Below are 226484 nucleotides of genomic sequence, written 5' to 3' on the forward strand. Positions count from 1 at the left end.
CTGAGCCTACTTGGTAAATATTTTCTTCTTCTTGAACTGCACTGTTGGTTAAGGGCTTGTAAGTCAGCATTTTACAGTAAAGTCTACACTTGTTGTATTCGGCGCATGTGGCAAACAAAGTTTGATTTGAGATCTCTCCATACACATTAGTGGAGTGTCGCAGACTCTGGGCATTACTTCATAATTCTATAGAAGAGGCACAAATATATAATTTTAAGTGTATAAATGTCAAATTTCTGAGTTTGGTTTAATTCTCAGAGTATATTATAGTACACTTTCCCTCTCATCTCATCTCTCCATCCTTTCAAGACGGTCAGTGAGCCTTCCCTCCGAAGTGACAGAATCTACAGCCTCTGACCTCCTAAAGGAGTCAAATTTTTGGCACAGACTAATAGCGCCGCCATGTGGTGGATTGAAGAGGTTGGAAATGTACTCAAAATGGACGCCACTTTTGCAAGGCACCCGACCAACTTGCTCTCCTCCCACCCCAAACCGAAGGAAAGTGGTGCGACTGGAAACTGGGTAACACAATCAAATGTTGCCTTCTAGAGAGATGCGTTGTAGTATAGGCTAGAATGATAACTCGTAGTAAATTCGCTATTAAACACGCATAGCTAGCCACAGCTTGTCATTTCCTCCCATATACCACAATAGTTTCACTCTAAACTGGCGAATAAAAGTTATTCATTCCGCGAAACACCATTCCAGGTAGTCATGATTTCTTTTTACCTTGGTTGCTTCCACGAGTCCAATGCTATTACGAATGGTACAATTTAGACAACCATATGTTATGATTTCATTAGCTAGTGATATTTTCAGTGTGGTGAATCTGATGTTGCCTACGTCATATATTATCTCATCAGCGCATTGATTTGGTACAAAACCAGTGACGAATATAAACATTGTGCAAAAGATGCGCATGATTCGATACATCTCCATTGGTTGAAACCAGCTTCTGTAGCAGATGCGTTCTCGGATGCCCTCTGTTATTTTGACTTTTTCACATGGGCTCTGTCCTGTAAACCCACCCAAGAAATGAAGATACTTAAAATTTTCCATAAAATATTTAAGCAATAAGGCACGAGGGGTGTGGTATAGGGCCAATATAGCACGTCTAAGGGCTGTTCTTATGCATGAAGCATCGCGGAGTGTATATTGGCCATATACCAGAAACCCCCGAGGTGCCTTATTGCTATTATAAACTGGTTACCAACGTAATTAGAACAGTAAAAATAAATGTTTTCTCATACCCGTGGTATAAGGTCTGATATACCACCGCTGTCAGCCAATCAGCATTCAGGGCTCGTACTAATGTGAGATATTTAATCTGTGTGTGTGTGTGTTTCACACAATGATAAAGTGATACCTGGTGTTAACCCCTGCAAATCTTGGAATTTGTCACTTATCTCAAGAGCCTTACCAGGCCTATATTGTGCCCTTTATACAGCAATGACCCATTGTGCTATGGGATCTTGGTGATAGTAGCAAATATTCAAACGATAACTTTGAAGACCGAAGTGGAGAAGGGTTGAACATGGGTCAGTCGGTCCTAAGAGATGGGCGAACGCCGTTCGGAAGGGAGGGGCGATGGCCTCCATTCCTTTGTTCTACAATACAATTCAATACAATAACATACAATACAATGGTGATAAGCAATCCTGTTGATATCAATTTGTTTGAATTGAAGACTCATCTGGATTACTGAAAATCTTTCTTTATTGAAAATATACAGTATTGTGGAGAACAGTGTTTCCTCCCCTAGGTTAAAATGTCAAATAAGATATTATAGGATTATGGGGGTTAAATCAATTTGTAGTTCAGAAATTCACTTCAAGGACATAACAAGACCTATTATCTTTAAGGCCCCTTAATAATGCTATGGATAAAAACTAGACCACATTTAAGATGTCAACCAAGGCCGATACACATTGAGGATATAACACATGTTTAGTGGTAGATGGAGCCAAGCAGAAAGAAGTTTTTATTTCAATGTTGTCCAACGTATTCAGGCAATAATGTGATGGTCAGAGCTAAGAGGAGGTATGAGTATTTTCCCGGGCTGAGAGTCCATGAATCTTTGGAGTCCTTTACTCAACCCCCTTCATGAATTCCAGGAACTCTGTGGAAGAGAATGACACCCACAGCTCATGATGGACAATTTCTTATTGACTGCCTGGATTTGAACTGTGAAATGTTTTGAATGGATTACCTAGACGAGTGTCATTGATACATGTAGCTGACAAAAACAAACTAACAATTACACATTCTGGAAGTCCCAGCCTGATCTTTTGTCTAAAATTATTACTGTTGGACCTCTTGTCTTACCATCATAATCAATCTTTCCATCATTATTTTTGTCTCCATCCTTCATGAGCTCTTCGATGTCATCCTCAGTGATGGCCTCTCCAGTTGACTCCAGCATGGTTTTCAGCTCCTCCAAATCAATGTAGCCATCTCCGTTTCTGTAAGTAGCATCAATGAGTACACATATCCCTGACAACATTGACATTGCTTTTTTAGTTTTCTATATTTTTGCTTTTTTAGTTTTCTATATTTTTGTCTTTATAGGTTCTTGGCAGAGTAAGCACAAATGTTTTTTGGCAGCCACTTTGCTTGATATTAGCCTTACTTGTCGAACATGCGGAAAAGTTCAGCCAACTCTTCCTCTGATTTTCCTTTGCTCTCCTCCTTCATGCAGCGCACCATCATCACCAGGAACTCATCAAAGTCTACTGTCCCGCTACCTGTAACCCCCCCAACGCACGCACGCGCACGCACGCACGCACACACGCACACACACACACACACACACACACACACACACACACACACACACACACACACACACACACACACACACACACACACACACACACACACACACACACACACACACACACACACACACACACACACACACACACACACAGTGTCTTAATGCTGAAACATAGTAATGTGATGACTTCAAAATTAACATTTCATACCAGTCTGAAAACTATGTATGAACCACTCCTCAGGCTACCTGACCTAATGACTTTGCCTAAGGTTAATTCATATTGAAGTGAGGGGATGTAGTATTGTGTGTTGATATGTTTGTATCCATGGTGACGCACCATCCTCATCCACCTCATCTATCATCTCCTGCAGCTCCTCTGGGGTGGGGTTCTGCCCCAGCATTCTCATCACTTTCCCCAACTCCTTGGTGCTGATGCAGCCGTCCTCTGCACCCTGACATGCAATGTCAAAGGCTGCCTTAAACTCTGTGGGGACATAGTGGTGAGAAGCAGATTAAATGGATATTATGGGTATTACTAGTGCTTCTCCACAGACATGAATAATGCAAAATTACAAAATTACAAAAACCAAGACTCACCATTTTTCTGTTCTTCTGTTAAGTTCTCAACCTGAAGGGAACAGTAGGGAAAGTTACATATTGTATGCAATTCACTCACGTTGATAGACATGGTATAGTACTTTTGAACTCATCTTAGTCTACTTTATGTGCCTAAATTATGCAGATTGGTTTGCCTCTTTGACATTTATGTTTGACAAATTGACGACTCATAGTTGGACCACACTGGAGGCCATTGGTGGCCATTTCCTCATTGTCTTGTCTCTCTTCACCTTGGTATGCAGTCAGCCCTGAGCCCTCACAGTGTGTAATATATTCCATCAGTACCCCAGCGCCTTGTCCCTCTTGTTGAACTCAGCCCAAAACCTGTGGAGCACAGCCCCCTACCCATGGTGCAGTCTGACTGAAATGTCACGCTGCTTTCTTCACCTCCTATTCTTGTATTGTGGCGAGGGGGGCTCTGGCACAGATTCTGCTGACAGACATTTGTTTGAGCCGACAGCTGTCTACTCTGTTCCTCTTCCTAACTGTCCTTTGTTCTATGTTGTCAGGCAGAGAAATGCCAGAAATCCCATCTAACCTCACATTACGTCATCTGGGTACTCAGAAAAGATAATGCTGAGCTCAAATGTTCATAATGTCATGGCAATGAGCTTTTTGTTGTGCAGTTCACATTTAATCGACCTTTTCAGAATAGCTGTCCTCATAGAACATGGCCAACTTTGTGTTTAACCTTGATGAATCTTGGCACTTGTTAGTTGTTCATTCAAAAGATACAATGTTGAATTTCCATTGACTTTACAACTCTCTTGGTGAGATCATTTATTCATACACTGTGAACTCTAATTTTAGAAGGACAATGACCTTTTCTCAGAGGGACAATAATGGTCAACACATTCAGAAAAGTTCTGCTGGCCCTTCTTGATTACTCTCCTCTATAAAAAGATGGTGTTGAATGACACTTTCACATGAGTTGCTTTCCCATCATATGACCATGTTTAGTTGGGCCTTGACACTCAATATTACTGCACTTACTTTGACCAATCAACGTCAAGGTGGGAACATGTCTATGTGACTACCAATCCCTTTCCTATGACGAGTACTTGGTTTGTCAAAGGTACCTTGGGTATACTGAAATCCTAATTAACAACTCAGTAGCTCTCGTGAAATATATCTTGAATTGAGGTTGACTGGTAAAACCATTTCTCGCTTCTCACAGCTCTTGAATGCGGATTAGGGCTTTTTGACATCATCAACGTCTAATTCCGTTGAACAACTAGAGATGACTTTCCTTAGGGCCCATTAACCTCTAATCACCTCTGGCTTGTGTCCAGAGAGTGTGTACTGTAAATATAATGTGAGCTGGAGCATATAGCCATTGTGTGAAATGTGTTAAACATAACACCACAGTCATGACGGGCTGTTATTTTCACATATTCATGTTGATCTTGTGCCTCAACAGATATACCCCCGTCCACAACCTGAGCCAACAAACCGGCAAGAAAAGGCACGTGATTTCACAACAGTGCCTTGATTTTTACTCAGCCGTAGTACACCCAGGTACGCCAATGAATGAAGATTGAGATCATTAGTCCCTCCTTCCTCCCTAGTATATCAGATGAAGACTCCTAGCTGACCTCAGCCAATTGATTCTAACTGTAATGTGAATGTGCGGTGAAAAAGAGGGTCTATTATCCCAGACAAAAACCATCTGGCATCCTCCTGTGTCAACTGACCCCCAACCTGCAGGTTTTGTCCCTGTGTCTGTACTCACCGCTGCCTTGTATACATCATCCATGGCTGCTGCTTGTCTCTGTCTCAGTCACTGGAACACACTGACGCTCCCACAAACGCCTCAGACACAGGACAAAGGATAGAAGCAACACCTGCCCCAGCCTTTATTGTTAGGGGCGTGTGGTGTTTAAAAAAACTTCTGACCCTCTCTCTGCGTCATCCCACTGTTCTCATCAGAAGAGAGAGAGAGTGAGAACTATAAATAGAGGACGAACCGAGATGGTCCAACAATAGGAGAGCCTAGGCCACAACACCTAAATTGGTGATATTTATTGTCTCCAAGCTAGATCTGGAGCAAAAGTTTTTTTTAAGGGTATCAAATCAATACACTTCTTTGTATTTCCCCCTGCGGTTGTTCTGGACATAAAAGCATTTTTTTGTGAAAAAAAATGATATTTCACAGACATGATTTTGTGTTTGTTGGGGATTTGGTGGCCTTTCTACACTGTGGTCTGTGGGGAAAGAATCAGTGTTTTCCAGCAGGGATCCTGTACTTCTTATGTGTTGTACCTGTACCTTCATCTCTCATTCGGCTATGGAGATAATAGTGTATGAAGTTTTGTGCCAACAAAAAAGGGGTTAAATATGTGTCATAAAAATATACAGTTGAAGTCGAAAGTTTACATACACTTAGGTTGGAGTCATTAAAAATCAACCACTCTTAAGGGCGCTGTACTGCAGCGCCAGTTGTGCCACCAGAGACTCTGGGTTCGCGCCCAGGCTCTGTCGTAACCGGCCGCGACCGGGAGGTCCGTGGGGCGACGCACAATTGGCTTAGCGTCGTCCGGGTTAGGGAGGGGTTGGCCGGTAGGGATATCCTTGTCTCATCACACACCAGCGACCCCTGTGGCGGGCCGGGCGCAGTGCGCGCTAACCAAGGTTGACAGGTGCACAGTGTTTCCTCCGACACATTGGTGCGGCTGGCTTCCAGGTTGGATGTGCGCTGTGTTAAGAAGCAGTGCGGCTTGGTTGGGTTGTGTATCGGAGGACACATGACTTTCAACCTTCGTCTCCCCCGAGTCCGTACGGGAGTTGTAGCGACGAGATAAGATAGTAGCTACTAAACAATTGGATACCACGAAATTGGGGAGAAAAATTCAAATGAAAAAAAAAGAATAATAATCAACCACTCAACAAATGTCTTGTTAACAAACTATAGTTTTGGCAAGTCTGTTAGGACATCTACTTTGTGCATTATAATTCCCTGTATCACAATTCCAGTGGGTTAGAAGTTTACATACACTAAGTTGACTGTGCCTTTAAACAGCATGGAAAATTCTTTAGAAGCTTCTCATAGGCTGATTGACATCTTTTGATTCAATTGGAGGTGTAGCTGTGGCTGTATTTCAAGGCCTACCTTCAAACTCAGTGCCTCATTGCTTGACATCATGGGAAAATCAAAAGAAATCAGCCAAGACCTCAGGACAAAAATTGTAGACCTCCACAAGTCTGGTTCATCCTTGGGAGCAATTTCCAGATGCCTGAAGGTACCACGTTCATCTGTAGACATAAGAGTACGCAAGTATAAACACCATGGGACCACACAGCCGTCATACCACTCAGGAAGGAGACACGTTCTGTCTCCTGGAGATGAACATACTTTGGTGCGAAAAGTGCAAATCAATCCCAGAACAACAGATAAGGATCTTGTGAAGATGCTGGAGGAAACAGGTACAAAAGTATCTATATACACAGTAGAATTAGTCCTATATCGACATAACCTGAAAGGCTGCTCAGCATGGAAGAAGCCACTGCTCCAAAACCGCCATAAAAAAGACAGACTACGGTTTGCAACTGCACATGGGGACAAAGATCATACTTTTTGGAGAAATGTCCTCTGGTCTGATGAAATAGAACTGTTTGGCCATAATGACCATTGTTATGTTTGGAGGAAAAAGGGGAGGCTTGCAAGCCGAAGAACACCATCCCAACCGTGAAGCACGGGGGTGGCAGCATCATGTTGTGGGAGTGCTTTGCTGCAGGAGGGACTGGTACACTTCACAAAATAGATGGAATCATGAGGTGGGAAAATTATGTGGATATATTGAAGCAACATCTCAAGACATCAGTCAGGAAGTTAAAGCTTGGTCGCAAATGGGTCTTCCAAATGGACAATGACCCCAAGCATACTTCCAAAGTTGTGGCAAAATGGCGTAAGGACAACAAAGTCAAAGTATTGGAGTGGCCATCACAAAGCCCTGACCTCAATCCTATATAACATTTGTGAGCAGGACTGAAAAAGCATGTGAGAGCAAGGTGGCCTACAAACCTGACTCAGTTACACCAGCTCTGTCAGGAGGAATGGGACAAAATTCACCCAAGTTATTGTGGGAAGCTTGTGGAAGGCTACCCAAAATGTTTGACCCAAGTTAAACAATTTTTAAAGGCAATGCTACCAAATACTACTTGAGTGTATGTACACTTACATTTACATATTTACATTTAAGTCATTTAGCAGACGCTCTTATCCAGAGCGACTTACAAATTGGTGCATTCACCTTATGACATCCAGTGGAACAGCCACTTTACAATAGTGCATCTAAATATTTTAAGGGGGGGAGGGGGGGGTGAGAAGGATTACTTTATCCTATCCTAGGTATTCCTTAAAGAGGTGGGGTTTCAGGTGTCTCCGGAAGGTGGTGATTGACTCCGCTGTCCTGGCGTCGTGAGGGAGTTTGTTCCACCATTGGGGAGCCAGAGCAGCGAACAGTTTTGACTGGGCTGAGCGGGAACTGTACTTCCTCAGTGGTAGGGAGGCGAGCAGGCCAGAGGTAGATGAACGCAGTGCCCTTATTTGGGTGTTCTGATCCACTGGGAATGTGATGAAAGAAATTAAAGCTGAAATAAAAGCTGAAATAAATAAATCATTATTCTGACATTTCACATTTCTAAAATAAAGTGGTGATCCTAATTGACCTAAGACAGGGAATTTTTACTCAGATTAAATGTCAAGAATTGTGAAAAAAAATGAATTTAAATGTATTTGGCTAAGGTGTATGTAAACTTCCGACTTCAACTGTATATATTTCCTGAGCTTTGTTATATTTTCTTCAAAACCTTATTCGTAATGATTTATTTTTTAAATGTTTGTTTAGCCATATATGAATGTGTTATTCAATGGGTTCCCATGGTGCCTTTACAAAGAATTCATACCCCTAGACTTATTCCACATTTTTTTGTGTTATAGCCTTAATTCAAAAAGGATTTTGTTTTAAATTTATTTTATTTATTTCACCTTTATTTAACCAGGTAGGCTAGTTGAGAACAAGTTCTCATTTGCAACTGCGACCTGGCCAATATAAAGCATAGCAGTGTGAACAGACAACACAGTTACACATGGAGTAAACTATTAACAAGTCAATAATACAGTAGAAAAAAGGAGAGTCTATATACATTGTGTGCAAAAGGCATGAGGAGGTAGGCGAATAATTACAATTTTGCAGATTAACACTGGAGTGATAAATGATCAGATGGTCATGTACAGGTAGAGATATTGGTGTGCAAAAGAGCAGAAAAGTAAATAAATCAAAACAGTATGGGGATGAGGTAGGTAAAAATGGGTGGGCTATTTACCGATAGACTATGTATAGCGGCAGCAATCGGTTAGCTGCTCAGATAGCAGATGTTTGAAATTGGTGAAGGAGATAAAAGTATCCAACTTCAGCGATTTTTGCAATTCGTTCCAGTCACAGGCAGCAGAGAACTGGAAAGAAAGGCAGCCAAATGTGGTGTTGGCTTTAGGGATGATCAGTGAGATACACCTGCTGGAGCGCGTGTTACGGGTGGGTGTTGCCATCGTGACCAGTGAACTGAGATAAGGCGGAGCTTTACCTAGCATGGACTTGTAGATGACCTGGAGCCAGTGGGTCTGGCGACGAATATGTAGCGAGGGCCAGCCGACTAGAGCATACAGGTCACAGCGGTGGGTGGTATAAGGTGCTTTAGTGACAAAACGGATGGCACTGTGATAAACTGCATCCAGTTTGCTGAGTAGAGTGTTGGAAGCAATTTTGTAGATGACATCGCCGAAGTCGAGGATCGGTAGCATAGTCAGTTTTACTAGGGTAAGTTTGGCGGCGTGAGTGAAGGAGGCTTTGTTGCGGAATAGAAAGCCGACTCTTGATTTGATTTTCGATTGGAGATGTTTGATATGAGTCTGGAAGGAGAGTTTACAGTCTAGCCAGACACCTAGGTACTTATAGATGTCCACATATTCAAGGTCGGAACCATCCAGGGTGGTGATGAATAAATTATATATATTTTTCTACACACAATACTCCATAAGAGCAAAGTAAAACATGTTTTTTGGAAATGTAGCACATTTTTTGAAAATGAAGTACAAGAATATCTCATTTAGATAAGTAGTCACACCCCTAAGTCAAAACTTTGTAGAAGCACCTTTGGCAGCAATGACATCTGTGAGTCTTTCTGGGCAAGTCTCTAAGAGCTGTCCATACCTGGATTGTTCAACATTTGCCCATTATTTTTTTCAAATTTCTTAAAGCTCTATCAAAATTGTTGTTTATCATTGCTAGACAACCATTTTCAGGTCTTGCCAGATTTAAGTCAAAACTGTAACTTGGCCACTCAGGAACATTCACTGTCTTCTGGTAAGAATATTTGGCCTTGTGTTTTATGTTTTATGTTATTATCCTTATTTCATCTCCTAGTGTCTGTTGGAAAGCAGACTGAACCAAGTTTTCCTCTAGGATTTTGCCTGTGCTTAGCTCCATTCCATTTGTTTTTTATCCTGAAAAACTCCCCAGTACTTAACGATTACCAGCATACTCATAACATGATGTAGCCACCATTATGCTTGTAAATATGGAGAGTGGTACTCAATAATGTGTTGTATTGGATTGGCCATTTTTTTTGCAGTGTTACTTTAGGTCCTTGTTGCAAAGAGGAGGCATGTTTTGGAATATTTTTATTCTGTACAGGCTTTCTTCTTTTCACTCTGTCAATTAGGTTAGTAATTGTGGAGTAACTACAATGTTGTAGTCTTCAGTTTTCTACTGTTACAGTCATTTCCCTCAAACTGTTTTAAAGTCACTACTGGCCTGATGGGGAAATCCCTGAGTGGTTTCCTTCCTTTCCAGCAACTGAGTTAGGAAGGACACCTGTATATTTTGTGACTGGATTAATTACACCATCCAACTTGTAATTAATAACTTCACCATGCTCAAAGGGATATTTAATGTCTGCTTTTGTTATTTTTACCCATCAACCAATAGTTGTCCTTCTTTGCGAGGCATTGGAAAACCTCCCTGGTCTTTGTGGTTGAATCTGTGTTTGAAATTCACTGCTCGACTGAGGGACTGTCACACCTGCTCCCGCTCTCCCTCCCTGGCGCTCGAAGGCGCCTGGCTGCCCTGCACTACGCACTCCTGCCACCATCATTATGCACACCTGTTTCCCTCGTCACACGAATCAGCGATTTATTTGACTCACCTGGACTCAATCATCTGCTTTCATTACCTCCCCTTTATCTGTCTGTTCCCGAGGTTGTTCCCTGCTTCGGTATTATTGTCCTTTTGTTTCCCCTGTTCTGACGCTGTTCCTGTTCTGTCACTTGTCCATTCTGTCACACCTCAGCCAGTTCGCCAGGCTCCCACACCTCAGCCAGTTCACCAGGCTCCCACACCTCTGCCGGTTCGTCAGGCCCGTCAGGCTCGCTTAGGTGGGACGCCGGGTGGCGCCCCTAGAGGGGGGGTACTGTCACGCCTATTCCCGCTCTCCCACCCTGGCTCTCGAGGGCGCCAGGCTGCCCTGCACTACCCACTCCTTCCACCATCATTACGCACACCTGTTTCCCTCTTCACGTGCATCAGTGATTCATTGGACTCAACTGGACTCAATCACCTGCTTTCATTACCTCCCCTATATCTGTTTCTTCCCTAGGTTGTTCCCTGCTTCAGTATTATTGTCACTTGGTTCACCCTGTTCTGACGCTGTTCCTGTTCTGTCACTTGTCCGTTCATTAAATGTTCAACTCCCTGTACCTGCTTCTCATCTCCAGCGTCGGTTCTTACAGGGACCTTACAGATAATTGTATATGTGGGATACAGAAATGAGGTAGTCATTCAAAAATCATGTTAAACATTATTATTGCACACAGAGTGAGTCCATGCAACTTATTATGTGACTTGTTAAGCAAATGTTTACTCCTGAACTTATGTGGACTTGCCAAAACAAAGGGGTTGAATACTTGTTGACTCAAAACATTTCCACTTTTCATTTTAAATTAATTAGTAAAAATAAATCCACTTTGACATTATGGGGTATTGTGTGTAGGCCAGTGACAAAAACAATTGAAATTGAATCTATTTTAAATTCAGGCTGTAGCACAAGAAAATGTGGAAAAAGTCAAGGGCTGTGAATACTTTCTGAAGGCCAGTTTCGATCTATGAAATTATGTTTCTTGGTACGAAAGGACCGGAAAGAAAGACACGCAGGGTTTTAACCCAGAATTCTGCCTTGACAAGGCAGTGTAGTAGTGTCTTATGGTAGACCATTCCATTCTTGTGGGCCAGCTAAGGCGTATTGGTGTCTCTTAGGGGTCTTTGGTCTGGTTGGCTAACTACCTCTCTCAAAGTGTGCAGTGTGTAAAGTCAGAAAATCTGCTGTCTCAGCCACTGCCTGTCAAGTGGCAGAGTGGTTGTGCGGTTGACTTGTTCTGTTTGATTCCCTCATCGGGTAATAATGATTAACTATAAGTTGAGTGCTGCAACAGTGAAGCCCTGCCTATCGTAACCTGTATTCATGTCCTCAAAATACACCATGTCAACACAGAGGCATCAAATATACATTTCATTTTAATTGTTTAAACTCTTCATATTCTGTAATATTTTTTTAAAGCAATCATATTAACATTGGAGTGTATTGGTCTGTACATTCCCTAGATTCTTGATAATCCTATATAGATGTATAATATGTTTATGACATATATACAGCGAATTGGTAAAATCAGCAAAGAAAGAGGCAGGTGGAGTCATTATGACAACAGATACTGTACATAGATAAATCTATTTTGGATGCTTTGTGTCCTTGACTGGAAATAGTGCGCCTGCACCAACATTTCAGCTGTCAGAGAGAGAGAGAGAGAGAGAGAGAGAGCATATGGTATGGTGATAAATCTGCTATTGTCTGCCAGCTGGATTACAGGTCAAAGGTCAAATGTCTTATTCTGACCTAAAATATATAGACTGTAAATGATGGTTATATTTCTGGAGATAAGTGACCACAAACTGCACTGAGGCAAACTGGTTATGTCAGTTTCTTCACATAACATGTGTGTGAATATATGTTTGATGTGATCATAATTTCTTTGAATGTAGTGAGGTTTCAGGTTTCTTCGTGTCTTGAGCCAAGATAAGCATCATATGGCTGTATTTATTGTAACTATGTCATAAATGGTAAAACATTTCTGAAAGTGCTATGCCAGGCCTTGAGTAAAAATACTATTTTGAAAGGTGTGTGGCAAATGTGACGAATTATAATGAGGATGGATGGATTCAGTTACTGGATTCAGTTACACGCCTATCTCTGACCTTTTTATCCTGTCTCTCCTTTATGGGGAGGTTCCCATTGCTTGGAAGGCAGCCACTGTTTGTCCTTTATTTAAAGGGGTAGATCCAGCTGATCCTAACTGTTATAGGAATATTTATATTTTGCCCTGTTTATCAAAAGTGTTGGAAAAACTTGTCAATAATCAACTGACTGGCTTTCTTGATGTCTATAGTATTCTCTCTCATATCCAATCTGGTTTCCGCTCAGGTTACGGATGTGTCACTACAACTTTAAAGGTCCTCAATGATGTCACCATTGCCCTTGATTCTATGCAATGTTGTGCTGCTATTTTTATTGACTTGGCCAAAGCTTTTGATACGGTAGACCATTCCATTCTTGTGGGCCAGCTAAGGCGTATTGGTGTCTCTTAGGGGTCTTTGGTCTGGTTGGCTAACTAACTCAAAGTGTGCAGTGTATAAAGTCAGAACCTGCTGTCTCAGCCACTGCCTTTCACCAAGGGAGTACCCAAAGGCTCAATCCTAGGCCCCACGCTCTTCTCAATTTACATCAACAACATAGCTCAGGCAGTAGGAAGCTCTCTCATCCATTTATATGCAGATGATACAGTCTTATACTCAGCTGGCCCCTCCCCATATTTTGTGTTAAATGCTCTACAACAAAGCTTTCTTAGTTTCCAACAAGCTTTCTCTACCCTTAACCTTGTTCTGAACACCTCCAAAACAAAGGTCATGTGGTTTGGTAAGAAGAATTCCCCTCTCCCCACAGGTGTGATTACTACCTCTGAGGGTTTAGAGCTTGAGGTAGTCACCTCATACAAGTACTTGGGAGTATGGCTAGATGGTACACTGCCCTGCTCTCAGCACATATCAAAGCTGCAGGCTAAAGTTAAATTTAGACTTGGTTTCCTATATCGTAATCGCTCCTCTTTCACCCCAGCTGCCAAACTAACCCTGATTTAGATTACCATCCTACGCATGCTAGACATAATTCATAGATCGGCAGGTAAGGATGCTCTCGAGTGGCTAGATGTTCTTTACCATTCGGCCATTAGATTTGCCACCAATGCTCCTTATAGGACACATCACTGCACTCTATACTCCTCTGTAAACTTGTCATCTCTGTATACCCGTCGCAAGACCCAATGGTTGATGCTTATTTCTAAAACCCTCTTAGGCCTCACTCCTTCCTATCTGAGATATCTACTGCAGTCCTCCTCCTCCACATGCAACACCCGTTCTGCAATTCACATTCTGTTAAAGGTCCCCAAAGCACACACATTCCTGGGTCGCTTGTCTTTTCAGTTCGCTGCAGCTGGCGACTGGAATGAGCTGCAACAAACACTCAAACTGGACAGTTTTATCTCAATCTCTTCATTCAAAGACTCAATCATGGACACTCTTACTGACAGTTGTGGCTGACAGTTTGTGTGATGTATTGTTGTCTCTACCTTCTTGCCCTTTGTGCTGTTGTCTGTGCCCAATAATGTTTGTACCATGTTTGGTACTGCTACCATGTTGTTGTCATGTTGTGTTGCTACCATGCTGTGTTGTCATGTGTTGCTGCCTTGCTATGTTGTTGTCTTAGGTCTCTCTTTATGTAGTGTTGTCTCTCTTATCGTGATGTGTATTTTTGTCCTATATTTATTTTAATTTTTAATTTTTAATCCCAGCCCCCCGTCCCCGCAGGAGGCCTTTTGCCTTTTGGTAGGCCGTCATTGTAATTAAGAATTTGTTCTTAACTGACTTGCCTAGTTAAAGTAAATAAATATAATATATGCCATTTAGCAGACGCTTTTATCCAAAGCGACTTACAGTCATGTGTGCATACATTCTACGTATGGGTGGTCCCGGGGGATCGAACCCACTACCCTGGCGTTACAAGCGCCATGCTCTACCAACTGAGCTACAGAAGGACCACCCTTTTTAGTTAAATAAAGGTTCAATTTAAAAAATAACCACATGTTATTTTGTGTTTGGAATTATTCCCTTATTGTGGCAACAGATACTGCACATAGGTTTGGGTACTTAAAACATATATATTGAGACAAACGTTCTATAACAGTTAATTGTGTTGCAAACCAGATTTGATTCTCACATGGACTCAAATAACCTTTCTGTGTTTCGCTGTCAAGGTTCAATTGAGGTCATCCTCTTAGCCAATCACCTGCTTAGTAAAAAGGCACTGTGAAAATATTTAATATTTCAGAATTCTCAGACTATGTAGTACATTTGAAGGTGTAAGGACAGATTTATGAATTATTTGCACCTATTGTTATAACAAAAGCTAACCCATGTTTTCTATACTAGCTGTCAGGCTTTTCCTTCTCACAATCTTTCATTGACCTTTACCAGTAAAAAAAAAACCATATTCAATAATCGTCCCAAAGTAATAGCACTGATCAGTTTAGCCTTTTAGACAGGGGGGACTTGATCCTAGATCAGCACTCCTAAGATTCTTTATGAATGTCACACCCTGATCTGTTTCACCTGTCCTTGTGATTGTCTCCAGTCCTTTGTCTCCTGTTTCCTATTTGTCCGTTGTCAGTTTGTCAAGTCAACCAGTGTTTTGTGTCTCAGCTCCTGCCTTTTCTAGTCTCTCTTTTTCTCGCCCTCCTGGTTTTGACCCTTGCCTATCCTGATTCCAAGCCCACCTGCCTGACCCTGAGCCTACCTGCTGACCCTGAGCCTACCTGCTGACCTATATCTTTGCCCCCCTCTGGATTATATCCCTTTGCATACCCTGAGCCTGCCTGCCATCAGGCACCGTTGCCCCACCTCTGGTTACTGACCCCTGCCTGCCTTGACCTGTCTATTGCCTGCCCCTGTTGGATTATTAAACTATTGTTTATTCGACGTGGTCTGCATCTGGGTCTTATCTTCATCCTTGATAATGAATACGGGTCCAGGTGCAAACGTTGAACTAATGCAATTATTGAGTAAATCTGATCCTATAAGTGTCTAGGGTGTATGCTGAGATGACAGTCTGTTTTGCTCTTGGTTGGCCATGCAGCAGGTCTGCAGGTGTCTGTCTCTATAAGCAGGATGATGTAGGAGTGTTTGGTATTTACTCACTCTGAGCGGTTGGTGTCTGGCACACCTTTTTAAATCTCACAAACAGGATTTGGACATCACAAGGAAGTAGGAGTAGGATAATTTTATGTGGTTTTGAGAAATTAGACATGAAATGCAACCAGGGGTCATACTGGGAGAAATAGTACAGACGGACAGTGACAGAGGTGGTCCAGAATGCAGTAAGTGTTGCTGCAATCATATCACACTCCACTCAAAGATAAGGTTAAGTTTTTATGTATACTAAACATACTATATCAGGATACATGAATCGACAGTGTCGACATATATTGTGGTTATCTTAGTTACAAGAAAAGTGTGTGTAAAGAGAGATGCAAGGCCCCGGTGACACTACAGGGGGAAAACCATGTGGTCAAGCAGGGTCGAAAAGCAGAGGGAGAAAAGTCCAAGAATTTCTCAGGAGTGTGGTCTCTGTGTCTCGCTGTCCTGCTGGCTGGTAGTGGTTGGTGGTGGGGTGGGCTAGGGAGGTGTTGGACACAAAGCAACCTTTCATTCCAGCTGGACTCCGATTGGAGAGCTTGGAGAGTTTTTTTTCTTTCTTTCTGGCCACACAGCACAGTGGGCTATACTTCTTCTGGCCCGTAGCCAATGGGAATGGGCCTTTAGATAAACTGTCTGTTTGGGCTGTCAGAAAGCACTCCGCTGGTTGACATCACAGTAATTATTTGACACCTCCAATATGAAGTTTCTGACTGGACCTCCTCTATTGGTTTGTTAGGTATACCATGGGCTGTGGGTGGAGAGGAGAGGTAGGTGGTTTCTTAAAGATGAATGAAAGGGGGTCTTTGTCCTGAATTTTTAAAAACTTTTATTTTTTTTACCCACTCCCCTGCTTCCTCTCACCACTCCTCTATCCTCTCACCTTTTGGGGTTTTTCTGGGGTGTGTGGCCAAAAATCATGTCCTGGGGGTGAGAGTCTATAAAAGCCATTCAGGAGTTGAGATTCCTCACACTCACTTTGAAAAGGTTTCTGTCCAAAAGGAGGCTGACCAGGAGAGTCCATGGCAGAGCTGACCATGAACAGATTAGCGCTCCTATTTTTCTGCTTATATGCAACAGCCTCACTAATTGATGGGAAGCCCAGCCATAGAACAGAGAAGCCCAGGAGCTCCAAACCCGTGGTAGCAGCTGACTTACCTGATCTGGATAACACTGATGATACTCTCCTCCCTGGTAAGTTTTCTTGGAAAAGGATGGTGGGGGCAACATGCATGCATACTTCACAGTACTTCTAGTTTTTGTGATTACAGTGTGTTCTCCCAAGTCAAGGGTGGTCCACCATCCTTCAGAAAGAACTGCACTGAGTTTTCAAAGACAGAGTGTGATGCATATAGTTTTATTTAGCATCAGTTTCATGTAGACTTTATCTGTGGATCATGTGTAGTTTGGGTGAGTAATGGTGTGTTTGTGTGTGTCTGTTGTTCTGTCTGCCTTGCAGGTGGCAGCGGGCAGTGCTCGGTGAATGGGATGTTCCTGTTTGACAGGGCCATGTGGTCGCCTCAGCCCTGCTCCGTGTGCCAGTGTCAGAGGGGAACTGTCAGCTGTCACCCTGTCCCCTGCGGCGGTAGGCATTCAAGTTGTAGATTGTTATGGAAGGATTGTAATCTTATTTGGGGTTATTATATTTAATGGCAGCTTTTTAGTTGAAATGTCCATGCTGACTAAGTGTACAGACTTATCAGGGCATGGAATTGTGTACATACAGTACCAGTCAAAAGTTTGGACACTCCTGCTCATTCAACGGTTTCTTTATTTTGACTATTTTCTACATTGTAGAATAATAGTGAAGACATCAAACTATGAAATAACACATATGGAATCATGTATTAACCAAAAAAGTGTTAAACAAATCAAAATACATTTTAGATTCTTCAAAGTAGCCAGCCTTTGCCTTGATGACAGCTTTGCATACTCTTGGCATTCTTTCAACCAGCTTCACCTGGAATGCTTTTCCAACAGTCCTGAAGGAGTTCCCACATATACTGAGCACTTGTTGGCTGCTTTGCCTTCACATCCCAAATCATCTCAATTTGGTTGAGGTCAGGTGATTCTAGAGGCCAGGTCATCTGATGCAGCACTCCATCACTCTCCTTCTTGGTCAAATAGCCCTTACACAGCCTGGAGGTGTGTTGGGTCATTGTCCTGTTGAAAAACAAATGATAGTCCCACTAAGCGTAAACCAGATGTGATGAGTATCGCTGCAGAATGCTGTGATAGCCATTCTGGTTAAGTGTGCCTTGAATTCTAAATAAATCACAGCCAGTGTCACCAGCAAAAGCACCCCCACACCGTCACACATCCATGCTTCACGGTGGGAACTGCCCATGTGTAGATCATCCGTTCACCTACTCTACATCTCACAAAGACACGGAGGTTGGAATCAAAAATCTCAAATTTGGACACATCAGACCAAAGGACAGATTTCCACCAGTCTAATGTCCATTGCCCGTGTTTCTTGGCCCAAGCAAGTCTCTTCTTGTTATTGGTGTCCTTTAGTAGTGGTTTCTTTGCAGCAATTAGACCATGATGGCCTAATTCATGCAGTCTCCTCTGAACAGTTGAGAAACTTATAAAGTTCTTGAAATGTTCCGGATTGACTGACCTTCATGTCTTAAAGTAATGATGGACTGTCATTTATCCTTGCTTATTTGAGTTGTTCTTGCCATAATATGGACTTGGTCTGATGCTAGTACTAACTCGAACCCAGGCGCAGAGAAACACAGCAAGCATAGGTAAGGGTAAATCCAGAACATTTGCTTAACAGAAGCAAGGCAGATGTACAAGTGCATACAAATTAAACATTAAACCTAAGCAAAGATACAGACCACCTGAGGAACCTAAATAACAAGGCAACCAAGTGAACAGAGAAGGTAATTAAACACAGGTGAATCCAATAAGTAACAATCAGGGTAACCTGGAAACTAGAAAACGGGGTAAATGTGCCCTCCAGCGGTAACCTAAGGAAACAACAATCGAATAACACAGAAACGGTGACAAAATTAACTTTTAACAAGGCACACCTGTTAATTGAAATGCATTCCAGTTGACTACCTCAGGAAGCTGGTTAAGATAATGCCAAGAGTGTGCAAAGCTGTCATCAAGGCAAATATAAAATATATTTTGATTTGTTTAAAAAAAAAATGGTTTCTACATGATTTCATGTGTTATTTCATCGTTTTACAATGTAGAAAATAGTAAAAAATAAAGAGAAACCCTGTCATGAGTAGGTATGTCCAAACTTTTGACTGTTACTGTTATATACTGTATAAATATGAATGTAACATATATTGCCCTCTTTCTCAGGTTCAAATAACCAGCAGACTGTGGCTCCCAAAGCCAAGAAATCCTCCCCTAATGCAGAGAAGAAAGAGGGGATTCCAAAGCAGAAGAAGAGTCTCCAAAGGACATCAGAAGAAGGAGGAGCAGGACGTCAGAAGAAGGAGGAGCGGCATGTTAGTCCAGTGAAAGTGGTGGGTGCCCATGGGAAATGGTGCCCATGGGAAATGGTGCCCATGAGAAAATGAAGAGGGCAATTCTATAGGAACTGCACAGCAGATGAACTAACAATGCTTTGACTATTGTATTCATGTTTTGCCTATAACTGAGTATTAACTGACAGGGATTTTTGGAGGAATTTAATATATATCATTAAATATATTTTGTGTGTGATGTCTATGTTGTATAGGTTGCTGTTCTGAAATCTGTGGCCACCCAGAACAAAAAACAAGAAGTAGCAGTGAAGAAACAGGAAGTGGCTGTGAAGAAACAAAAAGTGTCTGTGAAGAAACAGGAAATGGTTGTGAAAACAAAAGTCAGGAAGACCGAGGTTCCTGTGGCCAAGAGGCGTGACCCGAAGATAAACAAAGACAGCCTTCCGTACCTTCCCTATGATGATGATGATCACGATGACCATGACCACAGCGAGCATGACGACAATGACGACGATGATGATTATATCATCAGGGCCACCGGAAAACCCACCATGAGGTTGGCACCAATGGGGAGACCAGTCACCATGGCGACTGGCCGACTGGCTACTACCACCACTAGGAGACCCATGGTGAGGGGGCCGGGACGTGCTGTGGTCACATTCCCCAGGAGACACAGCATCATGGAGTCTCTCCCTGCTGGCTGCCTGCTCTCGGAGTCTCTGATCGCCTGTGGCAGCACTGGCATGGTCCACGTCCCCATCCTTTCAGACCAGGGGGTCAAGACCCTCTATCTGGCAGGTGAGGATATACAGGGACAATTAGCAGAGTCAAGAGGGGGGACAAGAATCTGAGTTCAGGCTTACTAAAATAGGTAACTATGTTTAATAAGTTGGAATTTTGGGAAGGCAAAGGTTTTACCGTTGTGTGCATCAATGCAATCAAATGTCCTTTGCGGTGTTTACACAGTTGCATATATAAACATATTTTGTACACAAAGATACTGCATAAACATTAAGGCAGGTGCAATGGCATGTGAACTCAGGCCTTTCTCTGTTTGAGGAGACTGGGTCAGCTTGTGTTCTATTCTTTTATCAGACAATAAGATCAATAAGATCCCTCCCCGGGCTCTGGCTGGGCTGCCAAACCTGGAGTGGCTGGACCTGAGCAAGAACAAGCTGGACGACTCCTCCATCAGCCCTGACCTGTTCCAGGTGAGTCTGAGAGCATCATTCATGTCAACATATTTGGCTTTAGTTCCAGTTGGACCTCTACTGCGCTCCCAGACCCACCTACACATCTCAGCCTCAAGTTACTTCAGGGCTCTATTGACCATTATCATGCTGCATTTCCTGGATTCTTCTCAGGCTGTTATGATAGATTTTAAACATGTAGAGTGGGGCAAAAAAGTATTTAGTCAGCCACCAATTGTGCAAGTTCTCCCACTTAAAAAGATGAGAGGCCTGTAATTTTCATCATAGGTACACTTCAACTATGACAGACAAAATGAGGAAAAAAAATCCAGAAAATCACATTGTAGGATTTTTTATGAATTTATTTGCAAATTATGGTGACAAATAAGTATTTGGTCACCTACAAAAGTTTATCTCAATACTTTGTTACATACCCTTTGTTGGCAATGACAGAGGTCAAACGTTTTCTGTAAGTCCTCACAAGGTTTTCACACACTGTTGCTGGTATTTTGGCCCATTCCTCCATGCAAATCTCCTCTAGATCAGTGATGTTTTGGGGCTGTTGCTGGGCAACACGGACTTTCGACTGCCTCCAAAGATTTTCTATGGGGTTGAGATCTGGAGACTGGCTAGGCCACTCCAGGACCTTGAAATGCTTCTTGCGAAGCCACTCCTTCGTTGCCCGGGCGGTGTGTTTGGGATCATTGTCATACTGAAAGACCCAGACACGTTTCATCTTCAATGCCCTTGCTCAAAATCTCACGATACATGGCCCCATTCATTCTTTCCTTTACACGGATCGGTTGTCCTGGTCCCTTTGCAGAAAAACAGCCCCAAAGCATGATGTTTCCACCTCCATGCTTCACAGTAGGTATGGTGTTATTTGGATGCAACTCAGCATTCTTTGTCCTCCAAACACGACGAGTTGAGTTTTTACCAAAAAGTTATATTTTGGTTTCATCTGACCATATGACATTCTCCCAATCTTCTTCTGGATCATCCAAATGCTCTCTAGCAAACTTCAGACGGGCCTGGACATGTACTGGCTTAAGCAGGGGGACACATCTGGCACTGCAGGATTTGAGTCCCTGGCGGCTTAGTGTATTACTGATGGTAGGCTTTGTTACTCTGGTCCCAGCTCTCTGCAGGTCATTCACTAGGTCCCCCCGTGTGGTTCTGGGATTTTTGCTCACCATTCTTGTGATCATTTTGACCCCACAGGGTGAGATCTTGCGTGGAGCCCCAGATCGAGGGAGATTATCAGTGGTCTTGTATGTCTTCCATTTCCTAATAATTGCTCCCACAGTTGATTTCTTCAAACCAAGCTCCTTACCTATTGCAGATTCAGTCTTCCCATTCTGGTGCAGGTCTACAATTTTGTTTCTGGTGTCCTTTGACAGCTCTTTTGTCTTTGCCATAGTGGAGTATGGAGTTCGACTGTTTGAGGTTGTGGACAGGTGTCTTTTATACTGATAAGTTCAAATAGGTGCCATTAATACAGATAACGAGCGGAGGACAGAGGAGCCTCTTAAAGAAGAAGTTACAGGTCTGTGAGAGCCAGAAATATTGCTTGTTTGTAGGTGACCAAATACTTATTTTCCAGCATAATTTGCAAATAAATTCATAAAAAATCCTACAATGTGATTTTCTGGATTTTTTTTTCTCATTTTGTCTGTCATAGTTGAAGTGTACCTATGATGACAATTACAGGCCTCTCTCATATTTTTAAGTGGGAGAACTTGCACAATTGGTGGCTGACTAAATAATTTTCTGCCCCACTGTAATATTATGTCAAAGTGTGGTGTTTCAGAATAGTACAGGTATGTGCATGTCACAGTCATTTCAGTTATAGGTAGTGCATAATGTTTAAACAAAATGATCCATCTTGTAGTTGGACTGCTAGAACTTTTGCTGTCTCCCAGGTAGCGCATAAGAACAGAAGTTTAAACTGGCCCCATCGAGGCGAATGTCAATTAGTTGTTGCAATGACCCTGGGAATATTGTTGGTCAACAGACAAGCCACAACTAAAAACAGATCAGTCATTTTTGGCAAGGCATCCTAAGTGGCGCAGCGGTCTCTCGAGTGGCGGAGCAGTCTAAGGCACTGCATCTCAGTGCTAGAGGCATTACTACAGACGCTGGTTCAATTCCAGGCTGTATCACAACCAGCCGTGATTGGGAGTACCATAGAGTGGCGCACAATTGGCCCAGCGTCGTTAGGGTTTGGTCGGTGTAGACCATCATTGGAAATAATAATTTATAATTAACTTACTTGCCTAGGTAAGTAAAGGTTAAATAAAATAAAATAAAATATATATTTTTTAAATGTACTTGTTCCCACTAAGGTGTCAGAGTCCCTGATGCCAGGAGCTCACCGTACTAAAAATTCCCTTGAGAGAGCATTAGTGTTTATTAACTACTTCGCTTGCATCTCAGAGTTGGACAGACTTGATAACAAAACACGCCACGAAAAGCACTTCATGAATAAGACAAAGAGTGGAATTCAATCAAATCACCACTGGGAGAACTGCCATTGCTGGGAAAAATCATATTATTGCACCATTGAAAAATACTATTGTGTACTAAGCCTACTGGCCTGTTACAGGGTATAATACTTGCGTTGATTATTCAACTGGTAGTTACGCAGGTTATACTGGTATAAGGCCCATGTCATAGGCGTAAGGTAACATTGCAGTTCTTGAGCTTGGACGTGAGAGAGAGAGAGGGACACTGGTTAAATCACGCTTAGCACTCTAATGTTCTAATGTGTGGAGATTCTTGGCTTGTTTCAGAACCTGACCCAGCTGAGGAGGTTGAATTTAGATGGCAACAATCTGACCAAAGTCCCCTCGATTCTCCCGCCGTCCCTGGTGGAGCTTAAGATCAATGACAACAAGATCCTGGGCCTCACACCTAACAGCTTTAAAGGTATAGGAAGGTGGAGTTTACAGAGTATATGTACACAGCTTTGTTTGTTCATGCTTAGCTTGCATCTGAGCACCTACAGTACTATTTCAAGTGACCTCAGATAGGATGTTCAGATGAGCACATTACGAAAATCAGCAAAACAAGTCAAATTACATTGGATTATTGTATGTTGATATTATATGTTGATATTGTCATGTTGGGATTTGAAAATGTGTCTCTCCTCAGGTTTGTCCAAATTGCTGACACTGGAGCTTGAGGACAACCACTTCCACGATGGGAATGTGTCACCTTTGACCTTCCGGCCCCTCAAGAAACTCATCTATCTGCGACTGGAGGACAACAAGTTCCGGGCCATCCCCTCTGGGCTTCCTGTGACCCTGCAGGTCAGTGATTGGACGAGGTGCCTGTGATGTCACTGTAGTGAGCATGCAGGAGCCACTGATATGCAGTAGCCTCAGTCATACAAAGGAGCATAGCTCTCAGACATTTGAAACATCACCTTATTTGAAATACGTTTTGGAACACAGACTATGAGAGGTTTCAGATGTTTGATTAAACATATTATTTTTGGTAATTGCGAGCTAGGTGCACATACAGTGCATTCAGACTTCTTCACATTTTGTTACGTTACAGCCTTACTCTAAAAGTGATTAAATGAATTTTCCCTCATCAATCTACACACAATACCCCATAATGACAAAGTGAAAACAGGTTTTTAGATTTTTTTTTTTCATATTTATACACATTTAAAAAACTGAAATACCTTATTTACATAAGTATTCAGACCCTTTTCTATGAGACTCGAAATTGAGCTTAGGTGCATCTTGTTTCCATTCATCATCCTTTAGATGTTTCTACAACTTGATTGGAGTCCTCCTGTGGTAAATTCAATTGATTAGACATGATTTGGAAAGGCACATACCTGTCTATATAAGGTCCCAAAGCAAAAACTAAGCCTAAAAACTAAAACTAAGGTCGAATGAATTGTCCGTAGAGCACCGTGAAAGGATTGCGTCGAGGCACAGATCTGGGAAAGGGTACCAAAAAATGTCTGCAGCATTGAAAGTCCCCAAGAACACAGTGAACGCCATCATTCTTAAATGGAATAAGTTTGGAACCACCAAGACTCTTCCTAGAGCTGGCCGCCGTTCAAACTGAACAATCGGGAGAGAAGGGCCTTGGTCAGCGAAGTGACCGATGATCACTCTGACAGAGCTCCAGAGTTCCTCGGTGGAGATGGGAGAACCTTCCAGAAGGACAACTATCTCTGCAGCACTCCACCAACCAGGCCTTTATGGTAGAGTGGCCAGGCGGAAGCCATTCCTCAGTAAAAGGCACGACAGCCCTCTTGGAGTTTGCCAAAAGGCACCTAAAGGACTCTCACACCATGAGATACAAGATTCTCTGGTCTGATGAAACCAAGACTGAACTCTTTGTCCTGAATGCCAAGCATCACGTCTGGTGGAAACCTTACACCATCCCTATGGTGAAGCATGGTGGTGGCAGCATCATGCTGTGGGGATGTTTTTCTGCAGGAGGGACTGGAAGATTAGTCAGGATCGAGTGAAAGATGAATGGAGCAAAGTACAGAGATCCTTGATGAAAACCTGCTCCAGAGTGCTCAGGACCTCAGACTGGAGCGAAGGTTCACCTTCCAACAGGACAACAAACCTAAGCACACAGCCAAGACAATGCAGGAGTGGCTTCGGGACAAGTCTCTGAATGTCCTTGAGTGGCCCAGCCAGAGCCCGGACTTATACCCGATTGAACATCTCTGGAGAGACCTGAAAATAGCTGTGCAGTGACCCTCCCCATCGAACCTGACAGAGCTTGAGAGGATCTGCAGAGAAACTCCTCAAATAAAGGTATGCCAAACTTGTAGCATCATACCCAAGATGTCGTTGTTTTTGTATTTTTTAAAATAAATATTCAATAATTTCTAAAAAACAGGTTTTGCTTTGTCATTATGGGGCATTGTGTGTCGATTGATGTGGGGGGAAAACAATTTAATCGATTTTAGAATAAGGCTGTAACGTAACAAAATGTGGAAAAAGTGAAGGGGTATGAATACTTTCCGAATGTACTTTATATTATTAACTCCCAATCTGTAGTGTGTAGACTAGGTAGGTCCCCCTCACCCCCCTAACAACGCGAATACTCAAAGCGTTTGCGGTTTGTAATTCTCAGGCACTTCACCTGTCGGATAACAGAATAGAAGAGGTCCATGAGGGGATCCTCAACAAGACCGTCAACCTCAGGTTTCTGGATCTCAGTCATAATAGGATCCGGGAGGACCGCATAGCCCCAAGGGCCTGGATACACTTGTTGTAAGTCCCAACAACCTCTCTCCATTCTTGCTTTTGCAGCATTTAGGAGGTTATTGTCCAGTGTAAAGATTACTGTTACTCTGGTTTTGAGCTCCACCTTGAAGGGAATGTTGGAACACATTTTATTCCTATTTCTGATAATGCAGAAAATTGACCTCAGTATTTATTTTTTGAACGCATTGAATATAATTTTTGTTTAACAAAAGTTTTTGTAAAATGCATGAACATCAACATTATTGCATTCAGGATTCTTAAGCAAAAGTTTAAATGGTGTAATTCATCTGACACCCTGTACATGTGTTAGTCTCCCAGTTTCCTGGCAATAATGAGAGGAAAATATAATTTTAATTGCATCTTAGAAGAGAAAAGGAAAAACAAGAGAATAGAGGGCAAAGCCACGGAGGACATTGTTTTGGGGCATGCTGATGTGGCTGGCTAGACAGCGGCGCAGCAGACACAGTCCAGCTTTATGATAGGTTGTAGAGAGTCAAGCCCAAAGGGAGGGACTGCTGGCCAACTGCCTTAGCACAGTGGTTTGAAACTCCTACAATGTTGTGAGACAAATGTGATGGATATGATGGAACCCTCTGGTCAAAGATGGAGAAAAGGGAAACATTGAACCACCCTTCTAAAGAAAAGATGGACTCAAAATATAGTCCTAAGATTGAAAAAGTCCCCTTTTAACTGGAGACATAATACAGTACATTACCTTCTATCTCTTCATGTCTTTGAAACTTTTCACATATTGAGCAAAAGATCTACCTGTATTTTCCCCACCATTTCAGAAAGTTGGAGTCGTTGGACCTGTCGCACAATAAGCTGGTGCATGTTCCCTCCTTCCTCCCTGTGGGTCTACAGCAGCTCCACCTGCACCACAACCAGATTGAGCGGATCCCTGGCTACGTGTTTGGCCACATTAAACCGGGACTGGACCTCCTTCACCTGTCCCACAACAGGCTGGCCAACGACGGCATTGATGATGTGTCCTTCCTGGGCCTGTACAACTCCCTGACTGAACTCCTGCTGGACCACAACCAGCTTCGCTCCATCCCCAGGGGGCTACTGAAGCTCAAGAGCCTGCAGCTCCTCCGCCTCAACCACAACGTGATCAGGTAACTCAACCAAAACGTTATCAGGTAACTCAACCAAAACGTTATCAGGTAGGTCAACTGCAATGTTGTCAGGTAGATCAACCGCAATGTTATCAGGTAACTCAACCAAAACGTTATCAGGTAGGTCAACCGCAATGCTATCAGGTAGGTCAACTGCAATGTTGTCAGGTAGATCAACCGCAATGTTATCAGGTAACTCAACCAAAACGTTATCAGGTAGGTCAACCGCAATGCTATCAGGTAGGTCAACTGCAATGTTGTCAGGTAGATCAACCGCAATGTTATCAGGTAACTCAGCCGCAACGTTGTCAGGTAACTCGGGGGCAACATTATCTAACGTAACTAACTTCACTCTATAAAGCAGTTCTAGGTTTTACTTGTGACTTTAATCTTGCTTGATACAGTCCTCTTCCTCCCATTTGGAGATGAAACAACTTTGAGAAGAGCCCAGTTGCCACTAACCATAATGGCACATTCAGATCTGAAATTGCTATTGTGAATCTCAACGTGTAATTTATGTTTCTCTCTCAGTCGTTATTTCCTTTAGCCGGATCAAAGGTTGTTCTGTCTTGTCTGAGTATCTGTCTTTCTGTTGGTGGTAACTGAATGTCCGTCTTTTTCTTTCCTCCCTGCAGATACGTTCCTCTGAACTCTCTGTGTGACATGCGCCAGAGTGACGACTCGCCCCTAGTCTCCGTTCACCTGGAGTACAACCTGATTGACAGGCGTCTCATCCCGCCCACCGCCCTATCCTGCATCAAGACCTACCACAGCATCATACTACGGCCCCAGAGTTACGAGGAAGATTACCACCATGAAGATTACTAGTACCCCCCCCTGTCAGTTTGTCCTGGGTTACACCTTGTCTGCGTTTCTCATTACATAATTTCCTCTGAGTCCGTCTCTTATTGTGATTAGCTTAGTCAGACTTATGACACCCAAGCGTTATGCAACAGATGAAATTAGACTTCTATCCTAAGTCTGACCATAATTCTAGGGCAATGTTTATGCAACCAGCCCTTTGTCAGTGGGCTTCATTATCACAATGAATGAGAACGATTGTGTGTGTTTTTCCTGTTTTAAAGCCTTACTCTGTAAAGCAGTTCTAGGTTTTACTTGTGACTTTGACCTTGCTTGATACAGTAGCATGTATTGAAAGAAAAATAATGTGTGGTTACCAAGGGAAACCCAGGTAGCTACTTGACAGTAGTGAGAGCCAAAGATGTCCAGGTGCCCTCTATACTAAACGCACTGTTTAGTTGTTGGTACAACTGTTTCAACTTTGTGACAAACTTGTGTAATGAAAAATTGAGAAAATAAAAAAATCTTAGATAATTGCTGGTCATTGTCTATGGTAACTGTAAATAGTCTTAGTACCTCAAATAATCTGCCTATGTAGCACTGGGTAGAGTGTTGCGGGGTATTTTATTCTTAGTAGATTCTGTATTTACCCTATTAGTGCTGTGATAGTACTTTTTATTTTATTTTGGCCTTATACAGTAGCTTAAATAAAAATGTATGTAAATAGATCTCAAACGTTGAATTAAAATAAGTTTAAAATAACTAAAATCTCTCTCTCTCTCTCTCTCTCTCTCTCTCTCTCTCTCTCTCTGTCAGACACACACATAAACACACAATGAAGCAGCAATGAAAAGGGGACTGGACCAATTTTGGGTTATGGCTTAAAATACTTGTTTTTTTTCCTTTTGGTAACTACTTCTGTGGTTTTTAACAGGTACTGTGCAGAGCTCTGACTCTGCTGGCAGATGGACTCACAGATAAAGGATCATCACATGGAATAAAACACGTATCCTGTATATCACTTTGAGGTTGAATTCATCCTTATTTCATTTATTTGTATCTTTCATTTATTTTGTAAATAATTTTTAGTTTTTCCAAGAACTGAAACGGTAAGTGTCTTAGTAAATATATTTGAGCTTCTATTTGAGTTTCTTGACCTACAGATAATAGTATATTCAGTATGGTTTACAAAAAGAGGACTATAATCTACAGCTTTATTATACAGTTCCACAGTTGGTTTAACATTCTGCATTTGAAAAAAAAGATTGATTGTTAAAGTAATATTTGACATTTGAAATGGACTATTTAGCTTTGAATGATTTGTTTTTAAGCCTTCTGGGGGCTACACAACCCTACCTTGTCTACACATTCTATATTCCTTCTATATTCTATATTCCTTTTATTGGCCATATTTAATAAATGGATCTTGTGACAGAACAAAGATGAGGATAATATCACAAACATTAAAAACTCATTGCCACCCCATACTGTAGTTAAAGGCCTCGCTGCAGGGAAACAAGTCTATTACAAAATTATCGACTAAGCAAATAAGTCATTATTGTCTCATCATTATTATACATCATTCAATGTATTTAGAGATTCTCATGTATATGTATTTAGAGATTTGACACTGCTGATATAGATAATGTTTGGGGGAAAGAGTGCTATGACAGAGTGGGTCTATAAAAAACCTTGCCTGAGACCAGCCAGTTATGTGGCTTCTGGGGCCTTACTGTGGTAAAGGATGTGGGAGTGCTAAGGGAGGGAGTAGGCCTTTCACAACACGTGGCAAAAGCAAGGAAATGCCAGTTCCACAGCAAAGGCTCTTTGCTCACATGGAAAACCCTCTTTGAAGAAAAAAACATTTCAATCTTCTTATTTTCATCAAGAATCCTCTAACTAAAGGTTTATCTGAGATTATCCCAAATTACCTTAGGGCATCTATTGATAGTTTGCATTACAATCCTGCTAAGAAATATTGACAATTCACACACACTGTACTATATTGTACTATATGACACAGACTTATATGTAATGCCAGAATTGTCTTTTGCTTTAAGTTACTGGATCTGAGATTTTACCATTTTAATGCATAAATCAAAGAAGCCACAGCCTCAGCTAAAAGCAAATAATTAATGAGAGCAGATGTCATAGTTACAGACTCAAAGACCACATATAGTATCCATGGTCCATGATTTTACTGCCTCTTATACCAACCACAAAATTGATGGGAAGAATAAGATTGGCTTTTAAGAGAGAACGCCTATGACATATATGATAGATCACATCTTGAGATTGAAACCTAACAAATAGATGTATGAAACCCAGAGTGTATTTCATGCTTTGTCACTGGCTACAATTGCTTTTGGACTGGCTTTTGCTTTGGAGTGGCAATGTTGACAATGAGATTACTCTGTCCTGGAGGAGTGAACTGTAACACAATGCTAGTTATACTGCCCTACAAAGGCAAAACACAGTAACTACGAATTTGGTCAAAAGTATTTGATCTGTTGTAATGGCCAGGTATATTATCTGAATAATGTGGTATTTAGTTTCCTGACACAAGAACAAGCCAGTTGATCAGAATATATCATGGAGTATCAGAAACATTGAAGTTACGTAGTTACTGTGTTTTGCATTTGTAGGGCAGCATAGCGTGTGTGTGTGGGCAACTCTCCGATTGTAGGCTACAGGAATTATAGCTAGATAGTTGCTGAATTCATAACTGTGGCACTTAATTGACTGCTGCTCATTTCTGTGTGCTTTTTTGTCTTCCCCTTGTAATTTCTCTTCAACTAAAGGCCTAGCCATGCTTCCCTTCTCTGTTGTCCTTCTCCTGCTGTGTGCCACCCCTCGTCCCACCGCCTCTGTGGCCCTGCCCTTTGAGCAGAAGGGCTTATGGGACTTTGGGAAGAGCATCGATGTAGAGGGGCTGATGATGATGATGATGAACGATGAAGAGGAAGGCTCAGCGGTTGAGGAAAACTATAAACCAGAACAGCCTACTTGCCCATTCGGCTGTCAGTGTAACCAGAATGTTGTGCAGTGCTCTGACTTGGGTGGGTGAAGATATACAATGTCACAATATTATAATATCATATTGTCTCCAAATGATTCTTTACACTGAACATACAATTGTTAATGTGTAGCCAGCAGTCTCACATCTGCACGTTGCTTTTTAGTGCTACGTGGAGTCATGGCCGTCTGGTTTCTTCTTAATTATATGGTGACAGCTGAGCTCACACATAAACAACAATATACTGTATGGGTACAAACCACAGCCCAGAGCATTACTCAGCATTGACCAAATTACAGCATGACGATAAATTCTAACTTGTGGATTTATCCTCATATAACCTTAAGAGTGAGAACACACTGTGTGTGTCTGATATTGTTATGATTCATAGATTTTTATAAAAAATGTAAAGAAGCAATAACACAATATATTATATTGCAACTGATTTCTTATCATTGTGAACTGACAAAATGTGGTAAAGTGTATAAAAAAAGCAGGTAAGTTAATCTCGTAGTTTCTATCCGCAGGTTTACACTATGTGCCATATGACATCCCCCCGGAGACCAGGCTCCTGGACCTTCAAAGCAACCAGATCACTGAAATAAGAGAGGGTGACTTCAAGGGACTCAGTAACCTCTATGTGAGCACCAACAGTCAAAACACAAATGGTGGAAGAGAGTTCTGGCATTTCAATAGAAGGAAACGTCACTTATCTGTCTTTGCTTTCTTCTTCGTATCCTAACTAAAAAAGAGGCATACTTGTAATGACGTGTCTTCAAATTATACATTGTATAATATATGGGTTGTTCTTGAATTGCGGTGGCATTTGCGTCTCTTGCATTTGCAACCATGAAAAGCACTTTCAAATGACAAAGAGTTACACATCATACATGTTTTTGTTTATATTTAACTAATATATTTATATTAAACATAATGCAAGTCCTTTATACTGCAAAACCTTATGTTCATGCATTGTTTAAAGTACTTAGGGTAAGCAAATTGGTTTGTCCCAGTAGTGATGTGCAGAGTTGTGGTGACATGTTTGGGGAATTTAGAGATGTCCATCTGTTATTGTCAAAAATAGAAAGTGAACAAAATTATTTAATGCTATTGAATAGATCAATGCAAACAAAGAAGGCTATTCAAATACTTTTTTACTAGTATAATGTCTCTCCCTCAGTTGTATGTCATTGGTGTTTCCGCCTTGAAAATCACTCATTACAAAGATTTACAAGGATCTCCAGCATTCCCTCCAGTGGCAAACTGCTATCGGGGAAGGGGTACATATATTAAAGAAAATTATTAGCTAATCACACCCTTTCACTATGTCACAAATTGAAGGATTCCATTGATAATTTGGGGTGTCTAAATCAAAAGTGTCACTGGTGTTACTCGATTCAAATGAAGGGAAATAACACTGTGAGCAAAATGATTAATCATATAATTTTAGTAAATTGTTTTTTAAAGGGTTAATGACCTTACATTTGAGGATCTGTGGCCTCCATTTAAGAAAATCCTCAATAAACAAAAATGTCTCATTGGTGTTAGCATCATTGGTGTTACTACTCCTATTGGTGGCACAATGGTATCCTAATGGTAAAACATATTTAAAGTAATTAAGCTGCCATATTAGCTGATTTAGAATGGAAAGATGTAGACAAATACATTTAAATAAAAAGTTTATATTTTCCAAAATGCCATGTCTAAATGCCACCGCAATTCAAGAATTAACTGTAGATAACATTTATTTTGGGTAGGGGTGGCTGGTCTCCTCATGACATATGCCTCCTTTCTCAGGCTTTGGTGTTGGTGAATAACAAGATCTCCAGGGTGCACCCTCGGGCCTTCATGCCCCTCAAAAGGATGCACAAGCTCTACTTCTCCCATAACCAGCTGACGGCCGTGCCCAAGAACCTGCCCTCTTCCCTGGTGGAGCTGCGCATCCACGACAACCATATCAAGAGGGTGGCATCTGGGGCTTTCTCTGGCCTGGGCAGCATGAACTGCATTGGTGAGATGGCAAGCTATAGTTATAAAAGACCTTATGCCAGATTTACTATGTGTTAGCATCAGATTGATTCGGTTTGGAAACACCATAACACATCTAACATCTTAATGTCTTTGAAGTGTAAATCTAGCCACTTGAGTACTGGAGCAGGTTGTGGCATTGACTTAAAACACATATTTGTCTTCCTAAGAGATGGGGAGGAATCCTATTCAGAACAGTGGTTTTGAGCCCGGAGCCTTTGATGGACTTAAACTTACCTTCCTTCGCATTTCTGAGGCAAAACTCACAGGCATCCCTAAAGGTAGAAAACATGAAAATCTTTATAATCATTTTCTTTGGAGTGTTCTGTGAAGCTGCAGGGCAATATTTGTTTCATTGCTACTTGCCACATATTTCCACTGAAAGTCCTTTGAATCAAGCGGTCACCTATTTTCCCTCTCCATCTAGATCTCCCTGAGGGTCTACATGAGTTGCATTTGGATCACAATCAAATTCAAGCCATTGAACTAGAAGACCTAAGACAATATGAGAGTTTGCACAGGTACGTAGCTTTACAAGAGGGTGTTCAATGTCGGAGAGTTTCTAAAACGTATTAAATTATAAATTTATGAATGCTGTAGATGAATGCTGTAGATGTTCACTACTTATCTTCAAATGTAAAAAAAAACATATGTAGAAAATAAACAGCGGCCTACCAGGTGGCGCAGATGTCTAAGGCACATTGCAGTGCTAGAGGCGTCACTACAGACCTGGGTTCGATCCCGGGCTGTATCACTACCGGCCATGATCGGGAGTCCCATAGGGCGGTGCACAATTGGCCCAGTGTTGTTTGGGCTAGGGGACGGTTTGGCCGGGGGGCTTTTCTTGGCTCATCTCACTCAAGCACCTCCCTGTGGCAGGCCAGGCACCTGCAGGCTGACTTTTGTCATCAGGTGAACTGTTTCCTCTGATATATTGGTGCGGCTGGCTTCCGGGTTAAGTGGGCGGGTGTTGAGAAGCGCAGTTTGGCGGGTCATGTTTCGGAGGACGCATGACTCGACCTTTGTCTCCCGAGCCAGTTGGGGAGTTGCAGCGATAAGACAAGATTGAAATTGGGGAGAAAAAGGGAATAAAATACAAAAATAAATAAAAAGCATTTAAGTAACAACAGCATAAAGGAAGAGTCATTGTCCAAGTTGCACAAAATAAATAACGTCTGGTATCATTGTGATAGTAGCACCCTCTAGTGGGTTTACCCTTCATTGTCTCATCAATCACTCAATTTCGATGTGTGTGTGTGCGTGTGTGTTAGGTTGGGTCTAGGCTACAATCACATTCGTCACATTGAGCATGGCAGCCTGTACTACCTGCAAAACCTGAGAGAGCTGCATCTAGATAACAACCGCATCCCCAATGTCCCTGGAGGCCTTGCTGGAATGAAGTACCTGCAGGTAAAGTGTGGAGGGGTTTTGTGAAGCAGCATCGATCACATCAACATTGGTGATTTCACTTGTTATCTTGTTTTTATGTTTTTATGATGATAACAGTTGATATATGTAATGTTTTTAAATAGGTGGTCTACCTTCACTCCAACAACATCAGCCAGGTTGACGTGAATGATTTCTGCCCTAACGGCTTTGGTGTCAAGAAGACTTACTACAACGGGATCAGTCTCTTTGATAACCCAATCAACTACTGGGAGGTGGTGCCGGCCACCTTCCGCTGTGTCAGCAACAGGATGGCTGTACAGTTTGGCAACCACAAAAAGTAGTACATGAGAGGCACCAGCTGTAGGGTAATACATGCAACTCAGATACAAAATAAATAACTTTGTTACACAGTTAAAAAACAATTTATTGATAGAAAGAGCCTGATGTATGGTAAAAGATAAATAACTAAAACATAACTGAAGTTTGTTTTGCATGCATGGAGTCGGTGATATTGTATATTGGAAAGAAAGTCATCCACATAATTTCAATCAACCAATTAAATGTATTTTAATACAATTTAAAAATATATATATTTGTTACTTTCAATTCAGCTGGATCATAGCAATTTGGGATTCTCTGTGATTTTGTTTTTTTGTTTGTGTTTTATCTCAAATTACCTCTGACCTGACAACTGATCTCAAATATTTGATATAGAAGAACAATACAAACTGACAGTTGAAAGCACCTTCAGAAGAATCTGTCTTATAAATGTTGTTGAAAATATGTTGTTGTCATGATGTGTTTGCAGAATATTGAAGATTATTTAGAATATATTTTGCATACCCTTTATTGAAATTGAACAAAATGAATGTCATGTCGTGGAGATTTTACACAGGGACACTCAAAGTCAATCTTAAAGTAATCCTTGTTTTATTAACAGCATGCTGGAGAGGTCACAGTCAAACTTAGATGCATAAAATATCGGCCTGAAGTGAGCTCCGCTGGGGCAGTCCCATTAGATCACTTATATACTTACAGTCAAGTTATATTTGCATGATTTAGCTTGTTCATCATTCATAATTAATTCATAGTTCATGTTTGGTTCATTCATGTGACCGACCAATACCTCACGAGGCTTCTTCTCTCCAAGCTGAGACCTTGAAACTGAGATATCCCTTTCTCAAAACAAGGTTCTGGCCGTACTGCCAAATTGCAGATACTGATAATGAGGATTCGTTCAATCAGTCACATGCATGAACACAGAAATTGGTTATTAGAAAAGCACAACCAATAAAATGTTCCATCACAGTCATAAGAGGGGTCTTATTTCTCACTCTCCCTGTTTCATTAGGCCTACATTATGATCAGAGCCGGCTGCAGACAATGATCAGCTAGGCTAGGGAGACATCAGATTTTCAACATTTTGATGGCATATTTACAATTATATAAAATATATGCAACACATTTTTCACACAACCAATAAACAAAGCATATCGGCTTTGGGCGCTTCAATATCATGGTTTGCGTTTTCAACACCACAATAAATAGGCTATGTAAATCTCGACTAATGGAAAATACATCCCTCCCTACCTTGTATGCCTACCCAGTATCGAAGGCTTGGCTTGACAATCTCCGAATGTCATTCAACTTTTTGGTGTGTTGTAATAGATGCCTCTTTCCATTCATCAAATGGCCGCTGCAGTTTGGATTGATTGATTTGATTTGTCAGTTTAAAAACATTCATATATCCACATGGTACAAAGATTTTTAAAAGTGACCGGGATTGCACAAAATAAAATCGGGGACTTATTTCTATTGTGGTCCTTATTTTTTACATAAATACAATTACATACTGTAGATACAGACAAAAAAAGGTTATATTGTTCACACATTAGCCAGCTTTTGACATTCTTTTTTAAAGTGGTTATGGTTGTTATGGCTTTGAGATGCTGTGGTAGATTGTTCCACTCAACAGCGCCGGTATATTAAAATGTGTTCTTACCAGATAAAACAGTGAATAGTAGAGTCTCAGGTATTATGCTGGTGGACATCTCTAACAAATAAAAAAGACACTGAACAAAAATATAATTGCAACATGTAAAGTATTGGTCCCATGTTTCATGAGCTGAAATAAAAGATCCCAGAAGTGTTGCATATGCACAAAACCTTATTTCTCTCAAATGATGTGAACAAATTTGTTTACATCCCTGTTAGTGAGCATTTCTCCTTTGCCAAGATAATCCATGCACCTGACAGGTGTGAAATATCAAGAATATGATTAAACAGCATGACCATTACACAGGTGCAATAAAATGCGCAATTTTGTCACACAAGACAATACCACAGATGTCTCAAGTATTGATGGTGCAGACAATTGGAATGCTGACTGCAGCAATGCCAGATAATTTAATGTTAATTTCTCTACCATAAGCCTCCAACATCATTTAAAAGAATTTAGCAGTACGTCCAATTGACCTTACAACCGCAGACCACATGTATGAATTCATGTGGGCGAGTGGTTTGCTGATGTCAACGTTGGGAACAGAATGCCCCATGGTGGCGGTGGGGTTATGGTATGGGCAGGCATGAGCTAAGGACAATGAACAAAATTGCATTTTATCGAGGGCAATTTGAAAGCACAGAAATGCACAGAGATACCGTGGCGAGATCCTGAGGCCCATTGTCGTGCCATTCATCCGTCACCATCACCTCATGTTTCAGCATGATAATGCACAGCCCCATAATGCACACAATTCCTGGAAGCTGAAAATGTCCTAGTTCTTCCATGGCCTGCATTCTCGCCAGACATGTCACCCATTTTTAAAATTTTATTTCACCATTATTTAACCAGGTAGGCCAGTTGAGAACAAGTTCTCATTTACAACTGCGACCTGGCCAAGATAAAGCAAAGCAGTGCAACACAAACAACAACACAGAGTTACATATGGGATAAACAAATGTACAGTCCAAAACACAATAGAAAAATCTATGTACAGTGTGTGCAAATGTAGTAAGGTTAGGGAGGTAAAGCAATAAATAGGCCATAGTGACGAAATAATTACAATTTAGCATTAACACTGGAGTGATGATGATGATATGCAAGCAGAGAAACTGGGGTGCAAAAGAGCAACAACAAAAAATAACAATATGGGGATGAGGTAGTTGGGTGTGCTATTTACAGATGGGCTGTGTACAGGTACAGTGATTGGTAAGCTGCTCTGCCAGATTATGCTTAAAGTTAATGAGGGAGATATAAGTCTACAGCTTCAGTGATTTTTGCAATTCCTTCCAGTCATTGGCAGCAGAGAACTGGAAGAAAAGGCGGCCAAAGTAGGTGTTTGCTTTGGGGATGACCAGTGAAATATACTTGCTGGAGCGCGTGGGTGTAGCTATGAAGACAGTGAGCTGAGATAATGCGTGGCTTTACCTAGCAAAGACTTATAGATGACCTGGAGCCAGTCGGTTAGGCGACGAATATGTAGCGAGAGCCAGCCAACGAGAGCATACAGGTTGCAGTGTATGGGGCTTTGGTGACAAAATGGATGGAACTGTGATAGACTACATCCAATTTGCTGGGTAGAGTGTTGGGAGCTATTTGCGAAGTCACGGATCGGTAGGATAGTCAGTTTTACAAGGGTACGTTTAGCAGCATGAGTGAACGAGGCTTTCTTGTGAAATAGGAAGCCGATTTTAGATTTAATTTTGGATTGGAGATGCTTAATGTGAGTCTGGAAGGAGAGTTTACAGTCTAACCAGACACCTAGGTATTTGTCGTTGTCCACATATTCTAAGTCAGAACCGTCCAGAGTAGTGATGCTAGGCGGGCAGGTGCAGGCAGCAACCAGTTGAAGAGCATGCATTTAGTTTTTCTAGCATTTAAGAGCAGTTGGAGGCCACGGAAGGAGTGTTGTATGGCATTGAAGCTCATTTGGCATTGAATGGCATTGAAGCTCGTTGTTAAAACAGTGTCCAAGGAAGGGCCAGATGAATACAGAACGGTGTCGTCTGCGTAGAGGTGGATCAGAGAATCACCAGCAGCAAGAGCGATATCATTGATATATACAGAGAAAAGATTAGGCCCGAGAATTGAACCCTGTGGCAACCCCATAGAGACTGCCTGTGGTCCGGACAACAGGCCCTCTGATTTGACACACCTCCGATTTGACAGTCATCTGAGAAGTAGTTAGTGAACCAGGCGAGACAGTCAATTGAGAAACCAAGACTATTGAGTTTGTCAATAAGAATGAGGTGATTGACAGAGTCGAAAGCCTTGGCCAGGTCGATGAAAACAGCTGCACAGTACTATCTTTTATCTATGGCGGTTATGATGCACCCATGACCAGCTCGGAAACCAGATTGCATAGTGGAGAAGGTACGGTGGGATTCAAAATGGTGGGTGATCTGTTTGTTAACTTTGAAGACTTTAGAAAGGCAGGGCAGGGTGGATATACAGTGGGGAGAACAAGTATTTGATACGCAGCCGATTTTGCAGGTTTTCCTACTTACAAAGCATACTATATTATTGTGTTTACTTGATAGCTACCTACACAAATAGCTAGCTAGAACAAAGTGTTAATAAGATAAATTCATTACAAAGATTAAAAGCAATACAAATAAGTTCTCCAGTAGGCATCTACTGTAATTTTTTATCATAGGTACACTTCAACTGTGAGAGACGGAATCTAAAACAAAAATCCAGAAAATCACATTGTATGATTTTTAAGTAATTAATTTGCATTTTATTGCATGACATAAGTATTTGATCACCTACCAACCAGTAAGAATTCCGGCTGTCACAGACCTGTTAGTTTTTCTTTAAGAAGCCCTCCTGTTCTCTACTCATTACCTGTATTAACTGAACCTGTTTGAACTCGTTACCTGTATAAAAGACACCTGTCCACACGCTCAATCAAACAGACTCCAACCTCTCCACAATGGCCAAGATCAGAGAGCTGTGTAAGGACATCAGGGATAAAATTGTAGACCTGCACAAGGCTGGGATGGGCTACAGGACAATAGGCAAGCAGCTTGGTGAGAAGGCAACAACTGTTGACACAATTATTAGAAAATGGAAGAAGTTCAAGATGACGGTCAATCACCCTCGGTCTGGGGCTCCATGCAAGATCTCACCTCGTGGGGCATCAATGATCATGAGGAAGGAGAGGGATCATGGATTAAAATCCCACAGCGCACGCAAGGTCCCCCTGCTCAAGCCAGCACATGTCCAGGTCCATCTGAAGTTAGCCAAAGACCATCTGGATGATCCAGAGGAGGAATGGGAGAAGGTCATGTGGTCTGATAAGACAAAAATAGAGCTTTTTGGTCTAAACTCCACTCGCCGTGTTTGGAGGAAGAAGAAGGATGAGTACACCCCCCTTTAAGGTTTGGATGCACTATTGTGAGGTGGCTGTTCCGCTGGATGTCATAGGGTGAATGCACCAATTTGTAAGTCGCTCTGGATAAGAGCGTCTGCTAAATGACTTAAATGTAAAATGTAAATGTAAACACCATCCCAACCGTGAAGCATGGAGGTGGAAACATTCTTTGCGGATGCTTTTCTGCAAAGGGGACAGGACGACTGCACCGTAATGAGGGGAGGATGGATGGAGCCATGTATCGCGAGATCTTTGCCAACAACCTCCTTCCCTCAGTAAGAGCATTTGAGATGGGTCGTGGCTGGGTCTTCCAGCATGACAACGATCCGAAACACACAACCAGGGCAACTAATGAGTGGCTCCGTAAGAAGCATCTCAAGGTCCTGGAGTGGCCTAGCCAGTCTCCAAACCTGAACCCAATAGAACATCATTGGAGGGAGCTGAAAGTCTGTATTGCCAAGCAACAGCCCCGAAACCTGAAGGATCTGGAGAAGGTCTGTATGGAGGAGTGGGCCAAAATCCCTGCTGCAGTGTGTGTAAACCTGGTCAAGAACTACAGGAAACATATGATCTCTGTAATTGCAAACAAAGGTTTCTGTACGAAATATTAAGTTCTGCATTTCCGATGTATCAAATACTTATGTCATGCAATAAAACGCAAATTAATTACTTAAAAATCATACAATGTGATTTTCTGGATTTTTGTTTTAGATTCCGTCTCTCAGAGTTGATGTGTACCTATGATACAAATTAGACCTCTACATGCTTTGTAAATAGGAAAACCGCAAAATTGGCAGTGTATCAAATACTTGTTCTCCCCACTGTAGGTCTGTAACAGTTTGGGTCTAGCGTGTCTCCCCTTTTGAAGAGGGAGATGACCACGGCAGCTTTCCAATCTTTGGGGATCTCAGACGATACAAAAGAGAGGTCGAACAGGCTAGTAATAGGGGTTGCAACAATTTCGGTGGATAATTTTAGAAAGAGAGGGTCCAGATTGTCTTTGGAATTAGTGCTACAGAATTTCTGTTTTAAAAAGCTAGCCTTAGCTTTCCTAACTGACTGTGTATATTGGTGCCTGACTTCCCTGAAAAGTTGCATATCGAGGGGGCTATTCGACGCTAATGCATTATGCCACAGCATGTTTTTGTGCTGGTCAAGGGCAGTCAAGTCTGGAGTGAACCAACGGCTATATCTATTCTTAGTTCTACATTTTTTGAACAGGGCATGCTTTGAGATGGTGAGGAAAGCACTTTTAAAGAACAACCAGGCATCCTACACTGACAGGATGAGGTCAATATCCTTCCAGGATACCCGGGCCAGGTCGATTAGAAAGGCCTGCTCGCTGAAGTGTTTTAGGGAATGTTTGACAGTGATGAGGGGTGGTCATTTGGCCCCGGGCCCCTTACAGATGCAGGCAATGAGGCAGTGATCGCTGAGATCCTGGTGGAAAACAGCAGAGTAGTATTTAGAGGGCAAGTTGGTCAGGATGATATCTATGAGGGTGCCCATGTTTTACTGATTTAGGGTTGTACCTGGTAGGTTCCTTGATCATTTGTGTGAGATTGAGGGCATCTAGTTTAGATTGTAGGACGGCCAGGGTGCTAAACCTATCCCAGTATGGGTCACCTAACAGTATGAGCTAGTAAGATAGATGGGGGCCAATCAATTCACATATGGTGTCTGGGGCACAGCTGGGGGGCTGAGGGGGGTCGATAATCTGACCAATTGAACATATGCGGTGGTACTTAATGAATATGATGTCAGTTCGGTTGTCATTTGAGACATTCTCATCAATGATAAGATGACATAAACTCTACAGTGGAAAGTCTGCAAATTGTAGTTATCGGATTCACATGGAATTGTTGTTCAATTTAAATGTTTGAATGTACAATTATTGGTGAAGAGATTAAATGTAATTTTAGCTTCCAAATGAGAGATTTGGGTTTTCTTAAGGTTCTGCTCAATCAGTGGCCCGCCCCTGTGAAGGGACATGGGTTATAAAACAGAAGCTTCTAAAGCCATGACATAATTTTCTGGAATTTTCCAAGCTGTTTAAAGGCACAGTCAATTTAGTGTATGTAAACTTCTGACCCACTGGAATTGTGATACAGTGAATTATAAGTGAAATAACCTGTCTGTAAACAATTGTTGGAAAAATGACTTGTGTCATGCACAAAGTAGATGTCCTACCTAACTTGCCAAAACTATAGTTTGTTAACAAGAAATTAGTGGAGTGGATGAAAAATGTGTTTTAATGACTCTAACCTAAGTGTATGTAAACTTCTGACTTCAACTGTACTTTCCTCACATAGAAAGGTTGGATGGAACCCTGGGTAATGCCAAGCCATTTTGAGGATGCTGGAATTATATTTTGGACAAATGTACACATGCCTATAGGAGACTTATGGTACATTTTAAAAGTTAAATGACGCTTGGATTGGAGAGGAAGCAGAGCGCATCTCAGTATCAAAAGTAAAAACACTGCCAGACTGACCTGCTACTGTGCCTTTCGAGACCTTATAAACTGTCGAGAGTAGACCACAACTGATCCAAATGGAATTAAACATTCAAATCACAGCGATTACTCGTTGTTATTCATGACATTTTCACTGCAGCCTAGAGTAGAATGTTGTACTCCCTTCAAAATAATAAGGCAATTGTTCATTGCATTGTGGTGTTGTAGGCTAGGTAGGGTTATTGTATTGTCCCTAAACAAGATATTCTAGGGGAGCTTTTTGAGCTACGTGTCTCATGTCTTCAATGTTCTTTCATGCACAATGTTGCACCTGGGCTTTCTACTATCAGCTATTCGTATTTGTTCTTGTGGATTCATATTGAAAATGTATGCAGCTATTAATTTATTTTATTTAACCAGGTAGGTTGACTGAGAACACAGTGAGAACACTACTTCCAGCAGCATCTGGTCTCCCATCCAGGGACTGACCAGGACCACCCTGCTGAGCTTCAGAAGCAGTCCAGCAGTGGGATGTAGCAACTGCAGATTGGCCAATGTGGTTTGATTTCTAGTTAGCCTATTGCAGATCTGAACAATTGAGCCATCTACCACTTCTGTGGATAAAGGGCAGGCTAGACAGAATAGAATAGATGTGAAAGTTAGCAGTCCAGAAAAGTGTGGGGCATAAGGGAAGTACCAAACCACCTTGATATAGGGGAGGCGCATGCAAGCCAATGAGTAAATTCAGCTAGGATGCAATACATTTTATAGTAAAACCTGCAAAAGAGTGAATGTAAACCAGGGAAAAAAATGTAATACCCTCCCGTGCACAAAAAAAACAAACACACAACCTTGCCGAAAGCAGCAATAAAAAGTTTGGATGGCAACCCCCCCCCAGTAAATGTTGAACTGTCCCTAATTTGTAAATACACTTCATATCATCCATCATAACCCAAACACATGAATCCTGTTTTTGTTGTCACAAACAAACAATCCATCTCATGTAGAGAAACATGTGTGTTTTTACATAGCCAACTGTGTTTAAATCAAAGATTACTTAAAGAGAGAGAACTTCGAAGAAGGAAAGGAGTGTCTGGTTTACAAGAATTCTAACGCGAACCGAATTTGAGATTTACTAGTCTAAACCATTGTAACCCGGATGTTAATACTGCGTAGTGTACCGGATGTTCTTTCATTTTAGCTGAGATACGAAAATGGGCATGCTAATTGTTAGCCTCGTGAAAGAGTGTGAAATTATACACTTTAATTGTGTTTTCTGATCTTGAAGGAGCTAGTTAAGGGTTCAACCAAAAACGTTAACTAAGTATCTACGGCATTTCAAGTTAAATGACTTTGAATCAAGGTATTAACTCAAGGAAACGTAGCTAAGGTAAGCATCAATAGCCAGGTAACGTTATCTACTTTGCCAAAGTTAGCCAACTAGCATAAGCGACCAAGTCCTTGTTAGCTAACTAGCTTTATTTGAAAAACTAGTTACTGGTGGTGTCGTTTATTTTATGATGACTAAACATTTGTTGCATTTTGTGTGTAACTGAAATATTTAGCTAACTAGATAATCTAAATTTAAATTAGTTGACGTAATTAACGTTAGCTGGCTACGTTTTCACAATAACAAGCTTCTTATTTGTAGCACGGTGGCTATCCAGTTAGCTGCATGGTTTAGCCAGCTAGCCATTTAGGGTTAGCGACAGTCAACAATGTCATAATGTAGGTAGCTAGTTAGTACTCTAGCGTTAGCTAGCTGGTCATTACTGTTAACAAGCTACGCTAGTTTCCCGACTGTTGTAGCTTAGTTGAGGAACGCCTCAATGTAGCCAGTTTTCCGAGGCGGAGGTGAGTATTGATAACTGGTAGCGCAATTATCTAACAACATTGGGTCACCATCAGTCGATACTTGTGAACATGTCAATTAAAAAAACGCTTACATATACCTATGTTTGACCTGTACAACTGCAGTCTATCCGCGGGGTAAGAGTAACTTCATACTTAAGAAAAACTTTGATTCCCAACCTTTTTCGTTTACTGTAACATCAAGTACATTTTGCTCTGCCCAGGGTACCTTTGAAGTACCCCCTCATGTGCACTTTACCAATAAGCCTATGGCCTCATGAGTCTTCTCAAGTACCCTGGTTGGGAAACACTGGAATACAACAACCGACGTTTTCCTAATTTTGTGGTGCTCAACACAGATATTCAATTGGCACAAGCGCATTCGCGCTAAATTGAACTCTCAGGAAAATTCGGTGTTTGCTTTCAATAAAAAAATATTTAAGAAGTATGAATTTCAACACATAGTTACAGGTAAGCGTTTTTCAGTTAGACATTCCAGCGTGTCTTTGCGTTTATGAAAATGTACATTTCATAAGGATGTGGTAGCCTAAACCTACCGGTGACGTTAAAACTAAAATGTATAAGGTAATTTCGTCAAATTTGTGAGGCTCATCAGTTGCTTATTCAACATATTTGCAGCTACTTCACTCAATCCCGTTTTAAGTCTCCCTTCCCAGCTGTTTTACATTCCCTGAGACGAACTAGAAATATTCCCAGATTTTCATAAAACAGCCACCATCTGCTCTAATGTATTCACGAAACAGCAATTCAAGAACATCTAATCTATATTCCCAATTAAACTGATTGAGATCAAACGATTAGAATGTAGACACATTTTTTACATTTCACTGGTAAAACACGATTGACATTGATCATGGCATGGTCTATTTTGAAATGTATTATGCCTAATTTGGTGTTTGAGGGTAGCCTATTAAAAATAGAAATGTTGGGCATATGCAAAAGTTGCAATTGAAGGATGGATTTTTATGCATATTCTATAAATATATTCAATAAGCTACATTTGTAGGTACAACCTTTAAGGAATTATGATGAAACCATTAACATTTGGAGGGGGGTGTGTGTGCTACCAAATGTTTGTATTTATGTAAGCTCACACTTTCCTGCAAAATCATTCTGTTGTCCCACATTTGTGTATTTTAAATGTGGTCACTTTAGGTGTGAATAGTGTTTTGTCCCTCCTTTTCTTGTAGGAAAGCAGTTGAAATATTCAGACACAACACAGAAGTTGTTGGGATCGTTCACCCCTAACACAGTGATGACCTCACAGCAGCATTCTCTCCCCAATGCAAATGTCAACCCTCCCCTCCTCATCCCCCAGAACTCATTAGCTCACCCGGGCAGGCCTCACATTCATCCAAACCAGCTGGACTCTACTCAGAGTAGTGCTGCGGGGCACCCTGCCTCCCACACAGGTCTGATGGGCGGTGTGGGGTCCTCGTCGGTGGGGACCTCCAGCGGAGTTGCAGTGAATAGGGGCACGTTGGCCTCCTGCACTAACTCTGCCTCTTCAAGGACGCCCTCGTCAGGACGCTTTGAACCCTGGCCCGAGGAGGCTGTAGACAATGCTTACGGCTTGTACTCACTGCACCGCATGTTCGACATAGTGGGAGCCCAGCTCACGCACCGCGACGTGCGAGTGCTCTCGTTCCTGTTCGTGGATGTCATTGACGAGTATGAGCGCGGTGGCATCAGGAGTGGCCGGGACTTCCTGCTGGCTCTGGAGCGCCAGGGGCGATGTGATGAGACCAACTTCAGACACGTCCTGCAGCTGCTTCGCATCATCACACGGCACGACCTGCTGCCCTATGTCACACTCAGGAAGAGAATGACCGGTAAGCGTTGGTTTCCTTCTCAAACTTTGCCTTTTTCAGGCCCACTGTCATTTTTTTATATTTTTTTTATGAAAGACCAAACTACATGTAATGGTGTTGAGACCGAGAAACGTAGATTCCCCATCTGCAAAATGTTATGTTGTCAATCTCCTAAATGTTATTCCAAATATTTCTCTCCACTTCTCGCCATCTTGAAAACACACTTTCTAGTCCCTTAGTTAACAATTGACAGTTTACGTTAAATTGAAATATTTTAAGTCACTAACCAAAAGCCTTCATCTGCTTTACATTTCAGTGTGCCCAGACCCAGTGGATAAGTACCTGGAAGAGACGTCGGTACGTTATGTGTCCCCCAGAAGAGGAGGAGAGAGCAGGGAGGCTGCACCCCACAGAAGGACAGGTATGTTTGACTCTGCATGTATACAGCTACATATATACAGTATACTGAAGTATGTGGTTACTGCTTCAAATTAGTGGATTCGGCTATTTCAGCTACACCAGTTTCTGACAGGTGTATAAAATTGAGCACACAGCATGCAAACGCCATAAAAAAAAACATTGGCAGTAGAATGACCTTACTGAAGAGTTCTGTGACTTTCAACGTGGCACCATCATAGGATGTCACTTTTCCAACAAGTGAGTTAGTCAAATTTCTGCCCTGGTAGAGCTACCCTGGTCAACTAAGTGCTGTTATTGTGAAGTGGAAACGTGTAGGCGAAACAATGGCTCAGCCGCGAAGTGTTAGACCACAAAAGCTCACCGACCGCGAAGTGCTGAAGCGTGTAAAAATTCTGTCCTCAGTTGCAACACTCCCTACCGAGTTGAAAACTGCCTCTGGAAGCAACGTCAGCACAAGAACTGTTTGTCGGGAGATTCATGAAATGGGTTTTCATGGCTGAGCAGCCGCACACACGCGTAAGATCACTATGCGCAACGCCAAGCGGTGTCTGGAGTGGTGGCTCGCCGCCGTTGGACTTTGGAGCAGTAGAAACGCGTTCTCTGAAGTAATTAATCGCTTCACCATCTGGCAGCCTGACGGACTAATCTGGGTTTGGTAGATGCCAGGATAATGCTACCTGCATTACAGTGCCAACTGTACATTTTGGTGGAAGAAGAATAATGGTCTGAGGCAGTTCATGTTTCTGGCTAGGCCCTTTAGTTCTAGTGAATGGAAATCTTAATACCACAATAACATTCTTTGTGGCAAAAGTTTGGGAAGCCCTTACCTGTTTCATCATGACAATGCCCCTGTGCACAAAGCAAGGTCCATATAGAAATGGTTTGTCGAGATGGGTGTGGAAGAACTTGATTGGCCTGCACAGAGCAAGAGGTAAAATATATAGTGAAAACAATAGTGGTCCTAAAACAGAGAAAAAGTTGATTTGTCAGAGACAAACCATTCACAGAGACAAACTGATATCTTTCCGACAGATAAGACCTAAACCAGGCCAGAACATGTCCGTGTAGACCAATTTGGGTTTCCAATCTCTCCAACCTGTTTCATCATGACAATGCCCCTGTGCACAAAGCAAGGTCCATATAGAAATGGTTTGTCGAGATGGGTGTGGAAGAACTTGATTGGCCTGCACAGAGCCCTGACCCAACCCCATTGAACACCTTTGGGATGAATTGGAATGCCAACTGCGAGCCAGGCCTAATCGCCCAACATCAGTGCCCGACCTCACTAATGCTCTTGTGGCTTAATGAAGGCAAGTCCTCACAGCAATGTTCCAACATCTAGTGGAAAGCATTCCCAGAAGAGTGGAGGCTTTTACAACAGCAAATTGGGGGGGGGGGGGTGTTGGAATGACATGTTTGACGAGCAGGTGTCCACATACTTTTGATGTAATGTATGTGTGTTGGGGGAATTAATATAATTGGTGGAAATAGTGACATAAATACATCTGTAAATGTCTTTGCCCCCCACTCTACTAACAGGTCCCCAGCCAGTGATCTGCTGTTCTCCATCGGGGACCCAGGTGGGCCCTTCCCGCACCAAGCCAGGCCCCCCATTACCCAGCCGCAAAAGAAAGAGGGCCTACGCCACAGGTGACTGCAGGGAAAAGCAAACCTGTGGTAAGGGCATTTTGAGTGTGTTTCATGAAAGCACGGAAGAAAAATACTTCTTACGTAACTTTATGCTTTCAAAGATTGTATCTACTTTTTGTCAGTTATTTCATGACAATGAATGACAAAGGACTTGGCTAAAGCACATGCATACAGATATGCGCCAAATTATACAGACGCTGATTAAAAATTAATGATTGCGTCATGATTCATTGACAGTATAGTTTCCAATAGACGGCACACCTCTTCCTCTGTGTCACCCCTCCCCTTGTTCTTCCCTATTCACCCCACACCCCTGCAGACATCCGCCTACGAGTGCGTGCTGAGTACTGCCAGCATGAATCAGCGCTTCTGGGAAACGTTTTCTCCAACAAGCAGGAGGCTCTGGAGAGGCAGTTTGAGAGGTTCAACCAGGCAAACACTATCCTCAAGTCCCGGGACCTGGGCTCCATCATCTGCGACATCAAGTTCTCGGAGCTCACCTACCTAGATGCTTTTTGGCGGGACTACATCAACGGCTCCCTGCTGGAGGCCCTGAAGGGTGTCTTCATCACAGACTCACTCAAACAGGCAGTGGGCCATGAGGCCATCAAACTCCTGGTCAATGTGGATGAGGAGGACTATCAGGCTGGCCGCCGCAAGCTGCTCCGGAATCTGGTCACAGGAGTGGGGGCAGGGTCTGCAGCTGAAACCGCAGCCACACTTGGAGGGAGCAGAGGGACTCCATCCTAGAAACGCATGCGTCTGCTGCTTTTAGCAGAGGGGGAACCAGTGTCCCGAATAAGAGAACTTGACTTCATGGTGAGGACAGGAGCAAGAAAAGTGAAAAGGCTGTTCTGTTTCAGGAAGAAGTGTGAGGGAGAATGCTGGGTGCCCTGCCCTTTCATCTATGAAGGGAATGTGAAATAAAAGTGATCCAAAGCAAGTGAGTCAGGAGATGTGGAACACAGACCGAAGAGAAGTGCTTTGAAAGTTGAAGGGCTTTGTTCTTTCTGCTGGAGGGACAATGCTAATATTTTCTATTGTAACTTGTGAGTTGACTATAAAATCAGATTTTACATTTTCTTTTGTTTTCACACATCTATTTCCCAAAAAGTGTTTATGAAATTTCCCCTTGTAGACTTTCTTCACATGGCTATAAGCGGGCAAGTCACTGTTGGGACATTTTGCATTTTGTTTATTGCCAGGCTAGGACAGAATCCTTGTAAGCCAGAGACATTACCATCATACAATTATTTGGTAGTAAATAAGTCTGAAATTTTCTCACTGCTGGTACCTTGCTGTCAAATGAACAAATATTGTGAACCAAATCAACAAGAATGATTCACAATATTTGTTCATTTGACAACAAGGTACCAGCATTTTGAGAAGGGAAAAAATATTAACCTTACCGAGAAGTGCTTGAAAATTTGTTGCATCACAAACATGCATTCAATAAAATATAGAATGCACTTTTTTTTAAAGCGCTAAGTCATGTTGAAGTCATTTTGCTCCCTAAATACTGTATCTGGGCAATTCCACGGTAGCAGTAACACTGAGACAGCCAATGTTTCACTTTAAACTGTATGCCAAACAAAAACCTATGATTACAAAGTTAAACTAAGCATACAACTCTATGCACAAGAACTTGTTTTAAAAATTTCCGCAGAACATTGCATATGAAAAGTTTGGTAACCGAATTACAGCACAAATTGTCATTCTGTTACCAAACTTTGCATCGGCACTGTTCTGTGTTTTTGTAACATTTTCAGTTGGAATTGTAAAAATAGGCAGAGTTGTAAGGTTTGATTAATTTTGCAATCATTGGTTTTTGTTTAATATACATTTAAAAAAGTCTCAGTAGCTATGTTTCCATCAACTTGTCAAGTGAATTATATATATTTTTTCTGTCGACATTTACAAAGTTTGCATAGAAAATGGTTGCGACAATTGCCTGCTATGGTGCGTTTCCATTTAACTGTTGTGTGTATTTAAAAATAAACGCTGGGCGTAATGACGGCACTTTTAAAAAAAGGAAAGTGTTGAATAAAAATGAAATGGTTGAAGTGTTTCCATTATCCATTTAGGCAAATTGCGCGTGACTAAATTGGCGACAGCCTGTATGCCCTCCCACCTATCTGTTTCATGTCTCAGGTAGACCAAGTTATCTGGATAGAATGCAATAGTTGACCGATATTTGCCGTAGTCTTTAAAAAAATATTTATACATTTTACCCCTTTTTCATAATGTCCAATTGGTAGTTAGTCTTGTACCATCGTTGCAACTCCCGTACGGACTTGGGAGAGGCGACGGTCCAGAGCCCTGCGTCCCCTGAAACAAAACCCTGCCAAGCCACACTGCTCGCTTAACCAGCCGCACCAGTGTGTTGGTGGAAACACAGTCCAGCTGGCGACCGCAGTCACCGTGCAAGCGCCCGGCCCGGCACAAGGAGTCGCTAGAGCGCGATGGGACAAGGATATCCCGCCGGCCTAACCTGGATGACGCTGGACCAATTGTGTGCCGCCTCATGGGTCTCCCGGTCGCCTGCGACACAGCCTGGGATCGGACCCAGGTCTGTAGTAATGCCTTTAGCGCTGCGATGCAGTGCTTTAGACCGCTGTGCCAATCGGGATGTCTTATTTGCCATATTCTAATCATAATCGTGCCAATGTAGCGCCACGGCCCGTGCCATGGTGACTCCTGTAGATCTGTAATAATTGGATGGTGCAACTTGCATCCAGCCAACCAGAAAAGCAGGGCGAAGCAATTCAGGGAATTTTGAAAGTCAAAACAATCCTTGTTCTGCAAAGAAACATTTTTTAAATTGAAGATTAGATTTAGCAAGCAGTAGGCATTTACAATGAAATGTGGAGTGGAGCTTTTATAGTTACGTGTATCACATGCCCGCATACATTAAAAATTGCCAATCATAATTCATTTGAAAAAGTTTCCATAATTTGTTGCAATAAATAAAGTTAGACGACAGAAAAATCCACCCATGTTGAACGGATAATAATTCTCATATCTGCCGTTTCCATTACACGTGGCACATTATTTTGATGTGACATTGCTTGGTCAATGGAAACCTGCCTCGTGTCATTTACTGTACTGTGGAATTGCCCGTCTACTCTCCCGTATAAAAAAATTGTTAAATTGTATTCACCCATGGCTCAGATTTCTTAGTGATTTTGCATGTCAAAATTTGCATTTAATTTAAAAAAATGCTACATTTATTCTTTAAGCAATTGTTTTGTTATCGTTATATTTGTGACAGGTACAACCTCTCTGTCTCTTCTAAATCCACATGAAATCAATCATCCGTTTACTATACCTTTTTTGATGTCAATGTAAATTATCATGAATATTCGCCTCTAGTAGAGAAGCAGGTTGGCATTTATTGTCATGAGTCTTTAACCAGGAAACAGTGATTCTGCAGAGGTCACTATAGCTGGCACAGCCACAAAGTCATAAGATCTGATTTTAAACCTAACCTTAACCACACTGGTAACCCTAATGCCTAACCTTAAATTAAGCCCTAAAAGCAAATATTTGTTTTCATGAATTTTTCAATATAGCCAATTTTGACTTTGCAGTTGGCCCATCTAGTGGAATTTACTCTGACATTACTTACATTAACCAATCAGGATTAGACATGATGTTATTTTGGAATTTGAAATGGAAAAAATACTAATTTAGATAATGACATGCATAAATCAAACTTTCAGAAAAAGAAAGACAACGTTTTGAGTTGATCAATATTGATTCAGTGCTATCTTTGATCTGCTTTCCAAGTCATCTAAAATTTTACTACAATTGCTAATTTTGTTTTGTGCAAATGTTCAAGACAAATAATTGGTGATTTATTTTGGACCAAATTTTCAGGGCATGTCTGCGTCAAGGATTCTATTATGTTTGGCTGGCATAGATTAATCTTTGTCCACAGTTAAATAGCCTACAATCAGACACAATTTAGCATGGTTAAGTGCTACCCCAGTTAAGAGCCTCCGATACTTACTTTAGGAAGTTAACATTGAGCAAAGACTGCCATTTGAATATTTAATACAGTTCCCCTCATTTTGTAATTTGTTGGTAAATTAATGTTATAGATGAGCATTTTTCGCACTTTTGCAGAGCAGCCATTAAATATTTTATGGAAGATGAAACCGCTTTCAAAAATTACTCTTGATTTTAACTCTAGTTAATAAAATGATCAGTGACATTCCCCTTTACATGGTCATTTAAGAAAATAGCTAGTCCTAATTGGTGCTAAAATCTTATCTTGGTACATAAAAGGATCTGTCTGGTAGTTTGAAGTAAGAATGCCAGAAATTAGGGTTGTTTAGCAATTTGACACATGCCATCTTTTATTTTAGGATCAGTTTTACTGCTACCTTTTCTTGCTAACCCAATTATCTTTAGATAGATAGTTGTATAAAAAAGTCCCCTCGGCCAACTGAAGTTATTGAGGAGTTTCCCATACCAACCCTTGGGCACATGTCAGAAAAGGACACACCACACTTTAAAGCCACTGTTACGATGGGATGTTTTTCTAATGGAATATAGCAAAGTTGCAAACTGGTATCTATTGTACACAGTGGACAAATAATTAGGAACACCTTTCTTATTGAGTTGTACCCCTTTTACCCTCAGAAGAGTCACAATTTGTCTGGCATGGACTCTACAAGGTGTCGAAAGTATTCCACAGGAATACTGGCTCATGTTGACCCCAATGCTTCCAACAGTTGTGTCAAATTGGCTGGATGTCCTTTAGGTGGTGGACCATTGTTGATACACACGGAAAACTGTTGTGTGAAAAACCAGCAGCATTGCAGTTCTTGGCACCTACTGCCATACCTCATTCAAAGGCACTTAAATATTTTGTCTTGCCCATTCACACTCTGAATGACACATACACGATCTGTCTCAATTATTTCAAGGCTTAAAAATCCTTCTTTACTCTGTCTCCTCCCCTTCATCTACACTGATTGAAGTGGATTTAACAGATGTGATCATAGTTTTCACTGGTATTCACCTGGTCAGTATGTCATGGATGGAGCAGGTGTTCCTATTTTTTTGTGCACTCAGTATATAGGTTCTATACTAGTTTTTAAATATCTGACTGAAGATAGATTTCATGTCTGATCATGATCCCCAGAAACTTGAGACAACTTTTGTAACCTGAAGATAATTCATTAGGTTATATTTAATTTGCTTTGCAAATTTTTTACTGCATTTTTCTTGCGTAGTGCAAGCAAATGGGACTGTTCATAAATTGGAGAGATGTGTATTGTCAATACCATACAGCTGATGGGCACTTTATTTTTTTAACTGTTTAAAATATTTAGCTGTACCACACAAACATTAGTCAAATCCACCACTCAGAAATCTAGGACATAAAAGCAAAAAATGCATCACATTGTTGTCGACCATTTTATTTTGTAATTATTTTGTGTTGACCAAGAAAGAGATTGTGGTATTATGTGAATATGAACATGGTTATAGGTGATGGGTACATTTTAATGTCTGTAAAAAAAAATAAAGATCTATAAAAATGTTGTATTAGCAATATTGTGACATTGACAAGATTGCATTGATTTAACATTTGCTAAATTGCTGTTTTTATTTTATTACAAGAAAGAGTGATTGATTAATCATCTATAGTCTGATTTTGACAAAGTTTCATGCCCATTTGTCTTGTAGTGGATTTCAATTGCACCAGATAATTTGAATGTACTGTAGAATGTAAAACAAATTCTTCAGAAATTACTGCACTTTTTCCTTTTTCTTTCGGCAAAGAGCCCTGCCTAAAACCTTGCAAGTCATTAGCGTTAGTAACAGGACAGAGACTACAACAGTCAGGAGAAGTACCAGCACATCCACATTGTGGTAAGCATACCAGGGCATCTTGTAGGACTCAGTGCGCAAGTGTGCTGCACCCTTGTGTCTCACAGCAAATTCTAGCCAGAAGATGGCGTTGTCCATTGGTTTGAGAGGTGTATCATGGTGGAGCTTTGACATCCTGCGCATATTGTTTCTATAGTGCTTCCTGTTGTCCAGGATGTCTGTCAGTGCCTGTGTCATAGGTTCCACCTTTAGGGTTGTCACCTCGAGAACCTTAGCCACACCCCTGGCCTGTAGACGCAGCATGTTGTCAAACTGGTCAAAAATTAGAGGAAGGCCTAACATGGGAACCCCATGGTAGATGGCCTCATAGATCCCATTGGTGCCCCCATGTGTCACAAAGCCTCTAGTTTTGGGATGGCCCAGTAGGTCATTCTGAGGCAGCCAGTTCACCAACAGTGTGTTGTTGCCTAGAGTAGAGGGCTTCTCTCCCGTGTGTCTCCACACCACCTTCTGAGGCAGGAGGGCGAAGGCAGTGGCAATGACCTCTGAGATCTCCGGTAGGAGGCTACCCAGCAGACTCCCCAAAGACATGACCACGACCCCATGTTCCCCCGAGCTTTGCATAAATGCCTCTAACTCTGCTGGCAAAGGCTTAGAAGGCTTACACTGGAAGCCCCCCATGTAGACCACGTTGGGCATGGTGGGGCGTGGGAACTCGAACACAAAGTCCACTCTCATCAGCCATAGGTCAGCCCCTTGAATGAGAGAATAGATGTTGGTGTTTGGATCGATGAATTTGTTGATCACACCCTGGTATAATGGTCTTGTTATGCCATAATCAATATAAAGAGCGATTCCATAATGCAAGAAGTTTTTCAGTTTGTTGGCAAAACTCATTTTATCTGTGACCAGTGACCCGATAGTTGGTATGTAAGAAAGGGGCGAAGGTGCAATTGCAAAGTGTCCCTCTGCATTAGTGATCCAACGAACGTTAAGCACAATAGGAAGACCCAAGTAAGTCCCTAATACAACTCCTCCTGCAAATCCAGGATCAGTCAACATTAAATCAAAGTTGGCTGCCTTCAGCTTCTCCATTAATTGTTTGTCCTCCATGGCTAAGAGGGCCATTTCAGCACTGCTGCGATGGGCCTCCTCCAGCAAATTAATAGTCTCCTTCTGTAGCTCAATGAAGGACAAAACGGAGCGCTCTCGTGTCCATATCTCCAGGTTCCTCTTCAGGAAATATGCCATGTACTGTGGGTCCTCCTGTCTGCTGGCCCTGGGCACCGGCACTGTGACGGAGGAGTAGTGGGGAGCGTGTTCAGGGACGTACCAGCTGGTGGACGAGCGGACCACCATTAAAGAGTGCCCCCGCTGGTGCAGCTCTCGCAGGAGGATGTCCATGTTGAGCCAATGACTGCCGTCCACAGGGTACACCAGGATGTTGCCAGCATGGCTCTGAGCTGGGAACACCCACAGGAGACAGGTCAGGAGGAAGAGAGCAGGATGTGGAGGGAAGCAAAGTGGGGCTGCCACGGTGACTAGCATGGTTTGTCTGGAGAGGACAAAGAATGTAACAAATATTGTTGCTTTCTGTGTTTGAACAGTCTAAAAGTGTTTTCATCCACCACACACACACACACACACACACACACACACACACACACACACACACACACACACACACACACACACACACACACACACACACACACACACACACACACACACACACACACACACATTAAAAGTAATGTGACTAGTTGTTTACTATCTCAAACATGAATTCAATGCATTGGTTGCATATGTTCTTTTGTATTTTAGCTACATTGGCGGTAACAGACTGCCATTGATAAAAAGATAAATCAGTGAGATGCTGCAACTTTAAGATTGCCCGGCAGAAGAGGATAAGAAGCAAGCTAGGCAGATATGTTGGTGAGGCCATTATTGAGAATAAATAGTGGTTAGGCCAAACACAATTGATTCACTGTTTAATGGATTTAACCCCCCAGAAAAGTGAGGCAAGTGAGAGAAAAAAACATTAAGTGGATAAGGAATAACTTTACCACATTGTCCTAGGCACTTGTGCAGGCTCTAGGCCTAATGTGAGCTTCAAAAGTTATATTGTTCCATGGGAAAACCTACACTATTTTTCTTAAAAAGAATGCAGATGTTACAATGTTATTATAACCATGAGAAATTAAACACAATGGGAAGTATAACTTGTGACAGTTTCTTTATTCCTGATTATAAAAAAGTGCAATCCAATCTCCCAATTGAATGTGATGCATAGGGCAGTAGAGTAAACCACTTTTTAAAAATCTAATTACAGAATGATTGACAATACATGTGAAAAAAATAAATGTTCATGTATAATAATAAGTTAATTACCTGAATGCATCTCTATAGCCTATAGGCGAAATAAACAAAATATCCATACAAATATGATTAGGCCTGTCATTGACCCTCTTTCTTTAATACCTAGTCTATCAAGTTAGGTCTGCCAAATTAATGTTTAAACAAATACACATATCCAGCCGTAGAGTATAGCCTATCATCATCAAAATGGGGCGGCAGGGTAGCCTAGTGGTTAGAGCGTTGGACTAGTGACCGGAAGTTCAAACCCCGAGCTGTCGTTCTGCCCCTGAACAGGCAGCTAACCCACTGTTCCTAGGCGTCATTGAAAATAAGAATTTGTTCTTAACTGACTTGCCTAGTTAAATAAAGGTTAAAAATAAAATAAATGTTGTTTATAACATGCACAATTAGAGGCATCAATCTATAGAGCTAAAGACTAAATTCGAGCCCAGTAACTTTGCTCAACGCATCCTCCTTCGATTGTCTCGTCTGGCTGCCCCACCTTGGAGACCTCATATCATATCATGGATCTAGGCGAAGCGTGTGCGCACTTCAAACGCATTCTGTCTTGGTGTTATCAGTTGACCTAGTACCGGTAAAATGTAAATTATGAATCGCAAATCACCATACAGCTAACACACTTCGATTTCATTAATAATTTTGACTTCAATTTGGTTGTCCAAAATACTATCAGCTTGCACTGCGTCTTTGCTGATGAATATATCTGAATATATCTGAAATTGATGCATTTAACTGACTGTTTGTTTATAATGAGGGACGTCCCATTATAGTAGGCATTTGGCGCTGGCTTCAGCCATGACAGCATGAGAGAAAAAATAAGCATCGGCAAGTGATCTGCAGATGCGAGCCTGTGTGTTTCACTGTCTCGAAGCTCGAACATGATCTGAGGCTGTTTGGTCTCCTGAGCTTCAATTTGGGAAAGCCTCAAAGGAGAGCGGACAGTGCATTACAAGCAAATCATACATTGCACATATATTTGTGGGGTATGGAGAAAAGTAAGGCGGGACATCCGTTAAACAGTAATTCAACTTTGGCCGGCCTTAGATTATAAAAAGCGAGACTAGCATTCAAATAGCAGTAGTTGTTGTCCGGTGGAGGCTCTTCAGAGGAGTTAGGGGAGTATCATCCTCCAGTGAATTTCATTTAAAAAATGGTTAAACATTTAAAAAGTTATCCTTTTTAGATAAAACTATACTAAATGTATTTACGTCACCAAATAATTTATTAAACACATTTTTTTTGCATTGAAGCATTGAAGGTCTACAATAGCCTCAACGGCACTCTTTAGGGAAGCATCATGGTGTAGCCGGAGGACATCTAGCTTCCGTCCTCCTCTGGGTGCATTTGCTTCATTACAAAACCTAGGAAGCTCATGGTTCTCCCCCTTCCATAGACTTACACAGTAATTATGCCATCTTACGGAGGACTTCCTCCAACCTATCAGAGCTCTTGCAGCATGAACTGACATGTTGTCCACCCAGTCAAAGGACCAGAGAACAAATCAAGTACTGAAAGCATAAGCTACAGTAGTTGACTCAAAGAGAGAAAGACAATAGTTGAACAGTTTTTAACAAATTAATTTTTTCCAAAATGAAAGACAAGAAGGAGAGAGAGATTATTATTTTATTTTTTTACTTTAAGTTTCACTTACTTAGCTAGCAAATGCAGCTAGTGAGTTTAGCCTACTCAAGCACCCTGCTCAAACAGAGGGATGCTATGTTAGCTAGCTGGCAATGACTATCCAACACAACACTAGAACTCCTCCAAGTCAAGGTAAGCTTTTGGTTTGACTAATTTATTGCCACCAGGCCCTCCGGTTTAAGTGCTAAACTACTTACTGACTACACTAATGTTACTGCATGATCGTAGCGGGTTTACTAACGCATTAGTTGTATTAGTTATGTTGACTATGACGTTACTTTAGCTAATATGGTGACAACGATGTAGGATGTGTGTAGAGGTTAAGATATGGTTTGGCTTGGAAAGGTTTTTTGTCTGGTCACGTACAACTGATGTGTTGTGGATTGAAATCCACAAGCAAAGGGAAAAGGTGAGAGGAGGAGAGCGCATAGATGCGAGAAGGAATACAACATGGCTGCTATGAAAGTGAACTGTCTTTACACGTGATCAGGGGTGTATTCATTCCGTCGATTCTGTTGCAAAACTTTTCTTTAACAGAAGCAAACGGAACAAAACGGGAATATACATACATTTGTCCTATACAAACTCTGGTTTGCAACTGTTTGACTAATGATTACACCCTACATCAGCTAGATGCAGGCAAGAGTGTGCAAGGCAGTATTGAATGTGTCAATGTTTGTCCATGTGTCACAGTCTGTTGCCTCAATATTTTTCTCTCAACCTTCTGTCGCCTCAACATTTTCTCTCAACCTTCTGTCGCCTCAACATTTTCTCTCAACCTGTGTGCACCTACGTTGTAAACTTTCATTCATGGGATAGGTTGTAGCAACTTCATGATAGGTATAGAGAAAATTTGAGTATCATGTAGTAGCCTTAATCTATCATAGTTAAATTGAACTGGGTGAATGGAATATGAATGACAGTCATCCAATACGCTGTAATAGAAATAAGGCCATGCTCATGAAAAATATATATTGTCCTCCCTCATTTTAAACTGCACAGACTGCCACTGTTGTAGTCACGGTGTACACTTGAACTGAAGTTGTATCCCCTCCTTCACCTGACACCAACCTTTGTGTGAGCCACAATGGACATGGCCAAACAAGTTTTTACAAGATAATGGACTTTTATGTGATGATATACACTGCACATAGATATCTCATTCAGTGTAATCAGAATTTAGTTGTTTGAAGGAGGGGAACAATGTGCTCACAATGTGCTCATAAATGTGAAGCTCTTTAGGCTTGAGGATGTTATGTATAGGTACCAGTATACCTTTGTTACTCATTTGCAGAAAGTCATAACATTTTGCATCCACTTGTGTAGCGTAACTTTCCCTGAACCCAAAGTAGGGGCGGCTCTGCATTTATTTGAAGTTATTTGGTACAGTATTATGGATATTTTTTTCAAAGAACAGAATGTAACACACACACATACTATACCAAAATAAAAGGCCACATCTTACCTTGGGTAGGAAGATATGAGCACCTTGTTGAAAGTGGCCCCAAAAAGTCCCTTTAAGTATGAGAGTACTTTGAAATAGGGATGAATATCTCCAAGGCTAAGAAAAATGCAATCCTGTCAGTGGTTTCTTCACTACTGCTCAACACAGTTTTTCGGATACTACTAAAACAAACACATATTTTGCACTTTGACACACCACAGGAAAAGTACAAATGAACTTTGACCCAGATATGTGACATTGTCTGGGCCATAGCCAAAGGAGAGAAGGTGTGCCTGATCTGAAGCATGTGTTCTGGAATATAATGCCTGCCCCAAAAACAGATTATGCAGAGGGGATTATGTACAATTCATTCACAATGACTCAGCCTCTCTTAATCCAAAAACAATGTGATCATGAAAAGTGCAAGATACGAGATTTATTCCCATGCAAGTATATTAATTCAAAATTAAATATTGTTTCAAAACCAATAGTAAAAGCATTAGCAGTTATATGATCTCTAAAGGGGAATTATATACCTAACATTGTCACGATCGTTTGAAGCATACTCGGAGCAACGTGCAGAGTGATCAGGGTTCCACATCTTTATTTAGTGAAATGCACAAAACAATAAAGCAAGAACGAAACGTGATGACAATAGAGTGCTGACATATAACTACCCATAAACAATATCCCACAAAACACTGATGGAAAAAATGCTACTTAAATATGGTCCCCAATTAGAGACAACGATTACCAGCTGCCTCTAATTGGGAATCATACAAAATCACAACATAATCAAAACATAGACAAACAAAACTAGAACTAGAACCCCACATAGAAATAATAAACTAGACTAAACCCCGAGTCACGCCCTGACCTACTCCACCATAGAAAATAAGGGCTCTCTATGGTCAGGACGTGACAGTACCCCCAAAGGTGCGGACTCCGGCCGCAAAACCTGAAACCAGCATCGGGGGAGGCTTTGGTGCAGGACGAAGAACCCGCTCATCCCGCGGATCCAGCTATGGACCCAGGCTGAACACTGTGCCTGGACTGGACCTAGATACCGAGGAAGGCTCCTGCCATGGAGCGGGACTGGACGCTGTGTCTGGACTGGGCATCGGCGCAGATGAGGGCTCCTGCCATGGAGCTGGACTGGACGCCGTGTTTGGACTAGACATCGGCGCAGAGGAAGACTCCTGCCTTGGAGCTGGACTGAACACCGTGTTTGGACTAGACATCGGCGCAGAGGAAGACTCCTGCCTTGGAGCTGGACTGAACGCCGTGTTTGGACTAGACATCGGCGCAGAGGAAGACTCCTGCCTTGGAGCTGGACTGAACGCCGTGTTTGGACTAGACATCGGCGCAGAGGAAGACTCCTGCCTTGGAGCTGGACTGAACGCCGTGTTTGGACTAGACATCGGCGCAGAGGAAGACTCCTGCCTTGGAGCTGGACTGGACACCGTGCTCGGACTGGGCATCGGCACAGAGGAAAGCTCCTGCCCTGGAGCTGGAGGTTCCGGACCATGGACCATCGCAGGAGGTTCCGGACTGTGGACCGTCGCAGGAGGTTCTGGGCCGGGGACCATCACCAGAAGTTCTGGACTGGGGACCATTGCCCGAAGCTTTGGACTGGGAATCGTCACCTGAAGCTCTGGACTGGGGAGGCGCACTGGAGGCCTGACGTGTGGGTCCGGCACAGGTGGCACCGGACTGGTGACGCGCACCTCAGGGCGAGTGCGAGGAGCAGGCACAGGACGTACCTGACTGGAAAGGCGCACTAGAGGCCTAGTGCGTGGAGCCGGCACAGGTGGTGCCAGACTGGTGACACACATTTCAAGGCGAGTGTGGAGAGCTGGCACAGGACTTACTGGGCTGTGAATGTATACTGGAGACCTGGTGCGTGGATCCGGCACAGATTTCACCAGACTAATAGCACGCTCCTCAGGACGAGTATGGGGAGCCACTCAGGTGGCATTAAACTGATGACACGCCCCTTGGGGCAACTGTCGTGCATCTCCCACCAACTCAACAACTCTCTCCGCTCTTTCTCCTCCAATACCTCCATCCACTCCTCTCTGACGTTCTCTGACTCTCTCCTTTCACTCACCTCCAGTTTCTCCCTCTTTACCCAGACTGGCTCTGGTTCACTCCTCAGCTCCGCCAATGACCCCATGTGCCACCCCCCCCAAAATGTGGGCTTTCTCTGTGGATGCAAACCCTGGCGTCGTCGCTGTCCTCCCTTCTCTCCTTGCGCCCCCCGCCAAGGAAGGTGATCCTGTCCTGCCAGGATTTCCTCCCAAGTCCAGGATCCCTTCCTGTCCAGAATCTCCTCCCAAGTCCATGTTACCCTCTCCTCCTGGGCACGCTGCTTGGTCCTGTTGTGGTTGGATATTCTGTCATGTTCGCTGGAATAATTATCGGACCAAGCTGCAGAGTGATATGGTTTCCACATATTATTTATTAGAAACACACAAAACAATAAAGCAAGAACGAAAGGAAGGTGACGACAATGGAGTGCTGACATATAACTACCCATAAACAATATCCCACAAAACACAGGTGGAAAAAATGCTCCTTAAAAATTATCCCCAATTAGAGAACGATTACCAGCTGCCTCTAATTGGGAATCATACAAAATGATCAATATAGACAAACAAAACTAGAAGCCCCACATTGTCATGTTTTGTCATTGATTATCATGTCTTGTCCCTGTGCTTCCCCTTCTATTCGTTTCCCTCTGCTGGTCTTATTAGGTTCTTTCCCCTCTTTCTATCCCTCTCTCTCCCCCTCCCTCTCTCACTCTCTCGCTCTCTCTTCTCTCTATCGTTCCGTTCCTGCTCCCAGCTGTTCCTATTCCCCTAATCAATCATTTAGTCTTCCCACACCTGTTCCCGATCCTTTTCCCTGATTAGAGTCCCTATTTCTCTCCTTGTTTTCCGTTCCTGCCCTGTCGGATCCTTGTCTATTATTCACCGTGCTGTGTCTATGTATTGCCCTGTCGTGTCGTGTTTCCCTCAGATGCTGCGTGGTGAGCAGGTGTCTGAGTCTGCTACGTTCAAGTGCCTTCCCGAGGCAACCTGCAGTTCTTGATCAAGTCTCCAGTCTGTTCTCGTCATTACGAGTAGTATTATGCCTTTTGTTTGTAAAGTAACTTTACTGGATTAAAAACTCTGTTTTCGCCAAGTCGCTTTTGGGTCCTCATTCACCTGCATAACACACATAGAAATAATAATCTAGAGTAAACCCCCAGTCACGCCCTAACCTACTCACCATAGAAAATAAGGGCTCTCTATGGTCAGGACGTGACAAACACGCAATTTGCGCATCACTTTGCATAAAGCGTTTTATGACGGGCTTGAACTGAGTAACTGCGGATGGCATTATTTTTTTATTTTTTAAATAAATAGTTTTCCCCCTGCTTTATTCTCTCATTTACATAATGCATGTGCATGAATCCTAATTTAGAATTGGGTCCTTAGTGAAAAGGGAGTTTCCTTTTAAGGTGTAAGTAAGTGACCCCACCCCACTGTCTATCATGAAACAGGCCTACCTCTCAAGGAATTGAAAGTGGGAAGAGGAAAGCACCTTGAACATACTCATTTGGCTCTGAAACAACCATTTCCCAATTAAATTCATTATTTTTTTCCAAATCTTGTATTCCGTTCTGATAAACAGTGTGTTAGTCTTATTCCTAGAGAAGATGCCTTCATGTGGTTTCTTCAAATAGTAATCTTCACGGGTGTTATATAATGTGTATTCAGTGATAAATAAATGCCACGTTTTGTTAGATATCAGTTTTTTTCTTTGTAGGAATCAGGTGACACACAACAAAAGGTAACAAAATCTGTCTATAAAAAGGTTCATACATGACAATACACTCATTCTCAACGTTGATCATGACTCTTACACCCAAGCACAAGTGGTACGTAGCATTTGTGATTGCAGGTGAGCGAACTGTATTTTAACAATACTATTTATTAATATTTATGTTAACTATTTATGAATGTGTTTGTCCCATATGAGCAAATAGTGTGTTTCACAAAATACTTAATGCACAATTCATATTGTGTGTACTACTACACAGGGCTCTAAGATTTAATGTAGTAGTTTTGTGCATAGGTTCTCAGCAAATAATAATTTATTTAATATTATCGGGTTAATCGACAATAGTGACTCTACTCACTAACATTTCCATTGTATAAACACCCTATTGCTTTGCGGAAGTTCAGAAACAGCACTGTGAGGTATATGACTACTAATATCCTGGTCTACTTTGCTTACCAATTAATCTGTTAACTAAAAGCAAATGAGAACTGAAACACGTCCGCGTCCATCTCTTATCAACTCACACAGACACAGGACTTTTGACATGGCAATACAATATAACATCTTTACCTCATTGTATGTTTATCATTATTTTCCACTCATGTAGTTGTTTGCACCAATGAAGGAGCATCTCGATTTCTAGATAGAAGTAAGTATAGTGAAGCAGATTTGCAACTAATTCTGTTATTAAGTTTAATCTTAATAAAAATACAACATCAAATGTACAGTGCCTTGCAAAAGTATTCACCCACCTTGGCATTTTTCAATTTTGTTGCATTACAACCTGTAATTTAAATGGATTTTTATTTGGATTTCAGGCAATGGACATACACAAAATAGTCCAAATTGGTGAAGTGAAATGAAAAAAAATAACTTGTTTCAAAAAATGTAAAAAAATAAATATAAAATGGAAAAGTGGTGCGTGCATATGTATTCAACCCTTTTGCTATGAAGCCCCTAATAAGATATGGTGCAACCAATTACCTTCAGAAGTCACAATTAGTTAAATAAAGTGTGTAAATAATACTGTGTGCAATCTAAGTGTCACATGATCTGTCACATGATCTCAGTATATATACACCAGTTCTGAAAGGCCCCAGAGTCTGCAACCCCACTAGGCATGTCATGCTGGTGAAAGAGGACCCAAAAGCGACTTGGCGAAAACAGAGTCTTTAATCCAGTAAAGTAAATACAATCAAAAAAACACAACTTTCACTCGAAATGGAGAGGACAACTGGAGACTCGATCTTGAACAGCAGGTGAACAGCAGGTTGCCTCGGGAAGGCACTTGAACCAGACAGACTCAGACACCTGCTCACCACGCAGCATCTGAGGAAAACACGACACGACAGGGCGATACACAAACACAGCACGGTGAATTCTAGACAAGGAACCGACAGGGCAGAAACGAATAACAAAGAGAGAAATAGGGACTCTAATCAGGGAAAAGGATCGGGAACAGGTGTGGGAAGACTAAATGATTGATTAGGGGAATAGGAACAGCTGGGAGCAGGAACGGAACGATAGAGAGAAGAGAGAGCGGGAGAGTGAGAGAGGGAGGGGGAGAGAGAGGGATAGAAAGAGGGAAAGAACCTAATAAGACCAGCAGAGGGAAACGAATAGAAGGAGAAGAACAGGGACAAGGCATGATAATCAAAGACAAAACATGACAAGGCAAAGGGCACCACCAAGCAAGCGGCACCATGAAGACCAAGGAGCTCTCCAAACAGGTTAGGGTCAAAGTTGTGGTGAAGTACAGATCAGGGTTGGGTTATAAAAAAAATATCCGAAACTTTGAACATCCCACTGAGCACCATTAAATCCATTATTTAAAAAATGGAAAGAATATGGCACCACAACAAACCTGCCAAGAGAGGGCCGCCCACCAAAACTCACGGACCAGGCAAGGAAAGCATTAATCAGAGAGGCAACAAAGAGATCAAAGATACTCCACAGCGGAGATTGGAGTATCTGTCCATAGGACCACTTTAAGCCGTACACTCCACAGAGCTGGGCTTTATGGAAGAGTGGCCAGAAGAGTGGCCGTTTGGTGTTCACCAAAATAAGCAAACCCATTTGGTGTTCGCAAAAAGGCATGTGGGAGACTCCCCAAACATATGGAAGAAGGTACTCTGGTTAAATGAAACTAAATTTGAGCTTTTTAGCCATAAAGGAAAACGCATTGTCTGGTGCAAACCCAACACCTCTCATCACCCCGAGAATACCATCCAGTGAAGCATGGTGGTGGCAGCATCATGCTGTGGGGATATTTTTAATCGACAGGGACTGAGAAACTGGTCAGAATTGAAGGAATGATGGATGGTGCTAAATACAGGAAAATTCTTGAGGGAAACCTGTTACAGTCTTACAGAGATTTGAGACTGAGACGGAGGTTCACCTTCCAGCAGGACAATAACCATAAGCATAAAGCTAAAGCAACACTAGAGTGGTTTAAGGGGAAGCATTTAAATGTCTTGGAATGGCCTAGTCAAAGCCAAGACCTCAATCCAATTGAGAATCTGTGGTGTGACTTAAAGATTGCTGTACACCAGCGGAGCCCATCCAACTTGAAGGAGCTGAAGCAGTTTTGCCTTGAAGAATGGGCAAAAATCCCAGTGGCTAGATGTGCCAAGTTTATAGAGACATACCCCAAGAGACTTACAACTGTAATTGCTGCAATAGGTGGCTCTACAAAGTATTGCCTTAGGGGGGTGAATAGTTATGCACACTCAAGTTTTCTGTTTTTTGTCTTATTTCTTGTTCGTTTCACAATAAAAAATATTTTGCATCTTCGAAGTGATAGGCATGTTGTGTAAATCAAATAATACTAATTCCAGGGCAACAAAATAGGATAAATGCCAAGGGGGTGAATACTTTCGCCCAGCCACTGTAGTTCCATGATGACAATCATACACTGTAGTTCCTATATATGTGACTATCATGTAAATACCCAGTCACTTAATGTGGGACAAAACAATTATTTTCCAGCCTCCACAGTCAGTGCTGGAGGAGTACGTTTAGTGGATGGCCCAAACAACTGCTCTGGCAGGGTGGAGGTTTATTATGCAGGCCAGTGGGGTACAGTGTGTGATGATGACTGGGACCTGCTGGATGCCAAGGTGGTGTGTAGAGCGCTGGGCTGTGGGGTGGCGCTGGAGGCCCCGGACCAGGCTCACTTTGGCCAAGGCAGAGGGGAGATCTGGCTAGATGATGTGCAATGTTCTGGGAATGAAGAGGCACTGCTTGGCTGCAGCTCAGATGGACTGGGGTCACACAACTGTGGACATTCTGAGGATGCAGCAGCGATATGTGAGGGCAGTCAGGTAAGTGTGGGGTTGAATCTTCTCAGAAGATTTATCTAAACTACCAACACCAGCCAGGGGCTTGTGTAATGCTACCATGTTTCCTCTCTCTCTCTCTCTCTCTCTCTCTCTCTCTCTCTCTCTCTCTCTCTCTCTCTCTCTCTCTCTCTCTCTCTCTCTCTCTCTCTCTCTCTCTCTCTCTCTCTCTCTCTCTCTCTCTCTCTCTCTCTCTCTCTCTCTCTCTCTCTCTCTCTCTCTCTCTCTCTCTCTCTGCATGCTGGGAGTGATTGGTGCATGCTGGGAATTGTTTGAGTGAAGGAGTGCGTGTGTTGTGGAGAGTTAGGTATTCACAACTTTCTTTCGGTTTGCTATTTCTTGGTGGCATTTTGTTTTGGTGCATGATTAACGTTATTATTATTTTTGTGTGGTAGAATTAAGTATTTTGTTTTGCGTATCAAAACTACCCTGATTTTGGCGGGGATGGCAGCCCGAATGGGGATGCCGTCCCTGTCACTTCGGCACGGCTTTAGGTGTGTTACTGAAGCTGCTGTCACGGTGGAGGATTTTCTGGTCGCCGTAGGAGAGAAGGTAGGATATGAGAATATTGCTTATGCATCTCGGATGAATAAAGCTGTGGTGGTATTTCTTAAAGAAGAGTGTCTGGTAGATCGTATGGTTGAGTATGGTGTACTTCTTAAAGGAATGTTTATTCAAGTTACGCCGCTTTTTTTCCCCGTCAACAAGGGTAACGATTTCAAATGTACCACCGTTTATTCCAAATGAGCTATTGGAGCGCGAGTTATTGCGCTTTGGGAAGTTCGCCAGTTCAATGAAGGTTGTCCCGTTGGGTTGCAAACACCCAGCGTTGAAACAGGTAATGTCATTTCGGCGACAGGTGTTTATGTTTTTGGACTCACCGGAGCAGACTTTAGAGTTATCGTTTAAAATCAAGTATGACAATAGATTGTATATGGTTTATGCTAGTACGGGTAATCAACGGTGTTTTGAGTGTGGAGAGTTTGGTCATAAGCGACATGCTTGCCCGAAAAGGGAGAAGGCAGAGGGAGAGGCACAGGTGGTTATCGTAATGCCTGGGCCCGCTGATGTAGGGAGAGGTGAGCTGACAGCGGTAGAGCAGCCAGAAGCACCTGTTGCTGAGGAACAAGTTATCCTTGTTGAGGGCACGGGGTTGCAACCTGTATTAGAAGGTAATGTTATGCTGCAGAAAAATATTGTTGTAGAAGGTAAGGATGTATCTGAAGAGCCAGTTCCTCAGACTGGTGAGCAGGTGCCCAGTATGAGTGCTGGGGTAAAGGAGGGGGTTCATGTGGAGCTAGGCTCCCAGGGAGTGGAGGAGATGCCCACTACGAGTGCTGGGGTTCATGTTGAGCTAGGCTCCCAGTTAATGGAGGAGATGCCCACTATGAGTAGTGATGTTCAGGTGGGGCTAGGCTCCCAGTTAATGGAGGAGATGCCCACTATGAGTAGTGATGTTCAGGTGGGGCTAGTCTCCCAGGTAGTGGAGGAGATGCTTGGTACGAGTGATGAGGTGCAAGTGGGGAGTGTTGAAAGGGATGTGGTAGAGGGGAGTCAGTTGTCTGTGGTCTCAGCTGAGGAGGATCAAGAGAAGGATATGGATGTCGCTTTGGAAATGACAGCTGATGGTGAGGACTCAGTTTATGATCTAGAGGAGGTAAATGAGTTTCTGGATCAGACTTTTGGGAAATCTGTCAAATTGGCAGATTATTTTGATGTTGATAAGTTTGTGAGGTCTGCTGTGATGTTGCAAAAGACGGTGGGGTTAGACCAGCTGAGTGAGAAGAAGCGGTTTCGCTTGAGGAAATTTATTACTGCTGTTGCAGCAGCAAAAGGTGGTGGGAAACGTGCTCAGGTTAAGAGAAGAAAAAGAATAATGATGATGATCATGCTTCATAGGGTGTCTTTTTTCTCTTTGGTTTCTCTGTGGGCTCTTCTGCTTTTCTCTTCTTTTTTTCTATATGGAAGTACTAAGGGTAGGTTCTCTTAATATGAATGGGGAAGGGACAGGAATAAGAGGGCTTGGGTATTAGAAGTAATAAAACAGAAAAGGCTTAATGTAGTTTTTCTACAGGAGACACATAGTGATGAGGAAAATGAGGTTGACTGGGGTATGTGGTGGGAGGGGCAGCATGTACTCAGTCATGGTACTAATTTCAGTACTGGGGTGGCCATCTTGTTTTCCTCAGGCTTAGGGGTGACTGTGGTATCTACAACAGAGATTGTCAAGGGTCGGGTTTTATTGGTCAAGGTGGATGTTATGGGCTTTTTGTTTGTTTTGTTGAATGTTTATGCTCCTAATGAGGGTACAGAACGTATTGCTGTTTTTGATCAAATAAAGGAAACCTTAAGACAGTGTGATCAAGAGGGGTGTATGGTTTTAGGGGGTGACTGGAATTGTACAGTGGATTTTACTGTTGATCGCACCGCTGAAGAACCTCACCTGCGGTCAGCCACTTGCCTGTCTGGCCTATTAAATGAGTTTGAACTTTCTGATGTGTGGAGAGTAAGGAATGCCAAAGTTAGGCAGTACACATGGCTAAAAATTAATGAAGGTTGTGTCAGTGCAGCAAGGTTAGACAGGTTGTATGTATCTGAGCAATACTGTAGTAGGGTGGGAAAGTGTGTCATTACTCCTGTGGGTTTCTCTGATCATCATATTGTTTCTGTTGATATTCATTTGTCCTGTCCACGAAGGTCATCACCTTACTGGTATTTTAATGTTAAATTGTTACATGATGTCATGTTTTGCGACAGGTTTGTGTTGTTTTGGGAAAAATGGAGGGTTATAAAGGGGAATTTTGAGTCCTTGAGACAATGGTGGGAGGTTGGGAAGGCCCAAATACGAGTATTTTGTCAACAGTATACGGCTCTGTCTCAAATTGTAGTTAAAGAGACTATCAAGGCCCTTGAACAGGACATCAACTCTATTGAATTGAAGCTGCTCACTCAGAACGACCCTGGACTAGTCATGAACTTACAGGACAAGAGACATGAACTAAGGTCGTTTCTGCATGAAAGAGTGAAGGGTGCCTTGATTAGGTCTCGTTTCGCTTCCCTCAAGGATATGGATGCTCCTAGTGCTTTTTTTTTTTAACCTAGGACAGTCGACGTTTCAACGTAAACAGATGGTCTGCCTTCGTCTCCCTGATGGGAAAGTGACTACGGATGATATTGAAATGCGTCAACATGCCGTGGATTTTTACTCGGCCCTCTATAAGGCGGAGGATTGTGACTCTCTGTGTACTGAACAGTTGTTAAATGGTCTTCCTCAATTGGGACCTGAGCAGAGAGTCGCATTGGATGCTGATATTACACTGCAGGAGCTGTCCACAGCAGTTATGCAGCTCTCATCAGGCCGAGCCCCTGGTATCGATGGTTTACCATCTGAGTTCTATAAGCACTTTTGGGGGTCTATTGGGGAGGATTTTTATGGAGTGCTGTGTGAATCTTTTCATGAGGGTTCTCTTCCTGTATCCTGTCAACGTGCGGTGCTTTCATTGTTGCCAAAAAAGGGGATTTGGCTCTCATAAAAAATTGGAGACCTGTTGCTTTGCTGTGTGCAGAATACAAAATTGTTTCTAAATGTCTCTCAAACAGGTTGAAAGAGTATCTGGGACTGTTGATCCACAAGGACCAGTCCTACTGTGTACCTGATCGCTCTATTGTTGACAATTTGTTTATAATAAGAGATGTTTTAGATATTTGTAAACTGTCTGATGTAAATGTGGGTTTACTTTCGTTAGATCAGGAGAAGGCTTTTGATCGTGTGGACCATCAGTACCTGTTTAAAACAATGAAAGCCTTTGGGTTTGGGGATGTTTTTCTGTCTTGGGTGAATTTACTGTATGCTGGAGCCTCGTGTATGGTGAAGGTGGGTGGTGGTTTAAGTTGCCCCATCCCTGTCCAAAGGGGCATCAGGCAGGGATGCCCAATTTCAGGGCAGTTATATAGTCTGGCGATTGAACCAATGCTTTGTTTTTTAAGAGCGAAGCTTACTGGTTTCTCTGTGCCAGGTGTAATGAAGGGTCCCACGATAGCACTGTCTGCGTATGCAGATGACGTGATAGTTTTTATTACAGGGGCTGAGGATGTTAAGGTTCTCTCAAACACTTTAAAGGTGTATGAGGGGGCCTCCTCAGCTAGAGTCAATTGGGGAAAGAGTGAAGCGCTGTGGGCAGGTCGGCTTCAAACGGGGTCCACTCCAAGGTTACCAGGGGGGCTTCAGTGGGGCAGAGATGGGATGAAGATTTTGGGGGTTTTTCTAGGCTCTGATGTCTTTCAGAAAAAGAACTGGGAGGGTGTATTGGAGAAAGTGTGTGCCAGACTGTCAAGATGGAAATGGTTGCTACCCCAGCTGTCTTATAGGGGAAGGGTCCTGGTAGCTAATAATCTTGCTGCCTCTACCCTGTGGCACAGACTAATGATTTTACAGCCACCAAAGGGTCTGATACAAGAGCTTCAGAGGACCCTTGTCAATTTCTTCTGGTCTGGACAACACTGGATCAAAGCTGCAGCCCTGTACCTGCCACTGCACGAGGGTGGGCAAGGCCTGGTGGACATTTCCTCTAGGATCACGGCTTTCCGGCTCCAAGCAGCCCAGAGATTGTTGTACAGAGACTGTTCGAGCTGGGCTGAAACAGCCTACACATTGATGAGGAGAGCGGGCTGTTTGGGCTTAGACAAGCATCTTTTCCTCTTAAAGCTGGAGGGGGGTGATTTGACTGGCCTGACTCCATTTTATGAGTCTGTTATGCAGGCTTGGAGAGTCTTTGTTAAGTCCCGTAAGGCCGGCACGCCACCAGGGATGTGGCTTTTTGAAGAGCCTCTTTTTCATAACACTGCCATCCAGTCCCGTGTTCTGGGTTCAGCCAGCCTGCGTTCATGCCTGTTAGGCGTGGGGTGCACCAAGCTGGGTCATCTGATGCGGAGCAGGAGCAGATCGTTGGAGGAGCTGGGAGAAAGAGCGGGGATCCGATCATCTCGCCTACTGAAGAAGGTCGTCGATGAGGTCTGCGACTCGTTGCCAGTGCTTCATCTGAAGTATGTGACTGACACTTCCAATTCTGATCGGTGGAAGGAGGGTCTGGATTATGTTTTCCCTGCACTGATTGTTAGTGCTGCGATAGGGGCATTTGAAGAGGATGTGGGGATGCTGCTTTCCTTCGATACCCCGGAGCTGGGGGAGTTCAAGGAGGTGGGAAAGAAGGCCATGTACAGAACATGTGTCAAGGTGTCCCATGCCTCTTCCCTGGAAGGGGTCAAATCAACGAGGTGGGCGGATGTGCTTGGTCCAGGTGCCTCTCCAAAAGGCTGTTGGCGATCATTATATAAACTGCCTATTGATAAGAGGACAGCTGACCTCCAATGGAGGATAATACATGGAGCTATAGCCACTAACATGCATCTGGTACACCTGGACCCTACTGTTGGGGGAGAGGTGTCCATTCTGTGCTGAGTCTGAATCTCTGGCACATCTGTTTTTACTGTGTCCCAGGTTGGTTGGGATGATTCAACTGATCACTGATTGGTTCTCAACGTTGGGAGAGGTTTTCTCTTCCCAACTGTATATATTTGGGCCAAAGTACAGGTTCAGTCAAAAGGGTGTAGTTGTGTTGCTTAATTTTGTGTTAGGGGCAGCAAAATTAGTGATATGGAAGACCAGAAAGAACAGCATTCGGGGACAGGGGTCTGTGGATGTGGTGGGAATGCTGGAGGGCATGTTGGCAGCGAGACTAAGGGTTGAGTTTGCATATTATAAACTTGTCAACAATATCGATCTGTTTTTGAGTATATGGGGTATTCAGAGGCTGTTGTGTTTAGTTACTGTGGAGGAGGAATTGGAGTTGTGTTTTTAATTGATGTGTAACTGTGGTTTTGTATGAGTATTTATTGTGTGGTGGGCCCCCAGACCCAATAAAGAGTATTTAAAACTCAAAAACTCTCTCTCTCTCTCTCTCTCTCTCTCTCTCTCTCTCTCTCTCTCTCTCTCTCTCTCTCCTCCTCCTCTCTCCCTTTCTTTCTCTCGCCCTCTCTCCCTCTCTCTCACTCTCTCAGGTCCATCCCCTTCAGATTTCCATTGTGAGTAATTTAAAAATTATTCCCCAGACATCAATTCAACGTATATTCCACGTTGGTTTAACGTAGTTTCATTGTAATGATGTGGAAACAATGTTGATTTAAACAGTGCGTTCCCAGTAGGTCTTTATGTTTCAATTCCAGAAAACCTCACTATATGCAAAGAAATTATAGTCACATCAGATATCTTGTATATTCACACGTCCTGAGAAGAAACCCGTTACTGCAAGGGCATATCGACAGACTTTTCACCTAGTCAACTCAGGAATGCGAACCACAAACGCTATTACCCGCTTGGCTACCTACCGCCTTTAACCTTTGACAATGGTAGATAATGTCTGTCTCTCCAGCAGTAGTTGAAGAGGAAAGATTCAAATCAAATTTATTGGTCACATACACGTGTTTAGCAGGCTGCTCAGCAAGGAAGAAGCCACTGCTCCAAAACCGCAATAAAAAATCCAGACTACGGTTTGCAACTGCACATGGGGATAAAGATTGTACTTTTTGGAGAAATGTCCTCTGTTCTGATGAAACAAAAATAGAACTGTTTGGCCATAATGACCATCATTATGTTTGGAGGAAAAAGGGGGAGGCTTGCAAGCCGAAGAACACCATCCCAACCGTGAAGTACGGGGGTGGCAGCATCATGTTGTGGGGGTGCTTTGTTGCAGGAGGGACTGGTGCACTTCACAAAATAGACGTTATAATGAGGCAGGAAAATGATGTGGATATATTGACGCAACATCTCAAGACATCAGTCAGGAAGTTAAAGCTTGGTTGCAAATGGATCTTCCAAATGGACAATGACCCAAAAATACTTCCAAAGTTGTGGCAAAATTACTCAAGGACAACAAAGTCAAGGTATTGGAGTGGCTATCACAAAGCCCTGACCTCAATCCTATAGAAAATTTGTGAGCAGAACTGAAAAAGTGTGTGCGAGCAAGGAGGCCTACAAACCTGACTCAGTTACACCAGCTCTGCCAGGAGGAATGTGCCAAAATTCACCCAACTTATTGTGGGAAGCTTGTGGAAGGCTACCTGAAATGTTTGACCCAAGTTAAACAATTTAAAGGCAATGCTAACCAATAAGAATTGAGTGTGTGTAAACTAATGACCCATTGGGAATGTGGTGAAAGAAATGAAAGCTGAAATAAACCGTTCTCTCTACTATTTATCGGGCATTTCACACTCTTAAAATAAAGTGGTGATCCTAATTGATCTAAGACATCTAATCTTTACTAGGATTAAATGTCAGGAATTGTGAAAGTATTTAGTCAGCCACCAATTGTGCAAGTTCTCCCACTTAAAAATATGAGAGAGGCCTGTAATTTTCATCATAGGTACACTTCAACTATGACAGACAAAATGAGTGAAAGAAAATCCAGAAAATCACATTGTAGGATTTGAAATGTATTTATTTGCAAATTATGGTGGAAAATAAGTAATTGGTCAATGACAAAAGTTTATCTCAATAATTTGTTATACACCCTTTGTTGGCAATGAAAGAGGTCAAATGTTTTCTGTAAGTATTCACAAGGTTTTCACACACTGTTGCTGGTATTTTGGCCCATTCCTCCATGCAGATCTCCTCTAGAGCAGTGATGTTTTGGGGCTGTTGCTGGGCAACACGCACTTTCAACTCCCTCCAAAGATTTTCTATGGGGTTGAGATCTGGAGACTGGCTAGGCCACTCCAGGACCTTGAAATGCTTCTTACGAAGCCACTCCTTCGTTGCCCGAGCGGTGTGTTTGGGATCATTGTTATGCTGAAAGACCCAGCCATGTTTCATCTTCAATGCCCTTGCTGATGGAAGGAGGTTTTCACTCAAAATCTCATGATACATGGCCCCATTCATTCTTTCCTTTTCACGAATCAGTCGTCCTGGTCCCTTTGCAGAAAAACAGCCCCAAAGCATGATGTTTCCACCCCTATGCTTCACAGTAGGTATGGTGTTCTTTGGATGCAACTCAGCATTCTTTGTCCTCCAACACGACGAGTTGAGTTTTGACCAAAAAGTTATATTTTGGTTTCATCTGACCATATGACATTCTCCCAATCTTCTTCTGGATCATCCAAATGCTCTCTAACAAACTTCAGACGGGCCTGGACATGTACTGGCTTAAGCAGGAGGACACGTCTGGCACTGCAGGATTTGAGTCCCTGGCGGTGTAGTGTGTTACTGATGGTAGGCTTTGTTACTTTGGTCCCAGCTCTCTGCAGGTCATTCACTAGGTCCCCCCATGTTGTTCTGGCATTTTTTCTCACCGTTCTTGTGATCATTTTGACCCCATGGGGTGAGATCTTGCGTGGAGCCCCAGATCGAGGGAGATTATCAGTGGTCTTGTATGTCTTCCATTTCCTAATTATTGCTTGATTTCTTCAAACCAAGCTGCTTACTTGCAGATTCAGTCTTCCCAGCCTGGTGCAGGTCTACAATTTTGTTTCTGGTGTCCTTTGACAGCTCTTCGGTCTTGGCCTTAGTGGAGTTTGGAGTGTGACTGTGTGAGGTTGTTGACAGGTGTCTTTTATATTGATAACAAGTTCAAACAGGTGTCATTAATACAGGTAACGAGTGGAGGACAGAGGAGCCTCTTAAAGAAGAAGTTACAGGTCTGTGAGAGCCAGAAATCCTGCTTGTTTGTAGGTGACCAAATACTTATTTTCCACCATAATTTGCAAATAAATTCATTAAAAATCCTACAATGTGATTTTCTGGATTTTTATCTTCTAATTTTGTCTGTCATAGTTGAAGTGTACATATGATGAAAATTACAGGCCTCTCTCATATTTTTACGTGGGAGAACTTGCACAATTGGTGGCTGACTAAATACTTTTTTGCCCCACTGTATTTGGCTAAGGTGTATGTAAACTTCGGACTTCAACTGTATATGTCAGAGTTGCATTGGACTAAGATACAGTGACATAGTATATAATACACTATATACATATGAGATGGGTGACGCAATATTTACACACAATTACAGTGACTAAGATACCGTAGAATAGTACAGTTTATATATATGAGATGATAATAATAATAATGCAAGATACGGAGACATTATTTAAGTGTTTAATTTCCTTAAAGTGGCAAGTGATTTCTAATCTATGTCTATAGGCAGCCACCTTTGATGTGCTAGTGATGGCTGTTTAGCAGTCTGATGGCCTTGAGACAGAAGCTGTTTTTCAGTCTCTTGGTCCCAGCTTTGATGCACTTGTACTGACATGGATGATTTTCGGGTGAACAGGCAGTGGCTCGGGTGGTTGATGTCCTTGATGATCTTTTTGGTCTTCCTATGGCATCGGTGCTGTAAGTGTCCAGGAGGGCGGGAAGTTTTCTCCCGGTAATGTGTTGGGCAGACCGCACCACCCTCTGGAGAGCTTTGCAGTTGTGGGCCGTGCCGTTGCCCTATCAGAATGCTCTCAATTGTGCATCTGTAAAAGTTTGTGAGGGTTTTAGGTGTTAAGACAAATTTCATTAGCCTCCTGAGGTTGAAGATGCGCTGTTGCGCCTTCTTCACCACACTGTCTGTGTGGGTGGACCATTTCAGTTTGTCAGTGATGTGTATGCCGAGGAACTTGAAACTTTCCACCGTCTCCACTTTGGTCCCGTTGATGTGGATAGGGGAGTGCTCCCGCTGCTGTTTCCTGAAGTTCACGATCATCTCCTTAGTTTTGTTGACATTGAGTGAGAGGTTATTTTCCTGGCACCACACTCCCAGAGTCCTCACCTCCTTCCTGTAGGCCGTCTCATCGTTGTTAGTAGTCTAGCCTTCTACTGTTGTGTCGTCTGCAAACTTGATGATTGAGTTGTAGGAGTGCATGGCCATGCAGTCATGGGTGAACAGGGAGTACAGGAGGGGGCTGAGCACGTAGGTTTATGGGGCCCCAGTGATGAGGATCAGTGAAGAGGAGATGTTGTTTCCTACATTCACCACCTGGTGGCGACCCGTCAGGAAGTCCAGGACCCAGTTGCACATGGCGGGGTTCAGACCCAGGGCCTCGAGCTTGATGATGAGTTTGGAGAGTAATATAGTGTTGAATGCTGAGCTATAGTCAATGAACAGCATTCTTACTGTACATAGGTATGCCTCTTGTCCCGATGGGACAGAACAGTGTGAAGAGTGGTGGCGATTGCATCGTCTGTCAATCTATTGGGGCGGTAAGCAAATTGAAGTGGGTCTATGGTGGCAGGTAATGTGGAGGTGATATGATCCTTGCCAAGTCTCTTCAAGGGGCTATAATTATTTAGTTCAATTACCTTTCCTATCTTAGGTGCAGGGACAATGGTGGCCATCTTGAAGCATGTAGGGACAACAGACTGGGATAGGGAGAGATATCTGTAAACACACCAGCCAGCAGGCCTGCGCTTGCTCGGAGGACACGGCTAGGGATGCCATCTGGGCCGGCAGCCTTGCAAGGGTTAACATACTTAAATGTCCTACTCATGTCGGCCATGGAGCAGGAGAGCCCACAGTCCTTGATAGCGGGCCGCATCGGTGTCACTGTATTATCCTCAAAGAATCAAAGAAGGTGTTCAGCCTGTCCGGAAGCAGGATGTCGGTGTTCCTGGTTTTCCTTTTATAAACCGTGATTGTCTGTAGACCCTGCCACATACGTCTTGTGTGTGAGATGTTGAACTGGGACTCAACTTTGTCCCTATACTGACGTTTAGCCTGCTTGATTGCTTTGCGGAGGGAATAACTACGCTGTTTGTATTCTGCCACATTCCCAGTCATCTTGCCATGGTTAAATGCGGTTCTTTGCACTTCCAGTTTTGCGCAAATGCTCCCTTCTATCCACAGTTTATGGTTGGGGTAGGTTTTAATAGTCACAGTGGGTACAACATCTCCTATGCACTTCCTGATAAAATCATTCACCGTATCGTTATATGTGTCAATGTTATTTTCTGACGCTACTCTGAACATATCCCAGTCCGTGTGATCAAAACAATCATGAAGCGTGGATTCCGATTGGTCAGACCAGCGTTGAATAGTCTTCACGACGGGTGCTTCCTGTTTGAGTTTCTGCCTGGAGGAGAAAGATGTAATCGTGGTCCGATTTGCCTAATGGCAGGCCGGGGAGGGCCTTATATGCACTCTGGAAGGTAGTTTAGTAATGAGAGAGTTTTAGCAGCGCGAGTACAACAATCAATATGTTGATAGAATTTCAGGAGCCTTTTCCTCAAATTTGCTTTGTTAAAATACCCAGCTACAGTAAATGCAGCCTCGGGATATGTGGTTTCCAGTTTACATAAAGTCCAGTGAAGTTCTTTGAGGGTCGTCGTTGTATCAGCTTGAGGGGGGAAGTAGACCGCTGTGACTACTATTGAGAAAAATTATCTCGGGAGATAGTACCGTCAGCATTTGATTGTGAGATATTCTAGGTTAGGTGAACAGAAGGACTTGAGTTCATGTATGTTATCACAGTTACACCATAAGTCGTTAGTCATGAAACATATAGCGCCACCCTTCTGCTTCCAGGAGAGATGTTTGTTCCTGTCGGTGCAATGTACTGAGAACACAACTGGCTTTACAGAGTCAGATAGTATGTCTCGAGAGAGCCATGTTTCTGTGAAGCAGAGTGTGTTACAATCCCTGGTGTTTCTCTGAAAAGCAACTCTCGCCTTGAGCTCATCAACTTTATTATCCAGAGATTGGACATTAGCGAGTAAAATACTCAGGAGTGGTGGGAGGTGTGCAGAAGACCGCCTCGAGTACCTTAATTACTCTGGGGAGAGCAAACAAAGGATCTGCTCCAGGGAAGTCGTAATCCTGGTCGTAATGCTGGAAGTTCTGGTGAGTTACCGTCGCTCTAATATCCAATAGTTCTTCCCGGCTGTATGTAATGACACAAAATAATTCCTGAGCTAATAACGTAAAAAATAGTACATAAACAAACAAAATACTGCAAAGTTTCCTAAGAGCTAGTCGCGATGCTGCCATCTCCGTCTGCACCATCATAACACCATACCATACCCATTCTCTCTCTCTCTCTCTCTCTCTCTCTCTCTCTCAGGTACGTACCCTTCAGATCCAGATTCCCATTGTGAGTAATCTAAAAATGATTCCTTACTTTGTTTCAGTTGCAAAACAAGTCATAATATGTATTTGTAAAACAAAAAGTCGGTGCCCGTTACAAGTTTCTTCCTTTCCCTTCCTCTTAACTCAAACAGCTGACTTGACAGTGCGCCTAGTTGATGGTCCCAACCGCTGCTCTGGCAGGGTGGAGGTCTACCAGGATGGGATTTGGGGGACAGTCTGTGATGATAACTGGGCTGTGCTAGATGCCCAAGTTGTATGTAGGGAGCTGAGCTGTGGACCAGCCACAGAGGCTCCTCACCAGGCTCACTTTGGTGAGGGGAGTGGCTCAATCCTATTGGATGATGTGGCGTGCATGGGAAGTGAGGGATCTTTACTGGAATGCAGCTCAGGAGGGATAGGAAACCATGACTGTGGCCATGATGAAGATGCCAGTGTAACTTGCATGATGGGTAAGTCTCAGTATACATTTACAGTAGACAAAAATAGTTTATGTTCAGATGAATTAAGGATAATTTAATACCTGTTTTTCACAATATCTCACTTTCATTGTCAATATCCCTTCTCCATATTTTCCTATTTTCATAACCTCCAATTCAAGAACAAGAAGATGCATTTAGAAACAGTAAGATCAATTCCATACAACTATATTATACGTGTGTCATTGGGGGCAGTGTGTGATGATGACTGGGACGTGAGCACTGCTGACAGCTCCACTGTATGTGGGCAATCTTTTTATTTATTTTTTACAAGTCAGTTAAGAACAAATAATTATTTATTATTATTTAATAATGACGGCCTACCTCAGCCAAACCTGGACGACCCTGGGCCAATTGTGCGCCGCCGTATGGGACTTCCAATCACAGCCGGATGTGATACAGCCTGAGTTTGAACCAGGCACTGCATCTCAGTGCAAGAGATGCAGTGCCTGGTTCAAACCCAGACCGTTGCGCCACTCGGGAGCCCTTAGGATGGCACCGGATTGACCGAGTTTGGTATGGGAGGTGGTATTCCCATTCTGCTAGAAAACATGGCCTGTGTTAGAACAGAGGACTCTCTCTCTTTGACTGCCTCTTTAATGTTGTCATGCAGGTGAATGAGGACCCAAAAGCGACTTGGCGAAAACAGAGTCTTTAATCCAGTAAAGTAATTCTACAAACAAAAGACATAATTCCACTCGTAATGACGAGAACAGACTGGAGACTCGATCAAGAACTGCAGGTTGCCTCGGGAAGGCACTTGAACCTAGCAGACTCAGACACCTGCTCTCCACGCAGCATCTGAGGGAAACACGACACGACAGGGCGATACACAGACACAGCACGGGGAACAATAGACAAGGAGCCGACAGGGCAGGAACGGAAAACAAGGGAAGAAATAGGGACTCTAATCAGGGGAAAAGATAAGGAACAGGTGTGGGAAGACTAAATGATTGATTAGGGGAATAGGAACAGCTGGGAGCAGGAACGGAACGATAGAGAGAAGAGAGAGAGGAAGGGAGAGAGAAAAAGGGGAACGAACCTAAAAAGACCAGAAGGGGGAAAATGAACAGAGGGAAAAGCAAAATGACAAGACAATCTAAGACAAAACATGACAGTACCCCCCCACTCACCGAGCGCCTCCTGGCGCTCTCGAGGAGGAACACTGGCGGCAACGGAGGAAATCATAATTCACAAACGGTCCAGCACGTCCCGAGAAAGAACCCAACTCCTCTCCTCAGGACCGTAACGGAAAAACGAAAAAAAAAGGGAAACTAGGGTACTACTCTAAAAAAAAAATGAGACACGGGTAGAGAACTGAAAGCTTTAGAGCAAACAGGACCAAACAGGCCAGGAGAGTAACAACTAGGGACAGACTGAGACACAGCAAGGGCAGGAACAAGAACAGGAGAGATGCGATGGCAGGGAACAGACTGAGACCCAGCAAGACCAGGAGCAGAAGCAGAAAAAAAATTACCAGACTTCTGCGCGCAGTCTGAACACGCAGCCACGAAACGGCGCGTGTCACGCTCCTGAGTAGGCCACCAAAACCGCTGGCGAATAGAAGCAAGCGTACCCCGAACGCCGGGATGGCCAGCTAACTTGGCAGAGTGAGCCCACTGAAGAACAGCCAGACGAGTAGAAACAGGAACGAAAAGAAGGTTACTAGGGCAAGCGCGCGGCGACGCAGTGTGCGTGAGTGCTTGCTTAACCTGTCTCTCAATTCCCCAGACAGTCAACCCGACAACACGCCCAACAGGAGGGATCCCCTCGGGATCGGTAGAAGCCACAGAAGAACTAAAGAGACGGGATAAAGCATGAGGCTTGGTGTTCTTAGTACCCGGGCAATAAGAAATAACGAATTCGAAACGAGCGAAAAACAACGCCCAACGAGCATGACGCGCATTCAGTCGTTTGGCAGAACGGATGTACTCAAGGTTCTTTTGGTCAGTCCAAACGACAAAAGGAACGGTCGCCCCCTCCAACCACTGTCGCCATTTGCCTAGGGCTAAACGGATGGCGAGCAGTTCGCGGTTAGCCACATCATAGTTACGTTCCGACGGTGACAGGCGATGAGAAAAATACGCACAAGGGTGGACCCCATCGTCAGTATCGGAGCGCTGGGACAGAATGGCTCCCACGCCCACCCCCGACGCGTCAACCTCAACAATAAACTGTTTAGTGACGTCAGGTGCAACAAGGATAGGAGCGGATGCAAAACGCTTCTTAAAGAGATCAGAACAACAATCATACGACCGGTGAGGAGGAAGGGAGTTGGTTCTGGACCGACTGAAGACCGTGCGCAGACCATGATATTCCTCCGGCACTCCTGTCAAATCACCAGGTTCCTCCTGAGAAGAGGGGACAGAACAAACAGGAGAAATAGCAGACATTAAACACTTCACATGACAAGAAACGTTCCAGGAAAGGATAGAATTACTAGACCAATCAAAAGAAGGATTATGACACACTAGCCAGGGATGACCCAAAACAACAGGTGTAAAAGGTGAACAAAAAATCAAAAAAGAAATGGTCTCACTATGGTTACCAGATACAGTGAGGGTTAAAGGTAGTGTTTCATATAATATACTGGGGAGAGGACTACCATCCAAGGCAAACATGACCGTGGGCTCCCCTAACTGTCTGAGAGGAATGTCATGTTCCCGAGCCCAGGCTTCGTCCATAAAACAGCCCTCTGCCCCAGAGTCTATTAATGCACTGCAGGAAGCTGCCGATCCGGTCCAGCGTAGATGGACCGGTAAAGTAGTACAGGTACTTGACGGAGAGGACCGTCTAGTAGCGCTTATCAGTCGCCCTCCGCTTACTGATGAGCTCTGGCCTTTAACTGGACATGAAATGACAAAATGACCAGCGGAACCGCAATAGAGACAGAGGCGGTTGGTGATTCTCCGTTCCCTCTCCTTAGTCGAGATGCGAATACCCCCCAGCTGCATGGGCTCAACACCTGAGTCAGTGGGGAAAGACGGTAGTGTCGGAGAGAGGGGAGACACGGTTAACGCGAGCTCTCTTCTATGAGCTCGGTGACGAAGATCTACCCGTCGTTCAATGCGAATAGCGAGTTCAATCAAAGAATCCACGCTGGATGGAACCTCCCGAGAGAGAATCTCATCCTTAACCTTAGCGTGGAGTCCCTCCAGAAAACGAGCGAGCAACGCCTGCTCGTTCCAGTTACTGGAGGCAGCAAGAGTGCGAAACTCTATAGAGTAATCCGTTATGGATCGATTACCTTGACATAGGGAAGACAGGGACCAGGAAGCTTCTTTCCCAAAAACTGAGCGATCAAAAACCCTTATCATCTCCTCTTTAAAGTTCAGATAATTGTTAGTACACTCAGCGCTTGCCTCCCAGATAGCTGTGCCCCACTGCCGAGCCCGACCAGTAAGGAGTGATATGACGTAGGCAATCCGAGCTCTCTCTCTTGAGTATGTGTTGGGTTGAGAGAGAACACTATATCACACTGGGTGAGAAAGGAGCGGCACTCAGTGGGCTGCCCAGAATAACATGGTGGGTTATTAACCCTAGGTTCCGGAGGCTCGGAAGAACCGGAAGTAGCTGGTGACACGAGACGAAGACTCTGATACTGTCCTGAGAGGTCGGAGACCTGAGCGGCCAGGGTCTCAACGGCATGCCGAGCAGCAGACAATTCCTGTTCGTGTCTGCCGAGCATCGCTCCCTGGAACTCGAGAGTAGAGTAGAGAGAATCCATAGTCGCTGGGTCCATTCTTGGTCGGATCCTTCTGTCATGCAGGTGAATGAGGACCCAAAAGCGACTTGGCGAAAACAGAGTCTTTAATCCAGTAAAGTAATTCTACAAACAAAAGACATAATTCCACTCGTAATGACGAGAACAGACTGGAGACTCGATCAAGAACTGCAGGTTGCCTCGGGAAGGCACTTGAACCTAGCAGACTCAGACACCTGCTCTCCACGCAGCATCTGAGGGAAACACGACACGACAGGGCGATACACAGACACAGCACGGTGAACAATAGACAAGGATCCGACAGGGCAGGAACGGAAAACAAGGGAAGAAATAGGGACTCTAATCAGGGGAAAAGATAAGGAACAGGTGTGGGAAGACTAAATGATTGATTAGGGGAATAGGAACAGCTGGGAGCAGGAACGGAACGATAGAGAGAAGAGAGAGAGGAAGGGAGAGAGAAAAAGGGGAACGAACCTAAAAAGACCAGCAGGGGGAAAATGAACAGAGGGAAAAGCAAAATGACAAGACAATCTAAGACAAAACATGACAAATGTGATAACCTCTTTCATGGTTATATGCTGTGGGATCTGAATTTATTGACAACCTTGATAATGATGAGCAAAAATGACTGTATGAAATAAATAATTAAAATACTGAACTAAATTGTATGCTCAGAAAAATGGGGAAATTATATTATTTATACTAATAAAATTTCTTAGAGAAAGAGATTTTGTTTAACAAGTAATATTTTTTCTCTCAAAAAGGTAGGCGTCAAAATTATTGACACCCCTGTTTTCAATACCTTTCAATGCTTCACCTTGCGAGGATAACAACACTGAACCTTTTTCTAAAATGGTTAATGAGTTGGAGAACACATTGGGAGGGATCTTAGACCATTCCCCATACAGAATCCTTCCAGATCCTCAATATCCTTTGTCTGAGCTTATGGCCTGCCCTCTTCCATTCAAACCACAGGTTTACAATGGCTTTCAAATCCGGAGACTGAAATGTTGATTTTTGTGGCCAATTAACAATTTCTTTGTGGATTTTGATGTGTGTTTGAGATTATTGTCTTGCTGGAAGATCCACTTGCTACCAAGTTTAAGCATCCTGGTAGAGGCAACCAGGTTTTTGTCTTAAATGTACTGGTTCTGGGTAAAGTTCATGATGTCATTGACCTTAATAAGGGCCCCAGGACCAGTGGAAGCATAATAGCCCCATAACATAAAAAAATACACTACCATATATTACAATAAGTATGGACTTCCTTTCTGCTCATGCATTTTCATTTCGACGCCAAACCCCACCACTGGTGTGCATATCCAAAGAGCTCTATTTTCATGTAATCCAACAAATAACAACACCTGGAGTTTGCTAAACGGCATCGGCACTTAGAACCGGTTCTTTGGTCAGATAACATGAAAATAGAGCTCTTTGGCCACACACACCAGTGGTGGAGTTTGGCGTCGAAATGAAAATGCATGAGCAGAAAGGAAGTCCAGACTTATTGTAATATATGGTAGTGTATTTTTTATGTTATGGGGCTATTATGCTTCCACTGGTCTTGGAGCCCTTGTTAAGGTCAATGGCAAATAATCCTGGAGCAATAGGAAATGTGAATTATTATGTGCATTATACTTACTTTTCATTTTTGTAGAAATTGTTAAATATTTCATAACGGCAAATCAAGTCTGAGATTTCAAAGTGAAAATTGCAAACTTCAGAAGCCTTCTTAAACCTCAAATAAACTACAAGTTCTAAATTTCCTGCACTGCAGGAAAGTTATCCTACAGCAGGATGATCAAATTAAGATCCCTTTCCATCAGTTTTCAACTTAACGACAGTCCCACACCCTGTCATCTTCACAGTTGTCTATTACAGATGGCATTTCCAGAGTGCGTCTGGTCAACGGTCCCAACAACTGCTCTGGTAGAGTGGAGGTGTTTGACTCTGGCCAGTGGGGTACAGTGTGTGATGATGACTGGGATCAGAGGGATGCTCAGGTAATGTGCAGAGAGTTGGGCTGTGGAGAAGCACTTGAGGCCTTTGGATCTGCCAGGTTTGGAAAGGGCAGTGGCTCCATCTCTCTGGATGACTTGGCCTGTTCTGGCTCTGAAGACTCTTTGCTGCAGTGTCCCCACAGTGGCCTGGGTAACCATGACTGTGGCCACCATGAAGATGCAGGAGTCACCTGCGCTGGTGAGATAAATGTTTGTGGCAGGACGTTTATACATCATTATATTGTATATGTTGGTAATAGGGCTAGTGTTACACTGTAAAAACCTAATTCTACAACAGGTATTTCTGTAGACATCCAGCCATTGAACTCCCTGTGGACTTTCCTATTCTCTTTTTGCAGTATTGGCTCAAACTAATATGGGATCTTACTTTATTAGCTGGATCAAAACCATGTATAAAAAAACCTACCACCATGTTCACTAATGATGTCCTTTAAAAAAGAATTCCTTCAGTGTAGAGGAACTAGTCAAGTTTGCAGTATTTTGCCTTTGCTTTTTGCAGTGTTTATAAATCTATGGTGTATGCAAAGAAAAACAATGCAAAATTGATGAAACGTGCATTCACCTCAGTATTGTTTGCTAACCCAATTGTACCTTAATAAAGCGAACAGGGATGCACCTAATCTCTAATCAAACCAATTAGTAAATGGAGTTAACAGTTATCTTTGTTTACAGGTCCTACAGAGAACAGCAGCATTTCCAGAGTGCGTCTGGTCAACGGTCCCAACAACTGCTCTGGTAGAGTAGAGGTGTTCCACTCTGGCCAGTGGGGTACAGTGTGTGATGATGACTGGGACCTGCTGGATGCCAAGGTAGTGTGTAGAGCACTGGGCTGTGGGGTGGCGCTGGAGGCCCCGGACCAGGCTCACTTTGGCCAAGGCAGAGGGGAGATCTGGCTAAAGGATGTGCAATGTTCTGGGAATGAAGGTTCACTGCTTGGTTGCAGCTCAGATGGACTGGGGTCACACAACTGTGGACATTCTGAGGATGCAGCAGCGATATGTGAGGGGCAGTCAGGTAAGTGAATGGTTGAAATTTCTCAGACAACTTATTTAAACTACCAACACCAACAAGGGGCTTGTGTAATGTTAACATTTTTTTCCTCCCTCTCTCTTTCTCTCTCTCTCAGGTCCATCCCCTTCAGATTTCCATTGTGAGTCATCTAAAAATGAATTTCCACTGGGCACAGACAATGTCTATTTCACATTGGTTCAACATAGTTTCATTGTAATGATGTGGAAACAATGTTCATTTAAACAGTGTGTTCCCAGTGGGTCTTTACTTTATGTTTCAATTGCAGAAAACCTCACTATATGGAAAGAAATTATGATTCACACGTCATGAGAAGAAACCCCTAACTAACATAACCAGTTTGCCTCAGTGCAGTTTGTTTTCACTTATCACCATAAATCTGAGCATTGTTTATGGTCGGTATATTTTAGGTTTGAATAAGAGATTTACATTTACATTTGAGTCATTTAGCAGACACTCTTATCCAGAAAGACTTACAGGCGCAATTAGGGTTAATAGGGTTAATGCCTAGCTCAAGGGCACATGAACAGATTTTTCACTTAGTCGGCTCGGAGATTCAAACCAGAGACCTTTCGGTTACTGGTCCAAAGCTCTTAACTGCTAGGCTACCTGTCTCCCTTGACCTGGGTCCTGTAATTCAGCTGGCAGACAATGGCAGGTGCTGTCTGTCTCTCCAGCAATAATTGAAGGGGAAAGATTTAACACCATACGATATTCTCTCTCTCTCTCTCTCTCTCTCTCTCTCTCTCTCTCTCTCTCTCTCTCTCTCTCTCTCTCTCTCTCTCTCTCTCTCTCTCTCTCTCTCTCTCTCTCTCTCTCTCTCTCTCTCTCTCTCTCTCTCTCTCTCTCTCTCTCTCTCTCTCTCTCTCTCTCTCTCACTCTCTCTCTCTTCATCTCTCAGGTCCATCCCCTTCAGATTCCCATTGTGAGTAATCAAAAAATGTTTTTTTTTAACTTTTGTTTCAGTTGCAAAATGAGTCATAATACGTATTTGTAAAACAAAAAGTTAGTGCCCATTACACATTTCTCCCTTTCCCTTCCTCTTAACTCAAACAGCTGACTTGACAGTGCGCCTAGTTGATGGTCCCAACCGCTGCTCTGGCAGGGTGGAGGTCTACCAGGATGGGATTTGGGGGACAGTCTGTGATGATAACTGGGCTGTGCTAGATGCCCAAGTTGTATGTAGGGAGCTGAGCTGTGGACCAGCCACAGAGGCTCCTCACCAGGCTCACTTTGGTGAGGGGAGTGGCTCAATCCTATTGGATGATGTGGCGTGCATGGGAAGTGAGGGATCTTTACTGGAATGCAGCTCAGGAGGGATAGGGAACCATGACTGTGGCCATGATGAAGATGCCAGTGTAACTTGCATGATGGGTAAGTCTCAGTCTACAATTACAGTAGACAAAAATAGTTTATGTTCAGATGAATTAAGGATAATTTAATACCTGTTTTTCACAATATCTCACTCTCATTGTCAATATCCCTTCTCCATATTTTCCTATTTTCATAACCTTCAATTCAACAAGAAGACCCATTTAACATTAAGATCAATTCCATACAACTATATTTTAAGTGTATCATGCGGGGCAGTGGGGTATGGTGTGTGATGATAACTGGGACGTGAGCCCTGCTGACATGGTCTGCAGACTGCTCCGCTGTATGTGGGCTATAGATGCCCCCGTATGGGCCTGGTTTGGTATGGGAGATGGTATTCCCATTCTTCTGGACAACATGGCCTGTGTTGGAACAGAGGAATCTCTCTTTGACTGCCCCTCTGATGTGATAGGTCGGTACAACTACATGCATCCTGAGGATGCGAGTGTTGTCTGCTCAGGTGAGATTTAAGGGGAAGTTCCATATTCAACTGTTAGATGGTTCCTGATCCTGAAAGTAGTTTATTGGCCAGGAGAACTGTAATCTATGTTTCAGTTTTCTTTAAACAGCCACTGCAACCTTTAGCTAATTTAAAACGCAGGTAGCTTTATTTATTATATAGCACTTTTTAAGGTTACATACAATGGGTTCCAAATTTTTTTGACAACCTTGATAAAGATTAGCAAAAATGACTGTATAAAATAAATCATTAAAATACTAAGCTATATTGTTTCTTTGAAATTATGTTATTTTATACTAATAAAACTGCTCAACGAAAGAGATTTTGTTCAACAAGTAATTACTTTTTTTCTCTCAAAAGGTCAATACCTTTCAATACCTCACTCTGTGAGGATAACTGCACTGACCCTTTTTCTAAAATGGTTTATGAGTTGGAGAACACACTGGGAGGGATCTTATACCATTACTCTATACAGAAACCTTCCAGATCCTTGACTTATGGACTGCCCTCTTCAATTGTTTTAGTATTTTACCCCCTTTTTCAATCTTGTCGTATCGCATCAACTCCCCAAAGGGCTCGGGGAGAAACGGTCAAGCAATGCGTCCTCCAAAACAATGTCCCACCAAATCGCGCTTCTTAACCCAGAAGCCAGCAGCACCAATGTGTCGGAGGAAACACTGTTCAACTGACGACCGGGGTCAGCCTGCAGGCAGCTGGCCCACCACAAGAGTGCGATGAGCCAAGTAAAGCCCCCCCGGCCAAACCCTCCCCTTACCCGGACGAGGCTGGCCCAATTGTGCGCCGCCCAATGACAGCCGGTTGTGATACAACCCGGGTCTGTTGTGACACCTCTAGCACTGTGATGTAGTGCCTTAGACTGCTGTGCCACTCAGTAGGCCCTGTGCTCTTCAATTTAAACCACATGTTTTCATGGAAAATGTTGATTTTGTGGCCAATTAATAATTTCTTTGGATTTTGCTGTGTGCTTGGGGTTATTGTCTTGCTGGAAGACCCACTTGCAGCCAAGTTTCAGCCTCCTTCACAGGCAACCATGTTTTTGACTAAAATGTCCTGGTACTGGGTAAAGTTTCTGATATCATTGACCTTAATTAACAAGGGTCCCAGGACCAATGGATGCAAAATAGCCCCATAATATCAAAGATCCTCCACCATATTTTACAGTACATACTGTATGGGTTATTTTCTGCTCATGCATTCTCATTTCGACACCAAACCTACCACTGGTAGATTATTACATATGGGAAGAACTATTGGATATCAGAGTGGCGGTAACTCACAAGCACTACCAGCATTACAACCAGGAATACGACTTTCCCGAAGCGGATCATTTGTTCACACCACCCAGAGCAATTGAACTGATTCCAAAGAGCAACCCAAAACAACGCCTGTGAAAAAGAGGGACTGGAAGCAGTCTTCTAGTCCAACTTAGGGGAGCGTACACCACCCACCGCTTCCGAGTATATTACTCGCTAATGTTCAGTCCCTGGATAACAAAGTTGACGAGTTCAGGGCAAGGGTTATTTTCTGAAGAGACATCAAGGATTATAACATACTCTGTTTCACGGAAACATGGCTCTCTCGGGATATAGAGCATGGCGGATATACTGTCAGAGTCGGTCCAGCCATCTGGATTCTCAGTTCATCGCGCCGACAGAGATAAACATCTCTCCGGGAAGAAGAAGGGCGGGGGTGTATGTTTCCTGATTAACGACTCATGGTGTAATTGTAATAACGTACAGGAACTCAAATCGTTTTTTCACCCGACCTAGATTACCTCACAATCAAATGCCGACCGTATTATCTCCCAAGTTAATTATCTTTGGTTATTGTCCCAGCTGCGTATATCCACCCTCAAGCCGATACCACAACTGCCCCCAAGGAACTTCACTGGACTTTATGCAAACTGGAAACCATATATCCTGAGGCTGCATTTATTATAGCTGGGGAATTTAACAAAGCAAATTTTAGGAAAAGGCTACCTAAATTCTATCAGCATATCAACTGTAGTACTTGCGCTGGAAAAACACTCAACCATTGTTATTCCAACTTCCGGGATGCATACAAGGCCCACCCCCGACCTCCTTTCAGCCAATCTGACCACAACTCCATTTTGCTCCTCCCTTCCTATAGGTCAAAACTCAAACAGGAAGTATCTGTGCTAAGGACTATTCAACGCTGGTCTGACCAATTGGAATTCACGCTTCATGATTGTTTTGATCACGCGGACTGAGTTATGTTCTGGGTAGCTTCCGAGAACAATATTGACGTGTACACTGAGACGGTTACTGATTTCATCAAGAAGTGTATAGGAGATGTTGTACCCACTGTGAATATTAAAACCAACCCTTACCCGAAACTGGATAGATGGCAGCATTCACGCAAAACTGAACATGCGAACAACAACAAAGTAGTCATTCCCTCTGCAAAGCAATCAAACAGGCAAAACGTCAGTATAGAGAAAGTGGAGTCACAATTCAATGGCTCAGACATGAGACGTATGTGACAGGGTCTACAGACAATCAGGCTACAAAAGGAAAACCAGCCATGTCATGGACACCAACGTCTTGGAACCGGACAAGATAAACACGTTCTTTGCCCGCTTTGAGGATAACACAGTGCCACCTACATGGCCAGCTACCAAGGGCTGTGGACTCTCCTTCTCCGTGGACGACGTAAGTATGACATTTAAACTAGCTAACCCTCGCAAGGTTGCCGACCCAGACGGCATCCCTAGCCACGTCCTCAGAGCATGTGCAGCTGGCTGGTGTGTTTACAGACATATTCAACCTCTCCCTATCCCAGTCTACTGTCCCCACATGCTTCAAGATGGCTACCATTGTTCCTGTACCCAAGTATGCAATGGTAACTGAACTAAATGATTATCGCCCCGTAGCACTCACTTCTGGCATCATGAAGTGCTTTGAGAATATAGTTAAGGATCATATCACCTCCACCTTATCTGTCACCCTAGACCCACTTCAATTTACTTACCACCCCAATAGATCCACAGACAATGCAATCGAATGCTGTTCATTGACTGTAGTTCAGCATTCAACACCATAGTACCCTCCAAGCTCATCATTAAGCTTGAGGACCTGGGTCTGAACCCCATCTTGTGCAATTGGGTCCTGGACTTCCTGACGGGCTGTCCCCAGGTGGTGAAGGTAGGAAACAACATCTCCACTTTGCTGATCCTCAACACTGAGGCCCCACAAGGGTGCTTGCTCAACCCCTGCCTGTACTCTCTGTTTACCCATGACTGCATGGCCATGAACTCTTCAACTTAATCATCAAGTTTGCAGACGACACAACAGTAGTATGGTTGATTACCAGCAACGACGAGACAGCCTACAGGGAGGTGAGGGGTCTGGGAGTGTGGTGTCTGGAAAATAACCTCTCACTCAACGTCAACAAAACAAAGACTATGGATTTCAGGAAACAGCAGAGGGAGCACCCCCCTATCCATATTGATAGGACAGCAAAGGAGAAGGTGGAAAGTTTTAAGGTCCTGCATATGTTTGGAGTGTGACTGTTTGAGGTTGTAGACAGGTGTCTTTTATACTGATAACAAGTTCAAACAGGTGACATTAATACAGGTAACGAGTGGAGGACAGAGGAGCCTCTTAAAGAAGAAGTTACAGGTCTGTGAGAGCCAGAAATCTTGCTTGTTTGTAGTTGACCAAATACTTATTTTCCACCATAATTTGCAAATAAATTCATTAAAAATCCTACAATGTGATTTCCTGGATTTTTTTTCTCATGTTTTCGGTCATAGTTGAAGTGTACCTCTGATGACAATTACAAGCCTCTCTCATCTTTTTAAGTGGGAGAACTTGCACAATTGGTGGCTGACTAAATACTTTTTTGCCCCACTGTATATACTGTATTCTATACTCTCTACTGTATCTTAGTCTATGCTGCTCTGACATTTCTCGTCCATATATTTATATATTCTTAATTCCATTCCTTTACTTAGATGTGTGTATTAGGTATTTGTTGTGAAATTGCTACATATTACTTGTTAGATATTGCTGCACTGTCGGAACTAGAAGCATTTCATTACACAAGCATTTATGCCATTTACACCGCAGACTTACAGTCAACATCTGCTAAGCACGCCATGCTCTTATCTGCTAACACGTTTAACCAATAAAATTTGATTTGATTTAATTTGGTGTGCGTGGCCAAAGAGCTCAACTTTCATGTCATCCAACAAATGTAAACACCTCAAGTTTGCTTAATGGCATTGGCACTTGAATTGGAACAGATGACATGAAAATAGAGCTCTTTGGCCACGCTCACCAGTGGTGGGGTTTGGCCTCGAAATGAGAATGCATGGGCAGAAAAGAACCCCATACTTATTGTAATATATGGTGGTGTGTTTTTTTATGTTATGGGGCTATTTTGCTTCCACTGGTCTTGTGGGCCTTGTTAAGGTCAATGGCAAATATTCCTGCATCAACATGAAATGTTAATTGTTCTGTGGATTAGAATGAATGGACATTTTTGTCGGGGTTGATACATTTTTCATAAGGGAAAATCAAGTCTGAGATTTCAAAGTGGAAATGACAAACTTCAGAAGCCGTCTTAAACCTCAAATACACTACAAGTTCTACATTTCCTGCATTGCATGTTATCCTACAACAGGGTGATCAAATTAAGATGCTACATCTGTATATTTTCTACAAAGTTTTTAACTCAACATCAATCCCACACCCTGTCATCTTCACAGTTCTACCTGTCTATTACAGATGGCATTTCCAGAGTGCGTCTGGTCAACGGTCCCAACAACTGCTCTGGTAGAGTGGAGGTGTTTGACTCTGGCCAGTGGGGTACAGTGTGTGATGATGACTGGGATCAGAGGGATGCTCAGGTGATGTGCAGAGAGTTGGGCTGTGGAGAAGCACTAGAGGCCTTTGGATCTGCCAGGTTTGGAAAGGGCAGTGGCTCCATCTCTCTGGATGACTTGGCCTGTTCTGGCTCTGAAGAATCTTTGCTGCAGTGTCCCCACAGTGGCCTGGGTAACCATGACTGTGGCCACCATGAAGATGCAGGAGTCACCTGCGCTGGTAAGATAAATGTTTGTGGCAGGAAGTTTACATATCATGATATTGTCTATGTTGGTAACTGTACTTACATTTGTGACACAAATCCTATTCAAGTCATGGTACTGATATTAACATTTTTCCCACATCATGTTCAAATCATCTATAGGTGACTTTGTTGATTTTCACAATACATATTAGATACTTTCGGATGATTTGGACATGATTTACAAAAAATGTCGGTGCCAGGATTTGGATGGATTCATGCCACAAATTCTAAAACGTTAGCATTTGTAAAACAATCCCAGGGAAATGAACCAAAGCAAGGATTTCTGTCAAACCTTGTTCTTTATCCTTTACAGGATAAAGAAACCAAGTTAATTTTGTACTATGGGTGAACTATCCCGTTAAGCTGAAATCAGTCAAGAAGTTGTTGCTAGCTCATACGTAGATGCTGTGTAAAAGTCTGTGTGAAGAGTAATACTTTTGATCATTTTAATATGTGGTGACCCTATGTGTCAATGTTTCATTGTTTTTCTCATTTTAGGTTCTGCTTCCGGGGCCTTCTGAAAGCATGTACTGTAGAGCTCTCATCCATCCAGTCTAGTAGTAACAATGGTCAACCATAGATACTGTATGTACATTCAAATTCTATTTCTATGATACCACCTCTCTCCTCCTGGGACATGCTGGTGTGCAAATCAAACACACTAATAAAAATACAGTACGGAAAACCATTATCTGTAACAATTGAATTCTGACCAGAGTGGATTTTCTTGCCTTCAGCAGGGAATGTGGCATCCAACTATTTAAAATCCTGCCTCATGTATCATTCATAAAAGCCCTCTTTAATGACACAATGCCAAGAAGGTTGCTGTGTCAGAGTTTCCAGACTGAGAAGGTGAAGACAACCCAGGCCAGCCAAGCCCCAAAGGCCTTCTAAATTTGAACTCCAATATAATTCAAATGCAATCACATGGGGTATAAGATTAGTATGCATAAGGTGTTGAAAATTATTTGTGTAGTGTTGACAATACTGTAACTTCAATTAGGAAGTGAACTGAAATACAATTCAAAAAAATAATCAGAGAAAATAATGGGCAATTTTTTATTCATGGTTTTAATTTAAATTCATTACATGATATTTAGACATTTAAAAGTTTGTGTTGACATTTTTCTAGTTCTACTAAACATTGTATTTGTTATGTCCCTTGCATAGTTTGCTTTCTACAAGTAACAGGACCTTGAGTCATATTACCAGGCTAGTGTACTGTGAATTATTATAATTGACTCTATCTTGGATTAAATCAAAGTAATTAATACTGTATTGTTCTTCCAAGGTATTTACCATTTCTTTATTTTCTTTGGGATTTTACCCATATATTCACAAAGTTGCAAGAGTAAGTTCACCTGCTAAATTCCTCTCCATCCACTCCATCAATAGAGAGCAACAATAGGTCATTGTTAGATGATCAAGGTATCTAATTAAGCTTTACAATATAGGCTAACTTGAACATTACACTTTTCCCAAAATATCAATAGGAATATATTTTTCATTTTACATTCTTATTGTCCTCCTATTTCTCACCCACAATCACCATAATGGTTTCACATTGTCACGTTAGGCTTATGCACTGCTGTTCAATGAATTAACATTAGACAGAAATAACATCAGACAATCACATTTATGACATGAAAGAGGCCCAGCAACTCAGCTCATTTCACAGGGTGAGCCTTAATAATCTCTATTTAGATTCTGAATATGCAATCAGGCAATTCCATTTTATGCCAGAAGAGGGATACAGTCCAGTTTTGGTGTGCTAGAGCAGGCAGATCTCAATTCACATCTGCTACAATTCTGATAGGACATTTAAAGGATTTCAAATTAATTAATTGATTGTGTAAATTGTTGTTTGGGCTTTACTTTAAAAAAGATGGTCTCTTTTTATAGAGGGATGAAGAGACCAAGTGTATGCCAGACTCATGCAGGTGAAGGTCATGGACTCGATAACTTCCTTCCTCCTTCCTCTTCCTTCTTCCTCACCCACTCCTGTGTTGGCATTGGTCTATGTTTTATTAATGGGGAAGTCGCTGGCTACATGGCTACCTCTATAATTAATGTAGTTTAGCATTAGAAGGCAATGTGTTCTGGGGAGAAGGACAGGAGAAATCTGATTATGATGAATGGACAGTGCATATCAATGAGACCAGAGAAACAACCTGTCATTTTGTCTATGTGTAATAAACTACGTAACACTATATGCTCTGATTATTTATTACATGTTCTGTAGACAAAATGCTTAGCTAATTATTATGATGATAATAAAAATATTTATTTGTGATGAGGAAACATAAACATGTTACAGAGCCGTTTTCAACGTAGGGCTATCAAGTAGCTTATATAGGCCTATCTACCTCCATAAATTGATGAAAGTCATTCTGATTATTATTTCTCGTATGATGATTTGATTATTATTTTTTATTATATTGACATTTTGTTTTACCAATGGCTGTCTAAAGTTCAGACAGTCTATATAGGGATACTAGTACCAATATTCTGGACTAACGTGGTTGTAAAGTCTGAGTGAGCAAGGGGAGGGGTTGCAGGGAGGGATAGCTAGGAGCGTCAGCTCGGCAGTCGCAGCATCCATCCACCCCTCCCACTCTTACCCGTCGCATAGAACAGCCCATTTTAATGTTGCCATCATCATAGGACGAGTGCGGTAAGCGAGGAATCGTTTCAGCATGTAGACCCAAATTCTTGCTCACCAATTGGAGCTTATGCTGTATAATCAATTAGACGAAAAAATTACAGCAACGAGAATAATTGGGACCAACGACCAGAATAACAGTAATAATATCAAATAGCTACCTGCGGTCCATAACCGTTGATTTATGCAAACACGCTAGTATCTGCCTTCCATCATATAATTTTATTCCGCATTAGAAGAATTCCACATAGACGTCTGCACAATTCCGTGCTATACATTGTTATCTCCTGACCAGAAACAACAGATGGAACATCACGTCGGTACAGTCTACATCCTTCAAACGTTTTTGTCTGTCGGATATGAAGCGAATTTAAAAGTAAAGAACATTGGATTTCCTGTTTTTCGAAACTCTCCTTTGACGTCCTTGGACATGGCCGGGTGAGTTTTTTTTTTAAAATCTCAGTTCAATGGTGGTCTATCATTATGGTGGACTAAGGACAATATGGCATCAAAATGTCTCATGATATTGGAGTGACCTGTGAAAATGGCGAATATTTGCACCATTTATTAGACCTAGGCCTATTATTATAGCCTATACCTTTCTCGGTAGAACACTAGTATTGATAGCAGTCATCCAAAATATTATGGTACAGGTAAGCTCTGAGATAAAATGTATTCATGAATCCAATATAGTTAATTGGCTACGTAACCTTTATCAATACGACATGCTATAAAACATTTATTTGTCAGTTATTACAGGCAATTATAATTTATTACCGAGTAGACTAGGTAGGCTACATTAATGTTGTGTGCAACAAGAATATATTATTATTCATAGTAGGGCAGCATTGCCATCTGGAATATATAAAATCCCGATTTGGCGTATTCTGGGAATAGGGTATAGGCCTACGGGTCACTTCTATGATTTTTATGAGTATGCCGTTATTTTATGTCTGAATGAGTCAAATCCGTGCACAGAGATAAATTAGTCCGCAAATGAGCCAGTCAACACGGTTATAACCTTGTAGCAGGCCAGCTCACAGATTAAATGTAGCACATTCACTCGGGAAAAATTGTATAATCTTCCCACCATAAAGAAACACACTATGTTCCAATCGTAATTTTCCATGAGCTGCAATTCCTCTGAAATCTGTTGCCTCGAAAATATGTTCTCATTCACATTAGGCCCATTATATCCCCATTCAACTCTGGAAAAACAATTATAAAAATTGGGAATATAAGGAAAGGTGTTATTTCCCTACTTTAGTGTGCATTTCTATCGTAAGGGATGGATATCGCTGACATAAGAGAGACGTTGTGCAGACCAAGGTTAACACTGATATCTGAAGGTTACAAGTAAAGGGCATGGTGGATTTTGACAATGTACTAAAACATGCTCCGTCTTTCAAGGGAAATTGAGGATTTTTTAAAGTTATGATATATAAATACATATGTTTCCATTCACATTTTGATACTGTGGAAATATAAAAACATCTTAATAGAGCCTACTCCTTCGTGCCACGATGGAGGCAATTTTCGCCTCGCATCACTCGGAGGAGAGTATCCTCTGTATCCCAGATCGCTGAGCATCATGGCTGTGCGCGTCGCCTTGGTAAAAGCCCATTCTAGACATGGATTGGCTATTTCCATACGAGCGTCACGACGCTCGTTTTGGAGACTGTACTGTGATAACAAATATTTTCTGGAAATGTGTTTAACCTTAAAAATGTTGTTGGGATTTTGATGATTCCTGGGCCCATATAGCAAGTATGGGTGGAATAGCATAAAGGGAATGCAATTCACTGTTTGAAGATGAGGAGGAGAGGGGTTATTATGCGAAGGTCATTATACAATACTCAGAATAGTGTAGGTCTGATGCATTACCTAAAGGCTTCTAAAATTCATGAGGAGACAAAATAATCAGATAATTCCATGCACACCTTTAGATTATTTGCAAATGCCTCTAAAACATTAAATAGGTCATAAAACTTATGAAATCATGATCGTGATTACAATTTGATGCCAAGATTCAAGGATGTAACTTAGAGTCATAGATAAATAACATTATGAAGATATTGTATATTTGCATGGGTTTTCATCCCAGTGCCTTTCTCCTCCTATTTTAAGTATGAACATTCATTGCGGTTAAATATGTCCCCCTGATTAGAGAGCCAACGCGCTACTAAGCAGTTAGAGAGGCCATAACATCCTAAATCAATTAACTCAAAATCAATAGACCTTTTATAAATAAATTATATCTGTTTTTTTGTTTCATTTGATTTGTGTCCCAGTGAGGGAGGGGTGGGATGGCAGCAACTCCTATTGGCTCATTAATAATTCTCTTTGGTGCACATTATAGACCACATTTTTATGATAGAGTGAAATCCTGTCAAAACGCTGAAATCCTTACAATCTGAGAGTTCTTTTCAGACTTGGGTTTATTGTAGCAAAGGTTGACAACTCAACATCTAGATAGGGTTTAATGATGTAAGAATATTCCCTACAAAACCCATCTTCTCCATCTTCTCCAGCCTTTAGGTGAATCCTACACAGCACCTGCCAAAGCATCTTTCTCTTCACCTCCAAACGCTTGAGCCCTTCTTTCTGTTTCTCTCCTTACAAATATCTGTTTCTATGGATTGGTATCCCCCTTATCATTTTGTTTGATTCTCTTTTCTCTTCTGGGGTTGTGAGACAGACCAGATTAAAGTCTTTGGTGGAATAAACCACCGACAAATCACACAACAAAAACATTTCCAAATGTTCTTCCACACATGCCCTGATATGGAGAATCATAGAAGGGGCAAAGGAGGGAGTGGCATGGGGGAACATTAATCTAAAAATCACATAGTCAAGCATTTCCTACCCTGGCCTATCCTGGCCTATCCTGGCCTACCCTGGCCCTTTTCAAAGAAGTCCATCAGAGAATCATTGTTTTTTGAAGAATCAATACACTTCTATTACCACACATTATCATGGGGGACTTAGCCAATAGTTCAGTGGAGTTCAAACCCAAGAAGCAAGGTAGTGGAGGGGGAACAGAGGTCAACCATGCAGGGGACTTTGGGGCCACCCTGGAGGACCTGCGGGACCTTATGGAGCTGAGAGGTGCAGAAGCCATTCAGAAGATCCAGGAGAACTACACGGACACAGAGGGCCTCTGTCAGAGACTGAAGACCTCCCCAGCCGATGGTGAGAGTCTCACTCAGACACACCACTCTCAGTGACATACTTCACTGGAAACATACAATGCACTTTATTAGTCTACCTTACTAATAAAATTCAAACCAATAGGTCAAATCAACTGGATTTTTTATGAACAACCAGTTGATGATATTTTATGCTATAGCGCCACTGCCATTTTGTTTGCATAGATGGTTTCTACCAGATGTCCTCATTTGTACTGTCCTCATCCGCCTGGTTTTCTATCTGTATTTGTGCATTCCCAACTCAGTCTGCCCGAACAGGCTTTCATGTTATGTTGCTAAGCTACAAAAGCATCAGCAATCTGGTGGGTGTGAGGCAGAGAGACAGACACCTCCTCTCATTCATCATGGCCCCCTGCAGCAAACATAAAATAGTCCTGAGGAAAGATGTTCAAACCACTATATGAGCCGTTAATGTTTTCAGCGTATTGCTTTATTTTCACCATTATAGTTTAAAATTATGTAATTTGTCACTTTTTAGATTATGTTAAATTATACAAGCGCCTATGATTCAAGAAACGTCTAATATCGGCACACTTTTATGATGATTACAAAACTATTTTTATAATTCAGTAGAGATAAATGTAGGCTGTTTCAGTTAGAGAGATGAAGGGGAATTTGTTCATGAACCTTTCATTACCATGGCAACTGTGAGAATATTGTCTGAATGAGTAAAATGTGACTTTTCACAGAGAGTCAGATTAATTATTAATTTGCATATCTCATCGCCCTGAAATGTTCCTACTCACGTGTCTTTTTATCACCAGACTGTTTCACACATCATTTCTGAATTCGGTTATAGTGTGACTACATTTTGACTACCCCCCAAATGGGATTGGGTGAAAAAGAGACAGGGAGAGAGGGAGAGAGGGAGAGAGAGAGAGAGAGAGAGAGAGAGAGAGAGAGAGAGAGAGAGAGAGAGAGAGAGAGAGAGAGATGGCTGGGTTGACAGTAGCAGCAGGTGATGTTTGGCAGGGTAGGACATGAGGTGGGTGTGCCAGAGCACACACCCCACAGAGAAGCAGACACACACTGACTTAGCCATCTGTGCCATTCCCACCCCATCTATCTCATCCTACTAAAAGAGCACCCAGCACCCAGTGTCAACACTCAAACATTTATATGTCTGTTATATGATTCATGTGAGTGAGTCTATTGCAATGTATTTACAGAAGTAATTGAAAGATGGTTATGCCGTGTTTTGTCTGCTCTAATGTAGACATTTTGAAAGCATGTTATTTTAATGCTCTGTCATAATGCCTACACAAGGCTGTAAGAAACATGGCCTAAACTGTAACTATCTCAAGTTCTATGACCATGTCCTATATAATGTAATGACTGTTTATGACAACAGTATTTTTTATGGCCCGTTTCTAATGTGAACCCTATTATGAACTGTTACACACTAATTTTCTGAAGCATGATTTGTTGAAACGGATTCAGATTCATGGCAGAGACCTGCAATTTGACAAATGTTTGGTCGAATGTAGGCATCCTGATAAAACATCCAAATAATGTTTCACTCTACAGTAATCTTCAACAGTTCCTTAACTACCCACTTACCTACTGAATTCACACAAGACTCTGATACCCTCGAATAGTGTTTTAAATGAAATCCAGTGAAGTGGATGAAGGGATGCCATGCACCATGTTCAGTAGCAGCATTCCCTGTCCTCTCTAGGCCTATCGGACAACCCATCAGACCTAGAGAAGCGTGGCCAGGTGTTTGGCCAGAACTTTATCCCTCCTAAGAAGGCCAAGTCGTTCCTGGAGCTGGTCTGGGAGGCCCTACAGGATGTGACTCTCATCATCCTAGAGATAGCTGCCATCATCTCCCTCGCACTGTCCTTCTACCAACCGCCTGGAGAGGAGAGCGAAGGTAGGTGTGACTGACTGTCCAGGTATCAGACTTTGGCCTTCCGCATTCCTTAATAAAGCATTAATTAGCCCTCTGAGCTAAAGCCTAGGCATTAGCTATGGGAGTTAACACAGGTTTTCAGTTCTCTCAGTTAAGGTAACTCATCAGGTGAACGGAGTCCTTTCTTCCTATTTTCTCTCTCTCTCTGCAGCGTGTGGGAATGTGGCATCCGGTGCAGAGGACGAGGGCGAGGCGGAGGCTGGCTGGATTGAGGGCGCGGCCATCTTGCTGTCTGTCGTATGCGTAGTGCTGGTGACGGCCTTTAATGACTGGAGCAAGGAGAAGCAGTTCCGGGGGCTGCAGAGCCGCATTGAGCAGGAGCAGAGATTTGCCGTGGTGCGGAATGGCACCGTCATCCAGATCCCTGTGGCTGAAATGGTGGTTGGGGATGTAGCCCAAATAAAATACGGTCAGTTCAGGATCAGGAGAGGTCCCCTGATGTAGTATACCTGGTTGGACTATCTATGTAGCTACCTGTGTATAATGCATTTGTAGTTCCTTTGACTGTATCTTACCGAAGGTCTATTAAGAATCAAACATTCATAACAGCTCAACCATAAATGCATAAATAATACATTAAACATATCTGGTTTTGTGTAGATTCCTATTAAGCAGTCATAACAATGTTTGGATCCTTATAATTCCTTATAGATCCTTATAAGTCTCTGGTCCCTTGTCTCCTCCTGCTTCCACTCCCACACAGGTGATCTCCTGCCTGCTGATGGGATACTGATACAGGGCAACGACCTGAAGATCGATGAGAGCTCGCTGACCGGAGAGTCTGACCATGTAAAAAAGTCTGTTGACAAGGACCCCATGTTGCTGTCTGGTGAGTTGTTTGCATATAATACAGTAGTCATGTTACAGTTGGGCGAAAGAGGCCATGCCAGAGGTGTTTGCCTCTGTGCAGTATGTTTGTGTGTGTCTCTGATCACAGAGATAGTAGATTATGTAAACCAGCTAGTAAGCTAGCTAGCTAGTTAGCTATGCTGTTGAAACAATCTAACTAGTCTTTGACCCGGGATTGGAGTTTGTTGTGCTGCTGACACCTGCCTCTTAAGCATACTATCAAATTGAAACCTTCCCTTTTACTGGCTGTGATATGACACATGCAACTCAAAACAGAGCCACTACTTACACTACCGTTGGGCGCCAGTAAGTTCTGCCTGCAGGATGAGTGCTGTCAGTGGGCAGAGGAGCGGGGGAGGGCGACTTTGTGTCTCTGTGTGCTGGCTGCAGTGCCGAGAGGGGAAATCTCATTGCCTCTCCCAGTGAGAGAGCGACTCCTCCCTGTTCCCTGGAGCCTGACAGGGCTAATCGGATTGTAGCCCCTGGTCAGCATCCTGAGCACCGGGTCATGAATCCATTAGACCCACAGGGGACCCTCACTCATCCTCTACCCAATAATGATACTCGGAACTGGACTCTGCTACTCACTCCATAGGTCCACCAGGCTAGGTCTATGCAGAGATCTAAATTAATCATGCTGTTGTGATGGTGATGTAGCAGCCTAATCCACATTGGTGATGGTGCAGAAGATCAAATATTGAAAAAATTCAGCTGCAGGTTCAGCAATATGTATGATGTGATTTTATCAATCAATATACACAATTCCCTTGTCTTACCATTGATTGTTTTTTCCCCAGTATCTGTCACACTTACCTCTTGAGGTGCTCATACATCACTTGATGTTTAGGCCACCACACATAGGATGAATGCAAACTCTGTAAATGCTGTGGAATTTTTTAATTTTTAATTTGATTTATTTCACCTTTATTTAACCAGGTAGGCCAGTTGAGAACAAGGTCTCATTTACAATGAGGTAGGTAGTTGATTGGATGGACTATTTGCAGATGGGCTGTGTACAGCTGCAGTGATTGGTATGCTGCTCTAACAGCTGACACTTAAAGTTAGTGAGTGAGATATAAGTCTCCAACTACAGTGATTTTTGCAATTCTTTCCAGTCATTGGCAGCAGAGAACTGGAAGGAAAGGCGGACAACTTAGGTCGTGGCTTTGGGGAGGACCAGTGAAATATACCTACTGGAGCGTGTGCCACGGGTGGGTGTTGTTATGGTGACCAGTGAGCTGAGATAAGGCGGAGCTATACCTAGCAAAGACTTATAGATGACCTGGAGCCAGTGGGTTTGGCGACAAATATGTAGCGAGGACCAGCCAACGAGAGCATACAGGCCACAGTGGTGGGTATTATATGGGGCTTTGATGACAAAACGGATGGCACTGTGATAGACGGCATCCAATTTACTGAGTAGATTGTTGGAGGATAATTTGTAAATGACAAAGTCAAGGATCGTTAGGATAGTCAGTTTTACGAGGGTAAGTTTGGCAGCATGAGTGAAGGAGGCTTTGTTTGCGAAATAGGAAGCCGGTTCTAGATTTAACTTTGGATTGGAGATGCTTAATGTGAGTCTGGAAGGAGAGTTTACAGTCTAGCCAGACACCTAGGTATTTATAGTTGTCCACATATTCTAAGTCAGAACCGTCCAGAGTAGTGATGCAAGTTGGGCGGGCGGGTGAGGACAGTGATCGGTTGAAGAGCAGGCATTTAGTTTTACTAGCATTTAAGAGCAGTTGGAGGCCACGGAAGGAGTGTTTTATGGCGTTGAAGCTCGTCTGGAGGTTTGTTAACACAGTGTCCAAAGAAGGACCAGAGGTATACAGAATGGTGTTGTCTGTGTAGAGGTGGATCAAAAAATCACCAGCAGCAAGAACGACATCATTGATGTATACAGAGAAAAGAGTCGGACCGAGAATTGAACCCTGTGGCACCCCCATAGAGACTGCCAGAGGTCCGGACAACAGGCCCTCCAATTTGACACACTGAACTCTATCTGAGAAGTAGTTAGTGAACCAGGCGAGGCAGTCATTAGAGAAACCAAGGCTGCTGAGTCTGCCGATAAGAATGTATCAGTTAAAGTTAAAATACATTCACTTTACTTGTTATAACCATTTTCATGCTGTGTTTTAGTGCACAAGTTCATAACAGTCCCAAGCCATTACATATGTAAGCAATCATCAACATCAAACATATTTAGCAGTATTCTGAGCTATTCCACTCCCTGGTATTAGGCATTGTGAACACTGTTATTGAACAACTCTTGGTCTCTTGTGATAAAGTATTTTAATTAATGGGAACATAATGGAGCTCTGCTGTACAAAAGTAATTAGATCACCGGTCAGTAGGCGAAACAGAGGAAAGTGACCTTACTCAGTGATTAAAAACACAAACTGCAGTAGCTCCAGAGTGTAATTGGTGAGTGTAATTCTGCGTTGCCTCTGGATTCCAACCTGCCTTCCCAACTGCACACCACACTCAAGCCAACCATTCAAAACTCTAGAACAAGAGTCGAGCTTGTCACTCCAGGAATGAGAATTGGCTTTTAGGTCTCAGCGAAGATGACGTCACTGTGTAATGTGAACTTAGCAGACCACTATGTCTACATCATAGAAATAAACACAGACTTTTCCACAATAACCTTCTTTGAACAGCATACTGATTGCAAACAATATTAATGGAAATTCTCCCTTCTGTTTGAGGTGCGACATGATTAATACAGTGCATTCGGAAGTATTCAGACCTCTTCACTTTTTACACATTTTGTTATGTTACAGCCTTATTCTAAAATGTATTCAATCATTTTTTCCCCTCATCAATCTAAGCACAATACCCCATAATGACAAAGCAAATGTATTCAAAATAAAAACAGAAGTACCTTATTTAAATAAGTATTCAGACCCTTTCAGTGGCAGGGACTGCAAGACTAGTCAGGATCAAGGGAAAGATGAACGGGGCAGAGTACAGAGATCCTTGATGAAAACCTGCTCCAGAGCACTCTGGACCTCAGACTGGGGTGAAGGTTCACCATCCAACAGGACAACGGCCTTAAGCACATAGCCAAGACAACGCAGGAGTGACTTCAGACAAGTCTCTGAATGTCCTTGAGTGGCCCAGCCAGAGCCCAGACTTGAACCCGATCAAACATCTCTGGAGAGACCTGAAAATAGCTGTGCAGCGATGCTCCCCATCCAACCTGACAGAGCTTGAGAGGATCTGCAGAGAAGAATGGGAGAAACTCCCCAAATACAGGTGTGCCAAGCTTGTAGCGTCATACCCAAGAAGACTCGAGGCTGTAATCGCTGGCAAAGGTCCTTCAAAAAAGTACTGAGTAAAGGTTCTGAATGCTTATGTAAATGTGATGTTTCCCGGGAGTTTTTTCTTCAAAAATTGGCACAAATTTCTAAAAACCTGTTTTTTCTTTCTCATTATGGGGTGTGTATATTGCTGAGGGAAAAACAAACAAATCATTTAATCAATTTTATAATAAGGCTGCAATGTAAAGAAAAATGTGGGAAAAGTGAAGGGTTATTCCCATGTCTATTTAGGAATTTCATCTTTGTATCCCTTTAGGAACTCATGTGATGGAAGGCTCAGGAAAGATGCTAGTTACTGCTGTGGGAATCAACTCTCAAACTGGAATCATCTTCACTCTACTGGGAGCTGGAGAGGGGGAAGGGGAGGATGAGAAGAAAGACAAGAAAGGTAAGATAATAAGACAGGCTGAAGGTGTAATGTCATTAAGACGTTCGGTATAATTTTTGTGAGTATGAAGCAAATATAGTATATTTGAAACACAATACATATACCAGGGATTCTTAAAATGGATATGAAGAGTTTAGTTCCAAAACGCTATATATCCATTTTCAGAAATGTTAGTAAATTAGCTTTTTTTAAGAACTTATTGAAAGTGATTGGTGTGTTTCTTTCCATATCTAATCATGACATGTTCAATGACAGACAGGTATTTGTTAAAAATCTATCAATTGATGGTTTTATTTCAGAGAGACAATCACATGTTGTTGCAAAATTAGATATATCTTCCTCTCTCTCAGAGACAAAAGTAGCAGTGCAAGGTTTTACACAGTCAAATGTGACAATAATTACAACTGTACAAATGATACATTTGTGACATACATTTTTTGTTATATCTTTGAAACTGTATCAATACAGTAATACGAGATCTGTGTTCTTGTCAAAAGTACTGCGCTATATAGGGAATTGGGTGCCATTTGGGACGAGGCCAAACTCTACCAAAGACTATAGCCTCAGGCTAGATTTATGATGAGTTGCATTTATTTGTTAATTATACAGGATATGAACAATCCATTCCAGCTAAACAATGGATATACAGTTGAAGTCGGAAGTTTAAATACACCGTAGCCAAATACATTTAAACTCAGTTTTTTTTAAACAATTCCTGACATTTAATCCTAGTAATAATTCCCTGTCTTAGGTCAGTTAGGATCACCACTTTATTTTAAGAATGTGAAATGTCAGAATAATAGTAGAGAGAATGATTTATTTCAGCTTTTATTTCTTTCATCACATTCCCAGTGGGTCAGAAGTTTACATACACCCAATTAGTATTTGGTAGCATTGCCTTTCAATTGCTTAACTTGTGTCAAATGTTTCGGGTAGCCTTCCACAAGCTTCCCACAATAAGTTAGGCAAATTTTGGCCCATTCCTCCTGACAGAGCTGGTGTAACTGAGTCAGGTTTGCAGGCTTCCTTGCTCGCACACACTTTTTCAGTTCTGCCCACAAAATTTCTATAGGATTGATGTCAGGGATTTGTGATGTCCACTCCAATACCTTGACTTTGTTGGCTTTAAGCCCTTTTGTCACAACTTTGGAAGTATGCTTGAGGTTATTGTCCATTTGGAGGAACCATTTCCAACCAAGCTGTAACTTCCTGACTGCCTTGAGATGTTTCTTCAATATAGCCACATAATTTTCCTGTCTCATGGTGCCATCTATTTTGTGAAGTGCACGAGTCCCTCCTGCAGCAAAGCACCCGCACAACATGATGCTGCCACCCCCGTGCTTCACGGTTGGGATGGTGTTCTTCGGCTTGCAAGCCTCCCCCTTTTTCCTCCAAACATAACGATTGTCATTATGGCCAAACAGTTTCTTTTCATCGGACCAGAGGGCATTTCTGCAAAAAGTATCATCTTTATCCCCATGTGCAGTTGCAAACTGTAGTCTGGCTTTAGTCTGCGTACTATTGTTTGTACAGATGAACGTGGTACCTTCAGGTGTTTGGAAATTGCTCCCAAGGATGAAAGAGACTTGTGGAGGTCCACAATTTTTTGTAGAAACTAGATGTCCTAACCGACTCGCCAAAACTATAGTTTGTTAACAAGAACTTTGTGGAGTGGTTGAAAAACAAGTTTTAATGATTCCAACCTAAGTGTATGTAAACTTCCAACTTCAATTGTATATTGTTTTGCAACTAAACTAATTTTAATACACATCTAAAATATATGAACCAAAATATGAGACCAGTGATATTTTACACACCCATAAGCATTCACTTCTGATGAAAAAAACACAAATGTGTGCATATAACGTTTTGGAAATGAACTTTTCATATATACATGGATGTATTTACATATGATTGACTCACAATGTCTGTTTCTTATTCTATATATACACAGACATATGTACTGTATATAAGTATCATGCATTGGCAGTTTCAATAGGTGTATTGAAGAGATGCTCCATTAAGCTGTGTCATTCAAGGCCTGATGTTCCTTCTGCTTATGAGAAAGAGAGAGCAGAGCATCTCTGAACTGTACAGTGTGCATTTACAGTACATGGGCAGAGTCTTTTCTCCCTGTCTCCCTCTCCTTGATATGAAGAGTGGTAGCTAGCTGCTTAATAATTATATCTAAAAGCATAGGAGTCTGCAAAGCAATCAATACTTGAATGGAAAGAGAGAGAGCAAGATGGGGATGGGGTTACACAGAGGGAGAGCAAGATGGGGATGGGGTTACACAGAGGGAGAGCAAGATGGGGATGGGGTTACACAGAGGGAGAGCAAGATGGGGATGGGGTTACACAGAGGGAGAGCAAGATGGGGATGGGGTTACACAGAGGGAGAGCAAGATGGGGATGGGGGAGAGTTACACAAGAGGGTTACACAGAGGGAGATGGGGATGGGGTTACACAGAGGGGGAGCAAGATGGGGATGGGGTTACACAGAGGGAGAGCAAGATGGGGATGGGGTTACACAGAGGGAGAGCAAGATGGGGATGGGGTTACACAGAGGGAGAGCAAGATGGGGATGGGGTTACACAGAGGGAGAGCAAGATGGGGATGGGGTTACACAGAGGGAGCAAGATGGGGGAGCAAGATGGGGATGGGGTTACACAGAGGGGGGGCAAGAGGGGAGATGGGGTTACACAGAGGGAGAGCAAGATGGGGATGGGGTTACACAGAGGGAGAGCAAGACAGAGGGAGAGGATGGGGTGGGGTTACACAGAGGGAGAGCAAGATGGGGATGGGGTTACACAGAGGGAGAGCAAGATTAGACAGAGGGAGAGCAAGATGGGGATGGGGTTACACAGAGGGAGAGCAAGAGATGGGGGGGTTACACAGAGGGAGAGCAAGATGGGGATACACAGAGGGGGGATGGGGATGGGGTTACACAGAGGGGGCAAGATGGGGATGGGGTTACACAGAGGGAGAGCAAGATGGGGATGGGGTTACACAGAGGGAGAGCAAGATGGGGATGGGGTTACACAGAGGGAGAGCAAGATGGGGATGGGGTTACACAGAGGGAGAGCAAGATGGGGATGGGGTTACACAGAGGGAGAGCAAGATGGGGATGGGGTTACACAGAGGGAGAGCAAGATGGGGATGGGGTTACACAGAGGGAGAGCAAGATGGGGATGGGGTTACACAGAGGGAGAGCAAGATGGGGATGGGGTTACACAGAGGGAGAGCAAGATGGGGATGGGGTTACACAGAGGGAGAGCAAGATGGGGATGGGGTTACACAGAGGGAGAGCAAGATGGGGATGGGGTTACACAGAGGGAGAGCAAGATGGGGATGGGGTTACACAAGATGGGGATGGGGTTACACAGAGGGAGAGCAAGATGGGGATGGGGATGGGGATGGGGTTACAGAGGGAGAGCAAGATGGGGATGGGGTTACACAGAGGGAGAGCAAGATGGGGATGGGGTTACACAGAGAGCAAGATGGGGATGGGGTTACACAGAGGGAGAGCAAGATGGGGATGGGGTTACACAGAGGGAGAGCAAGATGGGGATGGGGTTACACAGAGGGAGAGCAAGATGGGGATGGGGTTACACAGAGGGAGAAGATGGGGATACACAGAGGGAGAGCAAGATGGGGATGGGGTTACACAGAGGGAGAGCAAGATGGGGATGGGGTTACACAGAGGGAGAGCAAGATGGGGATGGGGATGGGGTTACACAGGGAGAGCAAGATGGGGATGGGGTTACACAGAGGGAGAGCAAGAGATGGGGTTACACAGAGGGAGAGGATGGGGATGGGGTTACACAGAGGGAGAGCAAGATGGGGATGGGGTTACACAGAGGGAGAGCAAGATGGGGATGGGGTTACACAGAGGGAGAGCAAGATGGGGAGTTACACAGAGGGAGAGCAAGATGGGGATGGGGTTACACAGAGGGAGAGCAAGATGGGGATGGGGTTACACAGAGGGAGAGCAAGATGGGGATGGGGTTACACAGAGGGAGAGCAAGATGGGGATGGGGTTACACAGAGGGAGAGCAAGATGGGGATGGGGTTACACAGAGAGGGAGAGCAAGATGGGGATGGGGTTACACAGAGGGAGAGCAAGATGGGGATGGGGTTACACAGAGGGAGAGCAAGATGGGGATGGGGTTACAGAGGGAGAGCAGATGGGGATGGGGTTACAGCAAGCAAGATGGGGATGGGGTTACACAGAGAGGGAGAGCAAGATGGGGATGGGGTTACACAGAGGGAGAGCAAGATGGGGATGGGGTTACACAGAGGGAGAGCAAGATGGGGATGGGGATGGGGTTACACAGAGGGAGAGCAAGATGGGGATGGGGTTACACAGAGCAAGATGGGGATGGGGCAAGAGCAAGATGGGGATGGGGTTACACAGAGGGAGAGCAAGATGGGGATGGGGTTACACAGAGGGAGAGCAAGATGGGGATGGGGTTACACAGAGGGAGAGCAAGATGGGGATGGGGTTACACAGAGGGAGAGCAAGATGGGGATGGGGTTACACAGAGAGCAAGGGAGAGCAAGATGGGGATGGGGTTGGGGTTACACAGAGGGAGAGCAAGATGGGGATGGGGTTACAGAGGGAGAGCAAGATACACAGAGGGGGGGATGGGGGGGTTACAGAGCAGCAAGATGGGGATGGGGTTACAGAGGGAGAGCAAGATGGGGATGGGGTTACACAGAGGGAGAGCAAGATGGGGATGGGGTTACACAGAGGGAGAGCAAGATGGGGATGGGGTTACACAGAGGGAGAGCAAGATGGGGATGGGGTTACACAGAGGGAGAGCAAGATGGGGATGGGGTTACACAGAGGGAGAGCAAGATGGGGATGGGGTTACACAGAGGGAGAGCAAGATGGGGATGGGGTTACACAGAGGGAGAGCAAGATGGGGATGGGGTTACACAGAGGGAGAGCAAGATGGGGATGGGGTTACACAGAGGGAGAGCAAGATGGGGATGGGGGTTAGCAAGATGGGGATGGGGTTACAGAGGGAGAGCAAGATGGGGATGGGGTTACACAGAGGGAGAGCAAGATGGGGATGGGGTTACACAGAGGAGAGCAAGATGGGGATGGGGTTACACAGAGGGAGAGCAAGATGGGGATGGGGTTACACAGAGGGAGTGGGGATGGGGATACACAGAGGGAGAGCAAGATGGGGTTACACAGAGGGAGAGCAAGATGGGGATGGGGTTACACAGAGGGAGAGCAAGATGGGGATGGGGTTACACAGAGGGAGAGCAAGATGGGGATGGGGTTACACAGAGGGAGAGCAAGATGGGGATGGGGTTACACAGAGGGAGAGCAAGATGGGGATGGGGAGAGCAAGATGGGGATGGGGTTACACAGATGGGGATGGGGTTACACAGAGGGAGAGCAAGATGGGGATGGGGTTACACAGAGGGAGAGCAAGATGGGGATGGGGTTACACAGAGGGAGAGCAAGATGGGGATGGGGTTACACAGAGGGGGAAGCCTCTGGTTAGGACAAAGCTTCACAATGAAGACCACAGAGAGACATGATGCAATGGTTTACGTATTTGCTGCTCCTGAGGTCTCATACATTCATTTTTTTTCATTCCTTGTTTGTTGTTTCTGTTGCTCATCCTTTTTACTGTTTTGATTGTTTTTGTCTCTTAATTTGATAAAATCTCTTATTGTCCCTGTCCCTATCTCAAATCCCAAACCACTATCTCATCAGAGGGCAATAATACCCCTGCAGTCGAAGCAAAACAGATCAGCATCACGAATGGTAGGTGTTTCCCCTACTAGACTAGTTAGATTGGTGAAGGGGTTTGCTAGAGATATTCCATGGGACTCCCATGGGACATTGTGGACCCCTAATGTAATTGGAAAAAAAAAAAAAAAACTGTAAAATATTTTGAAAAGTAAGTTTAACATGTTTATATAAGTCGTTGCGATTTCTTCACACGTTTCTGTCACTTTCATTTTGTCTATTCATTTTCCCATTCAATTTTTACTCCTTTAGGGGGGTTAAAATGGGAGCAATGTTTGCCTCCAATGCAGCAATATGTCTGTCACATTCAGCTGTATCAGTCTAGATATTTCTCTCTCTCTCGCCTAATCTCAGGCAAGCAAGACGGGACACTGGAAAACAATCAGAACAAAGGTAAGAAACAAGGGGGATTCCAAAGCAGAGGAATCATCCATAACTTCAAGTAGGCTACTTTAAGTAAATCCTTTGGGGAACTATGCAAACAACAGATGGCATGAGGTAATAATTTATACAAAATATTTTAAAACATTTTACTTCTCAAATAAGATGGAAGCAATATCTTGATTTATGTTGAAAACACATTACCTGTACGTTTGATAATAACGGGTTGTATGTTTACAGGCCTCATTAGGTATCATAAGTGCTTTACATTCTGTTACAGTTGCATACTGTAGCTGTAGAACCCACCTGGGGGAATCATGGCAGCCATTTTGTGCCGATAACGCCCACTAGACCTCTTGGCTTTTCTCTAACCATCCTAACCACTCCCTAACTTTGTGACAACCCCCAACCTTAGCCAAGAAACAGGATGAGGCTGTTGCCATGGAGATGCAGCCCCTGAAGAGCGCTGAAGGTGGGGAGGTGGAAGCGGAGAAGAAAAAGGGCAACGTGCCTAAAAAAGAGAAGTCTGTGCTCCAGGGCAAACTCACTAAACTGGCCGTGCAGATTGGGAAGGCAGGTGAGGGCTGATTCTAAACGTTCAGCATTCATAATCAATTTTTTGCTGGCCTGCTTGTTCACTCTGACATGACCTGTGTATGCACAAGGTTGGCTAGCAGTGCACACTCTACTACCGACAAACTCTTCACATTGTTCTTTGATCTAAGTAGCCATGTCTGTGTGTCTGTCTGTCCTCTTCCTCAGGTCTGGTCATGTCAGCCATCACAGTGATCATCCTGGTGATGTACTTTGTGATCGAGACCTTTGTGGTGCAGGGCCGGGAGTGGCTCACTGAGTGTACCCCCGTCTATGTGCAGTACTTTGTCAAGTTCTTCATCATCGGCGTCACAGTGCTGGTGGTGGCTGTGCCTGAGGGGCTGCCACTGGCTGTCACTATATCACTGGCCTACTCTGTCAAGGTAAGGGTAATAAACTGTGTGTGTGTGTGTGTGTGTGTGTGTGTGTGTGTGTGTGTGTGTGTGTGTGTGTGTGTGTGTGTGTGTGTGTGTGTGTGTGTGTGTGTGTGTGTGTGTGTGTGTGTGTGTGTGTGTGTGTGTGTGTGTGTGTGTGTGTGTGTGTGTGTGTGTGTGTGTGTGGGTGTGTGTGGGTGTGTGTGTGCGTGCGTGCGTAAGTGCTTGTCTGCGTGCTGCTGTAGACATTATGTGACAATCATGTTAAATTGTGTTTTTGCTCGAATATCCCCCATATTGTAAAATCAAGGCACAATTACACTATACTATATATTGTACATGCAGCTGAATTGTATTGTAGTTTCTCAGGTGGAGGCCTAACAGTAAGATCCATCTCCGTCTGTTTCCTCCTCCTTCCCTGTAGAAAATGATGAAGGACAATAACTTGGTACGCCACCTGGATGCCTGTGAGACCATGGGCAATGCCACGGCCATCTGCTCCGACAAGACAGGCACCCTCACTACCAACCGAATGACCGTGGTGCAGGCCTACGCGGGCGACCAGCACTTCCACAAGGTCCCACACCCTGACCAGATGAATCCTAAAGTGCTGGACACGCTCGTCAATGCCATAGCTGTCAACAGCGCCTACACCTCCAAGATTATGGTGAGAGGGTGGATTAGGAAAGATCGATAGATACTTGCACATTGTTGAATGCTCCCACATTTTAATGTCTGCAATGCGGAATGGTAAAGGGACACAACTTTATCTTTTCAGGTTATTTTCTGGTTAACTAAGACATTTACATCTTTATTGGCCATTTGGATGGAAATGTATTTTGTTCATGTTAACCCAACATATATAAACCATTCATAGAATTCAGAATTTACATACACATTTACATACAAATGTGCGTTTTGCCCAGCCTCCTATTCTGTCTTTTTCCTCCACACGTATTGAGCAAAAACATGGTATCTTCATCTTTTAGCCCCCGGATAAGGAGGGAGGCCTACCCAAGCAGGTGGGCAACAAGACAGAGTGTGCCCTACTTGGCTTCATCCTGGACCTGAAGAGGGACTATGCCCCTGTGAGGGAACAGATCCCTGAGGAGAAGCTCTACAAGGTCTACACCTTCAACTCTGTGCGCAAGTCCATGAGCACAGTGGTGCAGCTGCCTGATGGATCCTTCCGCCTCTACAGCAAGGGGGCCTCTGAGATCCTGCTCAAGAAGTGAGTCTGTCTTTCAGGCTGGAGACGGCCTGCCTTGTCTGCCTGCCTTGTCATGACAAGTAGGAAAAGTAGTTTCCCTGTGAATCAGGCATACAAATAAAGGGCTCTATTCAATCCCTACTGCTGAAGCTTGATAGAATTGTAAAGGTAGATTCCGATTGAGCCCAGCATATGCAGCATTTACCGTGAATGCAGTCTCTAACGTGAGAACATTGCCTTTCAATTTAAATCCCGCTCTAATGCGGAACTTCCGCAATACGGATTGAATAAAGCCCAAAGTTGGGTTTGATAGAGGCTACAGCTTTGATAGAGAAAGGGGTGGTAGGGGCCTCAAGATAAAGTGGGCCTTGAATGAGAATTGATGATCAAAACAAAATGACAAACATGAACATGGTGCCCTAACATACAGAGCATCTGTGTCCTGACTCTCTGTCTGTCAGATGCTCCTCTATCATGGCTGGTGGTGGCGATCCACGAGGTTTCCGCCCGAGGGACAGGGATGAGATGGTGAAGAAGGTGATCGAGCCCATGGCCTGCGACGGCCTGCGCACCATCTGCGTGGCCTACAAGGACCTGCCAGCCAGCCCTGAGCCCGACTGGGAGAACGAGGCTGGCATCGTCAGTGACCTCATCTGTATCACAGTGGTGGGCATCGAGGACCCTGTCCGCCCAGAGGTAACCAAGAACTTACGCAGAGGGATTCTCTATTGGGGTGCATTTGTTTTAACAGATGTAGGTAGATTTGGAGTGGAGTTTTTCCACAGGGATGACAATTTCCTGTTACTTGCTCTTCATTTCAAGTGGATAATTCTGTTGAAAAATGTCTAAATAAGAACTTGTAAAAACCTAGAATTAGAGTGGGGAGAAGCTTGCCCTTATGGAAGGGTTGGCACAGTAGGATGACACAACAGATTTTGTTATGCTGTAGGTATATAGTTCTAGGTATTGTAATCTCTCATGGACAGACGCACATAACATAAATGGCACCGTAGCGTCTGTCAACAGACTGGAATGCGACAACTAACAAGGAACATTGTTCCAGTACCTTGATTTTTTTGTCACTGATCATTTTGACAAATCACAATGTTGCAAGATTTTAATTCTGGGTTTCCAAATGCTAGGTTTTGTTATAGTTGTAGGTTTAGTAAATATTCAATCATTTCTCTGTAGTATCATGTACATCAGCAAGTAAGAGGGTGTGCCAAGGCTTTAGCAAAACTCTGGTGTCTTTTCTAACCAGGTCCCAGATGCTATCAAGAAATGCCAGCGGGCAGGTATCACTGTGCGTATGGTGACAGGTGACAACATCAACACAGCACGCGCCATCGCTGCCAAGTGTGGCATCATCCAGCCTGGGGATGACTTCCTGTGCATAGACGGAAAGGAATTCAACCGACGAATCAGAAATGAGAAAGGAGAGGTAGAGTTCATAATTCATGTGTTGTTTGATAATCTTTTACTGACAAAAAATGCAAGTGCCCTGATTCAATTCATTAGCTTCAATAACTCAGTGTTACAAGACTAAACCGTTTCTGTGGATACCCCTATAATACAATCTTTTTTCTTACAGGTTGAGCAGGAGCGCATTGATAAGGTTTGGCCCAAACTAAGAGTTCTGGCTAGGTCTTCACCTACAGACAAACATACACTGGTCAAAGGTGGGTCAGAGACACTCCACTCAAAGCTACAGTACTATTTTTGTAAACAGATGGTAAACCATGCAGCTGTATCATTTCCAATGATAACTTTCTCTTCCTGCAGGCATCATAGACAGCACTGTACTGGAGCAGCGGCAGGTAGTGGCAGTGACAGGGGACGGGACAAACGACGGACCTGCCCTGAAGAAGGCCGATGTTGGCTTTGCCATGGTGAGTCATGTAAATGATGATGATGATGATGATGACACACATCTTTAGTAATTTTAGTACATTTGGGGAGATATTAAATCCCATATTTAACGCTACATTTCACTAAATGTACCCTATGTATTTACAATATAGTTACATAGGCATGGTATGTACTTTAGTATTGTTACATTAGTACTTACAGTACACTACTACTATGTAACTATCATACACATAAGTAGGTATTACTGACATGTATTGTTTTTTAATGTGAGACCTGTGAATACTTTTCAAAACAGTGTACATTTAAAGTGGCTCTTTTTTTTGTGGCTCTTGTGTAGGGCATCGCTGGTACTGACGTAGCCAAGGAAGCCTCTGACATCATCCTGACTGATGACAACTTCTCTAGCATTGTGAAGGCGGTCATGTGGGGCCGCAACGTCTATGACAGCATCTCCAAGTTCCTCCAGTTCCAGCTCACTGTCAACGTGGTGGCTGTCATCGTGGCCTTCACCGGCGCCTGTATCACACAGGTACTCACTCCATCTCTGACTCTCGCACTCCACACCACACCACAATTCACTGTTGTGTAAATTACAAATGGACCACTTACTGGAAGTAACTCACTAGGAAATGGTCAAAGATATACACTACTGTTCAAAAGTTTGGGGTCACTTATACATTTCCTTGTTTTTGAAAGAAAAGCTCATTTTTTGTCCATTAAATAACATCAAATGGATCCAAAATACAGTGTAGACATTGTTAATGTTGTAAATTACTATTGTAGCTGGAAACGGCAGATTTTGTTATGGAATATCTACGTAGGCGTACAGAGGCCCATTATCAGCAACCATCACTCCTGTGTTCCAATGGCACATTGTGTTAGCTAATCCAAGTTTATAATTTTAAAAGGCTAATTGATCATTAGAAAACCCTTTTGCAATTATGTTAGCACAGCTGAAAACTGTTGTTCTGATTAAATAAGCAATACAACTGGCCTTTTTTAGACTAGTTGAGTATCTGGAGCATCAGCATTTGTGGGTTTGATTAAAGGCTCAAAATGAAGAGAAACAAAGACCTTTCTTCTGAAACTCGTCAGTCTATTCTTGTTCTGAGAAATGAAGGCTATTCCATGCGAGAAATTGCCAAGAAACTGAAGATCTCGTACAACGCTGTGTACTACTTCTTTCAAAGGACAGTGCAAACTGGCCCTAACCAGAATAGAAAGAGGAGTGGGAGGCCCCAGTGCACAACTGAACAAGAGGACAAGTATATTAGAGAGTCTAAATTGAGAAACAGATGCCTCACAAGTGCTCAACTGGCAGCTTCAATAAATAGTACCCGCAAAACACCAGTCTCAACGTCAACAGTGAAGAGGCGACTCCAGGATGCTGGGCTTCTAGGCAGAGTTGCGAAGAAAAATCTGTATCTCAGGCTGGCCAATAAAAATAAAATATTAAGATGGGCAAAAGAACACAGACACTGGACAGAGGAACTCTGCCTAGAAGGCCAGCATCCTCTTCACTGTTGACGTTGAGACTGGTGTTTTGCGATGACCCCAAACTTTTGAACGGTAGTGTAGGTAACGGTCTACGGACATCCCAAACAAGCTTTAAAGCTAAATGATCTCTCCCTACCTCTCTCCCTTTTTACCTCTCTGCCTCTCTCCTTGTTACCTCCCTCTCTCTGCCTGCCTCCTCCCCTCTCTCTGCCTCTTTCTCTCCCTCTACCTCCCTCTCTTCTCCATACCCCCTCCCTCTCTCTCCCCCCTACAGGACTCTCCCTTGAAGGCTGTCCAGATGTTATGGGTGAACCTGATCATGGACACTTTTGCATCCCTGGCCCTAGCCACCGAACCACCCACTGAGTCCCTGCTCCTGAGGAAGCCTTATGGCCGCAACAACCCCCTCATCTCCCGGACCATGATGAAGAACATCCTGGGCCACGCCATCTACCAGCTCACCATCATCTTCACCCTGCTGTTCGCAGGTACGTACAGGGGAGGAGGAGGTGGGAGACTGGAGACTAGGGGGAGGGTAGGGGCCTACAGGTGGAGATGGGAGGAGGGATGGAGACTGGAGATGGGAGAAGGGATGAGACTGGAGATGGGAGGAGGGATGACACTGGAGATGGGAGGAGGGATGGAGGATGGAGATGGGAGGAGGTATGGAGGCTGGAGATGGGAGGAGGGATGAGATGGGAGGAGGGATGGAGACTGGAGATGGGAGGATGGGTAAGACTAGAGATGGGAGGAGAGACAGAGGCTGGAGATGGGAGGAGGGACGGAGACTGGAGGAGGAACGGAGACTGGAGCTGAGAGGAGGGACGGAGACTGGAGATGGGAGGAGGGATGGGGACTGGAGGAGGAACGGAGACTGGAGATGAGAGGAAGGACGGAGACTGGAGATGGGAGGAGGGACGGAGACTGGAGATGGGAGGAGGGATAGAGACTGGAGGAGGAACGGAGACTGGAGATGAGAGGAAGGACGGAGACTGGAGATGAGAGGAAGGACGGAGACTGGAGATGGGAGGAGGGACGGAGACTGGAGATGGGCGGAGGGATGGAGATTGGAGATGGGAGGAGGGATGGAGACTGGAGATGGGAGGAGGGACAGAGACTGGAGATGGGAGGAGGGACAGAGACTGGAGATGGGAGGGACGGAGACTGGAGATGGGAGGAAGGACAGAGGCTGGAGATGGGAGAAGGGACGGAGACTTGAGATGGGAGGAGAGACGGAGACTGGAGGAGGAACGGAGACTGGAGATGAGAGGAGGGACGGAGACTGGAGATGGGAGGAGGGACAGGGACTGGAGATGGGAGGAGGGACAGAGACCGGAGATGGGCGGAGGGATGGAGACTGGAGATGGGAGGAGGGATGGAGACTGGAGATGGGAGGAGGGACAGGAGACCAGAAATGGGAGGAGGGACAGACACTGGAGATGGGAGGAGGGACAGAGACTGGAGATGGGAGGAGGGATAGAGGCTGGAGATGGGAGGAGGGATGGAGACTGGAGATGGGAGGAGGGATGGAGGCTGGAGATGGGAGATGGGATGGAGGCTGGAGATGGGAGGAGAGACGGAGTCTGGAGATGGGAGAAGGGACGGAGACTTGAGATGGGAGGAGAGACGGAGACTGGAGGAGGAACAGAGACTGGAGATGAGAGGAGGGATGGAGACTGGAGATGGGAGGAGGGACAGGGACTGGAGATGGGAGGAGGGACAGAGACCGGAGATGGGCGGAGGGATGGAGACTGGAGATGGGAGGAGGGATGGAGACTGGAGATGGGAGGAGGGACAGGAGACCAGAAATGGGAGGAGGGACAGACACTGGAGATGGGAGGAGGGACAGAGACTGGAGATGGGAGGAGGGATAGAGGCTGGAGATGGGAGGAGGGATGGAGACTGGAGATGGGAGGAGGGATGGAGGCTGGAGATGGGAGGAGGGATGGAGGCTGGAGATGGGAGGAGAGACGGAGGCTGGAGATGGGAGGAGGGACAGAGGCTGGAAATGGGAGGAGAAACGGAGCCTGGAGATGGGAGGAGGGACGGAGACTGGGGATGGGAGGGGGGATGGAGGCTGGAGATGGGAGGAGGGATGGAGACTGGAGATGGGAGGAGGGATGGAGACTGGAGATGGGAGGAGGGACAGAGACTGGAGATGGGAGGAGGGACAGAGACTGGAGATGGGAGGGACGGAGGCTGGAGATGGGAGGAGGGACGGAGGCTGGAGATGGGAGGAGGGACGGAGACTGGAGATGGGAGGAGGGACGGAGACTGGAGATGGGAGGAGGGACGGAGGCTGGAGGCTGGAGATGGGAGTAGGGACGGAGGCTGGAGATGGGAGGAGGGACGGAGGCTGGAGATAGGAGGAGGGACGGAGGCTGGAGATGGGAGGAGGGACGGAGGCTGGAGATAGGAGGAGGGACGGAGGCTGGAGATGGGAGGAGGAACAGGAGACCAGAAATGGGAGGAGGGACAGAGACTGGAGATGGGGGAGGGAGGGACAGAGACTGGGAGATGGGAGGAGGGATAGAGGCTGGAGATGGGAGGAGGGATGGAGACTGGAGATGGGAGGAGGGATGGGAGGAGGGGAGGCTGGAGATGGGAGGAGGGATGGAGGCTGGAGATGGGAGGAGGGATGGAGGCTGGAGATGGGAGGAGGGATGGAGGCAGACGGAGGCTGGAGATGGGAGGAGGGACAGAGGCTGGAGATGGGAGGAGAGACAGAGACTGGAGATGGGAGGAGGGACGGAGACTGGAGATGGGAGGAGGGACAGAGACTGGAGATGGGAGGGACGGAGGCTGGAGATGGGGGATGGACGGAGGCTGGAGATGGGGGAGGGACAGAGGCTGGAGATGGGAGGAGGGACGGAGACTGGAGATGGGAGGAGAGACGGAGACTGGAGATGTGAGGAGGGACGGAGGCTGGAGGATGGAGATGGGAGTAGGGACTAAGGCTGGAGATGGGAGGAGGGACGGAGACTGGAGATGGGAGGAGGGACGGAGGCTGGAGGCTGGAGATGGGAGTAGGGACGGAGGCTGGAGATGGGAGGAGGGACGGAGGCTGGAGATGGGAGGAGGGACGGAGGCTGGAGATGGGGGAGGGACAGAGGCTGGAGATGGGAGGAGGGACAGAGACTGGAGATGGGAGGAGGGACAGAGACTGGAGATGGGAGGAGGGACGGAGGCTGGAGGCTGGAGATGGGAGGAGGGACAGAGACTGGAGATGGGAGGAGGGACGGAGACTGGAGATGGGAGGAGGGACGGAGGCTGGAGGCTGGAGATGGGAGTAGGGACGGAGGCTGGAGATGGGAGGAGGGATGGAGGCTGGAGATAGGAGGAGGGACGGAGGCTGGAGATGGGAGGAGGGACGGAGGCTGGAGATAGGAGGAGGGACGGAGGCTGGAGATGGGAGGAGGAACAGGAGACCAGAAATGGGAGGAGGGACAGAGACTGGAGATGGGAGGAGGGACAGAGACTAGGGAGATGGGAGGAGGGATAGAGGCTGGAGATGGGAGGAGGGATGGAGACTGGAGATGGGAGGAGGGATGGAGACTGGTAATGGGAGGAGGGATAGAGGCTGGAGATGGGAGGAGGGATGGAGACTGGAGATGGGAGGAGGGATGGAGGCTGGAGATGGGAGGAGGGATGGAGGCTGGAGATGGGAGGAGAGACGGAGGCTGGAGATGGGAGGAGGGACAGAGGCTGGAAATGGGAGGAGAGACAGAGACTGGAGATGGGAGGAGGGACGGAGACTGGAGATGGGAGGAGGGACGGAGACTGGAGATGGGAGGAGGGACAGAGACTGGAGATGGGAGGGACGGAGGCTGGAGATGGGGGAGGGATGGAGGCTGGAGATGGGGGAGGGACAGAGGCTGGAGATGGGAGGAGGGACGGAGACTGGAGATGGGAGGAGAGACGGAGACTGGAGATGTGAGGAGGGACGGAGGCTGGAGGCTGGAGATGGGAGTAGGGACTGAGGCTGGAGATGGGAGGAGGGACGGAGACTGGAGATGGGAGGAGGGACGGAGGCTGGAGGCTGGAGATGGGAGTAGGGACGGAGGCTGGAGATGGGAGGAGGGACGGAGGCTGGAGATGGGAGGGACGGAGGCTGGAGATGGGGGAGGGACAGAGGCTGGAGATGGGAGGAGGGACAGAGACTGGAGATGGGAGGAGGGACAGAGACTGGAGATGGGAGGAGGAAGCTGGAGGCTGGAGATGGGAGGAGGGACAGAGGCTGGAGATGGGAGGAGGACTGGAGGCTGGAGATGGGAGTAGGGGGAGGCTGGAGGCTAGGGACGGAGGGAGATGGGAGGAGGGACGGAGGCTGGAGATGGGAGGAGGGACGGAGGCTGGATATAGGAGGAGGGACGGAGGCTGGAGATGGGAGGAGGGACGGAGGCTGGAGGTGGGGGAAGAGGAAGGGAGGGTGTAAGAAAAAGCAATAGTGAGGGACAAAAACATTGAGGAAAAGCAGTCATGGAACTGTAGTGCTCTATTTAGCTTGTAGCATTTTACATGATCATTTAGTATACATTTGCTTGGAAGTAGGAAGTATATCTTTAACTACATGTGACTCTATTGTCCACTTATCTTTTTTGTGTTCCTCTCCATCTCAGGAGAGAAGATTTTCAACATTGATAGTGGACGCAACGCCCCTCTGCACTCTCCCCCCTCCGAGCACTACACGATCATTTTCAACACCTTTGTGCTCATGCAACTGTTCAACGAGATCAATGCCCGTAAGATCCACGGTGAAAGGAACGTTTTTGACGGCATATTCCACAACCCTATTTTCTGCAGTATTGTGCTGGGGACTTTTTTAATGCAGGTAAGAGGACCATAAGCGTTTCCTTCTTATACGTTCAGGGATGGGCAACTTTGATGGGGGTGAGGACCACAACAAATCTGAACTCCTCACGAGGGGCTGTAGTTGCTCACAGGTCTACGTGCCCACATCCATAACCCTCTGCTATTCTAACTCGCAACAGTAAATTCAGACCCCGCATGAGTTCCGAGGGCTTTCAAAAGGTGAGCATGCGGCCCACTAGCCGCCAGTTGCCCATCCTTGCTTTACATTATAGCAACACTAGTAATGTTATTCAACCATGTCATATACTGTACCTAATAATCATTACTACTTAATTATTGTCGCACAGGATATGTTGTGCTAACCAATGGCAACCACTTTTTGGGATCAAATCTCTCTCATCCTGTGTCTTGTTCTGTACAGTTTGTGATTGTGCAGTTTGGGGGGAAACCTTTCAGCTGCACACCGCTCAATGTGGAGCAGTGGCTGTGGTGTCTGCTTGTGGGAGTAGGAGAGCTGCTGTGGGGACAGGTACTTATGCTGGAGTTCATGTGTAAATGTGTTACCCAAACTGTGGTTCTACAGTGGTTTTGTGTCAAGAACTAATTAAGGTCTTTGACACAGACAAACCCACATATCCATAACCTAGTCTTTAGTTGGCTTTTACACAAGAAGGACTGCCTAACATGCTGACCAGACTGCACGCATGTTGATTTTGTCCACCTACACCAGACGTGATCAGGACACGCAAGTCCTGCCTCTCCCGTCTCCTAATTGGTTTTTAGGAGCCTATACCCATGTGGGTGTTTGAAAGACAAACTGAGGTTCCCACTCCAGTCCAGTTGGTAGTGGTAATGCACCTTAAATTTGGTTGCCAACCGCCATATAGTGTCCAAAGAATAAGAAGAAGCCTGAAGGAGGAGAGATTACTAGAAATGAACTCGGTTTACCCTTTCATCTATAGATTAATTGTTGGAGTAGAGGACCTTGTGCATTTCAGGTAAAATAACAACCCAATGTTTATATCCCAGGACAAATTAGCTAGCAAAAGCAAGCTAGCTAGCTAAATTGCCATAAATGTTTAATGCTTTTCAACCTGTCTCTAATTATATAGTTGGTTCAGAGTTCGTTTTGACATTTCAACCTGCGTGTCCTGATCATGTCAGGTGTGGGTGGACAAAATCAACATGCGCACGATGGCGTACGCAGACGTTTGGTCAGCATGTAAGACCCACCAGACCGAAACCCTTTGTTTTACAAGTTGTGTTCTTCTCCTTGTCAACTAACACTGGCCCTGGCCCAAACAGCTCATCACCACGGTACCCACCAGCCGCCTGCCCTGTCTGAAGGAGGCTGGTCATGCGCTCGGTAAGGAGGAGATGATTGATGATGACATGGCAGATGATGAGCAAGAGATTGACCATGCCGAGAGGGAGCTGCGTCGAGGGCAGATCCTCTGGTTCAGGGGCCTCAATCGCATTCAAACTCAGGTACAGTGCATTGGGCTCCACAATTCCCTGTCCCTTGTCTTTCTCCAACAAGGGCTGTATGTTCTGTACTGTAGTATGTACTGTACTGTAGTATGTACTGTACTGTAGTATGTACTGTAGTATGTACTGTACTGTCCTATGAAGAGGAGGCTTTTTTGCTTGCTCGACTCATCTCTGTTGATTTGTGTCTCTCTTTATTCACCTTTTGATGCCTTAATTCATTTCACCACAATTAATTCCTTGTTTTTTTATATGATATGAACACAGTGATGTGAACAGAGTAAAACATGCACGTAATATTCTCATTCAAAAAAGCTATATTTTATGAAATCATATATAAAATACAATGGGTTTGGATCATTCTGTCAGAAACCAAAAACCTTTTCCTATACAGATCCTTCAGAAAATATTCACACCCCTTTACTTGTTCTACGTTTTGTTGTGTTACAGCTTGAATTTTGTGTATCTGCCCTACACACATAAAGTCAAAGTGGAATTTTGTGTATCTGCCCTACACACAAAGTCAAAGTGGAATTTTGTGTATCTGCCCTACACACATAAAGTCAAAGTGGAATTTTGTGTATCTGCCCTACACACATAAAGTCAAAGTGGAATTTTGTGTATCTGCCCTACACACATAAAGTCAAAGTGGAATTTTGGTTTTATATATATTTTTGTATGAATTAAAAATGAAAAGCTGAAATATCTTGAGTCAATAAGTATTCAACCCCTTTGTTGTGGAAGCCTAAATAAATTCAACAGTAACATTGTAACAACAGTAACAGTAACAGCAACAGTAACAAATCACATAAGTTGCATGGACTCAATTATGTTCAATAATAGTGGTTAACATGATTTTTTATGACTACCCCCAGCTCTGTAACCCACACATACTGTACAATTATCTGTAAGGTCCCTCAATCAAGTAATGATTTTTCAAGAACAGATTCAACCACATTAGGGAGGTTTTACAATGCCCTGCAAAGAAGGGCACCCAGTCACTACAAAGATACAGGCATCCTTCCTAACCTTCCTTCCAGTTGCAGGAGAGGAAGAAAACCGCTCAGGAATTTCACCATAAGGCCAGTGGTGATTTAAAAACACTTACAGAGTTTAATGGTTGTGATATGAGAAAACTGAGGATGGATCAACAACATTGTAGTTACGCCACAATATTAACCTAATTGATAGAGGGAAAAGAAGGAAGCCTGTATAGAATCAAAAATATTCCATAACATGCATCATGTTTGCAACAAGACACTTAAGTAAATGTGGCAAAGAAATCAACTTTTAGTCCTGAAAATAAAAATATCTAACAGCTAAGCACAGGCAAAGTCCTACAGGAAAACCTGGTTCAGTCTGCTTTCCAATGGACACAATGGACACTGGGAGACAAATTCACCTTTCAACAGGACAATAACCTAAATCACAAGGCCAAATCTAACCAAGAGACTTGCTAACCAAGATGGCATTGAATGTTGAGTGGCCAAGTTACAGTTTTGACTTAAATCAGCTTGAAAATCTTTGGCCAGACTTAAAATGTCTGTCTAGCAATTATCAACAGCCAACTTAAGATAGCTTGAAGAATTTGGAAAAGAATAATGGGCAAATATTGTACAATCCCGGTGTGCAATGCTCTTGAAGACTTACCCAAAAAGACTCACAGCTGTAATTGCTGCCAAAGTTGTTTCTAACATGTCTTGACTCAGTATTTTATTTTGTATAAATGTTCACATTTTTCTTCCTCTTTTAACATTACAGAGTATGTTGTGTAGATTGAAGACAAAACATTACAATCAAATTCATTTTAATCCCACTTTGTAACACGACAGGATGTGTTGTGTTACAAAGTTTCAAGGGGTGTGAATACTTACTGAAGGCACTGTATTTATGGACAGGACAAACATAGTTATGTATATTGTTGTAAACCTATGAGTCATTTTGATTCCATTGCATGTTCAGATTTCTCACTAAAATACTTTTTTTCTCCTTCCTCATGTCATTGCTATTATTACAGATTCTGTCATTATTTTTTATGTACCCTTGTTCATTGTTAATCAATCCTAAAAACAAGTATATGAAATATTTTACAAGTGTTGTAATTGTTGCCTTTCTTGTACACACACCAACATCTAGATGAGACATAGAAAACAATTACCGGTCCATATTTTGAGGGCAACATCATTGATTAAAAACAGAGGTCTAAATTGGATTAGGTTTGTCTATTAAAATGCCTTTTTGTATCTAATACATGCTTTTGATACCTCCATAGTGGAACATGACCTCTACAAAACTACAAGTTCCACTATACCATCCCTTCAAACGTGATTCATTCTGTGTGCTGGTTCCCTCCGATATGCATCACAAGGCCCCCTACCAACTGACATGAGTTACTGCACGACTGTCATGTCCTCTCTTTAATATCCTCTCTCTCTTCTCCAACAGATGGAGGTAGTGAGTACCTTCAAGAGAAGTGGTTCCTTTCAGGGTGCTGCGCGACGTCGCTCCTCAGTTCTCAGCCAACTCCATGACGTAACCAATATTTCTACTCCCACTCACGTAGTTCTCTCCACTGCCAATGCAACTGGTGCGCCTGGGAGTGAGTTTCTGCCATCCATTAACGGCACACAACAAAAAACAGTCCACTCACCATCATCAAAATGAGCATGTTGAAATGCACCTTTGCCTGCCCACAAATACAATTAAGCATCAAAGATACGTGTGTTTATCTATGTGCGTGTTTGTGTGTTGGGGAGTGGGGGAGCCAACACTGAGGCGCCTGACCCACTGACCTTTTCATTTGACTTTTTGTTGTTGTATTAGTTGTTAATTGAATATTTCTTTACATCCTTTTCACTACTACCTCATGATCTTAGTCCAGGATTCAATCAGAACCGTGCTAGCCGACAACCGCATGACTCTTGTTCGAGTGTCAGGCTGCATACTCGTTTGTCTTCGTAATTCAGTATAGACTACTTCACTTCTTCAAACATGATCATTAGCTGGCCAGCAGTATTTAATGAATGCATAAAGAATATAATTATTTTTTTTGTTCTATTTTTTGTGTGAATATTTTATAGTCCTGAATGTTTTCTAATTTATGCTTTTCTAATGCACAAATAAGGAGAACGAACGTAGGCTATGAATTTCTTTGAATGATTTTACATTTGAGTGTCATTCTTTTTATCATTGATATAGTCGACACGTGAAATCTCCATTTTGAACTACTAATATGGTAGGGAAAGAAGGGGTGGTTTTTGACAATGACCATCACTAATTTGACAGCTCATACCCCAGTTATACCTCCAACACCGCCTGAACAAGAGCCATGCGTTTGTCGGCTAACACGGGTTACCCTTAATCTGATTTAATCCTGGCCGTAATCTATTTCTTTATCTTGCTGCTTTGTTTGGCTTGAAACAGTCTGTGATCAATTGTGTTTCAAACTGCCCAGAGAAGACTGTCTGTCTGCTCCTCATTTTCAATGAGATCGACATTTTATTCAGAGCATTACAATGACGCAGCCAATTTCTGAGATGACAAGCCAAAGTAAAAAGGGACACACAAAAGAAAAATAGTTACATTTATTTTCCAGTGTGTGCGCTTCTGGAAAGTTGTAAACCTTCGAGTATAACCTGCAACAGTGACATTTCTGAGATATCCGTTTTTGGTCACCTTACCAATAAAACAATTTCTCTGTCCCTAGGTTCGATCAGACTGCCAAATAAGGATCTGCAGTGTTGCTTTGTACAAATAACTACCCTCATTTTACTTGCTTTCTTTTGTTCTCTCTTGTTGTAGGTTCTGCATCTCATGAAGGAAGACGTTTTTATTTCCTTTCTATTTCCTAACATATGCCTACTTTTTTGTGTGTTTTTTTGTCAGGTGTAGATGATTAAAAGACTAATTGTGATTTGATTGTGATTAGATCTTCCTGACCACCTCTGGTGGTAGTCAAAGACCATTGTATCTGGTATCAATCATGTGTAAACAGATCTGGATGGTCAAACCATTTAAATCATCATTATATCGGCCACTAAAATCATTGACCGCTAGCACCATTGACTTATAGCATCAGTAATCATCTTAAAAAATACATTAATTCATATTATTGTGAAATAATGTTTGTCAAATAATTAGCATACAGGGAGGAACCGGGAAATCTGGTCAAATTGTGGACACAGTTGATGGATAAGAGACACATTTTACACCAAGTATAGACACGACAAACATTGATCAGATAGTGATTGGATCCTATTGATCAGGTCACAAAACCCACATGTTAGCACTAGGTGTAAACCATGCAAGAGACAGGATTACACATCAGACTAGATTGTATTTGGGTGTAAAATGTGTGATCTGGATGTTTTTCTTTCCTTTGATCTGTTGACTTTGAAGGAGGTTAATTTGGATGTATGTGGTGTAATTGGTATAATGCAATATCCATGCATTCATCCAACCAACCCACATAAAAAAAACAGTCCCTCAAGTGTTGTGCATTTTTCCTCATTTCCATTAAGGACTTCTTTATTTATTCGTCTCATGTATAAACAGCTCCAGATTACCTTGTCTATAAGGACGATTAGTAGACATCTGAATGTAGGAACTCTAATTTCTAACTCTAACTATAGAAGGAATTTGCGTTGATCCAAGCAAGGTCTTTTACTTATTATTTTGCTCTTCAGCTTTATAGGTACTTATCATTTCCCCTTAATGTTCTTTACTTTCCAGACAGTGTGGTTGTCAGTTCAGGGATCATAGGTAGCTCTCTATGGGCTGAATCCTAACTTGAGATCCATATGTGTGCAACACTCCAAACACACTTCCCAAATTAGGAGTCTGACCGATATGTTTATTACCACAATGTCTGTTTTTCCTTGTCCTATGTTTCTGTTTCTATGTTTCGACCCCTGTCCTAAATTTCTCATGGCTTTATGAAAACTATGAATCACACTCACCTGTCCTAAGTTTCTCATGGCTTTATGAAGACTATGAATCACACTCACCTGTCCTAAGTTTCTCATGGCTTCATGAAGACTATGAATCACACACACCTGTCCTAAGTTTCTCATGGCTTTATGAAGACTATGAATCACATACACCTGTCCTAAGTTTCTCATGGCTTTATGAAGACTATGAATCACACTCACCTGTCCTAGGTTTCTCATGGCTTTATGAAGACTATGAATCACTTCCTCCTGTCCTAAGTTTCTCATGGCTTTATGAAGACTATGAATCACACTCACCTGTCCTAAGTTTCTCATGGCTTCGTGAAGACTATGAATCACACTCACCTGTCCTATGTTTCTCATGGCTTTATGAAGACTATGAATCACACTCACCTGTCCTAAGTTTCTCATGGCTTTATGAAGACTATGAATCACACTCACCTGTCCTATGTTTCTCATGGCTTTATGAAGACTATGAATCACACTCACCTGTCCTATGTTTCTCATGGCTTTATGAAGACTATGAATCACATACACCTGTCCTAAGTTTCTCATGGCTTTATGAAGACTATGAATCACACTCACCTGTCCTAAGTTTCTCATGGCTTTATGAAGACTATTATTCACACCTACCTGTCCTAAGTTTCTCATGGTTTTATGAAGACTATGAATCACACCCACCTGTCCTAGGTTTCTCATGGCTTTATGAAGACTATGAATCACACTCACCTGTCCTAAGTTTCTCATGGCTTTATGAAGACTATTATTCACACCTACCTGTCCTAAGTTTCTCATGGCTTTATGAAGACTATGAATCACACCCACCTGTCCTAGGTTTCTCATGGCTTTATGAAGACTATGAATCACTTCCTCCTGTCCTACGTTTCTCATGGCTTTATGAAGACTATGAATCACACTCACCTGTCCTAAGTTTCTCATGGCTTCGTGAAGACTATGAATCACAGTCACCTGTCCTATGTTTCTCATGGCTTTATGAAGACTATGAATCACACTCAAATGAATCTGATCACTAGCTAAATGTCTTGGTTTAGAAAAAGGACTCGTGAAGAAAATCCTAAATTTTGTGTCAGGGTTGGGATCATTTCAACTGAATTCAATTCAGGAATGGAATGTACATTGATGTACATTGATGGATGGTCCATTATCTTCACTAAGAATTGTTTTACCAATTCATGAATTTAATTTCCTCTTTGTTCCCTGAATTGATCGAGTGGAAATTAATTGAGCACAACCTTGACTATCATTAATACCCGTCTGTCCTCCCCTCCAACATCCTCTCTTCCTTTGTCTAGTGTCATTCAATACGTCTGGAGCTTCCATGGGATTCAACCTCCACCGCAAAAAAACAGGCATTATCATTTTCTTCTCAAAGTTAGGTGGCCCATTTCAAAGAAACCAAGTGAATACATTGACTTGAATAATATTTCATTTTCAACAGCTGTTTGGTATTGACCATTGTGGGACCTATACTCGAAAGTTTACAACTTCCGCAAGGGGACATTCATTCAGAGGTTACCTAAGAATGATGTGTTTTTATAAATCATTTACTTAATGGAAACAAACAGCTCTTAGGAGAGAAAAAGAATTAGCACAAGTCAACCTTAACATTGTCTCTGTGTTGCCTCACTCCCTCTTCACAACATGGTTATTGGGTCATGTCGCTTCTTGTCCAAGATCTTTGTGGTCATTTTCAGAGGTAGAATGGGTATTTTTTTGGTTGTGCTTGCTACAAAAGTTGGCCTTTTTGGATGTGCTTGCTGAAGAAATGTTTTTTTTATGGCTATGCTTGCTGGGGGAATAAACAAACAAATATTATTGTTTGTGCATGCTGAAGTACAGTACACTGAGCACACAGAATTCCTAATGCTCATCCATAACTCTGACTTTCGCGCGAATCCCTCTTTTTAAATCAGCGTATGATTTAAACAAGGGTTACTTGCATGCACACTATATATACAACAATATGTGGACACCCCTTCAAATTAGTGGATATGACCATTCTTAGCCACACCCGTTGCTGACATGTGTATAACAGTAAGCACACAGCCATGAAATTTCCATAGACAAACATTGGCAATAGAATGGCCTTAATGAAGAGCTCAGTGACTTTCAAAGTAGCACCGTCATAGGATGCCACTTTTCCAGCAAGTCAGTTCATCCCATTTATGCCCTGCTGGAGCTGCCCCGGTCACCTGTAAGTGCTGTTATTGTGAAGTGGAAATGTCTAGGAGCAACAACGGCTCAGCGAAATTGTAGGCCACGCAAACTCACAGAACGTCACCGCCAAGTGCTGAATCGCGTAGCGCATACAAATTGTCTGTCCTTGGTTGAAATAGTCAGTACCGAGTTCCAAACTTCCTCTGGAAGCAAATTCAGCACAAGAACTGTTCATCGGGAGCTTCATAAAATGGGTTTCCATGGCCGAGCAGCCGCATGCAAGCCTAAGATCATCATGCACAATGCCAAGCGTCGGCTGTAGTGGTATAAAGCTTGCCGCCATTGGACTCTGGAGCACTAGAAACACATTCTCTGGAGTGATGAATCACGCCTTCGCCATCTGTCAGTCCGATGGACTAATTTGTGTTTGGCGTATGCTAGGAGAATGCTACCCGCCCCAATGCATAGTACCAGCTGTAAAGTTTGTTGGAGGAGAAACAATGGTCTGGGCTGTTTTTCATGGTTCAGGCCCCTTAGTTCTAGTGAAGGGAAATCTTTACACTAAAGCATACAGTGACATTCTAGATGATTCTGTGGTTTCAACTTTGTGGCAACAGTTTGGGGAAGGCTCTTTCCTGTTTCAGCATGACAATGCCCCCATGCCCAAAGCAAGGTCCATACAGAAATAGTTTGTTGAGATCGGTGTGGAAGAACTTGACTGGCCTGCACAGAGCCTTAACCTCAACCCCATCGAACACCTTTGGAATGAATTGGACTGCAAGCCAGACTTAATCGCCCAACATCAGTGCCCGACCTCACTGATGCTCTTCTGGCTGAATGGAAACAAGACACTGCAGCAATGTTCCAACATCTAATGGAAAGCTTTCCCAGAAGAGGGGAGGCTGTTATAGTAGCAAAGGGGCGTCAACTCCATATTAATGCCCATGATTTTGGAATGAGATGTTCGACGAGCAGGTGTCCACATACTTTTGGTCATGTAGTGTATCATGTTAGGATTCAGCCCGAAGTGTCCATCGCAACATAATATGATTGCATTCATGTTCACATACTTATTTGCTCTACATCAAATTCTCCGTGGGAATGAATGTATTAATATGATTTGATTATACTTCACAATATCCACATCTCTTTACAATTTAGGACCAGTCATAGCAATTGCAGGAACACCTTATTTATGTTTTCCTCCTTAACAATATTAAAGTCAACTTCACCATAATGCCTTTAATTAAGACCTATGTTGAGTTCTGTGTCAATGGGTCCTGACTTTGAGTGGATGAATAACCCGTCATTTGTTATTATTTTTGTACAGGGACAGGGGTACACTCTTAGAAACAAGGGTTCCAAAAGAGTTCTTTGGCTGTCCCCATAGGAGAACCCTTTTTGGTTCCAGGTCAAACTCTTTTGGGTTCCTTGTAGAGCCCTTCGTGGAAAGGGTTCTACTTGGAACTAAAAGGGTTCTACCTGGAACCAAAATGGGTTATTCAAAGGGTTCTCCTATGAGGACAGCCGAAGAACCCTTTCAGGTTCTAGATAGCGATTTTTTTTCTAAGAGTGTAAGTTGTGGCTGGACACAGAAAAACTGGTGGTATATCATACATGTTTCACATGCTTATTATGTGACTATGAGGAAAGGTTTTGATACATTTGTTCTGACATTGGAGGTAATGGTTTGTTGTACAACACTTGCAATTCCAGTGTGGTGACTATTGTGCCTTATGAAATATAACCATTGTCTACTATATTGAAATGTTTGTACTGATCTGGTTGACTGTATAAATGTTCTTAAATCTAAAACACCCGACTTGAGATATACCCAAAACAACTTACAAAGTACATGTTCAAGATATTCAATAGAAAGTTACAATTCCCTTACAATAATTATTTTAAAAAGTTGAACTGATTAATTCACATACACTGTTATTACTGTGGCTGGTCTATATTGAGGATGATTTTCCCCTTCGATTTACTGGTTGCAAGTAGCATTATGGCTCATTGGACATTGCAACAGTCAGTAGATACAGTAGCTCATCCAAATGCACCCATAAGCATTTTCTTCTGCATCAAGACAATCTCATGCACGACCACATTGAATGTGTTTTTTTACAGCATGGCAGTAAATGAGGCTCTCACATGATCTGCCTGTCAGCATGTCAGTGGTTGTTTGGTTTGCAAACTGGTCTCAATCCCATGCTCTGTGTTCTAGTTGTTTCACCTGTCCCGTATGTACGTTTTATAGCTCTGTACAAAAAGGTTTCTATATGTGTGTGTGCGCGTGCGCGCGTGTGTGTGAGTGTGTCAGACAATGTTGTACATCCATCAATGAGTATTTGATACATTTAAAATGTCTTATATTGAACTGACAACAGCAACTTTAATCTTTCATTATTTAAGTTACCTTTTCATTTGTTTTACTTCCCCTAAATTGCTTTAAAGTTACAGAGGATTCCCAGACGGACATGTACATATTGTACAAATACAGTAGGCTTAATCCGGTCAGTGAGGCATTTCAATTCATAGGTAATTGATTGTCTTTAAAGAGACTGTACAGAAATGTTGCCTCTGGGCATGCTCCTGAACAAAAGGGGTTCCATAAATCAGGGTTTCCCAAACTCGGTCCTGGGGGGAGGGTCCTGGGGGGAGGGACCGAGTTTTGCCCTAAATGGACAAAAATAATATCTAGGAATTACCTCAATGGACAGAGAGAAGCACACCTGCCCACACCCAGGCAAACCTACAACAATAACACTTTTGGCTAAGAATTTAACTAACATTAAGTGGAATTTTCAGAAGAATCAAAAGTTGTATCTTTTCATAACAACTTTTTCAGGTAAGTTTAGTCAGATAAATGTGCCACTGTGACGCTTTTTAAATACTAAATCTCTCTCCACTTGTTTGTCCCATCTATTCCCTTTTCCGTTCCGCATTTTCCCCCTTGTATGACCATTATTGTACCAAACTCAACATAGATCCAAGTGGTGAAAGCATTCCGTAGTCCACTTTATGATGGCATTGAGAAGCCGGAATCCAAGAACTCCATCCACGACTTCATGGCACACCCGGAATTTCTCATCAATGACTCGGTCCACAACATCCCCTTGATTGACGAGACAGACATTGAAACCGAAGAATCAGAGCGCTCAGACTGCAACAACGTTCGCCTGGCTCTTCGTCAAGCTCCTCCCCTTGCCAAGCCCCCTCAGCCACCCTCTCGCCACCGCTCTGCCTCCCGCCCTGCCCCCTACCGCCAGCAGAGCCTCCCAGTTACACTCAACTGCAACAACAACGCCACTGCTGCTGCTGAGAATGGAGATCATCTGACCCCAAAAGATGCAAGACTACCAGCTGCTTCTCTCTGCCGCCCCGCCAGCCCATTGCACAACGTGGAGACCTGTTTATAACTACGATCTGGGCACATGGTTGATAAGAAGGGAGAGGAAACACCAATGAAATTGATGGACATGGATGTAACCCAACAAAGAGGGAATGAAGATGAACTGGACACGGAAAGAGAAAGTATTACCTGGAAATGACATTGTATAGACCAATGGTTTTATGGATTGTTTCATTGCCCGACCTTTCCCCCCACAGCCACTGCTTTTAGCCTGCACTCTCTGCTTCAAAGCACTCTCAAATCCTCTCAAAAAGCTCCACAGTCCAACGATGCTAACCCCACCAGACTCTGATAAAGACACTTTTGAAATGTATATCTAGGCACGCAATAGAGGAGTGATTGGTGTAGTAGAGACAAAAATGAACTGGAATTGATTATTTTCCTTTTGATTGAAATGATGAAAGACTCAATGGAAAGTGGAATGGGGTTAATTCATTCGGCTTTTTAAAAATATTATTGTCCAAATTATTACTGTTGTTATTACTACTGCAATTACTACTACAATTATTATATTCCAGTTAATGACGCTTCATTGATTAGCTTTATCTATCCATGTATGTATGTATGATGTATGTTTGTATGTATTGTTTGTTTGCTTAACTGCTGTATTTGTCTCCTTGTATTTCTGTTTTTATATACTCCTTCTGGTCATGTCCTTCTTTTCCTTTTCTGTGTTTACATGTGTTGTGTATGTCTTGAAAAAGAAAAAAAGAAATATAACTATAGAAATAAATTTATAAACACATACAACAACTTCAAAACACAAAAAGGTAACAATATAGTACATCTGCTATTAAAACAAAGTCACAAATGAAAAGTAGTACTCATGGTTTTGGTTCTTCTCTTCATGTAGAGATGTCTTGAATTAAGTTATTCATTTGGACACTACCATGAACAGAGGGGACAACTTAACTGAGTATTCAAAATATTAAGTTGCGCATAAAGATGAAAGGAATTGATTTAAGTGATTATTTTATTAATCCCTGTTCATTCTCTTTATTTTTGTTTTTCATAACACAAAATGAAAAGGAAATGATTACTTTATGTACTTTAGAATCCATCAAACAATATCAGTGTGTATGTTTTATGCATTTCTACTCGACTATGCTTTACTGCTGTCAACTGTGATCAATAGTGACAGCTTTTTCACAGGGGCACAGATAGATATCAGAACAATATCCATTGAATACATCTTTACTTTTACGCTTCACTTACGCTTCTACACTACATCGTTTTAAGAACATTTAAGTTTTTTGAATGTTGCAAATAGGATGTCTCCCAGCTTTGTGGAGCACTTATTAAAGCAGTCTGAAAGTTTATATTTCAGCAACCATGAGAAATAATTCCTTATATCACAGTGTATGTTCGTAGGGAGTGATGTGGTTACAATAGAAGTTGGACAACTGAGGTATCTGTAAGGTGTATTAACATTGTTTCTGATGTGAGCCACAATTGATACCAATGCTGTTTTGCACTAGTCTGCCAAGCTACTACTGTCAACCCAAAACATCCCAGGTAAGTGTAAAATCATGAACATTTATATTTGAACAAACTCATGCTTAAACTCCAAGAGAACACTGTGTAACAGACCTACCAGAGCACTGTGTGGCAGTATAATGACCAGGTGGTTGATCCCGCTTCACCATGAAAACAACACAAATAGGATGACTGCCAAGGTATGATAAAATACTTTTTTAATACCTTAATCTGTGCTCTCCATATAATAAAACTCACTTTGGTTTAACACCGGTCGGTGATTCAAACTTTACAGTAGAAACCAATCACTTAGAAGAATGGTATTGGTATTTTTCATTAGAAACATAACATAGTGTTACCTTAAATTGTTTGGTACAAACTTGATGAATCATTGAACAATAAGCAAAATGTAGATTATTTAAACCATTGGTTTGTGTCTCTGTCTCTCTGTTCTATCTCTGTTCTTCGTACTCAGTGTCTGTCTCAAGGCTGACTGTCCCAGAGCTGCTGTCGGAGCAGGGTGAGGTGGTTGTGTCGTAGCGTGCGCAGCTCTGTGAGTCTCCCCAGCAGGCGAGCGAAGCGCTGGGCTCCCTGAGGGCCCTGGGCTCCATACCGGGCTCCGCACACCCTGGACAGCAGCTCCATGGTCAGCTCCTGTAAGCTCTCCACACACACCACCGCCCGCAGCGACGCTTCGTCTGCTAACAGAGCCAGATGACAGAACGACATAGAGTTGGTCGTCACTATCTGGACATGCTAGAGGAGATATTCAGACACACTTGGAGGAAAATGATAATTCAATAAAGAGTGTGTCTTTATCAACTAAACATCTTGTGTTATAGTATTTCAAATAAATTAACAAATACATTTAGCCTTTCATACAGTAGTGTGTCAGGCATAGAGAGCCAGTCACCTGAGCATAGCAGTGCTGTAGCAGTGAGCAGGGCATATTCAGCCTCCGTCACCCCCAATGCAGCCATGCTGTGGAAGAAGTTGAGCACCGGTCCTAGCAAGTCCTCATTGACTCCTGCACACAGATGCATGGAAACAGTACAAAACCCAATTTCCCTTATTTTTGACTGTACATTTACTTCATTTTAATATCTTTAAAGGGATAGTTCACTATTTTGAAGTTTTAGCATATTTTCGACACACCTGGGGTGTTGTGGTTTCATCCAAACAATTTTTAGTTTTTTTGCCTGTTATTTATCAAAGTCCAGATTCTCGGACTATGATTTTTAAAGCCTGTAACAATACTAGTGGTAAATAAGATAAAATGTCAAATAAACTATCCCTTTAACTTGAACCTCTCTTCAAATAGTACTTTAAATAAAGCTCATAAGATGGGATACTATGGTGGTGAGTACACTATTTAGATAGGACAGTGTGCCTTACCTGAGTTTACAGGGCCGGTCCCACTATGAATGTTTTCCTTGGACTCTAAGGTTTTCAGCCAATGATGAGTTGAGATGTTGAAAGGTTGTAGTGCTTGTAAAATAAAATAAAACAATGAGCTCTCTGGCATAATCGGCCCGGTTCCATTTCCATCCCTAGCTCCTACCTTTTCAGTACACAGTAGATCAAGGAGAGTTGGAATCATAGTGTTCACTGGAGTTATCTTAACCCTCAACAGAGTGATTTGGCTCCCTGGAGTGATAACTGGTGGTCATTTGGATGTGTACTTTTAACTCCTTAAGAGTAACCAGAGAAAGGGATTGATATCTATGGAGGATCCACAGCCCCCTTACATTGCTTTGGAGTTCAGTGCAATAAGTGATTTATTCACTGTGTTAAAGTTTTAACTCTCACAGGGGGGGGGCTTCATTATATTTCCCAGCATGCCTCTGTTGCGGGTTGATTTTTAGAATTATTTGTTTCAATATCTGTGTTTTCGCATGTACTTTGATTGTTATTGATCTTATGCTACACAAAGATATATAACGTACATTCTTCTAAACAAATCTAATCCGTAAGAGGTTACTGAGATGGTTATTCCAGTTTAGGTGATCTAGGTGTTCTCAATATACTCAGTCTTTACTCTGATAATCATTCGGAATGCAGGTTGCGGGTGATGAAAAGATCAAATTGTTGGATAGCCTCGCTAGAGATCACTAGACATCACTTAGCAAGCCAGCATAATGTAATCATTTACTCAAAAGGCACACTGGGAAATATGCAAATAAGGCTTTACACCCTACAGTAAGGTAATGAACTGCTAGAGTAATGTACTCTGATGGAGTTGATTGTTAATTTAAAACACATAAAAGTGTGAAATGGCATGTAGTTACATTTAATCAGCTCTGAGAGTTTAATGTGATTGGATATGTACTCTATTTAGTGGATATGTACAAAACGGACAAATGATATGTACAAAAAGGACAAATGAGTCAGTCACCCACAAGCCTCATGTTGGTGTGGTGGTGTCAATACCTGGGCTAGAGGCTGCTGGGTTCTGGGTGAACTGCTGAGCTGATAGCAGAAACATGACTTCCACAGATGAACTAGAGAGGAGGGTGGTCTGGTCCAAGCAGTCCAGGAGCTCAAAGCCTACATGGACACCAGACACTAGATTAGTTTACACTACAGGAGGTATCAGACACAGAGTGGCCTCAGAGAGAGAAACCGGGCTGTTTTTATTTTTTATTTATTTAACTAGGCCAGTCAGTTATGAACAAATTCTTATTTACAATGACGGCCTACCTCGGCCAAACCCTAACCCGGAAAACGCTGGGCAAATTGTGCACAGCCTTATGGGACTCCCAATCACTGCCAGTTGTGACACAGCCTGGAATTGAACCAGAGACTGTAGTGACGACTCTAGCACTGAGCTGCAGTGCCTTAGACCGCCACGCCACTCAGGAGCCATTTTGATTTTGGTTTTGATATGAAAACATATGGTAGGTGAAAGCAACATGGTGTAAGCTTAGCAGGCATATGCTTTCCATATCACTGCAGAAACAAGAAAGGAGAGAAAGCTTATGTATGAGGTGTGGCCCAACTCACCAGGTACACTCTTGGCGAACTGCAGCAGCCTCTGAGGGGGAGGGCATGCCATGTCTGTTAGTCTGTCTCCACCAACCTCTGTACAAGTCCACTCAAACACCTGCAGAAATAAACTGCCTGAATAAGCTCTCAATGAGATTAGTAGAAAAATTACAACATATCTTTAAAATCTCAATCCACAGTCAACAGAATTACTATTCTTATCAGCGACTCACCCTACAGTGTGTAGTGTCCTGCGCACTGTACTGCCGATGAGCCTCCACCATCCTGTCCAGCACATGCTTCTGTTCTACTGACAAATTTTCAGACACTACCTGTTACAGGAAAACATTTATTACAAACAGATCATTTGATGGCTGAGTGAAATTACCCCACAGGGCACAGACGTCAGTTCAACGTCTAGTTTTGATTTACATTTGGATGAGTTGTAAAAAAAAATATGTCACCATGTCATTGGATTTAGGATTTCCCTTACGCTGAGGAACTTTGGCAAATCCAATCTGGGGCGTATACATTATGACGAGTCTGTTGCAAAACGTTTCTTAAACAGAAGCAAAAGGAACGAAACGGGGAGGGACCTACTGAATTGTCTAATATAAACTCTTGTTTTGTTCTATTGGCTTCCGTTGGGTTCTTAAACAGTAAACTGTTTCCGTAATAAATATACCCCAGTTTTCCACTCTGATTTATCGTCATCACATTGAATGTTTTGGTTGAAATTAAGTGAAAACAACGTTGATTCAACCATTGTGTGTCCAGTGGGACCATTCTGACACAGACTTGGAGTATAAGCAGGGTCGTATTACAGGGCACCCCAATTAGAAATCAGTCAAAAGTGTTACAGGTTTCTGGTCCATCCTACTATTAAGAGGCCATTCCAGAGACCTATGCAATGTTAAAATAAATTGATCTGCGACATCCCCCTGACGGTCCCAGAACTTAAACAGGAAACCCAAGAAAGTGATCTGAGAGAGGGCCACCTATGAACAAAAGTAAGGAACAGATCTGTGGTTCTCCATTGAAACAATCCAGCTGACAAGATGATCATCCAAGGGTTTGTAACTATCTAGACCCTTCGATATTTGATCTTGGGGTATCTTTCAAAAAGCATCAAGCTACAATGTCTTTGCCGTTCAGAATATCCAAGAAATGTAACATAATGGCGAAAGGTCAGAAAACTAGATGAGAAGGTTTGAAAGTAGGAGGAAAAGAGAAAGTGATGTACCTGTCCTGATAGCCTGCTGGTGGAGCTGACTCTCCTGCTCCCCATGTTCTCCTCCTCCTCAGGCCCTCCTCCTCTGTGTTTGGTCCCCTTCCTCAGCCTCTTGGACTGGCACTGCACCTCCGTCAGCAGACCTGGCAACACAATTGCCTCTGTCAGACTCACATAGGCAAATATATTTTATTTACTTATTGTTTATTTACACAAGGGTATTGAGATCATACACATTTTCCCAAGGGATCCCTGTACAAGGTATTTTGGTTGTCTTCGCAATTAAATTATGTCCTCCTGGCTAGAAATTGGAGATATGAAGATTCAAGATTCAAGATCTTATTGTTAGCTTACTCTGCCTCTCTTCAAATGATTGACATTGCTTTCAGCTAAATACAGTTTAAAATATCCCTACAGCCTTGTTGATATGGTATGTTCCCCTCACATTCAGCCAGCATGCCCACAGCACGACATTTCTGCAGGCGGCAGTCTTGGCACTTTCTCCGCATGTACATGTCCATCTCACAGCCTCCGCCACTTTTACACCGGTACACTGCTTTCTTCGTCACACTCCTTCGGAAGAAACCTGAAACACAGGAGTATCACCACCTCTAGTTGGGGTCCATTTCAATTCAAGTCAATCCAGATAAAGACGTTTTTTTATTTAAATTCAAACCCCATATTCAGACAGATACCGGAAGTGACGGGCTCTGTGATAAACTTTCAGGTTGACCACCCAAATGTTGTTGTAAACATTGACGAAAACACTGCCTCCCCTACCTTTGCAGCCTTCACAGGTGAGGGCGTTATAGTGGTAGCCAGAGGCTTTGTCCCCACACACCACACACAGCTCATCCTGGCCCCTCACCCTTCCTCCTGGACCCAGCCTGGTCCTCTTGACCAGGGACAAACCTCCCCCACCTCGCCCCTTCCCCAGGCTTCCACACTGGGGCTCCGGGCTGGGCTCGCAGGGAGTGTCCTGGCAGTGGGGGCTGTAGGGGTGGGTGGAAGGTGGGTGGAAGTGCTGGGAGTTCGGCGGTCCGTAGACAGAGAACTGCACATTGATGGGGCTGTACTGCTGCTGGCTGAAGGCTAGGCCCTGTAGGTCTGGCTCCTGGAAAGGGTAGCCCAAAGGGTCCCCCAGCACATCTGTGTGATGAGGAAATGACACAAAATAAATGGATTTGGTGCTTTGATCCTGAACCCACCGGTTAAGTTTAAGTGCCCCACAGGGATGGACCTTTGAATGTCTAGTGGCTAGCAAAGAGGGTCCACCAGAGCCCTTATCCCAGTCACACTGGTTTCAAGTCAAAGTGCATCACAAGAATGTGATCGTTGTCCACCATCTTACGGGATTCATGCATGACTTAATGTATTTTATTGGTCCTACGGGACTTAATAAAACAACGTCAGAGCGAGACCTTGTGAACCAGTTTGGACTGTGGAAACAGGATGCAGCTGAGAGGTTACAGGGGCATTTTACCATTTACATATTTTTATAGAGTTTTATTCAATATTTTATTGCCGCGTAGATTGGTGTCTGATGATGTCTTATGAGCGTGGCGGGGGGAGGGGCGGTGGATCTGTGAAGCATTTAGCAAATTCAAGTCCCGTCTCCACAGAGGGAACATGTGTCACCACTGGTCACAGATCAGCCCTAAATCAGTCAAACTGATCAGAAGGATCCACTTCCATAAGTTGAGTCTCTTAGCGTTTTATTAGTTCAGATAAGAACTTAAATAATGAGAGGCTATTTCTTTTAAGCACAAAAGAAATGGAATGATTAATGTCCATCCCTTCTCAAAATGCATCAATACTACTGGATGTATCATTTTACATTGTACTCAGGTGCACATCAAGTGTCTTCATACCATATCAGCATGGATATTCATCCATAGCTATGAGCTCTTATAAGATGTCCTGACATGTACTGAACACCACAGTGACCTCTAGAATCCAACCTATGACCCTTCCTTTCTGAACAACAACACTCACCCTATCCTCAGCCACAACCCGCCTCACCCCTTCTCTTTTAGAACCATGACTCTCTATTTTTCCTCCCCTCTATATCCTTCTCTCTCTCTTTCTCTCCATCACCACTTTCCTCACGCATCCCGTCTTCCCTCTACGTCTCACAGATGTTTCCTGTCCTGGCGAGGATGGAGGCCAGTACTCAGTTTGTGCTTGCGTGACAACGCTGTGGTGAGCTCTGTTTGTAAACCATTTCAGCACTATGTAAACACCCAGGCCTCCCTCCCTCTGTCCCACGCACACTAACGCTACCCCCCGTTATGTAGCCATATCCAATCCACCCCTCAGCCAGGAGAGGAGAGGACCACAATGTGAAGAAGCCACATAATTAGGGTTAGGTCACAACACTCCACTGCAACCATTATAAATAGTCCCTAGTTCCAATGCAAATTCTTTGTTAGCTAACATCCTGTGTACTGGAAATGTGGCAGGCTATCCTATAAGTATTTTTCCATTCAGATTTATTTAATAAAAACAGTTGTTTCTAAATGTATAAGGTTACGCCCAGACTTTATGTATTCTTGCAAGTCTCCCCCCTCTAATCTACAGGCCTATGGCACTACAAATGATAACAGAAAAGCAACACACAAACTAAAGCAGAACAAAGGAACCATAAACATATAATGTAAATGAAATATAAATGTATAATCATGACATTTTGATTTGATTAGGTCATCACCACACAATTACAGAGTATGGATCAGGATACATTGTGCTTGGATAAGCACACCATCAAATCGGACTAGAGTCCAGATAAAAAGAGTCCCTCACCGTAGTACTGCAGAGGCTCGGTGATGCCATATCCATCTGAGGCAGAGAGGTAACCACCGGCAGACATGGTCATCTCCGACTCACTCCACTCTCTCATCTGGACAGCTGATCCACAGTCAGTCTCTGGGAACACCCGCTTAATGTATCAACACACATACGGGGAACCACACACCTGAGGAATCTGCAACTCTCCAAACGTTTCTTTATATCAATGCTTGACGACAGGTCTCCTCAGTCTCCTAGCTGTGATATCATTGCCTATTTTAAGCTGCGCTCTGAGATGCAAACCTAAAGGTTACTGTTGTCCACAGTGAAGGCGTGCAGCTTAAGTCTGTGGCAGTGCGATGGATCTCTGCTCCTTTGGGAGGCATCAGGGGGAGACGAGGGACAGAGAGGAGAGTGTGAGAAGAAGAGAGAGATTGAACTCAAGTCCAAACAGCTGTCCTGGCTTGGAGTTCAGAGAAAAGAGAGAGGTCCTGTCATATGGGGGCCTGTCCCTGGTGGGGGAGCTTAGGTTTGGCATGGGTGGATGGATCCCACCCCACCACGGACCAGGAGTTCACAGAGTGGGATCAATGAGTTAGCTGGAGCTGGCAACTCACCCCAATCTTGTCTCTGTACCAACATAACTGGACATGACCAGTGGTCAATCTTTACAATATTTATTATTTTTTCCATAAACATCTTGATACCTTTAATACTCTTCCCCATCTACACTATATACTATTAGTATGCTGTAGTTACTCTTCCTGGGTAAGTAGTGTGTGTGTGGGTGTGCATATGCACGGCCGTTTGCATGCTTGTTGTACGAGTGTGCATGTGAACACAATAGTGTGTATGTGTTCATGTGAATGACTGAGTGTGTTGTGTATGTGTCTGAGAGTAAATGTACGTGGATATGTGTGTACATGTGTATGTGTGTGTGTTGTAAGAGTGTGTGTTGTAAGAGTGTATGTGAAAGCTCATCTTTGCGGCCCCCAGGGAGTGTTTACTCGGATTCTGTTTGCTCTGTTTGTGTTGCAGTTAATATTTGACACTAGTCATGTTTTGAGTTTGGGAAACTCCCCCCCCCTCCAAAGTTGACTGGGTCATGTCGAGCCCTGACGAAAGAGAGAAGACCCTAGATTTGCCCTAACCTCTCCCTGATGGGGTTTGACATGTAGCATGATTCTAGCAAGCGAATGGTGTCCTTCCCACCCTGACCCCATTCCTCAACTGTCAAATTACACTGGCCTGTCTGTGAACCAAGCCGACCAACGAGCAGCATTTCATTCAATTATCTACCCCACGTGCTGAGCGTCTGTGATGAGCAAGCAGTGCAAAGGAGAAGGTACACCGTAGGTAGGATGCATTTGCAGTATGCACACATGCATAACATTGAGTATTAACAGTGATAATAGTTATGGTGACTATTTAGTTATGTTTCACTAAATCATGATCGGGCATGCAGTCCTCTGTTCATCTCTAATTGGCGATTCCAAGCCAGGAAGGCCCAAAAGTATTTAAAACCCTTTTAAGACCAATGCATGCCTCTTGTAAGACAGTATGATCCCTGAACCGCAGATGATACAGACAACATCTTGGTGTCATTATCCTCTTTATAGTGTGCTCTAAAATATGGAGTATGTCTAAATCACATTGATTTATTCATCATTAAAAAATATTAATATGAATATCTCAAAGCACCCTTCTCGATTTAGCCAATTTTTTGGACATATTGTTTGGAACAACATAGTCTTCAAACACTTCACATTTCCAGAGTGGTGCTCTGCTACCTTTGAAGCAAACAAAGCAACCTCAAATTAACATTATGTCGTCTTTGGATCCAACTAATCTCACTCCATCTGCTACCTAGGCACAACTGACTAGCTAAGGTCCCCGATTGAAAGAAATCCCAAATACACTAATGTCATTATTACATTTGTTTGAATTTCTTTGTCATTGTACAATTACCTTAACAAATCCCAGGAGAGGCTTCTGTTGTCATATTCCCCTGTCACGTGTACTGTTGCATTAGTCATGTCTTCACAAAGCTTGCTACCCCCTTACACTGTACTCTACCTCCAAGAGAGTGAGAGAGCATGATAACGGAGGGAACACATACACTACAGTGGATGTGGCTGCGCATTCCTTCATTTCCCTCATCGTAATGAGTGATGGGGACAATTTATTGGAGTGTATACATGTGGCCATGGATCTTCTAGTGTGGCCCAGTTGTCACTGTCGGACAAGGGCCTGAGCATGTACATCCCCAAGGGAAGCGTACTGGAGGAGGAGGGTAAGGGTGGGATAAACACATGACCCTTGATTCACTCAACATTTGGACGGAAGGCTGTAAGCACACAATAAATATCTCTCTTTCTCTAAACCTCTAGTACGTCTTCCCAGCTTGGCTCTTTATCACTGCACACTGTTTGCTGGTAGCCTGACTCAGATAGCACAGTGTTTACTGATTTAAACAGGAAACTGACGCTTAGATTAGAGTGGCCTTGCAGAGAGGGCCAGGGGATGGATTTGTGGTTAAAGTCCAGTGCTAAAATAGATCACATGATTTGTAAATACTTGTACATATTCTAAATGTTACTACAGTTAATGCGAATTGACTAGACCGTTGTTGTGAAATGTGAAAAGGAACATAAATGCTTGCTTAGCGCATCACATTTTCACCTCTTGAAGTTGTCGCCCTAACTAGATCCAAACAGTTTATAATCTGTTTTAGAAATACATTCTAGGAACGCGAAGCGAGGCAGCCATCTCTGTCGGCGCCGGAACTCTGAACATACTGAACATACAAACATAATATACACAATGAAAGTCTTTGATTTCAGCGTATCTGTTGTTGCTTTAGAACACTTGAGCCATTTTCACTATAGCACAAATGCAGTTTTCAGAAAATGTTTCTCTCTCAAATGGATTCCATAGAATCAAGATTTTTGTTCCCCCCCCCCTACTGTACTGTAGATGCAAGCCTACCAACTTAATTTTCCTTATCCATTACTTGTTTGTAACAGCAGGTCTTAAAAACGTTTACAAACGAGTTAGGATACTGTTGTCATGACTAAACGGACACAGAATCAAGTCAAAACACTGGCTCGACATTGTGGCAAAAATATTTGTAAAAGTCCATGTGTAACCACCAAACCTCTCGAACCTATCCAGTATCAGTTCCTTAATGCGTCTTTTTATTATTATTAAGACTTTGTTGGAGTAAATTACCCTTCCAAAGCACACTGTTAAAACTTCTTAAATCTCTCTGTAAGTCTGTAAGATAAGATGCACTATGGCACCTTGGCACTTCATCTATCAGGTAGCAGGTTACTCAGGAGAAGTAGGACAGCTAAGCCTCTTCACATCAACAAGACAACTTCACAGCAACAATCAACAAGGAACATGATAGTAAAACTATGTTTTTCAAATACACAGTCCATAGTAGAGTTTGAATAACGGATCAAATTGAAATAAAATTATAAATATACTCTTCATCGAGTAAAATGTATTAAAAAGTGTGATATGAGCTCACCAGTGGTGGTCTTCTCCTCGTGTGCTGACTTCTGATAGCCTCCTGATTTTTCCTCCCCTTACATTTGTAATGTTGACTGCAGTTCAGCCTCTGGCATTCTACACTTGCCAAACACGCACTCGTACACAATCACAATCACACACACACCCACACACACACGCACACACGCACACACGCACACACGCACACACGCACACACGCACACACACACACACACACACACACACACACACACACACACACACACACACACACACACACACACACACACACACACACACACACACACACACACACACACACACACACACACACACACACACACACACACACACACACACACACACACACAAACTTTCTCTCTCAATCAAGAGACAGTCACTCACTCATGCACATTACCTTGCTTAGGACCCAATATCAGAAACATTGTATGAGGTGGATAAGGATATTAGATACCATGGATGTCTTTCAAGAAGACAAGGGGCACTCAAAGTAGATTTTGCACAGGTATCTATGCAATATGTTATTATAATGGTCCTTTGTAGCTCAGTTGGTAGAGCATGGCACTTGTAACGTAACGGCAGGGTAGTGGGTTTGATTCACGGGACCATTCATATGTAAAATTTCGCTTTGAGGTCTGAGGTTATTATTAAACTGTGTAATGTATGCAATTATTTATAGAAAGGAGTAATGCCTGAAAAAATATATACGCAACTACCACTATGCACTTCTACAAAGGTCACAGTAGGCAAACATTACAATTTAGCTCAAGTGAAAGCATCACTTTCCTGAGAAAATGCACACCTTGCTTTGGCCTACTCCATAAGGTGAAATCTTAAACAGTAGTTGATACACCCCTCAATGAATTGCATTATGTTAAACCAGAGAGCATAGAGGGATATATAGGAAGTATGCGGAGCAGAGGGGAATGTGTGTGTGATGGTGTGGGCTCTGGCCCTGCAGTGAGAGAGAGCAGGCTCATTAAGACATTCCCAGTATTGTGTGTTTATAAACAGCCTCTTGTTCATCCTAGTGATGGATGATGGCCCACTATCACTGGCTCTTCCTGCTGCCCTCTGTCAGAAGCCCTGGGACTGCCTAGGAACACAACCTCTTTGCCACTGTTTCACAACCGACTACAACTACATGCACGCACACAGTCCTACTCCCTCACTGTCGCTGCATGAGATCAGCCCCCCCACACAGTTCATCTCCTTTTAGAACCCATCGTGATAGTTTTGTTCTGACCTTTCCTCCCTCGCTGGGTGGGCCCACAATGTCACTTATATGTGTGTACGTGTGTGAGGGAGAACGTGTATGTGTGCGTGTGTGAGAGGAGGGTTTCTCAGGGTCAGAATTCCATAACTAGTTTTTTTCAATAACAGGACAGTAATAACAATAACTGCACTAATAAAGAGAAACAACATGGCTGTGTCTTCCAGGAACATTAGAGTCAGTGACAGGTCTACCAGGGTACCCCAGGGTCTACCAGAGTGTGGAGTGGAAAGGTCAGAGGTCAGCTTGACCTCCACATGACATGATAAATTAAGGTTGAGTGTACACGGGGTAAAGTCAAGGTTACAGTTGGGTAAAATGGTGAAATACATGTTACTATTGAAATACAAGATAGTATTTAAAGGGTGCTGCATTGCATCTATTTCTAGATGTTTGATTATGAATGTCTTAAAAATATACTTTATTTTAGTTTTTACAATCAACAGTAAAATCTACAACGTACATTTTTTTGGTTGTCATAAAAGGACAAGTAACAATCCACACACACACACTCACACACACACACGCATACACACATGCATACACACGCATACACACACACACACACACACACACACACACACACACACACACACAGTGGGGCAAAAAAGTATTTAGTCAGCCACCAATTGTGCAAGTTCTCCCACTTAAAAAGATGAGAGAGGCCTGTAATTTTCATCATAGGTACACTTCAACTATGACAGACAAAATGAAAAAACAAATCCAGAAAATCACATTGTAGGATTTTTAATGAATTTATTTAGATTATCAGTGGTCTTGTATTTCTTCCATTTCCTAATAATTGCTCCCACAGTTGATTTCTTCAAACCAAGCTGCTTATCTATTGCAGATTCAGTCTTCCCAGCCTGGTGCAGGTCTACAATTTTGTTTCTGGTGTCCTTTGACAGCTCTTTGGTCTTGGCCATAATGGAGTTTGGAGTGTGACTGTTTGAGGTTGTGGACAGGTGTCTTTTATACTGATAACAAGTTCAAAGAGGTGCCATTAATACAGGTAATGAGTCGAGGACAGAGGAGCCTCTTAAAGAAGAAGTTACAGGTCTGTGAGAGCCAGAAATCTTGCTTGTTTGTAGGTGACCAAATACTTATTTTCCACCATAAATTGCAAATAAATTCATTAAAAATCCTACAATGTGATTTTCTGGATTTTTTTCTTCTCATTTTGTCTGTCATAGTTGAAGTGTACCTATGAGGAAAATTACAGGCCTCTCTCATCTTTTTAAGTGGGAGAACTTGCACAATTGGTGGCTGACTAAATACTTTTTTGTCCCACTGTATATATATATACACACACACACACACTTAGGTCATTAGAAATGTCCTTGTTTTTGAAAGAAAAGCACATTTATTGTCCATTAAAAAAAACGTCAAATTGATCCGAAATACAGTGTAGACATCGTTAATGTTATAAATGACTATTGTAGCTGGAAATATCTCATTTTTTATGGAATATCTACATAAGTGTACAGAGGCCCATTATCAGCAACCATCACTCCTGTGTTCCAATGGCACGTTGTGTTATCTAATCCAAGTTTATAATGTTAAAAGTCTAATTGATCATTAGAAAACCCTTTTGCAATTTTGCTGCACAGCTGACTACTGTTGTTCTGGTTAAAGCAGCAATACAACTGGCCTTCTTTGGACTAGTTGAGTATCTGGAGCATCAGCATTTGTGAGTTCCATTACAGGCTCAAATGGCCAGAAACAAATAACTTTCTTCTGAAACTCGTCAGTCTATTCTTGTTCTGAGAAATGAAGCCTATTCCATGCGAGAAATTGCAAGAAAATGATGATCTCATACAAAGCTGGGTACTACTCCCTTCACAGAACAACACAAACTGGCCCTAACCAGAATAGAAAGGGGAGTGGGAGGCCCCGGTGCACAACTGAGCAAGAGGGCAAGAACATTAGAATGTCTAGTTTGAGAAACAGACGCCTCACAAGTCCTCCACTGACAGCTTCATTAAATATTACCAGCAAAACACCAGTCACAACGTCAATAGTGAAGAGGCAACTCCGGAATGCTGGCCTTCTACTGAGGAGTATTTCTGTCTGTAATAGAGCCCTTTTGTGGGGAAAAAAACTCATTCTGATTAGCTGGGCCAGGCTCCCAAGTGGATGTCATTGGAAATCTATAGATTAGGGCCTAATTAATTTATTTCAGTTGACTGATATCCTTCTATGAATTGTATCTCAGTAAAACCGTTTAAATTGTTATATGTTGCGTTTATATTTTTGTTCAGTGTATATACAGTACCAGTCAAAAGTTTGGACACACCTACTCATTCAAGGGTTTCTTTGTTTTTACTATTTTCTACATTGTAAAAAAAATTGTGAAGACATCAAAACTATGAAATAACACATATGGAATCATATACTAACCAAAAAAGTGTTAAACAAACAAAATAGATTTTATATTTTAGACTCTTCAATTTAGCCACCTGTTGGGGGTTACCCTGGGGGTCTGGTGTGGGGCTCCACCAATGCCATGATTATTGTATGTATGTGATAACCTTTGTATGCTTGCAATGCGCAATGATGAAAAAAATACTGGGTCATGGAGATGTACTGATTTAGTTCTCAGGCACCTGCTGATAGTCACACAGCCTCAAGGCTGAGATAGTAGAGTGAGAAACCACAGTCTAGACATGTTTTTCTCATCTTCGATAATCTAAAAACAAGGCTCCCTAAATTTTATCAGCATATCGAATGCGTGACCCGGGCTGGCAAAATTCTGGATCATTGCTACTCTAACTTCCGAGATGCATACAAAGCCCTCCCTTGCCCTCCTTTCAGCAAATCTGACCATGACTCCATTTTGTTGCTCCTAGCCTATAGACAGAAACTAAAACAGGAAACGCCCGTGCTCAGGTCTGTTCAACTCAGGTCCGACCAATCTGATTCCACGCTTCATGATTGCTTCGATCACGTGGACTGGGATATGTTCCGAATAGCCTCAGACAACAACATTGATGTATACGCTGATTCAGTGAGCAAGTTTATTAGCAACTGCATCTGTGATATTGTGCCCATGGTTACTATTAAAATCCTCTCCAACCAGGAACCGTGATTTGATGGCAGCATTCATGCAAAACTGAAAGCGCAAACCACTGCTTTTAATCATGGCAAGGCAACCAGAAACATGACCGAATACAAACAGTGTAGCTATTCCCTCCGCAAGGTAATCAAACAAGCTAAGCGTCACTATAGAGACAAAGTAGAGTCTCAATTCAACGGCTCAGATACAAGATACGAGTATGTGGCAGGGTCTACAGTCAATCGCGGACTACAAAAAGAAAACCAGCCCCGTCGCAGACACCGATGTCTTGTTCACAAACAAACTAAACAACTTCTTTGCTCGCTTTGAGGACAATACAGTGCCACTGACACGGCCTGCTACCAAAACCTGCGGACACTCCATCATCGCAGCCAAAGCGAGTAAAACTTTTAAATGTGTTAACCCTCGCAAGGCTGCAGGCCCAGACGGCATCCCTAGCTGTGTCCTCAGAACATGCGCAGACTAGATGGCTGGTGTGTTTACGGACATATTTAATCAATCCCTATCCCAGTCTGCTGTTCCCACATGCTTCAAGAGGGCTACCATTGTTCCTGTTCCCGAGAAAGCTAAGGTAACTTAGATAAACGACTATCACCCCGTACCACTCACTTCTATCATCATAAAGTGCTTTGAGAGACTAGTGAAGGATCATCATTTTAAAGATGCACAATCGAGAGCATCCTGTCGGTTACTGCAACTGCTCCGCACACAACCATAAGGCTTTCCAGAGGGTAGTGAGGTCTGCACAACGCATCACCGGTTGCAAAGTACCAGCCCCCCAGGACACCTACACCACCCGATGTCACAAGAAGGCCAAAAAGATCATCAAGGACAACAACCACCCGAGCCACTGCCTGTTCACTCCACTATCATCCAGAAGGTGAGGTCATTACATGTGCATCAAAGCTGAGGCCGAGAGACTGAAAAAGCTTCTATCTTAAGGCCATCTGTTGTAACTCCCCATCCCGTGTCCGGGATCGTTGTCATCATCTGACACTAATTAGCATAACGCAACGGACATAAATATTACTAGAAAATATTCCTATTCATGAAATAACAAGTGAAATATATTGAAACACAGCTTAGCCTTTTGTTAATCACCCTGTAATCTCAGATTTAGAAAATATGCTTTACAGCCAAAGCAAGACAAGCATTTGTGTACGTTTATCGATAGCCTAGCATAGCATTATGTCCAGCTAGCAGTAGGCAACTTGGTCACGAAAATCAGAAAAGCAATCTAATTAAATCGTTTACCTTTGATGAGCTTCGGATGTTTTCACTCACAAGACTCCCAGTTAGATAGCAAATGTTCCTTTTTTCCCAAAATATTATTTTTGTAGGCGAAATAGCTCCGTTTGTTCTTCACGTTTGGTTGAGAAATCGATCGGCATCACGAAATTAGCTCCATAATATCGAGAGAAACATGACAAACGTTGTTTATAATCAATCCTCAAGGTGTTTTTCAAATATCTATTGGATAATATATCAACTGCGATAGTTGGCTTTTCAGTAGGACCGAGAGGAAAAATGGCTACCTCTGTATTTTACACAAGAATCACTCTGAGAGCCATCAGGTGACCACTTATGCAATATAGTCGCTTACGCTCATTCTTTAACATTAATGCGTGAAACTACGTCAAAATGCTGTAGACACCTTGGGGAATACGAAGAAAAAGGAATCTGGTTAATAGCCCGTTCACTGCACAATAGGGATGCATCAGAACGCAGAGCTTTCAAAACATGAGTCACTTCCGGATTGGATTTTCTCAGGCTTTTGCCTGCAATATCAGTTCTGTTATACTCACAGACAATATTTTTACAGTTTTGGAAACTTTAGAGTGTGTTCTATCCTAAGCTGTCAATTATATGCATATTCTAGCATCTTGTCCTGACAAAATAGCCTGTTTACTCTGGGAACGTTATTTTTCCAAAAATGAAAATACTGCCCCCAAGTTACAAGAAGTTTTAAACAGCCATCATCAACATTGAGTGGCTGCTGCCAACATACTGACACAAATCTCTAACCACTTTATTAATAAAAAATAGGATGTAATACATTTTTCACTAGTCACATTAAACGATGACACTTTATATAATGTTTACATACCCTACATTACTCATCTTATGTGTACTATACCATCTACTGCATCTTGCCTATGCCGTTCGGCCATCGCTCATGCATATATTTATATGTACATATTCTTATTCATTCCTTTACACTTGCGTGTTTAAGGTAGTTGTTGTGAAATTGTTAGATTACTTGTTAGACATCAGTGCACGATCAGAACGAGAAACACAAGCATTTCGCTACACTAGCATCTGCTAACAATGTGTATGTGACCAATACAATTTGATTTGATTTGATTACTGTAGTGCATCTCCTCCTCATGAATTGCACCAGATTTGTCAGTTCTTGCTGTGAGATGTTACCCCACTCTTCCACCAAGACACAGGCAAGTTCCCGGACATTTCTGGGGGGAATGACCCTAGCCGTCATCTTCCGATCCAACAGGTCCCAGACGTGCCCAATGGGATTGAGATCCGGGCTGTTCGCTGGCCATGGCAGAACACTGACATTCCTGTCTTGGAGGAAATCACACACAGTATGGCTGGTGGCATTGTCATGCTGGAGGGCCATGTCAGCATGAGCCTGCAGGAAGGATACCACATGAGGGAGGATGTCTTCCCTGTAACGCACATCGTTGAAACTTTTTGCCAGTCCTGTCTGGTCCAGCGACGGTGGGGTTGTGCCCATAGGCGACGTTGTTGCCGGTGATGTCTGGTGAGGACCTCCCTTACAACAGGCCTACAAGCCCTCAGTCCAGCCTCTCTCAGCCTATTGTGGACAGTCTGAGCACTAATGGAGTGATTTTGCATTCCTGGTTCAACTTGGGCAGTTGTTGTTGCCATCCTGTAACTGTCCCGCAGGTGTGAAGTTCGGATGTACCGATCCTATGCAGGTGTTGTTACATGTGGTCTGCCACTGCGAGGACGATCATCTGTAGCGCTGTCTTAGGCGTCTCACAGTACGGACATTGCAATTTATTGCCCTGGCCACATCTACAGTCCTCATGCCTCCTTGCAGCATGCCTAAGGCACATTCACGCAGATGAGCAGGGACCCTGGGCATCTTTCTTTTGGTGTTTATCAGAGTCAGTAGAAAGGCCTCTTTAGTGTCAAATCAAATTGTGCCGGCTGAGAAAAAGTTGTGCGTGGCAGTGCAGAGGAACGTCAGCGGGTGAATTTAGATGGAGCCCTTGGAAAGATGATACCCAAAATTATTATTCTCGGATATAAATACTATGTTGTATCAACAAAAAACAGATTGCAACTTGATAACATGCGGGAAGAAAATTACAGACAGGCGCAACACCTTCCAAATTTGTTCGACATTTGTAGCTGCACAAAGAACAGTAAGTCGTGGATAATATAGCCGACACCTATATAATTCATACCTTTGCTAGTGTAGCATGTTGGCTAACATAACATTAAATCAATGAGTCTCCACACAGTCAGTCAGTGCGGGAACGTGATCATTGCACCCAAGATTGAGCTACAACTGGTTAGGCAGTTGGTAGCCTAAACCCTGCATGATGTCAATGGCTTTAGGAACAGCAGTAACATATGTTAGCCTACTGTAACCATGAATATGCATGGAAATATAAAGTTTATTTGGAAAGAAAGAAATATATTTTTCAAAGCATTCATGATTTGCATAAAGGTAATATACTAACTATTACTCTTGTTAAAAATATGAAATGGCATTACATTTGGTGAAGAGCATGTTGTGACTTGTTTAGGACTCAAAACTCTGTCACACCCTGACCATAGAGATAGGTTTTTAGAAATGCTTGCAAATGTATAAAAGATTTCAAACAGAAATATCTTATTTACATAAGTATTCAGACCCTTTGCTTTGAGACTCTAAATTAATCTCAGGTGCATCCTGTTTTCATTGATCATCCTTGAGATGTTTCTACAACTTGATTGGAGTCCACCTGTGATAAATTCAATAGATTGGACATGATTTTGAAAGGCACACAACTGTCGATATAACATCCCACAGTTGACAGTGGATGTCAGAGCAAAAACCAAGCCATGAGGTCGAAGGAATTGTTGGTAGAGCTCCGAGACAGGATTGTGTCGAGGCACAGATCTGGGGAAGGGTACCAAAACATTTCTGCATCATTGAAGGTCGCCAAGAACACAGTGTGTCCTCCATCATTCTTAAATGGAAGAAGTTTGTGTGGAATGCTAAACCAAACACTTGACGGATCTAAAAGAAAAAGTCAACAAAAGGACGATACCACAACTTCAGGTAAGATACTGTATTTATTGTTAGCCCACTTTTACGAATCTGACTCACTTTGAAATGTTAGTTTTCTTGGGTAATAATACAGTGGGCCTACATTTATTTGTGACAGAAATGTAAAACAAACTATCATACATAATTACTAATATAATTTTCTATATTGTCTTGGCTTTAAGGACCTTAAAGACGACAAAATCAACTTAAAGACGACAAAATGTTGTTACTCGTAGGGAGTGTTTCAAGACTGGAGGCGGACACCCACTAAGACCAGAGACAGATGAGCTGGGGGACTTTTTCGCCCTGGATCATTGATAGCCAGCAACCCCTGGAACTCCTGATGATGACAATCTGGACAGTTCAGGTGGAAGACCATTCCAATCCTCATTTCGTTGGACACATTCATTTAACATGTGCCATCCCTGTAATGTTGTCAGTCATCTCTTGCACTCCCATAATACAAATTATTTAATGCACTCAACTCTTGAAGAAATAATGTCTGTAATGCATTAATGTAATCATTTTCTAGAGGCAGATCACTATAGCTTGGAGGGAATAAGCGCAACCTAATGTATTTAAAAGAAGGGCATGATACACTATACATAGAAAGTATGTGATGTTGGTAAAGTAACGGTATTGCTTTAAAACGCCGAGGTGCATTATGGGTAACGTAGTAAGGTAACTTTTGATGCAATTGTGTGTGTGTGACGGGGATGTAGCCGAACTGTGAGCCAGGCTCTTTTTCTCCGTTAGCCCACTATTTTATTTTGTCATTCGGACTACCTCAAATTATGTACAAATTTTAAAAGTGAACTTCTTCTGTGGAATTCTAGACTAACTCTTCATTAGCAGCGGATAAGATCCCCAAATGTGGGAATTACCCCAGAACATCCGTAAATTGGTCAGAGCTAGCAAGTAAACGCTCCCTGAGCCGTCCCGAATACGGTCTGGAGGCGAGGCAGGAAAGATAACACGGTGTTCCCTCTAAACTGCGCTCGGGTGCGCATTTGCCCGATACGGCCACGCAGCTCATCCGGGACTACTGCTCAGAATAAACTGAATATCAGCCATAAAGAGAAGCACGATATTGAATTTCACTCAACTTTCCAGAGCAGTGGTCACCAACCGGTCGATCTCCAAGTCATTCCTATTCAATCGCCAAACATTAATGTAAAAATGTGTTCCTATTTTTTTTATTCGTCTTGGGCTGTTGACGGTAGGTGCACCCAATTCAGCTGTCTTGTGCGCTAGGTAGGGGGAACGGTTGCCATTTTAACCATTGCACGTGTCTGAACCTCTGCATTCCCGGCGAGCCTTGAGAGCAAATCAAGTGCACTATATGGTTACCCACCGCTAGCCAATCGGATGGCCCAGATTACGGTGTCTGCAGTAACCTAGTAGGCATAAAAGAAAGCTACAGCAAAGTTGATACTGTGAGATTTCAAAACGTTTAAAACGATGACAAGAGAGAGGCCGTCAACGAATACAGCAAAGAGCGTCTGTTTTTTTCAGTGAGTTCGTGTTTTAGTTCTTACTCAGCATTATTACACACTTTTATAAACCACTTCCTATTTCCACTCAGCGCTACAAAAAGCACTGCGTTAGTAAAGAATGAATAGGAAAGTGACTATATAGATTTGCGTTGTAGTTATTATTAGCAGTATGAGGCACAAATTATGGGGTGTGACTCATCATCCAGTTGGTGTCCCTTTTTGGTCAGTGTCAGTGGAGGAAAGGGAGAGCGGAGGGATGTTGCAAGGCGGACCCTCAGTCTGCTGCTCTCCCTCTGCGGAGACTGACCATCAGATGCAGGCACCATCAGCCCAGTAAAATACATTTAAATGTATGCTTCCTCAGCTGTGCATCACAAGTGGATCGATTACCAGTGTGATCATATTGCCTACCTCAAATTTTGAAATATATTTTGTGAAATGGCCCCAACAACAGTGCATTGGCAGGGCAATTCAAGCAAAGCCAATATGCGGTGATAATGTATTGAGCCTATAGCTTACTACATAAACCTCATTGCTACATACAGTACCATTTTAATTAGTTAATGTTGCATAGGCTTACATTTCTGTTTACATTTTTACTCAAAGTGATCTTGACTCAGAAAAAGTTGGTGACCCCTGTTCTAGAGTTTTCCCTGTTAACACTATCAATGTTTCCCTTTACAGTGCAATTGTTATTGATTCAACGCAATATTAGCCACTTTCAATGCAACTTACAGAAACCAGATTTTGTTATAGGCAGAATGCATCGGAGTAGGATTATATTGTATTGACACGCACGACTCAGCCAATAAGAGATGCATATATGGATCTGTGCCATTTACTTTGAACTGGACTGTGTTTACAGCATAAGCGGTCTTGACTAGATGCGCTGGTTTTGAGATCAAAACAAGGGCTGCATGTCAAGTGTGTACATTTTGTTCATATCCTTTGGTAGTTAGTGAATTATTAGTCAAGTTATACAGTGCATTCGGAAAGTAATAAGACCGCTTGACTTTTGCCACATTTTGTTACAGCCTTATTCTAAAATGTATTTAATTGTTCCCTCATCAACACACAATACCCCATATTGACAAAGCAAAAACATGTTTTTAGACATTTTTGCAAATGCAACTAAAAAAACTGAAAAATTACATTTACATAAGTATTCAGACCTTTTACTGGGTATGACGCTACAAGCTTGGCACACCTATATTTCAGGAGTTTCCCCTATTCTTCTCTACAGATCCTCTCAAGCTATGTCAGATTGGATGGGGAGCGTTGCTGCACAGCTATTTTCAGGTCTCTCCAGAGATGTTTGATCAGGTTCAGCCACTCCTGCGTTGTCTTGGCTGTGTGCTTAGGGTCGTTGTCCTGTTGGAAGGTGAACCTTTGCCCCAGTCTGAGGTCCTGAGCAGGTTTGCATCAAGGATCTCTCTGTACTTAGCTTTGTTAATCTTTCCTCTCGATCCTGACTAGACTCCAAGTCTCTGCTGCTGAAAAACATCCTCACAGCATGATGCTGCCACCACCATGCTTCAACATAGAGATGGTATTGGCCAGGTGATGAGCGGTGCCTGGAATTCCTCCAGATGTGACTCTTGGTATTCAGACCAAATAGTTCAATCTTGGTTTCATCAGAACAGATAATCTTGTTTCTCATGGTCTAAGAGTTCTTTAGGTGCCTTTTGGATAACTCCAAGTGGACTGTCATGTGCCTTTTACCGAGGAGTGGCTTCCGTCTAGCCACTACCATAAAGACCTGATTGTTGGAGTGTTGCAGAGATGGTTGTCCTTCTGGAAAGTTCTTCCATCTCCACAGAGGAACTCTGGAGCCCTGTCAAAATGACCCTCGGGTTCTTGGTCACCTCCCTGACCAAGGCCAATCTGCCCCGATTGTTCAGTTTGGCCAGCTCCAAGAAGAGTCTTGGTGGTTCCAAACATCTTCCATTTAAGAATGGAGGCCACACTGTTCTTAGGGACCTTCAATATTGCAGAAATGTGAGACAGGTGTGAGTCTTTCCAAATCATGTCCAATCAATAGAATTTACCACAGGTGGACTCCAATCAAATTGTAGAAACATCAAGGATGATCAATGGAAACAGGCTGCAACCGAGATCAATTAAGTCTCATAGCAAAGGGTTTGAATACTTAAATAAGGTGTTATTTGTAATACATTTTCTTAAAATATATTTTTTTAAACTTGTTTTTGCTTTGTCTTTATCAAATTTTATTTATATAGCCCTTCCTACATCAGCTGATATCTCAAAGTGCTGTACAGAAACCCAGCCTAAAACCCCAAACAGCAAGCAATGCAGGTGTAGAAGCACGGTGGCTAGGAAAAACACCCTAGAAAGGCCAAAACCTAGAGGAACCAGGCTCATAAATGACCAGCATGGTCGAATAATAACAAGGCAGAACAGTTATATGGGGGGGGGGTACTGTGTGTAGCTTGAGTCACAAAAATTTTTTTTTTTTTTAGAATAAGTAACATGTGGAAAATTGAAGGGGTCTGAATACTTTCCAAATGCACTGTATATGAAATTCTCATGTTTTATGAATTGGATTATATAATCTTTAAATCCAGTCAAAAACAGTATAGGATATGGAAGGCAGCAAATGACACTTTCTCAGCATATCTAGCAAACTATCAATCAGAGTTCCATAAGCATTTTCAGTTTCATTTATAAACTTGATTTATTATGCAACCCATTGAGCGTGTGCATGAGAAATAAACAAACATTTATGAAAATTAAATAAAACACATCCCAGCAAATCATTTCTTCTAAAATGTAGTAGTATATTGGGAATGAGACACTATCAATGTGATAAAATCTTAAAATCACCCAAATCCTTGCTATGCATATCAGTCAATGGTGATGCATCACCATGTATTTAGGGAACAGATCAAGAAAAGGAAAAAAGAAAAAACAGGACCATTCCATCACCAAAAATCTTTAGTGAGCATCATGATATGCTTACACTGAACAAACAGGTCAAGTCTCCAGATCTGAAACCATACCAAAAAAAAAGTAAAAAGTAATAATATATTTTTTAAAGGGTACATGGAAAATGTAATCCAGTCTCCTTTTCACCTCATTTAGCACACGGTAGGTAATCTTACCAAAAGGCACATCTCAATAGGTAGTCTAAGTAACTCATTACTTATCCCATGTACAAATACTTCTGCAATCACTTTAAAAAAATAAATAATCACTGGAATACACCTAAGGCAATTGATGTAAATGATCAAATATAATTAAAAAGTACAGTACTTCAGACATGAACACTTTAGTTACAATAAATCCACATTAACATATTAAGACACTAAGATTTCCATGTCTTTGTGTACTCAGAAGACAGGTGAAGTGATCTGCAAAAAATATTTCTAGTTAAATCATCACTTCTGAAATACAACAAGACTTTTCCAATAAAACCAGAAGAAGGTTCCATGCAGTGACAAGTAGCATCATGATTGTCAGAACAGGTTTGAAGCAAACTACAAGTGTTTATTGAGTAATGGTGTCACTAAAAGATTAAGAGCCATTAAGAACAGTAAACTACAGCTGCACCCCCCAATGAACAATGTGGAGTCTCTCGAAACATTAAAAATAACAGATCGTATAAATAACAAATACAACTATAAAATCTAAAAGAAAGGGATATCCTGTGTTTGCCAAAAATGTTAAGGAATGTGAATTGAGAGTCCATTTGGTGGGGATAAGTGTCTGTACTGCTAGATCCAGCACCCAGGGAGTAGTTTCATTTGTCCAGCAGAGCAGCTCTCTCACCGTGCTGCGATTCCAAATCTAGAGGGGCATTATTGCGGTATATCAAGAACTGTATGGAGATCTGATGCTGCGAGTCAAGGGGATTCAAGAAGTTCATGAAATTAAATAAAAATTATATTCTTAAAAAAGGCACTGGAAAGGAAATGCATCCCAGACTACAGGCTTAGATATAGGATAATGTACAGGTAAATACTTACAGCATACCAATCACAAACTGAACCAATTGCCTTTAGCTAAGTTCATTACGGTCATTGTAATACAAGGACCGAGCCAAAAGCACAAGCTAAGTGTTAAGTCAAAGCAGACTAAAAGTTACAAGTACACATGTGATTGAAGAGACCAGAGGCCCAGCAGGCATTGTAATGAGAAGGATACCAGCAGGTCTAGAGAGAGGGTGCCCAGGCTGCCGACGAGCCAGGGCAGGTGGTGGATGATGTAGCTTCCCTCTCCCTGGCCCTGCTCAGGGTTCTTCAGCAGCACACTCAGGCCGTACATGGTGTTACCCAGGATGACCAGGGCAAACAGAAAGTAGGACACGCCCTCTGTCGACTTTCTTGTATACTACAGAGAGATAGAAAGAAAATATCCATGCAGCACCTTTACAGGTAGGAAGCCTACCCAGTACTCATTCACTCAACAACCCTTCACAAACTCCCCTTCTTCCAACTCACATTAATGTGCATCTGTGGAAGTCTGGAGCAGAGGTAGAGTACTGAGGATATGGAGCCAATGATATACCCAATGATCTCCTTGGTGCGGAAAGCCTGGACACAAAAAAAAGTTTGCATGTCACGCATCAACACAAATTACATTAGCATCAACTGATTGCTTAAAGACCACTTTTTACCTTAATACCGTCCACAGTGGTTGACAGCAAGGCCCGCCCTTTAAACCCAGAGAGGACCACATCCTGTTGGGACGCAGGTAAGGCCACGAGGCCGGCAAAGAAGCCCAGGACATAGACCACACCCACCACATTTAAGACCAACCTGTCTGGGTTGAAAAAAAAGGGGTTTAGTCTTCATTTTTGGAAGACGCTGCCTCAGCAAACTCCTGCAACAATGAGTCGCTGCGTCATCAGCTGCCACAAAAATAAGGAAACAAAAACAGAATGTTGTGGTGATGCAGTATTGCTGACATCAGTATTGGGTCATTTTTTTTACATTGGACAATGAATGGAAAAAATGCAACACTAATGTAGAACAATTTGGATCTGTTAAGTGTACAAAAAAAAAAAGCAAAGTTGGGGATTTTTACCATCACAAGGTCTAGTATCGAGCAGTGTTTCTCAACACCAGCCTAATCCTAGGGAGCCTCTATGTAGATGAGAATAGTCCAATCTGAAGCTATTCCCATGCTAAAATACACACCTGTTAGGTTCACTGAACCGTTAAATAACTAAGCCTATATTCAATTTAAACAACCGTGCAATGTTTTTTGGCATAATGAGACATTTTTACAAAGGTGTCTTGGAAAGACCATTTGCTGATTCGGCAGAACTTGGACAAGCCATACCCTGTCATTTTTGTGTGTGTGTGTGTGTGTTTGTGTGTGTTAAACTGCAGTGTTTCCCAACTCCAGTTCTCAAGTACCCCCAACAGTACACATTTGTTGTAGCCCAGGACAAGCACACCTGATTCCACTTGTCAACTAATCATCAAGTCTTCAATGAGTTGAATCAGGTGAGTTTGTCCGGGGCTACAACAATATGTACTGTTTGGAGTACTCAAGGACTGGATTTTGGAAAGACTTATACACACACACACACACACACACACACACAAAGGCCCCTCGATTAATAGTCAATGGGTGGAATGTACAATGACCTTGATTTAGTACTGACAAATGTCACAGCAGATCATTTGACAAACTCACTGTTATTCATCCTGTTCTTAGCCACATAGTAAAAGTACATTCCCAGCATCAATAAATCAGCCAGGACATAATACACTGCTGTGTATGTCTGTATGAGAGAAGGGGGAGAGAGAGACATGTCAGTGGAGTGGACAAGGGGAATACTTATGCCAAACATTAAAACGTCATTATCTTTACATCAGTATCTTGATGAGCTGACAATTTCAGTTTATCCTTATTCTCATTTTAGACTGACACAAAAACAGTTCATTTTTAAACCATTTCAGCAATATTGACTGACCCAAGACAGCCATCACTTACCTGTAGCGGCAGTTGGTCAGCTAAGAATGAGCCTACAAGATTACAGGAGTCACCCCCCAGCCAAAGCAGCAGAAACCAAATGGACAAGGCACTGTCCATATTCCCACTCTTACAAGAGTTGTAGTACTGCCTGCATTCATGAACATAACAATAGGAAGAGTAACAGTGCTGTCCTTAAGTCAGAAATGGGCTGAAATAATGTAAACCCAATCAAGACTTACGGCAGAGAAGAGACCATGAAGCACATTATTGACAGCAGACCCAGGATTACACTGGCCATGTCCCTGGGGTCCTGGGCACATTCCCGCAGCCCTTCCCAAACCCATATTGACCCATTTGGGCACACAGCGCTGAAGTTTCCATCAGTGTTCCATCCAATGGACACCAGCGTGAGGACACCATCAGCCGACCCCAAATACAGATTCATTCTATGCACAGAGGAAAGGGTTAAACGCACAAGTTACACAAAATAGCTAAATAAGCAATAAATTACAGGTAGGTATGTGCTTATTATTTCTGTAGGTAAAACGTGTTTATACCTCAGTCTCAAATGTTACTATCTGCTATGGAATTCAGAGTCGAGTGACCTCGGTTTGAACCAAGAATGGACTGACTGTTTCCAGCTGGGCAATAAAACAAGTTGCTAGCTTACGTTTCCTTGCTTGTTAGCCGGCTGCCTCCTCAAGGTTGTGGCTGATTCAAACGCCTAAATAAGGTAACGCCAGTCGAACATTCAAAAGACTGATCTTACCTGATTCTCGGACAGTTATTGTAGTGTGTCCAGGCATCAACGTCTGTTTGCCGACTGGCTTGCAAAAATAAAGAAAACAGGCATAGAAGTAAAAACAATTGTGTTCGGAGTGACCTAGCTAGTTATGATTGGAAGATGATCTCTAACGTCAGGGAAAAGGCGGAGCTAGACGGCAGATTGAGGGAGTTATATTAACCTGAGCCGCCGTGCACCGTGAACGAGCAAAAGCGGTCAGGGAGGAGCGCCTTTCTCAAATCGAACCGTAATATGCGCTGCTCGAACTTGTTAACGAGGCAGTATAGTGCATAATTTAGAAACACATATTTTCAAACTAGTTTTCATTGGGGAAGCAGATAAAGCGTTTTTTTATCAAAAGCAATCTCTGTTGCATCTGAAAACACAGAATCCTACTCATTACCCCAAGTGCTTAAATGGATACTTGGCAATGAGGCAATGTATCTATTTCCGCAGTCAGATGAACTCGTGGATACCATTTTATGTCTGTGCGTCCAGTATGAATGAATTTATAGTTTCACGAGAAAATGCTAACTAGCGTTAGCGCAATGACTGAAAGTCTACCTTAAAGCTAGTTAGCAACTTCCGCACGCAGACATAAAAATGGTATCCATGAGTTCATCTGACTCTGGGTAAAGTAAATAAATGACCTTATTACCAAAATCCCTAAGTATCCCTTTAACTAGCTCTCAGCAGTTACATTCGCCCAGTGTTGCCTCCATTGATCTACAATTCCGACCTTGTGTTAATGTTCGAGCAAGCATTGGGGTTCTTAAACGAAACACCCTCAGTCAGAAGAAACTATCATCAATATGCGCTAAAGCAGTCAAGGTCTATGAATGGGGTACTCTTTAACCTACAGTGCTTCTCTTCTGTTTTGAGCCGACAGTTGGCCAGAGATGGACACCTTGCTGGCTCATGCACGGAAGGTAAACCGGATCCAAAAATAATTACAATCCCTTTTCACAGAGGCATGACGAATCCCCCCAATTATGTATGTAATAAGGGACCTCGGTTAAATAACAAATCAACTCAATTTTCATTTTCCAGGCTATATCACAAAATAACCATCACAAACTATTTCACTTCGAAGTTCTACACGCTTTGTATTTTTTCAAATCACTGAAAATTAAGACCATAATGGTGTCTTAAGGTTGCGTATTGCTGCCACTCAGATTTGTTTTGTATAAAGTTATTACGAGATACTGTAAAATCATATTATGAAATAATTCAATAACTCATTATAATGAAATAATCCATTATCTCGTTATTGTGAGAAAGATCACGTTATAACGAGAAACAGCCTTTATTACAAAAATAATCAGGTTGCACATTATTACGAGAAATAGCCTTTGTTATGCTGAATCGATAGCATAGGCTACATGGCATGCACATAGACCTTTGTACTGAGATGCAGTGCCTTTAGACCGCTGTGCCACTCGGGAGCCCTTAAAGGAGAGCCCATTGTGTCCGGTTTGCTTGAGTTGATCAACTTTTATTTTTCTCTTCAATTTGAGGTATTGGGAGATATTAGTGGTATTGAGCAATATAGATGATGTTGTCATTATTTGTAAGTCGCTCTGGATAAGAGCGTCTGCTAAATGACTTAAATGTAAAATGTAATTAGTTTACCTACATTGTGTTGAGTTATCGACGGCTCTACAGCACACGGACAAAACACAGTAGCTAGCTTTTCCTTAATTATTAACTGGGCAGACATGGAACACTTAATGGATACAAACTAATGCATCTTAAATACATCCAAACAGGTTAGGTGGTGACCCAAAACACAGTCTGGCGTTTACTTCACATTCTAGACCCCCATGGACTGCGCATTTGGGCGGAAATCTCTGGTAAAAGAGATTAACTAGCTACTTTACCTTCACAACCAAGAGGACATAAAGGAACAGTTTAGGTAATTGTCATTTTTGTCTTGTACTTTCACATTTGGAAGGTGCTTTGAAACAATTTAGCTAGCATGATTATATATTTTCTAGCACAACCAACCCATTAGCTAGCATGCTATATCTGAATTATGCACTGAAATTAGGTACTCTCAAAGGGATCACAATAGTAGCTAGCTATGGCTATTCTCAAAAATAAGCACTGTGCTAGGGCAACAAGTGAGTAAGAATCCCGGATGTCTCAACTCCTCCCTTTCCTCTACGCGAAACATACTTTTTTTAAATGTACAGACGTGTAGCCTAAACCGGCATTGTGGGAGACAAACCATCTGTCGAGACTCTAGTCTAGAGAGACTACTATTTTATGTATTATTGATTGATGACTGTTGGAACTGGCTAACAAACAGAAAGTGCCAGTGGCTTTAATTTTGTAATTGGAAGAGAAACTTGTAATAAAATGATATATTTTTGATATAGTGTTGTTTGGTCCATTGTAATGCTCAGAAGTCATGATCCAACTCAATAGATGGCCTGTCACGATCCAGTCTTCCTATGGTTGAGGTGTTCCCCCTCAGGAAAAAGGAACTGCCGTAGTCTGGTAGTGGTGCCATTTTTAGTAACCCTATAGGTGGCAGGTGTTACGTAGTCATATGGCCAATACTGTATTCTGTAAATATAATTACAATATAGACTTGTACTTGCTCTTTAGAGAAGTTCTGTGCATCTTATGTTGGAAACCATATACACGGAAACCTAGTTGCAGACTACTTATAAAATTGTAACCTGTTTCATGAACACCAGTGCTCTTTTAGGACAAGAATGACTGCGTAACCTTAAGGACAATGTCTCCATCACAGGTCCCCAAGGGTAATGTTATAGTAAGGGTATATATCATTAACATAACTTGTGATGGTTTAAATGTTCAGATTGGGCATGTCAAATCAATGAACTATATCAACGTTTTTATTTACATTTTACCTCACAACCTTTTGATTGGAAAAATTTGATCTGCATTGAATGTAGGACTTTTACCCTTGTGAAGTAAGATGTATCTTTAAAAGTATTGACTCAGGCAACTTTATTGTTCAAGCAAATATGGTGAAAATGTAACAGTATAGACTTTACGTCCGTCCCCTCGCCCAGACCTGGGCACGAATCAGGGACGCTCTGCACACGTCAACAGTCACCCTCGAAGCATCGTTACCCATCGCTCCACAAAAGCCGTGGCCCTTGCAGAACAGGGGGAACCTTTACTTCAAGATCTCAGAGCAAGTGACGTCACCGATTGAAACGCTATTTAGCGCGAACACCGCTAACTAGCTAGCCATTTCACATCCGTTACAATAGCTGTGCCCAAAAGTTGTGATAGATGGAGGCTAACAACTGTTTCGTGTAATTAACATTATAGTGTCCTGGACATATGACATTGCTAAAGTAGGCAAATGTTTATTAGAAAACAACTTTGCCATCATTATCATGTCAAATGAATGGCAATGTCGTTAGCTAACAAAGTTCGTCAACAATAGCCAGCAATGCTAACGGTAGCTAGCTCAAATCTGAGTTGGTCTCCCCTCAATTTTAGCTAGCTAACGTTATACATCTAAAGTCATTCTGACGACATCCAAATGACTAAAGGATTTCCTAATAATCATTTGACTCCCTTTGAAATGTCATATTTCCAAACCACTGTAGTGCACTTTTGATTAAATTAGCGCTCATTGAGTACGCTTGATCAGTCGGAAATTATTCTCTGATAGGGACTTGCTTGTTCTTGAGAATAGCCATAGCTACCATAGCGATCCTCTCGAGTGACGAATTTCAGCGCATAATTCAGATATAGTTTACTAGATGGTTATGCTAATCATGCTACCTTCAATGCACCTTCCAAATGTGAAATATCAGGTAGCTACTAATCCCCTTTCCAGAGATTTAGGTCCAAATGTACAGTCCATGGGGATCTAGAATATGAAGTAAACGTCTGACTATTTTGGGTCATCACCTGTTTGGAACCATTTAAGATGCATTAGTTTGTATCCACGAAGCTTTCCAAATACGCCCAGTTGATCAAGGAATAACGTCGAAGTCCGATAATTTTTAAAAATCTGATGTACAGCCATAGAGAACTCCGATTTCCCTACAATGCATGACACCATTTATTTTGCTCAATGACACGAATATCTCCTAATGCCTCAAACCGGGGAGAAAATACAAGTTAATCAACACAAGCAAACTGGACCTAATGTCAACCTGTGCAAGAGAGGAAGACAAGCGTGCCAAGTAGCCTATGCTAACGTTTCAGCACAATAAAGCCCAATTCTCATAAAATACAAGTTATTTTGCAATATATACATCTCTCGTTATAACATTACTTTTGTCATAACGAGTTATTTAATTATTACCTAATGTGATCTAATTTCGTAAGTCTTATAAAAAAATATTGCTGAGTGGCAGCAATATGCCACTGTAGTATCTTAAACAGCTGAAGTTCACTGCAGCCACATTTCTGCCTGAAACACGTGCCATTTTTCAGCTATTCCACAGGTTGCATGTCACTGAAGGCTCCAGTGTAGATAATGCAGTTCAGCCTGTGCACCCATATGTATACTTGATAACAAATGTCCACTTGATAACAAATGTCCACATGGCAGTTGGGGGCGGGCCACAACCTGCTGTATCTGGGCTATTGGCCATAATTGGCTAAAGTGGGTATGCAAGTAATCCATACCCAACCCTGCAGTAAATCGTGACATACTCACAAAACACAGTTTGGGACAAGATCGACTTCATTAACAAATGTACTCATATAGATGCCACATAGGCCATTTGAAACCAGAGAAGTTGGTTCTTAGAGGCAGTTGACCATTAAACAATTTTTTTCTCAGCCTGAAATTAAGTCTCGTCTTGCAACATTGATATCAATACTATTTACAGGAAATATTTGAACATATTTTATTTATTGATGAAATACCAAACAAATCACTGGTTTTTCCTCATTTGTTCTCTCTTATTTACAGCAGGTCAAATATTTCAACAAACATACAACAAATACTTGGTAGGTAATTCATGTCAAACTTTATAGTACGTCAAGATTAGGGGAAATAGGAGTTTCAGATACTTTATAAAGCAAGTTTCACAGATTTACAAACATTAGAAATGATAATAGAAAAAAAGACGTATTATTCATTTAACTACTGCAAACAAAATTATACTTTAAAACAAATCATACTTTAAAATCTGTACAAGCACTTTCTTAAACATCCATAAATTGCCACAGAAGAGGAAATGGAGGTCTTTAAAAAGTCCAGTTTGCCGGAAACACAGATTGAATTTCTATTTTACAATAACTCTTTAAAAAGAGGAAAAGGATGAAATAAACCTGTACATTTGTACAATAGGTCCTGCATTTTACGTATGTGGTCTTAAAGGGAAAAAAAGCAAAAAAACATGAGATGAGGAAGACAAAATCCTTTCACTTCTCTTGACCTTCTCTTTTCCTCTTTTAACACAATGATTCTCACTTGATGTGCATCGGCTTTTCATCCGTTTTTAACCGCTTGCGTTTAGGCTGCACAAACTCATCCTCGGAGTCTTCTGTGAGATCCGCCTCCTCTCCCTCTCCAGCTGGGGCCTGGGGCTCCTCGGGAACCTCTGGTACCTCGGGCTCCTCTGGTACCTCAGGGAAACTCTCATCTGGATAGAGCTCCAGCAGCCTCTCCTCAAAGTACAAACTCACAGCTTTCCCTGCCTCCGCCACCTCAGAGTCCGCCTGTCGGGAGGGAGGGAAGGAAAGAGGGGGAGAGTATGAGGAAGGGCGAGGTGGGGTGTGCGGGTACCATTGAACAGGAGGGATGAATGGGTAAGGAATGGAAGGAGTACATTAGTGGGTTAACATTCCTAGTGGCAGAGTGGGCAGCCGAACCTTTACCCTCCATGTGTATTAGAAACAGCTTACCTGCACATTACTCTGTTTCTCCTCATCATATACCTGGATTATTCGAGACATCTAAAAAAGGGGCGATAACAGTACAATAAAATACAAAAAAGCAGAAGGGGAGGGGGGGATTTCACAGTACAGACAGGTTATAGGTAACAACCATGTGTACCGTCACTACCCTAGGTCTTTGGGCCTAAGGAAAATCCACTCCTTAGTGAACTTGTGTCCAAATATGGTTTGTGTCTGTCATCCCTCCATAAACTTGTTTCACTTACTGAGGTTGCAGCTTGGGTAATCTTGTCATTACATTTCCAAGCTCGTCTATGGTCTGTCTATACCTGGCTGCTTCTGCCTGGTGAGAGAATTCTGAACAGCATCCATAGCCTTGCTCTGGGTCCTGGCATATTCCTGGGAGTGACAGCTTTCACTTTCTCTCCCTGCTAAATTGTTTAGCTTGATATAATATCCTTGACACTGACAGTTCCTTCACTGATACCTAGTAAGTGTCCTTGGAAATCGTAACTTATGCATAAGTAGCATATATGGCACATTAAGCTGAACTGATGACTATGTCAACTGCAGCCAATAGGAAATCTTTTAACGTCACTATCACAACTCAGTTCCTCATTGACTTTCTCAAGGTATCATATTGTTTCCCTCTGTTCCATTTTAAAACAATGTTGAATACCAACCACTTTGTAAATTACCTTTCCCCCTAAACACATCACTTGAAAACATGTTCGACACTATATCAAAAGGTCCAATTCAGACACACATGTTGACTTAAAGCCAAAGATGAAAATCCCACACACATGGGACAAGTCTTTTGCATTCAAAAAGTTAAGTATTTGGATTAGTATCAGATTTAAACTATTCATTATTACACTAAAAAGGAGAATGTAGCTTCTTGTTTTCTTTTTTACAACCAAATCTAATTTTAATGTAAACAGCATCCAGACCCTTTATGTGCAATTTCACTTACCACTAACCAGCGCTTAATTTTCTTATCCTCTTTGTGCAGTATGTGGGCTCTGACAAATATGAACAAAGGCTCCAAAATCACCCAAATTAGTCATTTTAGAAACATAAAAGCTATTAGTATATTGTTACAGGTCTTTCTTTACATGTTGTACACATGAAATTGTGGCATTCTGAACTTAATCCACAACGTTATATTTCATTTTGTTGCAAGTCGACTGCTACGTCCATTCAACAGGTAACTGCCAAAGTAAAAGGAAACACTTGAGTAAATGAGGGGTATAAAGTACATTGAAAGAAGGTGCTTCCACACAGGAAGTTCCAGACACTTATAGACTTTATGCCAAGGCGCATTGAAGTTGTTCTGTTGGCTCAACACCCTATTAAGACAATGTTGGTGTTTCCTTTATTTTGGCAGTTACCTATAGCAGCAGGCTACACTGAGAATGGAACAGCTGAATAGGGGAAACAGCTCGAGTCGCACAAAATGGAATATAATGTTGCCGATAAAGTTCGGAACGACAATTTCATGTGTTCAACATCCCGAAGACCTGCATCACTATACTGAGAGCGTTTCTGTTACTAAAATTACGCATGTGGGTGTTTTTATAATATAATAATATAATAATATATGCCATTTAGCAGACGCTTTTATCCAAAGCGACTTACAGTCATGTGTGCATACATTCTACGTATGGGTGGTCCCGGGGATCGAACCCACTACCCTGGCATTACAAGCGCCATGCTCTACCAACTGAGCTACAGAAGGACCGCATTTGTTTTTTCAGAGCCCCCATACAACACAACGAGGATGAGGAAACATATTTTTTTAAATCACTAGTTGCAGTACATTTCTCAAAAACAAGTGGAATCGCAAAATGTATTATTTTTTAAAGGGTCTGGACCATTCTATAACATTTGGTTGTAAAAAAGCTCAATTCTGCTTTAAGATCCAGGACTTGTGTGGCACAGTCAATGACAACTACACTGAACAAAAATATAAACGCAACATGTCAAGTGTTAGTCCCATGTTTCAAGAGCCAAAATAAATAATTCCAGAAATTGTCCATATACACAAAAAACATATTTCTATTAAATTTTATGCACAAGTTTGTTTATATCCCTGTCAGTGAGCACTTCTCCTTTGCCAAGATATACCACCCCTGTCAGGTGAATGGATTATCATGATCATTACACAGGGGCACCTTGTGCTGGGGACAATAGCGTCAGGTTAGAAAAACAGCAAATTAGTTTGGCAACACCACATTCACAACAAACAGTATAGTGTGAGTACACAGTAACTGCATTCAGTCATCCAGTGTTAATCCCTGTGGGTGCACAAGTCCATGCCAAACGGTGTGATAAAGATCAACCTTCTGAATAATGTATTCCCACTGTCAGCATACAGTATAGTATTAGTGTGCATGTGGCCTCCTGCATCCATTCAACTATCAATAAGCCCCCTCCCCTAGTTAAATAAAAGGTTAAAAATAAAAAATAAAACCATATTTTTTATTTTTATCTCCTCATGCCTGGAAGTCATGCCCACTCACCTCATTGTACTTGGCACAGTTGCTGAAGACCAGGCGCACATCCGAGACAAACTCCTTCGGGCTCTGGTAGTGTTGGACATGCTTCAACTGTAGCTTCTGTTTCACCAGGGTCAAGTCCATGGGCTTCTTGATGATCTTGTAGTAATTAGGGATCTGGTGAGAGGGGAACACTGTGGTTTGAGAACCATATTGGTTCATTCATTTAACATACAGAACATTATGGTTATAGCCACAATGATTAAGTAATGTGGTACTGGGGGTATAGGGCAGGGTCAATAAACCAATCAAATGTATTTATAAATCCCTTTTTACATAAGCAGTTGACACAGTGCTTTTACAGAAACCCGGGCCAAGACCCCAAAGAAACCAATGGTAAAATAAAGAACACAATGGCCAGGAAAAAGTCCCAAGAAGGAAGAAAACCAGAGGAGGCTGTACTCAGTAAAGGGGAAGAGTATATTTGGCCATCAAGGTCATCTAGAATAACGGTGGCATTGCCTTTTACATGCTTGAGATACTTACAGAGGGAGGAACAGGCTCCTGGAACCCCTCACTGAGATCATGGCAGAAAACATACAGCAGGAGGCGCTCACACCTCTGCAGGGAGTGAGAGATAGGGGTGGTGGTTATGCAGGAGAACATTACACAAGTCCTTATCATTCCTCAGCTAGAGAGAGAGACTGAGGCATGTGTCCCAATGTCTGAACGCAGCAAATAAAAAATGGAAGGAGTAGCACGTCTGGCTTCATGACTACAAACATACTCAATACAAGTTGCCAGGAACTCACATACTCCATTTTAGTCATTTAACAGACGCTCTTATCCAGAATGACTTACAGGGGCAATTAGGGTTAAGTGCTTTGCTCAAGGGTACGTCGACCGATTCTTTTTACTTAGTCGGCTAGGGGATTCGAACCAGCAACCTTTCGTTTACTGGCGAAACGCTCTTTACCCCTATGCTACCGTAGAGAGCTGTACTGCCTTCATTCACACTGATTCACTCCTCAAATATGAGGGCATCTAAAGTAGGGCTCTGTTCCCAGAGAGCTACCTTCCTGTAGGTTTTCGCTCCAACCCCAGTTGTAACTAACCTGATTCAGCTTATTAAACAGCTAATTATTATTACCATCCGGTGCGCTAAATTAACGTTGGAGCGAAAACTTTCAGGGCGATATCTCTCCAGGAACAGGGTCAATGAAAATTCACTGATGTACGTAGTGAGGAAATGTATTGAATTGGCAGTGGCAGTAGAAACTACTAATTCTATGGAAAGTCCTTCCAACTGTAAGCAGGGAAAGACCTAGGTGTGGGGTGTCAAACTTATTCCATGGAAGGCCTAGTGTCTGCTGGTTTTTCCTTTCAATTAAGACCTAGACAATCAGGTGAGGGGAGTTCCTTACTAATCAGTGACCTTCATTCATCAATGAAGTACAAGGGAGGAGTGAAAACCTGCAAACTCAGCCCTCTGTGGAAAGAGTTTGACATGTTATAGGTATTACAGGTGGATGGCTCCACTGACCCTCTGGTCCTCAGGACTCAGGCCCTGCTCACTGATGTCCTTCTCGTCACGAGGCTCGTCGTCAGGCTGGTACTCCATCTCCGGGCTTGCCAGGCTCCGGCAGAACGTGCACATCCACTCACCACTGACAGGGGAGAAACAGAAAGAAAATGTGAAGCAATAATCCAGATATATAGACATGGGAAAATGATAGCTGATGTATAGCAAGATATCAGCATCCAATGTAAAAAGGCTTTGAGTTAAAGGTGCTATATGAATGAAATTCATTCTCATTCTGACATCTACTGTAGTCAACGCCGGCCGCGCATCCGGGGCTCACCTCGGGGAGCACTTCAAGGTGGGGATGTGACAGGTGATGTGGAAGACTTTGGGGCAGCGGTCGCAGCAAAGCAGCTCTCCCCCGTTGTTGCACACAGCACACCAGTCCTCGTTGGGGTCGTCCTCCTTCCCTCCTGCCCCGCTCTGGTTGGTCCCCTGTGCAGTGCGTGGAGAGCGCAGGGCAGCGGATGCGGCTCCCTTACCATTGGTCAGCAGTGCGGCAGAGGCCACAGTGGATGTGCTGCTGGTGGTGATAGGGGCGTTGCCAGGCCTGTTGGCCCCACTGCAGGCCTCCTGGTCCTGGGGCTCAGTTTTGACATGCTCTCCCACCTTCTTGAGGATGTCCTGGACAGAGGAGCCAGAAGTCACAGAGCCCAACAAGGGGAGAGGGGGAGTACATCTGCTCTCTGAATTACTCATCTGTGGGACAAAACACACACAAGAACGAAAGACTGGGTTAAGTACATTTAGAATTCTGGTTTAGCGTCAAGAAGTGAGGCTGAAAACCTCTGTTGTTCAACAAACAAGCATCTTATATAGATAGCCTCCCTTACCCGCAGATCCACAGCTTATGAGACACACACACAAAATACCTCCCTTACATAAATATATGTATAACTATGTATGCCAGTGAAATACCTGCTAGATATAAGCTTAGAAAAAAAAGAAACGTCCCTATTACAGGACCCTGTCTTTCAAAGATCATTCGTAAAAATCCAAATAACTTCACATATCTTCATTGTAAAGGGTTTAAACAATGTTTCCCATGCTTGTTCAATTAACCATAATTAATGAACATGCACAGTTTACAGACGGTAGGCAATTAAGGTCAGAGTTATAAAAACTTAGGGACACTAAAGAGGCCTTTCTACTGACTCTGAAAAACACTAAAAGAAAGATTCCCAGGGTCATCTGCATAAACGTGCCTTAGGCATGCTGCAAGGAGACATGAGGACTGCAGATGTGGCCAGGGCAATAAATTGCCATGTCCGTACTTTGAGACGCCTAAGACAGCGCTACAGGGAGACAGGATGGACAGCTGATCGTCCTCGCAGTGGCAGACCACGTGTAACACCTACACAGGATCGGTACAACCGAACATGACACCTGCGGGACAGGTACAAGATGGCAACAACAACTGCCCGAGTTACACCAGGAACGCACAATTGCTCCATCAGTGCTCAGACTGTCCGCAATAGGCTGAGAGAGGCTGGACTGAGGGCTTGTAGGCCTGTTCTAAGGCAGGTCCTCACCAGACATCACCGGCAACAACGTCGCTGGACCAGACAGGACTGTCAAAAAGTGCTCTTCACTGACTAGTCACGGTTGTCTCAGCAGAGGTGATTTGCGTTTATCGTCAAAGGAATGAGCGTTAAACCGAGGCCTGTACTCTGGAGCGGGATCGATTTGGAGGTGGAGGGTCTGTCATGGTCTGGGGCAGGCAATCTCAATGCTGTGCGTTACAGGGAAGACATCCTCCTCCCTCATGTGGTACCCTTCCTCTTCCTGAGATGACAATGCCACCAGCCATACTGCTCATTCTGTGCGTGATTTCCTACAAAACAGGAATGTCAGTGTTCTGCCATAGCCAGCGAAGAGCCTGGATCTCAATCCCATTGAGCACATCTGGGACCTGTTGGATCGGAGGGTGAGGGCTAGGGCCATTCCCTCCAGAAATGTCCGTACTTGCAGGTGCATTGGTGGAAGAGTGGGGTAAATATCTTACAGCAAGAACTGGCAAATCTGGTGCAGTCCATGAGGAGATGCACTGCAGTACTTAATGCAGCTGGTGGCCACACCAGATACTGACTGTTACTTTTGATGTTGAACCCCCCTTTGTTCAGGGACACATTCAAATAATTTTCGTCACACGTCTGTGGAACTTGTTCAGTTTATGTCTCAGTTGTTGAATCTTATGTTCATACAAATATTTACACATGTTAAGTTACCTGAAAATAAACACAGTTGACAGTGAGAGGATGTTTATTTTTTTTCTGAGTTTAGATCTTGGTCTAGCAAGCTAAAAGGAGCTGAAAGAGCTGGGCAGTAAGGTGTGTTACCATGCACGCGCTCCTCCCTCCATCCTTCCCTTGTTCCGTTTTGACGTTGGAGGTGGTGGTTCCCGAGAAACCACACTCCTTCTCAGCTCCGGGCTCCTGCTTGACTTTGACCTGCTGTTCCATTGGGCCGCTTGCTGGCCCTGGCCTACCCGCAGATCCACAGCTTATGAGACACACACACAAAATACCTCCCTTACATAAATATATGTATAACTATGTATGCCAGTGAGATTAATTGTTCAGGAGTGACTAGCTTACTCAAATGGTTCAGTATCTGAAATGCTACCTTCTACCCATCCTATGGATGTTTCACAGTTTTATGTAATAGTGTCATTTTCTCATCATTGTCTCACAGTAATGCGAGAGCCCTTGTGTTTGAGCAGAGGTCTAGTGCTTGGCCTGTGTGTCATTACCTGCCCCTGCTTCCTGTGCTGGACGTACTGGATGGCCGCACAGGCGTGTGGGAGTTTGATAAGCCTACGGGTGGGAGATAGACAGTGAGCAAGGATGCAAGGATGAGGCAGTAATATAGAAGTCATGTAAGAAAAACAATTTCTTTGTTAAACGTGATAGCCATGACAGTGATTTGAGCAAATGATTTAAAAATCATAAGATTGGATTGAAGCTGTGTGTGAAGAAAGTGTTTGTGCTCGTTGTAGTAGAGTCGTCCTCCAGTACCTGAGGAGCCAGGGGAGTGTGTGGAGGGTCCGTGGGAGAGGTTCATGTTCCCGGGGGGCCCCAGGCCCAGCTGTGGGTATGTGCTGGCTAAGATGTAGCGACTCAGTAGGGCATCCAGGCTGCTGGAGCCCGCGTCTTCCAGCTGATGGCGCCACAAACATCCAGCCACAGGATAACACTGAATTAGTGGTCATTTTTAGTTCACCTTGTGAACATTTCTGATGAAGTATCGCCATGTATATGTATGAGCACCACATTTGATTTTATCTAAGTTGAGCCAGGTTCTGTTCCGCTTCCTACCCCCTTCAATGAGCACAGATAGGTATAAAGCAGTATTGCAGAAACTATACTGAACAAAAATATAAAAACATAACACGTGAAGTGTTTCGTGAGCTGAAATTTTTTTTAAATCTCATTTTGCTCACAAATGTGTTAACATCCCGGTTAGTGAGCATTTCTCCTTTGCCAAGATATTCCATCCACCTGGCAGGTGTGGCATATCAAGAAGCTGATGAAACAGCATGATCTTTACACAAGTGCATCTTGTGCTGGGGACAATAAAAGGTCACTAAAATGCGCAGTTCTGTCACAAAACACAATGCCACAGATGTCTCAAGTTTTGAGTGAGTGTGCAATTGGCATGTTGACTGCAGGAATGTCCACCAGAGCTGTTGGCAGAGAAATGACTGTTAAATTCTCTACCATAAGCCGCCCCCAACACCGTTTAAGAAAATTTGGCAGCACGTCCACCCGGCCTCACAACCACAGACCACGTTGTAACCACGCCAGCCCAGGACCTCCACATTTCTATCTGTAATAAAGCCCTTTTGTGGGGAAAAACTCATTGATTGGCTGGGCCCTGCTCCCAAGTGGGTGGGCCCAGTCATGGCTGGACCCCTGCCCAGTCATGTGAAATCCACAGATTAGGGCCGAATGAATTTATTTCAATTGACTGATTTCCTTATATGAACTGTAACTCAGTAAAATCTTTGAAATTGTTGCATTTATATTTTGTGCAGTATACATTGAATATTCATCATATTACTCATACTTATCCATTCCCCTCAGATCTACAAAAAGCAAAGGGGTGGGGGCCAGGAGAAAGGATGAGAATGGAAGCAGGCATGGTGAGATTTGGAAGTGCGTGACATGTGCCTGGTCCCAGAGGGCTGTGTGCACCTGAATGGGGGGGATGTTTGGTAGGCATGGCAGGTTCTCTGGGTTGGTGACGGAGGGGATGAGGTCGATGGCGCCCACTATGGGGCTGGCGGGGCCACGGTGGGCATGGGCGCTGGCCATGCTGGCACTGGTGGGACTGGTGGGGTTGGCAGCGCTCACGTTGTGGAGAGATGCCACTGGGAAGGGTCCAGCATGACCTGGGTTTGAATGCTACAGGGACAGAGAAGGAGGAAGTCAAAAACTAGAGATTTTCGGCAGGATTTAATATTTATTAATTGTTTAATTCTACCAGGTCTACAACGTGCTGAAAGGTCATTTTTGGAAGCATAATCACGAATCATGCCCATGCAACAAGAAACACGACTAATGGGACTGTGACGATACCAATATCGCAATATTCTTTCCATGGCAAAAACACAAAGCAGACCGAACTATTTGGTCCTTTAAAAACCTGCTGTATGTAGTACAATATAGTGTGCTATAGCTAGGACAATAAATGTGACTCGAGACAACATCATGATGTTTGCTTCCAACATTAGGGATGTTTTCCTTAAGACGTTAAAAATCGGCTTTGCGTTTTGTTTCCTTGCCACGATACCAACGAGTATCGCGATACTGGTATAGTCCCGGCCGTAACGACTACCATTCACGTATAAGTAGAAAAAGTGCCAAACCCCAGTGAGATGTAACAAACGAAACCTGTGGTCGCTCATCTCAGAATCTACAGTCATCTAAACACAAAAAGGTACCCATACATACACAGTGAAAATCCTACTACCAAATGGCAGCAGTTGTGCCAATCAGTAGTACCAGTTTCTGCATAAAACATATTACATTTTAGTCATTTAGCAGGCGCTCTTATCTAGAACGGCTTACAGGAGCAATTAGGGTTAAGTGCCTTGCTCAAAGGCACATCAACCGATTTTTCACCTAGTTGGTTCAGTGATTCGAACATGGGACCTTTCGTTTACTGGCCCAACGCTCTTAACCGCTAGGCTACCTGTCGCCCTATTGTTTACTGTATATGTGATTGTTCTTGTTTATTATTTTATGGATATCATCTTTGGATGTGTTGACTGATCAATTTCCCTTTTGTGGAGTAATAATGTATCTATACCTCAACTCAATTCATTAATCTTTTTATCCCCTCAGGGACATAATGCAAGTGGTGTAGTCTGACCTGTCTCTGCAGCTGGGGCTGCATCATGGGGGAGTACTGCTGGCCGTTGGGCATGCGTGGCTGGGCACTGGAGCTGGGCATGCGGCCCTGTCCCGGGGGCAAGCGCAGGTGGTGGGGGGGGTACATGTTGGGCCCGCCGTTCATGGGGCCCCTCTGCTGGGCCTGCATACTGATGAGGCGCGGGGGCTAGTGAGAGACACAGCAGAGGACAGGCAGTTGTATTTTCAGGTAAAAGTATAACTCATGAACAGAATCATTATAGCAACAGATTATAATATTCAGTACCATTATAGGTCCAAATTGTTTTTTAACCTGGGTTGACTAAAGCACTTCCGAACAGTGATGTAGTGGGTGGGTGGGTAAATGCTGATCACTGTTCACAGTGAGTAAATTAACACTTTCTATATTTTCAATGCCTTTTTCCACAATAAGTGGATAAATGCTTGTGCAAAATAAACTAAGTGAGTAAGCGGTGTTAAAATGCATTTACCCTCCACTACACCACTGCTATCGATGAGAACAATGGTACCCTAAAAACATAAAGACATTCAGTACTCCTCAGTCTACCTGCTGCTGTACCATCTGAGGTACAGCCTGCCTGGGGTGCTGCTGGGACATTTGGGAGGCAATACGCATTTGTTCCTGGATCCTCTGTTGGTGTTGCTGCTGTTGTTGGTGCTGCTGCTGTTGGTGCTGCTGCTGCTGTTGTTGTTGTTGGTGCTGCTGTTGTTGTTGCTGCTGTTGTTGTTGCTGCTGCTGTTGTTGTTGCTGCTGCTGCTGCTGCTGTTGTTGGTGCTGCTGCTGTTGTTGTTGGTGCTGCTGCTGCTGTTTCTGCTGGGCGAAGGCTTGCTGTTGCATGTGCTGCTGCCGGAGCTGGGCCAGATTGATCTGCCCAGGGCTTTTTCCGTGGCCTGGGTGGCCGTGGCCCGGGGAGATGGGCCCCACCATAATGTTGGGAGGGTGCTGAGCCTGGGGCATCTTCTCGATCACCAGGTTCCCTACAGTTGGGGGGTGAGAGAGGAGAGGCAAAAGTAAGTGACTGAGTGTATGTCTATGCCAAACCAATCCATAAGCTATAGGTAGTCTATGCCAAACCAATCCATAAGCTATAGGTAGTCTATGCCAAACCAATCCATCAGTTATAGGTAGTCTATGCCAAAGCAATCCATCAGCTATAGGTAGTCTATGCCAAACCAATCCATCAGCTATAGGTAGTCCATGCCAAACCAATCCATCAGCTATAGGTAGTCTATTCCAAACCAATCCATCAGCTATAGTTAGTCTATGCCAAACCAATCCATCAGCTATAGTTAGTCTATGCCAAACCAATCCATCAGCTATAGGTAGTCTATGCCAAACCAATCCATCAGCTATAGGTAGTCTGTGCCAAACCAATCCATCAGCTATAGGTAGTCTGTGCCAAACCAATCCATCAGCTATAGGTAGTCTGTGCCAAACCAATTCATCAGCTATAGGTAGTCTGTGCCAAACCAATTCATCAGCTATAGGTAGTCTGTGCCAAACCAATTCATCGGCTATAGGTAGTCAGTGCCAAACCAATCCATCGGCTATAGGTAGTCAATGCCAAACCAATCCATCGGCTATAGGTAGTCAATGCCAAACCAATCCATCAGCTATAGGTAGTCAATGCCAAACCAATCCATCAGCTATCGGTAGTCAATGCCAAACCAATCCATCAGCTATCGGTAGTCAATGCCAAACCAATCCATCAGCTATAGGTAGTCTATACCAAACCAATCCATCAGCTGTAGGTAGTCTATACCAAACCAATCCATCAGCTATAGGTAGTCTATACCAAACCATCAGCTGTAGGTAGTCTAGGGGACTGGTAAAGACATTACAGTGTCAAATTATCTGCCATCCTACCACGATGCAAAGGATACAAGCGTAAAAAGAAAAAGTCACAGACATTTAATGCACTGAGTCCAAACTGTGAAACTATGCCAAACAATTTGCCAATCTTGTGGTCACCATTGGGAAGCACTATCATCAATGCCAAAGTCTAGTGTGCAGGTAGAGGCATATCTCCCGTTCTATGCCATGCTTTATACTGTACCATCGGTGGCCAGAAACAGATTTCCCTGCATGTAGAGTAGTAAATCCTCTCACCTAGGTTGACCACGTTCTTGGCCCAGAATGTGGGGTCACAGAAAAAGCGAACAGCTCCGTTAGCCTGAGGCACTGGTTCCAGTCCAGCCTTCAGGACCTTGCGCAGCTGGTAGATGATCTGCAGACACATATGAAGATATTGGGATGTTATTGGTTTGCAGATAGACTATAGTTTATAGAGAGGATCAATATAGGATAGGGCAACTTCTGCATATTATAGTGCACTCTTTGGCCTTTGTGGAGAATAGGTTATGTGCGAGCTTTTCCCTGAGACTGTTTTTGTGTATGTGTATCTGTTCTCCGTACCAGCCTCTTGCTGTAAAGCAGGGCGGTGCTGCTGCCGCTGTTAATGGCAGAGTGGGTGAAGTTGAGCACATGGAGGATCTGCCTGGCCAGGTTGGCGATGTCGGTCTGCTGGGTCAACAGCTTCATGCTCCTCTCCTTAGTCACACTCTGGAGGACCAAGGGACAAACGGTAGGGAAAAACATTACCAGCAGGCATCCATCCGCCTATGTAATCAGGGTAAAGGCTGGACCCTTTTTTATTAAATTAAAACAGTATCCAAGTAATGTCACAGAATAAACTTCACATCATATGGAAATGTAGGAGCGAATTAAGTTTGGTATTCATTCTTCTCAATACATAGGCCTAGACAAAACACTGAGGGACGGTTTACTGAACCCTAGTCTTGGATTAAAAATCTCCATTGAAAGGGTGTTTTAGTCCAGGACTAGGCATAATCTGTCTCTAGGCCTGAAAGGATAATGAGTTGAGTTCAAATGCATTCCTTGCATAGGTACCATGATGGCCTTACCTCAAGCTGCTGCAGTAAATACTTGCCCTTCTTGTTGATTTCGTTGATAAGAGTGAATACAGCTATCTTGATGTCATGTTCCACCTTCTTATGGGTATCAGTAACTTCCTTTATCCTGGATGGAAACGGGGATGGAAACAAGGACACACTAGTAAACAATAAAAGAGCACTTTACTTCTCAACCCATAAACAAGCCCTTATGAAATCTCTGTAGGGTGGGGAAGTGGCCCCTAGATGCTGATCTTGGGTCAGTTTAGCCTTTTCCCCACCTATGGTTAAGATTAGGATTGGAGAACGGGAAGATGATTCTAGATCTGTACCTAGGGGAAAGTTCACCCTGCAGCTATGAAGTCGCCAAACAAGCCCCGTTCACAGGAGAGATGGGAATGCTGCTGTACCTGCTTGTCACCTGAGAGTGAGAGTAGTGAACGTAGGTCTTTTTCTCCTGCAGTTTGACCATGTGCGTCTCAATGATGCCTTTCTGGTTCTGGAAGGCCTCCTCCAGAAACTGGTACCTGAGAGAAGAGAAACTCTGTTCAGCAAGGAACACCAAGGCTTAGATCACTGGACTAGATTCCCATTTTTCTCATTGTGCCCGATCCTCACTGGATATGTGTGAATGTAACACAAAACCAAACTTATTACCATCCACCACCACTACCGACCAGAATTCACTACAGATTTTGATTTCCTATTCCAAAGATCACATGTTGTCTATGCAGTACTGCATGTCCTACCTGTGCTCCTTATGCTCCAGCAGTTGGCAGTCCCGGCAGGTGAGTGTGTCACAGGTTTCACAGAAGAGTTTCAGGGGCTCCTGTTTGTGGATGGGACAGAACACAGGCCTCTGTTCCGACACACCTACAGACTCTACAGAGACCGAGAGAAACAAAAGAAAGTATGAAATAGAGAGAGCAATAACAATACCATTTCTTTATTTGTTTTTAAGAGTGAAAGAACATGTGAGATAAAGAAATACATTAATTAATACAGAGTATGGTACTGCATGTCAGCTATACTGAGAACCAGCAGGGCCAATCTACTACTACTGGAGCACTGACTGATTCTGCAGCATGTTACCATGACAACAGCCAGTCAGCTGTGAAGTTATAAGGCCTGGATAAACTAAAGCCATCCTAAGAGTCACCAAATGCCTGCACCAGAGCCTTCTACTTGCAAATAGAAACCTCCGATCTACAAGTCCAACTAGGCTATGTCAAATTGTCACTTGATATTCTAGAATATCCATCACATATTGTGTTTAGGTTTGTTGGACAATTTACCTTCAGAGACATCCTCTTTCTTGCGGATTTTGTGGTCCTTGGTGATTTTGACCCTCTGGTGAGCCTCGATGCAGGTTTTGCACAACCACTCTCCACATTCTGCACAGAACCCAATGGTATCGGCATTGTCCTCACAACTGGTGCACATCTGAATGAGACAAAACACACAACGCCACTTAGATACCTAACTTTGGCTAGATGCAGCTGATAATGAGGGAGTTGTATTAAATCAACCATCCACTTGAACTTAACTGAATTAAATTAGAGTTAAATTGTGGTATACCTGTGCAGATTTTTCATCTGAAGTCTTGGAGGCCTCGGTGGTGTCCTTGACAAAGTAGTTGTCAATGATGTCACTTTGTTTGCAGTCTTGACAACAAACTACACACCGCATGACATTCACTAGAGTAGACCGAGGAAAGAAACAAGATAGAAGCACTGGTTAGGCCTATCGTCTAAGTGGTGAAATTGACAAAGAAATCATCATTTGAAATCAGCAACAACAACAAAAAACTATTTTCTCACTAATAGTTTGCATACAGATACTACAGAGGTCAGAGGCAATTCAAAAGGCCTGTTTAGAAAAGAGATGGATGCAATCATCAAGTTGGATCAACTACTTTTAAACTTTTGGCAACTTGTCCAAACCACAAAAAAAAATATGGGTATGAAAATTAGTTTTATTGCATCTACAATCTGAACTGTGGGGGTAGCTTTGTTTAAAAAACGTCTGCCATATCAGTTCACCTTTTACAATTGGTTGGTGCTTAAATGTATTAATAATAAAGATGCTACAACTGAATTGTTAAGTACCATAATAGCGGACTATGAAATACATTATAGGGCCTAAGTAGGTGGGTGCTACACATTGGTCCTTCTGTAGCTCAGTTGGTAGAGCATGGCGCTTGTAACGCCAGGGTAGTGGGTTCGATCCCCGGGACCACCCATACGTAGAATGTATGCACACATGACTGTAAGTCGCTTTGGATAAAAGCGTCTGCTAAATGGCATATATTATTATTATTATATATTACATTGGTGGAGGATGAGGCAGTTCCCCTTTGAGGGTTGGGATTATAAATCCATTCAATTATCATATTCACCCCAATATTTCATATTATTTTCAAGATTTCTGAATAATGACAGATTGATATTTTCATATGAGACACACAAATCAGTGAGCTGTATCAAAAGTGGGCAATGATGTGATGAAAATACATATCCTTCAGCTAAATGTTGAATACATAATCCTTAACTGCTCCACCCCCAAACTTAACTCCTCTCAACTCCCTTAAACCCATTAATTACATTTCCGAGTACATTACTGGATGCAGCACAAACCAGCTCAATCCAGTTTGAGCCAGTCTATACCGGCTCATGCTGCACACAGCCGGTTTGGTGTAAGCCCCAGCTGCAAGGGGCTGTGAGTGATTGGCTGTGAGTGCAGCTGAAAGGGTTTAGGAGACCACACCACCAAGACTGATCTGCCACTGCAGCTGTGAGACTTTGAACTGAGGCAAGTCAGGGCGCATACAAAACACATACATGCAGTGCACTGCATAAATACTGTATCGAAATAGAATTTCACATTTTTCAAAATCATGGTCTGTTATTGTTACATTATACCATTTATATGACCTAATAGGTGAGGCAGAATGTCATGCATGAATGTTTGAATATAACATAGAAAAGCAGACTAGGGGAAATTTGAAAATGGCCAACTTATTAAATAGACATAGCCTAATTCTGTTGCACCTGTCATGCCTGACCTTTTGAATAGCCTACATGTATATGATGCTGACAATCTTGTACCATTAGTTCACATGTTTGTTTATTTAATGGTTAGGCTGTACTGCTACATATCTACATGGAATCTAAAAACAGATTCCACATTCAGACAATTGCAAAGAGGGCAAGGAAAATAAACCAAAATATAACATTGTATGATTGGCCTAATACTTAATTTAGGCATATGATTATCATTTGAATCTTTGTAAATAAAACAGTGTGTATCTTCAAAATATGTTTAACACCATGATATCGATCTCATGGACTGCATCCATAGTTCAATCTTTAAATGTGAGTGTTTACATTTCCCCAAAACAAATTCATCAGCTGAAGGGAGTCTATACCAAACCATCAGCTGTATGGAGTCTATACCATCGGCTGTAGGCAGTTTATACCAAACCGATGTCATAAGGTGAATGCACCAATTTGTAAGTCGCTCTGGATAAGAGCGTCTGCTAAATGACTTAAATGTAAATGTAAACCAAGTGGCACCCCCCCCCCCCCTAGACTTAGTGCAAATAAGGCAATATGAGCTGACATTGTAACGAGTTAGGTCTATTGTTCTTATTTAGGAGTTTATTTAAGTTTTACATCAAATTCATAGAATCTTAGCCATGTTGATATGACAAAGTGGGCCATAATAGAAAAAAAACAACAACCCTTGGGTAGTTCTGACCACAGTGGCCAAAATACCATAGGCATCGAATAGAAATAGGCTGGTCCCAGATCTTTTTCTGCTCGTCGGCACTCATTGCCTTCTGTAGTTAGGCCATGGGCTGAACATGTCTGATCCCCAACCATTACGATACATTTGATAATGCCCAGAAACACTGCCCTTTCTGCTTGCCAGCACTCATTGCCTTCTCAAATGCCATTATTACACATCGGCCTACACCTGGTCTGGTCCTCCTAGATCTGTTTGTGCATATTGCAGCCAACCCCCTATGGTAATTGTCAATGACAAAAGTTTGGCACATCAACGACCATAAGGGGGTGGCTGCAATACGCAAACAGATCTTGGAGGACCAGACTAGGTGTAGGCCGATGGCCTAACTACATGGTCTGTCCACATGACCACCCCTAGAAGGTCCCAACTATAGTGGAAAACATTTGACCTTGATATAATGCCAGAAATAAATGCTGGAATTGTGTTCTTGGTTGCCCATTATCTAGACCTAAGCATTGAATGTCAGTAGTTAGCCTACGGTTAATGTAACAAGATCTGGTTTACTAGAATTTAGTATTGATAGAGTCAAAGTAAATAGTAATCCACAATTGTGTCTATGGAAAAATAGGCATGGCCTAAACATTACATAAAACTGCAAAAAGTTGGTTAGTTGACTTTGGACATTACTGTGTAGGTGAATTGAATCTGCAAAATAATTACACCTGGAAAGCCAATAATTTATTCTCAGCAGAAATCAAGAGCTCCATGTTTCATCTCTCATTTGATTTGTCAATGGCATTATAGGTCTATGTATAATACATATAAAATAATTAGGTGGATGCCTATATTGTCCTATTACATGTGTATATTATACACATGTATGAATGTAAAATATATTTTTTGCAAATCCCAACTCCACATGATTTGTGTTAAATGCCAAGATTTTTCACCTTGTCGGTTCCAGTATTCGAACTAGCTACCTTTCAGTTACTGGCCCAACACCTTAACTTCAAGGCTACCTACACCTATTCTGGTGTAGTTGTCATGTCATGCAATGATCATGTTGTGCAGATGGACAAACCTCCCACCTTGAGAAAGGATGGTGAAACTGAATTTTGGGTCCTAGGCCAAGGCGCTTTACTGATAAGAGAAACTGAGAATAATTATATTCTGTATCTGGCTGTGGGGCACATGTGACATTCAATATGAATCTTCTTCTGGCATAAACAAACCATGCAACTCTATGTACATTTACTTGAAGAGCAGTGCAGACGCAAAGTTAGGTAATGTTAACAGAATGACAGCACAAACCATATTCTGTTATCAAATGTTGCATATGGACTGTTCTTCAAGTAAATGTGTTTCTGTAACATTTTCAGTGGAAATTGTTACATAGTCCTTGTATGATTGTTTAACTTTACAATAATTGGTTTTTGTTTGACACATTTTAAAGCAAAAAATCTGAGTCTGGGTGTTACCTTGGAATAGCCCATAGCCGGCCTATCGGGCCCAGGGGCTGTTGCCTATTCAGTATGCTGTTGTATTACCATAACTAGATTCGGGCCATTGTGAAACATGTTATTGTAAGAGTCACAATATGAGTAATATATATATATATATACAATCTCCAAATCACAGCGAGTAAAAAGGTGAAAAACAATATTATTATGCTGTCTGACCATTTGGCAGCTGCATGGTACTCAACGTTTATACATAATTGTTGATACTTGGTACCTACACTACAGTAGCTAGCAATTGTGCATCCCCTGCCCACTTCAAAGTAGACTACACTCACCTATGTGGGTGTCTGGCTGTCCGTTCGGCCCAGGCACCTGTACGGTAACTTGTCGCTCTGGCAGTGGGATACATTTCAAGCAAAATGAGTGAAGACACGGTAAGAGTTTAGGTTCACAGTCACGGGCCTGGAGACTTTGTTTACACACAGCGCAAGTATCCATAAGGTTTATTGGGATGACGGGGTTGGCTGGTGGAACTGTTGGAGGTGGGGACATATCGGTTGTGAGTGCTGGTGAGGTTCCAGCAGTATCCCCAGCAGCCGAAGACTCGGTTGTCCCCCCATTGGTGTTCCCAACTGGGCTGTTGCTAGTGCTGCCTTCTCCCACTGCGCCCGCGCTGTTGCTGCTAGCGTCCCCTCCTCCGCTAACGTTAGCGGGTGTAGGCACCTGGGAAATATTCTCCTGGGATTGTGAATCCTCTCCTTCTTTCGAGATCGACTCTATGACAATCACCGCATTCTCATTTTTCAATTCGGTTGTCCCACCATTGGTGTTCCCAACAGGGCTAACATTACTGCTAATGCTGCCTTCTTCCCCTGTGCCCGCGCTGTTGCTGCTAGCGTCCCCTCCTCCGCTAACGACGTCGTTAGCGGGTTTAGGCATCTGGGAAACATTCTCCTGGGATTGTGAATCCTCTCCTTCTTTCAAATTTGTCTCTATGGCAATCAGCGGATTCACATCTTTCAATTCTGGGTCTCCGCTATCCTCTCCTTGAGGTTCTGAATCTAATTTGGAAGAGCTCTCCATATCCTCTTCGCCTTTGTTGTCCGCCATCTTCCTTCCTCTTTGAACCGCAACCGGCAGGACGTCCTACGTACCGAGTAAAAAACGTGTTGTCCACGTCATTACGTAATTCACGGTCTTAATCTTTGACTGTGTCAATAAGAGTATAAACATTCCAAAATAATTCGTAGGACCCAAATATGACTGGACATTTTAATGTTTGGATAATATCAAAGTAATGCTTTACATTTCCAAAAGGTTTGAAATATTAAAATCTAATCTCAAGCACAATATTTTTAGCATTTGCTTAGTTTAGTCACGCAAAAAAAATATTAGGCCTGACTCATTGTCATATGACAGCAGGGAATTCTGCAATAGAGTACCACACTATGAGTCATAATACCTAGCGGTCAATCAGGGATATGGTTCCATTCATTTTCCCATAGGGGATTTTAGAAACACTAAAAAAGGGCTGTTTCATATAGGCTTACCCTGGCGTGACGTTTTGATAACCGTGTAGGTCTCTCTAGGACAATGAGACTTTTCGAATCGAGAGTAAATAGAGCCGAATATACTGATAAGTCACCTTGTTTGAGATTTACATGGTTATTAAATAATCACACCAGGGTAATCCTACACAAAACACAGCCCTTATTTTAAGTGTTTCTAAAATCCCTATTTGGAAAAAATAATGGTGAAATTACAATTGGAACCAATTCCATTTGACCGCCAAGTTTGATTGGTATGATGACACCTCCACTGTGGGGCTCTATAGCTTCTCATTTTCAACTTGGTTAATATTCACTGACAGGCTTTTTACAGGCAAGAATCAGGGCCCATCTGTTGGCAGTACTTTTGACAGTAGACATAACCAATCCATGAACAAACACGCATGTTTCAACATCATTTTATTATAAGTCTATTGAAAAAATAAAATAAAAATATTACATGTACAAAGACTTATTGTATCACAAATGTTCTAAACATGCTAGCATGTTTTTGTGCTTGTCTATATGGGAAGAAATCATGTGAATTTGGTAGACAGCACCATTAGTTATGCTTAACTCTACCTCAATTTAGAACTACTTAAAATTGACAAACATTTAAAAATTGACCAGAGTTCACTTCTTAAGTGATCTCGAGGTACAATGAAAAAGTTCTTTACACGGCCCATGGTTTTTCAATGGTCACGGTCTGACACTAATGTAAATAAACTGTGGAGCCAAGGCAAATATGTTCTTCTGAATGTTTGGAGAGTCTTTTTCTTTTCATGTTTGTTCTCAGCTGCAAACTTAACATTTCATTTTTTGTAGAAGGGGTCTCGCACAAGGCTTGAGTTCTAGAAGTCCTGTCGAATATTTTCCTTGTTCTCGTCACCCTGTTGCTGTTTGAGCTTTCAAACTTCATTCTCCAACTGGATGATGGCACGTTCAATCTCATAGTTCTTACTTACGAGGGACACCCAACTGTTACGAGATAGCAAGGATTTAAAAAAAATCATTGACAATCATACCACATTTAGAGAACAGTAATGAAAAATACAACATTTACAGAACTGACTTTGACTCCAGCTCTCTCAGCTTGGCCCCGCCTGCAAGCTGATCATTCTTTCGTTGCCAGTTCAAGTCCTGAATCTGCTTTCTGCAAAAAATACCACAAACAGAAAAGGCTGTTAAAAAAAACATTATGCAGAAGCTTGTTGAAAGTCTGTGTCAGACTCTTTCCAACACTACAACTAAACAAGCTAACCATGAATGTGATACATTAATTGTAAATCGTAACGGAATGTTTTCACACCATTTACTTACCTACATTTCTGTAGTTCCTTTTGAGCCAATTCAATCATAAAGGCCAGGTTACTGGAGAGTGAAATAATGACCAATATTAAGGCAATGTCAAAAAGTTCCTGTGAACCTATACTTTACTCCTCAGGACAAGCATGTGTTTAAAAAAAAAAAACATAAAAAAAAACTAGGATATTCTTTCCCGTCTGATTTAAATCACTAATCTAGCCCCATATGTTAAGTCAAATCAGTTTCGTTTTTCTCTGTGACTCTTTCCTGGACTTTAAGATAAATGAAGAGCTCTACTGTGCACAGGCAGCAGCCACTGACTCACTCATTGTAGACCTTCCATGCGTTGGTGTGCCATGAGTTCCAGGTTCTCAATGCGCACTGCCTGATGCTCCAGCTGAGCCATGGAGTTGTTCACACAATCCTGCCATGCAGTGATGTCATTCTTCTGCCCTGACGATGGAGCAGGAAGCTCATATCTGCACAGGTGAAAAATAAAACAGTTGGGTATACATTCAGGACAACGAGGGTTTAAATGCATCACTTTCAAACTGAATGTGTGATTGAATGTTAGCAATATTTTATAACAGGACTTTTTTTGCTATGTGCAAAAGAGTAGACTGGGTTGACCTCTTCATGCTGAGAAGTTCCAGAGGCTGCCTGGCTGCTAGCCTCTCAAACTCGTTCCTCATGATTTCAGTCTGATGGGTGATATTGAAGCATTAGTATTTGCTTCACATAATATAATTGTAGACCATCACAGTTGACAGTCAAAATCCATAAGCATATTACAGCATGACATTATGTGCATATTAATTTATGGATTTTTGTTTTAATAGAATGTGGAACATGTAAGTGATACTTACTTCAAAGGTAGTGAAATCAGGTGTGGGTATATAACTCAGATAGTTCTTTGTAGGTCTGTATCTGCGAGTCTCCTCTTCTACCAAGGCTGCAGCCTGTGTATGGAAATGAATACATATGAACAGACAGCATAGTACTACAGTAATTAGCTAGACTCGTACCTCTTTGAGAGGTGACCTGGCTAGCTAGCTACTGTATGTTATTGTACGTTAGCCGATGATGGCGGTTGCTTGAGGCATGATTCTAACACGACCAGATTAGCAAAATAATACTTTTTTTATTGACAGTAGCCTGGTAACGTTACTTTGCTTCCATGGCTTACTCATGTCTATCATAGGTCCTTGGGACGTCACCCCATTTTACGTTGACATTTTAGTCACTTAGTAGATGCTCTTACGCTTTGATCACACCGATAGTGTTATGGTACACCAGCAGTACATTCATTGTTGCCATCCCAATAAAGTTGACATGTGAAATGGTTAAGGTGAGGTAAGGGACGTTCTAAGGATCCCTGATTGCACTAACTATGTCAGTTACTTGGATGTCATAAGATGAATGCACCAATTTGTAAGTCGCTCTGGATAAGAGCGTCTGCTAAATGACTTAAATGTAAATGTACTTGCCTGCTAGCTAACTATAGCTAGACTATCGAACGTTAGTCAGCAACTGATAACTATGCCTATAGAGCAGATACTTACCGCCTCTCTGACGCCAGCTGCATCATAACCCTGGTCAAAATACGGCAGGGCGTCTACAAATACTTCACCAGCTACTGATGAAGTTCCAGACATATTCAGTTCAGTTGTTTGTTTACTAGTTACCACAGCCACAAAGTCATAAACCCCGCCATTTATATAATGTGTCTTATCTTTTCAAACCTAACCCCCCTGCCAACATCAACCCCAACCTTAAATTATGATCAAAAAGCAAATGTTCGTTTTCCTGATTTTTTTTTAACGATACAGCCAATTTTAACTTTGTGGCTGTGCTCATTTGTGGAATCCTAACAACGTGGCCGGCCCGAAGATTTTTATAACTAAATCAAGATAGACCACAGCCAGCCGTTTTCAATGGGAACAAATTTGTAGAGGGGAGAATAAAGCAAGGATGTGGGCCGAGTTTAACACGAGCTTGCAAGATCCTATTGGCGCGTTCTAGCCTACATCTGCATATTTCCGTTAGGGAACGCCACCTCTGAAGTGCGCGTGTGCAATAATTAAATTCTCCTTTGCACTCCTTTTAAGTAACGATTTAAAAAAAAAACTTTTGCAAAGGTAAAGTCTACTACACTTAGTCCACTCTGTTCATAACATATTCTAGTTTTGGGAACAGAAAACTGTATCGAGATCAAATGTTTCATCGATGAGAAATTTTGCACAATGTCGGCCAAAATCAATAACGTTCTATATTTGGTAATGAGTGGAAACGCCAAAAGTATGCATCACATTTATACATCCGGCGAAAGATCTGTCTCATTGTTCTATCTGTGGCCACTCGCTCCTGCTGTCTTCCGGGAGGCTGAACATATTTTCCATTGGCGTTTGATGGTGGCCTTTGGTTTTACAGCGCTCCCTACGCCCTGGAGTAGTTCTTTATATAAATTAGTTTTTCATATGCAATATCTAATATCTAATTTGCATCCTGAAGTAAGTGTTTATTATGTAATAGTTTATTTAGGTAAGTGTTTCCCAAATTCGGTCCTCAGGACCCCAAGAGGTGCACGTTTTGGTTTTTGCCCTAACAGTACAATGCTGATTCAAATGATAAAAGATTGATGTTTACTTGAAATCAACTGTGTACTGTTATGCCAAAAACCAAAATGTGCAGAGTTTGGGAAACCCTGGTTCAGGTCATTAGGACTAATTAACACAAAAATAGCATGCCATTAGGAAATAAAATATAAAATATGTTGTTGGAGACAGTAGTGGAGACATGAATGAATACCACACTCACATTTAGTACGAGCACATTTATTTAAAAAAAATTATGGTGGACATTTCACTTGCAATTTTTTAAATATATATACATAGTACCAGTCAAAAGTTTGGACACACCGACTCATTCATTTTTTAAATTACATTTTTTTACTATTTTCTACATTGTAGAATAATGGTGAAGACATCAACACTATGAAATAAAGCATTGAATCATGTAGTAACCAAAAGTGTGAAAAAAATCCAAATATATTTTATATTTGTGATTCTTCAAAGTAGCCACCCTTTGCCTTGATGACAGCTTTGCACATGCTTGACATTCTCTCAACCAGCTTCGAGGTAGTCACCTGAAATGCATTTCAATTAACATGTGTGCCTTGTTAAAAGTTAATTTGTGGAATTTATTTCCTTCTCTATGCATTTGAGCCAATTAGTAGTGTTAGAAGATGGCCCTATTTGGTAAAAGACCAAGTCCATATTATGGCAATAACAGCTAAAATAAGCAGAGAGAAACAACAGTCCATCATTACTTTAAGACATGAAGGTCAGCCAATGCAGAACATTTCAAGAACTTTTCAAGTTTCTTCAAGTGCAGTCACAAAAATCATCAAGTGGGGCTGCAGGGTAGCCTAGTGGTTATATCATTGGACTAGTAAATGAAAGGTTGCAAGTTCAAATCCCCAAGCTGACAAGGTACAAAATCTGTCGTTCTTCCCCTGAACAGGCAGTTAACCCACTGTTCCTAGGCCGTCATTGAAAATAAGAATTTGTTCTTAACTGACTTGCCTAAAATAAAGGTTAAAAAAATAAATTTAAAAAAGTGCTATGATGAAACTGGCTCTCATGAGGACCGTCACAGGAAAGAAAGACCCATAGTTACCTCTGCTGCAGAGGATAAGTTCATTAGAGTTACCAACCTCATATATTGCAGCCCAACAAATAATGCTTCAGAGTTCAAGTAACAGACACGTCTCAACAGCAACTTTTCAGAGGAGACTGAGTGAATCAGGCCTTCATGGTCGAATTGTTGCAAAGAAACCACTACTAAATGACACCAATGAGAAGAAGAGACTTGCTTAGACCAAGAAACACGAAAAATGGACATTAGACCGGTGGAAATATGTCTTTTGGTTTGATGAGTCCAAATGTGAGATTTTTGGTTCCAACCGCAGAGTCTTTGTGAGACGCAGCGTAGGTGAACAGATGATCTCTGCATGTGATGTTCCCACCATGGAGCATGTAGGAGGAGGTGTGATGGTGTGGTGCTGCTTTTCTGGTGACACTGTCAGTGATTTGTTTAGAATTCAAGGCACACTTAACCAGCATGGCTACCACAGTATCCAGCAGCGATACGCCATCCCATCTGGTTTGCGCTTACTGGGACTATCATTTGTTTTTCAACAGGACAATGACCTAAAACACATCTCCAGGCTGTGTAAGAGCTATTTGACCAAAGAGAGTAATGGAGTGCTGCATCAGATGACCTGGCCTCCACAATCACCCGACCTCAACTCAATTGAGATGGTTTGGGATGAGTTGGACCATGGAGTGAAGGCAAAACAGCCAACAAGTGCTCAGCATATGTGGGAACTCTTTCAAGACTGTTGGAAAACCATTCCTCATGAAACTGGTTGAGAGAAAGCCAAAAGTGTGCAAAGCTGTCAGGCAAAGGGGTTGCTACTTTGAAGAATCTCAAATATATTTAGATTTGTTGAACACTTTTGGTTACTACATGATTATTCTACAATGTAGAAAATAGCAAAACTAAAGAAAAACCCTTGAATGAGTAGGTGTATCTAAACTTTTGAGTTGTACTGAGATATGTGTGTGTGTATATATATATATAGCTGAAGTTGGAAGTTTACATACACTTAGGTTCGAGTCATTAAAATTTGCTTTTCAACCACTCCACAAATTTCTTGTTAACAAACTATAGTTTTGGCAAGTCAGTTAGGAAATCTACTTTGTGCATGACAAGTCATTTTTCCAACAATTGTTTAGATTATTTCACTGAATCACTATTCCAGTGCGTCAGAAGTTTACATACACTAAGTTGACTGTGCCTTTAAACAGCTTTCTGGAAAATTCCAGAAAATTCCATGGCTTTAGATGCTTCTAATCGACTCAAATTATGTCAATTAGCCTATTGGAGGTGTACCTGTGGATGTATTTCAAGGCCCACCTTTACACTCAGTGCCTCATTGCTTGACATCATGGGAAAATCAAAAGAAATCAGCCAAGACCTCAGAAAAAAATGTAGACCTCCACAAGTCTGGTTCATCCTTGGGAGCAATTTCCAAATGCCTGAAGGTATCATGTTCATCTGTACATACAATAGTACGCAAGTAGAAACACTATGGGACCACGCAGGCGTCAAACCGCTCAGGAAGGCGATGTGTTCTGTCTCCTAGAGATGAACGTACTTTGGTGCGAAAAGTGCAACTCAATCCCAGAACAACAGCAAAGGACCTTGTGAAGATGCTGGAGGAAACAGGTACAAAAGTATCTATATCCACAGTAAAACGAGTCCTATATAATATATAATAATTATAATAATAATAATATCCACATAACCTGAAAGGCCGCTAAGCAAGGAAGAAGCCACTGCTCCAAAACCGCAATAAAAAAGCCAGGATACGGGTTTGCAACTGCACATGGGGACAAAGATGGTACTTTTTGGATAAATGTCCTCTGGTCTGATGATACAAAAATAGAACTGTTTGGCCATAATGACCATCGTTATGTTTGGAGGAAAAAGGGGGAGGCCTGCAAGCCGAAAAATACCATCCCAAACACGAAACATGGGGGTGGCAGCATCATGTTGTGGGGGAGCTTTGCTGCAGGAGGGACTGTTGCACTTCACAAAATAGATGGCATCATGAGGTAGGAAAATTATTTGGATATATTGAAGCAACATATGAAGACATCAGTCAGGAAGTTAAAGCTTGGTCGCAAATGGGTCTTCCAAATGGACAATGACCCCAAGCACAAATTCCAAAGATGTGGCAAAATGGCTTAAGGACAACAAAGTCAAGGTATTGGAGTGGCCATCACAAAGCCCTGACCTCAATCCTATATAAAATGTGTGGGCAAAAGTGAAAAATTGTGTGCGAGCAAGGTCTACAAACCTGACTCCGTTACACCAGCTCTGTCAGGAGGAATGGGCCAAAATTCACCCAACTTATTGTTGGAAGCTTGTGTAAGGCTACCTGAAACATTTGACCCAAGTTAAACAATTTAAAGGCAATGCTACCAAATACTAATGGAGTGTATGTAAACTTCTGACCCACTAGGAATGTGATGAAATAAATAAAAGCTGAAATAAATCATTGTCTCTACTGTTACTCTGACATTTCACATTTTTTAAATAAAGTGGTGATCGTAACTGACCTAAAACAGGGAATTCTTACTAGGATTAAATATCAGTAATTGTGAAAAAACTGAGTTTAAATGTATTTGGCTGTATGTAAACCTCCGACTTCAACTGTGTGTGTGTGTGTATATATATATAAGTACTTCAGTCAATAGGATAGAGGTGTGACTAGTTTCTGGTTCTCTGTTTATGGCTTTCTAAACCCACAAGGGAACATGTTTTTATCAAACTTTGTGAAGCGCTTTCATCTGTCATATCAAATTGCTAAGGTATTCAAACAGGTTCATACAATGTCACATTCAGTTCACAATGCGAACAATGCATAAGAGTAGCTAAACATTGTAAACAAAATATTTTGTTACAGAATGAGCTATACAGAATTGCGCTATTCAAAATCTGTTAGAAATGTCAATATAATGTATTATCTTAATGATCCAAACATTACTTGGAACAATTGTCAAGGACATCAAAATGTCAGGGAAAACATACATCAACCTCAGTTTAAAAACTGATGTCATATTTAAAGTTACAATCATGCACACAATACAATTATTCTTACATTGTTTTGTAACAGAGAGCTGAAGGGTAAAAAGAGTAGCCTACCTTATTTTTCTCCAAATAGACAAGTTCAAAACTACATTTAAAAATAACTATATCCATAATACTGAGAGCAAACTCTCAAAACACTTGATTAAAACCAAATATTTTAAAAATTAACAGCAAAAACAGAAATAGGCACAGGTTAGTTTTGTAGCTGAAATGTTTTGTGTAAATTTCACAAGTACATTGTGTTGTTCCTGCCTTTCTTCTGCCATGTCAAGTCTTCATTGAAACGTGTTTGCACATAAATGCAAATTTCCAGTTTTCCTCCAATTACAGTCACACTTCCTTCTGCCATGGAGTGCTTTTAGGGCAATACGAAGAGTATGGTCCTGTCTCAACCCGAGCCCTATATCTAAGACTGTGGGCCTATGTGCCAAACACCATTATGTTCTGATCGATTCAAGTACATATCTATATCTGTGACATCATTTTCACACGTCTTGGCCAATCCCGCGGAAGATCCTCATCTTCTCCTACAGAAGCATTTTCAACCAGACAGCTGACATTGTCACTTCTTCGGTAGGAATTTCATCCCTGAAAATAAAATGGACAAAATGATTTACCTATAGAACTATTGTAAAGTTGACTTGTGACTGTAGAATGTGTATAAGATGTATGGATTGAAGGTAGAAGCAGAAGTGTTTATTAGTTTACTTCAATTGGGGGATCGGCGGTAGGGTTTGCTGGGAATAATAATAAAGGTATATATTTTTTTTAAGTATGTATGTCTATATAGGTATGTGTATGTATATATATATATATATGCATGCGTGTATGGGATATATATATTTACCCAAAAAATATGGGGGATTGGAAATGATGCAGTCAATTACATTGGAAGCAACACTCACACACACACACACACACACACACACACACACACACACACACACACACACACACACACACACACACACACACACACACACACACACACACACACACACACACACACACACACACACACACACACACACACACACCTGATAGGTGCAGTGAAATGTGTTGTTTTACTGGGGCAACCATAGTGGTATGGCGCCCCTGGAGCAAATTAAAGTCAAGTGCCTTGCTCAAGAACACGTCTACAGATGTTTCTTCTTGACAGCTTGGGTATTCGAACTAGCCCTTTTGGTTACTGGCCTGCCGCCCTAGGCTACGCTACCTGATGGACAGATAGGGCGGGGGACAGTCACTAATAATGTAGATGGTGTTAAAATGAAGATGCGAGTGAAGAATGCTTCAAGAATTGGCTTTCTATACAATTACCCTATATCCAACACATGGACAGAGAGACAAGGGGACTGAAAGGAGACATTGTTTCTTCAATGTTTTGGCTGCGAGGCCCTTTTCAAGATGAATATGTAGTAATAGGTAGCTGTGCAAACCTCCTGTGCAATCTCCTTCATCTTGCCTCAGTATCTGCTCTCTCTTCTCCAGGATCTCCAGCAGTGCAGCCTGAAACTTACTGAGCAAGATACAGTCCTCATCAACAAGCTTGGAAACAAGAAGTAGTTAACAGGACAGCCCAGGGAAACTCACATCATGCAAGAGATGGCCTACTACTGATGTGAAACAAGGCAACTGGCTACCCGTGTACTGTGATTCACCTATGCCAGGGATGCGCAACTGGTGACCTGCAAAATACATTTTGTTGTTAGGGGGGACGGGGGTATTGGTGTCAGTCAGTGTCTCAAATTACCGTTGAGTTATAATAGTAGAATGTACAAGGTTCAAAATAGAAATTTGGTTGTGCATCAGCTGTTTTTATCTTGTTATGTCAGTCACTGACAGTCACACAATTAGCCTATGTCAGCAAACACATGTTTTTTAGATTGGGTAAGTTAGTCTAACAAGGGCCCCCAAAAGGCTAGGGCCTGTATAATACCATTCACTAAGACTACACTATGTACTTTCACTCTGACTGCATATGTGGGTTTGCAGACCCGCGTGCCACTGCAGCATCTCATGATGAGTTCCATTTTTTTTGTGGCCTCCACCCCCATCAAAGTTGAACATTCCTGGCCTATGCAATAAAAATGGTTGTTGTCGAAACTAGCCAACAATATCAGCAGCCCAATAGGATCTCTGAGTAAGAAAGAAGCGAAACTCCATAGCTACTACTATTAAATAGTCTCACTATATGAACTTGGATTACAGTCCAAAAAATAAAGTCAAGCTCTGGTATGTGTGAAATCATCAAGTTGCATTAATATTCAACACTGTCACTTGGAACGCAGACATGCACAGACAAAGTGTTCCTCATACCCTATTCAGTTGTGTTTTGGAACCACACCTATCTTTCATGAGTTGCAATTAAATTACACACCTGTTTGACAAATTTGTCCGTACATAAATCCACAATAAGCAACTAGAATGCAAAACAGAGACAGAACCTTTAAATTATCAATGACAAAATGAACGCAGTATTGGGCTTTGAATTAGTATTGGACTTTCTACCATTAACTGTTGGTAAGTGTTTGCAGATTGATATTGCAGTTTGTTAGTCCTACTGTAAAGACGTTCATAGAACTACCATTAGGTGGCAGTAAAATACTTTATTAAAAAGGTACTCAGCGAAATGACATTTCCACGAATAGCACCACAGATATTGAGATGAGCGAGATGCAACAATTCGCTCTCACACAGGTCACCCACAGTATCTGCGCATGTGCAATGGTTCGCCAACATCACGCTGAAACAGCGTGGTAGCCACAGGACCAAAACAGCAGAGAAGTTGAACCTTGCACTTAACCTCTCTTAGTTGTTGTGAAAATTGACCCCCTATACGGTTTACATTCTGCATCTACATCATATCGCAGAGTCTACCTTTAAGTCTGGTAAACAACTGTGCGCAACAGAATTCTAAGTAACCCTAACCCTATATCAAAGAACTAGTCAAAGAACTACTTGATCATCAATTCTGACTAAAATTTTAATTTTTTCCTTTGTAACATGGCCATCTAGTGACTAGCCACTGGGAATCAGACGGTGACCTTTGTCACTGACCTCTTCTATGGGCAGCTCCAGAAGTTTGGGCAGGCAGGGCGCCAGCACCCCCATGAGGAAGGGAGTGGGAGAGCAGCTGATGTCTAGCATGCAAGAGGGCAGCACAGGCACAAATGTATGCTGCCAGGTGAATTGGTAGAACAGCACCAGCGCGGCAAGGCCACAACGAGTCAGCACACTGAAGAGAAGAGAGAGGGATGAAGAGATGATCAACTCCTGAGAAGAGGCACCCACTTTACAGACAATGCATGTCAAGGTAAGGTAGCCTAGTGGTTAAGAGTGTTGGACTAGTAACCAGAAGGTTGCAAGTTCAAACCCCCGAGGTGACAAGGTACAAATCTGTCGTTCTGCCCCTGAACAGGCAGTTAACCCACTGTTCCTAGGCCATCATTGAAAATAAGCATTTGTTATTAACTGACTTGCCTAGTTAAATAAAGGTTAAAAATGTAATGTATATATATGGAGTTCATACGGTCTGTATAATACTATGTACTTTTACACTCACCAACAGGAGAGCAAAGCACACGATACATGCCACCCTGGACCAGTGCTTTGCTGTTCCTGCCCTCCTACTGTCTCCCAAGCCGAGCTGGAGACAACAGTGTACTAGAGGAAACTCCTTACCGGAGTTTGTCAGCAATGAAGATGACCCTCCTCCCCAGTAGCAGAGAGGCAAATACCTGTAGGAGTCTCCCAACGCTCAGGCACTACAGCAGGCTCTCAAAGTCCACATGCTCCAGCCTTGAGTCTACCGGCCGGCACAGCATCAGCACCTGATCACACACAAACAAACACACAGGTTGGCTATTGCTCAGTTATTTGACCAAATACAACGCTTACAGCAATAGTTGATTGCTGGGCAGAGACATTGCACATGATTGCAGATGTTGTTGACATAGTGTCTGCTATAAAGAGGTAGGAATTTAACTAAACGTTGTCACTTCCTCTTGTTACTTCCCCGAACTCCCTGGGATATTTTTTTATTTGGTTTGCTCGAATCATTGCCTACTTTTGAAAAAGGTCAAATGTAATCGAGGAGGTGAGGAAACAAATGTGCTTGTATGAAATGGGACTCTCCTCCACTAGCACGTCATCATGCAAATTTGGTTTGCAGGGGATGAATCCCAAAATAAATGTGTTAAGTAGTAAAAATGTTGCTAGTTGTGCAAAACATTTAATATGTAAAAGGATACGTAGTGTATCGTTTTCAAATGTGTACATGTCTTTCTCCTTCACGAAAACAGCTGATTCAAAGAGGGTGTTGCGGATTTTGAAACATTTACAGGCTAGCCGCCGGGAGAATACACTTGTGCTTCCTCGGCGGGAGGAGGCTATCGAGAAGAGGAAGACACTCCCCTGTTCGTCTATTAATGAATTGACACTCTCCTACATTCGGCGACCACTTTGCAGTTTCTGGGTCACGGAGGAGAGGACAGACTTTTGCCCCATCTTCCCCTGTAGTTGCTCTTTACATGGAGTCCTAGAGGTCCTCTTAGTGGTGTGATTGTGTTACCTCATTTCCTGAGCCTGGGAGGAAGCTCCTGAGTGAGATGGTGCGTCCAGAGGCGGGAAAAGGAGCCTCCATGACGCTACGCATGAAGGGGGACACCAGGGCTGGACAGATCTCCCTGCGCCTCTCTACCTCCTCCAAGATCGGAAAACACACACACAGTATATTAGTGTTGCATGGTATACCGTTACCACTGTAATATCACGGTACAAAAACGTCATGATACCAACATTTTAGAATACCGTAGTACAGTTTCATATGATACTACAGATTTTTTCTAAAATGTTTGAACTGAAGCAACTACTAGTCTGTTGTATGTGCAGGTCCAATAATATCCACTTAACTTTCACGTGCATATCACGTGTGGCAGCTGTAATCAGCCAGCCGCATCCCCTATCAGTTCCTCACCTACTTCTCTCCGTCCACTCTTCATGCGTGTCTATTCCGCAGTCATTTAATATATGTATATAATTTAGCAGTGATAGCGAGGGGGGATGCAGACCCAGACGAGTCTTCAGTTGTTACATTTGTAACATTGGAGCAGCGCGCAAAGCGAGCAATGTTGACACATTGTATAATTTCGTCGCCTAAGTAGACTAGGCAAGGTCACTGTAATGCAGCCTCTCAGTGTCAGAGGAAAAATGGAGCACTGCTTTGTGACATAATTATATATATATATATATATATTTTAATGACCCATATTACCGGACATGCCTTTTTCTTTCTATTGGGATTCACACCCATTTTATATAATTTCACAAACCATGTCACAGGCCGTTTGAAACTAATCCAGGGTCGCTAATTATTGGTTTGATAACAAACAACGTTTTCAGTCATGTTACCTAACAACAGCTAACAACCTGGTAACATGACAGTAGGTTTAGGCAAATTTGATTGGCACAGGAAGAAAGGAAAATTGTACTACTCATGAGATGTGCTTCAAAAGGTAGGATTCATTCAGGCCTAATGTAAGTAAACTATATAAAAAATATATTTATTTCTGGTGTTCCTTCAATTCTGTTTGATGCCTAACGTTTTCAAAATTCAAAAAGGCACTCGGACATCTGAGCCATCTCCTCTGCAGGTGCAAGGTAACAGTTGAACAAGATGAGGAAAACGAAGAAATCCGTACACTGCTCGATAGGATCGCTGCTCTTTAATAAGCTGATGCAGCACTCCATCACTCTCCTTCTTGGTCAAATGGCCCTTGCACTGCCTGGAGGTGTGTTTTGGGTCATTGTCCTGTTGAAAAACAAATGATTGTACCACTAAGCTTAAACCAGATGGGATGGCGTATCACTGCAGAATGCTGTGGTAGCCATGCTGGTTAAGTGTGCCTTGAATTCTAAACAAATCACTGACAGTGTCACCAGCAAGGCACCCCACACCATCACAGCTCCTCCTCCATGCTTCATGGTGGGTACCACACATGCAGAGATCATCAGTTCACCTACTCTGCGTCTCACAGACACGGAGGTTGGAACCAAAAATCTCACATTTGGACTCATCAGACCAAAGGACAGATTTCCACCGGTCTAATGTCCATTGCCCGTGTTTCTTGGCCCAAGCAAGTCTCTGCTTCTTATTAGTGTCCTTTAGTAGTGGTTTCTTTGCAACAATTCAACCATGAAGGCCTGATTCACTCGGTCTCATCTGAATAGTTGATGTTGAGATGTGTCTGTTACTTCAGCTTTATTTGAGCTGCAATCTGGAGGTGCAGTTAGTTGCCGATTTCTGAGTTGCAGTTAACTCTAATGAACTTATCCTCTGCAGTAGAGGTAAATCTGGGTCTTCCTTTCCTGTGGCGGTCCTCATGAGACAGTTTCATCATATTGCTTGATGGTTTTTAACAACAGCACTTTAAGAAAAAATGTTCTTCAAAGTTCTTCAAATGTTCTGGATTGACTGACCTTCATGTCTTAAAGTAATGATGGACAGTCATTTCCCTTTGCTAAAAATAAAGAGAAATGAGTAGGTGTCCAAACTTTTGACTTGAAATGTACACTGAACAGTGTGAAATTCTATTCAAAACATTGAATATAAGTGTGAATTTAAGTGGGAGGTTTTTGGAGAACGTGTAGAAAGAGCTAGGCCACATATTATTTTCACACCGTAGTATCGCAATACTACTCGGTACCGTGATACTTGGCCTGGTATCGTATAGTTTGTAAAATGTTGCCTTCGTGACAAGCCTACAGTATATAACTCCATAACTACACCCCTAAACACAAAGAATATCCTGATGACAAGTATCAACAAGGGACTACACCAGGATTACATAACATACTAGCTGCTTGTTTCATTGTCTATGAACAAAACTTTTATTTACAATAAATTCACACGACTCGAAAATGGGTGGAACATAACACATCCTAAAATATATAAATGATCATTCTCAAAACACACCATTCTGATTTGCTAAGACATTTTAATAGACTTTAGTTTGAACCCTTTGAATCTATGTGTACAAGCAGGCTAAAATATATTTTATAAACTGGTTTGAGCCCTGAATGCTGATTGGCTGAAAGCCATGGTTTTACTTTGGTAACCAGTTTATAATAGCAGTAAGGAACCTCAGGGGTTTGTGCTACAGTGCATTCGGAAAGCATTCAGTCCCCTCGACTTTTTCCACATTTTGTTATGTTACCACCCCCCCAAAATCTACACACAATACCCTATAATGTCAAAACAAAAACAATTTAGACATTTTTGCAAATGTATATAAAAAATTGAAATATATTCACGTAAGTATTCAGACCCACTGTTCAGCACTGTTGGCAGCGATTACAGCCTTCGAGTCTTCTTGACACTACAAGCTTGGCACACCTGTATTTGGGGAGTTTCTCCCATTCTTCTCTGCAGATCCTCTCAAGCTATGTCAGGTCTCTCCAGAGATGTTCGATCGGGTTCAAGTCCTGGCTCTGGCTGGGCCACTCAGAGACTTATCCTGAAGCCACTCCTGCGTTGTCTTACTGTTGTTGTCCTGTTGGAAGGTGAACCTTCACCCCATTCTGAGGTCCTGAGTGGTCTGGAGCAGGTTTTTGATTGAACTGTCATGTGACATAGGGAGGAGACAGTATATATATATATTTTTTAATTGATCATAACTCACACATGACAGACAGACACTCATGACAGTTGTGGTTTTCAATTGTACAATTCTGACTCAGTGTACTTTGCTCAGTTCATCTTTCCCTTGATCCTGACTAGTCTTCCAGTCCCTGCCGCTGAAAAACCTCCCCACAGCACGATGCTACTACCACCATGCTTCACCATAGGGATTGTGCCAGGTTTCCTCCAGAAGTGACGCTTGGCATTCAGGCCAAAGAGTGCAATCTTGGTTTCATCAGAACAGAGAATCTTGTTTCTCATGTTCCGAGAGTCTTTAGGTGCCTTCTGGCAAAATCCAAGAGTGCCGTCATGTGGCTTTTATTGAGGAGTGGCTTCCATCTGGCCACTACCATAAAGGGCTGATTGGTGGAGTGCTACAGAGATGGTTGTTCTTCTGGAAGGTTCTCCCATCTCCACAGAGGAACTCTAGAGCTTTGTCAGTGACCGTTGGGTTCTTGGTCATCCCCTTACCAAGGCCCTTCTCCCCTGATTGCTCAGTTTGACCTGGCAGCCTGCAAGAAAGAGTCTTGGTGGTTCCTAACTTCTTCCATTTAAGAATAATGGAGACCACTGTGTTATTGGGGACCTCCAATGCCACAGAAATATTTTGGTACCCTTTCCCAGATCCATGCCTTGACACAATCCTGCCTCGGAGCTCAACGGACAATTCCTTCGCCCTCATGGCTTGGTTTTTGCTCTGACGTGCACTGTCAACTGTGGGACCTTATATGGACAAGTGTGTGCCTTTACAAATCATGTCCAATCAATTGAATTTACCACAGGTGGACATCTCAAGGATGATCAATGGAAACAGGATGCACCTGAGCACAATTTCGAGTCTCATAGCAAAGGGTCTGAATGATAATGTAAATAAGGTATACTTAAAAATAAAAATAAATTATACATTTTGTCATGCAGGTGAAAGAGGACCCAAAAGCGACTTAACAGAAACAGAGTTTATTTAAATCCAAACAGGGAATAACAAAAATCCTCTAGTCTGTAGAGGGGAATAACTAGAGAAGCGGCCACAGACTGCAGGTCGCTTCGGGTAGGCGCAGGCCGTAGTTGATAGAGCCACCTGCTCACACGCAGCATCTGATGAAGGCAAAAAACACGACAGGACAGGGCGAAACACAATCACAGCATGGTGAATACAAAACAAGGAACCGACGGGACAGGAACGGATCACAAAGGAATAAATAGGGACTCTAATCAGGGGAAAGGATCGGGAACAGGTGTGGGAAGACTAAATGATGATTAGGGGAATAGGAACAGCTGGGAGCAGGAACGGAACGATAGAGAGAAGAGAGAGCGAGAGAGTGAGAGAGGGAGGGGGAGAGAGAGGGATAGAAGGAGGGAAAGAACCAAATAAGACCAGCAGAGGGAAACGAATAGCATGGGGAGCACAGGGACAAGACATGATAATAAATGACAAACATGACAGTACCCCCCCACTCACCGAGCGCCTCCTGGCGCTCTCGAGGAGGAACACTGGCGGCAACGGAGGAAATCATAGATCAAACGGTCCAGCACGTCCCGAGAAAGAACCCAACTCCTCTCCTCAGGACCGTAACGAAAAACGATAAAAAGGGAAACTAGGGTACTACTCAAAAAAAAAAAATGAGAACTAGGGACAGACTGAGACACAGCAAGGGCAGGAACAAGAACAGGAGAGATGCGATGGCAGGGAACAGACTGAGACCCAGCAAGACCAGGAGCAGAAGCAGAAAAAAAAATTACCAGACTTCTTCTGCGCGCAGTCTGAACACGCAGCCACGAAACGGCGCGTGTCACGCTCCTGAGTCGGCCACCAAAAGCGCTGGCGAATAGACGCAAGAGTGCCTCGAACACCGGGATGACCAGCTAACTTGGCAGAGTGAGCCCACTGAAGAACAGCCAGACGAGTGGAAACAGGAACGAAAAGGAGGTTACTAGGACAAGCGCGCGGCGACGCAGTGTGCGTGAGTGCTTGCTTAACCTGTCTTTCAATTCCCCAGACTGTCAACCCGACAACACGCCCATAAGGAAGAATCCCCTCGAGATCAGTAGAAGCCACAGAAGAACTAAACAGACGGGATAAGGCATCAGGCTTGGTGTTCTTGCTACCCGGACGGTAAGAAATCACAAACTCGAAACGAGCGAAAAACAACGCCCAACGAGCTTGACGGGCATTAAGTCGTTTGGCAGAACGGATGTACTCAAGGTTCTTATGGTCTGTCCAAACGACAAAAGGAACGGTCGCCCCCTCCAACCACTGTCGCCATTCGCCTAGGGCTAAGCGGATGGCGAGCAGTTCACGGTTACCCACATCATAGTTGCGCTCAGATGGCGACAGGCGATGAGAAAAATAAGCGCAAGGATGAACCTTATCGTCAGACTGGAAGCGCTGGGATAGAATGGCTCCCACGCCTACCTCTGAAGCGTCAACCTCGACAATGAATTGTCTAGTGACGTCAGGAGTAACGAGGATAGGAGCGGACGTAAAACGTTCTTTTAGAAGATCAAAAGCTCCCTGGGCGGAACCGGACCACTTAAAACACGTCTTGACAGAAGTAAGAGCTGTGAGAGGGGCAGCAACTTGACCGAAATTACGAATGAAACGCCGATAGAAATTAGCGAAACCTAAAAAGCGCTGCAACTCGACACGTGACCTTGGAACGGGCCAATCACTGACAGCTTGGACCTTAGCGGAATCCATCTGAATGCCTTCAGCGGAAATAACGGAACCGAGAAAAGTAACGGAGGAGACATGAAAAGAGCACTTCTCAGCCTTTACGTAGAGACAATTCTCTAAAAGGCGCTGTAGAGAACACGTCGAACGTGCTGAACATGAATCTCGAGTGACGGAGAAAAAATCAGGATATCGTCAAGATAGACAAAAACAAAAATGTTCAGCATGTCTCTCAGAACATCATTAACTAATGCCTGAAAAACAGCTGGCGCATTGGCGAGACCGAACGGCAGAACCCGGTACTCAAAATGCCCTAACGGAGTGTTAAACGCCGTTTTCCACTCGTCCCCCTCTCTGATGCGCACGAGATGGTAAGCGTTACGAAGGTCCAACTTAGTAAAGCACCTGGCTCCCTGCAGAATCTCGAAGGCTGATGACATAAGGGGAAGCGGATAACGATTCTTAACCGTTATGTCATTCAGCCCTCGATAATCCACGCAGGGGCGCAGAGTACCGTCCTTCTTCTTAACAAAAAGAACCCCGCCCCGGCCGGAGAAGAAGAAGGCACTATGGTACCGGCGTCAAGAGACACAGACAAATAATCCTCGAGAGCCTTACGTTCGGGAGCCGACAGAGAGTATAGTCTACCTCGAGGAGGAGTGGTCCCCGGAAGGAGATCAATACTACAATCATACGACCGGTGAGGAGGAAGGGAGTTGGCTCGGGACCGACTGAAGACCGTGCGCAGATCATGATATTCCTCCGGCACTCCTGTCAAATCGCCAGGTTCCTCCTGGGAAGTAGGGACAGAAGAAACGGGAGGGATGGCAGACATTAAACACTTCACATGACAAGAAACGTTCCAGGATAGGATAGAATTACTAGACCAATTAATAGAAGGATTATGACATACTAGCCAGGGATGACCCAAAACAACAGGTGTAAACGGTGAACGGAAAATCAAAAAGAAATAGTCTCACTGTGGTTACCAGATACTGTGAGGGTTAAAGGTAGTGTCTCAAATCTGATACTGGGAAGATGACTACCATCTAAGGCAAACATGGGCGTAGGCTTGTCTAACGGTCTGAAAGGAATGTTATGTTTCCGAACCCATGCTTCGTCCATGAAACAACCCTCAGCCCCAGAGTCAATCAAGGCACTGCATGTAGCACCCGAACCGGTCCAGCGTAGATGGACCGACATAGTAGTACAAGATCTAGATGAAGAGACCAGAGTAGTAGCGCTCACCAGTAGCCCTCCGCTTACTGATGGGCTCTGGCCTCTTACTGGACATGAATTAACAAAATGTCCAGCAACTCCGCAATAGAGGCACAGGCGGTTGGTGATCCTCCGTTCCCTCTCCTTAGTCGAGATGCGAATCCCTCCCAGCTGCATGGGCTCAGTCTCAAAGCCAGAGGAGGGAGATGGTTGCGATGCGGAGCAGGGAAACACCGTTGATGCGAGCTCTCTTCCACGAGCCCGGTGACGAAGATCTACCCGTCGTTCTATGCGGATGGCGAGAGCAATCAAAGAGTCCACATCTGAAGGAACCTCCCGGGAGAGAATCTCATCCTTAACCACTGCGTGGAGTCCCTCCAGAAAACGAGCGAGCAGCGCCGGCTCGTTCCACTCACTAGAGGCAGCAAGAGTGCGAAACTCAATAGAATAATCCGTTATGGACCGTTCACCTTGGCATAAGGAAGCCAGGGCCCTAGAAGCCTCCTACCAAAAACTGAACGGTCAAAAACCCGAATCATCTCCTCTTTAAAGTTCTGGAACTTGTTAGAGCAATCAGCCCTTGCCTCCCAGATAGCTGTGCCCCATTCTCGAGCCCGGCCAGTAAGGAGTGAAATGACGTAAGCAACCCGAGCTCTCTCTCTAGAGTATGTGTTGGGTTGGAGAGAGAACACAATCTCACACTGCGTGAGAAAGGAGCGGCAGTCAGTGGGCTGCCCGGAGTAGCAAGGTGGGTTATTAACCCTAGGTTCTGGAGGCTCGGCAGGCCAGGAAGTAACAGGTGGCACGAGACGTAGACTCTGGAACTGTCCAGAGAGGTCGGAAACCTGAGCGGCCAGGTTCTCCACGGCATGGCGAGCAGCAGACAATTCCTGCTCGTGTCTGCCGAGCATGGCTCCTTGGATTTCGACGGCAGTGTAACGAGCGTCTGAAGTCGCTGGGTCCATTACTTGGTCGGTTCCTTCTGTCATGCAGGTGAAAGAGGACCCAAAAGCGACTTAACAGAAACAGAGTTTATTTAAATCCAAACAGGGAATAACAAAAATCCTCTAGTCTGTAGAGGGGAATAACTAGAGAAGCGGCCACAGACTGCAGGTCGCTTCGGGTAGGCGCAGGCCGTAGTTGATAGAGCCACCTGCTCACACGCAGCATCTGATGAAGGCAAAAAAACACGACAGGACAGGGCGAAACACAATCACAGCATGGTGAATACAAAACAAGGAACCGACGGGACAGGAACGGATCACAAAGGAATAAATAGGGACTCTAATCAGGGGAAAGGATCGGGAACAGGTGTGGGAAGACTAAATGATGATTAGGGGAATAGGAACAGCTGGGAGCAGGAACGGAACGATAGAGAGAAGAGAGAGCGAGAGAGTGAGAGAGGGAGGGGGAGAGAGAGGGATAGAAGGAGGGAAAGAACCAAATAAGACCAGCAGAGGGAAACGAATAGCATGGGGAGCACAGGGACAAGACATGATAATAAATGACAAACATGACACATTTGGAAACATTTCTAAAAACCTGTTTTCGATTTGTCAATATGGGGTATTGAGTATGATTTGTTTCATCCATTTTAGAATAAGGCAGTATCGTAACAATGTGGAAAAAGGGAAGGGCTCTGAATACTTTCTGAAGGCACTGCATATGGCCAAAATACCAAGGCAATGGCTGTATCGAGGCACACAGCGTTGTGTGTGCATAAAAACAGTAATATATGGCAGGTAGCCTAGTGGTTAGAGCATTGGGCCAGCAATTGAAAGGTTGCTAGATCGAATCCCCCGAGCTGACAAGGTACAAATCTGTTGTTCTGCCCCTGAACACTGTTCCTAGGCCGTCATTGAAAATAAGAATTTGTTCTTAACTGACTTGCCTAGTTAGATAAAGGTATATACACACACACACATATATATATATATATATATATATATATATAAGTCAACAAAAAAAGAAACATCCCTTTTTCAGGACCCTGTCTTTCAAAGATCATTCATAAAATTCTAAATAACTTCACAGATCTTCATTGTAAAGGGTTTAAACACTGTTTCCCATGCTGTGATAGAGTTAAACAGTGTCTCGTGCAGTCTCCCTTGGGGGAAAAGACAAAGCATGGCATATGAACTGCAATCATGTTCCTCTTTGTCTGAATCACGAGATAATCTCCCTTTCATTGGACATGTCTTGGACTTAATTCTTATATCATCATATAATAACTTCATTTTAGCACAGTAATTATTACAAAAACGTAGCTACTTTTGAAATGTTTTACCTGTTCCAATGCTCATATTAAGTGGTTGTATGCATATTTATATTACATGAATACCCTTATTGTAACACCACTGCTACATACTGTGACCATAATGTGAATGTGACAGAAGCTTACCTGTGCAGTTGTCCAGAAGGCCGCCAGTCCTGAGAGTCTGGGAAGCAGAACATGGGAATGGCCTTCAGCCGGTCGTCGGCTTCACAGGAGTGACTGGAAGACTTCTCAAACTATAGCGGTTAAGAAAGGATAAAGATACAGAGCGTCTAATTTTACTCCCCGGCCAGCAAAACAAAAATAATAGTACAATGGTAACAAAAACTTAAAAAACATTCTGGGGTTTCCTTTGAGCTGAGCCCATCCATGGTACATCAAGCAGTATTTCCCCTATACAAAAATGTGTAAGTGGGTCTATCCGCCTAGCTCTGTTGCCCCCATCTGAAAGAGGTTGGCTTTAATTGGTTTCAATTGACAATAACCTTGTTGGGAAACTGTTGCGTGATCTCAGGGGTGTAGGTGTTTCCCAGGGAACTCTTCCGGAGTGACACCACCACAAAGAACTGAAAGAGCTGCTGTTGCTGGGTAGACTGGCCTCCGCTTCAGCGTGGACTGGACATAGACCGAGCGCCTGGAACCTCCTGGTGGAGGCAGTGAACATTTTTCAAAATACCTAATAAGTGAATCTGTTTGGGAACTCTCTTTGATTAAATGGTAATAGAATGTGATCAAATGTGAATGGAAAATGGATGGATCTATATGAGTGTAGACGGCATGGGACATTGACTGAACTCAACATTCTCAAAATGTCTGCCAAACATTTATTTGGGAGTGAAATTTCACTTTAAATATGAATGACAATTTGACAAGTAGCAGGTCAATGCTATAGTAGTACCTTTAGTGTTGTCCACTGGGTCACTTTCAGTTCCACTGGTCTCCTCTGTTTAGAGAGCAAGAGAGAGAGTGAGTGTGCGCATGCGAGATACATAGACAGAGAGAAAAAGCGAGACAGGAGTGTAATAAAGGGATGAAAGAAAGAGACATCATAGGAGACTGACAGTGTCTTTGTACTGTATTTGTAACAGTGATGTAATTTATCTCAAAACTACGGGTCTTTACAGTGAGTAGTTTATCTACATCTTCTAGACAAGTTGAAGGGTAATAATTGTCATACCACGCGCTGAACCTCCCTCGCTCTTCACTCTCTTGGTGTCGAAGATCACATGAATCTTGTTGACATACTGCATCACGGAAACCACACACACACACACACACACACACACACACACACACACACACACACACACACACACACACACACACACACACACACACACACACACACACACACACACACACACACACACACACACACACACACACATACATATTGATCTGATACAAATAAAAATCATGTCTGGCCACTTAAACTAGTAATAAAATTGTGGCCAATCAAATAAATGTGATTTAAGCACACTTCCTTGTTGCACTGAAAAACGTTGTTTTCTAATGGGCACTGGATTGGATTGGATAGGGCCATCAGTCAAGTTTCAACTTGAGTAGTAGAATGAGTGACCTGGATCCAGAGCCAAGCACACAGGAAGCTCAGACATCTCCAAATTGACAACGAAGTGTAGGCCTACAACACTAGCTTGGCTTCTTTATGTGTAGTCATGCAAACAGACCAATCCACCTAATAGCATGCTTTTCCCACTCAGAGTCAAAATTACATACAACCACCATAGTAGTTTGAAGAAATACAATTTCCACTTTGTAGAAAACGCTTATGAAATGCTTGTGTGTGTTTACCTGAGGCAGTCTGTGTGTTTTATGGATGGTTGTGGGTTGCTTGGGTAAAGCAGGTCTAGGGGGGGCTTCTGTAGGTGAGGATTGTGTTGCTGCCAGTGAGTCCTTCGTCTCCAGCCGCAACGTGAGAGGCTTGGGAGGAAACTGCGACACAGGAGACAAGGTGTTAATGAAAGATTAAAGCATGTTTAAAAATATATATATATATTATACTAATTGTTTCACATTTCCTGTAACAGCTGTCATTGCTACCTTTGGGGTGAGAGGGTTCTGTCTCTGTGCCATGGTCCAGGGTCGGGGACACACAATGGGGAGACGGCTTGACATCCTCATATGTGTTGTCTCTAGTCAGGTGTTCAGCTGGACATGGTCAAAGGTGAGGGAGATAGATGACTCTGAGGCTCTGCTGAGGTATTTCTTCCCTTCTCCCAGAACAACTCGTCTCCCTCCAGCCTCCGCCAGAAGCCCCTTGAGGTATAGAAATTCCCTGGGGGCAGGCTCTCTCCATGGTCATCCACTGACAGAGGTAGGTGTTTGGTCAACTTAACTTCCAACACACCACCCACATTCAGTTCACCATTGTTGAGGATCATCCTATCTAATTGGAAAATGTTTGTAGTGTCTGTTGTAAGAGATTGCAAAGGCTCTATAAATGGTTTGGACTCTGGTATTGCAGTTGAAGTCTTACTGAAACAGGAGTGATTCTGAGGGGGATCCAACTTTCCGTCCACTTCTACCCTCTCCCCTGCTCTAGGCCCAAAGCCAGCTCCCCCGGGGAGTTGGTTGTCCCTCAGTCCCATCATTAACCACAGCTGTCCCATTACAGAACACCATGATAGATTAAAACATTTGATCTAATTTACTCTTATCTCAAACATCTCTTTCAGTGGATGAGGAAGGACAGATATTTCAAGTATGCTTATGCCGACTTCAGCACACCTAGGCCTTAAAGCCGTGAAAACATTAACTGAAGATAGGAGCAATGACGGACAAAGGGCCCGTGACAAACAATTAAGATAAATTATTGAGGATTCCGGATAATCCATATAACAACCACAGTAATGTTGTATTACTGTAAAATGTGTTATATATTGCTATTCCTATTTGATAGGAACAGACAATTGAAACATTGACATTTTGAGTCCTTTACAGGGAATTGCTCCATATTGGGTTTAGCTTGTGCTAAAACTACAACTGAACAGTTTGGCATGCAATACTCATATTCATGATCTTGCACAGCCTCCTCATTGTATTGTGAGGCCCAAGTCCCTATGTGAAATCCTCCCTAAATATATTCAGACTCCTGTTCCGGGCAGATTCCTTTCCAATTGAGTTACCGTACTCTGTTTGCTGGAAGCAAAGTTCTTGGACACGTTACACATTTTTTTGAAAGCTGAAAGCATTTAGAAAAGGGAGACATGGTGAAATTCCACAGTGCTGCTCATGATAATAATAATTATGTGCTGCATTCCAGCAGGGCCAGCTAGGAGGAGGCTAGGGAATCAATTTGACCAGAGACAGTCGTCATTCAGGCTCCGCAAATTATGCCTTTTGTTTGGTTTGACATAAATCTAATGTATGTATTAGATTTATTTCGAATCTAACCATACCTTCTCTGCTATGCAATCTGGTTTCAGAGCTGGTCATGGGTGCACCTCAGCCACGCTCAAGGTCCTAAACGATATCTTAACCGCCATCGATAAGAAACATTACTGTGCAGCCGTATTCATTGATCTGGCCAAGGCTTTCGATTCTGTCAACCACCACATCCTCATCGGCAGACTCGACAGCCTTGGTTTCTCAAATGATTGCCTCGCCTGGTTCACCAACTACTTCTCTCATAGAGTTCAGTGTGTCAAATCGGAGGGTCTGCTGTCCGGACCTCTGGCAGTCTCTATGGGGGTGCCACAGGGTTCAATTCTTGGACCGACTCTCTTCTCTGTATACATCAATGAGGTCGCTCTTGCTGCTGGTGAGTCCCTGATCCACCTCTACGCAGACGACACCATTCTGTATACTTCCGGCCCTTATTTGGACACTGTGTTAACAACCCTCCAGGCAAGCTTCAATGCCATACAACTCTCCTTCCGTGGCCTCCAATTGCTCTTAAATACAAGTAAAACTAAATCCATGCTCTTCAACCGATCGCTACCTGCACCTACCCGCCTGTCCAACATCACTACTCTGGACGGCTCTGACTTAGAATACGTGGACAACTACAAATACTTAGGTGTCTGGTTAGACTGTAAACTCTCCTTCCAGACCCATATCAAACATCTCCAATCCAAAGTTAAATCTAGAATTGGCTTCCTATTTCGCAACAAAGCATCCTTCACTCATGCTGCCAAACATACCCTTGTAAAACTGACCATCCTACCAATCCTCGACTTTGGCGATGTCATTTACAAAATAGCCTCCAATACCCTACTCAACAAATTGGATGCAGTCTATCACAGTGCAATCCGTTTTGTCACCAAAGCCCCATATACTACCCACCATTGCGACCTGTACGCTCTCGTTGGCTGGCCCTCGCTTCATACTCGTCGCCAAACCCACTGGCTCCATGTCATCTACAAGACCCTGCTAGGTAAAGTCCCCCCTTATCTCAGCTCGCTGGTCACCATAGCATCTCCCACCTGTAGCACACGCTCCAGCAGGTATATCTCTCTGGTCACCCCCAAAACCAATTCTTTCTTTGGCCACCTCTCCTTCCAGTTCTCTGCTGCCAGTGACTGGAACGAACTGCAAAAATCTCTGAAACTGGAAACACTTATCTCCCTCACTAGCTTTAAGCACCAACTGTCAGAGCATCTTACAGATTACTGCACCTGTACATAGCCCACCTATAATTTAGCCCAAACAACTACCTCTTTCCCAACTGTATTTTATTTATTTATTTATTTTGCTCCTTCGCACCCCATTCTTTTTATGTCTACTTTGCACATTCTTCCATTGCAAAACTACCATTCCAGTGTTTTACTTGCTATATTGTATTTACTTTGCCACCATGGCCTTTTTTGCCTTTACCTCCCTTCTCACCTCATTTGCTCACATTGTATATAGACTTGTTTATACTGTATTATTGACTGTATGTTTGTTTTACTCCATGTGTAACTCTGTGTCGTTGTATCTGTCGAACTGCTTTGCTTTATCTTGGCCAGGTCGCAATTGTAAATGAGAACTTGTTCTCAACTTGCCTACCTGGTTAAATAAAGGTGAAATAAAAATAAATAAAATAAATGTAGTGTACTCTCACAGCCAGGACATCCTACACTGAAAACTGTGTGTTATACAGGAAGACCTATCCTGCATTTCCTGAGACTAAGGAAGAAAGCATCAACCGACTGTCCATAATTATGGTTAGGAGACTTGCATCCAGTTAGAAGCTTTGGTTTCAGAATTGTTTACCAGCTATAATTAGAATTTTAACAGTCATGAAGGATGGTCAGGTTGTCATTCCAGGGTACCTTTGAACTTGTAGTGTCACCCCAGTAGAATCCAAACAGGGATCATCAAGACCCAAACCTACCAAGATAAAACCTAATTGCACCTTCAAAACAACCACAGCTAAACCGCCCTCTCCAATAATTGCTGCATGACTGAACTTGCCCTAGGTGGGGTACCAGAGAAAGGGTAAGGAGTATGGTTTCTCTTAAACAGTAAATTAAGCTTCTATTAGGTCATGTGGAATCTATTTTCCGTCTCACACTGGACAGAGGGGTATACTACAGAGCAGGATCAATGGGTTAGCCAGCTAACGTTGATGAACCACCAGAAACTACTATTGATTTTCTGGTTCATTAAGAAAGCTAAACTTAGATGTGTTTTTGGTTGTTGAGTCAATGAGACCATGCCCATTTAATGATTATATTTCAACAACAAAAAAGTTGTTTCAGAACACTTAGGCAAGTTAGCTGGCTAACTTATAGAACAAAAGCCGACAGATGGCAATAATGAGTCATTTATCTTACCATCCAAATGCATTTTACGCAGTCGGCAATACATTATCCACTAAGGATGCATAGGCTTCGGTTTGAGTCCAGGCTGCATCACATCCGGCTGTGATTGGGAGTCCCATAGGGCGGTGCACAATTGGCCCAGCGTCGTCTGGGTTTGGCCGGGGTAGGCCGTCATTGTAAATAAGAATTAGTTAAATAAAGGTTAAATTTAAAAAATAAAAAATGTATGGAGGTCAATTAATGGCTTTTTTTCTACATGAGGTTTATTTGATCGAATATAAGTTTTGTAATGCTTAAGTTGTTACAAGTGTTCCTCATGAGTAGGATGACATCTGACATCCCGGCAAATTTGAGAAAAAACATTTTATATTGGAGTTGTCTCGAGATGGCTATGTTAAAGAGGCGACAACCAATAGACACAGAGAAAAGGCAACTGTGTGTGAGAGCCAAACGCTTGCTGCATGAGTGTACCAAACTGCAGACTAAGAATGGAATCCTTGACAGACAGGTTGGTTAGTCATCACTAGAACATTCAAGGCCACTGTGTTGAAACACCTACATAATGACATGGGGCATGTGAGTGCAGATAAGGTTACTCACCTGGCGAGAGAGCAATTTTATTGGCCATTTATTCAACAAGAAGTTGAGGACTATGTCACAAAGAAATGTAGTTGCATCAAGCAAAAAATACCAAATGTGCCACGGAAAGCTCCAATGGGCAAGCTCACATCAATTGCTCCCTATGAGTTGGTCTCAAAATACTGTTCTACGTGTGTGTGTGTGTGTGTGTGGGAGGGAGGGAGGGGAGGGGGGGTATGAATACATCTCAGTATCAGTCGATAATTTCACAAGGTTTACACAGACCTACGCCACCCGCAACAAGTCTGCAAAGACAGCAGCGGAGAAAACCGGATATCCTCAAGAGGCGCCACCACAATCAAGGCTGGGAATTTGAAAACAAACTCTTTTGAAGACTTCAGGAGCTGGCAGGGGTCGGCCAACAACGCTAGATCATCCTCAGGGAAACCTAGTGGAACAGATTAATCGTACGCTGCTACAGATGCTTCCCACTCTTCCTGAAGAAAATGAATCACAATGGAAAGACCACTTACCTCATATCGTACATGCAAACAACTGCACTCGTAACGAAGCAACAGGCTTGTCACCACACTTCCTTCTCTTTGGCCAGCCACCTCTACTACCCATTGACCGGTTGTTTGGCCTCAATCAGACTGATGAACAGGTGTCACACCCAGTCTATGCTCAGAACTGGGCCACCAAAATGTAGGAAGCTTACTGAGTTGCATCTGAAAACAGTCAAAAGTCCTCGGCTAAAAGCACAAGACACTACATCCATGGTGCAAAGGCAGTGGCCCTCCAACCTGGAGACAGAATCTTGGTGAAGAATATGTCAGAGAGAGGAGGACCGGGCAAATTGCAGGCCTACTGGGAGGCAGGGTGGTAGAGAAGATTGGGAAGGACCAGTCTACAAGGTGGAAAAGGAGAATGGTGCCAAGGGCATCAGAGTGCTCCATCGCAATATGTTGATGTTAATGAATGACCTACCTGTGGCACATGAGACCTTGAAAGAGAGGAAACAGCCTGCTTGAAAAAGAATGTCCAAAACAGAACGTGGAGGAGATGGGGATGAAACTTCAGCAGACTGATGAGGAGGAAGCCATCTGGTCCCAAGGAGTTAACCCAGTTGCAAGCACCCAAGACCTCAGACAAAAATCCCTGACAGAACAGGTCTATGCGTTTCATCCCCGTTTTCAGGATACAGAAGGTATGAGAACATGGAGCAAGAATCAGAGATCCTAGAAGAACCAAACAATGAGGATGGGGTCAATGCCAAAGGGAGAGAAGATCATGTGGAAAGGAGATATGATGCTCCCAAAACTCAAGACAATGAGACAAAAAGACAATCTGCTACGCTGATCCTCAACACTGGAGCTCCACAGGGGTGCATGCTCAGTTCCCCTGTGTACTCCCTGTTCACCCACGACTGCATGGCCAGGCACGACTCCAACACCATCATTAAGTTTGCAGACGATACAACAGTGGTAGGCCTGATCACCGACAACAACGAGACAGCCTATAGGGAGGTCAGAGACCTGGACTGGTGGTGCCAGAATAACAACCTATCCCTCAACATAACCAAGACTAAGGAGATGATTGTGGACTACAGGAAAAGGAGGACGGAGCACGCCCCCATTCTCATTTCATGAGGCTGTAGTGGAGCAGGTTGAGAGCTTCAAGTTCCTTGGTGTCCACATCAACAACAAACTAGAATGGTCCAAACACACTAAGACAGTCATGAAGAGGGCACGACAAAGACAATTCCTCCTCAGGAAACGGAAAAAATTTGACATGGGTCCTGAGATCCTCAAAAGGTTCTACAGCTGCAACATCGAGAGTATCCTGAATGGTTGCATCACTGCCTGGTACGGCAATTGCTCGCCTCTGACCACAAGGCACTACAGAGGGTAGTGTGTACGGCCCAGTACATCACTGGGGCTAAGCTGCCTGCCATCCAGGACCTCTATACCAGGCAGTGTCAGAGGAAGGCCCTGAAAATAGCCACAGACTGTTCTCTCTACTACCGTATGGCAAGCGGTACCGGAGTGTCAAGTATAGGACAAAAAGGCTTCTCAACAGTTTTTATCCCCAAGCCATAAGATCAAATCAAATCAAATGTATTTATATAGCCCTTCGTACATCAGCGGATATCTCAAAGTGCTGTACAGAAACCCAGCCTATAACCCCAAACAGCAAGCAATGCAGGTGTAGAAGCACGGTGGCTAGGAAAAACTCCCTAGAAAGGCCAAAACCTAGGAAGAAACCTAGAGAGGAACCAGGCTATGTGGGGTGGCCAGTCCTCTTCTGGCTGTGCCGGGTGGAGATTATAACAGAACATGGCCAAGATGTTCAAATGTTCACAAATGACCAGCATGGTCGAATAATAATAAGGCAGAACAGTTGAAACTGGAGCAGCAGCATGGCCAGGTGGACTGGGGACAGCAAGGAGTCATCATGTCAGGTAGTCCTGGGGCATGGTCCTAGGGCTTAGGTCCTCAGAGAGAGAGAAAGAAAGAGAGAATTAGAGAGAGCATATGTGGGGTGGCCAGTCCTCTTCTGGCTATGCCGGGTGGAGATTATAACAGAACATGGCCAAGATGTTCAAATGTTCATAAATGACCAGCATGGTCAAATAATAATAAGGCAGAACAGTTGAAACTGGAGCAGCAGCATGGCCAGGTGGACTGGGGACAGCAAGGAGTCATCATGTCAGGTAGTCCTGGGGCATGGTCCTAGGGCTCAGGTCCTCCGAGAGAGAGAGAGAAAGAAAGAGAGGAGAGAATTAGAGAATGCACACTTAGATTCACACAGGACACCGAATAGGACAGGAGAAGTACTCCAGATATAACAAACTGACCCTAGCCCCCCGACACAAACTACTGCAGCATAAATACTGGAGACAGGAGGGGTCAGGAGACACTGTGGCCCCATCCGAGGACACCCCTGGACAGGGCTAAACAGGAAGGATATAACCCCACCCACTTTGCCAAAGCACAGCCCCCACACCACTAGAGGGATATCTTCAACCACCAACTTACCATCCTGAGACAAGGCTGAGTATAGCCCACAAAGACCTCCGCCACAGCACAACCCAAGGGGGGGGGGCGCCAACCCAGACAGGATGACCACAACAGTGAATCAACCCACTCAGGTGACGCACCCCTTCCAGGGACGGCATGAGAGAGCCCCAGTAAGCCAGTGACTCAGCCCCTGTAATAGGGTTAGAGGCAGAGAATCCCAGTGGAAAGAGGGGAACTGGCCAGGCAGAGAAAGCAAGGGCTGTTCGTTGCTCCAGAGCCTTTCCGTTCACCTTCCCACTCATGGGCCAGACTACACTCAATCATATGACCCACTGAAGAGATGAGTCTTCAGTAAAGACTTAAAGGTTGAGACCGAGTTTGCGTCTCTGACATGGGTAGGCAGACCGTTCCATAAAAATGGAGCTCTATAGGAGAAAGCCCTGCCTCCAGTTGTTTGCTTAGAAATTCTAGGGACAATTAGGAGGCCTGCGTCTTGTGACCGTAGCGTACGTGTAGGTATGTACGGCAGGACCAATTCAGAGAGATAGGTAGGAGCAAGCCCATGTAATGCTTTGTAGGTTAGCAGTAAAACCTTGAAATCAGCCTTTGCTTTGACAGGAAGCCAATGTAGAGTCTAGCACTGGAGTAATATGATCAATTTTTTTGGTTCTGGTCAGGATTCTAGCAGCCGTATTTAGCACTAATTGAAGTTTATTTAGTGCTTTATATGGGTAGCCGGAAAGTAGAGCATTGCAGTAGTCTAACCTAGAAGTGGCAAATGTCATGTTTTGTCATTTATTATCTTGTCTTGTCCCTGTGCTTCCCATTCTATTCGTTTCCCTCTGCTGGTCTTATTAGGTTCTTTCCCTCTTTCTATCCCTCTCTCTCCCCCTCCCTCTCTCACTCTCTCGCTCTCTCTTCTCTCTATCGTTCCGTTCCTGCTCCCAGCTGTTCCTATTCCCCTAATCAATCATTTAGTCTTCCCACACCTGTTCCCGATCCTTTCCCCTGATTAGAGTCCCTATTTCTTCCTTTGTGTTCCGTTCCTGTCCTGTCGGTTCCTTGTCTAGAATTCACCGTGCTGTGTTTGTGTATCGCCCTGTCGTGTCGTGTTTTCCTCAGATGCTGCGTGGTGAGCAGGTGTCTGAGTCTGTCTGGTTCAAGTGCCTTCCCGAGGCAACCTGCTGTTCACCTGCTGTTCAAGATCGAGTCTCCAGTTTGTCCTCGTCATTTCGAGTGAAAGTTGTGTTTTTTGTTTGTATTTACTTTACTGGATTAAAGACTCTGTTTTCGCCAAGTCGCTTTTGGGTCCTCTTTCACCTGCATGACAGAAGGAACCGACCAAGGAATGGACCCAGCGACTTCAGACGCTCGTTACACTGCCGTCGAGATCCAAGGAGCCATGCTCGGCAGACACGAGCAGGAATTGTCTGCTGCTCGCCATGCCGTGGAGAACCTGGCCGCTCAGGTTTCCGACCTCTCTGGACAGTTCCAGAGTCTACGTCTCGTGCCACCTGTTACTTCCTGGCCTGCCGAGCCTCCAGAACCTAGGGTTAATAACCCACCTTGCTACTCCGGGCAGCCCACTGAGTGCCGCTCCTTTCTCACGCAGTGTGAGATTGTGTTCTCTCTCCAACCCAACACATACTCTAGAGAGAGAGCTCGGGTTGCTTACGTCATTTCACTCCTTACTGGCCGGGCTCGAGAATGGGGCACAGCTATCTGGGAGGCAAGGGCTGATTGCTCTAACAAGTTCCAGAACTTTAAAGAGGAGATGATTCGGGTTTTTGACCGTTCAGTTTTTGGTAGGGAGGCTTCTAGGGCCCTGGCTTCCTTATGCCAAGGTGAACGGTCCATAACGGATTATTCTATTGAGTTTCGCACTCTTGCTGCCTCTAGTGAGTGGAACGAGCCGGCGCTGCTCGCTCGTTTTCTGGAGGGACTCCACGCAGTGGTTAAGGATGAGATTCTCTCCCGGGAGGTTCCTTCAGATGTGGACTCTTTGATTGCTCTCGCCATCCGCATAGAACGACGGGTAGATCTTCGTCACCGGGCTCGTGGAAGAGAGCTCGCATCAACGGTGTTTCCCTGCTCCGCATCGCAACCTTCTCCCTCCTCTGGCTCAGAGTCTGAGCCCATGCAGCTGGGAGGGATTCGCATCTCGACTAAGGAGAGGGAACGGAGGATCACCAACCGCCTGTGCCTCTATTGCGGAGTTGCTGGACATTTTGTTAATTCATGTCCAGTAAAAGCCAGAGCTCATCTGTAAGCGGAGGGCTACAGGTGAGCGCAACTACTCAAGTCTCTCCATCAAGATCCTGTACTACTTTGTCGGTCCATCTACGCTGGACCGGTTCGGGTGCTACATGTAGTGCCTTGATAGACTCTGGGGCTGAGGGTTGTTTCATGGACGAAGCATGGGTTCGGAAACATGACATTCCTTTCAGAGAGTTAGAGAAGCCTACGCCCATGTTCGCCTTAGATGGTAGTCATCTTCCCAGTATCAGATTTGAGACACTACCTTTAACCCTCACAGTATCTGGTAACCACAGTGAGACTATTTCTTTTTTGATTTTTCGTTCACCGTTTACACCTGTTGTTTTGGGTCATCCCTGGCTAGTATGTCATAATCCTTCTATTAATTGGTCTAGTAATTCTATCCTATCCTGGAACGTTTCTTGTCATGTGAAGTGTTTAATGTCTGCCATCCCTCCCGTTTCTTCTGTCCCTACTTCTCAGGAGGAACCTGGCGATTTGACAGGAGTGCCGGAGGAATATCATGATCTGCGCACGGTCTTCAGTCGGTCCCGAGCCAACTCCCTTCCTCCTCACCGGTCGTATGATTGTAGTATTGATCTCCTTCCGGGGACCACTCCTCCTCGGGGTAGACTATACTCTCTGTCGGCTCCCGAACGTAAGGCTCTCGAGGATTATTTGTCTGTGTCTCTTGACGCCGGTACCATAGTGCCTTCTTCCTCTCCGGCCGGGGCGGGGTTCTTTTTGTTAAGAAGAAGGACGGTACTCTGCGCCCCTGCGTGGATTATCGAGGGCTGAATGACATAACGGTTAAGAATCGTTATCCGCTTCCCCTTATGTCATCAGCCTTCGAGATTCTGCAGGGAGCCAGGTGCTTTACTAAGTTGGACCTTCGTAACGCTTACCATCTCGTGCGCATCAGAGAGGGGGACGAGTGGAAAACGGTGTTTAACACTCCGTTAGGGCATTTTGAGTACCGGGTTCTGCCGTTTGGTCTCGCCAATGCGCCAGCTGTTTTTCAGGCATTAGTTAATGATGTTCTGAGAGACATGCTGAACATCTTTGTTTTTGTCTATCTTGACGATATCCTGATTTTTCTCCGTCACTCGAGATTCATGTTCAGCACGTTCGACGTGTTCTACAGCGCCTTTTAGAGAATTGTCTCTACGTAAAGTCTGAGAAGTGCTCTTTTCATGTCTCCTCCGTTACTTTTCTCGGTTCCGTTATTTCCGCTGAAGGCATTCAGATGGATTCCGCTAAGGTCCAAGCTGTCAGTGATTGGCCCGTTCCAAGGTCACGTGTCGAGTTGCAGCGCTTTTTAGGTTTCGCTAATTTCTATCGGCGTTTCATTCGTAATTTCGGTCAAGTTGCTGCCCCTCTCACAGCTCTTACTTCTGTCAAGACGTGTTTTAAGTGGTCCGGTTCCGCCCAGGAGCTTTTGATCTTCTAAAAGAACGTTTTACGTCCGCTCCTATCCTCGTTACTCCTGACGTCACTAGACAATTCATTGTCGAGGTTGACGCTTCAGAGGTAGGCGTGGGAGCCATTCTATCCCAGCGCTTCCAGTCTGACGATAAGGTTCATCCTTGCGCTTATTTTTCTCATCGCCTGTCGCCATCTGAGCGCAACTATGATGTGGGTAACCGTGAACTGCTCGCCATCCGCTTAGCCCTAGGCGAATGGCGACAGTGGTTGGAGGGGGCGACCGTTCCTTTTGTCGTTTGGACAGACCATAAGAACCTTGAGTACATCCGTTCTGCCAAACGACTTAATGCCCGTCAAGCTCGTTGGGCGTTGTTTTTCGCTCGTTTCGAGTTTGTGATTTCTTACCGTCCGGGTAGCAAGAACACCAAGCCTGATGCCTTATCCCGTCTGTTTAGTTCTTCTGTGGCTTCTACTGATCCCGAGGGGATTCTTCCTTATGGGCGTGTTGTCGGGTTAACAGTCTGGGGAATTGAAAGACAGGTTAAGCAAGCACTCACGCACACTGCGTCGCCGCGCGCTTGTCCTAGTAACCTCCTTTTCGTTCCTGTTTCCACTCGTCTGGCTGTTCTTCAGTGGGCTCACTCTGCCAAGTTAGCTGGTCATCCCGGTGTTCGAGGCACTCTTGCGTCTATTCGCCAGCGCTTTTGGTGGCCGACTCAGGAGCGTGACACGCGCCGTTTCGTGGCTGCTTGTTCGGACTGCGCGCAGACTAAGTCGGGTAACTCTCCTCCTGCCGGTCGTCTCAGACCGCTCCCCATTCCTTCTCGACCATGGTCTCACATCGCCCTAGACTTCATTACCGGTCTGCCTTTGTCTGCGGGGAAGACTGTGATTCTTACGGTTGTCGATAGGTTCTCTAAGGCGTCATTCCCCTCGCTAAACTTCCTTCCGCTAAGGAGACGGCACAAATCATTATCGAGAATGTATTCAGAATTCATGGCCTCCCGTTAGACGCCGTTTCAGACAGAGGCCCGCAATTCACGTCACAGTTTTGGAGGGAGTTCTGTCGTTTGATTGGTGCGTCCGTCAGTCTCTCTTCCGGGTTTCATCCCCAGTCTAACGGTCAAGCAGAGAGGGCCAATCAGACGATTGGTCGCATACTACGCAGCCTTTCTTTCAGAAACCCTGCGTCTTGGGCAGAACAGCTCCCCTGGGCAGAATACGCTCACAATTCGCTTCCTTCGTCTGCTACCGGGTTATCTCCGTTTCAGAGTAGTCTGGGTTACCAGCCTCCTCTGTTCTCATCCCAGCTTGCCGAGTCCAGCGTTCCCTCCGCTCAAGCGTTTGTCCAACGTTGTGAGCGCACCTGGAGGAGGGTGAGGTCTGCACTTTGCCGTTACAGGGCACAGACTGTGAGAGCCGCCAATAAACGCAGGATTAAGAGTCCAAGGTATTGTTGCGGCCAGAGAGTGTGGCTTTCCACTCGCAACCTTCCTCTTACGACAGCTTCTCGTAAGTTGACTCCGCGGTTCATTGGTCCGTTCCGTGTCTCCCAGGTCGTCAATCCTGTCGCTGTGCGACTGCTTCTTCCGCGACATCTTCGTCGCGTCCATCCTGTCTTCCATGTCTCCTGTGTTAAGCCCTTTCTTCGCACCCCCGTTCGTCTTCCCTCCCCCCTCCCGTCCTTGTCGAGAGCGCACCTATTTACAAGGTACATAAGATCATGGACATGCGTTCTCGGGGACGGGGTCACCAATACTTAGTGGATTGGGAGGGTTACGGTCCTGAGGAGAGGAGTTGGGTTCCGTCTCGGGACGTGCTGGACCGTTCACTCATTGATGATTTCCTCCGTTGCCGCCAGGATTCCTCCTCGAGTGCGCCAGGAGGCGCTCGGTGAGTGGGGGGGGTACTGTCATGTTTTGTCATTTATTATCTTGTCTTGTCCCTGTGCTTCCCATTCTCTTCGTTTCCCTCTGCTGGTCTTATTAGGTTCTTTCCCTCTTTCTATCCCTCTCTCTCCCCCTCCCTCTCTCACTCTCTCGCTCTCTTTTCTCTCTATCGTTCCGTTCCTGCTCCCAGCTGTTCCTATTCCCCTAATCAATCATTTAGTCTTCCCACACCTGTTCCCGATCCTTTCCCCTGATTAGAGTCCCTATTTCTTCCTTTGTGTTCCGTTCCTGTCCTGTCGGTTCCTTGTCTAGAATTCACCGTGCTGTGTTTGTGTATCGCCCTGTCGTGTCGTGTTTTCCTCAGATGCTGCGTGGTGAGCAGGTGTCTGAGTCTGTCTGGTTCAAGTGCCTTCCCGAGGCAACTCTCTGTTCATCATATATGCATAGTCACTATAACCATTTCTACATGTAGATACTACCTCAATCAGCCTGACTAACCGGTGTCTGTATGTAGCCTCGCTACTTTTATAGCCTCGCTACTGTATATAGCCTGGCTTTTTACTGTTGTTTTATTTCTTTACTTACCTGTTGTTCACCTAACACCTTTTTTTGCGCTATTGTTTAGAGCCTGTAAGTAAGCATTTCACCGTAAGGTTGTAATACTGTAATACCTGTTGTATTCGGTATAGGAAGGGATGGATGTCAGAAGATCCCAACAGATCCAAAAACCAAGGGGCATACTAACCTATGGCACACTTGGACAGCCAGCCTACCAGGTGTGGAGACCTAACATCCGAAACCTATACAGAACACCTATACAGAACCCACTCATTTACAGACAATGAGTAATGTCAGGAGACACAATTTAAAGAGGGGAAGAGTGTAACTGGTTGAAAACCTTTGAGGTAGAACTAAAAGTAAAGGGGATACTTTCTTATTTTTGATGTCAGGCATTTATTATGCAGTAGTAGATGCAATTACAGCCAGGACACAAGAGGGTACTCTAACGTTTGTGTTGGTTTAGGAATCAAGGGAGTTCTGAGCTGGCTTCATTATTAAAACAGTGTCACTTTTCCACCGCAGTTCAGATTACTATCCTACTGCTCTCAGGTCCTCATTCTGAGGGTAGTAACACATTTTCACTATCCATTGAATACAGGCGTTGACTTCGACCACATCATCGAATATTCCAAAAAGGATTACAATAATGAGATGTATCCACCAATCCAAAGGATAGGTGGGAGCTAGACAGCACGCTGTGCAGTTTTGTGGACAAAGACTCCCATTTTGGGGGCGGAGAGACAAGTATCTTGTCAATATATCCATAATCTTTGCTCAAAACGTATTGTAATGATACAGGCAGGGAGCAGGTCTCGAACCCTTGACCTTCTAGCCTGAGGTCCGGCGCGCTATCGACTGTGCCGCAAAAGCATGCTCATGCGTCGATTTCCGTGCTTATAAACCCAGGGTCGTTACAGTATCTAGCTACAACCAGCAGGTGTAAAAGAAAAAGCACCCTTGATCTGATAGTTTCAACCAGATTGGCTGAACGCGATGCACACCATCCGGAATTAACATTTAGCCACTAGTATGGTGCTGGAAATGGTGTTTCATATCGAAAGTATGAATATTTTCCCCGTTTTATTTTTCTTATCCCCATTAAATAAAGTTTCTGAGGAAATTGAAGCCTATGCAGCCTGAACGTTTAATGTCTAACTGGTCCACTATGGATAAGAATGTATTGCCGGCTGCATATCCTATCTACCGGCCTTGGGATAGCTAACTCATTGATCTTGCTTTGTAGTATACCTCTCTGATCTCAGGCCTGCCATAATGTATTTGTAAATTCATGAAGAGAGGAGTTGTGCTGTTTACATCCAATTAAGATTATCCTAACCAGGATATTTAATTACATAGATTAACTCAACAAAAATATATCCATCACACCGTGCATGGTTTGTTGGTGAATTAGCTGAAATTAAGATAATTCTTAGGACTTTCTTTCAATAACACCAGCACTCATTTTTTATTAATTGATTGTGACAAAGGATCAGCAGCAATATGTTACTGATCATTAGTAGCAGCTCATCAGCAAATTAAACATGAGACCAGATAACGGGGACACCAAGCAAAACGCCTAATCTCTGACAGTTAATATTTTGCTTTACTTTTAATCCACTGAATCGTAGGAAAATATATTAATGTTACCAGTGTGTTGCTTTCGAGGTCCGCTTGCAGCAAACCCAACTTCTTAAATAGCAAATCAAGTACTGTAAGTAGCAAATTAGACCTGTTCCCTAGGTTTTGTTTTCGACATCAGTGTTACCTATATTTTCCGTCTTAGTTGACTCATTACAATTGTTTCCCACAGAAGCAAATCACAATGCCTTCCAAATCGGGCGTTCAATTTCAGTCACTAGTTCGCGAGCGAGCTAGTTAGCCACACACTAGTCCTAGTTAGCTGATTCGCCGCTAAAGCTAGCAATAGCTAACTACTGTATCATCAAAATGTCTTATTTTAGACCAAAAAAATATGTTTTCTTCCA

General features: G+C 43.1%; 10 protein-coding genes, 1 long non-coding RNA gene and 1 pseudogene across 28 annotated transcripts; 5 read left to right on the top strand and 7 right to left on the bottom strand.

Annotated features, from left to right (window-relative positions):
* Positions 1-1698: 1698 nt before the first annotated feature.
* LOC124045797 (troponin C, slow skeletal and cardiac muscles-like) lies at positions 1699-5257 on the bottom strand. Its single transcript, XM_046365432.1, has 6 exons — positions 5127-5257; positions 3374-3404; positions 3114-3260; positions 2630-2744; positions 2326-2462; positions 1699-2119 (listed from the first exon to the last, which is right to left on the bottom strand). The coding sequence occupies exons 1-6, from the start codon at positions 5148-5150 to the stop codon at positions 2088-2090; spliced, it is 486 nt and encodes a 161-aa protein (XP_046221388.1). The 5' UTR covers positions 5151-5257; the 3' UTR covers positions 1699-2087.
* Positions 2696-28284, top strand: LOC124045795 (extracellular matrix protein 2-like). Its single transcript, XM_046365430.1, has 11 exons — positions 2696-4912; positions 16825-16938; positions 17204-17329; positions 19069-19235; positions 19451-19994; positions 20292-20407; positions 23179-23314; positions 23540-23697; positions 25502-25641; positions 26427-26753; positions 27389-28284. Exons 1-11 carry the CDS (start codon positions 4765-4767, stop codon positions 27579-27581), a joined length of 2169 nt encoding a protein of 722 aa, XP_046221386.1. The 5' UTR covers positions 2696-4764; the 3' UTR covers positions 27582-28284.
* Positions 28285-28479: 195 nt separating this feature from the next.
* LOC124045796 (biglycan-like) lies at positions 28480-35299 on the top strand. The gene is made up of 8 exons (XM_046365431.1): positions 28480-28663; positions 30356-30613; positions 31098-31210; positions 32368-32581; positions 32769-32879; positions 33026-33119; positions 33870-34008; positions 34131-35299. Exons 2-8 carry the CDS (start codon positions 30364-30366, stop codon positions 34326-34328), a joined length of 1119 nt encoding a protein of 372 aa, XP_046221387.1. The 5' UTR covers positions 28480-28663; positions 30356-30363; the 3' UTR covers positions 34329-35299.
* A 7578-nt stretch (positions 35300-42877) lies between these two features.
* On the top strand, positions 42878-53124 carry LOC124045799 (death effector domain-containing protein-like). The gene is made up of 5 exons (XM_046365434.1): positions 42878-43207; positions 44880-45521; positions 45817-45921; positions 47460-47597; positions 47890-53124. The coding sequence occupies exons 2-5, from the start codon at positions 44945-44947 to the stop codon at positions 48318-48320; spliced, it is 1251 nt and encodes a 416-aa protein (XP_046221390.1). The 5' UTR covers positions 42878-43207; positions 44880-44944; the 3' UTR covers positions 48321-53124.
* Positions 52984-59082, bottom strand: LOC124045798 (UDP-glucuronosyltransferase 2A1-like). The gene is made up of 2 exons (XM_046365433.1): positions 58897-59082; positions 52984-54966 (listed from the first exon to the last, which is right to left on the bottom strand). Exon 2 carries the CDS (start codon positions 54957-54959, stop codon positions 53331-53333), a length of 1629 nt encoding a protein of 542 aa, XP_046221389.1. The 5' UTR covers positions 54960-54966; positions 58897-59082; the 3' UTR covers positions 52984-53330.
* Positions 59083-62774: 3692 nt separating this feature from the next.
* On the top strand, positions 62775-94569 carry LOC124046861 (deleted in malignant brain tumors 1 protein-like). Its single transcript, XM_046367650.1, has 15 exons — positions 62775-62823; positions 65692-66026; positions 70477-71338; positions 72099-72122; positions 78135-78164; positions 78292-78609; positions 78759-78782; positions 84242-84559; positions 85054-85395; positions 85508-85531; positions 86312-86335; positions 86467-86784; positions 86937-86951; positions 92017-92334; positions 92858-94569. Exons 1-15 carry the CDS (start codon positions 62775-62777, stop codon positions 92878-92880), a joined length of 3024 nt encoding a protein of 1007 aa, XP_046223606.1. The 3' UTR covers positions 92881-94569.
* A 413-nt stretch (positions 94570-94982) lies between these two features.
* LOC124045801 (plasma membrane calcium-transporting ATPase 3-like) lies at positions 94983-134061 on the top strand. Of its 8 annotated transcripts, none has more exons than XM_046365441.1 (23): positions 94983-95459; positions 97553-98213; positions 99909-100106; positions 100297-100554; positions 100849-100974; positions 104574-104705; positions 110442-110492; positions 110832-110870; positions 111274-111435; positions 111621-111835; positions 112251-112493; positions 112816-113057; positions 113498-113732; positions 114298-114477; positions 114628-114715; positions 114819-114925; positions 115243-115434; positions 116677-116890; positions 121022-121233; positions 121636-121743; positions 122520-122702; positions 125148-125289; positions 132817-132989. In XM_046365441.1, the coding sequence occupies exons 2-23, from the start codon at positions 97997-97999 to the stop codon at positions 132840-132842; spliced, it is 3570 nt and encodes a 1189-aa protein (XP_046221397.1). In that variant the 5' UTR covers positions 94983-95459; positions 97553-97996; the 3' UTR covers positions 132843-132989. The 8 variants fall into 8 exon arrangements, with proteins under 8 accessions (XP_046221397.1, XP_046221391.1, XP_046221392.1 ...); XM_046365435.1 differs by having other exon boundaries at positions 94984-95459; positions 125148-125234; positions 132817-134061; XM_046365436.1 differs by having other exon boundaries at positions 94984-95459; positions 97720-98213; positions 125148-125234; positions 132817-134061.
* An 857-nt stretch (positions 134062-134918) lies between these two features.
* On the bottom strand, positions 134919-145325 carry LOC124045802 (bile acid receptor-like). Of its 4 annotated transcripts, none has more exons than XM_046365443.1 (11): positions 145256-145325; positions 141736-141858; positions 139714-140082; positions 139379-139519; positions 138946-139076; positions 137936-138034; positions 137721-137820; positions 137148-137264; positions 136113-136205; positions 135631-135744; positions 134919-135418 (listed from the first exon to the last, which is right to left on the bottom strand). In XM_046365443.1, the coding sequence occupies exons 2-11, from the start codon at positions 141830-141832 to the stop codon at positions 135201-135203; spliced, it is 1479 nt and encodes a 492-aa protein (XP_046221399.1). In that variant the 5' UTR covers positions 141833-141858; positions 145256-145325; the 3' UTR covers positions 134919-135200. The 4 variants fall into 4 exon arrangements, with proteins under 4 accessions (XP_046221399.1, XP_046221400.1, XP_046221401.1 ...); XM_046365444.1 differs by having other exon boundaries at positions 141736-141871; positions 145256-145281; XM_046365445.1 differs by lacking the exon at positions 145256-145325 and adding an exon at positions 143689-145240.
* Positions 145326-158089: 12764 nt separating this feature from the next.
* Positions 158090-162285, bottom strand: LOC124045072 (lysosomal amino acid transporter 1 homolog). The gene is made up of 8 exons (XM_046364301.1): positions 162124-162285; positions 161594-161800; positions 161373-161502; positions 161073-161160; positions 160045-160190; positions 159869-159961; positions 159573-159758; positions 158090-159258 (listed from the first exon to the last, which is right to left on the bottom strand). The coding sequence occupies exons 2-8, from the start codon at positions 161797-161799 to the stop codon at positions 159169-159171; spliced, it is 939 nt and encodes a 312-aa protein (XP_046220257.1). The 5' UTR covers position 161800; positions 162124-162285; the 3' UTR covers positions 158090-159168.
* Positions 162286-166977: 4692 nt separating this feature from the next.
* On the bottom strand, positions 166978-186709 carry LOC124045804 (E3 ubiquitin-protein ligase TRIM33-like). 8 transcript variants are annotated; one of them, XM_046365448.1, is made up of 21 exons: positions 185920-186709; positions 181953-182071; positions 181670-181817; positions 181124-181256; positions 180785-180901; positions 180387-180501; positions 179878-180024; positions 179572-179689; positions 178009-178439; positions 177442-177627; positions 176936-176992; positions 176262-176471; positions 175083-175224; positions 174818-174881; positions 174405-174567; positions 172346-172764; positions 172027-172150; positions 171030-171104; positions 170508-170660; positions 167995-168045; positions 166978-167808 (listed from the first exon to the last, which is right to left on the bottom strand). In XM_046365448.1, the coding sequence occupies exons 1-21, from the start codon at positions 186692-186694 to the stop codon at positions 167557-167559; spliced, it is 3999 nt and encodes a 1332-aa protein (XP_046221404.1). In that variant the 5' UTR covers positions 186695-186709; the 3' UTR covers positions 166978-167556. The 8 variants fall into 8 exon arrangements, with proteins under 8 accessions (XP_046221404.1, XP_046221405.1, XP_046221403.1 ...); XM_046365449.1 differs by having other exon boundaries at positions 174405-174549; positions 178009-178442; XM_046365447.1 differs by having other exon boundaries at positions 178009-178442.
* Positions 186710-187534: 825 nt separating this feature from the next.
* LOC124045073 lies at positions 187535-190340 on the bottom strand (annotated as a pseudogene).
* Positions 190341-194697: 4357 nt separating this feature from the next.
* LOC124045806 lies at positions 194698-212453 on the bottom strand. Its single transcript, XR_006840909.1, has 11 exons — positions 211063-212453; positions 210814-210954; positions 210179-210245; positions 209900-209944; positions 209487-209645; positions 209128-209237; positions 199730-199861; positions 198897-198989; positions 198217-198394; positions 196596-196675; positions 194698-195744 (listed from the first exon to the last, which is right to left on the bottom strand). It is a non-coding gene; the product is annotated as an uncharacterized LOC124045806 (long non-coding RNA).
* Between the last annotated feature and the right edge of the window lie 14031 nt (positions 212454-226484).

Source organism: Oncorhynchus gorbuscha, linkage group LG10, assembly GCF_021184085.1.
Source record: "Oncorhynchus gorbuscha isolate QuinsamMale2020 ecotype Even-year linkage group LG10, OgorEven_v1.0, whole genome shotgun sequence".
NCBI classification, from domain to species: domain Eukaryota; kingdom Metazoa; phylum Chordata; class Actinopteri; order Salmoniformes; family Salmonidae; genus Oncorhynchus; species Oncorhynchus gorbuscha.

What these genes read in the sequence shown, in the direction of transcription:
- LOC124045795 (XM_046365430.1), top strand. Translation starts at nt 4,765, where the DNA reads ATGACGGGCTGTTATTTTCACATATTCATGTTGATCTTGTGCCTCAAC. An exon ending in CTCAGCCGTAGTACACCCAG is followed by an intron (nt 4,913 to 16,824) that starts GTACGCCAATGA and finishes TATATGCAACAG; the next exon opens with CCTCACTAATTGATGGGAAG. An exon ending in TCAGCCCTGACCTGTTCCAG is followed by an intron (nt 20,408 to 23,178) that starts GTGAGTCTGAGA and finishes GGCTTGTTTCAG; the next exon opens with AACCTGACCCAGCTGAGGAG.
- LOC124045797 (XM_046365432.1), bottom strand. Translation starts at nt 5,150, where the DNA reads ATGGATGATGTATACAAGGCAGCG. An exon ending in ATGATGTATACAAGGCAGCG is followed by an intron (nt 3,405 to 5,126) that starts GTGAGTACAGAC and finishes TGTTCCCTTCAG; the next exon opens with GTTGAGAACTTAACAGAAGA. An exon ending in AGATGAGGTGGATGAGGATG is followed by an intron (nt 2,745 to 3,113) that starts GTGCGTCACCAT and finishes GGGGGGTTACAG; the next exon opens with GTAGCGGGACAGTAGACTTT.
- LOC124045796 (XM_046365431.1), top strand. Translation starts at nt 30,364, where the DNA reads ATGCTTCCCTTCTCTGTTGTCCTTCTCCTGCTGTGTGCCACCCCTCGT. An exon ending in TGTGCAGTGCTCTGACTTGG is followed by an intron (nt 30,614 to 31,097) that starts GTGGGTGAAGAT and finishes TTCTATCCGCAG; the next exon opens with GTTTACACTATGTGCCATAT. An exon ending in CAATATGAGAGTTTGCACAG is followed by an intron (nt 33,120 to 33,869) that starts GTACGTAGCTTT and finishes CGTGTGTGTTAG; the next exon opens with GTTGGGTCTAGGCTACAATC.
- LOC124045799 (XM_046365434.1), top strand. Translation starts at nt 44,945, where the DNA reads ATGACCTCACAGCAGCATTCTCTCCCCAATGCAAATGTCAACCCTCCC. An exon ending in ACTCAGGAAGAGAATGACCG is followed by an intron (nt 45,522 to 45,816) that starts GTAAGCGTTGGT and finishes TTTACATTTCAG; the next exon opens with TGTGCCCAGACCCAGTGGAT. An exon ending in CAGGGAAAAGCAAACCTGTG is followed by an intron (nt 47,598 to 47,889) that starts GTAAGGGCATTT and finishes ACACCCCTGCAG; the next exon opens with ACATCCGCCTACGAGTGCGT.
- LOC124045798 (XM_046365433.1), bottom strand. Translation starts at nt 54,959, where the DNA reads ATGCTAGTCACCGTGGCAGCCCCACTTTGCTTCCCTCCACATCCTGCT.
- LOC124046861 (XM_046367650.1), top strand. Translation starts at nt 62,775, where the DNA reads ATGACTCTTACACCCAAGCACAAGTGGTACGTAGCATTTGTGATTGCA. An exon ending in ATCCCCTTCAGATTTCCATT is followed by an intron (nt 85,532 to 86,311) that starts GTGAGTCATCTA and finishes TTCATCTCTCAG; the next exon opens with GTCCATCCCCTTCAGATTCC. An exon ending in ATCCCCTTCAGATTCCCATT is followed by an intron (nt 86,336 to 86,466) that starts GTGAGTAATCAA and finishes TAACTCAAACAG; the next exon opens with CTGACTTGACAGTGCGCCTA.
- LOC124045801 (XM_046365435.1), top strand. Translation starts at nt 97,997, where the DNA reads ATGGGGGACTTAGCCAATAGTTCAGTGGAGTTCAAACCCAAGAAGCAA. An exon ending in TGGGGACTTTTTTAATGCAG is followed by an intron (nt 121,234 to 121,635) that starts GTAAGAGGACCA and finishes TGTTCTGTACAG; the next exon opens with TTTGTGATTGTGCAGTTTGG. An exon ending in TTCTCAGCCAACTCCATGAC is followed by an intron (nt 125,235 to 132,816) that starts GTAACCAATATT and finishes AACTCAACATAG; the next exon opens with ATCCAAGTGGTGAAAGCATT.
- LOC124045802 (XM_046365443.1), bottom strand. Translation starts at nt 141,832, where the DNA reads ATGAGAGAGTGGAGTGAGTCGGAGATGACCATGTCTGCCGGTGGTTAC. An exon ending in TGTGGGCATGCTGGCTGAAT is followed by an intron (nt 139,077 to 139,378) that starts GTGAGGGGAACA and finishes TTGTGTTGCCAG; the next exon opens with GTCTGCTGACGGAGGTGCAG. An exon ending in CCAGCAGGCTATCAGGACAG is followed by an intron (nt 138,035 to 138,945) that starts GTACATCACTTT and finishes TTCCTGTAACAG; the next exon opens with GTAGTGTCTGAAAATTTGTC.
- LOC124045072 (XM_046364301.1), bottom strand. Translation starts at nt 161,799, where the DNA reads ATGAATCTGTATTTGGGGTCGGCTGATGGTGTCCTCACGCTGGTGTCC. An exon ending in TAAGAACAGGATGAATAACA is followed by an intron (nt 160,191 to 161,072) that starts GTGAGTTTGTCA and finishes TTTTCAACCCAG; the next exon opens with ACAGGTTGGTCTTAAATGTG. An exon ending in TTCCACAGATGCACATTAAT is followed by an intron (nt 159,759 to 159,868) that starts GTGAGTTGGAAG and finishes ATCTCTCTGTAG; the next exon opens with TATACAAGAAAGTCGACAGA.
- LOC124045804 (XM_046365447.1), bottom strand. Translation starts at nt 186,694, where the DNA reads ATGGCGGACAACAAAGGCGAAGAGGATATGGAGAGCTCTTCCAAATTA. An exon ending in ACAGCCAGACACCCACATAG is followed by an intron (nt 182,072 to 185,919) that starts GTGAGTGTAGTC and finishes GGTCTACTCTAG; the next exon opens with TGAATGTCATGCGGTGTGTA. An exon ending in AGCACAGGAAGCAGGGGCAG is followed by an intron (nt 174,568 to 174,817) that starts GTAATGACACAC and finishes GTGTCTCATAAG; the next exon opens with CTGTGGATCTGCGGGTAGGC.